The sequence below is a fragment of the Amblyomma americanum genome, chromosome 3 (genome assembly GCF_052857255.1).
Source record: "Amblyomma americanum isolate KBUSLIRL-KWMA chromosome 3, ASM5285725v1, whole genome shotgun sequence".
Taxonomy (NCBI): domain Eukaryota; kingdom Metazoa; phylum Arthropoda; class Arachnida; order Ixodida; family Ixodidae; genus Amblyomma; species Amblyomma americanum.
Window position 1 is genome coordinate 122,967,999 of NC_135499.1, and position 288,358 is coordinate 123,256,356.

Here is a 288,358-nt window from a genome sequence, read left to right on the forward strand (position 1 = left end):
CACCATCATCAGCAAGTTTGACGAATACTGCGCAGTGCAAGGGAATGAGGTTCACAAACGTTACATGTTTCGACTGCGTACACATGCAACAGGTGCGACCTCCGAACAATCCATCTGGGACCTAAGAAAACTCGCTCGTGGAGGCAACTTTGGAACACTCATAGACTTGATGATACGCGACCAGATTGTTTTCGGGACAGACAACGAAAAAGTCCGAGAAAAACTGCTCCGCGATAAAAAGCTGACCCTAGCCAACGCGGAACAAGTGTGGAAGGCTGCCGAAGTGACCACCGTATATAACGAGGTCTGGTATAATGAACAACATCAAATAGACCCTCTAGAGAAGAGAAGTTGAAGTGACACCTAGGCAGTCACAACCTTCAGATGCAGTTGTGGGCGCACACATGGTGCACGAAGCATTTGGAAAGGCTTGCTGTAGATGTCAACGGAAAAACCATTTTGCATACTGCCGCTAATATAAGAGGGAAGTTCGTGACCTCAGGAACAGTGAAGAGGACGCCGAAATCCTCAACGTTTCAGTTTGCAGCGTCAAATCAAAGAAAGACTGGATTGCTCAAGCGAAAGTGACAAATAAGACTGTGGACTTAAAAGTCGACCAGGCTCTCAAGCCAATCTCCGACCATAAGGGACATTTGAGGAGCTGCAGCCAAGGCCACAACTGAAGGCTTACAGCTCAGTGCTCCGGTCCTACCGGTGGAGGAGTCAAGCATATGGGAGTCATCGGAACCAAGGCAACCATGGACGACAAGATCACGGACGTCGATTTTTGCGTTGTAAATAAAGGACGCCAGGCAATATTAGGACGTGAATCAAGCGAACACCTATGACTTTTCACGAGGTCGGTGAACTCCGTCACTGCCAACCACAGCGAGAAAGTGGCACACGAGTACCGACAGCTTTTCAATGGAACCGGTTGTGTCAAGGGGCGGTAGCGAGTGGTGCTACGTCAGGGTGCCATGCCGAGCGTGCAGACAGCTCGTCGAGTGCTACATTCCTTGCGTGAACCACTATGAGATGAACTGATCCGCATGCTGAATGATGACATCATTGCAAAAGTAGATGAACCGACAGACTGGGTGAGTTCTTTAGTCATCATAAGGAAAAAAGGATGGTAAATTAAGAATATGCATAGACCGCAGGAAAATCATGAGTGTCTTAAACGTGACCACTACCAGATTCCCTGCAGAAAATATATCGAAGAAGAACTGGTGGGAGCCACTGTGCTCACTCGGTTAGGCGCCAATTCGGGATTTTGTCAAATTCTCGTGCATGAGGAGACATCTAGAATTTGCACCTTCGCCTCTCCCTTCGGGCGATATCGATTACTCAGACTTCCGTTCAGTATAGCATCCGCTCCTGAAGTTTTCCAAAAGACTCTCAGTAAAGTCTTTGAGGGGCCACCAGGCGTCAGCATATATGTTGATGATATATTGATCTCTGCTTCAGCAAGAAAACAGTATAATGAGAGACTCAGAGCTGTGTCGGCAGTACCAGAAAAAGCATGCCCTACTTTGGATGCCGTAAAATGAAAAAATTGAAATCAGCGAAATATCCTTTTTGGACAATGTGATTTCTCTGGACGGCATACACCCTGACCCAGATCTTGTTACCTCCATTCTCAACCTGCAACCACTTGCTGATAAGCGGGGGCTCAGAGATTGCTAGGTGTTGTTAACTAGTACTTCGCAAAATTTTTCCGTTACTTGCAGAGAAAACGAAGCTCCTTAGAGAATTGATAAAGAAAAAAATCATCTTTGCATGGACAGAAAATCATGCAGAAGACTGGCAGATGCTTTCCAAAAATCCAGACGAGCAACCTCTTTTAGTCACCTTCGGTCGGGGAAGAGCAACAAGGATAATATGTGATGCTTCACAGAATGGAATAAGTTCAGCCCTTCTACAATGCTACAATGACTCGTGGAAGCCAGTAGCTTATGTTTCACACGTAATGACTGCAGCTCTCAGATTGAGAAGGAGGCTGTGGCTGTAGTCTGCAGATGCGAGAAATTCCACCACTTTGTATACAGTCGGAAATAAATTCTTGAACAAGATCATCGTCTCCTGATTGCAATTTCTAGGAAGCCCATTGGTGAAATGCTGTTGAGGCTGCAGCGTTTTTTGCTGCGTTTGCTGAAATACCGCTTCCAACTGGAATATGTGCCCGGGAAAGAGCTAGTACCGGGCGATATACTATCCCGAGCTTCTGTGCAGAAAGCGGCAAACGACAAGGCAAATAATGCTGTCGAAGTTCATTCCGTGAGCATTTTGTCGACTGTCGTCAGCCGAACAACATTATAGAGGTCATCAACACAGACCGACAGTGACGTTTACCTAAGAGATGCCATAAGATGCCTCGAAAACACGAGTCAGTTGCTCACAAGCTGAAGCCTTTCGCGAAATAACTGTAAGTGGTAAACGGTACTCTGCTGAAATAATGCAAAGTATTATACAGACAAGTATGCGTGCTGAAATACTAAAAAAAGATCCATGAAGGACAGCTGGGGTTAAACAAATGTAAGCCACGGGCTCGCCTTCAAGTTTTCTAGCCTAGACTGAACACCAACATAGAGAACTTTGTCTACAGATGTTCAGTGTGTAAAAGGTATGCATACAAGAGACAAAGCGAAACACTCTTAATCCGACCAGTACCTCTAAGATCGTAGTAGAGGGTGGGTGTAGACATCTTTTAACACACCATAAAGTCCTACATATGTGTGTACGACGCTTTGTCAAACTGCCCAGAAGTTGAATTTCTTCCTGACAGATCAGCAGCTACAGTTGTCGAAAAACTGGATGCCATATTTGGTAGATATAGAATATTTGTTGACGTGTGGTGGTGGTAAACATTTATTAGTTACAAGGAGGTGTTTGGGCCCAGGCCCTATGGCGCAGGTCCTCACAAATCTAGGTGGAGCCCCTATTCCGGAGCCCCAATGGCGTCTAGCGCCGCTCGCGCCCTGGCGACCAAGGTCCGTTGGGACTGCAGGTCATGGCAGCTGAGCAGCGCCGCCTCCCAGGCCTCCCTAGAAGGGTGGGAGATGAAGGATTGGGAAGTGTGGACGAACGAGAGTTCGCACTCTTCGCGATGAGGTATGATTTTGAACCACGCAATGTGGAACCGAGGTTTCTGAGATCAGATGGCCTCGCGGAGAAAGGTGTGCAGGTAGTACAGAGGATATTAAAGAAAATAATGGGAAGGAAAGATTAATTTTGGCTTGTATTACTCAGTTACAGATTCACTCCGATGAAAGAGGGTTGGTCACCAGCTGGATTACTCCAGGGTCGACGGCCCCGAACCTTGTGGCCGGACATCAATGAAGGATCAAGCGCGCCGGTGCTAAAACATAATCTGTTCGAGCACTCTCGGCGTACTCTTCCTCCTCTCAGCGAAGGGCAAATCATCAGAATTCGGGGAGAAACATGGTGACCAAAAGCCAAGGTCCTCAGAGAGATCCATCCGAGGTCATACAGAGCCGGCACCGAGGCCGGCAAAGTTCTTCGTCGCAACGGAGAACATATACTGCCGACAGTGGAGGCTTTGGAAGCAACCCGCCAGACGACGAGAACCTGTCGGAAGATGACGACGGTCCAGCGGGGTTGCAGCAAATAAACCACCCGAAACAATGTCGCCTATGGCACCACCTCGACTAACTCCGGCGACGGAAGACCTCCGCGATGATTGGGATACGCTGAAAACTTCGTCCAAGACGCTTAGATCGTGTTCCGTGACTGAACTGTGCATGTTTACGGACCGCGATTCAGGTCTTAGTTTCCTCAAGAAGAGAGGATGTATCGGGGGCTGCGTAAACGTGCTCACGTGTGTCATGAGAAAGAAAGAGCGTTACGTGATACTCACCGGAAGCCCGAGTGATGCGGCGCCTCTCTTTCTTGTGTGTGGTACTTCGGCCATAGGACACCGTAAACTCTAGTGCATGAGCGAGGCACTCTGGTGCTCCCGCTCCCATGATCAGCCTGCAGCACGAAGCCCGCCAATAAACACTGTGTGCTCCGCACTATACTCGGCTCGTCTTGTTCCTTTCGACGACATACGACGAAAGAACAGTCACGGGCGTAATGTGTGACACGGCTGGCCGCCCAACAGTAGAAAAATATTGTGGGAATGCACCGGCTACCACGAAGTCAGGAAAAGGCACTTCATGGCACATGTGACCGTATACCATGAAATAACTACTTCGAGCAACGATGCTCGGCCCCGACCCACGCCGTTGTCCTTCTGGGAAGTGGCACGCGAGGCCCGCATTGACTGCCAGCCCCCACTTCCCACATACATGAATAGGCCTTCGTGCCAGTCCTATTTTTTAATGACAATCTTTTCAATCAATCAGGCGCCAAATATGCAGTTGAATTCTCATCAGGCAAATAGATTACCCCGCAAGCTGTATGACAGTCACAGCTGCTGAGTCGCTGCACAATCGTCGAATGAATGGCCGTGAAGTAGGTAGAATTTGCTACTGAGGGCCGTAAACTGACAATCATGTTGAAGATTCCTTGCGATACTTTCACGGGTAGCGCTGGCATGCCAATAAACAAAACTATCTTGACGAATGTGTGCTGAAGCTCGTCCTCGATTTGTTGCAGAGATAGTGGCATGTGGTCGCTGACGTACACCTCAGATATAAGTGGTTTCCTCTGTCTCTCTCGAATAAGCATCCTTCCCCAATTAGCAATATCCTCTGAACCTGTGGCTGCCGAATATTGTAATAAGGTAACTATGTGAGCTAGTTGGTGTATTTCAGACATAACTTCACCAGCGAAAGCACGAGACACCAGGAGAAGAAGAACACAGGACAAAGCTGTAATAAAAATTGAAGATTAATCGAGAAACGGCCAACCTAGGACACCAGAAGACGCATGCGTATCAGACACTAAAAAAACTAAAAAAATACATAAGTGGCGATTCACCAAGGAGAAGATACACACTCCATATCTGGAAAACAACAAAAGGCACATACTTTGCCCGTCAAACTTGCACACGCACACTTTTGCTTAGGAAATTAACTTCCTTGTTAGTGAGATATCAGGACGGCGCACTGACGCATGTGTCACTGCCTTGCAACCTAATATGGTAGGTCTTCAGAATTTCCCTCTCCTCCCTGCTTTTTTTCCTTTTCCGATGATTGACAAGTTGCTAAAAGCTGGAACACAATCTTTATAACTCCTGCAGTGACGTGGAAGATTATTTTGATCAGACAAATTTCTCAGGGAATTGTTATGTTCGCGTGCGCGGTCATTAACACATCTGCCAGTTTGGCTCATTTACACCCTACCACATGACAGGGGTAACTCGTAAACGACGCGAGTCGAACAAGCAACGAACCTGTTGACATGATTCACAGTGCAGCTTTTGGGCTTCCTCCCCTCACTGGCCTTCGCGATTCGTGAACATAAGCCAGACAGCTTACAAGGTGCAGAGAAGACCGCGTCACGCCGTGCCGTTGTGCCACTTTCTTCAGGTTATGCGATACGTCGTGAAGATAGGGCACTACTTCGACATTTTCTTCCTTATAAACCCACCAGGTAGCTGGTTTCTTTGGCGTGCTGGGTGTAGGCTGTTCATATGAGCGTGACGCAAACGCTTGGCACAGTACACACGGGCAGTTCTTCAGCCACGATCAGTAACTGAGACGAACCTGGTAAATGCGCCCCCCGAGCAGAGTTTCAGCGGCGACTACGTCAGGATCTAGCTGTATACGTGTGGCAAAAGCAGACACGACTTTACAGTGTTCTTTACGAAACTTGCGTGAAGGAATAAAAAGCGATAAATCAAAACTGGATGAAACCGACATTTTTTTCCCTTAATGTAGCACTTCTTTGAGCATTTTTCTGTGTATCGCAGAACTTGTTACCTAAGGTTGACTGCAAAATTAAAAAAAAATCACTATACTACCGAGTGGGTTTTGGTACGTTGTAGAGGACGTTAAGATACAACCAATCCACTTTTTTCTTTAAATGTGTTGGCAACATTGTACATTTTCCAGCACATAATGAAAACCCATGAAATATAAAAAAAACGATATTGGACCTCTCGAGCTCCGGTATTGTAGAGCTGCCGAGTACGTTTTCACTGAACGCTGCTTTGCACGCTCACCTTCGCGAAGTGAGCGGCTGAGGCCGCTGTCAGGATAGTCTTGAAATTACGTCAACACTTTCTTTCGGAACATCGAAAGCGCGCACCCTGATCCGCGATAATTCATAGGCAGCCCTTTGACACCGCGGAAACCGCACGCCTGCGGGGAGCGCGAAGCGTCGTCTATCAAATCGCGATACACCGTGGAGAACGTACCACGTGACATTCTCTGCTTCGCCTGCGCTGGAGCAGCTAAGTAGCGAGGAGCAAAGCAGCACGGGCGGGGCAGTGGTTGTCGCATGGCTCGTGTGTCATGCAGTGACGCCGTTTAATTGACGTCTCTTTGCGCCCTGCCGCCGGCGCACGGTTCTCGAACGGCGCGAGAAATCATTAAAATTAGTGGAGCCACAGTGGCGAGGGTAATCGCGTTAACGAAGTTCTAAATACTGATGTGGTTAATACTAACGGCTGGCTACAAATCTGTTTGGAAGCGGGCGTCTATCGGTAATAGTTAATAAGTTACTTAGTAGAATTTAGTAGAATAATTTAATAAATATGAATCACCTCTTATTAACGTCCGCCAACACTGATATTACTACGCCTCAAAAATCTTCTTTTTACCTCAAATTCCTATTTTAAAAATTAGTGGCTGGCTTTCCTGAAACATGTTGTATACACAGAATGGGTATGTCCTGCGCTTTGCTCTGCCACCTGATTGATGGTGCCTCTCCAAAAGCCAGCCTGATGCACTGGCTAAGTCTGAGACTGTTCTAATCCGACTAGCGATTACCATAACAAGCACCTTGTTAACAACGGGCCCTAAGGCGATGGTTCTGTAATTTTTCAACTCATTCACTTCCCCGTTATAACGGGTGAAAAATACTTTAGCGTTCTTCCAAGATTCTGGTACGCTCGAGGTCGTTTGGCACTGCGTATGCGAATCTTTTTAGCAAAATTTCACCATCGTCCTCCTGTAAATCTGCAGTTGCCTGATCCTCACCAGCGTTGTATTTCCTGTTCTTTACTAACTCTTTCGTTACGGACCGTATTTCTAATCCATCCTCGCCCCTGGCTGCATCATTAGCATCATAATTATTTCCGCTACGACTGAGATCTGAGTAGAAACCTTTGGCTATTTTGCCCTCTTATAACATAACATCTTTTCCAAAACCTAGTTCCCTCTTGACCGCTTTCAGGCTGCCTCCAATCTTTTGAGCCTGTTCGTTCCTTTCCATATTATACTTCCTTATGTCGTTTAACATATGCTGAATTATTGAACACATTTGACAGTTTTACCACCTCTATTCTAACTATGGGTTTAGAGACTTTCACATTCGGCGTTTCCTGATCAGGTCTTCTGCCTCCTGAGAGGACTTGTCATTATCCTGATTAGCTACCCTACCCCATACTTTTATGGCGCGCTCAGTAAACATATTTATGAGGTTATCATTCACCTCCTGCGCACGTTCTCCGTTAAAGCGCAATAGTTCTTCTACAGCGAGATGAGATCTCGTATTCCTCTATTATGCCTCCTACCGCCGGCACGCTGATGTGCTTCTTCCTTACTGCTTGCCGTCATTCGCGGTTGAAATACAGGCTGATTCAAGACTTCACCATGCTATGGTCACATTATCTCACCTTTGCTGAGCTCCTGCACATCCTGCACTATATATTTCAGGATACGCGCACAATGTGAAGTCTATTTCATTTTTTACTCTCGCCATTTGGGCTCTTCCAAGTCCACTTCGGGTCCTCCCGTTTTTGGAAGAGTCATTATCAGTAAATGTTTTTCCGCTAGGCCAGCTCTACTAATTAATGCCACCAGATATTCCTAGATCCTAAACTGTACCCACCCACTGTCCGATCGCCTCCCTGTTCCTTTCATATAACATGGGATTAAGTCCGCCATCGGGGCAGTGCACAGCGTTAATTTCTTTTTGCTCTACTGACCGGCATGCTCACATTCTGGCTGCGCGGGTTTGGTTCCCATGCGCAACCCTAAAATTGTTTGCGCTGCAGCAGCGACATGAATGGCATTTTCCAATATTCTATACCCTGGTATGGATATTTTTTACGATCGACTAAGAGCTTTTCGGTGAATAAGGAGCCTAAGAGTAAAAACTGAAATGTTAAAAAGTGCACGATTCATTATTAAGTAAATACCCTTCCTGTTAGTAAGTACTTGCTGTATTCGGATGCACAATACCGCTGACAATGCTATGCCGAAAAAAAGCGGTCTTCTAACTCAAAAAGGCAACCTTCAATAATTGCTTAACGCCTTAGGTTTAACAACCTGTAGGCTTCATCGGTACTACTAATTCACTATTTTTCCGGCTATAGCTATAGACCTGACACTGCATTCACCTGACGTCCGCGTGAGTTGGTCAACAGCGCCTGACCGCATGGGAAGTGATCACTATCCGATTTTTCTGCATGCTGCCGACTTTCGTATGCATGGTCCTAAATTTAGCAACGTGGTCAACTGGGACAAGTACAGAAAGCACCTAGAACGTGTTTCTGGTGATGTTGTTGACAAAATGATTTCTAGTAAGCTAGCAGCATCTACGGCGGTCAGTTACCTGATCATTTTCCGACCCCCGATTTAAAACTCAGGAACCTTTGCGCAGCGAGAAGAAGGGCGGAGCGCCAACTCGTGCGGAAGAACGACGACAGGCAACTGAAGACGACCTTCAATAGGCTTAATTCTGCTATTAGACGGCGCACGAACAAGCTGTACAGGTCGCAATGGGCCTCATTCTGTGCTAGTTTGACTGTGTTCTCACCGATAACGAGAATATGGCGAGTTATTGGCAGCCTTGCTGGAGAATCTCGCCCTTCGAAGCCTTTTGAAGCTCTTGCAATACGCAAGGAAAAACCTATTGCGTGCTTGGCAGAGAACTTTGCTGACGCACTCGTACAAGCTGATTCTGGAATAGATATATATACGCCACCTGCTTCCTCCAGGTCTATCATGGACGTCCCGTTCACGCTTCGTGAGCTTCAGACTGCGCTCAACGGCCTGCGGCGCCGGTGTTCACCAGGTCCCGACGGCATCACCAATAAAATGCTGAATAATCTGCCCTTGCAACTCAGAAAGGAGCTCCTCAACTTCATCAATGAGTTTGGGAGACTGGCGATGTTCCTTCGTCATGGAAGGTGGCACATGTAGGTCCAGTACCGAAGCCTGGCAAATACATGACAGACCTTGCCTCGTATCGCCCTGTGTCATTGACCTCCTGTGTAGTTAAGTTGATGGAGAAGCTGGTAAATGAACGCTTATCATGGTGGCTTGAGGACAGCAAGGCACTGCCATCATGTATGACCGGATTCCGCCGAGGTCTTAGTGCCCAAGATAGCGTCTTAGACTTGATCAGTCACATTAACACCAGAGAGCTTTCGGCCTTTCCACCTTAGCCATTTTTCTTGATGTTTCGAAAGCTTACGACAGCGTGCTTCAGAGCTCAATTCTAAACAGTTTGCAAGGCATGGGCATACAGGGCCATATGTTAAGATTCATTTACAAGTTTATCAGTGATCGCGCGGTTCGTGTACGGTTAGGGAGTACGTTAAGCACCGAAAGGGTTCTATCACGAGGTGTGCCTCAAGGAAGTGTTCTTTCCCCCACGCACATTAACGCCGTAATGGCTGGCCTACCCGATTCGTTGAAAAAAAGTTGCAGGCAAGTGCGTATGTCGCTTTATGCTGACGACATCTGTATTTGGATTACTGGCTACCAACACAAGCGATTAGCCCTGATAGCTCGACAGGCTATACTTTCGGCACAAGCTTAACTTCAAAGTGTGGGATTATCTCTGTCAGTGGACAAATCCGGCTGTATTCTGTTTTCAGGTGTAGGAAGACGTCAAGCGTGGTTGAACATAGACCTCGGTCACTCTTGCATCCGTCAATTCACCCACGCGCGTTTCCTGGGCGTTATTATTGACTCCCGTCTACAGTGGCGAAAAGCTGTAGACGCGATTGTTTCATCTATATCTTCTCGCCTCAATGTGATCCGTAGAATTGCACGTGAGCAATATGGAAACCATCCTTCTTCAATGGTCAAACTTCATGAAGCGCTGGTGGTCAGCCGCATAATGTATCAATTACCTTTAATTTCCCCCTCGGCATCACAACTTGAGCGTCTCGAAGTTGTCCACAGAAAGGGCCTAAGAAGAGCCATTGGAGTTCCCCAGGCGTCTGCGAATAAGGCAGTACTTCATGAGTCCCTATCGAAACCTCTTAGCCTTATCGCTTCTCAGAAACTATTAATGCATCTTGACCGCTTAGGAGAGACGGTAGCTGGGCCATCCCTTCTCCAGCGGCTCTGCAAGAGATACGAGTCGAAGGCTTACTTGGCACTCAATACTCTTAGTTCTTTAGGCATTAATGTCCGAAGGCAAAGAAAATGGTTGAAACCCCCCTGGTCTTTTCCGACCCTCGACTGTAAGGTCACAATTCCCCATGTGAGCGCAAAGCGCAGCTCTCCTTTGGCAGCAACGCGTTCGCTTGTACTGGAATACTTGGAAACAGAGTATGCCTGCCATCTTCAAATTTTCACGGATGGTTCTGTGGACAAGGTCATACAAGCTAGCGCAGCGGCTTTTTACATTCCTTCTTTGGACTGTAAGTGGTCCGTACGCTGTACTGCGGTCGTATCCTCCACAACGGCTGAAAGTGTTGCTATTGAGGCGGCTTTACGGAAGTTAGGGTCTTGTCCGGCTCAACCTGTCGTCATCCTAACTGATTCAAAATCTGCCCTTCAGAGGTTAGAGCGCGGATTCCCTACTGACGCCTTGTCTCTAAGCTCTCTGCGCTTGGTGCAGAATCTGCACAGCAGAGGCTTTACTCTACATTTCCAGTGGGTGCCCTCTCATATAGGAGTCAACGGTAATGAGGTGGCAGACAGACTCGCCCATAAAGCTCTCTCAAGGATTCCATCAAAAAAAGTACCTCAAGATGGAAAAAGTCTCTGCAGGAAAACGGTGCTCGATCACTTCAGTACCCTGTGGAGTGCGTCCCACAAGCCATGTGTGACCAAGGGACTGAGAAGATCTCAGGCGACCCTTCTACATCGAATTCGCACGGCCTCTGCTCGCACTCCTGCATGGATGCATAAGACCGGCATAGCATCGTCTCCGCTCTGCTCTTTATGTGGTGTGTGCGGGGATATCGAACATTATATTATGTACTGCCCAGAGTACAACGCGGAAAGGCAGGTGGTGTTCGCTTCCTTCAAGAAGAGAGGAACCCGTCACGGCACAGTGCAAGACATTGTCTACCCGAGTGGAAACCAGACATGCAAAAGGGAGGCTGCACGCCTTCTTTTAACATTTCTGCAGAACACGGATCTTGTATTTAAATGGTGACAGCAGGAACGGACTATGGCCTACTGTGTTTGAATGTGTGCGTAGATGGTGTCTTCCGGAGTGGACTACTTTATACTGTGAGTGAATGTCTGTATGGAGTGTGGCACTACAATGGCGTATGTTCTACTGTGACTGAATATGTGCATAGATGGTGACTTCTGGAGTGGACTGTCATGTGAACTGTGTGGATTGATTGTGTGCATAGATGGTGACTGCGGGAGAGAATGTGAGCTATTATAAGAGACTGTGCGCTTAGCGGGGTAGATGCGGCATTGTTAATATCGAAGGGATGCTGCGGTGGAGCAATTGCCGGCAGATAAAGCAAGGCTAACCCCACCGGTAGCTTTCAACACCTCAACCCTCAACCTCAACCCTCCAAATTCACTAAGCCCAGTGACATCCCATTTAGTACCCATTGGTTCCTTGAAAACCAGTCCTAGGCTTCCTTCTATGGATAATGTTATAGCGTTACACGTTGCAAGGTTCAATTTGCAATGGCGGGCCGGCTGGAGCCAGAGATTCTTCGCATCCGCCGCTGGGTCACAGGTCTGACCGCCGATATCTTGATTTGCTCCGCAGCACTTGAGGACAGAGTGCCGGGGGTTAATTGGTCTATTCATATAGCAGGTGGTTGCCAATCTCTACACAAGGATGGTCACGTCCTTTTCTGGTGATAGTGTACACTGCCAGCTCCGGTCACTCGTATCAAACCACACCCCAAGCCTAGTTATTCAATTATGCCTCGACACGAGGATTCGTTTTTTCTATTAGAGAACTGCGCTGCAGTCGGATTCGAACCACGGTCCCATTGCAAATGAAGCGGATGGTCTACCTCTGCGCCATCGCTAGATAATGACATTGTGGTAGAGCACCCACCTCGCAACCGGGAGGTGCTTAGTTTGAACTCCAGGGCCGTCGGGAACCTACCTATTTTTAATAATATTGTCAGGACTCAGTAGAACCCCGAGGAGAGCTGAAGGTAAAACGGTTTACAGGTTAACCAGAAAAAGTCCCTGCGCACTTCAGCTTCTTCTTGCCTCGCGCTCGCAGACCAAGTCTTCATATTTGGCGTCTTCTTGCATGCGGCATTTGTCCCCCTCCTCAGGAAGCATCGTCTCGATGGTAACAAAAGGAAGTAGGAGGTCAAGATCGGTCTGAGTAGTACGGCTTCATACGTACAACATGGACGACGTCGACTTGTTGCTGGCGTCGCTTAGATGTCGATAACCCATCCGGCACCACCTCATACGTGACGTCGGTTAAACGTCGCAGCACAACATAGGGCCCGAAGTACCGCCGTAATAATTTTTCGGAGAGTCCACGACGGCGAATAGGCGTCCAGACCCACAATTTGTCGCCAGGTTCATACATGACATGTCTGTGGCGAAGATTGCAACGTCGTGCGTCAGCCTCCTGCTGAGTTCTGATGCACACACGCGCTAGTTGGCGAGCTTCCTCTGCGCGCTGCGCTTATTCCTCGGAGTCCTGATCGACATCGTCGCCGTCGGCATTCGGGAGCATCATAGCATCTAGCATAGTTGTCACTGGGCGGCCATTAAGAAGGCTGAAAGGCGTCATGCGAGTGGTGTCTTGTTGTGCCGTATTGTAGATGAACGTGACGTAGGGAAGAATTTCGTCCCAATTCTTGTGGTCTACGTCCACGTACATACAGAGCATGTCGGGGATTGTCTTATTGAGGCGTTCCGTCAATCCATTGGTTTGGGGGTGAAAGGCCGTCGCTTTACTATGACTGGTACCGCTGAGGCGGAGAACGGTTTCAAAAAGCTCGGCCGTAAAGGCAGTTCCTCGGTCAGTTATAATGAGTGCCGGAGCGCCATGCCTGAGGACAATGTTCTCAACGAAGAACCGAGCTGCTTCGGCGGCGGTACCCCTGGGCAGAGCCTTTGTCTCCGCGTAGCGAGTTAGATAATCAATGGCGACAATTATCCATTTATTCCCGGCAGTAGACGTCGGAAATGGTCCCAGGAGATCCATGCCAATTTGCTTGAAAGGTGTCTTTGGCACTTGAAGAGGGTGGAGTAGACTGGCTGGTTTTTCAGGGGGTGATTTACGACGTTCGCAGTCTACGCACGTCCCTACATAGTGCTTCACTGTCGCCTGTAGTTTCGGCCAGTAGTATCCGCGTTGTACTCTAGCCAACGTGCGGGTGTAGCCTAGGTGGCCGGCGGTTGGCTCGTCGTGACACGCTTGCAAGACTTCCGTGCGAAGAGCTGTTGGGACGGCGAGTAGATGACTGTTCCCCCCAGGACGGAAGTTCTTTTAAATTACGTCGCTGCGAAGAAAGAATGACGAGAGGCTGCAGGCGAAAATCTTAGGCACATCCGTAGTTCGCTTCTCCAAGAAACCAATAAGAGGGAGCAATTCCTGGTCCTCTCTTTGCTGTTGGGCAAGAGTTGCGTCATCTATGACTCCTAAAAAAGCAGTGTCTTCATAGGTCATTGTGGAGGGTCCGACTGGTGCTCGCGAAAGGCAGTCAGCATCCGAATGCTTCTTTCCGGATTTGTAAATAACCGTCATGTCGAACTCTTGTAAACGAATGCTCCAACGCGCGAGTCTCACTGAAGGGTCCTTTAAGTTCGTCAGCCAACAGAGAGAGTGATGGTCGCTAATGACTTGAAAGGGGCGAGCGTACAAGTAAGGGCGGAATTTCATATCCGCCTATACAACTGCAAGGCATTCCTTTTCTGTTGCCGAGTAGTTCGCTTCAGCTTTAGACAGAGTCCTGCTGGCATAAGCAATTACTTTTTCCACACCAACCTGGCGCTGCACCAATACAGCACCTAAACCCACATTGCTTGCATCGGTATGAAGCAGGGTAGGGGCGACGTCATAAAAGTGCGCCAGGACAGGTGGCGTCTGTAGGCGTCTCCGGAGTTCATTAAAAGCTTGGTGCTCTTCTTCACCCCAGCGAAAGGCAGCGTTGTCGCGTGTCAGTGAAGTTAATGGCCATGCAACTCGTGAGAAGCCAGCACTAAATCGACGGTCATAGGCTCAAAGCCCCAGGAAGCGCCGAAGCGTCTTTTTGTCCGTAGGTGTTGGGAACTTGGCGATTGCGCAGAGCTTTTCGGTGTCAGGCCGGACACCTTCTTGGCTAACAACGTGTCCTAAGAATTGCAGCTCCTCGTAACCAAAGTGGCACTTCTCGGGTTTTAGTGTGAGGCCCGCAGATCGTATGGCCTGAAAAACAGCTTCCAAACGGCGCAGATGCTCCTCGAAGGTTGCCGAAAACACGATCACGTCATCAAGATACACCAGGCATGTTTGCCACTTGAGTCCTGAGAGCACAGTGTCCATCAGCCTCTGAAATGTTGCTGGTGACGAGCATAAACCGAATCCATTGAAGAGAATTCAAATCCATTGAAGAGAAGTAACGTGCATTTCGTAGCCGATCAGGGGAATCATTGATGCGAGGGAGGGGGTACATGTCTTTTTTAATCACTTGATTGAGCTTGCGGTAGTCAATGCAAAATCGTAAGCTGCCGTCCTTTTTTTTTAACAAGTACTACGGGGGAAGCCCAGGGACTCTGTGACGGCTGGATAACGTCGCCTCGAAGCATTTAGGCCACCTGACGCTGAACAGCCTCGCGCTCTTTCGGAGCCACACGGTAAGGATTTTGTCGAATCGGGCGAATCGCGTCATCCGTGATAATGCGATGTTTGGTCAAAGGTGTTTGGCCGACACGCGATTCTGAAGCAAAACAGTTTCGAAAGTGATCTATGAGATCCAAAAGACGTTACCGTTCTGAAGACTACAGATTTGGGCTCACATGGGTGCGGGCGCCTTGCTCACTGATCCTTCCAGTTGCAGCACGAAATAGTCTTGGTCACTTGGGACGCTATCGAAGACGGCCACAGTTGTGCCTTTCGAAATTTGCCGACGCTCGTCGCTGAAGTTTGTCAGCAGCACTTCGGCGTGCCCATTGGCCAAACTGACTAGTCCTCGAGCTATAGAAACACCTCGGCTGAGTATCAGGGTGACGGCCCGTTCGGCGACGCCATCGCCGGTATGCGCCACGTCGCACTTCACTTCAACAAGAGAGCACGATCGCGGAGGTAATGTCACCCCCTCATTGGCAACTCGAAAGGGCATCAGTGGTACTTACGCATAACCAAGGTCTCCATGATTTTTGGTGAAGGCAACGACGTTGCCCCGAAAGCTGATCACAGCCCCATGAAGGTCCAGAAAGTCCATGCCCAAGATGAGCTCTTTGCAACAGTCTGAGAGGATAACGAGGCTGCAACGAACACTGAGTTTCCAATTGCTATGCGGGCAGTGCACTTCCCAGTCGGTGGCAGTAGCTGACCCCCAGCATTTCTTATTACTGGCCCAGTCCATTCGGTTTTTACTTTGCGCAGCTTGTCAGCCAGTTTTTGACTAATGATTGAAAAATCCGCCCCGGTATCCACCAGAGCGTGTACCTCCAGCCGGATGCCGGTGTACGGATGCGAAGCCTCTACGAAAGCTGAGCCAGCCGTTGGCTGGCTGTCGTCACTTCCGTAATATGAGGTACCGACGACGCGTACGGTGCGCCTGCCGGCGCTCGTCGCTTACATGCCCGGCGGCTGAGTGCGATATGTGCCGAGGCGTGGTGGAATTCTAACGAGTTTGCAGACAATGTGCGTAGGACGCCTCCTGTAATTACTTCGGCAAGCCTTTCTTGACAGGTGAGCTTCGTAAACGCAGGATAATGTATAGTATTCCTTACGGTGCCCAATTTTGATGTGCCTTGAAATGTCTCTCTGATGGCGGCTAATTAGGTGTCCTGAGGTTACCAGCCATTCGCTTTGCTCGGAGAGTGCCTTGCCGTGCTTCGAAGTCCGGTTGAATTTGATAGTTGCAAGCTGAAATCTTTTATTGCTGTGTTTCGTATTTCCCTCTTTCATGCGGGTCTTTGCATTAGCTGTCGCTGCAAATTGACATTGCAGTTCGGAAGCAGGCATAAATTGTATGGAAGATAATCTGAGTTCAATGCAGCGTGTTTTTCTTTATTTGCCCGCCTTGTCTAAGCTGCCTAGAGCTAGGTTCCCTAATCATGAGTCAATAACTGCTTTATTAAGCTACTCAGGATGGCTATTAATGGGATACTAAAGGAAAGTATTAAACTGAGCGAGAGAGGTTTATTATTCCTCGAAATGAATAAAGTGGTTTTTTCTGTGCCAAAAAATGGAATGCGTAGCTGAGAGAATCACAAATGAAAATCGCGAACCCCTTGCACGTTCAAACCGCCCACAAAAAATGAGCATAGTGACGTCATTTCAATGATGCATTTGCCATGGAGCTCTCCGGTCAAGCAGAGACGCCAGTAGGTCAAATCAGCCGTCAGGGCGGCAAGGTTCAAGTGCAGGCCGTCTAAGCTTCGCATTATTTCGGCGGCGGCTCTCCGCTGCATCGCGTTCTTCTGCGCCTTGTTGCAACTCACGCGTATAGGGTAAAATAGGCTTCGTGGGTTAGAAAGACACTACGTGAAGCTATCGAAGATAGACGCAGACGTCAGAATTGTTATTGCACATACGCTCTACATACACGACAATACGCGCGCATGCCTTTCGGGGCAAAAGCTGCCATAGAGCGTTGGATAGGCCTAGTTTTTAGGCCTGAGACTGACCCAGGCCCGCGGCGTCAAGCAAGTGCTCGCTATATTATCACTCTACCGAATCCGGGCCTGTTACCGCGGAAGCTCGATAGGTTATGCTGATCCTTGTATACACAATTAATGAAGTTGTTAGCAAAGACGCTCAAATCGCAAGAACGCTTTAAAATATTTTTGTAATAAACACAAAAACACAAAAAGAAGAAAAGATTGGTCTCGTTTAACTCTTCTGTTCTTTGAACAGGATTCCAGTCTGTAACTCCGATGTTACGAAAGCCAAACATAACATGTAATTAACTAGACTGCATTGCCTCTAGATTCTGATAGTATTTTTTACGGCATCCGATGTATACATATCGAAGCGTCCTCGCAGCAATAGCAATTACATTATTTTTACGGCGTGAGCCTTATACGACGCGCACTCCGGGCCGTCGCGTGGATGAAGCCCGTGCAAAGTAGCCGACCGAAGCGCCCAGGCAGCAAAGATGATATGAAGAATGGAGGGCTGATAGCAAGAGAATTCAGGGAAGAAATATATTGGTAGAGAATTGGGGGACGCTGTTGCCGCCAAAGAGATTGAAAGAAGAGTTAAAAAATAAAGGCAGCCACCGTCTAGAATACATTGAAGCAACAAGCGTTAGCGGAGCGATCGATGCCTAGCGCCATCTAGCAGAGAAATTACGATGCACGTCTACCCGTTGTAGAGTTACAAATCCTCCAGATACGTCACCAAACGGAATTTTCTTCGTTTGAGGGGGGGAGGGGGGTGTCAAGGTGGGCCTAAAGTCCGGCTTAGTAACGCTTAAATTAGTAATTGCAAGTATGCAACGCTTACGTGCTATTTAATTGTGGATTTATTTATATGCCACAACCCATAGGGTTTTATTTGCCTATCAAATTCTTTACACAACTGTCGCCGGATGGGTGCCCCTTTCTGTCGGAGTATACATATTGGATGTGTGCAGACATAGCGGTCTTGTTACGGGACAGTTTTTACCCGTATATAGGATATTTGTTGGGGCGGGGGCGAGGATGGGAGGTGAGGAAGATAAAGGATAGGAGGGCCCAACCAATTTTTATGACCGGCATCTTGGATTCAGAAATCAAAACTATGCCGCCATTTCGTCTTCTGACGTCATACTCACATAGTTCCACCTCGAACCCGACCGCGGCGGCTGCGTTTTTATGGAGGAAAAACGCTAAGGCGCCCGTGTGCTGTGCGATGTCAGTGCACGTTAAAGACCCCAGGTGGTCGAAATTATTCCGGAGCCCTCCACTATGGCACCTATTCTTCCTTTCTTCTTTCACTCCCTCCTTTATCCCTTCCCTTACGGCGCGGTTCAGGTGTCCAAAGGTATATGAGACAGATACTGCGCCATTTCCTTTCCCCAAAAAACCAATTATTATTATTATTATCACCATATTAGACCGTGACTTCATCATTCGCACGCGGCAGGTGGTTACTTCTAGAATGCTACTGTAGATGGCGCTACAAGTCTCAATGCAAGATGCGCTGTTTTCTAGTTGCTGCCACGGAGGGCGCTGTGATCTCAGAGTGGTAGCAAACCCCACGAAATCTCGAAACGTGATGAGTAAGAGCTAACGCTCTTAAAACACTGACCAGGAAAGCGAATAGAGAAAGAAGAAAACGAGAAGGGCGGCCAAGAGAAAAAATAGAAGGGGCAGGAAACGAAAGGACGCTGTTGCTGAGGGAGAAATAGAGCAACTTTAATCTTAAGCGCGCACTGTGATGCCGCCCGCCGTTCGCTTTCGGAGCGTATTCAGTTTTGTGCTTTTTTCTCATCCCGAGCGGCTGCAGCTAGGAAGCCCTCAGGGAGAAGGAGCCCAGTCAAAACATTTTGTTGCAACAGCACAAAAAATTGAGCAAGTTGTTACACTTTGGCTGTGCAAAAATCCAAGCGCTAGCGAACGACAGAAAAGCGGACATAGTACTGTAGTACAGTGAGCAACTCCTCTCTCTCCTTCTGTGTCGTTGTTCGCTTGTGCTTGAATTTTTCTTCCTGTATATAGCCTTCACAGATGGCAAGAAAGCATTTGATTCGGTCGGAACGTCAGCAGTATTGCGGGCATTGTGGAATTTGGGTGCAGAAGAGGTTATGTAAAAATATTGAAAATTATCTATAACGGCTGCAAAGTTACTATGCTTCTTCTTACAGTCAGCAATAAAATTTCAATAAGGAAGGGTGTCAGGCAGGGAGACATGATCTCACCGGTGCTATTCACCGCCTGTTTATAGGAGATATTCTCTGGCCTGGCTTGGGAACAGGTGGGGATAAGAGTTAAGGAAGATTACATATGTAATCAGCGATTCGCCGATTACATTGCCTTGCTAAGTCACTCAGGAGATGAACTGCAAAACATGATCTATACGTTAGACAGGCAGAGAATAACAGTGGGCATTAGAAATAATATGCAGACAACCAAAGTAATCTCCAACAGTCTCGGAAGCGAACAGCACTTAACAACCGATAGTGAGGAGCTGGAAGCCGCAAGAAAATACGTCTACTTCGGGCAGGCAGCAACGGCAGATCCGAATAACGAGGCTGAAATAACTAGAATAAGAATGGAATTCAGGGCATTTGGCATGTTCTTTAAGGTCGTGAATGGAAGTTTATACTAATATTCCTCAGAGAAATGTTTATAACAGCTACGCCTTACCGGTATTCAGCTAGGGGGCAGAAATGTGGAGGCTAACGAGTAGGGTCAGCTTGACTTAAGGACAGTGCAGCGACCTATTCAAAAGAAAGTGATAAATGGAATTACGTTAAGAGACCGGAAAAAACGCATGTTAGTGACACTTTGGTCGAAATTAAGAGTAAGAAATGGGCTTGTGCCGGACATGTAATGCAAAGGCAAGATAACGGACTGGATTGCAAGAAAAGGCAAGCATAGCAGAGTGCAGCAGAAAGTCAGGTGGGCGGATGAGATTAGGAAGTTTGGGAGGGGCCTAGGGTAGCCACAGCTGGCACAGAACAGGATTACTTGGAGAGATATTGAAGAGGCATTTGCCCTGCAGTGGGCGTAGTCAGGCTGCTGTTGCTGATGAATTTTTCGCTATGAAGGTTCTCTGTGAGGGCGGCCGGAGCAACTACATTCCAAACGCAAAAAATTCACAAACTACTTCGTCTTCGAAAGAAGCTGTAAGTGTGAAATGCGCCGCAGGAGAGGTGTACAATAATCTAAGACGGCTTATAGATACTAATAGCCGCACACGAGTCTTGGGCAGCGTCCATCATCAACCACTTTTCTTGTCCAAGAGCCAGTTGTGCTCGCTTCCGAAAGTCAAGCTGGTCGGTAGCGTAGCCAGACTGAGTAACGCTGGATGACGAAGACCTCGTAGGAGCGAAAGTGGCGCCGGCGACAATGCGTAGAGGGTGAACCTTCAACTTCCGGGACTGCCGTTTCGAATGAAGCGCGTGTTAGGAGGGTCGCGCTGGAACGAGATGTAGGAATAACAACTGAGAAACTCTGACGACAACCTATTACATATTTTAACCGCAACGTTTCGGGAGCAACAGTATTTCTCAACCTTTATTTCAAAAACCCAACCAGGCGGACTTCCGTCGCAGGTGTTCTCGTTCGAGAGCGTAGGAAGCGTCAGCATGAAGAAGCCGCCCGCCAGCCGCCGGGATTGCTCATAGTCAACAGTGTGTATCGTGCGGGCCCAGCCGTATGATATGCACGAGCAGCGCTCCAGCGCTGGACTCCCCCGATGCGCCTGCGATTTCGGCCGTTATATAGACGCTGCCGATTTTAGCAGGCCTGCACGCTGCCGGTGAATAACTTGCCGAGCATGGGCACTACCACCCAAACGTTCCCGGTTACTTGGGCTCATCGTGCGTGGCCTTTATGCACCAAGCCGCACGGGTATAGGAAAAAAGTGTTGCCGGAAGATATGTCCCTGGAAAAAAAGCTCCCCCAGAAGATACGTTCCTGGAAAAAACATTCCTGGAAAAAAAGGCCCCTGAGGAAGCGCCGACTAGGAAAAAAGTTCCCAAGTGTAACATCGGCCTAAGGACGAATTTTCCGGCAACCCACTTGAGAAAAAATTCACCTCTTCATTGAACACCTTATTGACTTTCAGAATAGATGTAAACATGAAGTAATTTGCAGTACCAGGTCACATTATTGACATTTAGTTCAGGTCGTGCCAAGTATAGCCATATCCCAAAGTCCTTCCGCCGGTGTCTTCGCTGATGTGCCGAACGATACAGATATTCACTTGCCCCCGCCCACTCCCTTCCCGCCACCATTGTTTTGCTTTATGGACTCCGTTCGGTGGTTCAGTGGGTGATGGTAGTGGTCGAATGTATAGGCAGAATTTGACTCGCAGCACACTGTCCGCAGTTACTCCACGTGAGTCCCTGGTTTAAACGATTTTGCCTCTACCATAGTTTTATATGGCCAGCGTCCTCTAAAACTTCAGGACTGATTGTGACATTGATCGCCGCTCAATTGGAGAACCCTCAGGGTAAACGATGACATGCATTACGTTTGGCACAGCACCAATGGGGGATGAAAGCCTGGAATCTGTTCGTAGTTTAGCCACTTCCATGCCGATGGGTAGAATTGCCGCAGCGTACAATGTCGCATGATTGTTGTGTCCTCCATCAAGAATTGCTCAATGAACGCTTCACATCAAAAGAGCTTTAGCTTTGTTTTAGCTCTGTTTGCCCGCCTTTAGTCCCAGAAAATATATGTATCAATGCAGACTGGTATTTCTTCGGCAGCATATGACATCGGTCTCTAAGGGAATGGTCCACAGTTAAAGCATCTCTGCAGTCATCACGTTTAGCACAGCAACAGCGTGTACAAGTTTTCATTTCTAGAGCACTCCTTACAGGCACTGCTAGCAACGTAACATGAGCCGAGTATCAGGTCAGGGAAGCGCCTGTACCCATAAAAAGACCGGTGGGTACACGACGGCACTGGGGATCGAACCCAGCACCTCCCAAATGTGAGGCGGATGCTCAAATCACAGGGGGTTACGGGTTGCATGGTGGCACCCGTTTGGGGACATCTTTTTCTGCTTCGAAAATGGGGAGATTTTTTCCGGGGATGTTTTTTCCGGAGGCATCTTTTTCAGGGACATTTTATCCGAGGACGTTTTTTTTCAGGCTACTTTTGTTCCGGAACTTGAGCCATATGCGGGCTGTAGGCCACACATGATGTATGCATGTGGTATTTCTCAGATATGTTTTAGCATATCTAAAAGCATATTCGCCTTTCCGTAGCGCAGAAAACATGGAAGACCACGCCCTCCAATTTCGCTTTATACATTGACGACCTGCATGAATGCGCTTGCGTGCCTGAGCGCATACTAAAACACAATAGGCACTTCGCAATTCAGAACTCCCACAACCTCCACGAAGTAACCATTTCGGCGGCAGAGGTGAGAATGAAGCCGCATCCCTGGCAGCCTAAAGCAAACACAACAGAGCGTGAATGCTCTATATACCTTTCAGTTCTGCACCTGCGGCATAGAATGACCACGCGGAGCCTGACTGCGCAGATTCCAAGGTGATATATTCAGCGCTCATGCTTGCGTCTAGCCTTCATTTCCGTCATCTGTGTTGCGCTCTTTTAAATATGACCTCCTGACATCCGTGGCTACACTCGCGCTTCTTTCTTCGTATTTCAACGGTCATTGCCTATCGACGGCGAAATAGTGTTCCTCGTTAAAGTGCATAAATACGTCACTAGCCGCAGTTGTAAATAGAACACGGCCGCACGAAAACCTTAAACCGGAAACATCATGTGCTACGGCCGCAGTAAACAGGCCCGCATGGTGACCAGCGGCTCCGGTGTGCCGCGAAAAGTCAAACAGAGCAGTTTTTCCGCATCGTGGCTGCTTGTTGCCTGACGCCTCCCGACAAATACGGCAATCTAGAGGTGGAAAAGGCCCCGGCATTATCGCGCAGAGAAGAGCCGAGTATGTATTTTCAGTGGACGTTGGTGAGACTATTCAGACGTAAGATGACAAGACCTGCCCTCAGAAAGCTGCGTTTTCTACTGGCAGAAAACATAGTTGTGAACTCCAGGCGGCCAGGCGTGACAGCTGCGAGGATCTGTGCGACGGGCAGTGTACGTCACACTCAACAACCGCGCTAGTCGTTAAGGGCGTCTATTTAGAAACTCGCGTGCAACAGTCTATGCTATCGTCTAGAGCGCACAAAAAGTGCGTTACTAATTTAACGGCTTCACTAGAGTTGAGGGCCATTAATGGGTCGAATTGAAGGTCTCTAATTACTGGTATCCATCCAGGGAAAAAAGAATCCCTACACGCTCAGCATAATACGTCGCCTCTGCAACGTAAGTATTTTGAACTACCTAATGGTTGATTTGCGAATGAAAAACGAAGTACCGCAGCCTGAATGCACATTCCAAGTCGTTCGCATGCTTTAGATAGAATAAAGGTGTGGTTCGCTCAGCAGTTCGAAACATCTTGCATAGCGTATGGCAGGCACTTATTGATGTGATATCCTTCTGTGCTTCAGCACATCATGTCTCCGTATCTAAATGTAAAAATAAGTGAAAGGGAAGGTGAAGAAATGGTTTTTCTTGGTAACTGTTTTCAAGACCTGGGTTACAGTAAAGTAAGTAAAGGAAATTTTAACTTCTACCTACCGGTTTTAGCGTCGCCTCTAATTAAGCGCCCAGATTTTTGAAGCAGGCGCTCAAAAAAGCAAAATATTCGAACGTATACAATTCATATTGTACTACAACCCTTCAAGCTCCTTAAAAAATAATTTTCACTTTCACTGCAAGTTTTTTTTTTTCATTTTGTGGTTTAACTTGTCCATTACGGCGAACACCAATGTGTACGCAAATTTTGTGTCTGTATCAGCCAGTGCTGGGGTAGGATATGCTACGAATGGCTGGAGGTGATACTTTGAACACTTTGTTATAAGTCACGTGGAGCCATTTTAAGGCCTTACATGCAAAATTAATTAAAAAGAAACCTTTAAACGATAAACGCTTTCGCGTGCCACGTAAGCACCGGTGCGGCTTTGGGACGTTTTTGCATCCGTTCGCTTTTCATCACGCGTTAGCGTTTTCAAAAGCCCTCTAAATACGATAATTTGCTTTGACAATTTCTCCTCCGAGAAATCAGACTGGAAAAGTCCTTTTCCCATACTATAGACACTCTCTATTGATAACGGCGGAGACGTCAGTACCCAACAAAAACTGCATAATTAACCATGAGGGAGAATTGAATGGCATGTGCTATGATGGCATCTTCCTTACAAATATCATAAGTTTTCAAAGCATTCCTCCGACAGGATCACAATTGTTGGCTGAAGTGTTCATCTGAAACTTAAAACGATGTTTGAAAAGGGAAAGTTGCTTATTTAAAATTTGACTACACTGGTTGATGCAGTTCTTCGTATGCCTTCAATGTTGCAAATTGATGAAAACACGGTAATAAATAAAGAAGTGCCTTGTGAAGTGCGCCCTTCCTGTGTTCTTCCCGTACTGCGATAATTTCATACCTAGTTCGATTATTAGATTACTGATATCTTCATAACAAAGCAATTATGAAGTTCAACGAATATTCTTCGAAATTACGTTCGCTACACTCCTCTAATAGCGACGCACGCATGATGGTACTTGATTAGAAGAACGTTATTTCTCGGAGACAACGAAAAATGTGGTGTGTTCCAAAAATACCAAGCATTGCTCATCTTTCACTGACATAATCCTTTCCTGCTTGTGCGTTGTATACAAACATAACCGTTTATGTAAGCGTCATGGCAGTTCCGAGAATTTTATGGTTCTTTTGAAATGCTATTCTTAATTGAAAAAGGAATGAAGAGAATGAAAAGTAGAAGGAAAGGAGAGGAAATTAAAGGAAAGGGAAGAGGCGAGGAATGAAGAAAGAAAGAAAGAAAGAAAGGAAGAAAGAAAGAAAGAAAGAAAGAAAGAAAGAAAGAAAGAAAGAAAGAAAGAAAGAAAGAAAGAAAGAAAGAAAGAAAGAAAGAGCGAACGAAAGGAAGAAAGAGCGAAAGAAAGGAAGAAATAGAAAGAAAGAAGGAAAGAAAGAAAGAAAGAAAGAAAGAAAGAAAGAAAAAGAAAGAAAGAAAGAAGGATGGAAAGAAAGCAATAAAGAAATAAAGGAAGAAAGAAAGAAAGAGAGAAAGAAAGGAAGAAAGAAAGAATATAACGCAGAAGGAAAGGAAGTGATTTTCTTGCTCTGCCAGAAGCAAAAAAAAAACAATCTTTTAGCCCTTTCAAATAGCTTATGTCGCCCCTGGAAACTGTGAAAATGCCCCGTTGTGACCAGTAATTTGTTTCTTTGAATTAGTTTAATTGCTTCAAACATCCAGCCAATACTTTGGCGATTCAATGAAAGAAATTTTTACTGCCGTACAATTTTTTATTCAATTCTTATGCAATTTTATTCAATTTTTATTCAATTCCGAGTTTTTATAAATTTTTTTTACATACAGAGCGGTCTCAAGACATTGAATGAGTGCGAAAATTAACGAAACAATCACAATCAAGTTACAGCAGTCACTACCGATAATAAAAATGCGCGTGTGTATGTCTGATGCACACTTGTCAGAATCATGTCAACGTAACTTATATTCAATTTTGAAGAATATTATCGCACAACTTGCACACTTCATTTTAAGAGGAAAAAGTTAGCGGTAAATAAGAGCTTAAGGAACAAGATAATAGTACAATGATGGCGTTGAATGTCTGCCATTTCCTGGTGTTATTTTGCCCTCGAGTGCAAAGTTTTTTTCCTGGCTCTTTCTTCTTTTTCTGAATATGGCCCAACTGGTTCAACAATCGACCGTTCTTTAACCTTCTGGTTTAATCATGCAGGAGCTGACACCAACATGACACAGAAGCTAACCCGACAGTCACAGCTCCAGAAAGAATTTTGCAAAGCGAAAGTGCGGCTGTTCTTCACCCCCTTTGTCGCTCTCGCTGTAGTCGGCACCTTGACCCTTTGGCTGCGGACCAACTGTGAAGACAGTTGGCAGCGCAGTCTAAGTGAGTATTCTGGGACGCTGGAACTCAGGACGTAACTAGGCGTTAGAGAAACTGCCCTCTGTTACCGCTACCAGTGCTACCTAGCGTGAGGCATAATACCGATGCTAAACTAGCTTTCCACACGTGCGCTGACATCGTTTCATCGCTTTGTTTCTTCCGTAAGCACCATTAGGGACTCCGTGCGAAATAGTTAGGATTATCTCAAAACCTGGAATCGGTATTTTTTAACCTTCACTGGCGTCGCATAGCTCACGGGCGCATTTTTCAAACCTCCGTCAAAACGCGGCTGTAGCCACTTGCATTCTGTTGTGCAACCTGCAGGAGGCAACAGCCACACTGCCACCACGAGGGGTACTGAGGCTAAATGCACTGCCTAGAACATGATATAAACTGTGCAGTCATGGTGAAAAGTAGCCAGGTTCGAGTTTTCTGCTGAGATATCCACCGGAAAATTGATGGCGCTCCTGAAGCTCTGTAGTTCTGAAGAAGAAAGTGCTGATTTTTTCCCGTCCCCCGGCGTATATGCAATCAACAGTACTCTTTCAAGCTATAAAGCCTGATCCTTTTATACTTTTAACCCACTTCTCTACTTTTAACGAGAAATGTTTGCGCGCGCTCTCTAAACGGCAAAGAAAGCAAAATCTTGCAGCTTCTCAGTCGATTACCTTTCAGAGTCTATATATACGCGTAGATGACTGATTATCCGGTGCTAGCACCAGCTCAGTAAACATGAGATTAACATTTTATTACTTTTAAGCGTCCGCATGTTTTAATAGGCGTGAGAGTATTAATGCAGGGAGTCGAAAATTCCGCAACCAGAGCCCTGATAATTGTTGACAGATCAACTTCAATCAATCAATCAATCAATCAATCAATCATTTTTTATTCAAGACAATAATACAAGACTATTGTCTTGGGGGACGTGACAAAAGGCGGAAAAGTGCCTGACGAGGTCACGCCACCCTGTGGCAAGCAGCGGTTTGACACTCATGCAGAGTTTCAACAGAGTTTACATGCAGAGAAATGTCTTAGATGAAACTGTATCCCCCAACCCCCTTATTATATATATATATATATTTTTTTTACAGTGCAAGAATATGTACAGGAAACAGAGTACAAGAATAAGTGCAGCAACTTCTGCTAGCAATACATGTTAACAAAACACTTCCAAACATAAAATACATGTAAACTATCGAACTTGAAGCACATGGAACATAAAATTGAAAACAAGAAGAAAAACATGAAAACATAACACACTAGTCTTCCGTTAAGAATAATCCCTTGAGTGTTTTCTTAAACCTGCTTAATGAAAGATTTTCAGTTAATAGGTCGTGAATGACGGGATAGTTGTTTAGTAAATCTGCTATCTGACAGCTTAATCTTTGATGTCCATAGTTTGTTCGAGCTCGGGGCTTGACTATGATGCTTTTTCTTAAATCGTACACACTTCTTTTTTCTTGGTATTTTGTTTCAAAGGTAGATTTATCCAACCGGTATTGGCGGTAAACTTCCAGGCTTAGTCTGTATTTGTAGAACTGAGGCATTTGGAGTATTCTATGCGATCTATAGTAGGGCGCACAACTAGAGGACAGCTCTAAGTTACTGATAGCGCGTATTGCTCTTTTTTGTATTGATAGTAAGGAATCTAAATTTGTTTTCGTTGTGGTTTGCCACACAAGAGAACAATAGCTAAAACGTGAATGTATAAGGGAGTAGTACACTAGTCGTTTGATAGAAGCTGGCAGGTAACACCTCAGTCTGTTTAAGATGCCTAAGGCACGAGAGAGATCAGTTCTAAGTGTGTGGATGTGAGCATTCCATAAGAGATTTTCGTGGAATGTCACACCTAGAAATCTGGTAGTAGAAGACTGTTGTATGTCCAGGCCATTAAATTTTAAACACGGAATTGTATACATTTCTGTACCTTTGGAACGAAAGAGTACATACTTTGTTTTGTTTATGTTTAATGCGAGCCGGTTACTTCCCAGCCATGAGGTTAAGCCCAACATCCAATTGTTCGCCTTTCTGAACAGCGCATCTAAATCCCTACCCGAAAAGAACACATTGGTGTCGTCCGCATATAAGACCAAATTCGAGGCACCCGGTATATTTACAATATCATTAATATAGCAGAAACTAATACTAATTAATATGGCAGAAACTAATACAGGGTGCACGTCAGTGCACCTCGCTCTGATGCGCGGCGGTGAAGTGTGAACAAACTAAGATTTGTCTTTTTTTTGCACTTTTGGGTTCTCGTATGGTCTTTTTTAGATAGATAGATAAAGAGGAGGAGAGAAAGACAGGGATGTTAACCAGAAAGGGGTTCCGGTTGGCTACCCTGCACTGGGGAAGAGGGATTAGGGGGCTAAAAGGAGGAAGAGAGAAGGGGAAAAGGCATAACACACACACACACACACGCATAACGCTGTCACAATTTGTCACTCAATCCAGTCGCTCTCAAGTAGACAAAGAGTGCCTTGTATGCCTTGAGGGCAGTCGACTGCTGTGGCCACGGACCGAGGATCTTTTGCTCTGTTAATGGGCGAGGATCGAGGCGGTCCAGGGCCCAACACAGTGTATGTCTTGCACTCGCAAATGCAGGGCACTCACAGAGAAGATGAGAGATGGTCTCCTCACAACCGCAGCTTTCACAGGCAGGACTGTCGGCCATCCCCATCCGGAAAGCATAGTGGTTTGTAAATGCAACGTCGATCCATGAACGACATAACAATGTTGCGTCGCGACGTGCTAAGTTACGTGGAAGACGAAGGCGCAGTCCAGGGTCCAGTGCCTTGAGGCGGAGGTTGCAAAACTCTCCCGTGTTCCACGCTAAAAGTGTGAGCTCCAGCGCCAAAGGGCGAAGCCCACACGCTGCGTCAGGTCTTGAGATTGGGATCCTCACTGGAAGTCCGTCGTTGTGAGCCGAACGCACAGCCGCATCGGCCTGGTGATTACCGTTAATACCACAGTGTCCTGGCAGCCATTGGAAAATGATGTCATGACCTTTGGAAACGGTGCCGTGGTACAGTAGACGGATCTCAGCAACAAGTTGTTCCTGCGACCCGCGGCGTAGCGCAGCTTGCAGGGCTTGAAGGCCTGCTTTAAAGTCGGTGAAAACCGTCCAGTCATGTGGAGGTTCCTGACTGATGAACTCTACCGCAGCCCGTAAGGCTGCGAGTTCCGCACCAGTTGAAGATGTTGGATAGGTCGTCTTCACTTTCATAAAGATGGATCTGGCCGGTATCACCACCGACCCCGCAGAACTGGTCGAGTGAACTGATCCATCTGTGTAAACATGTATGCGGTGACTGTGGTAAGAATGCAGGTGATTCAATGTCAGTTGTTTTAGAGCGGGTAGTGATACACCAGCTTTCTTCGTAATTCCAGGAATATAGAGGTGAACCCGAGGTTCATGAATACTCCATAAGGGTGAGCACGGTCTTGACGCAGGGGTGAACTCCGATGGAAGATATGCGCGATGAGCTTCAATGACTTTGGCGAATGCAGTACGCGGCCGAATTATTGGGAGTGTTGCGAGGTGATGACAGGGAACCCGTGTGAGGTGCCGAATATGTGTTCTCATGGTGTCAACAGCAATGTATGTAGTAACAGGATGTTCCCGGGCCACAAGAACAGTTGCTGCTGTTGATGCTCATCTAGGCAGTCCAAGGCAGATACGGAGAGCTTGCGCTTGCACCCTTTGAAGAGTCTTGATATTTGTCTTTCTAATAGAACTGAATATCAGAAGACTGTACCGCATGTAGCCCAGAAATAGGGAACGGTACAGTTGCAGCATAGAGCGCACTGATGCGCCCCAGGACTTTCCCCCGAGGAAGGAGAGGACGTGAACAATCGCAATTAGTCTCTTTCTCATGTCGTAGACATGTGGACTCCACGAGAGGTTCCTGTCGATGACAACACCAAGGAATCTGTGGCTTCTCTCATAGGGAATGGCTTCACCATTAATGCGAATGGTGTAGCGTGACATTATTTTGCGTGTGAACGCCACAAGTGAACACTTTTCGGTCGAAATGTTCAGGCCCTGCAAGCGAAGATAAGGTGTCAATATCGATGCCGCCTTTTGAAGTCTTGCACGAACTTGAGGACGGGTCACCCCTGATGCCCAAATACAGATATCATCTGCATATATAGAGATCTGAGCAGATTGTGGCAATACGTCGTCCAGGCCGATGAGAGCAAGGTTGAAGAGAACTGGGCTCAGCACTCCACCCTGAGGGACTCCGCGCGAATTTCGGTGTAAGGACGTTGGTCCGTCCGCAGTCAGGACAAAAAACGACCTCTGTGATAAACAGCTGCGTATCCAGCTGAACGTGCGGCCTCCGATCTCAGCAGCTTCCATTGCGTCCAAAATGGCCTGATGAGTTACGTTGTCGTACGCGCCCTTGATATCCAAAAACAATGCCACGGTCAATCTTTTCAAACTTTTGCTGTGGTGCACCGACGTTACAAGGTCAACCACGTTGTCGATAGAAGAGCGGCCCCGTCGGAACCCAGACATGAAGGTTGGATAAATCTGATATCGCTCCAAGTACCATTCCACGCGTGTGAGCAGCATTCTTTCCATGACTTTGCCGACGCAGCTGGCGAGTGCAATTGGACGGTATGATGAAAGGTCGAGAGGTGATTTCCCCGGCTTAAGAAGTGGAACCAGACGACTGGTCTTCCAATCATGAGAAACTATTCCAGCAGTCCATGACTTGTTATAAGTGTCCAAAAGAGCCCATCGAGCTTCTTTGCCAAGGTTGGCAAGTGCGGAGTACGTCACACCATTGGGCCCTGGTGATGATGACCTTCTACAACAAGCCAGCGCAGCATCAAGTTCTTCCATGGAGAATAGTGCATCCATCCGAGAATCCCGTGAGGGTAGAACATTGTTGCAGTGCAGCGTTGCGCCTGGATTCGGAGGGCCTGTTATTCTTGCGCAGAAATCTTCAGCTACCTCAACCACACTGCGCCTTTGGTGGAGCGCTACGGATTTGAACGGGTAGCGCTGTTGAGGGTACGTGCGATGACCCCGAATTACACTCCAAACGCGTGACAAAGGCTTCCGTGGATCAATTGTTTGGCAAAATGTCCTCCACCGTTTTGTTTGCAGTGCCTGAATTCTGCGCTGAATCTTCTTCTGTATGCGCCTAGCATCTCTTAGGTGTAGGCGCGACTTTGTGCGTCGGTATCTGCGCCCTGCCCTGTGCCGTTGTGATCGCAGTCACTGCAATTCGAAGTCAAAATCGGTGTAGTTAGCGACAGGGTTAAAGGGGCAGGTGGCGTGTTCCATGGCCTCCTTAATTTTTTGTTCAAGACCGGTAGAGAAGCCCTCTGCGCAAGCAGCCTCCATAAGTAATTTAAAAACTGTCCAGTCAATGCGCTGCCTCCACGTGGCTGGGGAAAATGTGGAATGGCCGGTAATAATCAGATAGGTTGGGATATGGTCGCTGCCATGGGTTTCTACATCCGAAAACCACCGGACGCTGTTGTTAAGGCACTTTGAAACGAAAGTCAAATCCAAGCAGCTGCTATAAGTCACCCCTCGTATATAAGTCGGGCTTCCGTCATTCAGGCACTGGAGGTCATGGTCAGAGGCGAAGGACACAAGCTGTCTTCCCCTAACGTCCATCCTAACGCCTCCCCACATGGTGTGATGAGCATTGAAGTCACCCATAATAACCCACGGAGCAGGTGTAGCTGCCATCAAACCACTCAACCTTCTGGCGTCGAAACGACTTGATGGCGCCAAGTACACCGCCAGTAGCGTAAACGTCAGGTCACGGCTCTTCACTGTCAGGCAAACGTACTGTCTTCGTTCGGAGGAAGTGGATGTTAAACTGATGTTGTCTTTTTATAAATTTATGAAACTGCCCCGATTTACACACAAACAATGTTGTTGTTTACACCTGTGCGATGTAATGTCATTATTTTTTGTACTTTGTATGTTACCGCTAATCTGTGTATTAAGACACATCTTGATTTACAGGAGCATACAAGAGGGCCAAGAATGGGAACTGCAGTAAGTACTAGTAGGACTCAACCCTTTTTCAATGCATCCGCGGCACGTGACAAAGAATACAAATGTGCATTTAGAGTTAGGTATCGTCCAGTACGCGGCTGCACTAATCTTGCTCTTTGTACTGCATATACGCAGCAAAATTTCGTGAGGCATGAAGCAAGTACGTGTCGCAGCGCTGGTTACTTACTAGCTGCAGCCTTCACGTCCGCTTGGTTGTGAAACAGAATCTATCGGCGCGGGATAGATTAGTTTGGCTTGGTTTGTGTTATGGGGTTTTAACGTCCCAAAGCGATTCAGGCTATGAGGGACGCCGTAGTGAAGGTCTCCGGAAATTTCGACCACCTGGGCTTCTGTAGCGTGCCCTGACATCGCACAGTACACGGGACTCTAGGCTGGATCGATTGAAGAGAGGATCAAATCTCTGCATTCTGAAGCTGCACAATGGTTACGAGAGGCATAGGTGGCTGGAGCGTCACGTCTATTACGCCTTAATGACATGCTAGCACGGACATCGTAGTCTTTGCGCACAGATGTCTCCCCTGTTCCCTGAACGCGAATGCAGCTGGAAGTTCCTTGAGGCTAATCCAGAACCCCGAACGACGCACTGAGCAGAATACTGAAAAAATACCGGTGCACTGCAGGGCGGAGCCGTGTTCTCCAGGCGACAGGCACATAAGGAGGACCCAGCAGATTAGCACTTCGAACGGTTACTGCGTAATGTAAAAACCTATGTTCAAGAAAGAAAAGGCAATCGAAGGAGAGCAGCAGAGAAGTGTACACTTAGCTGCCGTATATTTGAAGGCCGCGGTTCTCACTATGTAGCTGGAGAGAGAGAGAGGGAGAAAAAACATTTATTTGCACCCCTCAAAATGTTGATGGGTATCCGAGGCGCCATTCGGTCCCAGCCATGTCCTCCCCCTCAGCCGTCGACCGGGATCTCTTGGATTTCAGCAGCGGCCAAGGCGAGACGGATGACTTCACGTTGTTTAGTTTTGTCCTCGTTATGAAGCAGTCCCTCCCAGGACTCATCCGTTCTATCAAGGTGTCCAAAGCCCGGACATGTCCATATCATATGGATCATGTCCGCTATGTCCTCGCAACGTTTGCACCTGGGGCTAAATATCTCCGGGTGCCTCTTAAATCAGATGTGTCCCTGGCCGCGTGGGAGGCTGAGAATTTGCACCATACACCAGCGTAGATTAAGAAACAAAGAAACCAGCGTTGCGCACTTTTATGAAGCTTCAGTTGCGGGCTGTTATCTATCTATTGGCTCCCAAAGCTGTAGGTCATATTGAAAAGCACGAGAAATTAAAATAGTCATAAGAAAGCTGTATAGGCATAAGTAGTGTGTCATCATGGCAGTCGCTTCCGGTGGTGTTAGGACAAGCAACACAAGCGTTTATCAACCATTACTGCGCCTTGAAAGCAGTTTAGGCAGCACCGCTTTCCGATAATAAAATGCAAATTATTAAGAGGCTAGAATGGAGCTGCAAATGTTTATCAGCGCTTATCTAAGTTTTCATTTTCTCGACAAATTTTAGGCTGACACACTGGCTACGCGTAAGCCATAACTACTACCTGGTCTTTAACGGTTACCGTTGGCCACTAACGCTTGTGCTGTACCGGTTGAATTAAAATCTTTATCAGTTTTATTTTAAAAACCTTCAGAGATACATTGCTGCGATCTGTGCATGCGAACTGCGCGCAAGTGCGGGCATAGTGTACACCCGGCCAAAACTTTAGCTGGCGTGCGTGACGGAGCTTATAACGGAGCAAACTTGCGAAAGTATCAAATCTAAGCAGTGCTTCACTAAGCCCGTACTTAATATTGAACTTTCCGCAAGTTGGCTTCGTCGTAAAACGCAGGAGCGCTGAAAAAGCGGCCGTCAGCAAGACAGCTAAAGATTGGGCCTGCCATACGTGATAGAGCTCAATTAAAGACGAGTACCTAAATAAAATCAAATTTTCAGCTTTATTGCATGCAATATTGCGATATTTAAGGCCGCCATAATCGATAGCGAGCCCAGGTTTTCAATATTCTGAACTCTATTTTGGATTCTGAACGAACCAAAGTACCCTTTTGAAAGCTCATTGAGTCTGCTTTCCTCGCATTGCACGCTGATAAAAAGACATCGCTGTTTATGGTGTCCTCGCCGAAATCACATTAACCTTTTCTAAATCATAAAATACACAAACTACGTCGGCATTTGCTGCATTATACATGCGACCGATGCCTTTTTATCATTGTGAAACGCAGCAAAGGCAACATAACGAAATTCCAGAAAATTATTTTTCCCACTTGATATTTTGAACCACAGTGCTGCTTCAGAAAATTTAACAATTGAGCTTGCCTTCGCTATTGATGTCCTTCAGATTCGCAATATAGCTTAGACCCTATAACCAAAAATTAATTAATTGATTAGTTAATTATAGTTTATTGTCTTATAATAAAGCTGAATCACCTCTATAATGCCCGTACGCTGACCTCACCGACGCTTCTCATATTGTCTTCAAAATGGAAGTCTTTAAAGACTGAAAAAACCACGCCGTATATAACCAAAGTACTTTCATGTGAAATCGACTGCTCGAGACGCGCTTTTGTTTTCTTCCTCAACCTTTGCTATTAACCCAGTGAACGTCACGCTTAGTTGGTCTATTTAATTTTCTTGCTCAAAGTCATCAAGTTTACCATTTCATTCCGCCAATAACTGATCATCACACCAATTATGCACATTCATTGGACTGCCTGAAGTGGAAAATGTGTCAGCACGAAGAAATTACGCATGCTTGCTTATGATGCGGATTTCAGCTCGGATAACAAAAAAAATCTTGAATGCATTCACGAACGCACAGCCTTGCACTATTCGATGGTTTTGATTAATGATTTTAAGACTGGGTTTAACATTTCTCGCAGCGAACTACACAAGCATATATCCCAAGCACTGCGCAGAGCCGAAAAAAACCTAACAGTTACTTGTGCATTTAGTTTGCCAATGGACAAAGGTCCCGAGCCAGCATTGCTTTTAACGGGCTTGTGTTCTGATAAAAAAAAAAAACGAATATATGCGCTCTTCCAGGTAATCACTGCGCCCTACATTTTAAGCTGATTAAACTATAAAAGAGCGGAACGGCTTCTATTTCTTGACTAATGTGTCTAAATGGGTTATCTTATTACATTTACAGCCGTGGTCGAAACAAAAGAACGGATGTGCGGCGAAACAGTCGAGGCGGTGTTCCTCGCTGATACAGAAGGACAATTTCCGCTAATATCATTAGCCATGTCGGCCGTCAGTACCGACCACCCCGTAACTCAAAGGGGCATTTTTACATTGAGTTGTAAGAAAAGTATGGAATGTGGTCATACGCTACGGCAACATATTTAAGGTAATAGAGAGCTTTAGTATTGGGTCACCGCGCATAGGGTGATCCTTTCTACACGCACATAACGTTAGCGGAACGAGCCCACATTCACGGCTTACAGAATAGGGTCGCAAGCTGTCGCTTATCGTCGTTTGCACACAGCGCCATGACGGCAAAAAGAAAGGTAGTAGAAAAATATATTTTATGCGAAACGTTTTTTCTTTACAAAATGGTAATACAATAATATAGAAATCAATTCTCTAGTCGTTGTGGCTTCCACACCGTCTTAGAAAACACACCGTAACTATTTTTAGCCAATACACGTTTCCGCTTACTGTGTTTCTATGACAACCCCGTAAATGTTCCCAGTTAGGACTATGATCGATGAGTTCGAGAAGTGATATACAAAAATAGGCATTTTACAATTAAATCTTTGCGTCGAGTGAAGTTGAAACGAAGCGAAATCACGCGGCACTATTCAGTTATGCTACGAACAACTCACAGCAGCGTATCCACGGTGAATTCGTGGTGAAGCAAGCGGTCTCCGCTTAGTTTCACGACGCTATGTTTCCTACGCTATCCGGCGTTACGGGGCCACACTATTTCGCCGATTTAGAGTTAGCGTCGCCCGCTCATTCAAACACCCACGGGTCATTAATGCTCTTCGCATGCGCAGTAGCGTACCGCTATTCCCCTGTGCCCCAACAATCTCAGTTGTTAAACTGTGGCAGCGCTCGCTGCGAGCATAGTTATGATATCAGTAGATAATCAGCGAGGCTGGCGAATATTCATAACTCCGGCGATAGTTTTCGATATTCAGCGTCATGGGGCATGAGGTAGCATCCTCGTAAACTGAAAGCGTTTTTCCGGGCTATACCGGCTTGCCTTATTCACGCCCTTTACAAGGCATCACTTTTCTTTATGATTAGTGCCTCCGACAAGAATGTTGTCGGAGGCTTCACTGAAGTGTCCCTATAGAATTGTCTTAAAGGCCTCTATTACAGCCACAGCTAGATCGATATATTCTAGATACACTAAAGTTATGCGCCGAAATGTCACTCTGACTTTGCAAGATATTCTCTGAATTTTCTTAACTATTTCTTTCGATTTAACGCGCTACCCTCCGTTACCTGTTTGGCCCGCAGTGAGGCATAATTAAATGAGAAATGTGCTGCTGGGTGCATGCTGAGAAGGCATTGCAAGCTCGACAAGATAGCCAGGCAACGTGTATACATTTGTAGTGCTGTGTTTGGTCAGTGCCTAGTGAGTAACTGTGTTCTACATATTAAGGTGCTCCATAGTGCCTTCCAATGGGAAAGTATAATTCTATTTTGTGAACTTAAGCAATGATTTCAATTCATTTCATAATAGTTAACAATGGCACAGTGCCTAGCTACGCGGCCTATGAACAAGAAATATGACAACACTTTTTCTTTAAGTATTGACGATAACCCTTTGGGAGTTTGTTGCTTTTTAAAGTGAATTAAAATGTGTTAACAATGTAAAAAGCTTCTGTTGCAATAAATTACTAGCCTCATTATAATCACTAATAAAAATACTCCTAAATAAAATTATGCTTCTAAATGCAGCTTGTGGTCTGTGCGAATCCCGGTGAAAAGGAACAACATTCTTTTGTTAATCATTACACATAGGAGGTTTCACCGACACGATTAGCAAGTGTGGTTTCATCCTCGTTAGTACGATTTCCGAACAAGGGCCTCTCTCACTGAACTACCTCAGGATATTTCTGAATCTCATTTCCGAAATTCACTCTCTGCTTTCCCTTGCCCAGTGAATTATCACTTTGGTGGCCTAAGTTAGTATGAGTTATCTTTATCCCGAATTACATTTTCCTGTCTACATCCATTCTTTTTCTTTATTTCGGTTAATATATAATTCAGCCTATTTTTGTTTGGCATCCGTCTAAAAGGACTTAGTAAATGTTTCTTCAACGCTGTTCTCCACAGTTCTGGGAAGCTGTTTGAAAAAAAAAGTATCTGAGCGTGTTAAGAAAATTAGTGGGTCAAGTAAGCACCGCCTTAAGGGTCATCGCGCCTTAGCGCCCGTGCACCGTGCTACCGTCACCGGAGTATCCGGAGCCTGCACGCTCTCAGTGCGCATACACAGATCGCCTTGAGGGCCTCAGATGGCGCTAGGTACCCAGCAGCTTCGCGCGCTCCTGCCGTATCAGGACCAACGAGCACGTGCACATGGTACGCGGTATGGTAAAGGCGTCTAATGTCTCCCTCCAGCGCTTTCTCTACACACACACTCACTGTTCTTAGTTCACATTCACTTATCACAATTATCACAGCACAGTTTCCACATTCTTCTCTTTGAACTCTTCCGCACTAAAATTTTGGCAGATAATGTTGGTTTAGTTAGTATTAGTTAGTATGTCACCACTAATTAGCGAGTCTCTAGTTCCCTTCACTAATTGCCACATTACTAAACTTGAAAGTAAGGCAGCACTACACACACTTAACCTCACCCCCTGTACACCAGTCAAGTGAACGCGCCTACGTGGCTAGTGAGTAGCGTGCTTGCTTGGCGACCCAGTGGTGGTGTGTTTATTTATACAAGCTTTTCTATAAATAAAATCAATTACATTATAAAGTTAGATGATTTAAGACATGCGCGGGCTTTTAATTCACCCCGCTAGAAATTCTGTGTTCAATTATTTTCATTCCAGACATCCACGCGTGACGTTACGCGTGACGTACTGGCTCGGCACAGCACCGCCGCTTCTTGAACGACGCCTGGTTTACCGTTGAACGGGAGCCTTAACGCTGTAGCGCTAAAACAACCTGCTAGCATATCCTAGCTGGTCTTTAACATGGCCCAATTAGATGTCTTTCATCTTTGTTCGCAGATACGGATAATGGAACCGGCAACCACATATGGTTCCTGGAAACTTCTTCCCGCCGCACGTTGAGTGCCAGGGAGGCCTGCAGTATCGAGTCGGCATGCGTGCACAACTTACACTACACCGTCCATCTTCTTTCGACCGGGAACATAACGGACGCCGACTGCCCGTACCACCGCGTGCTTTCTACACTGGGCAACTTCCGCTCGGAGTCTCTGAACGCCACATCGGAGCTGGCCGCCACTCCTCTGGCCGCACTGCACGCAGAAGGAGCCCTTCTGGGGGGACCATACTATACAGCGCACCTAAGCGATTTTCTTCGATACGCTGTGCTTTGGAAGCGAGGCGGTGTGTATCTGGACACCGACGTCATAGTATTTAAGTCACTGAATGGCATCACAAACAGTGCCGTGTACCAAGACGACGACGGTGTCGTGGCCAACGGGATACTGTTCTTCGACCGGCAGCACCCGGTGCTTGAAGCCCTCATGACGATGTGCGCCGACAATTACAATCCATATGTGTGGGCCGCCTGCGGCCCTGCTATCATGTCGCTACTGCCGACGCACGTGGTACTCCGCGAGTACGTCAACTTTCTGGACAAGACGACATTCCTGGCTGTCCCGTATCAGGAATGGGAGAGTTTGTTTGAAAGTAACCGGACACAGTGGGTGATGGGGATTACAAATAGCAGCTACGGCTCACATTTCTGGAACAATCTGAGCAAAGAGAGGAGTGTGACGCCTGGATCCGGTTGCGCAGTGGACGTCATGGCTAAGGCCCACTGTCCCCGTGTGTACAAGCTCGCGTCCACGCAGTCGTACTTGTGATGCATATGTATACTTTAGAATGCAGTAATTGATTCGTCAAACATGACGGTCTAATCAACGAACAGGGCTTTGATGAGGGCGACTGCTGAGGTTCTCCTGTGACATTCTATAAAAATGCGGGTAGGCTGGTCGATTCACCGTACCATTTTATCTCAACAGAAGCAACCATCTTGATTTTTTTCTGGTTCTGCGTCATCAGTACAAGCTTTGATGCTAAGTGACTGCTGGGAGGACAGTAACTTGAGGCCAAAAATTACGAACGGTTAGTGTGGCTTGTCTAAATGCGAATTAGGGCCGCTAGCACTTCGGTGTTCACTTCAGTCTTGGTTCGAGGCTCGGTTTTCAACGTATAATAGGCATCACATAATTATCAGCGAAATGGATGAGCGATATCGGTAAGCGGGTGTTAGTGCTAGCGCACAAAATCTGGAGGCGACAATTAAGCTTCATCGTAAGGGTATCACGCCATAACGTTAATTGGTTATTGGTTACGGTCGTTCTCTGCTCTTGATGCATAGATCGCTGGGAACATTCATACCACTCCTGGCGCTACGGAAAAGTGGTGTACCGATAGCCACTCCCCTGCGATAGGAGGTGCTGCCGCAGGAGTGGCCTGTGGGACACAGGAGCAACCTGCGTCTGTAGGCTGGCAGTGACGACCGAGCAACCTGCGTTGATAGACAGACAGCGGTGAAATCGATGAATGGAGGTCTCAGTGCTTGCGTACTTAATTGTCTTATTACCTCAATAGCCTGTTCCACACTGGCAAAGACGAATCACCGTTTATTTGTGCTGCCTGATTCATACTGTGAAGTGATTTTTAGTGTGCGAGCTCTAAAACTCTCCGTCTCAGATTTCGCCGATGTTTGTTTGTCTGAATCCTCTCCGTAGCCTTGAAGTAGCACAAGAAAAGCAACATGGATCTCACAAGTCCCACCGGTGGCAGCACCTGCCATTGCAGGACAGTAGCGCATCGCTTAAACTCTGCACTACTACGCTACGAGTAGTATGAGGACACCCAGAGATCTATGAATGTAATGTAGAGAATGACCAATTCTGCATTTATGAGCATTAACCCATTAGCACTATCAAAACCACTTCCATCCGTGTGTAAAGGATCCGAACACTGCAATCGTAGTGAAAGCAGAATTCCTAGCACACCCTATTCGGATTTGACTTGACTACTCAAATTGATTGTCAATTGCTTATCCTTCTCTTGAGAGCCACGTTATATTTCTAAGGCTTAAATACCGAACGGAAGAGCCTAACGCTTTTTAACTGTTTCAAGCATTTGAGAGGTTGGAAGATGCCTCCAGGCGCTCAGATGTGGAACATTCTATCATTACAGGTGCACTAAGTAGCCAAGTTGGCGATTCTTAGTGAACTAGAGCTTCCCTGACCTTCCCTGACGTCTTTCTTTATTTCACTAAAATTATCTTCGCAAACTGTAGCCGCATCCATTATTTCCTGGACTAAGCAAATTTTTTTCCGCACAATGCCACCGAGTAGACGTTACCCAGTAAACACTGATATTGATCGACAGGAAGCCAGAATTTTAAGTTTGGTTGTGAGTCTATGGTTGTTTGCGATCTTAAACTAGGAGTTTTAGCAGCAGCCGATCTTCTGTGGACATTTTTCAAATCAGTTCGTTGTGCCCAAAATATACATAACTCAAAAAAGTGGGTTAGCATAGAAAACGATTTAAATGATCTTGAAGAGTGTTGTGCGCGCTTGCGAATGCATATGAGCCCCCCGAAAAACGATACACCCGGGTTCGAACCCGACCGCGGCGGCCACGTTTCGATGGAGGCGAAACGTAAAGGCACCCGTGCGCTGTGCGATGTCAGTGCACGTTAAAGATCTCCAGGTGGTCGAAATTATTCTGGAGGCCTCCACTACGATACCACTTTCTTCCTTTCTTCTTTAACTCCCTCCTTTATCCCTTCCCTTACGGCGTGGTTCAGGTGACCGCCAAGATGTGAGACATACTGCGCCATTTGCTTTCCCCAAAAACCAGAAATAAAAAAAATCCGTGATTTGTATAAAATAACTGCACAGAATTGTGAAGCTGTCATGCATAATACCAAATTCGCATTGCTAAGTAAGTTTTATAAGCATCGCTGATATTTAACGCCCCAACTGTCCTGTTAAAATCGCAATAATTACGTGATCGCTAAAGCGTTGCTTTACCTCATGTGAGGAAGGTTAGCTCTACTGAAACGAGAGCCCTCTTTTGGAGGAGCTTTAAGAGACTTCCTTGAGGAACATATAGCAGTTCTGTACATAGTCTCAGATCATGCTTCAGTACTCATGTGGATTATCAAAACGCAAGGTTAAAGAGCAGTGATTTAAGATTAGTGAAGGTTTAAAACTCAGGGGCCGATTTTGTTGCAGGATTTGTTGTCAAGGGTGAAAATATCTCACATGCACAGGAGGTATTTGTCTGGTACGCATGTGATGACAACTGGAAAGAGCTAAAGCCAAAATTATGTCGGAATATATTCTACTTTAGAACAGGTAATAAACGGTAAGAATAGCTACGTGGCCGCTTTACATTTCGTCACAAAGATAAAATGTCATTAATTCAATGGGGACTATTAACAAAAAAAGTGAGTTGTGAAAACTATTTGTTCACTGAGGTTTGAGAGTGCCGTCTGCCACACACACACACAAAAAATTGTAGTAGCATTTTTATAGACGTTTTTGTGCATCACTGTAAGGCAGAATGCATCATTTTTATTTGCAACTCGTATGTGTCCCTTGCCGTTGAATATTGGTCTATTTATTCTATTTTTGTTCCTGCATTCAAATATGTTTGCGCGGTACCTGCATTATCTTGTGTTCTATGTTTCTTCATTTATTTCTGTTTGACAGTACACACGCTGCAAACCGATGGAGATCGGGCTAAAGAAGTCTAACAACGCCTGAAAAGGCCTGCCCCCCTCATGCAAAATAACAAAAATAAATTCAGTAGCATTTAGCAATGTTACAAAATTTGCACAGCTAACACACAAGACACACTTGAACAGCGACCATGACATAATGAGAATAACCAGTTGCACAAAACGTATAGGAAACAAAGGAACGAAGATAAAGGAGATTGATGTCATCTAGAAGGTTACAGAAAATTACGGATAGCTTACAGAAGATTACAGAAAAAACATACATATTCATAGAAATTCTTTGTACCTGACACCAGGCGTATTTTGCAGGGGCAGGTTTGTTAGTACAGAGTAAATGTTGAATGGTATGGGGTATTGTGTGCGTAAAGTTTTGGAAGCCACACTTTGTACCTGATTTGAGTGCTCGCAATTGAGATTGCTTAAAGGTGTATTCAGTTCGAATAATTAAATGTATAGTTTCAAAAGCGTATTTTATTTTTCCCTTAAGTCTTCTTGCATAAATGGCTAGTTTTGTATTCCGGGCAGCCTTGATGGCAAGCAAACTATGATAGGGAAGGGATGGTCCAGCGGTCTCACAGAAAAACTAAATGACAAATCGCCTGTGTACACATCTTTTCGCCGTGTCCGTATTTTGTCAAGATTTGTGAAGGTGTTTCGTTTCCAAGGTAAGTAAACGATATTCTGCATGGGACAGCTCTAGAAAAAAAATTAGTTTACATTCAGGGGCAAAAATATGAGGAATTTAAGATACCAACAGAACGAGCAATTTTAGTGCCAATATAGTCTGTGTGTTGGGTCTATAGTGAATAAGCCTCAAAAATTGACTCCCAGGAAATTTGCAGAGCTGAAACGAGTTTTCGTGATTTCTTCGATGTGAAGTCGGAAGTCATTTGGAATAGCGTTATTTCTCGCTCTGGGCGCTATATATCTCGTTTTTCTGAATTTCAGTTCTAATCTATTTGATTTTAACCAAACTGATTACAGAGATAACCAATCAAAGAATTTGCAGCATAATTTTCCTATATGTCTCAGACGACTTAGGTTATACATGCAGATAAAAAAATAAAATAGGCATGTATAAAATTACCAAATTTTATCAGCTTTCTTTGCTACCACACACATTCTAAACGCAATCACTCCTACCACCACCCCTTTCCACATTAAAAAATTGGGCTCCAGAAAAGTGCTTTCACTTCCACTATTTGCTCAGTTTCTGTCGCCAAATCCTGTGCGCTGTCTCTCGTATGGTATACCATTGTTCCGCGAGATATACCGAGCCGTGTAATGGTTACGACGATGCTGCGTGCCCTAAGGCCGAGGCAGGGCTGAACGCTCTGAACGCGATGAACGCAGGGCTGAACATAATGGGCAAGCATTCCATTTTCAATGGGCATAAAACTTGCTACCGTCTACTTCGGACAACGCTAGAAAGAACCAAAAGGGATCCTCAGAAAATAAAAAAGTAGCTACTCAAACGAAAGGTGACTTAGGTTCATTGGCAATTCTCCCGAAACTGACGGCCGCTTATTAGCCTGAGAAGGAGCGGTGCTCGCGGGGCCATGCCATTTCCTTCGTAACCTTAGCGGTTCACCGACACAGCCCGATGTTTTCATCAGTGCTTTGGTGTGAAAAAGTTAACATTGATAATTTGGGGGCGCTGTTGCATACATGTTGCGCGTTAAATAGGTAGAAGGGCCGTGAAGTGTCATTGCGTTAGTTTTCTGGTGCCTAGCAACGAAAGAAAGTGCGGCAACCGGAAGTTTCCATGCTGCATTGGAACGCTCGCACAGCCATGCCAGCGCAGTTTTCATCAGGTACCCAGCCTCTGTTTCTAAGAAGATTCGCGTGGAATGCAGCGGTCTATGTATTGTTAGATGCGGGCCCCTGGTTCGCCTGTGCCGTCTCTCGCCAAGGTCGGTGTCGCTGGGTTCCGGATCGGGAGACTGCTGTAGTGGGGGTGACGAAGAGATGAGAGGGTCTTCGAGGCGAAGAAGAGACTGAAGGGTTTATTTACATTTATACAAAGATTGAAAGAGTGAATCGGGAGCTGGCTGATCACACGCGAGATCGGTGCTTAAATAGGGTCCGCTGTCCCCAGGTCCCTAGTTGGGGAATCTAGTTCATTAAAAATGCGTCGAATCACTGTGATGTAGATCACGTGTCCAGTCTTCCGGGTCCGCCCCCAGCCACACACTCTTGCCACTTCTGGCAGATTAGGGTCCGCGCTGTCCAGGCTTCAGTGATGAATAGCCCGAAGGGGGTCCCATGGCCGCGTCAAAGGTCAGTCACCTGCACTTCACAGCGGTAGCGTGGGAGCGAAAGGATCCCACCGCAGTTCGCAGAAGCTTTCACGTAGAGCGTGGGAAAGCACAGTCTAAGACGAAGTTGTTTTCGAAGCACGAGGATTCCGGAGACGTTGGCTTAGTCAAGCCGGGCCGCATTTGCCACGGCTCATTTGCAGTCCCGCCGCTCGCCGGCTCCCCCGTCGTCCCCTCCGGGAGAAACATGTCCCGGGTGGATCCGGCGTTGAGAACAAAAGACAGGTTCACCAAAGCCATTCTCAGACAGCGGAGGGCCGTTTCACCCCGTAAACAGCAGGGGGGGGGGGGAGGACCCTTGTAGACGCCACCACCTACACTCGTAGCGCTGCAACCACATCGACGGCCCTTTGAAGCCTCGGTAGATTGATGATTCCCAGTGGCTTGAATATTCTTGGCATGTTGGCGTCTCCAAACGTAACAGCTCCTCCGCGGCCAGGACAATCTCGATCGGCCAGTGGTCACAATCACTGGTCGAGGAGAGATGACTTGAGTTGTAGCGTGGGAGGCCCTTCTTCATCTTGTCTGCAAGCACAGAGTAGAGTCCTAAACCTCGGACAACGGAGGCATTAGTCGAAATCAGCCACTCAACATGGCGCCACTCCCCAGGCAGTGCACGAAATTCACCCGAGAGCCGCCAGGCTGTTATGCAATACTACTGCATTGTCAATGTAAACGTAAGCACAAAATTTTGTAGCTGACAGCAGTAATCTCGGCTACTAAAAACAGCTTCCATGTCTGCCAAATTTTTAACTTAAAACAAAGTAGCATTTCCTTCCTCGTTTTTACACGCACACACAAAAAAGAGGAATAAAAAAAACAGCTACTTCGAATTGCTACGTGGGGCGAAACATGGCTCACCACCCCCGCGTCGAAAGGATTAGTCCTTCAGCCGCGCCCGCCGGGGTCGCGCTCTGACTGATTGTACTGCTGTCAACTCGTGACAAAGGGCAACTGAAAAAAGACATTCCTGATCGCCATTGTCATCTCCATGGCCCCTCGACGCGCTCAAAAGGCCCTGGTAGCCCATGCAGTGCCGATAACTGATTCCGGGCAACGGACAGCGACCGAAGCGAGAAGCTGCTCTCTGTTCTCGCCCCAAGGAAGCCCGCCTACCCTTTCGCCCTGCGCGCTTCCTCGAATACAGTGCGGAAAGTGAAGGGCCCATCCTTCTAAAGTGTGCGCGCCAAACACACCTGCATGTGTGCTGTCTGTTGCTCGACCCCTGAGCTCGCATGCACCGGGTGTCTCGCAAACTAGCGCCTTCTGATCTTTCCTGCCGCTTTGCCTTTTTCTTTACCGCCTTTCTGTCAGGTCCGGATTGTCTGGGTCTTAACGCTGGCCGATGCCCTTTCAAGAACCTCGCTCCTGTTCTGCTTGCAAGATGCGCTTTTCTCTTTCTGTTACTGCGGTCACCTTTAGAAGCACCTGCGCGTGCCGCCTGACCAGTAACTGTAGCTGCAAGATTACAAGGCCCAATGCGGGAAGGCTTTTCTTTCCCTTCTACCGCACTTTTATCTGCGTTAACGTTAGCACCTGTCTGCGCCCCTGAATTTAGAGCTTGGCATTTCAATCGTTTTTTTTGGTCCTTGCCCTCTTCCTGTTTTTACGCCTAGACACTTCCGTTTGTGTCTCCTGATCGCAACTAGCTTGATCTAGTTTTTCAGAGGCACCTCGGAGACCTTCATCCAATTGCAAACTGGCCGCTTTGCCTTCGCAGGTCAGTGTCAGCTCCACACCGCTGACAGACGAACCTTCCGCTGCCCCCGAGCTGGGCAGTTCGCTTTCCTGAAGGCAGTCATCCACCGCCCGCTTATCGGCCTGAGCGCTTACCCCTGAAACGCCCCGCTCGTCTGCAATTGAGTTTTCGTCCTCTGTCTCCGCGTGGCTTTCGATACTGCGTTTCAACATTACAGCTCCGCAATCTTCATCACGGTTGTGCGCTGTTTCACAATACTGTTTTACGTCGTCACGTCTGTCCAACTGGAACGATCCGGCCTGACTCGCTCTCTCTGGAGTCTTGCCTCTCGAGATCTCATCCAGTTTCTTTAGCTCATACGTGAGATGTAACCTTCTGAGCTCCCGCTCCTTTTTCTCTGCCGCTAGCCTTTGTTCCTCTATGTTTCTCCGCTCATCTTCCTTTTCTTTCGCTCTGCATTGAGCAGTTCCCACGTATCGCTAATTATTCTTTCCTCGGCGGTTTCCAACAGCAATTTGCAAATGTCCGTCTTTTTGATCTTAACCCCTACATCGACACCCAACTCTTCGCACAATGACAGCAAATCTGACCTTAGCAACTTCATTAAATCCATGTTTGCTGCTCTGATCCTTGACTTTGCTGAACAACTGTTGACGTGAGCTACACACACTCAGACTCACTGATCAACTTCCCTCGATTCCCAGCAGTTCAAAGTTATTAACCCAAACATTTGAAGCCTGGCGAATCTCAAGCAAGGTCAAGCACTCACCCACGGAAGCAACACCACACCGCATGGTCGATCCAACCGCTGCCAACCAGTTGTTAGATGCGGGCCCCTGGTTCGCCTGTGCCGTCTCTCGCCAAGGTCGGTGTCGCTGGGTTCCGGATCGGGAGACTGCTGTAGTGGGGGTGACGAAGAGATGAGAGGGTCTTCGAGGTGAAGAAGAGACTGAAGGGTTTATTTACATTTATACAAAGATTGAAAGAGTGAATCGGGAGCTGGCTGATCACACGCGAGATCGGTGCTTAAATAGGGTCCGCTGTCCCCAGGTCCCTAGTTGGGGAATCTAGTTCATTAAAAATGCGTCGAATCACTGTGATGTAGATCACGTGTCCAGTCTTCCGGGTCCGCCCCCAGCCACACACTCTTGCCACTTCTGGCAGATTAGGGTCCGCGCTGTCCAGGCTTCAGTGATGAATAGCCCGAAGGGGGTCCCATGGCCGCGTCGAAGGTCAGTCACCTGCACTTCACAGCGGTAGCGTGGGAGCGAAAGGATCCCACCGCAGTTCGCAGAAGCTTTCACGTAGAGCGTGGGAAAGCACAGTCTAAGACGAAGTTGTTTTCAAAGCACGAGGATTCCGGAGACGTTGGCTTAGTCAAACCCGGCCGCATTTGCCACGGCTCATTTGCAGTCCCGCCGCTCGCCGGCGCCCCCGTCGTCCCCTCCGGGAGAAACATGTCCCGGGTGGGTCCGGCGTTGAGAACAAAAGACAGGTTCACCAAAGCCGTTCTCAGACAGCGGAGGGCCGTTTCACCCCATAAACAGCAGGGGGGGGGGACCCTTGTAGACGCCACCACCTGCACTCGTAGCGCTGCAACCACATCGACGGCCCTTTGAAGCCTCGGTAGATTGATGATTCCCAGTGGCTTGAATATTCTTGGCATGTTGGCGTCTCCAAACGTAACAGTATGTACGAGGCGCTGCTTGTTTAGAAACATGGCTGATGACACACGACTAACAGGCACATTTTAAAGAGCCGTGAAGAGTTTTGTCCGTGGTGGTCTCTGCAATTGCAGGCGCTAAGGCACACGCGTGCGGTGATATGGTTATCTCGTGTTCACGAAGAAGCGAAGGGGTCATATAAATATTTACTTGAATTCTGTCTCATTCTCATTCCTTCCGTACTTCATTTGACTATGATCTCGCCCTCGACGGGATCAACCATACACGGGCTGATGTCAGCAATAAATTTAATAAGACCTGTGTCATAGCGGCCTTACATTATTGCGTACGTCCCATCCGCTGCTTACGAACAAATTAAGATGAGAAAGAGCGACTGATTTCTGCGAGAAGTGTTTGCGCGGAAAACAGGCGACATCATTCTTTTATCTTGGCACTCGTATCGATGATTTGAATTGTGGGCACACATTTGAGACACATTTAAAACTCGACCTAACAAAACCCATTTACGAAATCTCCGATCTAACGAAAAATTATGAATCCGTGGGTAGTAGTAGCTCTATGATCCGTGGCATGCACCTGCAGAGTTCAATGTTTTCTATAACCCGAAATAAAGAAACAAAGAACCACTAAACCTAATTTAGCAAAGTTTTTCTGGGAATAAGTCAGTCAAAAAAAGGTGATTTCTCACTCATTTTGGCCACGATGTCTCCCAGCTGGTTGGCAGCGTGCCAGCAGTAACATCTAGGCGCCCATGTCACGGCCCTCGTTTTGCTTTGACAGAGCTGCGAGCCGCGCCGCTGCGCGGGACAAAGTGACGGCATTCGCCGGCGCTTTCCATCTTGGCTTTGAATCCGTTCTACCAGATGGCGCGTTCACGCAAAAGCGATCCGGGCCGCTCCCGCGCACTTTCGAGAAGCGCAGGCGCGGGTTGGCAGATACGATGCCGCGGTAGTTTTTGGGCGCCGCTACGGCAGGATTTTAGATTTAGAAGGGCGGAAAATTGCCTTCCACAATTTCCCGAATTGCTTCTCTTCACTTCGTTAAATCGAGTTTTAACCTTGACACGTAGCTAATGAAAGTTATTAGCACAAAACTAAAAGCAAAGGTCTCATCGTTACCACATAAAAATGAACCGATAATCATTTGGAATTTAAAAAAAGAAATTTTCAGTGAATAACCGTTGCAAACTGACAATAGCTCCGTCTTGTTTGTCTGATCTAGTTTTGTCATTCCCCCGTTGTACCACGCTTCAGCGTAGGTTTCAATGATTTTAAACTTTTTTCAATGCTGGGGCCGACCTCCTACAAGCTCGGCTTTCATGCCGGCCGTTTTAAAATTCCAGACAGCGATTTCTTTCCCGTCTCTCCAACATTCGTTTACGCGCTCGAGAAAAAACACTGTTAGCCTCCCACGAGGTCTCCACCAACGACAAAGAAGCGAGAGTTTGTCGCAATATTTTAAAGCAAGTGCTATCCCCAATACATTACATACCATAACATAAAGGTATGCTGCGCGCTGAGAGCTCAACGACCGCTAATGACAGGACGCTGGCAAGGCTTAACTGCGGAATCGACTCAATAAGGTTTCAGAAATTTTTTTTTTGTGGGGTAACGTCAACCATTAATTTTGAGCTAATGTGTAAATCATGCGCATGCACACTAACTTCTTAACGAAGCATAAACATTTTTTCCTTGTTGCCGCCAGCAACAACTGCCATTTAACCATTCAGACTGCATATCTGTGCCTAAAAAATGAACGTCCATTACAACCATTGTACTCCAGCTTGACAATGGAAGTCGCAACACTTTGAACAAGCGAAGAAACATAAAAACACGTCCTGGGAAGAGATCAACGGGTCTCCTCGTTTTTCCATTCTTATATTTCGTTTTGTTGTTTGGCAGAAATGTAGTCGGCAAAGCTTTGCCAGTGCACCACCAAGATCGCCAGTACACTCTGTCTATTTTTCGCACAGATCCTTTTCTTCGGGTAGCCTATGACGAGCGCGAATTCCACTGCGGTACTACACTATCTGTGTGGAAGATTTCTTGGCGCAACGTACACCGTTAATCTAGTTTCGAATAATTCACATGCACTAATGACATGTTGCGCGTGACAGACGTTACATGCACCAGTGTATGGTCCGGCATCTGTGGGTGCTGGTTCCTGCTCTAAAATCTTGACCGCCTGCAAGTGTTCGCGAGAGCTCGTTTATTGCATAGCTCAGAAAGCATGTAGAGGAGTGCGAAGACCCTTCTAAGTGCGCTTCTAACAGAACGCAGGGGTTTTCTTGTCTCAGGCTGGCGCGTTTTCTCTCAAGCTGAAAGTATAGAAGCAAGTGAACTAGAGAAACTTCGTCCTGCATCTTGTCGACTAGAAATAGCGGCCAAGGTGTACTGTTGCTTTTGTGCACCTTTTGCACTGCAAGTCAAAGTAAGTGCGATACTGTAAACAATTTCTTTTTCTTCTGAAACTACACGTTATCCAAGCAGAGAAGATATGGCGCTTGCTTCGCAATAAGTCTGTCCCTTTCATATTCGATTTTTCGTCGTTTATTAGGATCCACACCGCAGCCTAGCTCGCGTACGAATCCGTGACGTCGCGTCCGGTCAACGCACGCTACGCCGACTGAAAGCATAAAAACGACAGATCCAATCAGCAGAGAATACAACTGCCCACCGGTTGAGTGAAAAGCTGAGAGCACTGACAGCTAACAGTGCTCGCGTGTGGCTTGTCCAGACAACACGTACACATAATCTTCTTTCGTGTCTGCGAAAACTTTATGCTTATTCCCATGCGCCTGCAACAATAAGCAGGAGCACAAATGCCATGCGATCATGCTGCTGCCTATTTCTACACTATTTGGGCGTTGTAGTCCGCCTAACTGAGGTCTTACTGGTGACGGTGGGGGATGAGCCTACACCTACTACTGATATCCCTTTGCCAGTTTCCCTTCGATCACCATTGATAGTCTCTCCCAGATTGAGCACGCACACTCGACTGAGCTGAAGATCCCGCGCCCGGAATCCACCATCGTGGTCCGCTTGGACAGCCCGAAGGAACTTGCCCATGACCGCAGTGATACTCTGAATCGCTTCGTTGGAAGCGATCGCTCAGAGCAGTGTTCACGCCGGTTACAGCGTACAAGCTTTGTAGTCTTGGCAGACACCTTTGCAGGCTGAGTGTTCGACATTGGGTTTGTCCCCGAAGGGGCGCAGCGGGGTTTGCGGAGCCTCCTCCAAGCACACACCCCTGAAGAAGCCGGGCGCCGGGCGGGGGTGGCTTGTACCCATTTTTGCCGGCGGGTGTCCGGCGGTGGGTTTCGAACTAACCACCTTTCGCAGCCGAAGCGCACGCCCAGACCACTAGGCCACGACTGCGGTTCCTCTGAGGTGAACAGACCTGCGGTGCTCGGGAAGCTGTCCGATACGTATAGTATGTCACGAATGAAACGCAGGAATTAACAGGGTTGTCGTTGAATTGAAGCCGGGCCGTCTCAGTTAACAGTCGCACGATCGGCCCAAAAAATTTGCTCGCTGTGCCTCAAGGTCTTCTCACAGTCGATGCATGCGCACAAGGCCACCTTCCCGAAAATCTTCTCGTAGTTTGGTTTGTCTTGGTGTATCAGGCTTAACGTCCCAAAACTACTCAAGCTACGAGGGAAGCCATAGTGGAGGGTTCCGGATAATTTCGACCACCCGGGGCTCAATAACAATGCACGGACATCGCTCAGTACTCGGGCTTCTAGCATTTCGCCTACATCAAAATGCGACTACCGCGGCCGGGATCGAACCCACGTCTTTCGGTGAGAGCCGAGCGCCGTAACCACTGAGCCACGGAGGAAGCTACACTTTCGAAGTCCAGCCTAGCAGAGTTTAGGGCGTGCCAAGAAATATTAATTACTGTGCTGGCATTCACAGCTGTGTAAGTCGGATCAAAGAATGGCCCATAGATAGACAAGGCCTCGACAGTAAGCCGGTGACGAAAACGGAGTGGTCGGAGAAACTGAGCTTTGCCTAAGCAACGGCGAAGCATAAAAGTTTAGTCAGCTGGGTTCTGCGTATCGTGTCCATAGGTCCTCTTATTCTGTGTTATTTTTATGCCCGAAAACTTTGTCCGACGACCCTCTGGCTATTGAAATCGAGTAACGGGTTTCTAGTGCATTTCAAGGACCACCTGTTTGTAATTTTCGGCGCAGACTTCCTCAGAGCAAGCAGCGAAGTGCTCATGAATTTGGCCTATTTCACGCCGATGAAGTCAAGGGGGAGGTGTGCGTGTGTGAGTGAGCGGTTTTGAAAGAGAAGGAACAAAGTAGATTATGTGGCCTTGCGCATTATTTTCTGTTTTGCGGGGAAACAAGCACTTCACGTTCCAGGCAAGTAATATCGGCGCGGTACAAGAACTTGATATTAAAACAAAATCCTGCCCGGACCGGCACCTGCCACCCGCCCTCGGCAGGCGTCAGCCCCGCAACTTGCAACTTACCGGAAATGTTCAAAATCAAGTTTATCGGCGAATTACTAAGGTGTAAGAGATGTTACGTGCATTCTTCGTTAATGTGCGCTGTGTGTAGAGAGAGAGAGAGAGAGGTACATTTCAATGATTTCAGGAAAGGTGCGCCTGGTATTTAACCTGGAAGGCTACTGGCAGTATAGAAAGCTAGGTAGGCTTGCTGCTTGGAAATTGCCCTAGGATATTATTCAACTATGCGACTAGATGCAACAGCCGTCTCGGTGTTCGTTCATTCGCTGTACGAGGTACTCGCGCCGTGCGTTGCGTTGCTGTGATAAGCGAAAAGTAATGGTTTCCCTCTCCTGTGTAAGAAACATGAGATTAAAGTTCGTGGCCGCGACAACTGAGACTGACGCATGTGTGCTTACTTTTATTACATTGTTTAAGCACTAAGAGGTATGCTTTCAGTTTCGTCTTCGGATGATGCTCTTTAATCTATTGTGCGCTTGCGTTCTGAACTTCCTTCGCAATGTACATGTCTGCAAAAACAGCCTGCACAGTGGCAAAAGTTCTATTCGTAGTTCCTATGTTCGTAGTGAACGAGGCTTCTAGCTGCCCTCTAATGACACTCCTAGTTCACATGCATGCATCTTGTTAGTCACATAGATTTTCAACTAAGCGTTCGTTTCGAGCGGAGGTTTACTTTCTGAATAGTTAAGAAATGTAGCAAGATGTTGTTAATTCTATCACTTATGTGCCATCTCACTGTGCTCTTGTGTTTGAAAGAGGAGGCATGCATGAATTGATTCTTAACTTTAGATTTCGCTGCAGGGGGCTCCGGTACCTAGAGTTCGTGAGCCAGATGGTTGCGCGGTTGGATAAGCCGGGCAAATGTGCACTAGAACTTTGTAGTGAGAACCTGCACTTAATACTACTGAAAACAGGCACTACAGACGCAACAGAGCCTTCCGATTAGACCGTCTTTGTGTGCCATTGTGTAAAAAAAAATTGCTAATTCTATTGTAAGTCAGACGTAATGTTCATGCACATTTTATCTGCGTATTTCCATTAGAACGCCATATACCTCTATTTCGGATAAAGAAATATTTTCAATTCCACTTGTATTTGCCTTGTTGGTAATACTGCGCAGTCGTCAATGGCTGTTTGGTTTTTTTCGTGGTCTCTGTTTCTTTCTTTTCTTCCTTTTTTTTGAATATCCAAGCTTGTACTTATCCGAGTGGTGATTACGATAAACGGTGAGGTGTAGGCCAGTGCTGTGTTGCACCCTTTGTTGTTCCTTTTTTGTTCATGTCCCGCTGCAATCTTTCATCACCAAGAATATTTTAAATTTGGAATCATAGCAGAATTGGACTGATAGGGACGCAGCTATGGCTTGTCATCCTTCGTTATCGTTAAACCACTGCGTATTATTCAGCGCTGTGGGAAGAAATGTGTTTCAGGGAAAACCTTTTTCGTCGGCTATAGTGACGGATGTCTTAGTGTTGTTGTTGTTGTTGTTGTTGTTGTTGTTGTTAGCCTATCAAAAGATGGCACATACCCACACTGGGGGATCGGCCAAGAATCGGGTGGCTATTCACCTGAACGCAGTTAACAAAAAGGAAAAGTACGTGGGAGCGCAACACCGGTGAATTATTCCTCATGAACAGAAAAGGGATGAGATTTATTATTTCAAAATTATGAGAATAATAATAATGAGCAACTGCATTCTTCTTCCTCATCTGGAGGGAAAATGAGCGTTTGTGAATTTTTAATTCTTGGGAGGCGCATAAGTATCCATGAGAGCAAAGGCCTGCTTTCTTTCCCATGTCAAGGTGAAACTAGCGGTTGGTGTTAATGTTCCTTCTGAAACGCGATAACCATCGACGTAATTAATTGCTTGCAACGTCGGCCAACGCTCGAGCCGCTAAAGAGACGCCAACCACAGCTGTATCGTCAGTCTTGTGGAGAGGCGGAAATGTGCAGGACATGTTTACCTAGATGGAATTAGTTGAAAGGAGGACCCTCATTTTCACCCATCTTTCCTTTTTTCTCTTCCACCTTCTCCGGCGTGCAGAATTTTGGTGGTCACATCATCGCAGACATCAACCGCAAAACCTCGGACGCGGTCTGGATAAGCCCCGTCCCGGCATCCATCTAACAGCCAGCACTGCAAAGTAACTTGCTTGCTAAATGGCGACCTTTGAGATTACAAATCCACGTTATTTTGCTGTGAAAATAAAGTAACCTTTTTTTTTTCTTCTGTCCACATTAACCGCGGATGCGGATAGGTGGCACCACGTGACAAGGCTTCCGCAAGCCAAGTAATAGTAATAATTTGTTTTTGAGGAAAAGAAATGGTGCAGTATCTGTCTCATATATCGGCGGACACCTGAACCGCGGCGTAATAATAATAATAATAATAGGGAAGGGATCAAGGAGGGATTGGAAGAAGAAAGGAAGAAAAAGGTGGCGTAGTGGAGGGCTCCGGAGTAATTTTGACCACCTGGGGATCTTTAACGCGCACTGACATCGCACAGCACACAATGCCTTAGCGTTTTGCCTCCATAAAAATGCAGCCTCCGCGGTCGGGTTCGGACCCGAGAACTCCGGATCAGTAGCCGAGCGCCCTAACCACTTAGCCACCGCGGCGGGTTGAAGCCAAATCTATTTCCACAAATTCACACAGCACTGCGAATGCGCCGTTAGAAACCCAGGTAACTTACCAGTGACAGCAGGTTTTCACTGTTAAATTCTGACAGGCTTCTAGAGAACGGATAGCTTCGGCTCTTGGAAGGGCATACCTCCGCCTAATGACGTGCAGCGTAGTTCGAGAGGACAGGTCTGCCGCCTCTGGACTTGGAGGTTAGGCGGGCTTATTTTGGTCAGAATCGAACAAATAAATGCGTCGATTATCGCATCAATTCCTGCAATAGACAACACGCCAGCCAGGCGGAAGCTGGCATAAGAAAAGAATGTCAAAAGGGGTTCTTTTGGGCAATAGGCGAAGTATAGCCTCTTGCTGGTGAGTAAGTATAGCCAAGGAAGTACAACAAAACGAAGCACAAGACTAAATGGGGTTTTAGCTGCTGCTTTCTGTACATAAATGCTACTACATTTGAATTACTTTGTTACTAAAAACAGACCACCATTTATGCATTTTACTTTCCCTCTCAGCAATGCCCACTTGTCATCGAAACTCGCCCCTCACTGCAAAACAAAAAATCCACTTTGGCTAAATCACTGCTCTAGGATAAGCATTCAAAGGAATGCGCGCTTATTGACGCGATTCTGAATATGATACACGTATAGTTATAAATGTACGTTGAATGCAAAATTGTCGACGCGCTGCGTTTTCCCATGCGAGGCTGCGCACGGACCTGGAGGACATTTACAGACGAAGTAGACTACCAATGTAAACAAGAAAGCATACAAGTATTATAAATAATATTGACCTTTATTTATCTTCATAAACAATAGCGAAATCAAACGACACAAACATTTAAACAACATGAAGACAAAAACAAAAACTATAAACGTAGTTTTGTTCTGTGGTTCGCCATTGCGCGAAAATAGAAATCATAAAAGACACTAACCAGTAGAAGAACGAGCAGATACGTTTCAATATCCTTATAATCATCTGGAGTGCACCTTCATCAGGTTACTAGTACCGATGACACTGTAACAAGTTTCACAGTTTATTTCTTAAATCTGTAAAGATTCTCCGGAGTGTACTCTGAAGTGCCAACTGGAGTTCTTTTCCTTTATTTTTAACAGGAACACTGAAAACAGCCGGTTCTAAGCAAAAACAGGAAATTACATAAAAAGCAAAGATAAATTCCGCGTAACCGGTATATGAACGCACTGCCGTCATCACAATCACAAGAACTATTTTAGTCATGTCTTGTGCTGACTAGTCACCGACGTTACTATATATGTAATCAAGCTCAGGAAAAATGTCCAGCTGCACACAATATATTATGACGTTCCGGATAATCTCACAAAAGGCAATTGCTCAGGCACGAAGCCAAAAGTGAATTTTTATGTGTGGCAACACCCAAAAAACAATGGATCAGGAAGGAGTCTGTTTTCTGAAAAGGAGGAACGCAGACTTCTGCATTACATGCATCAAAATCGCTGAAAAATCACAATTCACAAAGTTGCAATGACTAACGTAGCGTAAGCATTTTGTCAATATTAAGACTGGCCGAACCGCATGAATAAAGTGTAATTTGTAACTTCGATTGCTGTTCCTTTCATATTTTTTATTATAAAAATCCTGATATTCCGAGGCATAAAAAATTTTCAGCGGCATTATTTCTGTATCCTGAGAAAGATGGCTTGACTGCGCTACTAAAACTTCACATACCGGCGGACGCTGTCACTCTGAAAAATCAGGCCCTTGAAACATACTTTGTTTGCTTGCTTCATGCCATCATATCGAAATTTAACCAGTCAGCAAACCAATGCGATGGGCGTTGCAGGGGATAAAGCGAAACAGAATGTTACACTTGTCATGCACAAACATTTCTGTGCAATACGTGTGCCTCTAAAAAAACTGCGGGGCAGTGTTCGTCCTACGCCATAACAAGCCTAGCTCGCGTTTTAATGCGCCCGCCGAGTAATTTACAGTGTACACACGCTCATTCAGGCTCACCATAGACATTACCTGCATTTCCTAATCTATTCTTCGCTCCTAGTTACCACCTCATATTTCAAACGAACGCAGGCTAGAGTAGAGAAGGTGCGCAGCTGCGGTTGTTCCCACGGTTCAATGGACGGCCGTCTAGTCATGCAATCCGCTTTGGTCTTTTTTCTGGGCAACACGCCGGAAATAGAGCAAGCACCGAACGCAGCTGTTGGGTGGTTAGGCGGGAGCCGAGGGTCCCTTGGTCCCAGCGACGCGCGGTTCCCACGATGTATATATCGCGTGTGCCGTATACGCCATGAATGCAGGGCTACAAGGCGATGCGAGAGGCCCGGAGAAAAAAAAACAGAGTGGGTGTTCTTCAGAACCCTCTTCGCAATTCTTGAGCGGCTTGTCTCATCCCATGTACAGGAGAAACTTAATGGCTTTAACACTACTGCTGGCTTGCGGCGTTTGATAACATTGTAGACATACTCACAAGAGCTTCACATACTATGGAAATTTAGATTACGCCTATGATGTTATAGAAAGTAACGTCTTGTAACTCCTTTGTGGAAGAAAAATATGTGTAATGATAATAAGCCTTATTAAAACATAAATGCGAACAATGGCGTCGCGTTTCTTTTCAAAATGTTTAGGAACTCGGACCCAGTGTGCACATACAGCAGGGAGAGGAAATTGCTTTTTCCGAATACAAGCTTCATTGAAAAGGAAAAAAAAATGAACTGCTTATGTGCACAATCAACAAACAGCGCTACGACATTACTTATTCCGATTTCCACGTAGAAAAGTGAAGTGCTTATGTGCACAATCAACAAACAGCGCTACGAAATTACTTATTCCGATTTCCACGTAATACTTCCTTTTATGTACAGAAAGTTAGTAAGCGCCATAATATCTCCAGCTGTGTAACCGCAATTTGCGTACGGGTGCGGCTATTCCTGTTCTCTCTGCATTTTGCGTCTCAGGCCTGAAATAGAGCTCCACGACAAAAAAATGCGATCTGCTGAGCGTTCGAACTTGTTTCTACACGTCAAAGAGTGCTTTAGACACGTTGCTGCCTCGCCAAGCTTTTAAGTGCACAATGAAGCGTTTCTGTGAACACTAGCGCTGTCATTATTACCACGCACCCATGAAGCAGCGCCTTCTGTCAGTCCGATTACACTGATTCTGAGAACCATCAATGCAGGGAATCGTCCAGTGGAAGGAAAAAGGAGCTAGCCAGAACTGACGCCTGGAGCGGAATAACGGGAAACTCTTCAAGGAGGCGCTTCTATTAGTACCATGACCTTCTTCCATTGTTTAGCCGCCAAATATGGTTCAGACTGGTTTGGCAAAAAAAATGTCTCGCTTGCGGAGGGCGGCCTATCGACATCCGCCCCCCCCCCCCTTCCCCACTTCCCGTCCTATATATTCTCCTCTGGTTAATGCGGCGGACATTAGATTTCAGGGCTCCTCGCTGGAGTGCATCGGTGATTTTTTTTTTTTTGCGCACTGGGTGAATATTTCTCCCCCTTAAGCGCGTGAACGCTCTCTGTACCTTGTCAGCGAATAGCACGTTTATTGAATTCGCTACCGGTAGCCTACAAACTAAGTGCAAGCTTGAGATTACAGAATTGTGGTTGTCAGCACCGCTAGTAAATTCTATTCACTAAGGAGTCCAGGAACTAAACCGCTCTGGTTCAATGACTGTCATGAACGTGAAGCGCGCGGTCGGTGTAGGGGGTAGCAAAGTGGGAGGACCACAGGCCACCACACACGCAGTCAAAAATATGTCACACAAAAATTGTGATTGTTCCTCGTCCCGAGTGCGCCTACAGATTCTCTTGCGCGGCATGAACTCGGCTCATACGTCACTATCGTACTTGACAACGATGTCTTCCTGGAGGTGGACGTGATGTGAGGCGTCTGGAATCAGGAAGTAGGCATCACGGAACCATTGAAGTCATGCTCGTTCACAAACGAAACAAAACATAATGGCTGGTCACGTGACTACAAGGAACGAAACGCAAGTGTCTTGAATCAGAACTACAGAAGTCTATTATATCACCGGTCGCATGATCTTTATAAGTCCGTGAAACTTGTCTTGCCAAACTTCTCGAGAAGAACAGTTTCCAACAGAAGAACAGTGCCTGCAGTTGTAAAACGTCATCATGCACTGTTCTTCAAAACAAACTGAGACGACGACACTCGCTACAACACATAATATATCCATTCTTGTTCGACACGGGCGTTCGCACACACGCACACTCGTACGGGCACTGCAGATGGGTAGCACCTCCTCTTTGGAGAAAGGGAACAACAGGGTGGGACTCTGCTGGGCGGTAGGACGTCGCAGTCACAGCATCCTTGCGAGCTGTAGCGCCCGCTGCGGGCGTCAGGAGAGCCAGTAGTAGAGCAGCAGCACCACCAGCACCAGGCCAGCCACCAGCAGCAGGAAGTCGACCAGGATGGACCGCTGAGGCCGCCGCCGGAACCGTGTGATCAATGTTCCCTGCGGGAAGAGATGAGACATAAGAGAAGCGGCAGTGCGATGCAGTGGGGTATGGTGAGATACGGTGCTCTGTGGTGCGATGTGACGCGGCGTGCATGGTGTGGTATCATGCAGTGTAGTGTGGTGTGCTGAGGTACGCAAGGTTTAGCGCCTCGAAAAGCCATGTGGACTATGAGACACGCCGACACGCAGGGCTTTAAGTGAATTTCCATCACCTGGGGTTGTTTAACGTGCACTTGAACTTCACGGCAAACTGGTGTAAGGATTCCGGCGACAGCCCGTTTGGTTTAGCTGCGTAGTCCGCCCGGGACACCTGAAGCCGGGGTCCCTGCACGGCGATAGGCATCTTCGTTCCCACGGCCTGTCCCCGCTTGGGTTATTGGATTCGAGACGGAGGACTCTGCTGCCGTTTGTAAACAACATCGTTCCCGGAAGATCGATCCGTGCAGTACGCAGGCAGTTAGCGACCGCAAACCCGAGCAGGGGTGGCTCACCCATTCTACTGTGCCGGCTCACCGGCGCCTCGCCCATTCGGACATCCCGGAAGACGTGTCCGCCTTGACAGCGTGAGAACTCTCGTTCGGACGCGAAGACAACGCTCTCTCTGAGGGGGCGATGGTCCAGCGGCACTCTCTCTCTCTCTCCGGCGAGACATGTGACGGGGCGTGTCCCTATGTGAAGTGGTGTGTGTATACGACAGCGCAAGTTAGGCCACGCCCTACCTAAATAACAGCTCCTCGAACCTGGGGAGTCCTAGGGACCGGACCCTTTTAAAACCGGACGACAACTCCCGTGAGGCAAGGAATCCTCGATCATCCTCAGATCTTCTCAGATCCTCCGACCTTCCCCCGTCACCCTCCACTGGGTTCGTAAATCTTGTAAATAATGTAATTAAACCCCCTGTACAGTTTCCTTCATAACCAAGTCCGAAAACATTATTCGTAGAAGGGACTTGCAGCACTGAGTCAGCTCACACAAGCACCCTTCATCTCTAACAACTCGTTGGCAGCAGCTGGGATAGGCCGTGCGACATCGTGCTTTCTCAACCGGTAAGCGTTTCGGCATTTTGCTATAGGATTCGCCAGGCTTCAGATTTTGAGAGAATAATCTAGAATCACTGGGAAGTGTATGTCAATTGAGAAAGAGTAGTCTCACGAAATTTTGAAGATAGCATTGCCAAAGCGGAGAAAGCGTTGTCATGGACCTTATGAAATCGTCAAAGCCGGACTTGCTGTTGTTATGCGAGGAACTGTCAATAGAAGTACAGGGCAAAATTACAAAACCTGAAATATGCAAGACAATTCAAAAACACGTAGAGGACGATCAGCTGGCAGATACGTGGAATTTGGTAAAGGAAGAAAAAGCACGTAAAGAGAAAGCCGATCAGGAGGAAAAAAGAAAAAGGGAAGCGGAATGGAAAAAAAGAGAAGAAACGGCAAAAGTGAGAAGCTGAAAAAGAAGAAAGCAATCTAAAGCGATTGCAGCTTGAAAATGAAAATCGGAAAAAAGGCGACAGTACGAGAGCCGAGTCTCCTGAAAGAGCAAGCGATGTACAATCATATAGAATGAACAGATTCATGCAGCCTTATGAAAGTGGAAGGGACATAGGATTGCACCTGGGAAACTTTGAGAGCACTTGCAAAAGGGAGAAATTTGCTCGCAGTACATGGCCGCAACGGCTTAAGACACTGTTTCCACGTGAAATAGCTGAAGTCATAGCGAGACTTAGCACACAAGACGCAGCTGACTACGAAAAAGTCAAAGCCAGCCTGCTAAAAAGGTACCGGCTGTCAGCCGAAGCTTTCCGACAGCGCTTCAGGAACGCAATGAAAAACGATAGCGAGGGCTATCCGGATTTCGCGTATGGACTAAAGACGAATCTGCTAGAGTGGCTAAAAGGAGCCGAGGTTTATGAAAGCCGAGAGAAACTCATCGAGTGTTTTTGCCTTGAGCAATTTTACCGAAGCAGTCTCCAAGTGGTGAAACTGGGTTCAAGACAGGGAAAAAGTCCACACAATTGAAAGGGCCGCTGAGCTAGCAGAGGAGTACGTTTCGCGCAGGAGGTTAAGCACTGAAGAGGGTGCGTCACACGCTCGAAACGCGATGCGAGATAAAGGGCCTAGAAGAAAGACGCGAAGTGGTAGCAGTTCGGAGCCATCGGAGGCAACAAAGGTAGCGCTATAAAAGCGTGAAGAACAGGCAAAGAGACAGGGAGCAGACAAAGCCGCGAAAAAAGAGTTTGAGGCTAGTAGGCCATTTCGTTGCTACAACTGCAATGGTGTCGGGCACTTTGCAGCCAAGGGTACAAAGCAACATTTGGTGTTCTCGTGCGTCGAGGATAACGCCGAGAATCTAGAGCTCCTTAAGCCATACCTGCACGAGCTGCACGTTAACGGGAAACCGTGCAGAGTGCTTCGTGATAGCGCCGCGGCGATGGACGTTGTCCATCCGTCTTACGTTTCAGCGGACGATTTTACGGGAGAAGTCTCGTGGATAAAACAGGCAGTAGAAGAACACAGTGTATGCCTTCCCATAGCTAGAGTGAGAATTTGTGGACCGTTTGGAGAGCTAATCACTGAGGCCGCAGTTTCGAAGGCCGTGTCACTTCAATATCCTTACCTCTTCTCGAATCGATCAGACTAATTGCTACGCGAGAGAGGCCAGAAACTCGGAAGCGTGGTGACACAAGCTTTGACAAGGTCGAAAACTCGCCAGCTCGCATCTCAACTAAGTCATATTCCCGAACCTCAGGTAGCCAGAGACGCTCCAGCCAGCATATCGTTGCAAACAAATGTGGAGGGAAGGGAACTCACGAGGAATGAAAGCCAGACAGCTGACCGAGCAGATGAGCGACCAGGGACTTCAACCACTAAGTCCGTAGAGGAGGCAGAAAACGCTGAAGGATCCGTTTTATCACCAGCATCGCATAGTTTTGATCGCCTTGTGCAGGTGAACAGGGAGTCCCTAATAAGAGAACAGAAGCAGGACCCGACTTTGGAAAGACTGCGCCTTACAGCTAAAGAGGGCATCGCGAGGCGCAACATAACGGTGCATGAGAAGGGAGGCCTACTATACCGACACTACCAGGACAGAAAAGGCAAAACATTTGATCAGCTGGTCGTGCCCGAAAAATACATGTAGAGCGGACATTCTGAGTCTCTGCCACGGAAATGGCAGGGCAGGACATCTTGGAATCAATAAAACAAAGGAGCGGTTATAAATGAAATATTATTGGACGGGTTGTTTCAAAGATGCTGAAATCTACGTAAAATCATGCGATGCGTGCCAGCGCGTAGGCAAGCCGGGAGAGACATGGAATGCTCGACTGAAAATTGTTCCATTGATCTCGGAACCCTTCCGCCGGCTTGTAATAGACACAGTAGGCCCTTTGCCTAAAACGAAATCAGGCTATAAGTACTTGCCTACTATGCTATGTCCCGCCACAATATTTCCCGAAGCAATTCCGTTGAAGGACTTGAGCTCCAAAGAAATAGTTGACGCCCTTTTGTTAGTGTTCGCCAGAATAGGATTTCCGGCCAAAATCCAAGCCGATCAGGCGACGGTCTTTACAAGCGCCTTGACGACCACGTTCCTAGAAAGATGCGGAATAAAACTGTTACACAGCTCGGTGTATCATCCGCAGTCCAACAGTGTAGAGAAATGGCATTCGGTGCTGAACCGGGAGCTACGCGCTCTTTGTTTTGAGCATAAGGCAGACTGGGAGGATTGTCTGCCGCCCACTTTTCGCTTTACAAACAGTCCCCCACGAAGCTACGGGGTTTACACCAGGAGAACTCGTGTACGGAAGAGCCCTCCGCTCTCCCCTCCGAATGCTGAGAGAAATGTGGGAAGGGACAGGAGAGAACCAGACAGTGGTTGAGTACGTGCTTCAACTACTGGACCGCCGTAAGAACACGAGGGAATTAGTAAACCGAAATATGAAAGCTGCTCAGGAGGCCGCCAAGGTCTATTATGACAAAAACGCGCGCCTTCGAGGTTTCATCACGGGCGATCGCGTGATGATCCTCCGGCCATCGAGAAAAAACAAGCTGGAAGTTCACTGGGATGGTCCAGTGGAAGTGTTGCAAAAACTTTCGAAGACGTATTACGCGCTAAGGGTTCCAGGCAGGTGAAAGCTGGTCAGAATCTATCACTGCAATCTGATGAAGCCGTTCGTGGAACGCAGCGGGATCGTCAATCTGACTCTAAATGAACCAGAAGAGCTGGACAGCGAGAGTCAGGGTTGGAAGGGAGGTGCGGACGCTAGTGACAACGTGGAAAACATTCTGGCTCACTCCGTGAATGCAGATTTCCTAAGCGGGACACAGGTCGACACGCTAAAGCAGTTGTTGAGCGAACTCGCTGACCTATTTAGCAGTCGCCCGGGAAAGACACACCTCCTGACACAAGAAATCGAGCTCACCTCTGATGAGCCGGTACGGTCGAAACCCTACAGGGTATCACCGCGGCAAAAAGAAATAATGGACGCGGAAATTCAGGGCATGTTGGAGTTAGGGGTTGTAGAGCCAGCGGAAAGTGACTAGACCTCACCGCTAATTCTTGTTGAGGCCCCAGGGAAAGATCCTCGTCCCTGCGTGGATTATAGAAAGCTGAATGCAATTACCAGGGATCAGCTATACCCGATTCCCAACATAGAGGAAAGGATAGAAAGGGTGAGCGGCGCGAAATTCATTTCCACCCTCGATCTCCTACGGGGATATTGCCAAGTTCCCCTCTCAAAAAGCGCGAGCAGGTATGCCGCTTTCATCTCCCCAGCGGGCACCTTTCGTCCCTTAATGCTTAGTTTTGGGTTGAAGAATGCCCCTACAGCTTCTCGAAACTCATGGGCATCGTACTGAAGGACATGCAGTGCTTTGCACTCCCTTATTTAGACGATGTCGCTATTTTTTCGGACGCCTGGAAAGAGCGTCTAGAACACCTAAAGACCGTGTTTTCCAGTTTACGACAGGCCACTGACATTGAAGGCAGAAAAGTGCAGATATGGTTGCGCTCAGGTGACGTACTTGGGCCACGTTGTAGACCAGGGAACTAGAAGCCGATCCGAGTTAAAGATTGCCCCGATCGCAGCATTTTCGCAACCACGGACGAAAACGGACATTCGCTCCTTTTTGGGATTAGTTGGGTACTACCAGCGATATATTCCTAGCTACTCACTGCGGGCTAGTCCCTTAACTGACGCCTTGCGAAAGGGAGCACCTACTAACGTAAGTTGGGATAACCAAAAAGAAAACGCCTTCAAAAGCCTGAAGGAAGCACTCGTGTCCCGACCCTTGCTCAGGACCCCTGACTATGGGAAAGAATTTATAGTCCAGTGTGATGCCAGCGATAGAGGACTGGGTGCTGTATTAAATCAAGTTGGCTACGACCATGAAGAACACCCAATTCTGTACATAAGCCGCAAGCTGACCAGTAGAGAGGAAGCATACAGCGCTTCCGAAAAGGAGTGCGCGTTTTTAGTTTGGGCAGATCAGAAGTTGTGTTACCTGTACGGTGCAAAGTTTGTATTTGAGACTGACCATTGCCCTTTAACGTGGCTGCGACAGATGTCCCCCAAAAATGGTCGCTTGCTCAGATGGAGTCTGGCTCTCCAACAGTACAATTTCTCGGTGCGTTATAAGAACGGGAAACTGCACGGAAATGCTGATGGCTTGAGCAGACTGATGTAAGCGGGAATCTCCTCCTGTGTGAGTGTCTTTTTTAACTTTGTTCCAAGTAATCCGGCTGTGGCAATTTAAAAACGGTATGTTTCACACTCTGTCGGCACAAAATTAACCCAAATTTAAACGCAATTTTTTTTAAGTGATTGTTGTCAATGGAAGAAGCCTGGTGATCCTTTGGCGAATTCCGAGCGCTTGCGGGAGGGGCAGTGCTTTGCTGTTTGGAACGTCCCACCTGCGCTTTCCTTTGTTGTTGGTGGTTTGGGTTCTGCCTTGGGGGCGCTGATATTGCAATGTAGGGGACCAACACGGACGCCATCTCATCTCTTCCTGCCCAGCGGCCGTCAACGCTGGACATTCGAGATTTTTCGGGCCGCGGAGGAGCTGTAAGGATTCTGGCGACAGCCCGTCTAGTTTAGCTGCGTAGTCCGCCCGGGACACCTGCAGCCGGGGTCCCTGCACGGCGATAGGCATCATCGTTCCCACGGCCTGTCCCCGCTTGGGTTATTGGATTCGAGACGGAGGACTCTGCTGCCGTTTGTAAACAACATTGTTCCCGGAAGATCGACCCGTGCAGTACGGAGGCAGTTAGCGACCGCCAACCCGAGCGGGGGTGGCTCACCTATTCTACTGTGCCGGCTTACCGGCGCCTCGCCCATTCTGGCTTCCCGGAAGACGTGTCCGGCTTGACAGCGTGAGAACTCTCGTTCGGACGCAAAGACAACGCTCTCTCTGAGGGGGCGATGGTCCAGCGGCACCCTCTCTCTCTCCGGCGAGACATGTGACGGGGCGTGTCCCTATGTGAAGTGGTGTGTGTGTGTACGACAGCGCAAGTTAGGCCACGCCCAACCTGGCGAAGACCTCCTCGAACCTGGGGAATCCTAGGGACCGGACCCTTTTAAAACCGGACGACGAGTGCCGTGAGACAAGGAATCCTCGATCATCCTCAGATCTCAGATCCTCCGACCTTCCCCCATCACCCTCCAATGGGTTCCTAAATCTTGTAAATAATGTAATTAAACCCCCTGTACAGTTTCATTCATAACCAAGTCCGACAACATTATTTGTAGAAGGGACCTGCGGCGCTGAACGAGCCAGCTCACACAAGGACCCCTCATCTCTAACACTGGCAAGTAAAATTGAGTTGACATGGTTGTACGCATAGATGACTATTATCACTCATCGTGGTAGGGTGACAACAAATTCGCAAAAAACAAGCCCCCGCGCACACTGAGACGTAAGTTGGGTGTCGTCGTCTCAGTTCGAAAAGCGGCCTCTGAAAAATACCGGGCGTGATTCTTGCAAGAGTTTTGTACCTGAGAACAGCTATCCCTAACAACGTCCGATATGAGGGGTAGTTGTCTAATAGGTCACATCTTAAACAGCGCCAAGGATGCGGACAATGACAAGAGTCGACCCACAGGGCGTCGTGTGTTTCCGCTCTTGTCACTGTCCACATCCTTGGCGCTGTTTGAAACATAAGCCGTCGATCGCTCATTCGCTCGTTTGTTCCCATTCACGAATCTTCCGCTTCATGGTTCTCCACCGCATTCTCCCGTTCTCCTTTCATGGGAGAATAAGAGGCAACGTGAGCTGGACCAGGATCAAGCAGAAGAATAGATAAAAAAACTGCGGTGTTGGGGATGAGCATTTCACCTAGAGTGGGGTACACAGCAGAAACCTCAGCAGTCATACAGGCACTGCCTAATCAGGGCGTAGATGAGTCTTATGTGAAAATACTGGAAGATATCTATAACAACAGCATAGCTGCCATAGACCTCCACAAATTCAGAAATAAAAATCCAATAAGGAAGAGTGTCCGGCAGGGAGCGACAATTTCGCCATTGCGATTCCTCGCCTGTTTGCAGGAAGTGTTCCAAGGCCTAGATTGGGAACAGTTGGGGATAAGTGTATATGGAGAATACCTATGCAGTCTGCGATTCGCTGATGACATTGCCTTGCTAAGTCACCCTGGAGATGAACTGCAAAGCATGATCAATGAGTTCGAAAGACAGAGCAGAAGGGTGCTGCTAAAAATTAAAATGCAGAAAACCAAAATAACGTTCCACAGTCTCGCAAGGGAACATCAGTTCACAATTCGTAGCAAGGTGCTGTAAGTGGTAATGGAATACGTCTACTTAGGGCAGGTAGTGACCGCTGATCTAGATCATGAGAGGAAAATAACTAGAATACGAATTGAGTAGAGAGCATATGGCAGGTTTCCTGAGATCATGAATGGCAGGTTAAAAATATCTATCAAGAGAGAAGCATACAACAGCTGCATTTTACTGGTACTAAGCTATGGGGTGGAGGTTAACGAAAAGGGTTCTGCTCATGATAAGAATAACGCTGCTAGCTATGGAAAAAAACGACAGAACAGAAGCCGAAAGAGTGGGTGAGGGAACAAACGCGATTTAATGACATCCTAGTCGAAATCAAGACGAAGAAATGGGCTTGGGCAGGGCATGTAATGCGAAGACCAGATAACCGCTGGTCCTTAAAGGCAACGGATTGGATTCCAAGAGAAGGCAAGCGTAGCAGGGGACGGCAGAAAGTTGGGTCGGCGGTTGAGATTTTAAGAAGTCGGTGGTCGTGGTGAAAACATTTATTAACGATAGAGAGAGGTGTTAGGGGTCGTAACCTGAAAGGTCACGCCCTTACAGCCACTAGGTAGAATGCCTAGTCAGGCACCCCATTGGCGGTTGCCGCAGCCCGGCCGAGCTGCGTAAGGGCCCTTTGGGCCTCTAGGGTGCAGCAGCCGGACAGGGTCGCCTCCCAGTCCTCTCGGGTGGGATTTGGGATAGGGGGTAGGGATGGGTTCTGCTAGCAGCCCCACATTATGTGGTAGGTGTCGGACACCTCCCCACAGTGTGAGCACCGCCCGTCGAATTGAGGATCGAAATGCTTTAGAGTTGCCGGGCACAGCATCGTGTTAGTGAGCAGGCGCAGAAGTACCGCTCGTTGGCCTTCCCCAGCCCTTTGCACGGGGTGGGAAGAGTTTGGTGCGTGGATTTGTAATAATCGCATATTTCCTTAAAAGTGTAAACCAGATTGAAATCTGCGGGTATACGGTGGCCGCAGCTTGCAAAGGAAAGGGTTAATTGGAGAGACATGGGAGATGCCTTTGCCCTGCAGTGGGCGTAGTCAGGCTGAAGATGACGGAGTACATTGTAGGTGCTGAACACAGCCTTGCACCCCTAATATTCTTAGTGAGTTAAATTTAGTAGCTTGAAAAGAACAAAAACAAGAGTTGCAATATTTCTTTACTAGGGTGCAAAATAATAGAGGATTGAGCAAAACAGGGACGGGGAATATTGCCTTTTCAGGGGATGCATACCCAGGGATGTGCACCCAAATGGTCCACAGCTGAATGCAGAACTTGTCGCTTCGGGATGTGCTACACTCTAAACAGAAACGATTCACAAAGGAAGTAAGCTGCCGTCTAGCTCACACAGTTTTATTAAAGGGATAGCGCTAGATGACAGCTTACTTTCGTTATAGTCCCATATAGGCGTATTAGTGTTCTGAGTGTAATAGTTGCGCGTTATTAAAGGGTGACCAATCTACTTAGGCCACTGCCAAAATTTTTCAGAGGTGACACTGTTGAAAAAAATTATTTTTTTGCATCCGTATCTCTAGCTTCACATTTAACACTGCACTGTGCAATTCACAAAATAACAATTATGTTGCACATATCTAATCCAGGGTGTGTGTGAGGACGACGGTGAAAGTAGTTTTTTATTCTTGCGAGTTTTGACTGCGGGTGCAAGTTTTTTGCAAACATTACAAGAAACAAGACGCCACCAGAGTAACTTGTGAGTGAAGCATTCAAGCAATGAGCCGATAACATTGTCTATTATAAAGCAGCCTGCGGACGTAATCATAATGTACATATATTTTAATCTATTGGTCTTAGTAAACTAGACAAATTTCATCAGCGGGAAAGATAAAAAAAGTGCCTGCCAGAATGGCAATTGTTAACTTTGAGACTACGCTCAATGTTCTCATCCTATTTTTTTACAAAGGCAATCACAACTGCTTTCTTGCAATCAAAACGAACAAAAGGAAATGGCGGTAACTCTTAAAGACAGTTTACGCGCATGCTGAGAGCGTGCTTCGGTTTCCCATTGGTTGTCATAACGACTGCATCCGGTCCAATCAATCTTGGATAAAGTGGAGAAATTCAGAAAGTTAGGGGAAAACTAGGAATATGAATATGTTATAACTTATCATCGGGACGCTGATTACGAAGTGCTTTAGCCATTCGTGCGACCAGCGCAGACTCACCTTGTTGGGTTTGGCCGGCTTCGTGTATTTCTGCTTTTTTCGATTCTTGACGGACATTTTCTTCTCATAGGCATAGAGTTTAAGAATCTGTTCTCTCGCTTTTGCCTTTTTGCTGGTCGGTTGCTGCTGTTGCTGCTGCTGCAGGAACACTGATGTGCACGCATCCCGGTTATGCATGGCTGACTAATGAGTCGACTGCCTCCTATAGTCCAAGTTCGATGAAATAGACCTAAAAGACTGCATTCCTCTCAATATCCTGCCTGCGTGGCCACCAGTTCACGTTTGAAAGCAAGTTCGTTCGTATCCAGCGTTGTCGACTCGCCTCGACCAAGACACAACAGAATGGTCCACGCGGGTCAATACTGTCGCATGCGGGCGACTGGGCACTAGGGGAAACAGCTCGTCGAGTATATTAGGCAAGAGACATGGTCGATACCGCTGGCCCGCCTGGTTCGACGAGCGTCGTTTGTCCAGGAAAATGCACTCAGGCACAGTTGGAGTACGGAAATGGGCGTATGAGGAACGCCATTCGCAACCGTATGGTAAGCAAGAATACCGGCCAATATGTATGGGGTACCCCGTATGGCACTTTTTAGTAGCGTTAGCTTTCCTGAGAACAACGATGTGATGAAAATGGCAAATACGCTACAATTCGGAAGCAACATGAAAGCCAGTGGGCGTGTTCTACGACCCTAATACATTTAAATATTTCCACGCGGAGTGTTCAGCCAAACAAAATTAATTTCAGCCCTTCAGCTCTTATCCTGCAATTCGAATAGACTTGCATACAGGGAACGAAACTAAGGCGATAATGTAATCTGCAGAACCCTAAAGTCACGATAAAACAAAAGAGATTTCTGCCCGTGAGACACCCTTATGTGTGAAGAAGCATGCAAGTCAAAGATACTTGCTGATATCGGAATGCGTGACACTAGGCCACCAAAAAGAGGCACCATCCCGAAACGTGGTACAGTCACATTCCCTGCTACTTAGGTCCTAAGCAGTAACCTCTATTCGGGGTACCATCAAGAGAATACAAAGTGGCCTTCTCAGAAACTCAAAACTATGCTCAGTGCTTCAACGTGTGAATAGAGTCTGCTTAGCGTTCAGTATACATCTCACTGTCAGACAGAATGCTCAAAGATTTATACCCGCTGCTTCTTTTTACTACGTGTAAACTACCGCAACATTTCGGACCCGGAACAGGAGTCGATCCTATCCATCTCTTATCATCGACCTGCCAGCCAGTTCACAATGCTCATGATACTGCGGAGGTAACTTCCTTCCTGACGCCTTGAAAATGACAGAAGTCGAGAACAGACTCACAGTAGAAGCGGTACTTTCCTTCTCGGCTGTTTCCTGATGCAGACTGGAACGCTAGTACCAGGACAGATCCAGAAAGACGTCTTTCGGAGCAAAAGTACAGAGTAGATCCGTCGCAAGGAGCCGTAAAATAGATTAGTGTCCGGCGTTTCTCGCAACACGTCTAAGACCAGGCGAGCTCAGAGGTTCTCGACGGTTTGAGGGGCCTCCCTGGCACTGACTCCGGCAGGCGAAGAAGGGCAGGAGGGGAAGGGGGGCTCAGCCATCTGGGTTGCGTGTATACAGTCGTGGACGAGCGCAGGAGATGCGGGCAAGCGCTCGCTCTTCTTAGCGAGCCAGACTTATAGCTTCCTCTCCAGCAGTAAAAGAAAACACTGTTTTCTTTTTCATCTGTTCGTCCTGCAAACCAAGTTGAAGGGCAATGTTTGATTGACGTACGGCCCCTGGAAGTGGCGGGGCCTTTTTCGACGACGTTTTTACTTTCGGGGGCTTCTGCGTAAATACGCGGCAACCCCGTCCGGACACTGGCCTGTTTGTTTGCACAGGAAGCGCCAGGCGGAACAAGGCAGACACGGCGCAGCCACGGGCCGTGCGTATACTTCACAGTCGGCAAAAATGGGCTGGCGATGTTGCGCCGATGTTTTGTTCCAGCCAGTGAGGTAACCAGCACCGCCTTTGGAAGAGGCAGGGGGCGTTTTTAAGTGCAAATGGCCGCATTTGGCCACGAAATGGAATGCACGTACCCCAAGCATTGCAGGGAAATGCTTAGCACCTGGACAGAGGACACTTGTTCCCACTAGGAAAACTTGCTGGTTTTCGGCGGCGTCGGGGCGGGAGCCCAATACCTCACAATAAAGAGGAGGATCCTCTGCCACGAGAAGACCGCGACGTCTCATGAAGCGGAACTTCCACGCTTTGCAATTGGCCTTTTGCTTTCTCTGAGCAAATCCTGGAAAGGGCTGCTTATTCCCACGCTACCATTTTGATAATTTTAACACGCAACGTGGTGAGAAAACTTGTTCTGTCGCATACACGCAAGGCAACGCGCTGTATATTTAACACATATCGCTGAATTTTCTTGTCACTCAAACAAAAATGATGCGACGAACTATTCACTATCGTTTTGTTGCTTGAACTTGCTCAAACTAAGTCTCTAACTCTCCACTTTTTCTTGAAAGCTACCACCACTAGAAGGGGGCGAAGGTCGCTGGTACGCTGGACGACCCCTCAACTGAACGAATAATTTCAACGTTGTCCACACATGGAAGGAAAACTTTGAGGAGTCAGGAGTCAGTATGTTGATCTTCTGTCCCTCTGAAATGTGGAGCTTTGTCGTTTGAATGATTTGTCGAATCATGCTCTTTCCTGCTCTGTACAAAACGGCTCCCGACGCAAATCAGCTCACCCGCACTGAACTCAACAAACTCGACCTCCAGCAGCTTTTACAGCAGCAACGCCATGGTCAGCACTTGAGCCCCATCACCGCCCTTTTAGCCCGAGGGATTCAGTTTACCCCCTTGTCGGGACCACGCGCGCTCGATATGTCCCTAATACCGGGGTTCGTGGCACTTGCCCGTCGAGAGCTGCTGCCTGAATCAATACCACGTCCGCGTTTGCACGCCACCCTCCGTTCTTCCTTTATTTTTTTTTTGTCCTGTCCGGATGGAACTCGAAGACAAGCAGTGTCACGTTCCTGGATGGCAGCGTCTTATCTCCCTAACGCAATGGCTGCAATCTGATCAAACGCTGAGACTTTTCTCGTTATCCGGTCCTTTTATTTTTATTTTTTGCACGTTCTCTCTCAGGCTGAGTATTCTGGTGAGCGGGAGGCCGTTCCCGCATGTCAAATATGCATCTGCGAACGACGCGAGAGCTGCGGCACTTGGCCGTTCCCAGCAGCGCCGCCACGCCCACAAAGGAGGCGATTCCGCGTGTCATCAGAGGACACGCACCTCAGACATGCCTCAGGCCGCAGGGCAAAAGTGACGAGCATAATGATTTCATACCAATGTTGAAAACAACTACAATTTAAGGCAGGCAAGGCCATCTGCCATACCCCTAAGCCTTCAGCCAAAGCAGTCCCCTTTCGACGGTATCGAGCGTACTCACTGCTATTCCGTTTCTGCACAAGCGTGCGTGTTTTGTATAGGTTTTATTTAGGTACAAAACTGTTCTTCACGCAGGACATACGCGCCCACAGTGCATCCGGACTTTGGGGAAAGGCGTGAAGAAGGAGAAGCAGAGAGAAAGAATAGTTTTGTGAGCGGAAAAGTTGAGAGATCTGAGTAACCTGTGTCGCGTATAAGCGGTACATTACATTGGGACGAACTGCAAACTGGTTACAACCTTCCTTCGCTTGCGGGGCTGCCCAACCTCCACGCTGTCTCTTTTTCTTTTCATTACCGGCCTCAAGGATATTCTACTGCTAACAATGACGTGAATGTAGGAAATATTCGGCGCAGTATTTGTTATATGACTCTGAATGAACATGTACACGCGCTTGTGAAGTTTTAGGTGGTTCTAGCAGGGCGTCCCCTCGTGGGACACTCCGCGTGCTGCACACTTCGGAGCCCAGGTAGCAAAACGTTTGTATTCCTTTTTGAAGCGAAAAGCTTCACTACGCTAGTCAACACCGCGCTTCGCGCGAGCCGGCGTATGTCGGAGCACGAGTGACGTCACGCACGGCGCCGGCGGCCGCCGCCGACTTTCTCTCTCGCTTCCTAGTCACTACTGCGCATGCGCCCCTAGTAGCACCGAACCACAGGTGTTCTGCCGCTGCGCAGCGCCGCGCCTTACCTAAAAATCCAACGTTCAATTTTCTCTTTCCTCTTTCTCTCCCTCCTTTATCCCTTCCTTTACGGCGCGGTTCGGGTGTCTAGCGACATATGTGAGGCGGGTACGGTGCCATTTCCTTTCCTGAAAAACCAATCAAAACGAGTGAGCCGACGGCGTTCATAGAGTTCATTGGCGTTGACAACTTTGCAAAGACAATTCATTTTCACGAAAGGAAGGGCGCACAACCGGCCCGTGTGTCAGTGGAGACCTCAATCTTGCTTTCGCTTTGTATATCCTGGATTAGCTGCGCTAATTCACATTAATTTTTTTTTCCTTCATACTTGCTTCAACAATGCGTTATTTCCTTAATAACCGCCTCGCCCACGAACGAAGCGGGAGAACACAGCTTCACCCAATGCCGTGTAGCGTGTGAGAAAAAAAAAGGACGCAGAACGGTTTGAGGTGAAATTATCGTTAAGATCAAACAAAAAGACGATTGGACCGAGACAATGCAAGGTCTTACTGGCAACTATACGGATAGACCTACAGAGATAGAATCACTATATTACCCGAGTTGTGGTGCAACTAAGCAGCCCGAAAAGACAGCGCAGCGCCTGGGTGGTATGCGGCAAAAACGGAATACCTGAGAAACAATGGAGTCACTCTGTGTGGTGACTTCTCAGCGGTTTTGCTTCTTAGCAGCCATTTAAAGCGCTAGACAGCGTTAAGTGGTCAAATGTAAGCCAGTGTTCCCCTATCCGACGCATTTCATTATTTGTCACGTTGGTTTGGAACACTGTGGTCAGAACAAGTGGCCTTTCATTTGACTCAGTTACGAAAACCAATGTGAATTCACCCATTTTGCACAGCTTTGAAATAATGTAACGCACGGCTACTCTGACGATATCGACGCTGCACGTGCTCACAATGGGTAAAGCTAGGCATCTGGATCCTCCGGCTGCAGGCACTTCATAAAAAGTCAAGCTTTCTCGTGCAAAAAATTTGAGAATTGGAAAATCGTAAGACGCTGTTATGGAAATATTGAAGTTAATGGTTCATTATTCTGATATGTAGCACGAATTATTTCTTTTAAAGTGTTTACAGTGATCGCATCGAACAATTAAGACTGCCATAGAAAACCAATGTGGAACGCTTTTGACGATAGCGAAAACGTGAATTCCAAAAAAGAAAGTACTAGACTGCCGTCGGGTGATCTGCGCATGTATTATTTGTTGTAGTGAAATCTGACATTATATGAAAATATTGCGCTCACAAATGGTTTCCCGCTCAAAAATACTTTTGTCCAGAATTGCTGGGTATGAAGGGCACAAAGCCTGAGCGGCACGACAATCTTTGCGAAAAAAAAAAAGTAGCCGCGGCAAGGACGAACGACGCATTGAGGCGCATATCTTATTGTTTCTTTTTCCTGTTGTTTATTATGACGACTCCGTTGTTTTCAACGCAAAAAGCGGGTACGCATCTGGCTGCTTAGCGTCTGTAATCAAGCAAGGAATTCTTACTGTCTCTTTCCTTCAGCATATGGGTAACCTTGCCTAATTATTCACCAAAATGATCATTTGTAGCCTAACGCAAAGCCAAGTCCCGCAGGCTCCCAGCCTCTTTTGTTTTGGTCGCCAGCGAGCATGCAGTTCACAAATGAACGATGGAGAAGCGGTTGGTCTGCTCGGACTGGACCTACGCACCAGAGGGCGGGACGGCCTTCACTGCGTCACCACGAGACCTCGCCGACTGCTAAAACGAATACCTGCATCTCTTTTCCTCAATCCCGCGGCTGATGCCTGCACTGCTTTCACTGAAGTGCGACGGCGGTAACGACGAGGATGGCCAGTGACGACAGAAATAGGCGGAAACACATGACGTGACCATCGGAAAAATGTTCAGCGGGCGCATCGACTGCAGTGCATTACTTATACATGAGCTTTGCTCTGACGTGCGTCTGTCTTGTTGACTGACTCATATGTGATTTGTCATTAGACCAGAACTTATGACATGTCATCACCATTTTCTTACTTATGTTCCACGTAGGACAAAGGCCTCTCCGACTGACAAAAGGGCTTACATAGCGGTGACCCGTGCGGTTGGTATATTGTGTGTTTGTTGTGTGAGTATCTTGTCCTCGTTGTTTTTCTCCCCGTTTGATTCTCAAAAATATCTGCGACTGATCTGCAACTAACCCTGACCTGTGTCATCTGGGGAGCCCTTGTTCAAGCAAACTTCCTAATCTCGTCTAGCCGCATGATCTGCCGTCCACGGTTATATCTACCGATTCAGGTATTAAACGGCTTTAACAGCGCCATGAATCTGAATGCGCACTATAAGTATACTTGAGAAGGAGGTAGCTCCAGCTTTTTGTCAGAAGCGGCACAGTTTCTTCAAACCACCACGGACGAATCTAAAATATCAATACTGAATCATTTCCCTCAGAACTCAAGTGCGATGTAGACAAAGAATGAAACACGATATTACGAGCCCGTTGTCCTAGCACATCTTCTGTGCCTCGTGATGGCGTGTTGCGGAACTTGTCAAGCAGCAGCTGTTTCAAAGATGGGATAGTGCACGCGTAGCTAACACGCTCTTAATCATGTCCTCAAATATTTGCATATATATGCGCTTAACTGCAACGGAGCGTGTGCTGAAGAGGAGGAACTCTTATTAACGATTTTTATTACTTGGCTACATTTCCTTGCAGGTGTATATAAGGCACATATAGTCATTACTGATATGGTAACCACTGCATTCACATATGTCCTTACGTTCTATCGTATAAGTAGCACCTTGCAAATGAGCGCAGGTATATGCGCTTCAGTTTTCGCACTACTTCGCACTACTTCCTGACGCCACGTGCAGAGCAGGTATTGGCCACTGGAGACATCAAAACATTTTTCTACCGAGGCTGACCTTAGTGAATTATTAGAAGCTGGAAACTGCCTGCGTTTCTGTGCTATGCATGTAGACGACGGCAATGCCAAGATTTTAGCGCCACCTCTGCAGCGATACAGCAGAGAAAGAATGGCGCCTGTGAGAACTGACTGTTCGCTCCTGTGTTTCATCAAGGCAGGCCGTTTTTTTTTTTTGCTGCATGTGTACAAAGCATCTCACCAACGTCGTATACCAAGAAAGAAGCCGTGATTTCGAAGAAAGAAGCCGTGATTTCAAGGCTGAAAACAGCCAAAAATAAACTTACGGCAGACGCAGCAAGTGTAACGGCCGAGAAACTGTATTTCGCGCTCGCGTCAGCGGACAACAGCACGTGGTTTCCACAACCTCATAGTTCAACACCTCCTTCCCTCGGCGGGTATCGTGGTAGAGAAAACAAACATTCTTATGGGTGCGTAACGAAGGTGCATTCGTCAGTAAATATTTCCACCGGAGCGGACCTTACCCTCTGCAAAGTACAAGCAAATAAAGAAATGCGTTTCTGCAACGAAGTGTAGTGCGCTAAAACAAAAATGTTCTTGAGCACAGCTGGCCGAGAGCAGCATATTAGACTCGTATACAGTCAGCACATGAGCACTGTCCCGCTAAAATTGCTGCTGAACAACTGACTAAATACTGTAGCAGTTCGTGTCCTTAAACGAATAATGCCATTAGACTTTGCTTAGCAAAACCTTTGTATAGACGTCAGCAATTATAAGCTTGCCAAGAAGCAGGGACATCTCTGAACTTTTATTGCGTCTATCTAATCTGGTAGCGCCCTCTGTGCCAGCACACCACAAAAGAGGCTCTTCACAAGACACCACATGCTTTGTTTGCTTTCCAACGGTTTTTTTTCTCAGTTTTCCGCAATTTTTAAGCAGTTATTTCGTTTCGTCTGGAACATGAGCAGATAATAAAAAGCAGAGAGACGATTACGATAGTCGGTAAAACGAAATTTGAGCGCAGCCCTTCACACATCATCTGCCATCGATTACCGTTCCGCTCTGCGACTACCTGCCAGGTGGCGTGCTGTTAAGCCGACAACGCCGACGCCGACAACTACGACGCGGAATCCACGAACGGACGCCAAAGAACTGCGCTCTAATAAATGGAATGTTAAATGTTAAACCACTTTCTTCAGAAAGCATAGAACCACAAGTTATAAATTGTAGCTTTAGCGCTATACGATATACAAGGCTTTCTTGTGGCGTTTTACTGTCTCAAAGCACTCAGTCTACAAAGGACGCCGTAGTGGAGGGTGCCGGATAATTTAGACCCCCTGGATTTTTTTTCACGTACACTGACATCGCACAGTACACGGGCCTCTATAAGTTCTTCTCCATTAAAATGCGACCGCCGCAGCAGGTGTCGAACACGCGTCTATCGGGTCAGCAGCCGAGCACCACAACCACTGAGCAACCACGGCGGCTGATATACAAGTTTCTGCCTCCCCCTTGTACATCGCAGCATCTTCATCCGATAAGACCAAGTTTTCTTCGACTTAGCAGCATTTTAGGTAAATTTCCCAGAGTACAAACTTTTATGTGTTTACAGACGCACCGCTTGGACCTAGGCTTGTAACCATGCGATAGAAATATAGGATCTCCCCCCCCCCCTTTTTTTTTTCTTCAGAAGGCAGAAAAGAGTGTTACCGAAAACGCAGATTCTCTTACAGCTAATCGACATCGCATTTAAAATCCTAGCTGTATATTCGTGCGTCCGTCTGTGACTCAATGGATCATTTAATTCGAAGTTGCGCCATCAACAATACAGAACGTTAAGATCTCCCACGCATGCAATGAAAATATCACTGAATGCTTTTGCGCCTATTGCACTATCGCCACTGCGAACAATGACAACTACGCTGCATCTTCGAACTCATTTGCGCGCATTTTGTTCCCATCGTTTATGCAAATCAGAAGCTTAGATACTGTCTTCTCAATATTCCAAGCTATGCGCTTCCTAGTCTTCAGTGTCAGTTAACGAATGCGCCGTTCTCGACCGTCGTCCTACACTGACGCGCCAAGTTTTAGTCACTTCAAAGACTGCTACGATGAGTGTCCCCACTCTGTTTCATGATGACTGCAATCAAGCCACTCACATCAGAAGCCTGCTTTTCGACAAGTATTCCCGACAGATATTCAGTATGGGTCCAACAGATGATTGTGTATTCGACAGATGCTCCCTTTAGCGGGCATATCTCAAGCGACCTGCCATCCTTCGTGGTGCGGAGTAGCCCACGACTGCTTTACAAGACTGCGCGCTTGCTTCCAATATTCTGTTTCTTGCGGAAGCTTAGCACCAAAGTGGGCGCACATCACCTGATGGACGCGCTCCGCGTCAGGCGTCACCTGCTGTATAGCGTGCGACTCGGCGCTCGCACGTGTCGTATCGGGCCGAGGAAAAGTGACATCGAAGCTTTTGTCTTTTAATCGACATCCCTGTTGACGATGGAAAACGCTTCGGGCTGCCGCACATCGAGAAGGAAAACGAGCAGCTTCCTCCTCCTGCCGACATCTGGCGGTTGGAGACAGACTCGCCTGTCACGGCACAAGTGTTGCACGGGTGCGCATACACAAGGCAGCCGAACCTGAATATCTGTTTCTTGCACGACTGTCAAGTGTCCATGCGCTTACTTGCCTTAGCGGTGAGCGCCTGTGCGTACGCCGCTAACTGGCCGCCACGTAACTGCGCATGTGCGCACGTTAGCTATGTTTCCCTACGGACGCGTAGAGCACAATTACGTTGACACGTGCGCCGCCATATTACGTGTTCGGTTGCGTGCCTGCGTTGGAAATACCTGCCAGTTCATCGGTGTTACAGACGTAAGCGCGTGCCGGTATGCGGTCATGCATGAAAGCACGCGTGCCGAGATGTCTCTATAGGACAAAGCGGCTGCTTAGTGCAGGACTCTAGCTAGAATGCTTGCTTCCCTGGGCACTTTACAAGGGCCTTTAAACTACACAATGCTTAGAGTAAGCAATTATACGCTAAATTATTACTGCTCCGAAGTGAAGGGACGGGGAGAAATATTAAAATTTTGCTAACGTTACACCGCGCTATTTCTTGTTAGCCAAATATTCAAGCACATCGGAGCTCCTAGGCAAATTTCCGATATTGCACATCCATTTCAAAAGCGTTCAAACAAGGAAAGATAACGCCGTGGTAAAGTTCGTCTCAAGAACTGCTGGCGAAAAGTAGCTGTCGCCTAGCTGAAAGAAACCCTCATGGCAGATATAGCTTGGATTTGGCACAACCGATCTTGTGTACATAAAGAAACACCTGCGCGTCGAGAATAAGATTGTGCATGGCAAAGCTCGAAAGCTCAAAAAAGAAACACAGAATAAATACGCGTGGGTGTCAAATGGATAGATTTTAATGCGCAAAAGTGAGAACTCATCAATCCTGCATGTTACTTGCGAGGTTGACTTGGCGTATGTTGCTTAAACGTTTCTGCTTTGAGCACATGAATTGTCAAATAGAAAAATGTTGCATGGCAAGTCTGTGAAATGAAAACTTGTCAATATCCATTCTCTTGTCTGTTTTTATGTTGTCGGTATAAGAAATTTGACACTTGCACATTTAAAAAAGCTGCTCATTGCTTTATCATCTTTTTGCTGGTTTCTGCCTGCGGTGCTAGATATACCATTAACGAGTTTTGTAGATACATGTATAATGCCTGTGCTAAAAGAGCTTGTAGTGCACTTTTCAAGGTATGATTTTACATTTTATTTACTTTTATGCTGTGCCTATCTCGTTCAGCACTCGTACACAGTTGTAGTAAAAGAAGTAGTCGCTGTGCCATGCGATGAATATATGCCCATTGCAATTTTAATTCACATTTCTTCAAAGCTTCATTGTGCAAACTGGTTTCGCTTGTGTTTGTCTATTGCCAACAGACTGGAGTATGCTAGATCTCAGAGATCATGGTGCTTCAAGCTACCATTTACTGATACCTTATGAGGTGAACACCCGTTTTCAGACAGAAAGCTGCAACATCTCTTTTCTGCATCTCAATGAGCGATCAGCACAACACAAAAGCGATGATATATGTGCATTTATTTCCAATTTTAGCTTTACCTTTAACGTTGCCATGATCTCTGAGACATGGTACGAAAGCCACTCTGATGTTCGTGATCTGCCTGTATGCTCCACATTTATTCTTAGCCACAGAGGAGGAAGGGGTGATAGTCTCGAAAACGTTCTTAAAATGCGAATTACTTAGTAATTTCTGTGTTGTAACAGATGGTTACGAAGCGCTTGCCCTAAAACGTCACATACCGCTCACCCAGCGGAAGCAGTTACAGATTTCTCTCTTTTATAGACGAGTAGTTCAGCCGGACAAATGATCATATGTAGGCGTAGGTTTGTTGAACCACGTATAATGTCCGTTGCCACAGCAGTGCTTTGCTCTAATTTGAATATTAACGCACTGGGCACTTAACCTATGAATACTTATCTGTCCTCCCTCTGCTAATCTGATTTTTGCATGTGAGGCGGCGGCCCCTAATGCATGCGCAATTGATTAACTGTAGACGCTACACAATTAGCCGAGGAACATCAGGTAAGACTCCCTACATGAACTGCATTTCGCTGTTAAACATCAAAGTAACAATCACGTAACATCATGACTACTTCAAACAAGTTGCATCATGAACACTTTGGTCTGATTTGATTTATGAGGGTTCAACATTCCAAAGCAACTCAGGCAATGAGGAACGCCGTAGTGGAGGGCTCTGGAAATTTCGGCCACCTGGGGCTCTTTAAAGTTCACTGACATCGCATTGTACACGGGCCTCTAGCATTTTGCCTCCATCGAAATTCGACCGCCGCGGCCGGGATCGAACCCGCGTCTTTCAGGTCAGCAGCCGAGCGCCATAACCACTGATCCACCGCTGCGGCATCATGAACACTTTCAAGGGACACTGGTGACAAACTGAAATTTACCTTTATTAAGATATTAATAAATAATAATAATAATAATAATAATAATAATAATAATAATAATAATAATAATAATAATAATAATAATAATAATAATAATGAAGGTACTTTCACTGGAAGCAGAGCTCTTATAAAACGCCAAAAAATAAAACGGAGGCGTCATCGTCACCGTCCATTTTCAAACTTAACTGCGATGGCATGTATACAATGTTATAACGTGAATCTCTGAGCCATCGAGACTACACCGCCATGCTCTTCCAAATGGTGATCACGGAGCCTTTTCCAGAAACGATGCCAGGAGATTGAGTCCAGTAGCGGGAAAAAAAATGTTCCATTGTTAAACACAACTTTCGCAGCACGAAATGCGCCGTTCACTGCCAAACAAACATAGGCATAGACAGAAAGAGCAAATAATGCACTTAAATAGGCAAGAGCTTCCCTGAGTCTCCCTGTAACACAGCTACTGTGCACAGGAAAACTGCCAGGCCAGAGCAGACAGACATGGGCTTCGCAAGTAACACATGCTCATCTAAGGGTTAACGAAGCTGTAAATACACATAACGCGAAAACGAAAATTTACGGAGGGCACTTAAGACTACTTACGTATTTATGAATGCGAAGTCATTGATCTTCAATTTTTATTTCATTTTTTTTTAATTTTTCCTTCCTCTCTAATGGCACACCTACTCATAAGCGTACAGTAGTGAGCCAAGGCAACGCATACTCTGGATTCATCTTTGTTCTCCAAGCAGCAACGCGGATTTGTGGCCTATGGTTTGCGTGCTCACCTCGAAATCTGAAAGCCGTGTATTTAATTCACCACACCTGCGGAAGAAATTTTATTTTTATTTGCCTCTCCCAATAGGTTTTGGGACACCCCCTTTTCTCGACATCAGGTTTCGTTTCCGGTGAGGCTTATAATGTTTTCGCATTATTAATACCAGTCGGTTTTCAGATAATTCATATAACACGAATTTCCTAGCAGATTTTATACACCAGCCTTCTATTTTTTTCTCGCACCTGTTTTAAGTAGGCTTAACTTTAAACTGAACTTCGCTCGTATCAGCTATTTTCATGCGTCATGATGACTAACATTGTCAGGCGAGTGACGTGAAGTTTTTCTGACGCTGCCTACATAGACTAGTGCGGGCAGTTAAAAAATAAAATAAGAATAATCTTGCCCAGCCCGCACCGCCAGAAGCACAATGAGCTGCGCTCCATACAGTGAGACTGTGATGAGGTCCCGTGAAGTACTGGCCTTAAATTTTCAGGCCGCCATTTCCAGGCGCCATTTCCAGGCCGCCACGCTACATTCAGAATTTGGCTGTGGGCCTACGCACAGTGCAAGCTGCTGCCTAAATAAATTAAACTTTCAACGCGAACTTTACTCCTGAATAAATCTACGAGGGCATGGCACGGTTACTACTGGTGGTTTCTTAACTCGTTAAGAAAAAACTTGGCAAGATGTCTTTTTTTCCGTTTTCTCTCCGTTTTATATCAAAAGACAGTTGATTGAGCAATGGCGCAAGTCATCATAATCATATGCCAACTTTGCTTATCATGGCAGTAATGAAAGGTTGCGCAGTCCTGCAGCAGAATGACGTAAAGCATGCAATCTGGCCCTGGCGACTTCTAACCATCCATCCACGCGCTTAGACGTCACCTCGATGCCTATGGTGCAACCGTCCGCTCCTTTTACGACCCACTCAGACGGGCAGCGCCCAGAAGATGACTGCTATTGCCCACGGACAATGTTGCCGAGGGGAAAAATTGTGACGGGGAGCATGGCTCGCCTCTCCGTGAAATCCTGACTGCCCATACAAGGAACGTGCCTCTGTGCAGGGCATCACGCGGATGCCTGGTTCTCGCTTGTTCATGTTTCTTCTCCTTTCTGGTTCTATCCGCTCTACGTCGTCTCTTGTCCAGCGGTACAAACGCGTTCGAAATTCTTGCCGGCCATAGCAGGCACGTAACGGAAGTGTCTTCTCAAAAGTAGTTTCTAGCTGTGTCAGGTAATCAGCAATACGAAGAAACGACTTCGCGTAAGCATATCGAAACGGCAAGCTCTGTGCCACATTGAGGGAGAGGCAAGGGTCAGCGCGGGCGCAGTGCAACACTGGAAAGAAACTGTGCCATCGCCGAACGACTCCACCAATACGAGGCAAGTAAGCCGAGCCTACCAGATATGCCTAGCCGCCCAGTCGCAATATGTTCGCCAGGCGCACAGCCGCGAGGTGTAGCTGCGGGAATCAACATTTACGTTCAAGTCTCCGTAACCACTCGATTTTCAATCATATGCTAGCAAAGCTCTCTCTACTTGGGCTCTGAGGCTCGCGTCTTCTGACTCGTTTCTGCGCTGGCGTTCACACCAGACGCTTCCATGGAGGCGCGAGCTTGGTTCAAAAGAACACGCCTTCGAAACCCTCCTCCACCGGCTGCGAAAAAGATTAATGACTTTCAGTGCCTGAACGCTATTTGCTGCGTGCGATGTTTGAAGTCGAGGAGCGCTGGGCATAATGCATTGGCGTTTTAGGGCTGTAACTGCAAGGAAGTATAAGCGATGCTTGGCTTTGGGACGCCAGCAGAAAAGACGGCGGTAAACAACGCAACCCGACGAGCAGTCGTGCCCTCGCAGACTGCCCACTGAGAAAGACAACTAAGATTCTTCTGCCGAAAGTAGTACCAACCAGGTTTTCATTGCACCCGGCGTACACATTTTACAAATATGTTCCGTGCTATTTTTGCAAGGCACACTCATTATGCACTGCTGTTCGAGCACTATTTACGCATCGGCTGAAAACTAGCGCGCGCGTCCACTAGTTCTGATGGCGTACAGAAGACGATAGCGGCGCACTTCTGGACTTAACACTTTCCACGATGTATGTGAAAAAGCTGCTTCTAACTTCGTTAATCCTCTTCTTAGTTTCCCTTACACGTACAACAACTCCATTCGGCCTATTGGCGCCATGCAGTAAGAATACCTTCGGTGCGTACTAAAGAAAAAAATGAGCGTTTTTTTTTTTGCAGATAGTTTGCTATGACGTCGTACATGCATGGTCCCCTATGTTAAGAAGTCACGCGCATTCCGCTAAACTTCCAATTGTCATTTAGCCATGCAAATGCTTACAACAGCGACCTCGCTTCGTAAAAGAGAAGAATCATGTAAGATTACAAACATAGCTGGAGAAAGTGAAACATTCTTTCATCACCAGCAAGTTACACATGTGTTGCGATATTTAAAGTCAAATAGTTTGGCGCAGCGAAGCACGTCGTCACCACGAATTTCTTGCAGTGCTGATATGCGTCTATGAAGTATTATTCGATATGGATTCTTACTAAGCGTCGCTTTTGGGCGAAAAATCCGTTAAAGCATGTGCGTGTCCGTGCGTGTGTGTTGCATATCCTACCTACGTGCATCCAGCCTCCAGAAACCTACGCAGACGCGGGACGAAAAAGTGACGACAACATCAAATTCAAACACGAAATGCAAAAGCGATCAATGTACAAGCGAAATGTACATTTGATACGGCTAACGAAATTTGAACCATCACACCGTATGAGCGTATATACATTTTTTTTAATTTCTTTGCTTTTCTTTTTTAGCCACAAGCCACAAGCTTTGCGCTTTTACGTTAAATTAATGCAGGTACAGCACTTGCAACAGAATCATATGCACGGATTCTGAGACTTCCGACTGAGAGTAATAAGTGAATAAAATAGGAGAAGTTGGGTACATCCGCATTCTGTCACGTACTACAGAAGCTGTGGAGTTGACAGGGTGGCATGCGTCCAGCAATTGGCAATAATTGAACTTGTAATAGCTCCTCGCGTAGCGTGGAACACGGCCGCGGACACATCCGTCCTAAGGAAATCAGCTTCAGTGCTACGGATTTCCACACTATGATAAACATAACCCAACTTAAGCCTGCGTTTTGTTCTAAAGAATAAATCCGAAACACAAAGTGAATTAACGTAGCGGTGCGCGCATTATCTGCCCAGGATTGCCTCAAATCTTAGTCCAGGAACCGATATGGGTAGCTTCGCTTGTAACAGAAGCAGATTTCGCCACCCAATCAAACTTTCGAAGCTCGTGTGGAAACGGTGCAATGGGGAAATGTCAGAGACGTGCGGTATTTATTCAAGGCCAGATTGTTTAAGTCAATAGTCCAACATCTGGAAGCAGCCACTTTGTGTGCGCAATATCACCACTTGTCATGAATGACAGCCATCAGTATAGTACGCCTCCTTATTGCGTCCAGTATCTGCCTCCTGAAAAATTTCCTCTTGGCAAAGCGTCTGCCATTCAGACGTCGGCTGGCGATTGCTGGGTATGCAAGGCAGGCGCCTCTTGCCTGGGGGCATAAATATCGCGCACCTGATGCCAAGCGAAGCCCACGGTGCGGCACGGGGACCGCTTCTCTGAGCACAGACGTTGAGGGGATACCTGTCGTGCCAGCTCTTTCTTGTCGCGATGCCAAGAAGGAACGCCTGGTCGGTGGCAGGACTTACGCCGGCGGAAGAGAGGCTCATTCGCCAGTGAGACGAGGAAAACTGTTTCTTTACGGCTCTGGCTACAGCAGAACCGCATATTTTATTTTAACTGTGCATTGTAGTGGTCTTGCCTCGAAACAATGCCGTCTCAGGCACTGCGCGCCCCTCTTGCGTTCGAAAGCTCCTACGCTTAAGAACTAAAAATTACACCAAGAACTTGGGCGTACCATCTACGCCTAAGATGACTCTACGGACGTCAGCTCTAGAGTCGCCGCCACGGTTGACCCGAACACGCCTCAGGAGAATTTTCTTATCTGTATCTCTAAGGGCTTCAAATTACCGATGCCAGTTTGCTGCATATATCAACCTCGTTAATCATATTTTCAGAACTGAACGTGTTTGCTTTCTATATCCCGCAAATCTAGCATCGGATAATGAGAATTGCTCCATGCGTTTTCGGATGAAGGTTGGAAATGGGTGCACGTGGCAGGCGGTGGCACTGAGGAGTATTTCGTACCACTCTCACCACTGTTTGAAGGAATTCTGATCAGTAGACTCTCTGCCTGTGCAAGAACCAAAAATGACGCTCCGTTTGTTGTCTAATGAATCTCGAGCACATATTTTAGTGCTTCTTTCGGAGCTGCACTCGCGTACGCAAGAAAAAGGCCACACATTGTACTCTCGTGGACACCTGGATCAAAGGTGTTGCATCCGAACGGACGTGCTTGTGCAGAAGCAAATAGCACGGACAGCGGCGGTGTACGGACACTCCTTCCGTTTTCCAAATCGGAAACGTCCTTTCCGATTTCATGTGCAGTGCAATGTGAGACACAATACGCTCAACTAAGCAGGCATTCGACACAGCCGCCTTCAAAGGTTGGCTTCCAGTTTGACTTTAGGATTCCACGCGGAACTCATCACACCCATGCAATCCATCTGCATAGATAGAGATTTGACGTTGAATTTTCTCTACCGTACCTCAATCCTCTCCAAACTGTATTTATTCCGTAAAACGACTGAGAGCCAAAACACACAGCACACAGTACGAGAGACGGGACAAGTGCTTGTCCCGTCTCTCTTACTGTGTGCTATTTGTTGCGGCTCTAAGTCTCTTTACGAAAATAAGCAGCAACTAGTCTCCGAGCAAGTACTATTAATCTCTCCAAACTGTTCTTCATGGGCTACGAACAATGTACTACGTGACAGCCGCTCGCCCCGTCTACGTGCGAAAGACTGGCGTTGGCCGTTTTCAAATCGCATTTCGATAGCAGGCCGCCGTCGAGAGGCCTCTAACTGGGCACTAGGCCAGAAGATCGAACTCGAACATTTATCTGCGCTACTCACGCGCTCCTTCCTTCCTTAGACCGCGCGGTCTTTGAATCGTGGCTTTTATCAGGCGCATTTGGTCACGTTTTCTTGTCCGCATCGTCACTCATCGTCACTTTTTTGCTATCCTGATCCTTTACTGCAGAGTAGTAGCTGCAGATGGGCAATAGCATCGTAGTTTAGGCCGACCTATCTTCCCTTCTTTGTAAATAAACCACTTTTTTGTGTCTCTTCTTCCACAAATGCGAGCCGCAACATTGAAACTCGTCATAAATCTCTTCTTAGGGCCGTCTGCAAGAGTTCGCTGCACACGCCCAGCCACTTTACGACCGTGTACAGCTGACACCCCAGAGCTGTTTCTTTCCAGCTGAGAGAGCTCCTTCCAGCTGCGCCTAAATTTGAGTTGCAAGAAGTTGGTAATATGAGCATTTGGTAAACAGCATTTTACGCAGAGTATTTTTGTGACTAAATGCTATTTGTAATATCAACAGAACTTTTGATTCTTGAAAAAGTGATAACGTCGCTGCAGAATGTCGTTTCGCTGCGAACTCCGGTCTTTTAAAACCGAAAAATGCACCGAATTAGCTGTACCCAGACTCTCACTGGATAAAGATGTGGAAGGTGAGGCAAGCCCACGATTTTATGTCGCCTCAGTGTGACGCAGCAAAGTGCTCACAAATTGTCAAAAATTGCAGCTTTGTTGAGTGATAAAAAACCTTTTCCGTTCGTCTTTGACCTTATGTCGTCACTGGAATGGGTGAAGACGTGTATGAGCGCTATGCCTTCAATATAAGTACACTAAAATAAAAATATCAGCAAAGAGAATACACAAATTTTAAGCCCTAAGGGGCCTCTGATCTCATGGTTACTGCTCCTCAAGTTTTCCTGCTGTTATCATAAGGAAATAGAAAATGCCATTAACACTTACCACCAAAACAGCCCGTTCTGACAAAGAAACTGAACAATTACGAAATTACATCAAACAAAACGTGCTCTCTGAATGGCTGAATAAATTTATCGGTTTCAGCGGGCTTGCCGTACTACCACTTATCAATGGTCCTAGCAGCCAACAAGAACCCCGCCCGACGGGTGCGCAAAAAGTTTTTTTTTTGGCATTGGAGTGCAACTTTTTGACAAGAGATAGAATTGAAAGTTGCTGCATTGAAAAAAATACTTTGAAATCATCTGTGTTTATGAGAACTCATCACTTTTTTCCATACTCCCAACTAACTGCGATGCGTTTCTGAGGAATTTGCACCAGCCTTTGCATGCCGTCGTCGACTAACGACAAGACCACCTGCAGTACCACCGGTGTAGTTCAAGGGTGATCTGTTTGTCGAACAGAACGTACTCCGCGAGTGCTCCTTCATCTTGGAAAACACGCAGGAGTACGACGGCGACAGTCCCGCGCTGCAAGGTGACAGGACAGTGCAGCCCCACTCATTCTTCTACAATTATATGCGCTAGGCACTGGTGACGAAAACGCGCCGTTTCTGGCGAGGCCTATACAGAAAATTTATGTCCTGGGAATGAGGACGTTTCCAGTTTTCACTGGATTGCAATATCTTTTATGTATATCACTTCTTGAAACTTACGGCGCATGATGCAAAATTTAATGACTACTCTTCATAGCTCCTACGGTACTTCTATACCAATTTTTGGGTGGCTAACATACCCTACTAAGGGGGATTAAAATGAAATAAACAACTGATGCTCAAAAGAGTGTCCTTTCACACTGAAAGAAGTAATGAATTACGCAAAGCACCTCGTCTCTTGGGTATAATTAATGAATGAATCCCTTAAGTAGGCACCCATTACTCCCTACGACGCTAATTGCAAAGGTACCCGTCAAAGCTAGTCTCCGTAAGGGCTAACTCTTCGTCTCAAAGAGTAAGCGGTGCAGTTAGTCCAGTTTTGTCCGGTTTTGACTCAGAGCGTACTCGACCGCATGGAAACTTGGCTATTAACAACCCTCACCCTCCCCCCCCCCAAAAAAAAAAAACATAATAAACTAAAACAGACACGGAAGAAAGACGCAAGGGGTGCTCTTACCCATCCGCCCTGCTGACTGATCCAGGTGGCCAGGTCCCGCTCGACGAACAGCCCTAGCGCCTGCACCAGCCCGAGCACGTACTCGGGGTGGCCCAGTTTGACGCAGTCGACGGCGAGACCGCCCGAGACAGAGTACAACGCCACGATGCGTCCCCACGAGATGTCGTTGCGGAACAGCTCGCGGGCAACCGCCTCGAACACATTCTGCACCGCCGTCTCCGATGGCAGCGCGTGCACCCCGATGTTGCCCGTCACGGTCTGCAATGCAACCGAGAAACACAGAGAAGAACGGTGAATTCAAAGCACGGCCTAGGGGAAACGCATCAACTTCGCTGAGTTATTAGTTAAGGTTTAGAACGCAACGGCGCAAGCCCACGTAAGGAGCAATTCCGCCATTATGAATTTTCCTGTGCGAGTCATGCATCCGAACCACGAAAGTCCACTAATGTAGCCGTTGTAACGTTGATAACGAAATAAATGGGCCAGAAAATGTTACCTGTTGGAATACGTAAGGTCGGCTTTGCAGTAACCGCCCATAGTGCTGTATGAATAAAAACCACGCTAGTAAAGAAATACTTAAAAATTTGAATCCATTTGTTGTAAATGGAAAAAAATGCACTGGGTCTTCAGTATTTATTCGCCTCAATTAAGTATACGAAATGTTGCTAAAAATCAAATAACGTGAGTTCAACCAGAAATGAAGATGTATTGCTCTTACAGGGAACAGAGAAGCCGTACTTATCTGCTATTTCTTTCAAAAAACAGTCTTTTGGAACAGGAACATTTAAGCATGTGGACCCGCGCAGCACGAAGTAAATATGCTACAGACTCCGATATCTGAGCACTTAAATTTTGCACAAAAAGGGCTCTTCAGGCCCCCTGCGTTTAGCTGTGAGATTAAAATGTTTGGCTTATTTAGAAAATACTATTCGCCTATTCAGTGCCACTTTATTGGAGGCTAAAACAACAAAACAATGTTTCAAGGCCTTGGAAAATAGCTTTTTATGACCTAAACTATAGTCACAACTGCAATGATCTCTCGTGCTGGCCTGCAGTTTCATAGGGACGACGTGAGCCCTGCATCAGCTACAAGCAATGCGGAGTAAATTAGCGGGAGGTATGTGTATATGTTTGCTATAAACTCTTTGAACGTTAAATGCAGCTTATTCGGCGAAGTTAAAAATAAGATGAAGCAGTTTTAACCACTCCGGTCTCGAGAACCGGACTTACATAAACACATTTGTGAACACGAGCTATCATATTATAAGCAACGTGCGTTTGCGGAACTGCCTCCTAAGGGTACTTCTGCAAATGTGGTTTCCATACCCCTCAGAGGTAGGTCGCTTTTATGTCATGTACCGAGGCCAAATTATCTCAGTAGTTATGTTCACAACGACGTGCTTTGCAACCACAGGAAATGTTTTTAAAGTGCTCATGCACTTTTATTAGCACGTCTAGCTAGCTACTTAGCGTAAGCCCAAGAAAAATGTGCGAACCGTGTATATAGTAACCGGGAATTGCGTGCATTTGCACTCAAGGATCAGGAATAACGCCTTGTGTAAAATTCAGACAGCTAAATTAGGAGTAAATACAAAAGCAAAACATTGCTAGGCTCAGTACAGCAGCTTTGCAACCATTTGTTGTATGCAACTAATAAATACAAGATAAAAAGAAATCTTGCACAAATGCGAGAAAATGTAGAGGCGCTAAAGTGGAGGATAAAGGCAGGGGGTAAACAGGAAGACTTCCCAAGCGACGCCGCTAACCTCGCTCAGACGCGTGGTCACGAAAACTGCGAATCAAGGAAGCATTCGCTGTTTTTGAACTGCCACGCTTGTGCATGAATGCATTAACAGTCTGTGTGAAGGAGTGATAATCGCATCTTCTACAATGCCTCGCAATCAACGGGACAACTTCTGAAGGACGGAACGTAGCCGTTAGTCCACTACCACTGCTGCTGGCAACAGCTTGGCAGCATGTGAAATTTGTGACTAATGACCTGAGGAACACGTAACGGAACTAAACACGTAAGATAACAGAATACAAACACTGAAAATCCACGAGTAGAGCAAGCTGGTAGAAAGTCATTGGCTTCACACCAACCAGAATCCGCGATACTTACCTGTGTGGTTATTGAGCGAAGCAGGCTGAAACGCATCTGTATGCAGACAATTAAAACCCAGAACCGAAGCCCTTCGTCAGCAGCAGTGGCCGCTGCTCCTTATCAGTGGACTTTATGGAATATGAAGAACAGTATCGACTTCGTAAAATCTTCCGCAGTCATTCCCGTGGTAGAAGATTCTAAGAAGCACACATAAATATGCTTGCAAACCCCGGACTGCCCCACACAGAAAGCACAGAGCTTCATGAGGTTAGTGACAATGTCCTTCTCAGGAAGATGTCGGACATATTTTTGCTGATAAGCCCCGCATGCGCTTTTTAGCAGGCTTTGATTTGTCGCCACTACTGCGCCTGTGAAAAATTCAAGGAATTCGCTACCGCGAATGATTGGATACATCCAGAAGCCAAGTATAGCGGTACGGCTGCAAAAAAAAATTATCTGCCATTACGGCATTAGGACGTCAAAGTAATTAAGCATTAAAACAAAGTTCCAGAATTTGAGCATGGCTAGTGAAGTACTGCAAACTGCGGCCGAGTGTAGGCATGTGTAAGCCAAACACCTGCAGCAGATTGGTTCTATCCCGCATGCACACCGATGTAATGAGCATAACATTACCGGCATTAGGAACAAACAGAAAGGTGTGCCAAACATGCAATACTAGTACGTTGCTACGGAGTTCAAATTCGGCACCTAACGAAAATACTCGATGCACGACTTAGAACAGCCCCGCGGGAGATTCTCACCGGTGTTTGTTTGCTGTCGGTGAGACACTATGAGAAGCACTGCACCTCCGGAAGCGCATAATGAGTGTGCTAAAAAAGGAAAAAAAATTCCAGGGAACGTCAAAGGACATAGAGAGAGAGAGAGAGAAGAGCGCCTGCGCAAACATGCTCCGCACTCTTGAGGCGGTGGTGTCTGTTTGGATAAGCTCTTCCATGCTTATCAAGATCTTTATTCGCGTGCGCTACTGATGCAGGCATAGTGTTGTTCACGTTTCACGGCCTCAAACTAAATATTTGTGAGGGGAAATGCCGCCTGTGCTTATTTCGTGCTCCTTTTGGGGACTTTATTCTTGGTACGAAATGTTTGAACTGGATGCCTTCTATACTCCCTTGTTTGCGCAGGAGGGTTCAATATCTCGAGCACCGAAGCTTTCATTTACACCTCCGTCTTTTCAGCTTTCTTTGAAGACCAAGTCAACAGCCCTCAGGACGAAGAAGCTTGGTCCCGAAAGCCATCAACGGTGGTATGATGAAAGACGGCCGTTCCATCTATCTGGCAATGTAAAGTTTCACAATGTTGTTCTAAAATATTTTGCGGGCGACTTCAAGATTAAACTACAAAAAGACGACTGAACATATGGCGGTACGCAAGCGTTAGCATAAAATGACTTACATAAAGAACAGAGCGCATCTGCCAACATGAGCAATGCGGCCAAGCCCACAACACTACAATACAGCAGGCAACTCTGCAGTGCGGTGACTACGATTAAAAAATACTTTAAATTGCAGTATTTTTAAAAGATAACATTTTGTGCTCTCAGGACTATCTCTTCCTGCGAAGGACACGGCAGTTTTCTTGTCAATATCACTCACTACAGCATGAAATATGCAAACTGATGTTACCCTGGACTACATGTCGGCTATGGACTGTACGCCAAAAAACACGGTACTTCCAACATAAAAGGACCTACCAAAGCGAGAACCCTTCAATGCGAAATTATGAAGCGAAACATAAAGATCAAAAGCACGAAAACAAGTCGTATCACTTGCAAAACTAACCACGTGTCAATAATTAGATACCAAATTACACTTCCTCATGAATGTCATTGCGTTTACCAAAACCATCTCTTCTCTTACAGGGTGATTGCACTAAGCAGTTTGAAAAATTTTTGGATCCGGCCTCCAGACATTCACTTGCGGCCAGCACTGAAAGAAGCGCTTGAATATCAGCCGCAGCGTCCCCAACTAAGCGCCGCACGCAGCGACGCAGCAATGTTCTACATAGCACTACTGTAACGGCAGACACTTCGTTGCTCACGGTGTCACGCCTGCATCACTCTCAGAGCACTCCATTACGTACAGCGTAACACGATTCGAAGGTTATTCCTTTCGTTTCAGCCCTGCAGCACAAATAATATTTATAGGTGGTGGCAACTTATTAACAATTAAAATTGATATCGCAAACTAGAGAAACCAACAGGTTAGCTAAGCTCTTCTATTTCGCTCGGCCTTCTTGTGCTTTCGAAGGAATTAATTACAGTAGGTAAACCTAAAGTCATCACTTCCAACTTGCGCTAGACTTCACATATCCAGACGGAAACTTTACAAAAGTTCAGCCAACTTGGGCAAGCTCTGTGCAGGCCAGAATTCGAGCGTCAGTGCACTATTATGGTTACTTTCCCATGCAGGATGGGGTCGCATGGTATCATTAAGATAAAGATGGTTGTCGCTTCTTTTTATTTTTCGATATAAAGGCTTTATTTAGCTGTGTTAAAAGCAAGAGCCATTCTCGCCACTGTGCAAACAATGCTAGTTGCTGTAAAAGGCAGAGCGAGACGTCGTCGCGCAGTGGGGTTCCGGCTGTTGCCCCGACTGGCAGAATGCCAGACAGAACCGTTGATATCAACAAGTCAATCAAAGCCGCAGGACGCGCTTTGCCTTTGTTTCCGGCACTCGTTTCTGAACTGACGCTTTAGTCTCGACGATGACAATGTTCTGAAGCGAGGACATTCTAAGCGAGGACGAATCAAAATGATAGCAGGCTATGAATAGAGAATTTTTCTTCGTTTCCTTTGGGTCCACCACCGGAAAAGTCACACAGAGTGAGGGAAAGGAGCCGCTCAGTTTAGTGTTTTTGTTGCCTTGAGGATTCCTCTTGGCGCGCGTGCCCTGCAGTACCAGAAGTTTTGCTCGGGGACTTTGCAGAACGTTAGTACAGTCATAGATACGCACTTGAATGTTTGTTATTTTTACGTTTAGCGGAGCTATGATACAATATCTGTGAATTTAGCAGGAGATAAGTGATTTATTTATTTTTTATTTATTTATTCTTCGGCACCTTAAAGGGCAATATTGTAGGGGAAACAGAAATAACAAGAGTTATCCCAGTGCAAACATGAAAACGCAGTGTTATGGGTAGAAACAACAAGGCATATCAACTACGTATTTGTCGAGGAGCCCCAATATTTGAGATAAGACTGTTATTTAATTGGTTTTTTCGCATCAAGAGGTGCCAATAAGGTCCTCGGGGCAAGTGGAGCGTACCGTAGCGCCTCTGATAATACCAACCCTGCAGATATATCCTTAGCCCTAAAATAAAAAGCCCACCTTCGACACGATACTTTATAGTCTATTCTGGAACAAAGCACTGCTGCAGTTTTATGTGCAAGTTTTCGCGTATAGTGAAAACCTACTTCATCTAGTTACCCAACCCACCCGTGGTCCCAATATATTAGACCTCATCTTTACAACAGACCCTGACAGTGTGTGACATAAATTACTTAGATGGATTGAGTGGCCATAATTTATTTCAACTGAAAATTAAGATTCAACTTCCATTCACTGGCATCATGAGGAAAAATATTCGCGACTATAACACAGTAGATTACAATCGAATAAATGACGAACTTCAAGTGTTTACTGATCATATCCTCATGCCCTCATTTCAGGACAGGTCAGTAGGAGATAACAGGGTTCTTTTCAAAGACAAGCTCGCAGAACTTGTAGCCAAACACGTCCCACTTATAGCGCCAGCAAATGATAAATCCAACCCTTGGTTTACAAGAAAGCATCAACGCATGAGAAATATGGTAAAACGATTGCACAAAAATGCAAAGCCCGAATGTACATGCGCGTGGGGTAAATACAAAAACTACCTTAAACTGTATTGTTCCGCCCTTTGTGACGCAAAAAATAAATAGTTTTCACAGGACCCTCCATCGCCTGGAAGTTCTGGAAAACGATACGTCAGAATAGCGTCAGTAATGATATTTCAATACATGACGTAGACAACTCCCCCTACTCCAACGCTGACTGCCCTAAAGCATTCAGCTCGTTTTTCACATCTGTTTTGTTGCGCCTACAACGCACCAGTCGACGCTACACCTGATGGCATTATACATCTGATAAATAACCTTAAAGTCTCCTCTTTCTCTGCTGTTGATGAAACTAATTCCAAAATACTAAAATATATCATTTCTGTCTGCAGCATCATCTTACTTCCTATCTTTAAACAGTCGATATCTCCAGGGGAGATAACCACCGATTGAAAAATAGGAAAGGTTGCACCTGGTTTTCAAAGGTGGCAACAAACAGTCGCACGAAAATTACCGCCCCATCTCACTTACATGAATCCGTTACAAGATGCTTGAACATATTTTCGCATTGAAAATCTACAATCACCTGAAATCTAATTATTTGATTTTCTCTAAGCAGCATGGTTTCAGAAAAGGCCTTTCCTGTGAGACGCAGTTATTTGAGTTTACTTCTGACCTACATTTTAATATGCACAGTAACTTACAAACTGATTGCATCGTTTTAGACTTTGCCAAAGCATTTGATCGGGTAGCAAATTGCCGACTAATATTTAGGCTTTCTGCGCTCAAATTCCTTAACTTTGTTATGGGTTCGTAACTTTGCTTCTAATCTTCAGCAGTTCATCGTTGTTAATATTTACTCCTCTCTGCTCTTCGACATTAAGACGGGCGTGCCACAAGGAAGCGTTCTCGGTCCATTACACTTCTTAATTTGCATTAATGACCTGCCAGTAAACTTCTCATCTTGTATCCGCATATTTGCTGATGACTGCATTATTTACCGATCAATAAAAAGTACTAAGACCACCTTTCGCTCCACAGTGATCTCGATCGCATTAACGAATAGTGTAAAACGTGGCTAATGAATATAAACGCTTCTAAATGTAAGATAACTTCTTTTAGCCGGAAATCAGTCAATTCGCATTTACCCTACCACATTAATAACGATACATTGACTCGGACTACGCAGTACAAGTATATAGGCGTCCATCTTTCACCAAACCTTTTTGGGCTGAACATATAACCATCATTCTCGCTAATGCTTCCTGGTAACTAGGTTTTCCTCGCCGCAACCTGCAAAGCACTACCCCTCACGTGCGTAAACAAGCCAACAGCACTTTTGTCAGACCGCAGCTAGAGTACGCTTCATCAATGCGGTCACCTAATCAGAAATACCCAATAGAGATGTTCGAAGCTGTTCACAATATGGCTTGTCGTTTCATTTCGCAAAATTAAGTTATGAGCCCCGTGTAACCCAACCAAAGGTCGAACTTTCGCTCCTTTCGTTGAAAATTCGTCGCGACATTGCCCTTTTATCTCTTCTTCATAAATACTTCCATGTCACTGATTCACCGCCAGCACATCTGCAACGCCCCTCCTACTTTCGCATAGATTACGTAATAATGAAAGCTATCCCTGCATTTACGACAGCACACATGCTTCCAAATTCTCGTCACTCCCGCGTGCCATTCGTCCCTGGAACGATCTTCCGGACTGCATCGCCCTGCAGCGCAATCATGACACTTCTCGCGAACATCTACTGAAACACTTCGCTGATAACGCTTAGCACGTAATTTATATACTCACGATTCATATAACTTTGTTTTAGCTACTTGAGACTATTGCATCTTTGATTCTGTTCATGCGCAGCTTTCCTCATGCATGCCTGAAATACTTTCTTTTGCTTTTGTCTAACTCTTTCCGCATTTCCCCTATTTTTGTTTCATGTAGCATAGTTGTTTTGTACCTTAATCACTTTTTGTGAATTGCGATATGCGATATCTTATTATCTGAACTCACTTGATTTTGTGTGTTTTGCTGCACTTTTACTTTGCTTTTATTTTTAACAAATTTTGCACAAACTTCTGTATTTAACCCCCCCCCCCCCCCCCCTCTTACCCAATGATTCTCTGAGGCCTGTAAGGTATGTATAAATAAATAAAATAAAGAATAAATCGGATGCCCAGTAGTGAAAGTCTGTGTTCTTAAGGTTTCTCAGTTATTGAACGCTTTTTTTTCTTCGCTGGGAGAAGCTCTTTTTGCAGAGAACTGCTTCATTCCACCACATCACCGCAAGCAATCGAATATGGGCAAAATACGTCTAATATGCTAGAAATGCGCAAGAACCAATTTTCGCAGTGTCTGAAGGATGAGGAGAAGCCCCTGAAAGGATCATATATCATCTTACTCAGCAGTCACGATGCTACATAATCGAGGGCGATCCATCGGTAGATTCTGGACTGGCTCATTATTGCAGGTATAGATGTGGTGACATCTGCGCCACCAACTGCCTATCTCTCCGACATTCCAGCAAATAACGATGCGCCGGAACAATGGATGATCAGAGCGACTCTTTAATGGTGAATATCACTAACGGCACTCCGGTAGTGGCTGCTGCATGGTTGTGAAAACCGCGTATAATGCTCGAAAGGAGCGCCTTTGACTCCGTCGCCATCATAGATATATAGGAAATTATTTTTTCTTGCTGGTAGCTCGTCCTCAGCAAATATTTAGAATTTTCACATCAACCGTAGCCTATTATAGCAGGAAAAGTCTGGTGTCAGTGGACAGACCATTTAGTAACTCTCTTAAGGAGATAAACGATTCATTTCTCAATGCGTACAAAAAAAAATTTACTAGGGCAGTGCGATATGTACTGATTACGACAGCGCAAGCACATATTTTTGCACGCACATGTTCTTGCACTGGCGTAACCAAACTACGCGTTTCCATGGCTGCTAGCTGCATAGCACAAACTATATTAGACAGCTGACAGACAGTCTATGAACTGACTGAAAAAGAAAAATTTATAAGGGTAAGACGGTGTCCTAGTAGTTCTGCGCAGGAAGAGTTCTTCAAAACTATCCGTAATTTCTCAATTCTCAACTCCTTGCGCTTTTAAGAGTCTTTGGACCTTTTTACGTCCTAAAGATTACGGTACCACAAAACTCGAAAAGCGGTACAAACTGGCGCAGTACAACGAAACAAACATTGCTTTAGATTTTTTTCCTAAAGAGAACAAATAACCGCCGAGCTGCATTAAAATTTCAAGCCTGCCTCTAAAGCTGCTGGTGGCGTTGCACCAGAGTTTCGTTGCGAAAGGAGCACATCAGTTTCAGCAGGTGATTTGGTGGCTGAAAATTAACGCATATGTGCGCCGTTAGGGTAGTGGAACAGTTCAGGAGAGTTTTATTTTTAATACTACCGCTGCTGTTGAAAGCTAACCGCGCATGTAGTCGTTCCAGCCCGCCAGACGCAATAAGCGTTTGCCACGCTTTGTAATTATCCGAAGTAAAAGCGGTATCGTTATCCCGAGGCGGCTTGCTGAGCTTAAAATGAAATTTGTCTGCTACAAACACGTAATCTCTCCTTCGTCCACACGTAATGGTAAGCACCCCTCTGCGCCACTCTCCCTTCTTTATCAATTAATTTTCATTAAGTTCTCTTTTTCTATTCTTCTTTTTCATCTTCCCTGACCTTAATTTTCCTGACCGTAATGTGGATGCAGATTCCTAGCAAGGATCTCAGGCTGATGCAACAGGCTTGTGCTGTCTCCCGCATATTGCGCCTTGCGTTAAGAAAATGCGAAGTAGATAGATTGATTATTTCTAAAAAAAATGACTCGTTAACACACTGCATGACAGCGCTGTCCAAAGTGCAAGCCTGGTTAAGCAGCCTTGTCAGGCGCTTAGAGTTTTTGTCTTTCCATGTCAGCTCCAAAAACAAGCGATTTTCCATCAACGTGTTGGAACGATCTTCAGGAATTTAGGTTTAGTGTCAGTGAAAGACGCTTTCACAGTGTTATCGTTCAAGTTCTCCAGAGAAACGGCTAACCGTTCGAGCTCGACCCGCACCTAGGGTCCACAAGTCTCTAATGAATGTTTGAGGGGCCCGCAGCAGAACCTTTTCGCGTACCGCAGCGATGGCCAAGTGGTTGAGCATCCGCCTCGCATGCGGGAGGTGCGGGGTTCAATTCCCAGTGCCGCGGGAATACAATGGGTACCAGCTTTCCCCTGGTCTGGTGCTCGGGTTATTTAGGGTGAAATGCTTGGAAAATGGGTCTTCGACCCTACCTTAAGAAGTCGAAAATACCTTGTGCCATGCCGCTCTTTGGCCACAGACGCTCTTGGGCCACAAAAATTCCATAATCATCACCAGAAACTTTTCCCCCCGAGTACAAAACAAATGAAAACAAACAAGTTAAAACTTTTGCGCGGACAGAAACCAGAACGGCTCATTCGAATTGAAGTATCTGCCAGCACTCTTGCTTCTTCCTGTTATGTTCTTGCTTGCGAATCCCGAAGCGCGTTTTTGAACTGAGGAAGCCACAGTTCCGGAAACTGCCTATAAAGAATCCTTAGCACTGCCAACTATAGCGAAAGATAGAAGACTTTAGACGTGAATGAATAAAACCGCATTCAAACGGCCTCGTTACCGTGATTGTTTGAAGTGGCGTGCGGGAGTATGGCGGGATCACATTATGTGGTCGAGTTGCCTGAGGCATGAGTCGGCTCGGGTTTTTCTTTTTAAGCAGTTTTTCCACGCAGTAAAGGAAGGAAGACGCTGTGTTGTGCATTGCATTAGCATTGTCTTAGAGCGCATAAGGTAGCAGCTCGAAACAGCTTCCTTAATGTAAACGTCCTCTTTTTATATATTCAACACATAATAGGAAACAAATTATTTATCATTTTCTCCTAGGGCGTACTGCATTTCAGGTTCCATTCTGAGAAGCTTTTGAATCAAAATTTCCGTGTGAACCATTTACTCGCAATGAAAAATTACTGCTATTTTGTTAACAAACAACTACCAGCACGCAAATCCCCCCCCCCCCCCCCCCACCGTCCTAATGTATATTGTCTTTTGGGTGCTGAATGAGATGCTGCCGAGACAGATTCGTCTTATGAAAAGTTCTGCGACACAGTCCATAATGGAAGTCTCAATCTCACTCTACGACACAAGCCAGGATCAAAGTGTTTACTCTCTGGTTAAAAGAAATCTCCCGGTGAAATATCTATTGCCAGTTAAGATAGAGAACGTGAAATATGCCGATCAAGCAAGCGCAAATGCTCCTTTGAATCTATTGGAATCTCCTCCAGAAAGATTTGGAGCCTAAGAAGGACTAAAAAAAATCAACAGATTAGCGCACAATGCAGTCTGAGAGAAAATTCACATTTGGAGCCGCAGAAAACAAAAATAAATACTAGCCGAACTCAAAGTACGTAGCAAGAAAAAACAAAAGAAGGATTGCTTGCTAGGTTGCGCATAGTACTAGTTGAGGCAACAAAATGGCTTAACCTAATGGGGACGCTTTGATGAACCGCAAGTTTTTCCCGCATTTTTTTTTTCAACAAACGCAAGAAAAAGACAATTCAAATTCGAGTTTAAATCAGCACACTCGCGCACGCACCACAATTTAATCAAGCGAACTATTCTTGAGCACCGTTTACAGCAAGCCATTTTTCCTGATGGCAAGAGAACCCTGTGGGTAATGGAAAGGGTCCTCTGCAGGTATAAACGCATAGAAACTTCGAATTGCAGTGGAAAGCACTCCGGCCCAGCCATTTGGATTGAAATGGAAAAACCTGCATTTGGCGTTGCTTATTTCTTCGCTAAGTTTAAGGCTCGTGCAAGCGACCGTGCAAACCGAATCAAGGAAGCAAACGGGGGCTCAGCACGCTCGGAGCGAAAATATATGAGAATACGCACAAGACTCAAGGGAAAAGTGGAAGATATTCATAAACGCAGGGCTGGTATTCCGGACAAAATAGAGCAGAAAGTTCAGGCAGGGTATTTAGGAAGAGCGAGGTTCTTTCGATCTGTAGTTGCAATAAAAAAATTGAACAGCGAACCGGCGTTAAACCTGCCATTTTTCTCTCTCTATCACTGCGGGAACAATACTATTTTCAGAAAAAAATTGTAGTACTTTTCTGCCAGAAAATTTTTCCAACACACAGATGCCTTCCTGTTCTGCAGTATTGAGTACTAGAAATAACGCGATCAGCAGGAACAGCAGCCGAAACGTATAATCTGCCGACAGGAACGCTTAAGCTTGAAGGTTTGCTGAAGAAATGATAAACAGAAGTTTAGCAGGACAAGGTTTAAAAGAAGTGCCACTGTTAAAAAGAACAGTCGATAGCTGGACTTACTGAAACAGTAAAAAAAATATTAATCTTACCGGTACTGTATACGAATCTTAACAGAGAATCGCTATAACACTACCAGTGTTCACGATGTCCATGCTTTGACGGTATGCCTCCGGTTTAGAGCAAGCTCACCTCGGCACTGGCACCCACACCGTAGGAACACATCAAGCATGGCCTAATAAAGCGAAGGACGTTTACTCCAGCAGAAAAAAAAAACGAAAGAATAACAAAAGCTCCCAACACTATCACCTGAACCTCCCTGCGCAAAAAAGAAACGACGACATATGTAGAGACTGATGTGAAGTACACTGAAAGGCGCGCCCTTCAAAGCACGCACAGACCACGCCCTACCGCTCCACATGACCAGAACTTCCGGGCAAAAGCTAATCAATTTAGAAATGACTCGGAGAAAACCTTACTCTTTTCTTTCGTCCCCCCAGACGTAAGCTTACAGCACCGAAGCATGCCACTAAACTTCCTTTATTGAACCGGACAAAAACACATCAACGTCCTGATATCGACTGTATGGGTTCATCAACGTTTACCGTACTATTCGGGTTCTAAACCTAACGCCTTTCCTACTTCCTTTACCTATTTCCTTGTTCTCCTATTTGTTTCGTGAACCTGCAAGCAAGGGTTGGTGGTGGCAGTTTCTGTGCACGAATTATTGACGGCTCTATTTGAAATATAACCTAGCGTTGCCTTAAACCCAACTCTACATGATTTAAAGCTAAACTTGAGCTAAGCCTAACCTTAAACCAAAAACAGCCCAAACAAAGCTTAAAGCGAACATGACCTAGCCTGAAGCATAGCCTAACCTTCAACCTAACTTAACTTTACCTAACCTAACCATTTGAACTAGCGTCGATGTCGTCGAAAAATGCAAAGCATTCCTAAGAAATGTAAACCCTCGGTGCAGTGAGATTTTTCCGAGTGAGCTTTTGTCCCTATGAACACATCTAGCATTCCTGATCTGACAGTCTCTGCTCTCTGGTGGCTATTCTTCACACTTACATGAATGACCCGGCCAACGTACAGCAAGTGAATCTGTGGTTTTTTTATTGCATTTTAATGTGATGCTATCGTGATGCACAGCTGCTAGTGTAGAAAAAAGAAAGCAGCCTTCCTGACTGTTCGACTGGCTTCCCTGCGAAGATGTGATTACGACAATTAACTGCAATCCTTTCCCTTTACCCTCCTCCTCTTTGTATGAAACAGATCACACCTGCCCCACTTTGGCCATATGACCACAGATGGGGCATTTCCCAAAGTTTTCGCTCTGCGGCTCATGTGGCCCTGTATACGGTCCGTATCCTCTAAGATGACACCGTTGGCCTCACTGGCAGCCTCATGTCGAGAATCGCTAAGTGGGGATGTTGCACTGCAGGAGCTGCCGGAAACAGTGGCCAATTCCAGCTTGTCACGAGGTTACACTTGTTCTCTTCGTGTCTGAAGTTAGCGAAATATCTCGCTTTGGCGCAGGACGACCAATATCGCAAGCGATCACAATCAGCAAATTTTGGTGCCAATAATAAAAAGAACAGTCAATCCTGAAGCTGTGCAGCGGTTTCAGTGGCATTGTAGGACTGTGTCTAAAGCTAACGCCAATGTCATAGATGACTTTACTGTAGGTTCGTCGTTCGCAAATGTAGGTTTAAAGCACACGAACGCAGTACGGCTAAATCATAATTACAGGGACGCGTGTAGTGCCCTCGAATGAAGCATTTCTGAATGTCAATTTTTTTTTACAATTCCTGTCTCACAGTTAATGCTGAGGGCTATTTGCAGCAGCTCAGTACTATGAAAAAACGTGAAGAACTTCAATTCACCGAGCCACCGTCTCCCCAGAAAACGCACCCAAGCAGGCACTCGCTGGCGGACTCAGAAAGCGTTGAATGGCGCGTAATAAACAGCGGCATTGAAAAATGAAAACTCTTCCCGACGAAAAGACCGCTCAAAGTCTGACCGAGAAGTGCAAGGAAACGGAGATGATGAAGGCCTCCGCATTTCGGAGCAACAGCCAACAAGGTCAGCACCAGTGAACTAAAAAAAATGTAAAGGGGCTCTGCCAGATGTATGGAGGCAGCATTCTCCTTTACGGAAGCGTTGGCAAGCGCCCCACAAGTCCTGTTTCCACTTTCCCTAGAGCAGGCAACTGAAGGCCATTTTGTTCTCTCCCCCGCGTAAGGAGCCAACCGAAACTAAAAAGCAGAACTACCGTGACGGCGTTACGCCTGACGTGTTTCTCTGAAGTTCGGCTCCTCGCTACGCTGATCGCTCGACTAAAAACGCCAAATTTTTTTTCCAACCATCAGTTCACCGTCGCCCAATTTTTTCTTTGTTTGGTCGACTACATGCGGAACTTGGAAGAAGTTTGTTTTACTCGTTCGTCCGCCGTCTTCAACGAAATGCGCATTTACGTTTTGCGTTTCCGTTTTTATTCCCGTACGTTGTGCGTGCCTCTTCGCGCACAGACACGTACACACAATAACGCAAGCGCGCTTGACAAATCGCCCCCACGCTGAACTAGCGGGAGCAATAAGCTCCGACGTGTGATGAATCGTTTTCCTCCGAATGTGGCTCCTGAGTTGCGTCTCTCCATCATTCCTAGGAAGAAGAACTCGGGCGAAGCGCGCACCGAAGCCCCGTTCTTTACCGTCGCCGGAGCCTACCGCGTTCTGCTCCAGATATACCGCCTCCCTTGCGTCCTGGAAAGTATATCGCCTGCACGGGCACTGCAGCTGTTACCAAAGGCCCCATATACTTCAAGGCCGTCGAAGAGACGTCAAGACACTGCAGTGCCCTGTCGGGCAGAACCTTTTCACGGCGTCCCTTGTGGCACAAGTATATCCTTCTAAACGTTACAGCTCACCGAATTTCGACTGCATACTTGATATAAGTTGCTCGAATGGCGCCTCTGTTGCCGCGCATACAGGTATATGAGCCTCCACGCAGGGTAGAGCTTCAGTGGGTGCCGGCTCACTCTGGGAACCCTGGAAACGAGGCTGCCGATAAATTGGCCCGAGGTTTGATTTGCCGGGCTCAGGACAGTCTCGATCCAGGATTCTCGAGGGAGCGGGCGCACACCTTAGCGGAGCTCACGCAAATACCCCGTTTGGACCGTCGGACTTACCCTCCTCCCCACCCCTCTCTTACGCACTCCCAACAGATCCTTTTCAGACGCTTCCAGACCCGCTCTCTGCCATCCCCTCAGCTTTTATCCCACTATTGCGGCACATCCCCTGCATGCTCCCTATGCGGTGACCCCCACGCCACACTCTCCCATATCCTTTTCGGCTGCCCTGCTGACCCTCCCCCGCGGGGACAGCACGCCATCTCGAGCTGGGAGGACTGGGAGGTCCTGCTTATGTCTGCAGACCCGACATCGCAGCTTGCTGCGGTTACCCGGGCTGCCGACGTCATGTCCCGGCATGACCTACTTGATGCAGTGCGGGACCGCGCAGTGGCCCAGGGACCCAGCTGGGTCTAAAACTCACTTGCTCAATAAAGTTTTTCTGTCTGTCTACATGAGCCCCCAGGTGCTGTATACACGTGCTGAGTCTAAGAGGCTAGCATGACAGTAATGCCGTTGTAACAAAACCCGGCCCTGACGTTGGACATAAGCTTATTAAGCAGCATACTAGACTTGTTGAAGGAGTTGGGACATACATTTAACATTGGGACAATGAAACGGAGTTAGACTGTTGCAAACGCCGCGATGAGCCTCGGAACGCTTTTTTGCATTAATTCCTTCCACTTACATTGCCGAGGTTCTTCGCCAAAGAGTCAAATTCGCGTGACAGTATGCACCTCGCACATTCTTGAGCTGTTCTTAACAATATAATAGAAAGACACTGCATTGTGAACCGCATCAAAAGCGGCAAATTTAATACTGTGTGCACAGATCGTTCGCCGCTATACTTCCGAACACAAAACGCTCGCGGTATTCCGAGAGCCACTCGCCACAGCTCCACTGAACCTCCTGAAATGTGGTGCGAATTTGTGAGTGTAGATGTGGATTCAGGTGTGCGACACAGCTCCAACCAGTATTTCGCTCTCGAGATCACTGAACCACGACCCCCGTATCTGCGGAAAAAGAAGTCATCACGCCGTGTCCCGGAGGATCCCAGGCTAACTGGGTGCATACCTGCGTTTCGCCTGTGCTGTGCGGGTTCCATGAAGCGGGCATGGCTACTTCATCACCACTCGCCTACTGTGAAGCGTTGGTCGTTGGCACACAGGCGGGCTCCTCGTACTAAAGATCGGGGCTCGGTTTCGTTTCTTAACGTACTTTATCGTTCGTTAAAGTAACGTTGATTATTCATTACAAATATGCACACCCAGGTCATATGTCAAAAGGAGGAGAGAGAGAAATACGGGCTTAATTTTAATATACATTCACAAATAAGGCTCTAAATAGCAGCAATTTTGATTACATTAGGGCTATCGAATGTTATTCGCTTCATTTCAAGTGAAATCATGCAGCCAAACATCTACACACGGCTTAGTGTCCATTCTTTGCTTACGCCAGCATAATTACTATCTAAATAACAGCTGCGCTCGTTCTCTGCCACGAAACGAATCAGTAAAAAATTCCTAGAATGCCCATTTCGTGTGCGCAAGGGGTGTTAGTTTAAAGTACGCGGCATTCTTCAAGTGGAGAGGACTAGCGGAAGGAAGGAGTATAACACTGATTCTGTAGCTATACCAATGAGCCTTTTCTATAACGAAACCACAACTTCTAGAACCAAGAAAAGAGAAAAACACAAGCGCTTGTGTTGCCTGTCTTCTTTGTCCTTGTACTCGCGCTGTTTTCAACGTACCGACGTCATGCCAGCTAACCTAAGTTTCTGCTACACGCTACCAAGACGCACATGCACCACAATCGACATTCCATCGTCGGTTTGACTCGAGTCTCAGTTCAGCGTAGCTTTCGAAAGCTATAAATACGATAATTATTTCCATTGCTCTTAAAAGATGGCGGTTAAAGATGTTCTTTGACTGAAAATATGGATTAAAATCAGCTTCCGGTGTTCAAAACATTTTTTCCCTGGTCCTTCTCTTCCGCCTTGGTCCGCCTGCGCAGTGTAACCAATACTGCGCTCCACCAGCAACTGACCCAAACAGTTATGATAGCCACGCACCGTCCTCTTCCAAACAGAACGACTATGTGCATACCACTGCTGTTTCATCACGGCTGCACCACGGTCGTTGAGATTCCCATAGTGCGACTATTTTCTATGAAAATGCAAATGGTTGTCAAAGACCGCACATCGTCAACATTAAAACCTGGTTTTTCCGGAGTCCCACATGGCAGCTTTTTAGGTCCCTTATTCTTCAATATCCATATTATTGCTATATTTTACATGCCCTTACCTGTAACTTTAATAGCTTACGCCGACGATCTCACAATGCTTCTGACCGATGATAATGAAAGAAATCTATTATTTCATGGAAACCAATTTTTAGAAAATTTGCGCGAATGGTCGGGAAGAAATTGTTTAAAAGTAAATACTAGAAAAAGAAATCAAAATCTTCCGTCCAAAGAACAAGCCTATCTCCATGAATTTTGATCTCATACTGTGTCACACTAGAATTGAAGTTGTACACACAATAAAATGCCTCGGTGTGCTGCTCACGGAAACCCTGAGTTGGGACAAACATACAAACACATTCCGCAAGAAAATGAACCGAGTCAATAATGTCCTGTGTCGACATAGATACACACTTCCAACAAAGATAAAGATTCTTATCTATAATGCATACTTACTTCCTAATATTTATTATCTGTTGCATAAGTGTCTACGGTACCACAACAGAACATAACAAAAACAAGATTGATTGCAACTATGCCATGGAATTCCCATACGTTTCCTTACTTTAAGCAATGTGGTATATTGTCTGTTGATATATTTCACCCATTCAAATTGTTATGTGCATAGAAATTTGGAGTTAAAACAAATAATCTCACTGTTGCTTGCAGCCTTTAATCTACGCCAATACACACCAGTGTACGTACAATACACGATGTGTTTTACCGTGGCTTCTGCCCTTTTGGCGTACTTCATATCGTAAACAGTCCTTATCCCATAACTTAGGAAATTACCTTAACATATTGGCAGCAAATATTATATGTATTCAAGACATCTCAAAGAATCGGTTATCTGTCATGTGCATTTTCGAGTCTATTGTGGCATCATTGTAAATAGGTTTGGTGTATTGTAATGTATGTTGTTTCTATTAGTTTTTATGCATTTCTTTTGTTGTGTACGCGATCAGGGTTATACTGTTGTTGTCCTTTTTCTTTCTTTGTTTTGATGAGAATATTAAGTTTACTTTAAGCCTGATGTTCGCGAAACACACTGCTGTCGATGTATTCTTGGTGCACTGGGTGTACTTCAAGCTGCATTATGCAGCTTTTTGCCCAGTGTCACCTTTTCAAACGCTAATATGTGTGGAGAAACAAACTTTCAATATCAGTTTCAAATATTTTCAGTATGTTTGCTTCGCTGCACAAGTATCATTTACGAGGAGAAAGCGTAGGCAGGTAATACGATGACAACTGTCCAAAAAAGAATCAGCTAGATCAGGAAAACCACGGTCAACACTAGCACGGCTTGCGGAGGCTAACGTTTGCTTCAACGCAGAGCAAGGAGAAGAGGAAAACAAAAAACTAGCACGGGTGGGGGGGGGGGGGGGAGAAGAAAGGATGTGGCAGCGCCAAATGACACCCCCCCCCCCCCCGGGGGGTTGTGGACCTGAGGAGACGACTGCGCTCGGTACAAGGCGATGGCTTTGAGCAGAAGGCAAAAGCGATGAGATGAAAAGAAAAAGAATAAGGATCAAGGCATGGACGCTTTGTGCCCCTGGATTATACCCTTCCCGCCCTTTTTCTAAAGAGAAGGAAGGGATTAGATAAACGACTTTGACTTTAAGCTCCTCAGGCCAAAGTGGGAGGGATCGCGGTGGCTTAGCCCGAGCAGCCGTGATGTATGTTACGAGGAAAGGAACTCGGAGTTGCTGCTGCGGACGCATTCGCGTGTAACGGGCGCCCCGAGGCTTATCCTACTTTACTGCCCCTCACGTCTGCAGACCCGCCATGTATTGCATAAATCAATAAGCATTACGAGGGATTGCTAGGGAAGACGACGGTTTTTTATTTTGTTCGTGTCATCGACGTCCTCGGACACACGAGCCCTGGGTGGAGGTTTCAGCGTAATGCTAGGCATAGTGAAAAAAGGCGGGAAACTGAGCGGAAAGTGCATGGGATCCTTTTAACGTCCCTGCACTCCAAAGGCGGTTTTGTAAGGAAAAGGAAAGTCAGCAAAAAGAAAGAAGAGAAAGAATATGCATAAACGAAGCCGCCAAATGTGCGTTTGTATCCGCAAACCACACTGGCCAATCTCCCGACGTGGGTATGTGCCATTAGGCCTGAGGGCATCGTCATCCTCATCGTCATCAAAATGTACTGCGGTTTATGCCAATGGGGCAACAAGCGCGCCCTTTAAGCTCTTGCGGAAGTTTCCGCGTGCATTATTGCGTGCATCATCGCCCACAGAACGATGTTATTCTTTTTTTCTTTTCACACTCTGGGCACAGCGTGCGAGCATTTCTATAGAAACTGCAAAAATTTAACCTGGTCTATATCTATTGACGACGTGTTGTAATCCTAAAGACGCTATTTTTTACAGAAAATCGAGCTTTCATAAAGTACATAATGCCAAAAAAATTGAAGTGTAGTTATCGCGCCTTCGGCGGCCGCTTTCGGAAGCAAACGGCGATGGCTAAAGGTTAAATTTTAAACGCAGATCTCATAGTTGATGGAATAAAAAAAAAACAAGAACCACTGTGGGTTGTCTGCAGCGCTTGTAAATATCACGTTACGTTGGAGCTGACAGCCCACCTGAAAAAAAAAAAAAAACCGGCCGTCGAAGTATTTATGGATTTAACGAAATCCCACTTCCGACTCGCTTTTGCGGTGACCGCGTTTCGGCGGCCACACGCAAATGCTCGCAAGCTGACATGGCAGCGGGCATCAAACAGCGTCGTATCGTAGAAAGGCATCGCCGACCCATTCGGCTGTGGAGAGACGCTAATGAGGTGTCAGTGGCGGGTCCGGATTTGCATCGAGAACGAAACAAGAGGTACTGCGATTTTTTTTGCTCACGATAATCTATTGCACGTCCCCAACGCGCGGCCTGCAGTCGATAGTGTGTGGCTGCGCAATGCAACGGTAAAGACAACAAAATGGAACAAAAACAAGCGCCCTGCACGAGCCCTCTCCGAGGCTGTCGGCGCCAATTTGAACCCGCGGGGACATAGACGCTTGATGGATTGCAGGTGCCACAGGAGCACGGCGTGTCGATGTTGGCGAGTAAGATAAAAGGATTAACCCATATAGCCGTATATGCCGGACGGCTTAAGCACTGCTGCCGGCATCATTAATGTACAGGCTTGGGATGCAGAGCTGAAAATGCGCAACCATCGGCCGTCCAGAACAATTGGAACACGCGAACTAAGACATTTGCTCCTGTATACGTGCTGCTGTGTTTTTTTTTATGTAACAAATTCAACTTTCAGCAAAGGTAATCACTGTACCATAACCACGCTCGTATAGGCGGTTTGCAAACAAAATTCATAATACTGGTTTTCTGATACTCTTCAGTGTAATCGTTCTGTCAGCGTCCAGCACAATCCTTTCATGTGAGAGCTTTGGGTCTAAACACCAGGCAGATGTGTAGCGGCTGACGCCAACAGCCGGTGCCGAGATTTATTGAGATTGCACATCATGAACAGCTTAGCCAGTGACACGTGTAAACATGTTACATTGTGAGCGTCCAGAGCTGCCACCTTCAAGACATGCTAGTTTAGTTCAGCACATGCCTTTTGTGTTAAACTGCACCCGTTGAGTCCGACAGTGCAGTCTCAACATTTACAATATAAGCTCGAACATTCCTGTTTTGTTACCCTCGCATACACAGACTGTTTCTTTTAAAACAAGAACACGAATACTTCTTGTCCGCTGGTCTTTCTCGTTTGTTGAACGCTTTGATGCTTTTTCGCGGTTACTGCGGTTTTTATACAGCGGGGAACTCGCAGCAAATTACCCCCCCCCCCCCCCTCCACACCCTTCACCAAACCTCTACTCAAGGTTATCCTAAACGTCATTTTTGAGGCGAAGCAGGCTTTCAGTGCTGAAAAGGGTTTCCGTAAAATTGTCCTCAAAAATACACCTGTGAGCAGAAGCCTTGAAGCCCAGTAAAAGGATATTCTTGGAAATCTTAACATTGACTTCAGTGTAAAATATCAGTGGTTTGCATTATTCCTTACCGCGGGAAGCCTGCAACTTTAACTTCAATAAAATATTATTGCAACGCCGCTCTTAAACCATTAAGATGGCAGCTAGGAAATGGGGAAACAGTTGGAAAGCAATTCACAGTTCGGATTTCGCAAACTATAACATACCGGTATAACTACGCCAACTTTTATTGCGCCGGTTAATTTAAACGAAAGCTAAGATATAATTTCATAATATTGGTAATGTCATATTTCGCTCCCACTAATACTGTAATGTTTCGAGTGACTTTCGTCATATGGTAGGAAGAAAACGCATTGCATTTTATGCGAAACCCCCGCGGGCTGACCAGTGAACTTCTTTTCCTTCAAGTACCGCTCCTCCCTTGAGTGAAACACCCGCAGTCCAACGCCACGTCAAGGAGAATCAGCTTAACGACTCCTTGCCGGAAAGAATCGGAGACAAGAAAAAGAAGACAGTAGCATGACCACAAGCCAACAGAGTCTCACAGCCTTTGTGTGTCCCACATAGCGCGACAGCACGTGCTGATTTAGACGTATTGCGCCCCGGTTACGAGGCATTGTCGGGCATTGTTCGCCGCTCCCGTGAAAAAGCGCTTTCGGGGATTATTACCGTCCAGAAGGTGTGTGTGCGTGCCTAGCAGGAGCATCTTCAAAATGAGGTGCGTAAGAGGGGGCACGTAATGAAAGCCCCTTTCTCGGCGTGCTGCAGTATGAAACAGCGTGGTTGCAGCTGCCTGACGTCGTCAACACGTGGTGCGGACGCAATATCCACACGTAGTGCTACAACGAGTAGGCAGTCCACTGATCTTGTCTCTTCACGAAGCATAGCGAGAGGCGCGCAAAATGCATGCGCTACCTGTGATCTTTCATCATTCTGTATCGTGAGCAGCTTTCGTGAGTACAAGTAAGCACTGGTTTCTGCATGATGTACTTTCATATCGAAAGTGAATTCATACGCGACGAGACGGCGGATGAGTCGTATTTTTCGGTCGGCACAGAGGCCAGCTTGAACAAGACCAAGCCTTCACGTGTTAAGCTTGTATAGTTATCTTCAAGTTCATATTGCAAGCTACAGCGCAAACACAGACGCACGACGAAGCAGTCTCTGTCTCTGTGTGCGCCTCTGTTTGCGCTGTGCCTGGCAATATGAACCGGTACCAACTTGCCCAACTGTCCATCCTTTATCTTCAAGTCAAGGAACAGAAGGCTATGCCAGCTAAGCATGCCTAAAGTAGTCTACTGTACGGTTGCTCAAAAGTGGTGAAAAGTTCAGTGAACGTTCGACTGTGTATAAATGTACACAGCGTCTTCCGTCTGTTGATACAAATTTGAACAAACGAGAGGCGTGGCTGGGACAAGGAGCACGTGAAACCTCCCATCAGTTGTGCCGCGGTGGTGGTCAGTGGGGTCACCCTGTTTTCAGTAAAATTCTATGTCGGACAAAGAGACGGCTTCATTAAAGAACAGTTTAGAGTGTGTGCGTGCAATGTGTACGAAATAAAGACAAATCGCTTTTGCCGGCGCACTGCCCGGCCTGCATTTATCGGCCGTGATTTTTTTTAAATCTAGGCACTAGCAGCAATAAGCGCACGAAATTATGGAAGCTTTCTTCAGTTATTTCTGAAAACCAAAGAAGATAGATAAGCGACACTTCTGTATTATTGTACGACGCGAATGGGCGTTTCCTTGAGCCTCAGTTGCAATGTTCGGCCTTTCGTCTCATGCATTACAAGCAACTTTTTACGGATTTTTTTTTTTTTGCAGACCTCATGGCTATATCCACTGCGTGTGCTGTCACTGTTCAGTTGCGTGCAGAGAAGCTTGTTTGAGCAGTGAACCAAATTTATTTTTGAAAGTTCCGTTGTCCAGTTCATCTTCGTTGTGTGCATTTCTTCCTGGCAGCACATCCACCTTTTCAAGTTCACCCTTCTGAGCACAACTATATTCTCAACGGTTTGTAGAAGCAAAGCTTCGATTTGTGGATTCCACAAAGACGGCTAGCTGTGCATTGGCGGCACAGCCCAGAATGCACTTGGGGTAATCAGGTTAGAAACAGTGACGCATGACTACAGCCATCATAATCAGTGAATGACTATACTAGTAACAAGCACTTTTACGAAACATCAGCGTTTCCCGCAGAGCACCTTGCATGCTTAGTGCTGTGCGTAACTGCATAGGCTTCAAAGCGCTAACCTCAATAACGTCGCCGACGCAATGCGTCACTTCACATTGCGCGTGACCAGGCATTCAAAATAAGCGCACGCAGTTGCAAATTTTAGGACTGCGTAAACATGAGGGGCAATAAGTTCGGGATTTGCGGCTCCATTAGACAGAAATAAAACTAACCGCTGGCTCCCGTATTCAGAATTTGGGCCTAGAAACTTTACGCAAACATAACTCCCAGAAAACGCACAAAAAATAAAATATCCGGACTTCCTAATACAGAAAATTTTGGCGCTTGCAATGTCTGTCCCTCTAGAAAAGTGCTATTCTATGATTTTTTTATTTTTATTATTATATGCTCCCACTAAAATAGCAAACGTCAGAAACGAGACTTAGGTTAGAAAAACCAAAAAGTAAACACCTGGGTAGAAGGGACAAAGTAAGAAAGTAGTCCATCCCGTAATCCCAGTTCCCGGCTGTATTGAAAATTATGCACACTCGAGTTGCCAGGCCGAAAGTGGATTGGCCGTTGTATGCATGCAGCAAAGAAATCAATCGTCCAGCGTTTGCGAAACAGAAAAATTAAAACAAAGCATAATTCAGACATACACGTAGGCTGTCGAGGAAGATAAGTGTTGAGGAAACGTCGGCTGTCAGAGCGAAGTAGAGTAAATAAAAAAAAAACAGCGGCTGCTTCTAGGACGTTGTTTCAGTTTTTCCCTGCTTCCACCTTCAAATCTAGGCAAAAGCTACAAACACGAAAGCGTAAAGCAGCTAGGAGGAAAAAAAAAGATGCAAGCGCACCAGTGCCCGCAGAGAGCAGTTTCGAAACCTCATCCCCTCCCCCACTGCCCTCCCCAATTTCTACACCTTTCCTGCGCAAACACCAAGTCTTGCGTTTCGAGACGCGCTCTTTTCCTTTGTAATCTGCATTTTTCTTTTTTCTTGCCATGTCGCTGTATTTTTTTATTTGAACTTGAGAGTGCGTTTACATCCAGCGTTTCAGGTCCTCAGCGTGGCTCGTTTCGCAAAGTGTCACCGCGTTGCACGCAAATAACAAACAGCATACACGTCTCTATGCGCGAGCCTCGTTTTTTCTGTTCCTCTTCTCTCAACTCCACGTCCCTGTCGTGCTGGCTCGATGCAAATGTCAGGAGAGAAGGGCGCGCCCACCGAGTGAAGCTATACGACCAGAAAGAGGAGGTCCTGGTCTTGCTTCTGGAGGTTTCTGGTCCTGTTTAGCGCTGTTTAAATTTTCTTGTTACGATGAAACATCAACTCGCACAATCTGCCGTCCTTCTACGAAGCTATAGGCTTGACACGGACACCAGCAATCGCACAATGACTTGTGCTTCTTCTTCGTATTGTGTCCGAGCTCGACTTGTCTCGAGCCCGGCCTGTCGGAGCTCTTAATCGGGCAGGCCACCGCACGCACGTGCGTCCGCAGGACATCCGCAAGCGGGTCTGGTAGCAGCCGTGTTTCCTGCACGTCCGCTTTAACGCCTCCGCGCACACATGAATTTTAAATGGGCCGGGGCCGCGTGTGTGCGTGCCTGCCAGGCAGCCCTTTTCTCTCGGGTCGCTGCCTGCAAGCTCTTTAGGAGACAGTGCGAAGGGTGTCGCATACGAGGCGGATTTCATGCAATCGCGCAGCAAGAAACGGAGGACAGGAGCCAAGAACGCACAGAACAATGGACTGCTCTCTGTCGCGTTGTGCATGAACGCGCGCGTCAAACTTCATGCACCAGTTTCAGTTGCTATGAATACAGGCTTCGTCAAATGTTTTAGGGGAATCCCTCAAGATGGAGTAGAATATAGGCTTGAAGGGAAGAACTAAAAAGCTATATGGTCATTTCCTTCGGGAAAATGCATTGATATAGCACGAACGAAATGGGTGCCATATGTGAAGCAGTGACCCAAATGTTGAGACAGTTAGAAATAAGTGTCGACGAATGTGCGCCAAGTGTTTTTCTAACCGGCCGCTTCCGTACCAATGAAACTTTGTCTTAAGTACCGTTTTTCGGAGTCAGCTACTAAGTCGGGAAAAAGGAAACCTCATCAGTCATTAGCTCGATTTGTCACAAATCCGAACCAATTTATTCTGCCATTTCACCTCGGCGCCAGCGCACCAGCCTGAGATGTAACACAACCACGTTTACGGGACGTCCAGCCAGACGCCAAGCACCGAAGAAATCGGATCTTTCGCGGTTTAAAGATTCGCTATCGGAATTGTCCCCGAAGCCCCTTTATGGGGTTGGGGTATACGACCGCTGGACACGTAGCCCAAAGGCACCTGCCATGGCGCCTTTATCCCTGCGGGCCACAACGACCCGCGAATCCCGAGCTCTCTTTCACCATTGCCCCGGTACAAAAGAGGACGCCCAGACACATCATTATCATCCTTATCAGTGCAGCCGTGCGACCCAGGTTGAGACGTGCGTGGCCCCAGAAGCGGTGAGATGCTCCTCAGTAAGGAACATAAAAGTGCCTCGTAACGATCTCAGAACAGTGGGCTCCACTGAGGAGAACCGATTCTTCTCCTAATGGACAGCCATGCACGGCTTGGCTGCACCCGTGTACAGCACTGCAATTGCGGGAATCAATACTTCCGTCTCAAGAGTCACCTTTGAAGTTTGATCCCAGACGTGGTCGTTATGGCTTTCAAAGCCCCGCGCAAGACACTCATTTTTACCGCATTTGTACCTGACTGTTCACGTTTTTCTTTTGTTTGACTGCAGTTACTCGTTACTATGGCAATGCCAAGATTACAACGAAAAGTGTCCGTTGAGTGAAATGCGCATCAATGGTTTATTTCTTTTTTTCGGAACGCACTGCCTGGGCGAATCCTTTGACACTTGTAGTGAAATCAATGCCCCTCGTGGGCATCAGGGCGCTGAGTCCTGACATTGGTCAGCTGAAGATTTCATATCGTTTTCAATCATTCCTGCCATTATACACGCATAAAATCCTGCAATGTGCAAATTACGAGGTGAACTCTTCCAATCCTAATATAAAGCATAGGCAAAACCAGGGGTCGTATTCTATAAGCTGTCCCTTTTCCATTCTTCATTTCGCGTCCATTCGGTCCTGTGTCAGCGGGAAGCGACCCGACCATTGGGTGATTCGTGACCGGATCGCACCACTGGCTGCATATCGCAGCCAAAGGTAGCCAGTGGTCAGGTCCCGTCGTCAACCATCCAGTGGCCCCGGTGACTTCCCACAGACGCTTGAGAGCTGCGAGTATACAAATTACAGACGATCAAACGGGCTCTAATTGGAAAATGGAAAATGGCCAACTTATAGAATGCGGCCCCAGGGGTCATACTCCGTACCGTTTCTTATCGTTTCCGATTTATTCGGTGATGACGTCAATAAATACGAAAGTATGGTTATGTGGGGAAGCAAACCACCAATCAAAGGCGCCACTTCTAGCCACCCTACTGCCACTGCATGCAGTCCGGCCGTGCAACAGGGACCATAGTTTGCCACTTCGTCGTACAACCGCACTCTGGAAAGAAATACGCCTATTTGGGAATAAAAAGGGCGTAAGCTGTCCGCTATCTCATTCCGTTTTATAAAATTAAGATCGCTAGAGGACAGCTTACTTCCTCTTAACTCCTTTCTGCTTAGAGTGCAACTCAGTTTCTTTCCTGACACGGAAGCAGAGCCAAAAAGTTCCCCAGGAATGTGAAGTGCGTCGCCTTGCTCCGGCCGGCATTCGGCAGCGTCGGCGAGGGGGTCTGTTATTTCGACTTTGGCGAAGGGCTGTGCTATAGCGAGTAAGCGGTATCGCGGGCGATCTTCTCACCCCAACAGCGTGACGCCATTCCTCACGGTATACGTCACAGGAAGTAGCAACCAATGGCAGGGAGCAAATGAAACGAAAACGAAATTAAGTGCTACGCAATATTGCCAGAGCACACGGTTCAAGAAACAAGGTGCTTGCCGTCGTACGAATTGCCACATTTTTCCGTAAATCTTATGAGGGAAGCTCTACAGTGAGACGATTTCTGCGTGCATATTTCAGGCATCAGCATAAACTGCGTGAGATTATTCAGAAGTTCGCGCTCCGCTCTTTTCCTCAAGTTTCGGAGGGAGAGGGGGGGGGGGGGGGGGGGGGGGTAACAGACTGTTTGCAGCTGCTGGTCGCTGACAGGAATGGACTGCAGCTGCTACTGAAATACAAGGAAAGCAGCAAGCATGTCGCGCAAATTGCTCGTAGGACCTCTCCTACACTGCACGATTAAAAACGAATGTGCTCAACTTACGGTTTCTCCATGAAGGCAAACAAATGTTAAGAACCTGGGAAAGACGGAGTAGCAGCTTCTGCCGATTGCTGAAGAGAAGTAAAGAAGAACGAATGATTGATTATGCTAAACGGCGGCAGAGTTATTCTTTTTTACTTGTGCATATATTCGCAAGATATCTATGCATTGCAAATAAAAACTGATAGCTAGGAAGAAATAAATCCAGTTAATGACAAATTTTCGCGAATGTTTCACTGGTTCAGTTCAGGTCTGTTCAGTCGTGCTGAATATAGTACGATGCGGGCATTTCAAAAGCTTTGGAAATATTAATATTTTCTTCACGGGTCTTCTAAGCGTCCTTCTTCGCCCCTCTTCTCATTTCAGGAGAAAGAGTAATTTATTTTGGGCTCTGCCGAACTGCTGCCCTCCAGAAAGACAAGTCTGCCAATGACGATGACCCGGCACCGAAGCGAAGCTAAAATATCAGACGCTGAAAGAGCAAAATAAATGATTACTTCAGTAAATCGTGACTGACTTACTTTTTTCATTCATTTCTTCGAATCTTTCTTGGCCCAACAAAATTCTCATATGATCGCAAAACAGTTTGTTTGAGTTAACCATTGGTCGAGTTAACCATGCGCAATAAAAAATCGCAGACCGTTAATGAAAACTAGAATCGACCGAGACCCGCCTCGATATACGATAACGATCTATACCGACCGGCGAAAATAATAAAAAGTCACGTGATTGCCTGGTGCAATTTAACTTTTTGCGACAACTAGGTACTGCCCGTTTGAGTATTTTCTATTTCCTGTGGTAACCATTCGCTTCCAACAGGGCTAACGTTCAGCGATCCAAAATGCCGTCGATTTACCTTTACCATATTAATTTACGATCCTGTGCGTTACCGCAGTGAATAGGGGAGGGAGGATACATTCTGGTTGTTTATTTTTGCCTCACCGCGTATGGCTTAATTTTTTTTTTCTGTACTTCCCCGCGCTGGATTTATTTCTCTCCAGCCCACAATCGGGCCCATTACCGACCGGGAGGAAATCTTGCCGGGCGTCGCCACGCCGGAAAGTTCCAAACTATCCTTAATCGCTTTGTCTTTTCGGACCTTCCATGTTTTTTTTTCTTCTTACTGTGACACTTCTTTATATATGCAAAGCGTTCATGTTCCCCGGAGCTGAGGCTTCCATGCGAGGTTTGGGGATACGGATCGAAGCACGCTAATTGCACCGGCAGAATCGGGGCGTACACAAATGATTTCTGGCTCTCTTTCCCGTTAAGTTTTCTTAGTTCCTCTAATTAGGGTGACGATCGATACGTATCTAAGCGCCCCGCTTATGGCGCGTTATTGCCTCCAGGGACAGTGACCGGAATGATGAGACTTGGTCGGCCTCGCTAAAGGAGGCTGAAGCGTTGGGCCCCTTGCCCAGACTCCGTCGCTATATGCAGTGTTTCTTAGTGGTGTAGAAATCGGCAGGCTGGACAGTTATAGCACAGAAGTATTGAACAATCGCCTCAGCAACGTAGATGTATAGATTATGCGCATTATTCATGCGCGGTCATAGTGTTTTCCATACCAGTCCATCGCAAATTTCTGTCGAGAGATCATTACACGCTTTAATGGCAGGGAGTGTGACGACGTCGGCCGGCAGATCATGCCTTACAAACTGTTGTTCCGCACTTTGATACTGAAAAGCAGTTGCAGAGAACGGGGGGGGGGGGGGGGAATTCGGGGGACACTTAAGCTTCGCCTTAAGGTTGTGATGTGGCAGCATTAATGGGTCCCATCAGAAACCTGTGTTCCTCTTTACATACAGCCTCACACCCTGCTCAAGGCAAACGGGCAGCGGTTCGTGTGCCCCCCAGCTCGCCCATTTTTCTTTTAAACTCAGTTGCTTTTCTTTCTTCACAGGCACTACGCAACGGTGCTGGAATCACGTCACGACCAACCAGAAAATAATAATAATAATAATAATGATGATGATGATAATAATAATAATAATAATAATAATAATAATAATAATAATAATAATAATAATAATAATAATAATAATAATAACAATAATAATAATAATAATAATAATAATAATAATAATAATAAAAATAGGTTTTGGGGGAAGGAAATGGCGCAGTATCTGTCTCATATATCGTTGGGCACCTGAACCGCGCCGTAAGGGAAGGGAGAAAGGAGGGAGTGAAAGAAGAAAGGAACAACGAGGTGCCGTAGTGGAGGGCTCCGGTAATTTCGACCACCTGGGGATCTTTAACGTGCACTGACATCGCACAGCACACGGGTCTCTTAGCGTTTTTCCTCCATAAAAACGCGGCCGCCGCTGTCGGGTTCGAACCCGGGACCAGAAAAAATGAAAAATCTATATTGACGTCCTTACGTTCTGTGTAGTGTGATCTTTGAGGGTGTTTGAATTACCCTCACGAGGTCTCGTGGTTGTGACGTCACGACCTTCTCGCCCAAACTTGATTTCCCCAACACCGTGCCGTGGTCGCTACAACATAAGATTTACCCCTGAAGGGGACCATTATCACTACTGCATTAATATGGGAAGTGATATGATTCAAAATTACCGGCTGGATCAGGGATTAAGACATAAAATCCTGATGACATACAGCAAGAAGTGGACCTCAACGCGCGAACAGGCGCGCGCACACACACACACACACACACACACACACACACACACACACACACACACACACACACACACACACACACACACACACACACACACACACACACACACACACACACACACACACACACACACACACACACACACACACACACACACACACACACACACACGCGCGCGCGCGCGCGCACACGCACACACATTACTGCTCTCTGGGCTGTGAGCTAGGGCAGTTAAAGTTTTCTTCATTTGCAATGGCGGGGAGGTGTCCGAGGTACAGGCAACGGCAAGTCATGTAATAACTATGGTCGCAGGCTTCATCACAAAACGCGAAATCCAAAAACAATTATCCCGCGCAAAGCTCGCAAAAGCGGTACCGTTGATGTCGCGGATAAACGAGTGGAGTTCCATAGCAGCTTCTATGAAATGCGAAGCTATGTTGGTGGAGTATACGTTTTGTAAAGTCGCCGCCGTTATATGGCACCTTAGCTTTCTCGTCAGCCTTTCCGCTGCCTACAGTTCCGCGCTCTCTCGGACTCTGAATTCATTGAAGCTTGATGGTGACCCAGGTAGTAAAGAATATTACATCTGTGATAAACAAGGTGATAAAGAAAATTACATCAGCCTCTTGGTCTCATCCTCCTCATGTGATGTAAGCGTTTTAACTGTAACGCCCAGTGCCTTGCAAACGTGTCGTGTGTCTACTGGCTGATTATATTTGCTCCAGTTTTATACAGTTAAATCATTGATAGTGTAATATCACAACTGACTTCAATCCTTATTTTCGAACCTGTGTCTTCCTTAAGCGCTCTAAGTGAACGTATGTCGTCGTTGCATGACGACATTTGCATACAGCTCTCGAATTCCGTTACCCTTCACGTGAAGAACGGAACAGAAAATACTGTGATCAAAGCGTCAAGGACAAACGCCTGCATACGGTCGCCAAGAAAATACAGCGACACCTTCTTGCCAGAAATTTCCGTTTTCCTTGTTTTTTTTTTCATTTAATTATGCAAAATATGTATGGTCGCCAATGGCGTAAAAACGCTCCATGTATCAAAACCAAGGACACAAATAATAGCACAAGCAGACCTTAGGAAAACGCTTAGCTAAGGCCCCATGGTAGGAGCTGCATCTACACCATGCCTTTGCATTTTCAGTCATTCATTTTGCTTCACAAACACAAAGTATACCCAAGCGCGTCATTCAGTCTAGCCGCCTGTCAGAAAAAGCCCATGACCTCCCTCCGTTTGCCTGGCCCGCTGCTGCAGCCGTCTGCTTTATTGTGTTTTAAACCATTTGGTTCCAAGAGACCATTCTTTCGTCGAAAAGGTCACGTGCTCACGACAAAATGATGTATAGAGCAGCCTTATTTGATGTGTGAACGCTTCTTTAATAAAAAAACAGAAGACCCAAAAACGCAAGTTAACACCGCACCGAGTTTGCTTTCCCCCTTCACTGTCTGACAAGAAGACCAGCAAACTTTCCTGGGCAGTGACACGGTGGCGTCTACGGCGACATAAAAGGGGCGGTGCGCAGAGCTCAACTTCGAGGAAGGGGTGAATGCATGATTTTATACCGTCATCAGGAAAGCTGCGCTCCATCGCCGCGTGCCTTGGCTTGTTTTTACTTTGCTGTCGTCGCCGAATGGCGACATGGCTCTCTTATTCGCTCGGCTTGACACGCGACTCACGGTTTGGAAAAAAATAATAGGTGCGCTCGATGATAGCAGGGTGCGTTGTCAACGAAGAGACTTCATTCGTTCGCTGAAGTCCTTCAAAGCTTTCTACTGAAACTCTAGCAAAAAAAAAGTTTTCTAAAAAGGTCGAAATCTTGAGAAAACTGCACTTAAAATTGAAGCAAATGTTCGAGCTGCAATGTTGGCTTTTTCAATAGAAATAACGACACCGATAAAAACTGCCCTCAATGGCAATTTCGAGTGCTTTATGAAAAGCGCAGAAACAATTCTGTGCTCGCTTTAAAAAAAACTGCGAGAAAGCTATTCCGTCAGAAGTGCCACCGATATTTCTGAAAGAGAAACGTCGGTGTGCAAAGGTTCGCATTCCTCGAAAAACAGAAAAAAAATCCTGGACTGACGCAGGCATAGCGCGACCCATTCCTTCGTTGTCCTCCTACCCAATAATTGTGGGCAAAAGTATTTTTCAACGGGAAATAGTTAATGAACGCAATTTTTTATGTAGTATAAGATCTCACTTTAACAATCAATATGTACGCAGATGTCCGCAAGCTTGTATTTTTTTTTGCTATTAAGATCTTGGTAGCATTATCAAACGTTCCCCAGTGGTGTTGTGTGACATTATTAACTGTTCGATACGGACAATTTTTTGTAACTTTAAAAGCAAGATTTCGCTACACATTGGAATAATGGACCATTACCTTCAATAATTTCATAACAGTACCTCACAATATTCCGATATTCAAAATGTTTTTCCGAGAATGTTGGACATGAGCTGGTTTCAAGAAATCTCGCCTTTCGAGTGTTTTTCTTTGTCGAATACCCGAGAAAAAAAACACGGTTTCTATTCAAGGTGTATGTGATTATCATAACTAGTGAAGCTACGCAAACTTTTAACTGCAAGCGTTACTCAGATGGGTTGTTAGACTCGCACACAGAGAAAAAGAAAACCAGGCGTGAAAGTTTTATAGCGTAATAAAAGAAGAGAGAGTGGGAAATGCTGTATTCGATCTTTCAAAGGATATTGGTAATTTTAAAGCAAATGTGCTGTTTTTTTCTTTCCTTACTCTTGCCTGCTATTGCACATACACTGTCTGATTGAGTATGCCACGGGGCGCACTTGGCACGCTCTTTAAAACGCCTAAATGTTACACCGCCTGCATAAAGAAATTAAAGGCTGCAAGTACGTCATCCTAATGTACTACGGTCGGCGCTAACCTACGAGCTCGAGTGGCGGGCTGCACATCCTGCGGATAGCCCACGCCTTGCCCCATCTTCCTGGTACTGTAGGGAATGCTTGCGCGAAAGAACAGCGGCAGCTAGCACTGCGAGGGCACGAGCACGTAACCCGAGAGCCCACCCACTGTTGTCTACATTCTCTTTTTATTCTTTACAGCGCACCGCTACAGCAATTTACACTAGTGCGACGCCCACCGTACTTATCAACATGCGTCCTCATTCATTCGCAGAATCTTCATTTTGCTGCATGACTGCCTAGTACACTCAGTGTGCTCCGCTGCTAGCGCGTTCCGCGCTGTTGCAGGCTGGACGAAGCAATGCACCTAGTTATAGTCTGTTCCCATACTATAGAGCGCATTTTGAGAGTGGCGGAGTTGACGTGGTGCTGTGCTGTAGGAGCCAGTGTGCACCCGTGGCGTTCCGAATCCCTTGATAGTTTCGAGAGGTTTGAAGAGCTGGGAGTTCGAAAGAAGGATTTTCACATAGTGTGGTAGCAGGTCTGAAATGTGTGCAGCGCGCATTTTGCCGCTTGCAATGACAGCGCACACAATAACAGTGCCTCAGGAGCTCGCTTACATCTACAAGTTCATATTTCTTGTTTTCTGTCAATGTGCACGTCGTAAAAACCTAACCCACTGATTGCAGTTCCCTACACCTGAGTCGTCAGTGCATTTTCTGAGTCATGTATGCCGGTTCGTTTTGCTTGAAAAGAAGCCACTCGACCATTTAAACTTTATCGCTTAAGACTTTGTCTCGTGATTAGAAGAAACGATATATATATATATACATATATATATATATATATATATATATATATATATATATATATATATATATATATATATATATATATATATATATATATATATATATATATATATATATATATATATATATATATATGCCTTCATTTCTGTACGAACCTGTAATGCGCAGGTGACGCTGCAATTGTTCTACTGCGCGCCTAGAACTCGAGACCAAATTCGGAAAAATTGGAGGCGTACGTTTGGCTGATGATATTCCTTGCCTACGTGCTCTTGACTCAGTCTAGTTATCCGACAAAACACGCACGGCTTCGACAAAGCGTGGAAGCTGACGGCTATAAGCGCAGAGAGGTGGGATAAAAACGTACTACGGGCAGGCCCAAAAAATGCTTTATCGTCGTGCTTGGCCGTGGGCTACGCCGCTACGATTGAATCGGCAAAATTCATGGCAGGTTCCTTGCGCCAGAAGCTTCATATTAACTTTGAGAAAGAGGCTATCGAATAAACGGCCACTATAACCTTTGTTGAACATGTAATAATAGCGATTCTGCTTCCTTATCTGACCTACCGCGGTGGCTCAGTGGCATTGGCGTTCGGCTCATGACCGCTATATCGCAAGTTCGATCCCTGCCGCGGGGGCGACCATTTTAGTGGAGCAGAAATGAGTGTGTTGTCAGTGCCCGTTAAACCTTTGTTTTGTGCAATTTGCCATATCGATCCGGAACAAATATTATTGCATAAACAGGCCTCAAGAAAGCCAATCGGATAGTTTGGAAAAGGAAAACAGCAATGGATACTTTACACAAGCATACACAATTTTTCACAAACTATAGATATAGTTAAGAACTGTAATATTGAACTCATGAAATCTACAGCCTAGTGATTGCGGAATCATTTTGTGTTTCGAAGGCACACATGACGTAAGAAAACCAGAGAAAAAAAGCACATTATTACTCGCGGCGGTTTCTTCCCGCAAAAAATTGCGGAAAGCGTGTTGCCAACCTCCTTATTTTGTGAAATATTTCTTGTTGCGTTTGCTAGTTGGCATAAAAAACTACCCTACTTGCAAGGAGAAGAATTCTAAATTCAACTGGAATAAAGAAACTATTGCTCGCAAGAGCACAGCATGAGAAAAGGCTACGAGTTTACAAAGTTCACAATTGTGAACAAAACACTTTAAAGGATTGAAGAACTCCGCGTGGTCCATATTATATCGAAATCCTTAGCTAGGCCGCCTCTCATAACCCATGTGTCGCTTAGGGACGTTAAAGCGCACAGTTCACAATTTACATTTTTTTTAATTTGTGGGAGCAAAGGTGCCACGAGGTGTTGAATACACTAACGGCATGAGTCAAATACGCGTTGTTTTTTCGCGCACGTTGGGTCTAGAGAATGGAAGCGATCGTGAGGTAGCGCACAGAAACAGGCAGTTCGTTAAATAAACGCCTATTTGAAATCATTTACGGGCGTCATTCGGGAAAATTCTCCGGCAAGTCAAGACGTGGCACTGCACCTCGTCCTGCATTCCATCATCCAGCGCACCTTTTCCTGACTCCACCAATCTCAGCGACCGCATTTCCCATTATAATCACTTCGTCTTCACACCATCCACCGCCCTTTTCCCCTACTCGCCCAATCGCCGCGACATTAGCTGTCATTGGAATCACTTAACCTTCATAAAGGTGCGACATCACTTTATGCTATCCGCTAGAAGCCCGTGTCTAGAGTGACACCCACTAGCGCCACCCGCGCAGAGCAGGGAAACAAATGAACGGGTGTCACGCTATCGCCCGCGTGACGCTTCGGCCAGCCGCGAACTTGCGACTCGCCTATTCCCCTCCTTGCCCCTTGGCAGTGACCGTGCCACTGAGGAAGCACACGACGGCTCGTGTCCTTCACATACCGCCCAGGAAAGTAGGCGAACGCGACGCGCTGCGGTGAAGCCGGCGGCTTCCTCAAGCCAGCCGCGCACCGTCGCATCTGTAGGCGTCGCTCCTTTGCTACAGAGAACATGTAAGCTGGCGCGCTTCGCGTGTTCTCTGCACGCTCGCCTTCGGCCACCGGAGCAGCATCCGAACGCTCTTTCCTTCGAGACCGTAAGGAGAGGGGAAAGAAGGTAAGTGCCACCGGCGCGTGCGGAAATAAATGCCAGGTCGGTAGGTCTGGCAATGTATCGCGCATACACACGCACGAACAAGCGAGCGCTGTGGTCCCCTCTCTCGGCGTGATTTGTTTTCATTGCGGGTCACGCATCGGACCGGATATTTTAGTCATGCTTGCGTGTTTCCGACCGGCCGTCTACCCTCCGTTTCATTTTCTCGTTGCCAGACTTTCGGCCTGCTTCCAAGGCGGATTTATAGTGGTGGCGAAGGCTGGGCCGAAAAGTGGTTTAGCGCGACTGCAGCACAACCAGAGGATGGGGGGGGGCAAAACACTCATATAAATAAATGATAAAACTACAAAATTGGAATGTAATCTGCCAATAGAAAAGAAAAAATATATTAGCACCTTGTTTTATGAAAGAGGTAAGTCATTTTATTAAAACCTGGCAAATTTTGTATTTTTGCAACACTCTTGACCTGCTCCCTATTCATGAGTGTGCGGTGCATTACAGCGCGTCTTTGCAGGCCTTGTTTCGATACCCGGCTAACCCGGCCACAGTGGCGATTTCTTATCGCCAGCTGTCTGCGATGGCGCGCCTGGTAAAGCGTATAAATTTAGCTCGCCGGTCTCAAAATGCTCCTTTTGCGAAGTTTTCGTCGTCCTTGCACGTCGCTTCTTTGTCACCGTTCGGTAAGATTTGCACCCCGCTGCACCGCTGCGGCAGTTTTCTCGGTTTTGTCGTTTCCTTCGGCGTGCGGCCAGTGCGCAGTCTTTTTCCGTCTTTGCACGCTTCGCGCTCTTCTTTTGAAGCGCTTAGCGCTTCATTTCAAGATGAGCTTGCGGCATGTGAAGAAACGATGCTCCGTGGTACACCAAGGCGGTACACTGCGACAGCGTGGATAGTACCATTGGTGTCACGCTACACCGATTCCCGCTGGACTTTCACAGGTGTGTCGTCTGCTCTAGGTATGCGCGATAGCTTCGATATGGTTTCGCCGGGCTGTTCGCTCGTGTTTCATAGCTGTAACCCGTTCGTGCGTACTTGGCTTCATGTCTTTTTCAATGTATGGTATTTGCTCCTACGTTGAGCACGTTTGAGGGTGCTAAAGCTGGCTTTAACATTGCCTTGCAGATGTAAACGCACCTGCTATATTCTTTCAGCTGAAGAAATTAAATGTGAAGAATAATCCCAGTGTGCTCTATGGTCTGTGTTGATGCGCCTACTTATGTCATGTTATGTTTGCTTCAATTGAAGCTGTCGTAGCAATGTTTTCTATACTTTTCAATTTCCTAACTGACAACGTTCGTGGCACTTCAGGGCTTTTTCCTTCTGCACTGTGACTATTGAGATGATTAGCCAACTTACACAATACTGCTTGTGCTGCCTGTGACATGTATTTTTTGTTTGTGTGCCAAGGGTGTGCTTTGTGACTGTATTTGTTTGGTTGCTGCAATAAACAATGAATATGAAACTATGAAAACTATACTTGCCGTACACTCTATTGCGAACTGTGCACTTGAGCCAGTGTTTTGTGCATCATACCTTGCTGTACTCAAAAGCTCTCAAAAGTACTAGCACCAGTATTTGCACTACGAATCATGCATGCTTCGCCAGTGTCTGGAAGTGTTGCTGCCTTTCTATGCTGCCCCTCCTTTACCAGTCACTTTCATTGCGTTCCCAATTGCACATTAACAAGGCCATAACTAGCAGGAACTCGAGCACATTTGACTGGCAAAGGTCGGGGCGCGCTGAAAGGCAGCAACCTTCGAGAGATACGGGCTCGAAAACGCGGTTTCTACAGAAAGACCGCTTTATAATTCGCGCCAAAAGCATACGTATGCGTGACGTCATTCTACGTCACGTTTGCGTAGTTTGCCCCTTAAAATCCAGGGGGCGCTGGAGTGCCCATGAGCCGCCATTTTTTGGACCAATGGGCGTCTATGGAGCCTTCGCTACCAGTATACATCTACCTTGCTGCTTCCATCAATGCGCTACCTCTGCTTCACGGCCGCCAAGTATCCAGCACTGCGTGCGCTCTCCTCGGCAGAAGAAAAAACAAAGAGAAAGCTTCCTTTCCTCTTTCACTCCCTCCCTTATCCCTTCCCTTACGGCGCGGTTCAGGTGTCCAACGATATATGAGACAGATACTGCGCCATTTCCTTTCCCCTAAAAACCAATTATTAAGCGGGCAACATCCGATTCTCGCTTTGCTAGCGTTGGATTATTAAAAAGTTGACATCATAACCGTTCCTACGCTCTGATGTTAAGCCTTACGGAGGTGTGCATACTAAAAAATAAATTGAAGTTGCATCTTTGCCCCACCCGCCGCGGTGGCTCAGTGGGTAGGGCGCTCGACTACTGATCCGGAGTTCCCGGGTTCGAACCCGACCGCGGCGGCTGCGTTTTTATGGAGGAAAAACGCTAAGGCGCCCGTGTGCTGTGCGATGTCAGTGCACGTTAAAGATCCCCAGGTGGTCGAAATTATTCCGGAGCCCTCCACTACGGCACCTCTTCTTCCTTTCTTCTTTCACTCCTTCCTTATCCCTTCCCTTACGGCGCGGTTCAGGTGTCCAACGATATATGGGACAGATACTGCGCCATTTCCTTTCCACAAGAACATATTAAAAATTTAAAAAAAAATCTTTGCCCCCTTTCAAGAACGTTTCAAATAAACGTAGAATGCCTCGAGCCGTAAGGACGCCGCAGTCAGCGCGGAAATTCGTCCGTGATTGTCCGATGTAGAAAGGACAAGTTGAGGTAAGCAGAAGCAACGAAGTTTAAGTAGCGCTTTGCTACTTGGGCAAGTTGCAATAAAACATGGAGACACCGACTTATCAGGTTTCGCGGCATCCTCTGACGTAATGAGGCTACAAAGGACTAAAGCATTATAGACTTACCGCCAGTTGATGACCTTCCAAAAGTGAAGTGCTTAACTTCCTCCCTTAATAACTAGGCCACTGAGCTATCCCACTTAATAGGAAGAGTTTCAATCAGAGTAGGTGCGCCACTATACTGTGTGTGCACCGCGGGCAGCCTTCGGGCGCAACTAAAACCAGCACTAAACGGCATATACTTGGGCAAAAAATGGGAAAGATATTTGACTGCAAGAGAGAGCGCAGAATTTCAACTGCTTTTATTTTTGAGGTATACCTGCATTTATACGCAGGAGAAATTAGTCATTGAAGGAGTAGGAGAAGAACTTTAATGAAGCAGGAGAGGTCTGCCTGGTTTTCGGCCTGGCATGCTACTCAAGGGTCACTGAAGGGCATCCGCAATATACACGTGGGCACTCAGTCAGCATCACCACCACCTAGCAAGATATAATATGACCACGTTTCAAAGTAGCAATGAAGAACAGATCAAAGGTTCTTTGCCGCACTTAAAAGGCCGCAGATGAGGAGGATGTGAGAACTACACTCACAAACATATACACACAAACACACACATGCCAAACTGCGCGCGCGCGCACTCATACACACCTACACACACACACACACACACACACACACACACATGCAAGCATGCAGACGTAGCAAAGTACCTTCATAGCAAAACCGAGTCATATCTAGCGAACTCATAACAACGCAAAAGAAACAACCTAAAGTACAACCGATGCACAACAAGTCAAATGGCTAAAATAATCTCATAAAAATATCCAAAACCTAGGCAAACGCCGTGTCAATGATAAAGCACGCAACCATTGCTAAGAAATTTACACCTGTCACACGGCAGATCGCACGTGTCCTTCTAAAAAGGTTAATTCTTTGTTCAGGAGTGCCAAGGAAGTTACATTGATACACTTATCACCGGACTTCGTTATCGATGATTTCTTTCTGGACTTCGGTTTTAGCCCGTGCCTCTATAGAGTGATTTACATATGTCAGACACTCTAGGGTCATGCAGGTTGTCTCTTTTGTAGTTTTTTACGCTCCTTTTGTGTTCATTAAATCGTTCATTGACACACCTTCCGGTCTGTCCAATGTATGTGCACACACAAGTGAGAGGCAGGCTGTAGACCGAAGAGTGCTCCACCAACGTCCTGGTTTGCTCTTCATAGCTACGTTGAAACGTGGCCAATGCATATATTACGGGGCTGCGGTTATGCTGACTCAGCGCCCACGTGTATTTTGCGGGTACCCTTCAATGACTAATTTCTCCCGAGTACATATGCAGATGTGCCTCAAAAACAAAACAAGCTCGAAGTTTTGCGCTTTGTCCTGTGGTCACATCTCCTTTCTTCCCCCTTTTCCTTTTTTTTGCGCAAGTGTATTCAATTTAATGCAGGATGAACCAACTCTCCTAAACGAAAGTGCTTATTAAAACCAGCAGTAGGCGCTGGTCATGTCAACCGATAAGCTCCTACAAGGTTCCGAAATCTGACACCACGCGGCCTCTGTACGCACACAATCCTGCCCTCACACACGCGTGCCTTGAAAACGCGGCACTCCAGCTTCCTGCTTGGTTTTCTCGCATCAGAAGGCAGGTCCAGACGAGCGTCCAAGAAAAGGCCTCTTTCAGACCCTCTTCTCGCCTGCCCTTGCACGATGGCCTTGTCGTCACCACGAACAACGACGGTCCCTTGCAGTGCGGTAGGGCATCCGGATGCTGCTCCCCCGAGCGCTGTTTGACTACTCCCGCCTGTTGCAACACAAGTAAGAGTGCGTCTCACTGCGTGCGCCTGTTGTGGCGTGCTGAGTGTTGAATATGCAAGCGTTCACGTCACGGGGGCACCCCCGGCAGGCGAGCGTCGGTTTGACCGAGCCGTCTTTCTTCGCCCGTTAGGGATGAATACAAAGCCTTCTTTTATCTCATCTTGGGCGGGAGCCGGCTGAATATCCGAACGGATCGTCCTATGCGACTCCAGAGTCCGAGACACAGGGCAACTGTTGCACACCTCACCGCAAGCCATTTCTGACAAGAGAAAAATGAGGATTGATTGCCTATAATTCAAGCTTGATTTCACACGCGTACACTTAACTGCACACACCCTTGCTATATGCAGCGGACGAGCTTTGCACTTGCAGGATTGATCGTTTATCATACTCAGCAATTCTGGAGAAAAGCATTTCTGAGCGGGAAAGCTTTCATTAACGCAAATTTTTAATATAATGGATGATTTCACTATAACAATCAACCCGACGGCAGCCTTGATTTTTTTGTTAATGTATTTGCTATTGTCAAAAGCATTCCCCATTAGTTTTATGTGACAGGGACGTTCGGTATCATCGATGGAAACATTTTAGAGGAAAGATTTTGCCACATATCGAAAGAATGGACCGTTACCTTCAATATTTTCTTAAGAGTATCTTACAGTTTTCTGATTTTCAAAATTTTTCTCCGAGAATGTTGTACATGTGCACTAGAAAAGCAATGGCCACGAGAAGAATTTACACGCACCATTCGCGCAGACATTGTGATTTCGACATTGTCACTTGTACAGTTGATGAAACAGTGTACTTATGCACGCACAGAAAGCCTGTATCAATGATATAATATATTATGAATATTAATTAATTAACTTTGCATTATAATGGTAGGAATGCAAATTAATATCATTGTGAGTGATGCGGTGCTTTATTAAATAAAATCTTAATACACTGACATGCTTTACGACTCGTTTTAGTGAGTTCTGACGCTCCCATTATAGGAAAAGAGCCTTCGCTACCGCACCGGTTTTACATCACGTGTGTCCGCTGCTTGACGAGGACATATGTGAAGCAACGCAACACGACGTTTCTTAAGTGGCGATAAAAGCAAACCGCTGCTTTCGCGTGCGCTTAGGTCTACCCGAGCAACGCAAATAACTATGATCACATTCGTTGTCGTTGTTGCTTTTTTTTTCTGCAATCTCGGCATTCCACTGTTTCAAAGCGCCACTCTATCCTCGCAAGGTCATAAACGGGACTATGCGCTACGTCGTCGTCAAGCTTAACTCAATTTAGCTGCGAGGGCAAGAGAGAGACAGAGAGCAGCCTTAGGAAAGTGGGGCGCTCTTCACGGAAATAAAGCGTGATAACATCTTCGCACAGGGCAACCATGAAATTATTACCGCCTGCGTTGCCTAGCGCGCTAGTGGCGAGAGAACAGCTTCCGCCCGAGTGACTAACGACTCTTCCATCAGGACCGCCGACATAAGCCAGCCGCTCCAGAGCCAAAAATGAAGCTAGGAGATGCTGAGGAAAGCTTGTTATCATCATTTCGCCTCTCGCCGAACTTCGCGGATGCACATTTCCTCGCGCCACTCCTGACCTGGCGTAACCCTCGCCTCTCTTCGTTGCGTGGGCGTGCGGACAAAAGGGCCGTGGAACGAGCCAAGCAGGTGCCCGCGGCGTTTAGTGTTGGTAGAGCTTTGCTCTTTCCACTGTTGTCTTCTCCTCTTGATGGTGTTTTTTTTTAACGTTTTGTTTCGCTGGTCCTGGGGAGCCCTCCTCTGATTGTATTGCCTGGAGCTCGCTTCGCGGGTTTCGCTCATCGCGTAATCCTGTTATCGCGGCACGTGGGCCCAGATCTTCTCGCTTCGCTTAAAGGGAGCGTCTCCCCATCGACCTCTTCCCACATAGCGCGCAGTACTTGAGCTCTAGGTATATAGACTTCACCGCTCGCCCTTTCCCCAGGGCTCCGCTATCTGCCTATTCCTTTGAAGCGATAGGGTAGAGAAACACAGGGATCGCAAACGACAGACACGCGCCCCCCTGCCCTGCCATAGATGCGCAAAAATGAAAGCACGAGGTTGTGCTGCGTTCGGGACAGCCGGCCTCGGCAGAGCCCGTGGCGAACGCTGTGCAGTCGTACGCCCACACTTGTTCTCGCGAGGCGCGGAATTTGTTTCCGGCAAGTTAGTTCTCGGGGAAGAGGAAGCCGCGTTCCTTCTTCTTTTTCTCTTGTTTGTTTGTTTTTCTTTGCGGTTTATTGTGTGAGGCGAGCATTGTTCTCGCGAATGCCACGCAGTCTGCCAAACGAATTTTCTCTTCCTGAACCTGCACCCACAGTGGTCGTTATTTGTGGCCTCACACCGGGTATTTATTTCCAGAAGCTCCACCTTTCTTCATCTATTCTTGCCACGTCTTTCGCTGAGTGCAGTTTCGGTTGCTCTTTGCGTGTATTTCCTTATGTCATTTTTGCTTCCAAGCCCAAAATTTCTCGCCAGTTCAATTTAAAAACTTCGTTCTTTCTTCAGAGTTTTCTTTTGCCGTAACCAACTGCACACTTTTCTTTTTTTTTCTGTTTATCTTAATAAAAGTAACCTTGGCCGTCGCTCGCTCTGTCTCTTTTTCCACCTTTCAACAGAGATGCAGAACGCAGTGCATGCACTCAGGCTACAAGGGTCGACGGACGGAGCAGCACTCCTTCATTCGACGAAGCGCATCGCGCCCCCAGCCGGCGCCCAATTAACAGCAGACCTGTTCAAGCACGACCGGACGCGTAATGCGCCCGGTGGCTCGCTGCCGTCTGGGTCGCCGTTCAGGACGAATCATCACCGCATCTTCTGGGAACTGGCCCACAGACGGGGGACGGGGGGGGGGGGGGGGGCAGCATTGCACGAGCATTACGTGCGGGGCCTCTACAAACAAATTTTCGGAGACAGGGCGTTCTCAGTACCACACCGCCGACTACAGCTTTATTGCGGGCAGTACAGAAGAAGCTTAAATGCCAAAACTGTCCGTGTCTGTCCGTTCGTATAGTAACATATACTGCTGAAATTTCGATACTGCCATGATATTTCGATGATAATTCACGATTCAACATGACCGTGCGACAGTACGTGCGGTCAACAGGAAGTGAAAAGATTTATTGCACAAGAGCTGATGGTGGTGTCTCCCTGCGTGTGCATGTCGCTGGTTTTGCGCAACGTTAGGTATCCCCATTTATCAATGAACACGGTTGTAACGTTGCAGTGCCTCCCTTGAAAACCGCTTTCTTCCAGGTGCTCTGCAGTGCGGATGGAGCTCTTGATTTGTAAGCCTAAGCATGCAAAAACGACACACTGGACCTATGATCGCCCACACAGCTCCAGCAGCTCTTTTCCACAACGCGGACCAGTGGCGTAGCCCAGTGATATGCTGCGTCGAACTAAGCTTTCGCGTACCTCGCGGTCCCGCCGTCCCGCGGGCTTCAAGGTCGTGAATGCGTGGGCCGCCAGGTGTCCATGGCACAGGAGGCGCCGGCGACCGAGTGGCTCGGTCGGGGAGGCAGGCCCGCTGTGATACGGGTTGATGAACCGCCCGGCCGAGTCACGCGTATACGGGTGATGCGGTAGATTTCAACGGCTCTCCCGGCAGCCTTGAAGTGGATGACAATGTCCGAGTGACGTCAGCATAGCAACCGCCACGCTTTGCTTCGCCGGTCGCCCGCGCGTCGGAGGAAGCCATGTTAGTTGCGTGCCGCTGCACATTGACGCCACAGGGAAGCCGGCTGCGAATAGCTTGGAGAACAGATTGGAATGGCACGCATGAGCAAGGCGGCCTTGCAGTGTTTCTTGTCGAATATGCTTTTAGCTTTGCATCCGCTTGGACGTAAGCGCGAAAGTGGTAGAAATGGATGCCATTTCTTGCGACATTTACGGTCAGCGAGGGCGCTGATAATGTTTGAATAACAGTGTACGGACATTTAACGAGCTCACTAGCTTTAAGCCCGGGCTTTCATGAGCGGGACCTTGCGCAATGCCACAATGGGTTCCAAAAGACTGCTTTATAAAAGACTTACGTCGTCATTGCAGCCCATGCTTGTTTCGTAACAGCTGCATAAACGCATAATACGCTTACATGTACGAAATGATTTTAGAACATGCAAAGCTACCCGCAACGTTACTTCTCTCAACGCCTGAGAATATTTGGAAATATTTGGCGGACATTCTTGTTTAATGGTTCAAGCAGTTTTCATGAATCACTTATGAAATTCCAGCCTCTCCCTGCCAGCCATTTCACTTTGACTGGGCGCACAAAATATATTTGGCTGCTAAAAAAACAAGCTTCCATAGCAGCAAGACAAATATGTAATATGTATGTTTGAAATATGTTCGTCTAATGCATTGTTGGTAATAATTCTGTTATTTTGAAAACTGAAGTTACTTATGTTTAAATAAGTACAGAAAGTTATTACGTTATAGTGTCATTTATTCTACTCATTTTTATTGTTCCCATTGTACTAATTTATGTTGACACTGCCTTGTAGTGGTCTTCTGGGCCATGCCAAGCTGTGATCTAACGCTTTTAACCCAGAAACCAATCCAAACTGCTAGTGAAATAAAACGTGCATTGAATTGAATTGAGTTGAATAAAAGATCGACAGGGCACCCACCATGCTGCCAGAACTCATCTTCGTTTCCTTTGTTGTCACAGCCTGCTTCCAAGTCGAAAACTAGGTTTTAATCCGACCTGTGTTGGTATCTGTCCTCTTAACACTCACTCTTTATTAGCACTTCGAGAAATGGTAAGCTGTTAGAAACAACTATCTAGCCTTGGTCAGAGAATCCGAAAAGCGTTCATTTGCGAGATTATGGGCCGTTCGTCAGCCAGAACCTCATCAGGAGGGAGTGAGGGCATTCTGTCTACATTTTGAGCGTCTGTCACGAGACATAAATTGCAGGGAATGCAGAGTTATTGCTTCATAGCAACTGTCATTTACTGCAGAGTAGTTAATGGCGGAGAAAAACGCGACTAAAAAAAAACGAACAACTCTCGAATTTACGGACTCGTGCGTCCTAATATAAGCACCACCATAAGTTGAGCACGAACGGAGCGATCCTTTTGGGGTTGCAGGCTACTACCCTTTTCAAATAGCCGACCACCTGCATTAGATGTGTTAACCGACGTACATGATACTGTCACGTCAGGAAATATATATTTCGAAGCTCGAATAGCATGCGACGCTGCCTCAGATAAAGTCGCTTGCTTGAGTCGGCGCTGTGAAGAAGTGCTGCGCATCCTAGACGACACTGCACAAGACATACGGAATTTCTGTGTAACGCAGACGTGCTAAATCTTTATGCTCGAAATGTTGGTTGATACTTAGATCGAAGGGTAGCTTTTGGCTCTGCGAGGGAGCACAGAGCCCTGTGTCGTCCGGCGTCGCTAAAAAAATACCCTTCTATGCCAAATATGTGTACGTATCTCGTACCGGCTGGGCCTACATACGTCTCCGCTACTACGCCGCGGTGACTTTAAAACTCTGTGTTCTTGACTGCTGAGGCACTATAAGGATTAGGTTAGATATAGTTTTAATGACTGAATTTGTTTTTCTGACTGCTTTACTTCGGACTCGCGGAGGAGGGGGGGGGGGGGGGGTGGCTTTCATTTTTCCCCACTACATTAGCTCTTTCTTTCCCTACCTTTATTCATCAAACAAGGATTTGTTTTTATTCTTGCTACGAACGCGGTCTCGTTATGACAGGAAAATTACCTGTGCAGCAGTTCATTACCGTTCTTGACAGTTGCGCATATATATCACGTGCGTGTCGCTCCAAAGAATACCATGGAAAGTTCAAGCGGGAAAGTGCTCTATCCTTTCAAAGCTGGAAAGCTGGAGCTACAATATCTACGTAACTGCACACCACACAAGACTGGTCTCCCGATGGTAGCCGCTGAAACTACGCTGTTAACGCATAGAAAATGCGATCACAATCCCGTCCTACGTAGTGCCTCAACCGCATTTTCAATACGGCTCAAGAGGCGACAAACCCTGCTAGAAAATGCATGATTCTTATGTTTGCCCTAAGTAAAATCAAAGGGTTAACGCGAGAAAGAGCAATTCTTCGCGCACATCACTCCTCTTGGCTCGGGGCTAATTTTTTTTCACTCTTTCTTTACTGCGCGTCTTGCGAGTCAATAAGAGTGGAAACAGAGACCCGCTCGAATTCCAGTTCCGTGCTCTTCGCCTCACACACAAGCCGATCGGAGCGTACAGCGTCTATTTGCACAGCACTTCCCCTTACTGAACTCGAAAGAAACGGAGCCTTTGCAGAGGGCTAATGAACAAACATACCTCCGCGAATTCAGTTAGGCCGGCCGGGAGCAGGGCGCAGTGCTTTGAGCCCACAGCGACCGCTTTCACTGTGTGTAGAACCTAACGAAGAAACCCACACGAGGAACTCCAAGGCCTGCAAGTGAAAGTGCTTTCAGTGAAGCGCCCCCAAGGCCTCTGTAAGCGGAATTTCACGTAAGTTGCGCAGAGTGCAAATGGTCCAGCATTCACCATCAGCGCTATGTTGGCAGCGCCTCAGAAAGGATTGCAGCTCCCGTGAGCGGCTGCGTGGACAAGGGCGTTGCGCACGTGTTGCTTGCGCAAACCGAGCCGCTGAAAAGCATGGTTCTGCTTTAGACTGTTGCTGACCAAGTCATAATTCGGGCTCCTGAACCGTATTGTTGTTGATAGCCCCGCTTCAGGACTGCAGATACGACTGACCGCCTCCCTCAGGTTCATCTGTTTGTAATCCCACTTAACACAAATTTGTGGGCACTTTTTAAACTGCAAAACACGAGTTTAATGCGCAATCATACGCACTGATTTGCTATAAAGCGATCTATGCGGCTCTATACGCGGACACATTCACAATGTTGCCCTCTCCAGTTCCTTTTAAGTCTCCTCCATAGTGTTGGTGTTATGCGGATCGTGACTGTACTTCGCCAAGACTATAGCTGCTGATATGTGCGAGGATGTGTCACAGCTGCGAAGATCCATTCATCGGAACATATATGGAAAAAAGAGATAGAGATATATTGGAGAGACATAGAAGAGGCCTTTGCCCCGCAGTGGGTGTACTCAGGCTGATGATGATGGTGATGTCAAATATATGCACGGCTTTAGGCAGGAGTTTAATGGAGTATAGAAATTTGCCTGCAGGTTTCGCTCGTGCGTCTGCATTTACGCGCATTCAGGTATACGAAGGTGTAATATGGTAAAGACACGATGCCGAGGTCTTCGCTCTTTGCTACCAATGCACATAACATCGACTATCATATGCCTTCTTGTCGCGTATACTACACGTCCCTTTGCCTCTCTTTCCTGCAATTAAGTGGATCTTTGTGGTATGTTCACTTCAAGGCGCCTCCCTTCCAATCTAATTAGGTGTTTCCTTTCGCAATGGAAGCTACATTGGCCGCGAACTCGCAGTTTCGTCGTGCTTGCAGTCCCACCGTAGTCGCACTGCACCACGTGACCAACCGCGTGACTAACCACGTGAACAACCACGGCGCCGCCCGCAGCTTCTCCGTGCCACGTGACCGACCACGTGGTCGGTGGCGGGAGCCACTAAGCCCCCGCACACTCACTGTATATGAAAAAACCGTGCGTCGAGGCTGGGACTCAAGCCAGGGCCTTTGGCTATTGAGGCGGAGACGCTACCACTCCGCCACGACGGCTCATGGTTTAATCATTAATAAAAGCGCATGTAGTGAATGCGCGCCTTTCATATATTAACTCTTCCGAACCAGATGTCGCCGCGCTTTCGCTACGTATATCCTGGACTGACAGAACTAGGCCATCATCAATTTTTGTTTCTTTGTCTTTCAGGAAAAAAATATTAATCTTCAGTAGTAGCAGCAGCAGCAGCAGCCTGAAAGCGGTAGTACCAGAGAGGGATTTCAAGGCAAGCAGATATTATTGCCATTCGGACAGGCAGGTAACTGCAAGAACGAAAAACCCCTCTGAATCGGTGTTTGCATCAGAGGTGCCACAGGGCATTAACATAATTGTCGTACCTGGATGCGGCACATTCGGTAAACGCTTTGCTGGTGATTTCAATGTGTCTGCATACCTTATCCAGTATTTCGTCCGCCGCATAAATGAGCTCGTCTCGATATCATTTTGCCGTATAGATATTTGCTTTAACAGGGCTAGTAAATTCACAAGAAGTTGAGACTGGTTTGCGGCCGTCACAACGGGCGAGAGAGTTTCCATGTATGCATTGTAAAATAACAGAATCGGTGCATGCCACGAAGTGGAAGTGATTACTTTTTGTTTGTGCGTACATAATGGTACAGAGCCTCATTTGAAAACGACACTAGCTTCGCTGCTTTCACCGACTTGTAGTGCTTCTCGCGTCTCTCCTTTGATTTTAGAAATGTAAAATGCGAACTCTGCGCATAAAGTGTTTCCCTCCCGTGCAACTGCGCACCTCTGTTGCCTTCGAGCCAAAGCTAGAAACGCCGGCGGTCGCACTGTACTCCATCTGAGATCAAAGGTGTAATGAAAGCTTCATAAAGAGGAAAACAAGGAGATAAAAAATATCTACTGTAATGGGTAGCTTAAACGGGCGAAGTATGGCCGAGTGGTGTAAGTCAAAGCGTGAGAGTAGCCGCATTGCCACCTGCTTTACAAGAATGCCTGCCTCCAGTAAGGACTAATCGGCTCTTCGTAGCGACTTGATTTTAAATGCTGCGCGACGCAACACTACTTTTAACACGTCTTTCGATGCAAACCTTTCTACCACGCATCATAAATGCAGATATGAATTTTTGTTCTCAGACGGCGGACGAGAGTATTTGGCGTTCCCCGAGATAAAGCGGCCTACTTTTCGAACTCGTCCATTTGGAACTGTCGACTGCAAACGATATCAATAAAGCTTTTGGCGTAGCAGCAAAAAATAATTCACATGAGCAAGAATAGAATGGAAAGCACTCCCACACTTAATCGATAGAGTGGTAGTCACTGGGCGGAGTACAAGACTATAATAACGAGATGCCGTTCATTTTCGCGTCCACTGCTTGGGAGCGACGAATAGTTGTAGTTTACCGCAAGAGAATTTAGGTGCCTTTTGTCCAGAATTATCTCTGACGGGCGAAATTAATATAGCTGGAAGTGTGATCAAGGAAAGTTGCAAACAAGTAAAAAAAATGAACACAATGTAAGCAACACGCAGATCAAGAGGAAACTTCGGAACGTTTTAAATAGAATTCTGCTGAGCGTGTTTCGTGGAAACTAAGAGGCTACAGATGCCAGCTGTTCATGACAGATGTGTTTACCGTCCTCAAGGTGCGTTTCAAAACGAATGAGTAGAGCGAATCGTGCGCTCACATTTGGCGTCATTCCCTGTCGTCCATGCTGTAATGACGCCAGTGCAAGCAGCTGCCTATAACTCTCGCTGTCCTCTTACACGACGTTGACGTCACGAGCTGTACATTAGTCCCGATCATCTGACTCGTCATGCGTGGCACAAAGCTTGCGCGTTCTTTGTGCAAAGCCGCAAAGCGCAGTTGGTTGTGTAACCTGTGTGAACAAAAAAAAAATAGAATTGTGGACGCTTACTCCAACCGTACGGCGAATAATAAGACCTGTAGCTTTTTCGCGAAATGTTCGTGGAAATGATGACGCAGTGAAAAACGAATTCGATGATGGATCATTATGCTGATGATGGTGGGTTCATGGCTGGCTATTATATGACGATAATGCGTATTATTCCGCTTCGCCGCAGCGTTTACTGGCTCGTGCCATTTCCGTTTTCTATATCCTGATTACCCCTGCTTTGTGGTGAAGGAAATGCGTGCATATAGGCGTAACCACCTTTACAATGCACTGCGCGCAGAATTGCCGATTGATTCACGCGTTTCGTGACGATGTCGAGAGCGTTGGATTTGTTTTCTTGGTGAATTGACCTGATGCGACGCCAGCGACAAGTTGCTCGTGCTTCATGACGATGACGTTCAAGTCGGTTGGCGAACAGCGACATAAATCTGGTAGGGAGGACTTGACGAAATTCTGGATGTTTTTCTGAGATGTGGTTGGAGGACGTCTGGCCGCTTATTGTTGCGACCGCGCCACCCACGCGATGATAGCGTTGCTAGCACGAGGCGCGAGGAATGGACAATGTGCTAGGGGCAGTCACGCGATCACGGACTACTATGTTTGACAAACATTTTGCTGCACTATCGGAAAAAAAATGAACTCGCCGTGGTGGCTCAGTGGTTAGGGCGCTCGACTACTGATCCGGAGTTCCCGGGTTCGAACCCGACCGCGGCGGCTGCGTTTTTATGGAGGAAAAACGCTAAGGCGCCCGTGTGCTGTGCGATGTCAGTGCACGTTAAAGATCCCCAGGTGGTCGAAATTATTCCGGAGCCCTCCACTACGGCACCTCTTTCTTCCTTTCTTCTTTCACTCCCTCTTTTATCCCTTCCCTCACGGCGCGGTTCAGGTGTCCAACAATAATGAGACAGATATAGCGCCAGTTCCTTTCCCCAAAAACCAATTATTATTATTATTATTATTATTATTATTATTATTATTATTATTATTATTATTATTATTATTATTATTATTATTATTATTATTAAAAAATTGAAAAATTATGTACGCTCACTTGAAAAGCCTTCTATAACGAACATACAATGAATGCCTCAATACCTTCGGAAAATAATTCACGCCGCAAACTTGATGCTCACGGAATTGCTACCTTATTAAAAGAAACACGCACACATTTATTCCAAATTAGACGATGTCGTCGTCATCCAAAGCTGCTTCCGCAACGAAAAAATCAGCCGTACCGTCTTTTCCTAAAACATTCCACAATGTGAGCGAAGAAAGAAGTGACAGCACCAGACAGCACTTGCTAAGCGCGCAGTCCATCTCTTTCTTGATTTATAAAAGCGATTCCTATTTATGGACCAGATATCACGGCGATTTAAACTTTAACCGGCAATCCTGGCTTCTTGAAAACAAAGCTAGAGAAAAACTTTGAAAAGTAGCGTCCATGAACATGGACTCCGTGCAGCATGGAGCTAAGGAAAGCAGCACTGCAAAAGACGCCTGTTTTCTGGCCGTTGACTTTAGCATGAAACGGACCATCCGCTTCCATTTTTGTAGGGTACCTCAGTTTAATCCTCGTTAGCCCAGTTATCCCAGCCGTGGAAAAAAACCTCGCCGCGCAGCGAGCATAAAGGCACAGGATGCGGCACTCAGCACATACGTCCGCAGTGCGAGGTGAATCACCAGCCATTAAAAACTAGTGAGAGCGCTCCAGCAAGCACATTCAGACAGGTACATCATAGTACGCATCATCGATGCACCGATGTGAAGGTTCGTGGTCCGCTGAGGAGTTTAATAGTGTATAGCCGGCAATGCAGCGAAGCGCTCGAGGAAAACGCCGGATCGTAATGTGGAGGAAAGAGGAAAAACGGGCGGTATGTTTTCGTTTCCAAAAAGCAGGAAGTTGTAGGGAGGGCACCGTAAACATATGTCGCGCCAGCGAGCGTGGAAGCTTATATGCCCACCACGACTACACAAGGGAACATATAGTGAAGTCGTACCGGTGAAAACGCAAAAAAAAATCCAAAAAAAGGAAGCAACAGCAGCTAGAAGGCGTTCAGGGTCCAAAGTGATCGAAGCTGGTCAAAACAAGCCCATTTGTGCCAGGACGCGATCGGTCTTGCGGAACATGACCCCGGCATTGTTTGAGTGATTGAATGTTAATGGACACTGCGCGCTCTTTGTCGTGGTATGCGTCGGTCCTTTTGGCGGCTCTGTGGATCATTTACGGCGGGCGGTGATGGCCTTTACCAGGAAAGGTGACTGAGGAAAGAACAAAAAATCATTACGCAGCCGCACGTTTACTGCTGCATGTGCATACAAAATGAAAATGCAGGTGTTTGGTGGGCAAACAAAAGGCGCAGTATTTGCCGCACTTACGGTGGACACCTGAAGTGTGCTGAGAGGCAGGGTTCACGATGAAATATAGGGGTGAAACAGGCAGAAAGAAAGCGTTGGCGTAGTAGAAGACTCTTGATTAATTTCGTTCATAATATTACAAAGTTAGTTCAGCAGCAGAAACGGTACGCCGTACACAGAAGACACACCACGAAACGGGTCACACACGCACTTCTTCTTCTTCGTCTCCTTAGAAAGCACAGAAGCACTAGCGGCAGCGTCTTCATCTTCGTCGACTACTCAGCGGCACAACAACGTCGTCTTCGCTTGGCGACTGCGTACCGTAACACTATGGAGTGTTTTAACATGCACCGGCATCGGACACTGCCCGGTGGTTTTCACACCTCGCGTGCATTAAAATTCGATTCCTGCGGCTCGGATTCGATCCCGAAACTTCAGGCTCTTAAGCGGAACGTCATGACAACTGCGGCGTGTCAAGAGCGTGATTCAAATGCGTTGATGTGAGAAAAAGTCTAGCAACTAGGATTGCTAGCGACCTTTCGCTGATGCATTGCGAAAGCTTAACTGTTGATGCATATGACGGGAGGCTACAAGTGAGCAGAGTTCTTTTAACGCAGACAAAGACACAGTAAAGGACGAGGAAGACAAGACAGGGCTCTCCTCGTCCTTTACTGCGTCGTCTTTGTGTGCGCTAGAACGAACTCCGAGAATGGACCAACTAGCCCCAAAACGCATACTACACGTGAAGACGCCGCACCTAATTAGAAAAATAGATAATGATAGAAGCACACAAGGAGATCTTCCCAGAGTCCCTCTTTTTGTTGCTGTTTGCGTTCGTGTCGCATAGTGTTCACCGCGAGCAATCAAGCGTAGCTCCGTTTTATGAAATGCAAAACCAAATGTAGTCATAATATTAAAAATGAACAACTATGACAAGGCAGTACGTGAAGAATATATGGGCTCTAGACTATAACGTAATATCGTGGCACTTCTCAGCTCTAATTATGTTTCGAGACCCATTATCAAAATTTTCAAACCAGCTTGGAACGTACAGGTTCATTTGCCTTAGGGCACAGTCGATTGCTTTCCTCAAATGGCTTGCATGTCTTTGAAAAACTATACTGACAGTTTTTGCATATGTCCTTCCATGTTGATGCATTTTTCAGGGCGCTGCGCACATAATAGCATAGCTTGCGCGATACGATGCGCGTATGTTATCAAAAATAAACTAATTCTGCAGTAAAGTGGACCCATGAACACGCTGGAGTTATAGCGCATGAGCTACAGAGCACTTCCGCAAGCGGCGGCAGCGCGCAGGCAATCCGCTGCCCCTATGTTCAAACGGCGCGCATGGCGCCACAGAACCCTTCTGGTCGACGAAGTCTCATTAGCGCCTCAAACGGCTATGTTTGAATGTGTACTGAATTAAAGTTGGGAAACTGGCTTTTCTCTACTTTGAGTGCTAGCCAAAAGCTCCTTTCGAATCCGATTATTCGTTTCCGCTTTTGAATAATGACTTGCTTTACGGCGGCAAGAATCCGAGCACGTCTACAAACGCACGTTGCGCAATGTCCAATGCATCCAGCTCAGGCATGCTGCATCGGGCATGAAACAGAAGCAGGTCAATGAATATGTAAGACATGAAACAGAAGAAAATTTCTCTGTATTTCTAAGTTCCTTCAACATAGACCTCCAAATGTTTTCGTTTTCTTTTCTACTGTTCTACTTGCGGTTTTTGGATTTTGGTTGTCCGCGACAGTGCGCCTCTCGGAAACAGTAGCGTAAAGCATAAGTTGTGCTTAAACCAAAGGCACGTCACGCCGGTATAGTATGCGCTATAGTTTGGAAGTGCCCACTAACCTTCCCCTTTAATGTTTCGTATGTCGCAACCGTTTGAATCATCGTTTTTATTGACAACTCCTGCACAGCCATGACTACGCTGGAGTTCTCGTTATTTCTCTTTGGACGATTTAGTTGGTTTCGAGAACCATCCTAAATCTTCGAACGGCAAGAGGAAAGATTTAATGAAATTGAAGCTGCAGTGAAACATAGAAACGTGGCAGCGGCATGACATTCCTCAACGCGAGACAGTGAAACAATAACAACGCTAATTCTTTTAAAGGTAGCTCTCTTTATTTTACACCATAGAATACTGCTGTGTAACACGAAGGACGGGAAAGAAAGATTGCTTAAGCCTCCCGTCATTATTGTTTGCTAAGGTACGAAAAAAACAAACACGTACGGCTTCCTATTCGGCGGCCCTCTGTAAGGTTTCCTCTCCAAGGACCGTCTTCCCTGCACGTAGTACCTGCTTTGTGTCTCATTTAAAAGTGTGCTCACTGGCGAAATAACGCGAGTTGCAGGAACAAAAAGCACTCAGGTTACTAAGAATGACCTCCCTGAAGCCGTTCCTTTGGCCTCATCGATTTTTACGAAGACACGTATCGGCACAGACTTGGCGCACGTGCCGAGAAAACTTAAAGAAAAAAAATAAAGCCTTCTCGGCGACTGAAGCTGCAATGTTGCGCAGAACTCAAAACATTGCCTTGCGCTTTTGAGGTTGTATCGCTTTTCATTTACGAGATTGCCCTTTTCGCTCCGGGATTCTTGGAACATCGGAAGTTGGAAGTGCCTGAGCGGGCTGAGAGCCGCCACCTCAGGTGTAGTGCACTCCGATTACCGGCGTGTGCAAACAGCTGGCCGGGTAGCGCGCACGGCCGGAAAATAAGCGCGCAATAGAACAATGCGAGCAGCAGCACCGGAAACTGTTCATTGCGCAACACTGAGTATCGCTCCGCATGGCGAATTGTGTTGCTGTCTCTTGTATCTCGCTGGTATAGCGGAGGCCCGTGTTCAGTGTGCGCTGCCGATCTCGGGCATAGCTAAAGTGGAGGCAGAGGGAGCCAGTTGTTCTTGCTTTCTTTTCGTTCCTTTTTTTCTTTAATTTAATGGAGTTAAGCTAGTGCTGCATAAAGTGCGAAGTCTCTCTCAGAAGAAAGTTTTAGTTCTCTGCTAAACACCGTACCAAGATGCCTGAAAGCTATTTTCGATTATAGATTCTGCTTAGAAGAGTTTATAGTTGGACGTAGTCACTACTGTACCGGTCTCTGGCTAATGGTGGGAGTATTTAAAAGAGGCGAGAGCCCAGTATGAAAATTTGGATTCAGAGGCAACTTCTCTTCCAAACAGCAACTACAATTTGCGATCACAGAAGAAGCTGACAGGGCTGAATAAGCTTGAGGAAGGCAGGTAATATAGTCATACGTTAACACGTGCGAGCAACCAGAAAATCACAACACAGTGCATGTGTGGTAGAAACCAGAATATGCAGCAAATTCTTATACTAAACAGTAAGACTGAGAGCTTAAAGTTCGATTGAAAAAGCACCGCCATACCAATTTTCATAAAACTAAAAAACAACAGAATTATCGTCCACAAGGCAGGTATGAGAATCAAATGGTAATGTCGAAAAAGCATCGTTTAAGCTGGACATATTTGCATCTCTCCGCATGATTTGAAATTCGTGCTGTTCTTTATATTCCTGACCCAACAACAGAAAGGGCATGGCGAAGTGTATAATAAAATAATGCGAAAGAACTACGGCTATGGTGAAAGCGACATAAGCCATGTTGCTGGCCAGAGTTCACAGGAATGACACAGCTTCCTGCTTTCTGTCACTATTCGCTGGGAAGGCTACTATGCGCATGAGCACATTTGCCGAATAAATTACACAAAGAAATATTTCGAACTGCGGGCAACAAAGCGTCTAGCCGGACGGCAATCTATGACGCCTGGCGGTTCTCTAACACTACAGACGAGCCAACCAAGACACACTGTGCGACGCAGCTTCCCTGGACGACATATCCGCCACTCGATATACTGGAACCATGCCAACCCCAACGTCGCTGTGATTCTGTTTCTTTCTTATTTTCTCCTATCCGCATACTTTCTCCTATCCTTATATACTTTCTCCTATCCTTTCTCCTATTCTTATTTTCTCCTATCCGACTGCGCGACATAACAAAGCCTGGGTTGCTTGCTGCCTGCAGAGCGCCACTGTTTTTCACTCGGACAGCCAAATCTAATTACTGGAACGAAAAGCGTGGTGGCCTTAGTTTGAAAACACCACCACCTTTTAGAGCCAGCCTAACTGTTGGATTCATCCCACCAAGCGCAGTTAAATTACACTCAACCTTGAGTTTCAGCAGTGGTCGGATGAACATGGAATCTTGCCTCCTGTCAACTTGGACGTTTTGTTAGTTCATTAATCAACTGAAGACGAAGGAATGCATAGGTATCTGCCATCACCAGAAGCATGCTACCGAAAACTCCGCTTATCAAGATGCCGAGCGAATCCTCTTCATCAGTGACCTGAACGCAGCCGCACATGCGCAGAATTTTTAAAGCTGGTGAGCATTGTAAGCGGCCCTGTGTTTAAAGGTTGCATGCTAGCTATGTTTTGATTCCGTTTTAGAATCCCAAAATTCGCGCAATTCTAGACAATCTTACGCCACATCGGCCACTCCAACCTCAAGTACAAGAGCCGGTTTTCAAAATGGATGCCCACGGCTACCCTGCTTACCCATAAGTGCCACCTTAATTCCTCCTGTTCAGTGAGACTTCTCTCTGAGACCCTGAAACGTCTCCCACTACTCATTTCGCGAAGAAGCGACCGTCACACATCCACATCCCCTCCGGTAGTCGAATAGCCACCCAAGGGCGTGTATGTACAACGCTCCTAATAAGCGGGAAACGAACGCAGGCATTTCGTTTAGGCTGCAGTAAAATGCCGACGATGCTATCGCTGCAATAATGTTTATATAATGCCATGTCTGCGGCTAAGAACTGCGTATCCCGCAGCTAGAAGGAAATAAAGCATGCCATTTCTCGATACTGCCGTGGTTATCGCCGCGGTCGCCGCCATCACTGTCGCCTTTTTCCCAATGGAATTCCAGACCTGTCTTCCTCCTCGCTGATGCACCGCCCGTAGCACCAAAAGTAGTATTTTGACTGAATGAACACTGATGACTTATATCTTGACAAAACAATGTCCTTGGAGTTGTGTCTCTGGAAGTGTCGCTAAGCGCAACATATCACCACTAAATAACTTTCAGTGTCCCCCATGCGTTCCTCGCCAATCATTGGAGGTTTGGATTAATTCCCCATCGAGTTTTAATCCCGAATTCTGTACGACAACCACATGTGGGGTACAAATGGTAGGCACCCACTTTACAGGTCCCTCCGGACTTCCGTATTAAACAACTTACTGCTTATCTCTACCCACCCCCTCAATGCACGAAGTCAAAGGTCCGTCTCCGGTGACAATCACATTGCCCCTTTTAAAGTCAACACAAATCAAACTTCATGCGTAAGGAAAAAATTAATGCGAGCGTAGTCACTCGTTGCCTAATTACCACTTCAGTGGTGACTTTTTGGGGAAACAAATTCTAAAGAATAAATACTTCGAGCCTGCACGACGGTGGTGCCCGTACGTTCTCGTATTTGGAGTTATTACAGCTCCCTGCGCACGTTGCCGTCCTGTACCTGCGTCTGGACGCTGGATACGCCCTGAGTAATAGAAAACAAACTCCCGGTTTCAATACAAAACAAGGGTTCGAAAGAACAATTACTCTACACGAACTGACTAGCGCTGCATCAACTCTCACTTGCACCGGAACCTTCTGAAGCCACGTCAAGAGTTCGTTTTTCACGCAAGGAGCACACAGCCAATCGTGTCTCGTTGCTTATTTAGTTGCTGCCCAGCCTCCGCGGAAAGTACGTGCCTTGTACCGTCTGCAGCGCTGCTCGTTAGCCTCTGCTCAATCAATAGGCGCCTTTTGCAACCCGGCGGCCGCACGCGCCGCCATTAATTACTAACGGTGCGGCTGCCGCATAAGCCGCTGGCTCCGCAAGCAGACGCGATGTTCAGCACAGCGCGCTGCCTCCAAGAAGAGCTGAAGCGCAAGCAGGAAATTTAGGAGCCCGCCTGACGGCACTGCTTCACCAGAACTAACCTGTGTATAACGAGCCAAGGAAAAGCTGCTCTCTGCCGAAAACTAAGCACTTCAATGAAGTACCCTAATATTTTCGACGCAGTCACAAGGCGGAAAGCTACTTATGCTTTTCTTCCACAGTGATCGGGAAGCCGCGCTATGCTTTTTCCCAAAGTGCAGAATGGTGGTGAAAATGAAGTACCGCGAAAGCGTCGCAAATACTCACAGTTTCCAGGCAGCAGTAAGCACACTCGCCGTACGTTGTTCGGCAGCATATGAGACATATAGACGTCTACGCGGTTTTACACAGCAGGTTTTTATCTGATCCTGTGCCCCACTTGGCGAACAAGTAGGAAAAAGTGAGAGCTACCGCGAGTAAAAATTGCGTGCTTACACCTTCTATTTCCTTTCTTCCTACTCTCATGCACAATGTGAGAACTGAACGAGGAGAAATTATTCTTTCATGGCATCTTGACTTTTTCCTCACTTGTTTGAACACAGTAGAAACATAGTAGTCAAAAATCAAAGAGACTAGAGTGCACCGGTGAAGCAGAGGACACTGTTTTCACACTGCAAGGGCAGAGCAAGAGAACTAAAGGTACTCAGCTGCTTGCATCACAGCACGTCATACGGAAAGGAATGCTAAGTCCTGCGAGTTACCAGTGCGTCCGCAGGAGGGCAATGGGAATGGCAAACGAAGGAGCCTTTTCAAAGCTGTTGCTTCCGCGTTTGTTCTCTTTTCTCATCATCATCAACATCATCATCAGCCTGACTACGCCCCTGCAGGGCAAACGCCTCTCCCATATCCCTCTATTTAACCTGGGCCAGTGCCAGCTGCGGCCCCCTATCACCAAAAACTGCCTAATCTCAACCGCCCACCTAACTTTCTGCCGCCTCCTGCTATATGCTCGCCTTTTCTTGGAATCCACTCCGTTACCCTTAACGACCATTGGTTATCTTGCCTTCGCACTGCTTATGGCCTGCCGATGCCTATTTATTTTTCTTGATTTCGACCAGAGTGTCATCAACTCGCGTTTCTTCCCTTAGCCACTTTTGCTCTCTTCCTGTCTCTAAACGCTACGCCTCTCACCCTTGCTGAGCAATATTGCCTATTTTGTCTCAGACATCCTCTAAGACATTCGCAGTGGCGAAGTCTTAACAACATCAAGTCGTCATACTGATCAGTCTGTCCACAACATCAACTGTCATGTGTAGGTTATATAAAAATTAACCTCAAATAAGGAGGTGATTGAATCCGATGCAGGGGACGCTAAGCTCAAAACGGGGCAAGGCGGCTTGTTCTGTTTCTTGCATGCGCCCGCCTTGTGTTCCGCTTACACGATACAAATTCACCGCCTGGGTACGGGGTCAAAATTTACTTGTATTCTTTATAAGAAATTTCCTACACTGCGGTCAGTACAAATACCTTGTCATTATCTTCCAGCTAATGGGAAGTGCGAAGTTAAAGAGCACTGTCCGTTTTGATCAAAGACAGGGCAAAAAACGCAGTCTGTCGAGTGCGCCTTAGGACGTGCATGAAATATAAAATAAATAACAAGCATTGACAAACACGCCGCATAACGATAAAGCTCCCCGCACAACGCTGCAATTAAGAAAGTCAAGCAGCTAAACTGACCACATGGGTGTTCGGAATGGAAAGACCCGGTGAACGCCATTTTTGCTTCTTGTATGGATGGTGGATAAGGTAAGCGATGCCAGGACAGCGGAGAAGTCTCGCGGAAGAGTAGCGACCTGGGTCAGTTGGTACATGGTCAAAACAAATAAACCAGTGCAGTATGTGCCTCGTCTCCTTTCCGTCCTTCGTCGTTTGACTGGGTTATTTGTTTGGACATCAGTCGAAAATGCGTAGGGCGACGCAGGCGAGGCTATTGAAAACTCGACCGAGGACAATGGCGCCGGCGTACTCACTGCTGTTACTGTGCGTCACCAGACGCCAAAGCCATATATCCTCGCATGCAAAGAAGGTCGCTGTCATAACTCGGAGCCCGGGTCTTTGTCCTCGTTCCCTCCGTATTTATTCATTGATCGATGCCGGCTTTCAGCAAGACCTCAGAGGCAGCTGTGGGATCGGTTTATCCCCAGACTTGCGAAAACCCCGTCGCTTTCGTGGATACCGTTGCACTGGATTTTTTTTTTTCCTTTCGGTATGTTTTTTCACTATGTGGCAACAGTTTTGTAACACAAGGCTCCCTGACAACGGGACAGGGGATTGGCCGAAAAGCTGTAGCACCTTGAGGGCAACTGCCTCTGAAGTGTCTGCAGCAGAAGCTTTCAGAGCATTGGAAGTTTATTTCTTGGAAACGGTTTGCAGCTGAGGTCCTTAAGTGCTCACAACTGTTTCAGTGCATAATATAAAAATAAAAAAGACAAAAAGAATAAGGCAGAAGAACAGGAAACGTGTCTACAAGTGGATTCGGAGGGCAAAGGTCGCGCCGCCTCTCAACGCTTCGCCCCAGGCTCCTACGAAATGCAACGTCGAGAGCAGAAAGCACTAAGTGGGTTTTTACGATTTCTCTGAGACGCTTGGCAACAAAAGCAAACGGTGTTTTTTTTTTATGGGCGGAAAAATTTCGGCGCATCCACTCTCTGCGTGACTTCGCCGTGAAGCCCCTGCTCCGTCGAATGCTGCGAACTACTGAAATGGTTCCGGACGCGTCGCCCCCATTACGGTCCCAGGAGGCGCGGTCCATTCGTTTGGTAGATACGTTGTCGAGAGTGCGACTGAAAGTTTTGAGCATCCATTCGACGCCCAACTGTGCTCGACGAATGTGAAAGGAGGCGAGAACAAGGTCATGAAAAATATGCGGTGTCCAACACTATCAACCTTTTTCTGAGTGGTTCAAGCACGAGCACCAGGAGTCAGAGGATTGCAGGAAAGGATGCAATTTTCTAGAAAAGCGCGAATGAGAGAAATTTACAGAAGTGGTCTTTGTGAAGGGGATCGGCTGCCGGTGAACAATCGAGAGCTTGCCTCTGTTGTCAATACGAAAACCTGTTATCAAAACGGTTGTTAATAAAAAGAGGCGTTTTTTATTAGCCTACTGTTTATAACATTCATTCTAAACGTCTTTCAGGGCCTCGAAAAATAACTCGCGCATTTTTACTGTCGCCTAGAATTGCAATCAACGCGTTCATACGTGCTCTTTTTGCGCCTTTGTTTACAGCTTCCATACAGAGAGCTATGCTGGTTGCTCCTCGTTCTGCGTATGTCGCGACAAACTGCGCATTTTGAAAGACACGTGCAGGAAAACGGTTTTCGTACGCAGATAGAGTGTCTTATATTCGCTCTACAGGACATTTTATGTCTTATTCTGTTCCTGCAGCGGCGAATTAACCTCCCGCATGTTTTGCTCAAGGTTTTCCCTTCAACGAGTGTGACCCTTTCCATCGTCGCTGCGAAACTTGCTGCTTGAGGCGGCAAGTGTTTGATGTCTTAGTTCATCCACCGTCTCTTTACGCTGCAGCTATGATCCAAGTACCAGGTAACTTTCATAATTAAAAGCCATTCTTGCATGCGCACCGGTCACGTACAGTCGGCAGCGAAAGTTGACGGGATTCGGGCTTACAAAATAAAAAGCCATGTCGACGAAGTCATGCAAGCTAATGGCCTGACACGCAAGCAGGTATCCGTACACCCGCGTGCTCCGTCAGCGCGCCTCAAAACCCAGAGACCGGATTGCAGGGTGGCTCCACAGTAGATTTGTTTCCGAGCACATGCGCCGGAAACTTTTGCTGCTGACTGTGATCCCAGATATCGTCACAGGCCAAGTTACGGCGACTAAAGCTAGCGTCAGTCTAAAACAAAGAAAAATAGCGAAAGAAGTCCTTTGTGAATAGCATGTGCAGGATGCGAAGGGATGAGATATTAAATGGTAGAGAAACTGCGCGATGCAGTTATTTTACCATGCAGCCAGTAACGATTCGTGATTGCACAAAGTCGGGAGCGGCCGGAACGATGCAATATGGGGTCTGCAGCTGGCGGTACGTAAAACACGTTTAATGAAACACCCACATGGTGACATGCGGCAAAGCCACAGTGTGGAACGCCCGCCATTATTCGCTGATCCTCGTAATGTCCAGGGTAGTTTTGAATTGCGACCGCGGTGTGTGACGTGTGCAGCCAGAAGTATGACATCATACTAAAAAGTACTAAAAAAGTCTGTACTAAAAAAAGTAACCGAAAAGTCCAGCTTCGCTGGAGAGGCACAGTGCGGTAGGAGTACAGCACTGTGACACTGCCATATCGGCTCCTCTCTGAGGGTCGGTGCCCCGAGTGCTTGCATTATGCGTCCGATAACGGGAAATTAATGTCGCTCTTGCGTACCAATCATTGTCGATAATAAAGAGACTCACGCGCGAGCTTCAGTAAAGCAGCGTCCGCCACAGTTGAGCGCGCACCGATGCCTACATTGCACCGCGACAGCCGTTTCACGAAAGTGCGCAATCCTAAGCACTGGTTGCGTGGCTTCTGAATAGCGCGGCTTAAGCGGCGTTTCCTGCGAACGGGGTACACGTTGGTGCACGCCAAGGCACCGCGAGCAACGTACCGAAAGAAATTAAATTACGCACCGTACAACCTAAAGCGGTAGAGGCATTATGTCATAAGGTAATAAAGACCACATTTAGAAATAAACAATAAAGCGTTGGTGGTTACTGCCTGCCAAAACAAAATAGCTTAGACTCAGTTTGGGGTCAGTACACCCAGTGTCACTTAAGAAATGTGGGCTGCACTGAACGTCAAGGGGGTGAGGGCAGGTGGGCGGTGAACATAGCAGCTATATGCTAGAAACACTGTCCCTTACAAAACTGTCTGCACACAGTCCGCACACTATCGATAAACGTTTGTCTATAAGGCCTATATACTACCTATAGAGAAGTACTAAAGAGTCCTCTAGAAAGTCTATAGACGATTCATCGATTCAGGGCCGTAAACGTTTCGTGGACTTTTGTCCTTTCACAGGCCATAAAGAACGTATATAAAAATCAAGTGTCTATACTAAGGCAAGAGCGTTCATAAGAAGTCTATAGGCAGTCTACAGACGATTTTTAAAGGGCTCCACTATTCTGTCCCGCTTCTCTCGGCCATATCAGTGATGCGCGCCGAATTTTAAATCACTGTTGGCCGACAGAAAACATTCAGTTAATAAAGTCATAAAAGCAACTGTGCGTTCTCGTCTAGACATATCCCCCCCCCCCCCCCCCCCGCACTCTCTCAAATCGTACCCGGAGGCGCTGAGCAAATTTCGAGTCTGTGTCGCGTTCCCTACACGACGGCGCTGAGCACCATCGTTTCGGGCGAGGAGCAACGGTTCGGGTACATTACGCCGCACACTGCGTCGTTTGTGCGAACGGCCTCTACCCTGTATAGCAAGACGGTGGAAGCATCTGCGTAGCGAATACGCATGCATCCATATCCGGCGCAAGACAAAAGCGGTGGGCGCCCGGCCGCTGCTGACGTTATTTTCGCAATCACATCAGGCAGAAACATACAGCATCGAGAAAGTGCAGCTGCGGAGTTAAAAGTTATTACGGAAAGATGCGTTCCTCGAAACCAGGCTGGAACTTCGTTTAAAGTGAAGTCGCGGAGTTTCTTTTCCCTCTTTCAATATGCACGCAAATTGCTGGAGAACGCGGTGCATTTCAGGAAATTAGGACAGTCAGCTGTATACGCCTTGGTCTGTGGCGTTGTTGGCTAAGAGAGTTCCTAAATGGACGCGTGCACACTTAGACGTAAAGCGGAGTAAGAGATGATGGCAGGTTCCCAGGACACGAATTTACTTTGTAAACTCCCCTTAGCAAGCTGGAAAAGAATGCACGGACACAATTAAAGTAAAAACGCACACGGAGCTCGGCCCTTTTGCGTCCTTGACTTAGTTGGCTCTTTCTTAAGATGGAGTTACACTAATAAGCTTAACTTACCGCTTTAATGACTGCGCGCACGCGCGTTTCCATCATCACCAGCTTTACGGTGCGATTTTTTTTGAGCAACCGACCGACATGGCTTTGAGCGTGAGGTTGTGGTCCCATTACGGACACGTATTTCTAGCTGCGCTGCGTCGTTGCATATTCCACACCGGTTAAAATACGAAACTGGTCTCGTTTGCTAGAAAATCGCAAAAATGAGCGAGTGAGAAAAGGCACCTACACCCGACTACGCGGCAGAAAATAGAACTGCGTAAGCATGGAACGCCCAGGAGCGCATTGTACCTATATATATATATATATATATAACCCGCGCGCCCTGAACCGTCGACGCCGTGGAGCGAACAGAAGATTTGTCACGTGGTTCAACGGCCAGACGCAGAACTTTGTGGACCAGGTGCGTCGACTGTGCCACCGACGACAGTTTGGCAGTGGAGTGGCGTACCTCAACCATGCATTGCACGAGCTGCCACCGTGGAGGGTTCTCGCGGCTGATGGATATCATTTGAGCTTTAAGGGCGTGGCCGTCGTGTGCGATCACCTCCGACGCGTACTCTGCGCCACAGCCCCCGCGACAAGATGGAGCTCCAGTCAGCGTCCGGTGGCTAGGACTCCAAGAGGCGGCTCGACAGGCAACAGGACAGAAACAACGTCTACTACTCGCCCCCTGGTGCAAGGGGTCGAGTCACCCCCCGTACCCCCCCGCCGCCGCTACATGACGAGACGGGCCTGCGCCGAGATGGCACGCCACGCCCCGACACAGCGCAACGATTGACTCGCCACAGGTATGACCCGCTCCCCAAAAACTCACTCACCCTCATTTCTGAAACTGCGAAAATGTATCGAAAAACGGATCAGGTATGAAGCTCACGGAACAACACTAACACGATATTCAGAAGAGGGAAACGTACCCAAGGGCTTGAGGTTGCAACTAACCCCAGCGATGACCACCCTTAATGCTGACGAGGAGGCTGAGTGGAAAGGTATTCTACACGACAGTTCACTACGCCTTGTGGACCTAATTATACGGCACAGTCAACGAAAAACTATTGAATTGAAGCACATTGAAAAATGCACCCGTCTCTAACCGGATCTAACGGCGACAGAAATAACGGAGCTAAATGAATTCGAAGAACGAAAAACCAGAGAAACAGGCATGGAGAAGCTTAGGAAACTCCGGCGGGACGGTGTGGCACCAGCGCCCCGTTCGATAAGCCCGCCTCCTACTAGAAATACGTTAGCCCCTGAGCAAAACTGTGCGCCTACTACTGGTCAGCCTTCCATTAGGGCTGACAACGTGGTGAACGTGTCGAGCCTGCCTCTCACTTCCTCGGAACGTGCGTTACTCGCTAAAGGCCTAACCTTCTGCCCCACGACCGGAAAATTCAATGAATTTCAATTATATCAGGATCTAGATAACTTCGCAAGGAACTTACGTCTGCGTGAGTATTTTGAAAACCGCGAAACGAACCGGGAAATCAACATACCAGGGACATCCGACAAGTCATGGACTCCAAACGAACACAGGGATAGACATTTGGATATGTACATCACTGCCGTTCAAAAGGATATCCTATCATCGTATTCAAAATCAAAACCAAGAGCGGTCAACAACAACCTCTCGTCCGAAGAACGCCAGGCCCTTAACTCTTTAAGTCAGCGGTCCGACATCATCATCAAGCCGGCGGACAAAGGTGGCGCGATCGTCGTTATGGACAAGACCGAATACTTAAAAGAAGGTTTCCGACAATTGGAAAATAAACAATTTTACACCCAACTCACCAGCGACCCCACAGCAGACTTCGAAGTAAAAATTAACAGTGAGATAAAATCTCTCCTCCAAAAACAAAAGATATCCCAGGACATGTTTAAAGCAATGAAGCCGGTCAAACCAGTCCCTGGGCGGTTCTACCTCCTCCCGAAAATTCACAAACTAAACCGTCCCGGTCGTCCCATTGTCTCAAGTAATGGCACACTCACCGAAAAAATTTCTGGCGTTCTCGACTTTTTACTCAAGGACATTATACCAACTATCCCCGCCTACGTTCAAGACACTAATCACTTCCTCAGAGTGGTGTCTAACATTGAAATTCCCGATGAGAGCTTATTGGTCACAATGGACGTGACGTCTTTATATACAAATATCCCGCACACAGACGGCATACGCGCGGCGGTGGATGCATACCTGCGGACGGATCCTCCGGTTCACCTGGATGGGGAAAATCTCGCAACTATTCTGGGTTTAGTACTCAATTACAACCACTTTGAATTTGAGGGAAGGCACTTTCTTCAGGTGAACGGTACGGCGATGGGGACCAGGATGGCACCTGCCTATGCCAATATATTCATGGCGGATCTCGAAACACAATTTCTGGACACTCAACCTTCGAAGCCACTCCTGTACAAGCGTTTTCTGGACGATATCTTCCTCATCTGGCCTCACGATGAAGCTAGCCTATTAACATTTATAGGGAACTACAACAAATTTCACCCATCGATATCGTTCACCCACAGCATCTCCAAAACATCTATAAACTTCTTGGACGTGACAATACAGAAAAAGGGAAACGTACTTAAGACAACGCTCTACAGAAAGCCCACCGACCGCCCGCAGTATCTACATTTTAAGAGCAGCCACCCGCACCACTGCAAGACGAGCATACCTTACTCTCAGGCTCATAGATACCGACGGATATGCTCTGAGCTCGATGACTTTGACCGCCATGCTGAACAACTGAAGACAAATCTCTTACTGAAAAAATATCCCGCTTCCATCGTGGAAGACGCTATTCGGAAAGCTCGCGGTCTAGACAGAAATAAAATACTGAGTCCCCAAAACTTCCAGCAAGGTGAAAGGCAAACCAACCTCGTTCTCACACATTCATCAAACATGCCACGCGTGAACAAAATCCTCTCAAAACATTTTAACATTATCCAGCAAAGCAGTCACCTGTCCCGCATTTTTAAGCAGCCACCAAGAGCGGTATACCGGCGCAGCAAGAACCTCAAAGACATTTTAGTTAAATCCAGAACATCGCCCAATGCTAACCCAAACCCCGGGTGTCAACCCTGCCGAAAACCACGCTGTAAGGTTTGCTGTCACATGCTGACAACAGGAACTGCAAAAGGTACCTTCTCTGACTTTACTTTCACAATCAAAGAAACTGTAAATTGCGACAGTGCAAATGTGGTCTACATGCTTCACTGCAGCGTGTGCGGCATGCAGTACATCGGCCAGACAGAAACTCCGTTCAGGTTGCGATTCAACAACCACAAGGCCCACGTTCACACACTGCCAAACCTACCCTTTTCTAAGCACCTATGTCTGCCACAGCACTCATTTGAAAGCATCCGGGTCATCCTCCTACAGTCGGGTTTTCAAACCGGCCGCCAAAGAGAACAAAGGGAATCGTATTTCATACATAAATTTCGGACATTAACCCACGGCATTAATGAGAACTTGGGCAATTTTGCCTTCCTCAAAAACCTTTCCAATTGAGAAAGAAGCTCCCGTCTGTTATTTTCCATTTGTTTTCCTTTTATCCTGCTCACCATGCGCCCCCCCCCCCCCCCCTCTTCTTTACTCCATGCCGGTTTCCCTTTTTCCTCCTTGTCCTCCAAGCTCCCTTCTCGGAATTGTCAGCGGTGGGACGCGCGGCGCAGGCGCCCTCTGACGAACGGCCGGTGGCTGCTTTCTGCGGCGGCTAGTTGCGGGATCGGGATTCCACACGGCGTCTGGACGACCGCTTTTCCGCCACTGAGGCGACACGCTGCCCTCGTAACGGTCACTGGTGCCTCTTGAACAAGGCGTAATGATGCGGCCTTGACAGCTGACAGTAAATTACATTACAAGAGTTCTTAACATCTGCACCGCTGGGGAGCGGGTCATGCTATGTGCGCCTTTGTGTTTTGTTTCAGTGTATTCTGGTGTTTTCCTTTTTGTCCTTTTCTTGTTTTCTGTGTTTTCGTTATTTTCCCCTTGTGCTCGAACTTCTCGCTTCCGCAGAGGGAAACCTTTCTTGCTTTAGTCTTCTCGGCGAAAATCCAGCTCTGCTGCATGTCTCTCACCTCTGTATTTTAACTAGCTTTTTTTAACTTGTTTCGCATCCATTCTCCTTTCCCCTTAGTGGACGCCGACATGGAGAAAGAGAGAGAAAGTGCCTCCTCTCCCTCTGCATTTAGGAGCGTAAATGCGCACATCTGTGTATTCATTCGACTTTACCCTGATGAAGGACGGTCCACCGCCCGAAACCGTTGGTGAATAAACCTAGATAATCGAACCGGTTGTGACCTTTTCACTGTATATATATATATATATATATATATATATATATATATATATATATATATATATATATTAGCAGACAAGTTAAAGGAAATGAGGGGCCCGTTTGACAAATTTATGAAGGAAGCCAACAGTGACCGAAACCAAGGTGCATAGGGGAACGTTAATTTTTTTTTTAATGTGTTATGCTTATCAGTGGGATAATATTACTTAGATTAATAAATCGCTCAAAGAAAATTACTTATAAAGCAGCAGAAAAAACAACCATGCCGCCGGTGGGATCCGAACCCACGACCTCCGAATATCGCGTCCGGTGCTCTTACCAACTGGGCTACGGCGACGGCTGTCCAATCTGCTGCTCTCGTGGGTATTTAAGTTTACTGGGTGTAAGCGAGCCTTGAGAGTGTTCACCAGCGCCACCCTCGACCAGCGGCGGACGTAGCACGTCCTGTAATACCGCGAGCGTGACGTAGACCGTCATCTAACGGCGAGGGCGGAAACTGTGCGAGAGCCCTCTTATGCTACCTATGGCATCAAGACTGCCAGAACCGAGACCCTCTTGAAGCTATTAGCAGACAAGTTAAAGGAAATTAGGGGCCCGTTTGACAAATTTATGAAGGAAGCCAACAGTGACCGAAACCAAGGTGCATAGGGGAACGTTAATTTTTTTTTAATGTGTTATGCTTATCAGTGGGATAATATTACTTAGATTAATAAATCGCTCAAAGAAAATTACTTATAAAGCAGCAGAAAAAACAACCATGCCGCCGGTGGGATCCGAACCCACGACCTCCGAATATCGCGTCCGGTGCTCTTACCAACTGGGCTACGGCGACGGCTGTCCAATCTGCTGCTCTCGTGGGTATTTAAGTTTACTGGGTGTAAGCGAGCCTTGAGAGTGTTCACCAGCGCCACCCTCGACCAGCGGCGGACGTAGCACGTCCTGTAATACCGCGAGCGTGACGTAGAACGTCATCTAACGGCGAGGGCAGAAACTGTGCGAGAGCCCTCTTATGCTACCTATGGCATCAAGACTGCCAGAACCGAGACCCTCTTGAAGCTATTAGCAGACAAGTTAAAGGAAATGAGGGGCCCGTTTGACAAATTTATGAAGGAAGCCAACAGTGACCGAAACCAAGGTGCATAGGGGAACGTTAATTTTTTTTTTAATGTGTTATGCTTATCAGTGGGATAATATTACTTAGATTAATAAATCGCTCAAAGAAAATTACTTATAAAGCAGCAGAAAAAACAACCATGCCGCCAGTGGGATCCGAACCCACGACCTCCGAATATCGCGTCCGGTGCTCTTACCAACTGAGCTACGGCGACGGCTGTCCAATCTGCTGCTCTCGTGGGTATTTAAGTTTACTGGGTGTAAGCGAGCCTTGAGAGTGTTCACCAGCGCCACCCTCGACCAGCGGCGGACGTAGCACGTCCTGTAATACCGCGAGCGTGACGTAGAACGTCATCTAACGACGAGGGCGGAAACTGTGCGAGAGCCCTCTTATGCTACCTATGGCATCAAGACTGCCAGAACCGAGACCCTCTTGAAGCTATTAGCAGACAAGTTAAAGGAAATGAGGGGCCCGTTTGACAAATTTATGAAGGAAGCCAACAGTGACCGAAACCAAGGTGCATAGGGGAACGTTAATTTTTTTTTAATGTGTTATGCTTATCAGTGGGATAATATTACTTAGATTAATAAATCGCTCAAAGAAAATTACTTATAAAGCAGCAGAAAAAACAACCATGCCGCCAGTGGGATCCGAACCCACGACCTCCGAATATCGCGTCCGGTGCTCTTACCAACTGAGCTACGGCGACGGCTGTCCAATCTGCTGCTCTCGTGGGTATTTAAGTTTACTGGGTGTAAGCGAGCCTTGAGAGTGTTCACCAACACTCTCAAGGTGAACACTCTCAAGGCTCGCTTACACCCAGTAAACTTAAATACCCACGAGAGCAGCAGATTGGACAGCCGTCGCCGTAGCTCAGTTGGTAAGAGCACCGGACGCGATATTCGGAGGTCGTGGGTTCGGATCCCACCGGCGGCATGGTTGTTTTTTCTGCTGCTTTATAAGTAATTTTCTTTGAGCGATTTATTAATCTAAGTAATATTATCCCACTGATAAGCGTAACACATTAAAAAAAAAATTAACGTTCCCCTATGCACCTTGGTTTCGGTCACTGTTGGCTTCCTTCATAAATTTGTCAAACGGGCCCCTCATTTCCTTTAACTTGTCTGCTAATAGCTTCAAGAGGGTCTCGGTTCTGGCAGTCTTGATGCCATAGGTAGCATAAGAGGGCTCTCGCACAGTTTCCGCCCTCGCCGTTAGATGACGTTCTACGTCACGCTCGCGGTATTACAGGACGTGCTACGTCCGCCGCTGGTCGAGGGTGGCGCTGGTGAACACTCTCAAGGCTCGCTTACACCCAGTAAACTTAAATACCCACGAGAGCAGCAGATTGGACAGCCGTCGCCGTAGCTCAGTTGGTAAGAGCACCGGACGCGATATTCGGAGGTCGTGGGTTCGGATCCCACCGGCGGCATGGTTGTTTTTTCTGCTGCTTTATAAGTAATTTTCTTTGAGCGATTTATTAATCTAAGTAATATTATCCCACTGATAAGCATAACACATTAAAAAAAAAATTAACGTTCCCCTATGCACCTTGGTTTCGGTCACTGTTGGCTTCCTTCATATATATATATATATATATATATATATATATATATATATATATATATATATATATATATATATATATATATATATATATATAATGTAAGGAGGACCACCATCCCATACCGTTATTAATTCCTTGCCTCAATCACTTGCTACAATCACCATCACTTTCGCCTTTCCCTCTGCGGCGACAGAGCCTTTTCTTCATAATTTAACATCTATCAGGCATTCCGTAGGCAGCGTCATCTGCTGAGAACACACAGGGGGGATCAGTCGGCTCAGGCCTCAGCCATCAGATCCGCGACTGCGGAACCGTAAGGTTGAAGTTTCGATTTAGGTTGACTTACCGGTGTTTTTTTCCTAAGCTCTGGCGACTGCCCATCTTTATTGATTCATTTGTTTTGCGGCAATCAGCTAGCACTGTCAGCCTCTGCGAGAGCTAGCGTTATACGCCCAAGCAGTTACACTGTAAACCCAACTCACAGGTGATAATGTGGCGAGCGTTGTTGTTTCCGCTTGTGTGCTCCAGATAGGGGAATCTTCTTGACTATAGGCGAAATGCAAAGGCGGCAAAAGAAAAGCCACTTTTATCTTTGCTCACACCGTTCAACGGCACAAAATGTTTAAAAGAAATTCGTGTTATCCAGACACAACACAAGATTTCATTGCAAGGCTTTTCACCGCTTCCGTGCCGTCCCTTTAATTTTAGCGAGTCATTATCGCGTGCACTTTCGAGTCACTGGCGCGGAGAAGTTGACTTGATTGCTGGCTCTTATCGCTCACGGTGAATAAAATATACTTGGTGAAGTCAGACATCTCACTCCTCTTAAAAGGCACGTACAAGCAGTCTGGCTAAGCTTGCATAATGTGGCATTTAATCTCGATCACACGCTCCGGGCCATACCTCGCCCGCAATTCCGAATAAAGCTTTTTATGAAAGTACCCATGAGAAACTGTAATTCGCGAACTTTCCTAACCTAAAGCCCTTAACAAGGGCGCTTATAATGAAAGCACCTCTTGCGAGCAGTGGTAGCGCATTGAGCTGTAACGAAAGAGTGCAAGCTCTGGAATAAGCAACGATCGCAGACCATGGAAGCACCTGAAAGTTGGTATACTAAGCTGCTGGACCGAAGGTAATGTCAGTGCCTTCGTTCCAAATACACGTAAGGACTGGGTGGCTGCTATGCCGCATTACACCAGCAACGGTCGTTGTTTTCACTGACCCTGATGCCGCCAAGTCTGCTTCCACCAATCATTTAAATTCATTACTATTTCGTCAAGGTTTTTTGCTTTGTTTAATATTTTTTTACACAATTCTCTTCGTAAAGCACGAGCTGCTTTGAGAGTAAGTACTATAAAGGAAACGCAGGGGCCAATTACTTTACCCTCCGCATGCACGTCAACAGCCCCCCTCCAAGACGGTGGCGACGGCCCCCAGGCAGTTCCGGAACGGGATGTCCGTGTCCGGTAGCCGACTCGGCCCGCTGGGCCGATGAACCCCTGGGCGGCACCCCCCACCGCCACTGGCGCGATGCATACGCGCCAAGATAGGGCCAGCTCGCGTGCTCCCAGACGCCAGAGCGGTTCGAGAGAGGCAAGGCACGCGAAACCCGGCGCAGCCGCGTCCGGTTCTGTTTGTGGTGTTGGTTTGCGCCACCTCCCCCCTGTGCTCGCCGAATTCCACTTTGGGCCTTTTGTTGGTGTAGGGCCTGCTCAGTGAACCGCTGTACCGGCGGCTAGCGAGACAGCTGCTTGCGCCCCCCCCCCCCCCCCAGAATTTGGCAAAAACACAATGGGAGAGTCGAGAACTGACATAGGCTTTTCCTCGAAATAAACACCGTTTCCTGTTTTTCGATTCTGGCTGCATTTCAGGCGCTACGGAAAACGCGACTTAGTCGGTGCACGCGAACGCGACGATGGCAAAAACTGGACTAACTGTGTGCTCTCCCCTGGAACTTTCGAAGCTTCCGCGGGCTCAGATAATACTGTATTATAAACGCTTAATAACACAGTATCGTATTCTTTTATATGCTATTTTATTACAATATATGGATATTATTGTATTGTATTGTATTGTATTGTATTGTATTGTATTGTATTGTATTGTATTGTATTATACTGCACTGTAGAATGAGTAGATAGGTATGTGCGCTTCCATATTTTTCGCTTTAAACAACTGCGATCGAGAAAAGCATGAAAAATTTTTGCTAATTTCGTTTCTTTCCAGTTTTTTCTGCTTTTTTACCAGTTTTTTTCGCACGCTTAACTGACAAAGCCTAGAAAATCGCACCTAGCGAATGACTAACCGAATGAATAAATTTATTTTAGAACAAGAAGGTCTTGCTGCCCTGTTTGTAATCAACGGATTGAAAACAGCGTGCCCCAATACGAAGTTAAACGCATTATAAAAAAGTGAAGTTTTGCGGGCTCAGCAGCAACACAGTGAAACGTGGCAGTAAGACCGCTAGCGCATGCTGCAGTGGTGAAGGCAACGCAGTTTTGTTGAGTTCGTTTCACGCTATTCATGTGAACGAAGGCACATATGGGGGCATGCTGCCGCAAGAGGCAAGAACCACTTCTGCAGCTGTTGCAGCTGACACGCATACGCCAAGGACGAATGGTCGCTTAAGCAAGATAAACTCATTGCTTATAATTTTCCACAACGCGCGTTCCCTCTGCGCAGGCAGCCGTAAACTTTTCTTGTCGCGCTTTTTCTCTCCTGCGAATTTAAGTGCGCCGTATTTTCGGAATTCGCAGAATTTACAGGAGCTACGTGGCGTGGCAGGTCGCGCGCTGTAAGCTGCTTATAATGAAGTGCACCAACTTCGGTGTGAAATTCGCTGTCCGAGATGCCACCTTATGGTACCACATAGCCGAGCAGTTTTACCCTGATTCTTGGCCCCCTGGACCACCATTCAGCCACTCAACAGGGACTGCAATACTATAGACTGCTCGGCGCGAGCGAGAAATGAGGGGAGTCATGCAATCGCCCTTAGTCGGATAAGGGGGGCACAGCTGTCTCTGTTGCCTTAAAAACCAAGGCAGGCGAACAGATTAGAAGTTTGCTTTCGATCGACAAATGCGCAAAGTGGAGAAGAAAACTGAACTACCTAGCAAAGGCCACGCATGTTTGTAGAAGGTAAGTATTGATCGATCGATCGATCGATTTATTTATTTATTTATTTATTTATTTATTTATTTATTTATTTATTTATTTATTGATTGATCTATTGATTCATTTATTTATTAATTTATTGATTTATTTATTTATTTATTTATTTATTTATTTATTTATGTACTGATTTGTTGATTGGTTTATTGATTTATTTATTGATTTATTGATTGATTTATTGATTGATTTATTGATTCATTCATTCATTCATTTATTGATCTATTTATTTATTTATTCATTTATTGATTTATTTATTGATTTATTGATTTATTGATTGCTTTATTGCTTTATTGATTGCTTTATTGCTTTATTTATTTATTTATTTATTTATTTATTTATTTATTTATTTATTTATTTATTTGTTGAATCGATCGATCGGTTGATTGAAACCTAACTTCCGCAGATAACATCGGTTGCGTTTCGTGCTCTGTTCGCGCGGCCATATACACACGCAGCGTGCGCGATTCTTCCGCTGTGACCTTTCGCAATGGTTCTGGAACAGCATCATGCGGTCGATTCAGTCGCGTGCTGAAGTATGCATGCATGTGGGCTCACATTGGTGCGGCAGGCACGCAGACGGTCACCAGAGCACCTGGGGCATCCACGGCGCTGATGTTCCGCATTATTCAGCGATCTAGTGCGGCCTACATGGCCAACAGCGCAGCTATTGACCAAGAGACGCGAGCGTTCCCAATTTTCGCAACGCGTGCCCATTGTGGTTCGGTCGATCGAATTTTTGACGGTTGGCCTCTTCTAGTGAACTTCGCCAGTTAGCTCTCGGCAACGCGAAGCGCGGTTTCCTCGTCGTCTGCTGTCAGAAATATCTCGCGAATTTAACGTGCGACGAAAAGAAATGCGCGGGGAGCTGAGGACAAGACAGCACATTCAAGCGTTTGGGGCCTCTCCAAGCGGCAGCCAACCGCATCCCACTAAACAGATAATCATTCCTGCGCTGCTAATCTCTGTAATACTCAGAGAACAGTTGTGTGGGTTTTAAATTCGAATCACTTTTGTTTACCGCCAACTTTGGGCGACAAATACCATATCTGTCGATTTAGTGGAGGATGCCGGAAAAATTACGACCCCCTCGGGTTCTTGAACGCGCAATGACACCACAGAGCACAGGGGCGTCTTTTGCCTTTCACCTCTGTCTAAATGCTCCCAGATTCGACCGCGCGACCTTAGGTTCAGCAACCGAGCGCTAAAGTGGTTGGGCATGAGTTTCGGCGCGCTCATCTGCAAATAGCTTTAAAGTTTTGAACCCAATTTGGGAAAACCAGGCTGGCTCTCGGAAAAGCATCCCTACGACAGAATATATGAAGCAGATAATGGGAAGAAATATGGAAAGATAAAGGATAATGGCAAGATAAAGGAAATGACGGGCTCGTTTGACAAACTTATAGAGGGAGCTAACAGTCACCGTGACTGTTAGCTCCCTTCATAAGAATATATATATATATATATATATATATATATATATATATATATATATATATATATATATATATATATATATATATATATATATATATATATATATATATATATATATATATATATATATATATATATATATATATATATTCTGGCAGTCTTGATGTCATAAGTAGCATAAGAGGGCTCTCGCACAGTTTCCGCCCTCGCCGTTAGATGACGTTCTACGTCACACTTGCGGTATTACAGGACGTGCTACGTCCACCGCTATGGACGAGGGTGGCGCTGGTGAACACTCTCAAGGTTCGCTTACACGCAAAACATAAATACCCACGAGAGCAGCAGATTGGAGAGCCGTCACCGTAGCTCAGTTGGTAAGAGCACCGGACGCGATATTCGGAGGTCGTGGGTTCGGATCCCACCGGCGGCATGGTTGTTTTTTCTGCTGCTTTATAATTAATTTTCTTTAAATCAATTGATTGACAGTAGAAATTTAAAAAAAATAGAAACACGCCCCAATGCACTTTGGTTTCTTTGACTGTTGGCTTCCTTCAGACACACACACACACACACACACACACACACACACACACACACACACACACACACACACACACACACACACACACACACACACACACACACACACACACACACACACACACACACATATATATATATATATATATATATATATATATATATATATATATATATATATATATATATATATATATATATATATATATATATATATAAGGTTATGGTTAAGGGCGTTCAACGTCCAGCACCTGGGGTTCTTTACCGTGCACTGACATCGCACAGCACACGGGCCTCTAGCATTTCGCCTCCATTAAAATTCGACCGCCGCGGCCGGGATCGAACCCGGGATCGAGGCGCCATAACCACTGAACCACCGCGGCAGGCGATTCGGGCTTGAAATCCTCATGTGCCATTTTGATTTGTTAGGCATGCTAAGTTTTTTTCAATGACAAGTTTTGGGCTTGGAGTACGAACAGGCACACCTCCTGCGAAAGGAGAATTGGACGGAATAGCAAGAAAAGGGAAGTGTAGGCGCCCAAAGTCGCATCCGATCCATGCGGTCGTGCTTGTGGAAACCACGCCCAGCATTTCTGGACACTGTTACGAACGGAGAACGCCAACGTGCCAAGAATGTTCAAGCGACTGGGAGTCATCAGTCGACAGATGCTGCAAGGAGGCGTCGGCGTGGCTGCCACGAATGCAGGTGGCGGCGTCAACGAGGGACCCCCCCTGTTGTTTACGGGGGTTGAAACGGACAACCGCTGCTTGGGAACCTTCCTCAGGACCGTGGTTCTCATTAGTTCACGACGCCGGACCCACCCGGGGCGGAACGACAGGGTGTCGGCGGAGGTGGCCGGCAGCGGTGCTGCGAGGGATTCACGGCGTACGCGGCTGTGTTTGTTTAAGGCGAGCAACGACGCCGGAATGCTCGCGCTTCGGAAGAGACCTCGTATTCCCCTGAGTGAAACCGTCTGCGCAAGTGCAACGGCGGCCTTTCGTTCCCACGGAGCGGTGTGCACTGCAGGTGTGTGGCCTTCGACGCCGATTGGGCCGCCATTCTGGATTTTCAACACTGCTGCAGGGACAGCACGGACCATACCTTGGAAGAAGTGGCGAGAGTGTGTTGTTGGGGGCGTCCGGGAAGGCGTATCCTGAAGGCTGGACACGTGATCGACGTCACAGTGATTGGACGTATTTTTAATTAAGTAAATTCCCCATCTAGGGACCTGGGTACAGGGGACCCTATTTAAGCAGCGAGCTGGCATGCGATCAACCAGCTCCCGATTTACTCTTTCGAACTATGTAAAAATGTAAATAAACCCTTTCAGTCTCTTCTCCACCTGGAAGCCCATCTCGTCTCTTCGTCACCCCGTATAGCAGCAGACTCCCGATCCGGAACCCGTGGACCTCGGCATGGCGAGAGACGGCCCAGGCGAACCAGGGGCACACATCTAACAACATCCAGCAACAAGCTTCATTTGTCGGCCGCCAATAGCATGTATCGCGTAATTCAGTGGGGTTAATTTAAACTTCTAATTTTTCGAAAAGACGTTCTGAGCGTCTGAGCGAACATGGTGATATTCAAGGCCGACTCTTCCTCCTTGCTGCAGAATTTCACTCCTGTCCTCACACCATTTCCGACAGCCATACAAAAAATCAATGAGATGTTCCGAAAATTCGTAAATCCCGTGGTGCTTTTGAGCGCTCAGCGCCATTCGGCACGTAGTGAGGGTCATGCAAACTAAAAAAGTTTGTCCGGATTTCCTGGGCTTGTAATTACTAGCAATTTACAGATAAATCACCAACGTTCGAACTCAAGTGAGAAGCTACCTGCGTAGCTTGTGCACTCGCAACCAAGGCGGTGAAGTAACCGAAATCTTCGCACATTTCCCCTTCACTCTACGGAAGCATTGGAGAAGAGCCGCTCTACAGGTAGCGATAGAGTGATGGTGAAACTTAGCGCCTTCTAATGGACAGCCCTGCGCACGCCTATAACCGCATGGTTCAAGATCTAGAAACAATCTTGCAGGCTGCTCGCGCCAGGAAGGAAGAGTAAACTGTGTGCGCTGTCAGCCGTCATAAATATGGTCTATAGGCAGTCTATGGACTTCTTATAGACTATACTGCCTTCCTATATATTTATTTCTGTCTATTCATAGTCTATATAGAGTCTATAGACGAAAGTATACTAAAAGTGTATGGCCATACATCTATAGGTTGCCTATAGACTGCGGATAGGATTTATATTGCCTATAGACTGATCTCTATTGTTTGTAAATAGAGTGTCTATAGACTTTATAGAGAAATCTACGGGCAGTCTATAGACTGCCTAAAAAATTTGTAAGGGAGTAGGGTAATTGTATTTTCGTTATCACCTGCAAAGAAACAGGTAAACGTATGTCCCGAAAAGGCCGATGAAAAACGAGTACATATTTCTCTTTGTTTTCCTGCTTCTTCAAAAACGAAGCGATAAAAACAGTGCCGAGCTCGCTCAGCTGTGTACAACACGAGCCGGGCTCTCACTTTAAAGCTGTTGGTTAAGCGATCGTGATTTCGATCTAGAACGTGTGGAGTTCCGGCTGCACCAGGCGACTTACTAACAACGCCGCCATCTGCGCGGCCATCTGCTCTCCGTCAATGTCGTGGTCACCGTCGTGTTGGCTATCACAGTCGCTATCACCTTCATCTTGTCAGCCGCCCTAATAGACAGCCCCAGCACACCACCCCAATCCAACTCTTTCTTTCACTGCCTTACAAGTCCGTGTTGCGCTATCAGCTCAGCAACATTAACAAGACAACGCGAAAAAAAGTTTATTGCAAAAGTGCATACACAGGCAAAGTGCACTTCCTGCTCTCCGCTTACATTTGCATCGCGTGCCTTGCGGGAGGTGTAAGTATGTACTGCATATGCTGTTCTATGGAAACATCAACGCCTCGCCTTTCTCTGTCCTCGATTTTTCCGAAGTAGTTCTCTGGTGTCGAATTTCGCTTCCCCCATTATACATGACGTGTCCAGCTGACCCAACATAGAAGTAACGGTTTTCAGGCATTCCGAGATTGACACAAGGACACCAGGCAGTTCAGCACTTGAACGTGACATTCTGCAAACGATCTACTGCTAGATTGAAACCCGTGTGTCGCGAAAAGGTCCGCAATCACTTCCATCTGGGTGTCGCTCTACTCTCCATCGCTGCCCTGTAATTGCGGCTTGTAAAGCCCGGATTACAGCCCGCAATTACAGTGTCGTTTACGGACCACCTACTCTAGAAAATAAGGAACCGTAGTCGGCGGAAGGCGACAAAGAGCGGTAAATTATCACTGCACGAAACGGGCGGAACTCTACGAGCGGAGGCCGGGCATCGTCCGCTCACTCGAGTACACGGTTGCTGCACAGAACGCACGCCGTGACACGCCCATGTCCAACCAGCACCGATGTCAGGCATTTGCGCCCTCAATCACGACCAGGCGGCTAATTGCCGCTTAAGTGTGTCCGTGGGAACGAAACCGCCGCAACGGGGGCACGACAGACGATATCATTTTTGTATAGAATAGATGTCTCCTTCAGGTCACCACAGAAGGAACTGACGGCGTCCATGACCTCTCCCCAGCATTCCATCCGTCTGTGAGTGGTGGAACGTTGGCCACGTGTAGTCTTGCACGCACCAAACTACGATGCAAGACTTAGTGCTAGCAATGCGACTTTCCCGGTAGGAATTTACTTTCTTTGCTGATTCTGTCCTACTTCTTGCATAGTTAACTGTTTTCACAACCATGGGAACTCGAACTTCATTTGTGATGAAACAGCGCAGAAAGAACAGCGCCTGTCTCCTGTCCTGTCCCGTCGCTCTGCGCTGTTGCGTCCCAAATGAATAAACATGCCCAAACCGCTGTCCTGGAACTTCAGTAACCTAAGCTGCCTAAGCTTAGCCCTGGCAGTCACTTTGGTATCCGCTCACAGTGTCTGATCCTATTATGGAGGTAGCAGTGTGAGTAAATCATCCGCTTTATGGTCAGCATTCGATGCCCTGTATAAAATACACTGAAACAAAAATCACGCAAACACTTTGTTCCGCTCTCTAAGCGATATTGTTTGCTAAAAAAGTTTCCTCGTAACTGCCATCATCAATAAAAATATTCTATTATTCTGGAATGTAAATACCACTCCAACTTTTCAGAATGTGGGCGTGTAGCCAAAAGAATTGAAAATAAAATTCTAAGCTGGAATACCACTTGCCTATCCGGAAACTCACTGATTAGAAGTAATGGGAAGAAAAGAACGCAGCAAACACACGTAGGATATTTCCACTCCCACTAGGAAGAAATTGCATGATGAACCGAACGTTGGCCTTTAATTCTACATAAGGTATTTATTTATTTGTTTGATTGATTGATTGATTGATTGACTGATTGATTAATTAATTGATCCATTGATTGATTTATTGATTGATTCCTCAAGGGTCTCATGTTGAGACATTACATGAAGGGGTAAGGTCGCTCAGTAAGTGTCTCCCCTCGTGTCAGGACAGGGAGACGAGTAAGAAAGGAAGGCGGAGAAATTCTCTAGAAGGAAGTGTCGGTCTCCTAATCTTAGCTAGGAAAAAGCGATATCAAGGAGGAAGAGAAAAGAACAGTGAGTTAAAAATGAAACTACGAACGCAATGAGGACTTCACGCACGGCGAAGTGATAATCTATCCAGCAGGCACGAGACCGTCAGCAAATGGAAGTCCCACATGCTTTAAACACCTGCGAGTACCTCATGGCCCTGAAATTATAATCAAACGAGTTGAAATAAATCCTCAAAGGTGACGGAACACGGCGAAGCTGATAAAAGCTCGATGAAAAGCGTTGATTCATCAGTGCCTCCCGCAGTGTGGCGCTAATCACGAATTCAATCGACGGATCGCGACTACTTTCGATCTCCTCTATGCATTGGTGTGCCTACGTTCAGGGAAACGTTAATTGTGATTGCCCTCTCGTTAAACCCAGCAACCGAAGCGAAAGCGGCAGTACGCAAGAGGAAACCAGTTCCTATAAGTGCCCCAAATTAAAGAAGAAAAAACGAGGCATTCTGAGACACGATCTCTTCCAGAGTCGGAGCGGTATAGGAAGCGCGCTCTGGACTGGCATGGCTAGTCTTTCGAGTAAACGCAGTCTCGGGGCCGCTGTAATTATCAGAACAGGCAGCCACCATGCAAGACAGGCACGCAGACTGAGGATTGTCTCCGTGCTAGATATGCAAGCATAAAATACCGTAGTATAAAAGACGGAGAGCGAGAGAGAGAGAATAGAGTAGAAAATGCCGAGGGGGACGATAACATAAAGAGAAGAAGGCAGGGCGCGGGGGGGGGGGGGGGGAGCGAGGGTTGCGGCGTACGAAGAATAAACAAAGCCCTTATAAATACGCTACTGCGCTTACACGCCGAGTGCGTCCGCGGCTCCAATACGTGGGCCGGGGGCGCAGGTAGGCCGGGCGAGATACATGCGCCGATAATGAAAATTTGCTCGGGCCGCGCCGTGCGGGCGCCCCGCGGAAGCTATAGGGAGCGGCGAGGGAGCTCGTGATTATGGGTGAGAAAACCCAGCCGCTGCTTTGCTGCCGAAGCTGCTCTGCATCGTGCCTGCAAACCGCCCGCACCCACCGCTGTCCTGTGACGAGTTTATTAAGGCTGCCCACGGCCTGTCCGCTGCATGTTTCGCCTCTGGCCGAGTGTGTTGTTGAAAAGCGAAAGCGTTGCGAGGGTGTGTGTGCTACGTATCTGGCTGCTGTCGCGTACTTGCAGTACGCGCGTGAGAACTTGGCGCGAGCGTACCAACGTATCCGCGCTATCGGCATCTCGGCCTGGCGCGCTGTGATAACAGCTCGAGCCAGAGTGCTGGCTACAGGAAAGGCTGAGACGACGCTGATAGTAAAGAGTAGTAAACCGTTGTCGAGTGCTGTTGACTAGTCAAAATACTACGCATAAAAAGGAGACATTAAAAGCGATCTGTGCATAGGAGAGGTCCAGTTTTGCCTGCATGGTAGTTCGCCTTACCTCTGTTGTAACGGGCTTACCATGCAAACAGTGTCGGTAATGTTGGTAACGTTACGAGGCTGTATCCTAACTAACAGTGCTAACACAGCAGCTAGTTGGTTGCACATTCTGGCTCACTGCACGGTACTGAAGACTACAAGAAAAAAACACGAGGGAACGGAGCATTTTACTTACTGTGATGAAGCGCTGTCACGTCGATGCTCCGCTTGTTCAGGGAGCTGTTGTCCGTGCCATCAGCTATCATATTACGCGACGAAGAGAGCCCCGAAACGGACAAGGCGTACTCCACTGCAGACAGGAAGTTTCGTGAGAAGCCCATCGATCTAATATCACGCAGCGCCGCGTGTGGTGATCCATTTTCACGGAAATAGGCGCAGAAAAGGGATTGATAACAAATAGATAACTCTGGTCATGGGCCTTGCGAGACACGCTTCAGAGTGCCGTCGCAGAATGCAAAGCCCGAATCCTCTGAGACACGTCTGAAACACTAAATCGCCGTCGAATATCAGCAAGTCCATTTCCTTAACAAAAAAGAAAACAAAGTTTTGGAACAAAGAGCATGCACTGCGGATTCAAGAGAGAAAACGCTACAGAAGAAAGAGAAGTCCTTTGGAAAAAACTGGCGCGAAAATGAAGATTGATGATGTGTTCGCCGACTGCCGACTGGCCAGGAGACGAAGAGAAAAGAAAGAACGGAAGCGGGAAAAAAAAAGAACCTTTCGTCGTTGCACCTTAGTAATGTGCACAGCCTCCTTTCGAATGCCAGTGCCGTATGCCACGGCAAATTTTCGCACATTTGAGTCTCGTCGTAGCTCGCCACACCGTAGAAGTAACTCTCTCCAGCATACATATTGCCTATTTGTTCAGCTTAGTCTCAAGCTAAATACGCACGTGAGAGCCTGTGTTTATGATCATTTATTTTTCCTTTTAGGCTGTTCCGCATACTGATTATTCTGTCTAACATTCCTCGACTCGAGAGCGGGACTTTCGTCGTCGTATGCGTTGCCGCCCTCGTCTGGTTAAAAGAACTATATTTGTCACTGCAGTGTTTTTGTTACTATTCGCTCTTGTGAATTTTATTTCTAGCATGCGTGACGATTTTGAGCGAGTTTCCGGGCCAGACGAAGACGTAATAAGGGCAGGAGCAACCCGGTACTTCCCGACTTTCACTAATGCACACTTGGTAAATTAAAGCCCCCCTTACGACGGACGACGAGGCCGTCCATCGATCTGGCAACGACCTACTGCCGAGCGCTCTAAGTACATCAGCACTGTAACTTGATTGTCTCGAAGATGTTTTCAGATATTACTGTGGTCGCCGCCTATATAACAGCTAAGTATACTTACATGCATACTAATCGCGTGCATTAGCCTATATTTAATCTTGAATGCTCCTATTTTAACCTTCACATTTTTGATCGAATGTTACTATATATAGCTGCACTATTTGCTCTTACGTCTTTGTCGTGCCTTCTCGCAGTATGACAAGTGGTCCAGATGTAATTTTTACAGCCTAAGTTTCCTGCTGTAGATTAGTATACCTTTCAATATTGCAATATTGCATGATGAATAACCTAACCTGAATAAATTCAACGTTGTTCTGTGGTACCAGGCAGGTATCTGAGCCAGTCCACAAATAAACATATACATCTACAACTGTGGGCACCACGAGCCCCGCGCTGTGGTCGTTGCCGCCGCCTGTCGGTCACCTTCACAGTACGCATTGTCTATTTTGACGCTTACGTAAATGCGCATACGCATACTTGGCCTGTGGGCAGCCGAAGAAGAAGAAACCTTCGCACCGCGCGCTGTACTATTGTGTCACACACATAAACAAAGTCTAGTAATCCCGACGGCGCTGTAGTCAGCAACTTAAAATGAACGGTAATGGTGAACTTGAGGTCACGAATGTATACGAGAGGTTTCTTTTTTTACTTATTTCTTGCCTAGGAACAGCAGAGAGAAAAGTATTGATTGACTGGCAAATGTTTTCTCCAAAGTGTGAAAATCGGAAGGTTTTCTGCCGTTCGCAACAATGAGAGCATTGAGATAGAAAAACCCCGTACATGAGCAGGGCCCTTGATGCAGGATCATTCACTGACCACAAGCCTGCCATCAGACTGCACATGAGTGAGAAGCACGGGTTTCATTTTTTCCACAAGTTGCGTTTCTTTGTAAGGAGTATCCCTTTATGGCCTTCTCGAATTCGACGCAAATATACAGGATAAGAAAAAAATTTCTTCGCTCCAGAAAAAATAAAAACGGCACTTGAGGTCAACTCTAGGTGATCAGAAGACGTTGCTTCATGATGACCTCGGTGGCTCGCTCGAGGGCCCGGCTTTGTACAGCCGGGTCCGAGCTGAGCAGTGCCGCCTTCCATTGCTCATAAGCATTGAGTTGCAGCTCTGGTTTAGGAAGATCAGCTGGGCAAACCCAAAGAATGTGCACAAGAAAAAAACTTAGTCCTTGCGCGAAGACGTCCCATATTATACCGCTTGGGCGTTTGCCTTTATGCATGATGTGTGCCTTATAGAAAGAGTTCGCCCTGACGAAAGCCCCGCATTGCAACTGCTTCCCTTCAACACTTCGCGACCACCACAGCGGCTACACCAGACGCGGAAGCCGCGTCCACAAATTCAATTCGGCTTCCTGGTGCGTCGCATGAGCGTCAGGCGTGTATCACATGACGAGCGCACGTGTCGTTGCTTCCGGCAATTAGTTGGAAGCGTAACGCTATCTCAAACCGAGTTCGATCATGCGATCGCGCGAAGCAAAGGAGTGCGAAGCAGGCGCGCAGTTGCCTCCGAGTGGACGACGTCAGCATTCTCGGCAAGCCTCGAAGCGGGGCCGTCGCTGTCATTCCGTGCACGGGCGGAGATGCGGGCACCGTTCATTGTTAAGGCGCGCGCGGTTCTGGAACGGCGCGAGTGTCTCGCTCCGCGGGCGTCGGTCATAAACAGCGTGTCACGTCGACGCGTTACTGCCGGCGGGACCCTCGTTACGACAATGGATGCCTCGACACGTCTTTGTCGCAGCTCGTTGTTCACGCGCCTCGCACCTAAGCTGCTACACTGTGCGGGAAGGGAGAGGAGGTCGCGGGTTTTGAGAAGAGCTCTCCTAGTCTTTGCTATACGCGGGGACAACTTTCTGTGGCAATGCAATGGAAGCTATGAGCCCGCGCCTCCACCTCACGGGTCCGCTTCTTTGCCTCGTGAGCGCGTGCGAACAGAGCACGGGTGGAAGCTGGCGTCTCTCGCTCGTAGCTTCCACTGCATCGCCACAAAAACCTGTTCCCGAGCATGTCCTACATTCTGGAATAAAAATTTTGAATACCGAAAAGTTTTACAATACTGTTATGGAAGTATTGAAGGTAGTGCTTCATTCTTTCCATGTGTACCAAAATATTTCCTTTAAAATTTTTCCATCACTCGCATCGAGCAGGTAAGACTGCCGTAGAAAATCAATAAGGAACGCTTTTGACAATAGCACAAACGTACGTTAATAGCAAAAAATTCAAGCCGGCCGACCGGTGATCTGCAGAGATATTGATCGTTATAGTGACATCCTACAATATGGTGTTGATGATGGTGATAATAAAGTATTATGGTGCAAGGGCAGCTTTGACCAAAGAGCGCCATGGCACAAGGTAGTTTTTCATTGCACAAAATGGGGTCAGAGACCCATTTCCCACGCATTTCACCCTAAAGAAGCAGAGCACTAGTTGCTCCTGCAATATATTATAAAATTGCGTTCATAAACTCTTACCCGCTCAAAAATGTTTTTGTCCAGAGTTGTTGGGTACGTATAGCACTAAAACGTTCGCGGTTGTAAGCGGCACTAACTGCAATCCACCATGACCGATTTGATTGGGTGACTCACTAATTGAATGACTGATTCTTTGATTGATGCATTCATTGGATGATTGCTTCATTTGTTCATTCATTGATCGCAAAAAAAACCGTAAGTAAACTGGCACGTGACCGAGAAACCCCAGTGCGAGAAGGATAGTAGACCGCTCTTCGAAGAAAAGGGTGGAAATAGTGGAACGGGCGACGCAATTTAGCAATTCTGAGCAGCAGATGCAAAAGCGGCCTCCAGCTGTCTGGTGTACTTGTTAGTTGCATGCTAATATAGAATCACAAGCCACAATTTCATTTCATGCTCCGAGGCAAACGCTATCTCACTCTAAACAAACGCCGAACCAATCCCTGCAACACGCTGTCATGGTAGGTTAGGCTACTGCTTTCGACGCGTTTAATTATAGTACACTTACAGTTTGCTTTACCATCTTTGCTAACCGCCGACAACGTTATCGGCACCTCCTTCAAGCACTGCTTCCACGCCCACACCTCCCTCTGTCGCCAGCGCTTATGTAACTAGTGCTCCAGTAACTGTAAGCAAAACGATTTGAAAACTGGGTTAACCAGTAACTAGTTGCGAGAATATGCTAAACTCGCTGCCATCCTGGCGTGGCGCCGACACTGTCGGCACATCATTAGCGGGAATTCAATCGCGCTCATCCGCGTCGCCGCAATGCGGCAATTTATATTCATCATTAGCGAATCATGCTGCGCGACGCAAAGATGGGCCGCACCGCGCATGAGCAACAGCCGTCTCGGAGATAACCAACACGTGCCGCGCTGGGGCGCGTGACGCGATGACGTCTTTATATCATTCAGAGAAGTGCTGAGACCAGGCAAACTGCATTTGACTAAAACTAATGTCGCACCTTGTTCAATATTTCTTCAAAGCGGCATGCTCAACTTACAATATATACGAAGCTTTACCTGTTGCTAGCCCGAAGCTAACTCCGATTAACGCGCCTAGGCTAGCCCGATTTGCGGGTTTTATCGATGAGTTAAGATCAGTTTCCCCCGACAGCTGAGAACGTAATATTTTGGCTCTGTTGTTGTTATCTTGCATTACAATACTCGACTACGTTAAGTTGCCAGGATTTTATCAAGACATGTGATACGCGGCACAAGAAGAACGGTGGTGTCTTAGGGTGAGAGAGGAGACTGAAGACAAGCGATTGTAGCCCAGAGCACCAGATAATCAGGCAGAGCCTTTGTGAAAAATATACAGCCCAAGGGCTTTCCTTCTAAGTCGCGTAACAGGGCTCTCTAGCACATTTAGCAGCCCTAAGCTTGGGATGTTTGAGGGGCCGAGTTTGAGTCTCGCCTTCAACAGATTAGGGTCGCTGAGGCTGCAAAATAAGCCGCGCTGCAGGGCTCAGAAGAAAACCGCTTGGAATAGATATGTTTGACAAATGGTGACTTCCAATCGCAGAGTTGGAGCACTTGTGGAGCAACGTTTCCTGCTCTTTTCGGAGCAACTGTATTCCAAACGCAGATGTGAGGCACGGATCGCGTCTTCCAATCGTAGACAGGGAGCGGTTGCCGAGCCGAGATTGCTCCGTGGAGCAGTCGGGACTGCTCCGCCGAAATCGGCGGATCCGACCGGAAGTTTGCGTGACGTTCTTTTTCAGCGGCGATAGCGGCGCCCTACATGCTCTGGCCAGAGCAAGTGTACTCCAATCGTAATTTCAGGTCGCGCTCTCTGCGCCGGATTCAGGCGCTCTGTCACAGAACGTGCAGACCGCTCTGGGCCTGCGATTGGAATTCACCAAAAGACTGGGCAATGGTGAGGCTGGAAAGCTTGCTGATATGAGTATGCTGCGGCTGCCGCCAAGTGCAATAAAACAAGATCGCCGGGAGAGGTTTTTCTCGAGGCCATGACGATGATGATTTTGCTGGCTTCGTCACGTGATATTAGTGGTTAGTTTCCGGCAGCGCAGCACTAAATATTTGCAAAACTGAAGAAACTTTCACCATGAGGTAGCAATCTGCATCGGCGAACAAAGTCTATTTTTCTATACATGGACCGCTGTCGTGGAATTTTAGGGGCACAGAAAGCTTCTGTCGAGCTTCAAAGCAGAAGGTAAGTTAACAAAAACCACGGGATGAAAATAATTTTGCAGCGGTTGTTTTGTACATAATGCTATGGTGACGCTTGTGAAGATTATGCTGTAGAAGTCGTAATGTGTCGCAAAATATACCCGGAGCATCGTATGTCAGTTTTTACTGATGCTTGTGCGAACAGCATTCCTTTAAGGTTTACAGGGCTGCAGACACAAAGTTCTTCTCTTTTTTTTGCCTTTAAAGATGCATATGAGACCATCAATCATTAAAATGAACTTGAAACACCAGTGCGGAGCGTGAATGAATAATTGCAAACAATTTTGTAGCGACAGTTTCGGTCTGGGTCGTCGTCAACTCTGAAGTCCAGCTTGACTTCACGGTCCATCTGCCAACCTGGGCTACCACATTCAGGTGACGACTACGTCAGCGGCAAGCACTGGTTCATCCTGGGAACAATCACTGGGGTCGGTGACGTCAGAATAATTGGTCAAGTGCATGCACTTCACTCAATTCGGGTAGAAATGCCGAGCAACTGCTCGGAGAACGTTCAAAATGATATTAAAATATGTTCCACTCATCACCTGCGATTGAAGCTTGCAATAAGGTATCTCCTTGCGCACATGAAACCAGTGATGCGTTTCGTTTGCGTTGGAAGTATTGTTGTGCCCCACTTTAACCAAAATTGCTCTTTTTCTAAAGAGGAGCAAACCCAAGTAAACGCAAAAATTTATGATGAGCCAATAAATAAGGACAAAAATAAAATTGCCTCACCGGCACCACTGTGTATAGCAGGCTAACCCAAAGAAACATGGGCTAGGTTGGCCGAGATAAAAATTAATGAAAGCAACAGTGCCCTACCTGCTGCATATACTGTGAATAGAGGAAGATTTCAGTGTTAGTTTCGTTCGGCAATGAAATGCTGCCTCGATGTACAACTGACGTGCGACCGAGGTGTTGCAACTGGCTAATGACAAAGCTGACTTGCGAGACACCGTTATGTTTATTCCCAGCCAGACGGTTTGCCAGCTGCAAGGAGGAAGCCTGATATGCTAGTCTGCCCTAGATTTATCAGACCATTGCCGACTCCACGTCAACAAAACACGGAAGTGGCGAGCTTTTGTAACACAGGCGTCTCGGCTCACTCCGCTCTGATTCTGTAGTCTTCTCAGCGGCCTTTGCACTATCTCCCACATGACGCTATTTCGCGACTGCGAAGAGTTCACAGGAGCCCTTCGTTCCTTGGCCACGTCCGCAGCGGCCGAAGAAAGCGGTCGCCTCGCGACGGCACTCATACTCCGATTGCCCGTCGGCGGACTGAGGCACACTGCCGAGCTTCCACTTCGAAGAGGACTTGGTCCGCGGAGACTCGAGCGTCGAACGGGTTTATCGCTCGGACCAGATTTGATGCGGACAGATCTCCCTCATGGACGCGTGCCAAGTGGGGCTCCGAGGCACGGCTGGAGCTACTGGGTTCCACTCTCCCTGTCCCTCCTCTTTTCGGCCGCCCAAACAGGCATTCACAGCGAACTCTCTCTCGTTTCTCCAGCGGGCGAGGATGATCGTCAACACTTTCGCTTGGCTTGCCCTTTTTCTTTTTCCTTTCGTATTTCATTCTAGTTCTTCTCCGGCCACAAAGTTCACTGAAGGTCAGAGTAAAGGCTGCGTTTTGTCACTGCCTGGATATGCGCAGCCTGACGAAATAAAAGGAAAACAGACAAGGGAGAAGTAAGTAAATCCACAACTCAGTGCATCTGAGCGGCTGCGGCGTCCTCCAAACGATGGTTCGGTCGGCCTTTGCTTGACTATGGAGTGCGTGGAAGCTAAAAGAGCTAGCATAGCAGTTAGCAACACACTGGACACAATAAAGCAACAATAAAGCGACCATACGCGACTGCTGCGTTTTACTCTTACAGCGCTGAGAAAGCAACGTAATATTTGGCATTTGTTGGGCGGCAGTTTTAGGCGCAATCCATTAGAAGTAAAGAGATTAGGTAATTTTCGTTTGTATTCACAGCTGTGGAGTTCTTTCGTCTTCAATTTTGCGTTATAACGAGAAAAGTGTGGCATCGCCTCTGTTTATTGCAGCTGGAGGCTCATATGATCTAGTGCGATGCTGAGGCCCTATAGAAGATGAAAGGTTATTCATGGAAAAAACACTTCATAACTACACCAGCAGGCAAAAAGATAAAAGCAAAACAGATGCAAGGGATGTCTTAACAAAGGCACACGTGTATATTACAATGGAAGCATATTACATCAAGCAGGGGGGGGGGGGGGGGGGGGGGGGGGGCATATCTGCATAAGCAAACCACCTGCGTCGCTGTCAGATGAAGAGATTAGTTTACTTAGTGGGTCTTTGTCGGCGTTATAATCGTTGCTTTGGTCCCTTTTGGCACGTGTGCCTTTGTGAAGTCATCCCTTGTATCTGTTTTGCTTTTATATTTTTGCCTGCTGGTGTGGTCATTAAGTGGTTTTTCCATTACTAAACTTAGTCGGAAGTGGGCGCCAGTCCCGTCTTGTGTGTTGTCTCCGTCTTTTACCGCCAGTATGTTTTTTGCGTAAACCATGTCATGCTACAACCAACTAGCTCAAATCGAAGTCTTGATGTAAGGTTAGTTTGGTTAATTAGAAGGCGGAATCAAAAGCCATACCCAAGAAAGAAGAAACAAGTGTCGTTTCCGACCATGGGATTTGAAGTTCCTTTTCTCTATTCAGACTTTTATCGCAAGTTTCCATCTTATGCGAAAATACAGGCGTCGTTGGCGCGAACACACCAAAATTTCACAGCTTTCAAGGCTTGGGCAGCAAAAAAAAAAAACAATTTTACGTTGCCTCCGATTGATCCTACAGCGATAGTGATCTTAGCATGCTCGAAAAAAATAGCCCTCATCATCTGAGCACCGAAGTGTGTAAAGATTAACGAACACGAGAAGCCTTGAAGAGGCCAAGATAGCGCAAGCTCAACCCTTCAAGCTTTACGAATAGAGAGAATAATGCTAAGCGGATAAGAACTTCAACATGTTGTGAAAGAGCGTTCTGTTATTGGATAAGGCTGCTGCATCTTTAGCACGTCGTGCAGCAATTTTATGAGGAATGAGTCGACCAACCTGCACCTAAAGATAAATTTAAGTTCATCACTATCGGCAATTAAAAATGCCCGGGAAAATTCATTACAGCACGTACTGCGCACGGATTTACTCAAAAAAACCTTACCTTGTTCTCCCTGCAGACGGAATGCGCAAGTACCCTATTATTTATATACACCTTAGCTGGCTGCAGAGGGCGAGAGTCGAACACAAGCACTCACACAAGCGTCCTTCCCGCATGAGAGCAGACTTCGGCTTTCCCTGCATTTGTGCCGTCACTCCTCGACAAGGAGCGGCTAAGACTGAGAAAAAATTAAACCCGTTTCCTTTTAGGTTTATTTATGTCTAGCTTTTTTGAAAGAATTTAGCACGGTTTTCTCACATTTTGTGCATGCTAGTGCGAACTTCGAAGGCGTTTCCTGTGCGCAGTTCTGACAAATGATGATGGAGTGGCATGGTAGGAGTTTAACGTCACGTGAGCTATGAAAGACGCTGCAGAGTAGGGCTTCGGAAAATTTCCCACCGCCTTGTCGCCGCTTCTTCCGCTCGCCGGAAGTTTCGCGTTCACGAGGCTCCTTGAGCAGACAAGGCTGAGGACCACCACACGAGGTTTATTTTTTTTTTTACGAACTTTACAGGGCACTGCACACGCGATTTTTTCTATTCGGCTTCCGTCGAAATGCGGCAACCGAGGCCAGGATTCGATCTCTTCGCCTTGAACTCAACAGCCGATCATCCTAGCCACTTACCCACATGTGTGGCAGGTGATAGAGTGATATCAGCTGTATAATTAAGTATATCTATACGTCATTCTATACATGGAGAAATATACCGAAACTTCGCGCACAGACTCCGCGGAAGTTTTTAAAAGCCGCACTTCAAAACCACACGTCCAGTGCTCTCTATGTCGGTGATATTTTGCCCACGGCCGGACAGAAAATCTTCACTTCTACCATAAACAGAAACGTCTGTCCATTGTATTCTAGTAGCTTTTCGCGCGTGGCTTGGACCTTCGGCGTTTGTAAACTTCTGACGGAATCTCCTGTTCATGGCTGGAAACAGTACACTCTTCTGGGGCTCTGAAATCAGGGCCACAACCATCGGGAGACAAAGATAATTTATTTTCTCAATAAACTTTTTCACTCAATCACTCTTATGCCAGCTGTGTGGAGCGCGATCCAAGTCGTGGTTAAAGAACCTCATATGGCTTAATTTAATCCATAGCACTCCAATGCGAGAACTCTTTCTCTCTTCCTTCTTTCATTTCCTCCTTCCTCGATTCCCTCACTGCATGGTTGCGGTATCCACCGAGAGATGAGACAGTTACCGCGTCTTTTCTTTCCTCAAAGAGCAGCTCTCAAGAACCAATTTTTCGCTGGACGGGAAAACTGCAAACACTTCGTTTCATTACACAGACGATCGCCCTGGGTTAGGCCCGGCGATGGTCAAACAAGTTTGTCGCAGGACGAAAGGCAACCTTGATGCACAAGCATACGTTTTACTGCGACAAATGGCTGCACCCGTCATCGCTTCCTAACGAGTACCATCCGAAGCAGACGTCGTTAAAGTGACGTAAAGGTTATTGTTTCCATGTTATGTTTGGTTATGTTTGGAGGACCTGTATCTTTGTCTTGTGTGTAACGTGTTGTTCCCATTCTTGTAAGACATTCCATTTCCCAAGGGCTTTCCCTGCCACAGTGCGATGCACCTTAGCGAATGTGACCGCGCTGTTTTTGCGTGAGCTGTAATAGGCCCGACGTATACGGAGCTACCCATCGCTCCATACCACGTTTCCTTTACCTTACTCCCGACATTAATTTTTCGCGCAACGCGTTGCGGCGTTTCCTGGCTGAGAGTCTTTATCGACACAGGCTTTGCCACCGCTTCCGCACCCGCACCCTTCCGCGCCATTCATAGCGGGGAACAAGCTCAAGAAACCGCAGAAACGACCTCGCTGCCTGATGCGACCTTCTCCGTTGCAGCGGCCGTGAAACGCCACTCGGCAAAGAACACGCGTCGCCTGACGTGTGACGTAAAGCTAACGACAGCGACAACAAAAAATGAGACGGGCCTATTACGCATCGCGTAGGTTTTGACGTCCCATGCCTTGAACGTAACACCTCGCCTTAATGTTCACCTTCCAACTTCCTCCTGCCATTTTTCTCCAAGCTTTACTTTTTAGGCGTCGTTCGCTCTCTGGGCTTCTCGTAATAGAAGACAACCCATCGGCGGCCGCTTTATTTTCGGCTTTGCGCAGTCACAGGAATGATTTTTATTGCTTGGCCCGAGACGCGACCGCTTGCGCGGGAACCGAGTGACGTCTGGTAAATTAACTCCTGCCTGACGATGATGGCCATCAAGAAAATCGGCAAAAGGAGTAGGGGTCAGATAATGACTTTTGCATTTTCAAGCGAGAAATGGAAACCAAAACGGAAATTTTCAATAATGAAAGCAAGGACAAGGCGAGAGAGGGAAAGCGAGGCCAAATAAGAAAACAAACAGAGGGAGAAAGAGCAAAAAAATCTGTTCCGCTCGATTGAACGACACCGGCGACCGCCGCCGCAGTGCATCGCGACGGCGATGGGACGGGCTTGCACGGCTGGCTGGCGTGACAGGCGAGGCTGTCTGTCGCGCTTGACGCAAGCGCTGTCGTCACGCTGCCGACTGGCAGCTTCGTAAACATGGACACCGCTGTACACGGGAATAAGTATGCGCAAAAGTGGAAAAAGAAGCCAAGTTTGGAATAGTAGTGGAGCGTAGCAGGAGCTGCGCGCGTCCGCAAACAGTCGCGGGCCCGCATTCCGCCGAGGCACGCGATGCCTGCGGAGCCCTTCACGTGCGTGTGTTGCCTGGAGCGGCTCTGTATCCGCTTGTCAGCAGGAAGGTTGTCGAACCCGTGCACGCGCATAAAGTTTTTGAATTCTTCTCTACGATGACTCGCAACTGGCCCATTTTCTTTTGTTCCGAGCTCGTTGGAAAACAGCGGCGAGGGAAGTTCAGCAATCAGGATCGGAGAGCGGAGCGTGCCCCGGGAAACAGCTGGATGACAGGAATGCTTCGCACGGGACGCTGTCATGCCAGTGAATCGGTTTAGGCAGTTCAGCACTTTGCTGCTAGTTAACATAGCAGTGTTCTGTTCTCAAAATTGTTATCGTCATTACAACAAAAATTCGGCAGAGAACACACTAAAGACGGCTTACGTGTGGGAATGCTAAAGCATGTCATGGACGCAAGACGTAGACTTTTGGTTGCGGTTTGCGAACTGAACTTATTTCTGACGATCAGAATTTTTTTTTTCGAAGTATAACACCACGCACACAAACACATGCGCGCATGACACCCCCCGAAACACTCTACGACGAACGGTTGCACCACAGTTTTGGTAAGAAAGTCTAGGAAGGCACACAACTGAAGGTGCATATGTCGTCGGTTCGAATCCCTGTCGCAACTTAGCCTCCAACTTGACTAGCACGAGAAATCGTTTGACACCACCCAGAACCCCCAGATACAAATGGTTGAGTCGCATTTTTGGTATGAAGGTCACCACATGAATGGCACCACATGGAGGTCGGCCAATGGCGTGTATATATATAAACGAACCAACTGTATATAATTGTCTGAAGTGGCGGTGCTGGGCTTGGTGTGTGCGTCGTTCGGCCGCTTGATGACGTCACCCTTTTTGTTTGCCATCGCTGGCATTTTCTGCACCATGTGCGAGCACGCATGCACGCACACGCGCGCGCACACACACACTGCACTGACGCGTCGCCGGCATTCCTCATAACGGGACTAGTAATGCTTTGACAATACTATGGAAGAAATTTCCGGTGTAACCAGCCAGCATTTAGCGTCCTGCGCTTGACTCTGATTCCTTCAGACGCACTGTAAATTGCTCGAGTGAAATCGGTTTTCAAATGCTAGCCCTTCTGGCAGCCACGTACATTTGGGCGAGTATCATCACCCAGCAAATACCACTGCAGGACAATGACCTCTTTCATTGATGGTCAGTTAAACTCTTGCTGCGCCATCTACGGTCAGCATATGCCGGAAGACTTTCCCTTCACCTGCGCGCCCCACGGCATTTTACCCGTCGCATTTTCCCGTCCCGTGGCATTTTTCAGTTCTCTTTGAAACCACTGCGCAACTCTAAGGGAACATCGCATATCTCACCCATGGCTGTTTTAACTTCCCGATTTGATCGAACATGTCATTAACTCGCCTTTTCTCTTAATTAACCCACTCTGCTCTCTCTCTGGCGCTCAGCGTCATCCTCGCATTTTGTTTTTCATTGCTCGCTGCGCTCTCCTCAATTTAATCCCAAGCCTTTTTGTCAACCTTGAGGACTCACTGGGAAATATATTTATTACATACTTTCTTCTTGTGTAGAGACTCTTGCAACCAGCTTTTCAATATACCGAAAAATATAACTGGTGAATATACTTGAACGTATATTCCGTTCCTCCCCTCCCCCTTCTAAGCTGTCTGTTTCATATGCACAACTGATGCGCTCCACTACTCTTTTAACCCTCTACATTGATAACGTGAGCTTATGAATGACACCTTCCAATGCCCGGTTATATTAGGGCGGTCTTTCATAGCACGAAGCTCCACCATCAAAGAGTAATATATGCGGCTAACGCAGCCTCAGCTAGCGGCTTCTGCGGTGGTGCTCTAGAAGGCTCTTTTCCCATACGCTGCAAGGCTCTCCACTCGTCTGGCACCCAACCAGTCATGTCATTTGCGACATTACGATCACGTGCTAGCGACAGGAGCACATCCCATACAAAAAAGTCCTATGGGCGTCTATGGAAAGAGCTATGTCCGTCTATGGCCTTTCATGAACGTTTATAAGCACCCATAGAGGTGCTTATTGCCAGCTATAGAAAAATATATGCCACTAAAGCTATAGCTTTGGAACCATACAATTCTCTTAAGCTCTCTATAGAAAAATATATAAGCCTGTATAGACAGCTATAGACAGAAACAGGAAAGGTCTATAGCTATATTTGGGCCAAAATTCTATAGCCGGCCATAGGACATTTTTGTATGGGATGACAAGGCTCCGGCTAGTCGGTGACGTGCCACCGGTTCACCGAGGTGTGCAAAACACGTGCAAAAAAAGCGCATAATCATAACGAAGGCTCCGCATGACGCAAATATGTCCCCGTGCGCTAACAGCGAGGTAATGTAGATCGCAGGCCATCAAGGATGGACGGAAAAACGGGGAGTGGCCTTGTCACCTTCGCGTTCGCTGCGACTAGTCTGCGGAAAATTGCGTCACAACTCTATTTCTAGCCCACGAGACATCGCATACTGGACAGAGAAAGGTCTTCTTTGATGTCCTACTAAGGCCAGCAGTCAGGAAATGCTACTGCGGACAGCCCTGTCTTTCAGCTGACAACCTTGGTCTGGCGGTCGCCACTGCTTCCAATTTTTGCTGATAGATTGACACGACAGTGCACTCGTCAAGGTGTGTTTGCGCTTGGCGCGTTCATTTTCTTGCAGGCGGTCGCTCGGGCGGGAACACTGGAGAATTGGATTGGCACAACTGTGGAAACCTGTGCGCCCCAATCTTCTGCCTTCTGGCAGCGGCGATTCGTATTGGAATCATCTCTATACGGCGGCTGAGTAAATTCGTGCTAATAAACTCTATACGTAACAATGTGCGCTGAACAAAATTAAAGGCAATGTCAGGTAGCGGGCAGCAGAGAAGCCACATAAAATATAGCAGTTGTTGATCGAAGCACGCACTACGCACACCTTTGAACATAGATGTAGAAAGTGTCACTCAATAATATAGAGCGAAGGCTTAGGCATAAGTGCAAGGGTTTGCGCGTGGCACTGTATGTCCAAGCAGAACGCATGCTTGAAAGATTTCTTGCGAGCTCGCGGGAGAGGACAGCGCATAAGTAGCTTGGACAAAAACAACCGGAAAGTGACCGTTGGTAATACATGCTGTCGACGTGAGAAGATGGAACGTCAGAAAAGCTATATCTTATTGCGCCTATCAAAAATAAAAACAATGTATGTACTTTCCCGTCCAGTACTTATGTTGAAAACTTTTCTAATGATCGCCCTCTTCCATCCTTCTTTAGAGTATACACCACTTTAGCAGCGAAAGGGGGGGAGTTGACATTCCATAAGGCTACTCTGACCACAATGGTTTTCATGACTAGTAGATGATAGCGCTGATAAAATATACTGCAATAGTTATAACTAAAGCAGATATTCGATCATATTCCTGGAGATTTTCTCAAGTTTGTACGGCCTGAACCCTTCGCTGACTATGATAAGGGAAGTTCCACTTGTTCTCCGCAAAGGTAAGCATTTCCCTTCATGATGTCAAGCTCCACACCGCTTCTATCAGCAAGCTCTTAGGCGTGACCCTGGCCGATAAAGTGCTCTTCGTTTCCATTATATAAGGCGCGGCCACAGCTCCCGTATCGCATTGGTTTCTTCAAGCGCCGTCGGTCCTTTATCTGGGCGCATGTCTCCGAGTAGTACGGTTCACGACCAAGGCGCCTTTGTCTTGGAGAGCAAAGGCAAAACTGCCCGCAGTTCGGAGGATGATCTACTTGTATTGTCGACCTGGATCCTTCGGGCGTAAGGACGAAACAGTCTGCAGCGACGGAAATAGATCTTAAAATTCCCTGTTTTTGGACCTCGCTAGAATAAAATATGGCCAACAAATGATGCAATATACGTTGCCTACACTATTAAACCAGCTGTACTGCTGTGGCAATCCTGTCCTGTCCGATATTTCTCTGACAGAATTGCGCCAAATATTCGCGCAATAGTCTCGTGGCAATTGCCATTTTGCCGACTCGTGTCAATTGCATTATATTTACTGATTTCTTTCCTCCTCCCCGTAGTCCTTTTTGTACTATTATTTTTTTAAGATATCATGCCCGCTATGTGCTTCTCCACCGCTTACTTCACGTACGCCCTGACAAGCACTGTATTAGGCTGGTGCGGAGCTGGAGAAACCGCCGGATACATGTGGAATATCCTTTCTTATGTAAAGCGCAGCACTTCCTGCAGGAAATGACTTTATGCTGCAGTTTTTATGGCCGACATATCCAGTCAAACATCTCCCGCTTGGCAGGGCAGCTTCTGACAGGGCCAATACTGGAACACAAGCCTCTTTCAAAACTAGTTTTAGTTCAGCTAACCGACTTAAAATCCAAGCGCAGTTCCACTGCAATATAAACGGCACTTTTCGGTGCATATGAGATCCACGAGGTTTAGCCCCATTCATTTTAGTTCGCAAGGAAGTTTGCTGCGAAGGTGGAAATTAGGGACTCAAAAGAAAGCACCAGCTGCAGGAAGTTCTTCAGGTTACCAGGCGGCCATCGCTGGAACATGTGAACGCAGGGCCCCAAACAAAACATGAAGAAGGTCAGACATACCTTGATTTTTGAGCTCCTTATTTTGCGCAACGCACTCACTTACAACATCGACAAAAGATGCCGACGGGGACGCACTCTTGGCCGCAGTAGCTGGTTTTTTTTTTTTGTCACTTGTGCATATGAGGGTCCCCCTTGCCGTGGAGTCTGGCTGTCATCCGGCCGCTCAGGAACATGGACACTTTTTGCTGGAGGTCGAACAGCCGACTCGCGCGCACTGGGCCTTGGCGTCTTGCTGGACTCCGGTCTCTTAGGGACATTGTTGGGTAACGCAACAACATCAGACTCTAACACTGGGAACTCGTCTAATCCTGGGACATGCGTCTCAGTCGGCGGGGTTTTTGGACCAGCAATAAAGGATATCCGACGGTGCAGAGCGCTCACACGGAAGGGACAGCCTCCGAAACTCTCTGGATGATCAACGCCGCAATTGGCGCAAGCCAAATCGGCCTTGCAGGTTTTAAAGTCGTGGTCGCCTCCGCACCGCTTACAGCGTCGACGCTTTGTGCAAACTTTGGCCACGTGCCCAAACCGTTGGCATCTAAAACACCGTGGGAGAGCTTCAGTGAAATCTGCAACTGCGTGTTTTGTGAATCCCAGATCAATTTTTTCGGGGCGCTCTGAGTTGGGAGCGAACGTCAACACCATAGAGTTGGTAGGTTTCGCAGCCCTTTCTTTTCCTGGAGACTCCACACGACGCACAAGTCGTTTCACGTGCAGTACACCTTGTGGTTTCAGATAATCGAGTAGGTCGCCTTCTGAATACCACTTTGGTACACCCTTAATAACACAGGTGTTCTTCCTGTAGGAATAGGGCAATCACACGTTAACTTTGATGCCAAAGATATATTGCATCCGTGTACGTGTCTCCGCGGAAGAAGGTAGCATTGGATTTGTTTCTACAGCAGCTCTGCCACCGCTGCCCAGCTCCTAGAATCATCTGCGGTGATTTCAACGCCCATCATGCCGTTTGGCGTTACAGGAACACGGATTCCCGTGGACGCAAACTCGTAGAGGTTATTGACAGTTTGGACCTGTGTGTTGCCAATGACGAAAGCCCCACTTTTTTCCGGCCTCCAGCCTCAGCGACAGCTATAGACCTGACACTGCATTCATCTGACGTCTGCGTGAGTTGGTCAACAGCGCCTGACCGCATGGGAAGTGATCACTATCCGATTTTTGTGTTTGCTGTCGACTTTCGTAGGCATGGCACTAAAATTAGCAATGTGGTCAACAGGGACAAGTACAGAGAGCACCTAGAACGTGTTTCTGGTGATGTTGTTGACAAAATGATTTCTAGTAAGCTAGCAGCAAATACGGCGGTCAAGTTACCTGATCATTTTCCCGCCCCCGATTTAAAGCTCAGGAACCTTTGCGCAGCGAGAAGAAGGGTGGAGCGTCAACTCGTGCGGAAGAAGGACGACAAGCAACTGAAGGCGACCTTCAATAGGCTGAATTCTGCTATTAGGCGGCACACGAACAAGCTGTACAGGTCGCAATGGGCCTCATTCTGCGCTAGTTTGACTGTGTTCTCACTGATGACGAGAATATGGCGAGTTATTGGCAGCCTTGCTGGAGAATCTCGCCCTTCGAAGCATTTTGAAGCTCTTGCAATACGCAAGGAAAAACCTATTGCCTGCTTGGCAGAGGAATTCGCAGACGCACTCGTACGCGCTAATTCTGGAATAGATATATATATACTCCTGGTCTATCATGGACGTCCCGTTCACGCTTCGTGAGTTTCAGACTGCGCTCAGTGGCCTGCGGCGCCGGTGTGCACCAGGTCCTGACGGCATCACCAATCAAATGCTGAATAATCTGCCCTTGCAATTCAGAAAGGAGCTCAACTTCATCAATCGGGTTTGGGAGACTGGCGATGTTCCTCCGTCATGGAAGGTGGCACATGTAGTTCCAGTACTGAAGCCTGGCAAAGACATGACAGACCTTCCCTCGCATCGCCCTGTGTCATTGACCTCCTATGTAGCTAAGTTAATAAAGAAGCTGGTACATGAACGCTTATCGTGGTGGCTTGAGGACAGTAAGGCACTGCCAACATGTATGACAGGATTCCGCCGAGGTCTTAGTGCCCAAGATAGCGTCTTAGACTTGGTGAGTCACATTGAACACCAGAGAGCTTTCGGCCTTTCCATCTTAGCCATTTTCTTGACGTTGCGAAAGCTTACAACAACGTGCTTCAGAGCTCAATTCTACTCAGTTTGCAAGGGATGGGCATACAGCGTCATATGTTAAGATTCATTTACAAGTTTATAATTGATCGCGTGGTTTGTGTACGGTTAGGGAGTACGTTAAGCACCAAAAGGGTTCTATCACGAGGTGTGCCTCAAGGAAGTGATCTTTCCCCCACGCTCTTTACCGTTGTAATGGCTGGCCTTCCCGATTCATTGAAAAAAAAGTTGCAGGCAAATGCGTATGTCAATATATGCTGACGACACCTATATTTGGATTACTGGCTACCAACACAAGCGATTAGCCCTGACAGCTATACAGGCTCTCCTTTCAGCACAAGCTTACCTTCAAGGTGTGGAATTGTCTCTGTCAGTGGAAAAATCCGGCTTTGTTCTGTTTTCAGGTGTAGGAAGACGTCAAGCGCGGTTAAAGATAGACCTCGGTCACTCTTGCATCAGTCAATTCAACCACACGCGTTTCCTGGGCGTCATTATTCACTCCCGTCTACAGTGGCGAAAAGCTGTAGACGCGATTGTTTCATCTATATCTTCGCGTCTCAATGTGATCCGTAGAATTGCACGTGAGCAATGGGGAAATCATCCTTCTTCAATGGTCAAACTTCATGAAGCACTGGTGGTCAGCCGCATAATGTATCAATTGCCTTTAATTTCCCCCTCGGCATCACAACTTGAACGTCTCGAAGTTGTCCACAGAAAGGGCCTAAGAAGAGCCATTGGAGTTCTCCAGGCGGCTGCGAATAAGGCAGTACTTCATGAGTCTCTATCGAAACCTCTTAGTCTTATCGCTTCTCAGAGACTACTAATGCATCTTGACTGCCTAGGAGAGACGGTAGCTGGGCGATCCCTTCTCCAGCGGCTCTGCTAGAGATATGAGTCGAAGGCTTACTTGGCACTCAATACTATTAGTTCTTTAGGCATTATTGTCCGAAGGCAAAGGAAACGGTTGAAACCCCCTGGTCTTTTCCGACCCTTGACTGTAAGGTCACAATTCCCCGTGTGAGCGCAAAGCGCACTTTTCTTTTGGCAGCAACGCGTTCGCTTGTACTTGAACACTTGGAAACCGAGTATGCCCGCCATCTTCAAATTTTCACGGATGGTTCTGTGGACAAGGTCAAACAAGCTAGCGCAGCGGCTTTTTACATTCCTTCTTTGGACTGCAAGTGGTGCGTACGCTTTACTGCTGTCGTATACTCCACAACGGCTGAAAGTGTTGCTATTGAGGCGGCTTTACAGAAGTTAGGGTCTTGTCCGGCTCAACCTGTTGTCATCCTAACTGATTCAAAATCTGCCCTTCAGAGGTTAGAGCGCGGGTTCCCTACTGACGCCTTGTCTATAAGCTCTCTCCGCTTGGTGCAGAATCTGCACAGCAGAGACTTTACATTTCCAATGGGTGCCCTCTCACATAGGAGTCAACGGTAATGAGGTGGCAGACAATCTCGCCCATAAAGTTCTCTCAAGGATTCCATCAAAAAAAGTACCTCAAGATGGAAAAAGTCTCTCCAGGAAAACGGTGCTCGATCATTTCAGTACCCTGTGGATTGCGTCCCACAAGCCATGTGTGACCAAGGGACTGAGAAGATCTCAGGCGACCCTTCTACATCGAATTCGCACGGCCCCTGCTCGCACTCCTGCATGGATGCATAAGTCGGGCATAGCATCGTCTCCGCTTTGCTCTTTATGTGGTGTGTGCGGGGATATCGAACATTATATTATGTACTGCCCAGAGTAAAACTCAGAAAGGTATGTGATGTTCGCTTCCTTCAAGAAGACAGGAACCCATCACAGTACAGTACAGGACATTGTCTACCCGAGTGGAAACCAGACGTGCAGAAGGGAGGCTGCACGCCTTCTTTTAACATTTCTGCAAGACACGGATCTTGTTTCTAAATGGTGACAGCAGGAACGGACTATGGCCTACTGTGATTGAATGTGTGCGTAGATGGTGTCTTCCGGTGTGGACTACGTTATACTGTGAGTGAATATGTGTATGGATTGTAGCACTACAATGGCCTATGTTCTACTGTGACTGAATATGTGCATAGATGGTGACTTCTGGAGTGGATTGTGATGTGGACTGTGTGGATTGATTGTGTGCATAGATGGTGACTGTGGGAGAGAATGTGTGCTATTACAAGAGACTGTGCGCATAGCGGGGTAGATGCGACAGGATTTAGGGCATTGTTAATATAGAAGGGACGCTACGGTGGAGCAATTGCCGGCAGATAGAGCAAGGCTAATCCCACCTGTAGCATTCAACACCTCAACTCAACCTCAACTGAACTCAAACCGCCGGGTAGTCCGACAAGGGAACACTACACGAGTTCATGGGCACTGGTGTCACAGACACAGGTGGTGTCACAGGTCCTTGCCACATGAGATTACCGGCAGTGGGACGCAAAAGCCCTTTCCAGATGGCATCCACTGTCATGACCAATGGCGGCGACACCTCAAGCACAGCGCTTTGCAGCCCATCAGTAACAGCTGGGAGCGCTGGAAGTGGAGGCGTTTCATGCGCTGCGTACCGCGTGACAATGTGACGTGCTATTCGCACATTTGTTATTCGTGGTATGATTCGTACAAGATGTTTAACAAACGCGAGTGTTATAGTGGCGATTTTTGATGTCTTCATTTATTTGGCGACAAAGAAAAATTTATCAGGCATCTACGAGAACAGAAACGGAAAGGACAACATTTAATCATCAGTTCATTTGAACACAACATAGGGATATCACGCCGATGCACCACATCTGTCGCTGCAGCACGCGTTGCGGCTTCCGAAACATCCCGATTATTTATAAAACGCACATCCGGCGAGTACGCGGGGATGCTATCGGTGTTGGTACTATCGCACCCATTTGTCCCTTATCCGTGTAGCCATCAAAACTGCTCTAACCCCATGAGGACTCCATGAAAGCGTAGGCAGTGCGCTGCCTACGCAAGCACAGCCTTGCACACACAGCTGCTGCAAGGCAACATCACGCCACCAGGACGGGGCCTTCAGCGGCAGCGCTGCCGCGTGTGCGTGTGCGTGTGCGTGAGCGGGAAGCAACGAGGGACGTGCGCTGCTGTGCACACACTGCTGTATTATGCTGCAGCTGCGCCAACATGGCTGCCGAACTCACCCGGCACTTGATTCACAGTGTTGCGCCACATACAAGCATTTAGCGTGTATATTTCGTCCGACCTATGTCACAGTCGTCCTCCATGCCGGATTTGGCGGGGGTAGGTAAGTAGGAAGCGTTAAGGCGTGTACAGGCCTCGCAGAGACAATGGGTGTTATTTCACCATCGAAATTTATAGCTGTTTGAATTTGTTTTTACGCAGTTGGTTTTGAAGGGATGGCTATAGGCATGGGGCTTCTTCGTGAGTTCAAGGCGTCAGCTATCGCTGTCGTCACCCTCTCTTTTCAACGAAGCAAGTCAATAGGCCTGGATATCTATTCACTGACAAATAACATTTCGCCACTACGAATATTTCTAAGGAAAGCATAATATCAAGAGCAGAAATCGTTCCCATCCAGAGAGCATTCGCGATGATTACACGTGAGATGTCAGATAGGTGCCGGGCTAGAGCTGTGGGACGTGACACGGTGCACGTAACATGTGACACGGTTCTTTGAAAGAAGATGCACTGTGACTGATCGCGCTTTTTGTCCCTCTCCGCTTGATGCGTGCGACCTGATATGCGCAATGAAACTGCAGAAAAATGTATGCTTTCAATACACTGCCTTTATACAGCACGAACCAATTCATCCGAACTTCATTTTTATAGTAGGAACCCGAAACCTTGCGGGACTGAAAGCACTTGCAACATTTGGTTAAGCCGAAATGGAAAGGAAGTTTAAACAGTAGGCCTTTGCTCAAGTAATGCTGTGGCAATTTCTTATTCGCATTATTACACCTGTTGTTCTGGATACAGGAACATTATCACGTCATTATATGAGTTTATCTTTGTAAGAATTGTTATGCACCTTAGCAGATTTCCAAATCGCGGCTGTCTCCCGTCGCCAGTCGACTGCAAACGGAACTTTTACCACGCGTTCGCCTTCCCCACTTACTGCCCGCTCATTTCTTAGGAATTGTAAATAATTTCATTCGACACATCCGAACTTCGTGTCCCCCGGTTCAGCCATTCCGTTGTATATTTTGGGCTGATTGAACTTTGTCGCCCTCAGAGTATATCGGGAAGCAATCTCCTAGGATCGTTAACGCTTCTTTTTAAAGCCGGGAGACGTCGGAAAGGTTTCGGCCTCTCTCCTGAGCTTTGGCGGAAGCGATACTTCGAACGAACTGTCGTTCATTGACCATGTGAAGCAGCTACACTGATCTCGTTGCAAGCCCCAAAAAGAACGAAAAAAAAAGAGGCTTTCAGGTGGATGACAAAAATTTCATGTACAGCTGCATATGTTAGGGACGTGTAGGAGAACGTGACAATAAGATGCGTTCGGGGCTTTAATAAAGGTGGCAGTTACTGCAGTGTACAACTAATTCCATAAGACAACTAATAGAACATGTGACCAATCGGTCCGATATTCTATTGCTCGCAACTAATATAACATGTGCCCAATCGGTCACATATTCCATTGCTAGCATGAGTCACACATTCCTCCCGTTCAAAACTCCCGCCCGAATATCACATTGGAATACTTCAGGGAGGCGGGAAAGGAGGGTTTTGGTATAACAGTTGATGCTGTAAGAAAAGAAAAGAAAAAAGAAGCGTACAAGGAACAGACAACTGTTCCCGCACGCCTGGCTGCAGTGAGCGATGTCGCGGATTACGAATAAAAGAAGAAAGCAATGACGGGAAAAAAACAAGCGCGACCTCCGTCAGTCGAGCTCGATCGCTCGTCATCTGCGCGAGGCTGAACAGCCGGTGATCAGGGTCAGCGGAGTTTCCGCCTCCGTCAATGCACGCGAGGGACAGACTCAATGTCGCGACGCTCAGCGGTCGCATATGGCGCGCGCCGCACCCACCTTCCACGATGTGACCGCGAACGAAGCGAAAATAACGCAGTTGTATTAGCAGCCCCTTGCGTATGTGTTGGGTAGTGCCAATCAGCCTGACCATTTATTAGCAAAAAAAAAACCTCAACCGCTATTCAGGAAGCTGCATGCGAGGTCGTCGTCTTATTACAGCCGAATCGAGTACCAATCTCCTTCTAAAACTAATTTATAATGAGTACGAGTCTTGCGGTTTTTCACACTCGTTTTTTTTTTAAGCAGTCACTTGTAACTCCTGAAGTAAGAAGAAATAGGAAAATTTTAGCATATGAGAGATAATCAGTTGGAATGGTCAGTGAGCCGAGAAGTTATTCCTCTATAGCAGAAAGAAAAAAATTTACGGCACTTTATCCACAATTTTTTACTTTAAAACTTACTCTTAACTTTACTTTAATGGCTTACGATTAAGTCATCAGAATACAATATAAAAAAAGACGAAATTGTACTAAGAGCTTCGACTACATAAGCGATGGTGGGATCCTATAGCGCTGCGCGAACGCACAAATACACCCGAGAAGAATAAAAGGGTAGTGATGAAGAACGAAAGAAGGAAGGCTTCGGAAGCACACAGTGAAGAGGTTGATGTGTTTAAGGGTGATGACTACACTCTGCCTCCTGCCATTTGTGTTCATCAGCTCTCGACATTTCTCGAAAAGGAGGCGCTTACATGCGATCGCATTTTAAGATGATTTTTGTCCAAAGTGAGCACTGAAAAGAAGGCTGCTTCATTATTTTCATGAAGCCAAACATGAAGGCTTGCAACAAGTATTTACAGTGGCAAACTGAGAGCCAGTCATGTGTAAAACACGAACCATGGAAGAACGGAGCTCATTTTCGAAGGACGCTTGCAAGTGCGACGCTTCCTATTGAAACTCAGTATAGCAAACTTTGCGTACAGGGAAGTTTTGAACATTACATTAACACAGAAAATAAACCAAGCACTGGACACGCCTTTTCTTGAGTTTACGCCTGTGTTACGCCTGTTGTGGAGTTTTCGCAAGAGCCAACTGAAAGTGCGGTTTCGGTACTTATGCGACTGCAGATTTCAGGCTCATCAGAAAAATAAATTTAGACAGCGTAAAACGTCAAACAGTGAAACGACCACATAAACCTGGGGTCGAAGTACGTAAGGATCAAATCACAAACCTATCACAAACGCATTAGCCCCGCTTCGATTGGTCGATATATCTGCCAGTCCGTGCTGGCCAATAGGAGCGGTGCTTTTTGACCGTTTTGTGACTGTTTTGAGATTGTGATCATTCCGTAATTCGGTCCCTTGTGTTCATTTTGCACGCGAACAGGCCTGGGAACTTTTAGAAAAGTTTGTACACTACGCCTATGCAGCAATAAGCCTGTCTACGAAAACTATGGCATAGGGAAAGCAGAGGCGGGTCGCGTTGCTATGGGGTCTCTGCCGGGGAGAACAACTCCGGAACCATACTAAGCATCGCCGAGCGACATCAGTGCGAAGGGCATCCTTGCGGATGCACTGCGCGAGAGCCGAGAGAAGGGAGTGGCTCTGCTCTGACGGACAACTCGCCTCGGCGGACTTCCTTCATTGTGAGCGAGCCAGACACAGGCTCCCCAAATAAGGCACAGCTAGGCCGACATGACTGCGCCTACGCGCATCAAAACATTTCCGAAATTTCGGATGGGATACTCCTATCCCTAATTCCTCTTTGTTTTTAGTTGCGCCAAAGCACTAATCCAGTGGTTCTGATCCGTACAAAATCGTCTAACGCTCGCCTGTCTGTCCGAAGCCAACCTGCACCGGGCAAATTCCACCAGTCGCAGCATATGTCATCTCAGGGTATTGGCGCACCGCTGCACCACTGCGCCAGGAGGGGTATGCGGACGCCCAGGGATCTATGAATGTTTTATAGAGAATGACTTGTTCTGCATATATGGATAGGCCGGGCTTTCGCACTGTATACGAATGTTGTAAACATTTTCTCATATTTTTCTCAGGACTGCTTGTAGTTTCTCCGCAGCAGCAGCGAATGGCCATGCGCGTGAGGATGCATGTAAGCTCGAAAACGTACTAGGCGGTTCGCTCACTTAGTTCGCTATAATTGGAAACATACTGTCAGGGTCTGTCGACTGCCATACGAGGAGGACTTTCTCAGGCCCTACAAAAAAAACACGACGACGGCGCTTTTCCGACTGTGCTTGTGGTACATATTTGCGACAGTTTTTTGAAGCGGCTTCATTGCGTAATTACATGTATACGCCACTATACCATCTCCCATAACGTGTCTGCCTGAAACGACAGAACATTGTCGTTGTTTACAGGCGCGGCCAGGATAGCACAACGCTTGCTTCAGGTTTGAAACTCATCTCACTCGTTACCTCGAGGAAGTTGGAGGGTCGATCGCGTTTACGCACTTACATGTACGACATTGACTTGCATAAACATAACAGACATGCCAATTTTCTCCACATAGCGTGTGTCAGGGGCTAGATCCACTCACTTTGTATAGTTCTGGACCCGCCTGTACACTTCAACAATTAAGCAAGAGTGGCTACTGTTGCCACAGTTGCCAAATTACTGTGTGATGAAAAGGCGATAAGTGGCTAATAGAAATCGGCAAAACTACGACCAACCCTTTCTAAATAAGCCGTTGCAGTTGATTCGTTCCGCTGACGAAACGGTGCCCTACGACCAAATACGATTGGGCCATCGAAATATTGTGACACTACGAGAACGGTGTTGCGTGAGGTCTGCAAAACAGTGCCATCTTTTCATTAACGGCAGCGGGAGATCCACTACCACGTACCATACACGCATTTTCATGCCGCCATCAAGTGCCCTAACATCGCACATGAAATACGTGTGCAAGATCACACTAAATGCGCAAATAAATAGCGCATACCTGAGACCAGCACTCACTGGAGCCTGACAAGGGGACATAAATCCTTTATTCACAATGCGGCAGAGATAATGGCATGATTCAATTGTAATTTATTTTCTTTTAAGCTATTAGTAGCTGAAGTACCGCCACTCTCCGGCTATAGTCCGTACTGAACTGTCGGTGCGGGGTGTGACAAGAATGAAGTTGGGTGGAATTAAAGGAAAGGTCCGTTACACGTTACACACATGTCCAAGTACCGCGCCACCTACATGTGAACACCCACGCTAATTGCTGTTACTTCCACCCCCCCCCCTCCCTTTTACTATTGTAAGGACAACGCGGTAGAGGTTGCGTAGTGCTGGACGTGGGTCACTTTCCCATACTCAGACAATCCCCACGTTCCCCTAAGTTCCTCATTACAACAGTAGGCTAACTGTCGGCCGTGCCAACGTAGTACGTGCAATAGAAGGACACAGACAGGGGAGAGAGGGGAACTGGAAATCCAAGTTGCGCAGTCGATTTTCACGAGAGGTTGCTCGCACTAATCAGAGTCCCCCAGGGGCCTGCCCTATACCATCCTTTCGGGCTTCGACCAGAGCTGCCGGGCTTAATTACCGACGTGCACCAGTGCGTGGGCTCAGCCGCAGATCTGTCGGATCCCGCTAGGTTTGCTCCCTTCCATTCGATGGCGTACTTCCCCGCCACGCTCAATTAAACTCGCTCTAGGCTTCGCTTGTTATTGTATCCCTGCGTTGTAAAGGCACACACGATGTAGATTGCGTCTATTCTTTGTGCATTTCTTGCGCCCGAAAACTGTCTGTCGGAACACCGACGCGAGACACGATCAATGCGCCCAAACACCATTTGTTGCCTTTCCACAATGACGGATGATTGCGGAGCGTCGGCTATTAATAGCAACCATTGCGGTCCTCGCACTACGTCTTTCCCTCTGGGCAAAAAGAATGGGAGGAATGATTTCTGCACGCGCCGGTAGCTGAACTAAATAAGCGTCAATTACGCTGACAACACGGAAGCGGAAGGAAATAAAGTTAAAACCGCAGACGCTGTAAGTCAAGGGAATGGAAGAGATTAACCGTTTCGAATATGCTCGACTGAACACCGACTTTCTTGACAGCTGAACGCGCCGAACGCAGAGACAAGGCAGTGAAGATAAGGTGTGTAGCATGCGACAATCCTGCAGCTGTTAGGAATATATTTTATGGCTGGGTATTGCGAATTGATACGTAACGGAACGGTCAATAGTGTATACTAGGGATGTATTGCCTGGCCTGAAATACAACGCCGCAGGAGAGCGCGCACTTATTCCAAGGTCTCGTCAAGAGCATTGAGGAAACTTTTTTTTTTTCGCCCGAACCTGTCCAAACCTAGGAACACATCAATGCAGTGCTCGCATTGAATACAGTGAGCAGCATCAATGCACGTAAGCGGTTCCCCTTTTGTAGTCGCCAGCTATACGGGCAGGCGCTATGCCTAAACTTCTTGTCCCTGCATTCTGTTCATAATTCTTAACTTCCGTGGCGTCAGCTCGAAAATATATAGATGAAAACGGTTCGGAGAAAGTGTAGGACAAACCTGGCACTAACAAAGGCTACGAAGACGAGGAAATATGCAGGTGCGGCGTCATGACAAAATTTATCTTAAAAAGTTGATACAGAACACTTGCTGGGACAACGTGAAGACGTGCTGATGCATTCTGGTCCACTATCGTTGATCTCCAATGATTCCTCAATCTCTCGCATTAGTTTCTTTTTTTCTAGCACTGTCATTACGCGACTTTTACTTTGCACGCGTTGTTCCGATGATGCAGGACAAGGTTACTAGTTGGGTTCCCTAGGAGTGATGCCACGTCTTGTCGGGCTCTGTTTCGGCTTAGCTAACGCCAGGCAATCTTTGCACCAACAGGCCCCAGGTGAAGCCGGTCTTAAACTTCTCAACTTTTCCTGTCTATTCCCTGCCTTATCTGCAACAATAAGAGTATGCAACCAGGTCCATCTAATTTCTGAGATAAAAGATCTGGCGGATGCAATCTGCCTCCATCTCCGTGCATAGAGCCCGTGAGTGGGCATGGTGCTACGTCGAATCCTATGGAAACTCAGAAAACAAAGAACTTTACAGACTCTTGTAATGCCACTAAAACTGACGTTTCCGTCTCTTCTCTCAGCTACGAAAGGGAAAACTTTGTACGTTCAACGTAAATGCAACGCAGAAAAAGGGACGATGAGCCACGTGAACTGGACAGATTCTTCGTTTGCTCTTTTCGCGATGCTTTTCCGCTGGTTATGAAACAACTGGCCGAAAATGTGCCCTTTTTCAAATTTTTCGCTATAAATATAATATGGAGGTATAATTTACAGGCTAATCTACGTAATTTATAGGACGTTGAAGAGATGATTTACTGCCAGGGACGAGTTTAAACGCTTTGGCACGTTCTTGTAGGTCATTTCGTACGATGGAAATAGCAAGGGTGGAAATGGCAGTTTATACAGGAATTCGTAGTTTAAATTGACAAATAAATTCAGGTCAGAGTCGACGATTGCGCTATGATGTGTTAAATTTTGCTGTCTGTCCAAGCCCTCGGATGGCATAGCCTTGAATGGATATTCTAGACTTAAGAAATTAGACTGAGCGCAATAAATAGCGTTACTTTTGTTATTTTTAGTGGAAGAAACATACGACGCCTCAATTTATTTTTCCTTGAAGCAAAGAGCAATAAACAGCGTTACCTTTGTTATTTTTTCAAGTATAAACATTCTAAGCGTTAATGATTTTTTTCTTTCAACCAGTCAACGTTTTTTAGACGGCTAAACAATTCTTTCTCAGAACCCGTGATCCTTTCTCAGAATCCAAGAAAACTCATTTCACTCTGGTGATATCACGGTCGCTACTCCTACTGCACGCCGCCTAGGCGGCTCGTGAGTCCTTTTGTCCAAGGAGTTCTCTAGAGTTACTATACTGACCATGCAGCCTTTTTTGCCCCCGCTGGCATAATCTACAGCGATCCCAAGAATATATTGTTTCTATAGATTCATTTGCTACTCTTTCCACTTCTGTTCGGGATTTGAATGTAATAAGAAGTATAATATCGTCTGCGATAGCTTGTAAGTGAGTGTTTCTAGGAAGATTTAATTTGAATATATCAGCTATCGTCAAGTTTCACAGAAGTGGGCTTAATGCGTACCCTTGTGGTGAGCCGGCCTAAATTAGTTCGGTTATTGAGAGTGTAGTGTCCTCATAAATTATTTGCGATTCGACAGCATTGAATTTGCTAAAGATGTTCATTAGATTTTCGTGACCCCTTAGATCTGTTAACCTTTCTACTACTAACTTTGCCTGAATGAAGTTAAAGGTGCTTTTTATGTCCAGATGAGAGACTACTGCTGTTCCTTTCTTATCCAGTTTAGCTTGTGTTATCCGTTTCTTAATTTTGCTTAACGCCGTGGTTGTTATGTATTGTGTTTGAAGTGTATTGGTGTTTGAGTAGTAAGTCTTCTTCGCAGAGATAATAGTAAATCCGATTTTTAATTTTTTCCGCGTTCAAATTTATCAAAATTGGTTTATTTTCTTAGAACGATGCCCCTTTCTTTCCTTTTTAATTGGATTTCTTTCATCACTCGCGATACATTTGTCGTGTGGTCGAGGCCTCCTTCTATCGACCTCAACCTATACTAAGCAAGTCTACAGCGACAAGAAAGCGAGACTACTATGTAAAATTGTTTTTAAAATTTAACTGCAGTGGTATTGGCTGATTTAGGCACGGAACCCTCGACTGCCCCGAAAAGAGAACTCAGTGAATGTCAGGAGACTGTCTTTTAACATAAACTACAGCTCGGGACACGATTCCTGCCTATATGAGCGGATTACACATAGCCGTGCGCAGTGCTGTCTCTCGTCACGGTAGAGCGACGTTCTCCGAGCCAAGCCGCCTCGCGATCCAAGGGCGCATCGGCAGTTAGGCGCTCCGTCGTAGCGAGAAAACTAAAGGCCCCCGATCAAGTGAAGCGTGACGACCTGGCGCATGCGCTGGTGCGAGCAGTCTCCGCACGTTTTGTTTACTGGCTGATGTGCACACTAATGCGCATGCGAAGGACGTGTTTGCGCCCGTGAACGAGATGACGTTGCATGCAGAGATGGTGTGCGGCTCGTCTACGACGTCGTTTCTGCAGTGCCACGGTAAGCGGCCAAACTTCGAGTAATTACCAGGGAAGCCGTTTTGCGGCGAAGCGTCGGATGTCTTCGTTGCGGTGTGCCAACCCTTGTGTGCATTGAGCAGTCATCGGGCTCCCGAAATTACGCCAGTGCTGCGAAATGCCTCGAGGTATAAATGCGAGCGATGTTAAGTGAATAACTGATGATTAAGTCTATATCCAGCGCCGCGTCGCAAACGAGCAACTAAGTATTTGCTTTCTTTCGTCACCAAGAGGGAATGTTTTTTTTTCCTTGTCTTGCTGCAAAGGCAGTTCGAACAGCGCGCCGGAGGCATTGCCGCCCATCATCAGCAGAAATTGTGTGTGCACTTAACTTCCGGTGCACCTCAGGAGCTCAGTTTCAGTTTTGTGTGGAAAAAAGGCGCAGATTTGCTCGCGCTGACGGGATTTAGAAATTTTTTCTTAATTGGTTTTTTTGGGAAAGGAAATGGCGCAGTATCTGTCTCATATAATCGTTGGACACCTGAATCGCGCCGTAAGGGAAGAGATAAGGGAGGGAGTGAAAGAAGAAAGGAAGAGAGAGGTGCCGTAGTGGAGGGCTCCGGAACAATTTCGACCACCCGTGGATCTTTAACGTGCACTGACATCTCACCGCACACGGGCGCCTTAGCATTTTGCCTCCATAAAAACGCCGCCGCCGCGGTCGGGTTCTAACCCGGGAACTCCGGATCAGACGTATCAGGTTTCTGATATGGGATTTAACGTTGCAAAGCGACTCGGGCTACGAGGGACGCCGCAGTGAAGGGCTCCAGATAATTTCGATCACCAGGGGTTTTTTTAATTCGTGCACTTCATCGCACAGCACACGGGGCTGTAGTATGTCCCCTCCATGGTAATGCGACTGCTGCGACCAGTATCGAACCTGCGTCTTTCGCAGATCGATGACCACCATAACCACTGAACCACCGTGACAGATCTAAAAATGACGTTATCTTCGGTTCAAAAAACTTATATGGCATCGTGTTGTCGGTGGCTACGAACTCGGCATTTCCCAAAACATCAGAATGTGCTAACTAAACATATATAGTAATTATAACTTATTTGCAAATAGCATAATTTGAAAACTAACTAACCTCCGCAGAGGTTGCCAGTATATTTCTGAAAATATTTAAATTTTCTATTTCGAACACCCTGTTTTCAGAAAATTTTCTGTCTTCGCTGAAACATCCGGTATATCCTGTCAGCATCCTTCCCTATGCCCTTCGACTAGATTTAGCGGAAGAAATGTTCTGAACGAGGCCACTTTAAAAAGTACGGAGACCTGCCCTCAATCATGATCAAACTGCGCGAAAGAAAGGGACAGAGATAGGAAACACATACACACACAGAGCGCAGTGTTTCTAGTCTCTGTCCCCGTTCTTTCGTGCAGTTTAATCATGAACGAGAAGCACCAACTAGCCCGCCAGAAAACATCCCCTCAGTAAACAAACTATTTCTCCTGGCAGAGGCGAGGGAATGGCGACAACTGCAGACGAACACCTTTCCTAACCTACACAAGTACCACATCATCTTCCCCGACAGATATGACAGCAACTGCCCCTGGTGTGGCGGAATTCCAACAACATATCATGTAACATGGGGCCGCTCCGGTCCCAAGCCCCCCGAACTAGACAAACATCACTCCGAGGAACAGTGGGAGTCTGCCCTGCTCAGCTCTGACTTGGCGACGCAGCGAAAGCTGATATCCCAAGCAAGAGCAACTGCGGTGGACATTGGGGTCCTGAAATAAGGACTCCACCCAAAATCTGTATTTTCGCCTCTCTATCCTACCTTTTTGGAATAAATGTTTTCTACTACTACTACTTCTCCTGGCACCGTCACTAAAAATCAGGTTCTCGTTACCACTTAAATTCGGTTTGTGCACCTGGAGCAAAGCATTCACACCCGACTTTTAAAGTTCATACGGGCCCACTGGGCACGTAAGTTCATTTGCATGACATTTTGGGTTCGACAGAAGGCATCAACTGAAACGTGGGAGACTTTGTTGTGTAGACCACGCGAATGCCCTCCGCTGCTGCTACTAATTGGAGAGTCAAGTACAGCTCACGGCTTTCGGAAATGGCGCTTCATAGGCTACGGAGCGCAGCTCGGTCGTCTGCCATGCCATTCAAACGCCAACCCATGATGCAATAATCGGCACTCAAGGAGCGGGCGCCGAACCGCAATGGAGGTTCTGCCGCAATGGAGGTTCAAGGTTCGCGGGACAGCCTATGGCCGCATCTTAATATATATCCCGCGTGCCGGCGGTCGTTAGGGCGGGGTGCCACACACTCGGCTGCTGAGAGAGCCGCTAATTCACGGTTGCGGAGGAGCGGAGCGAATATTGCGCGAATCGCGGGAAGGAGACCGGGGTTTTCGCAACGTGCCGCATTTCGAAATTTCCCTAGAAACGGCACGCTCCAGCCAGTACCGTCTTAAACCATGACAGGCGTAAATCCTCGAATGGAACGGCTCGCGTTGGCTGTGGAGTATTCCTTAAGAATGCAGTGAGCGTGCGCAGTTTGAATAACCAGAGGAGGTCTTATAGGCAATCTCTCGGTGTCTAACAAGGATCACAAGCTGTGAACGAGAATAAACAAATAGATAAATATCTAGGGCACAAAAAATAAATCTCCCATCCAGTTGCACCACATCGCAGTTTGCTCTTAGAAAAGACAGGCGAGCTTCGTACACCCTGCTACAGCTCGAATTTCTGATGCCTCTAATGATTTTCAATGTATCTGCCTAAGCCTCAGTTAATGGGCATTGTCTGGTCACCGAGTTTCCTATATACGCGCACTGTTTTCTGTGTAACGATGTATAACCGATATTCCCAAGTCTATTCACTTCTCAGTTAACAAATGACTGCCTTTTGTTTACAACTTGACAACTTTCGGAATCGTTACGTTATGCCTATCATTCAATTTTCTACCCAACCCGCAGCGTTTTTTTTTTTTAGTTGACACGCGATTCAACGACGCCCATGCGACCTTAAGTTTCTGAGACCCAGCCAATTTTTCTCACAGACTATTAGCGTCAGCTCGAAGGTCTCCTGACCCTGGGAACCTGTGCAGCTCCTCCACACCTTCCAGGGGGCGCATATCTAGTGCTTTTGCGCTTAGGCATACGGGTGCGCACACATATTTGGAAGCGCGCTGATCGAAGGTGTAACATCGAAGGCTGTCATCTTCAAAAATATTTAAGGAGCCAGGCCAGGCTGGTGCGCTGCGGGCAAACCTCTCAAGATTAAATTATCGCCACGCAGACAGCAGTGCTGCCTTCAATGAAACTCAGCTTCGAACTACCACATATATCTTCCAGAAAACTACGCACAACCAGATTCGTTGAAGTGGTATACAAGGCGCCTTCTTTTGAACAAAGCAAAATAAGCACCCTGTGTCTCAAGATCCATCTCAATTCCTCTGGAAATCGGGAAGCCTGTTGCCAAGTGCGCTGTTTCGTACGTTATTCTTTCGGAGCGAGAAAACCGTTTCGGTGGGAGTTATTAGCAATGAAAGAATCCTCTGTGGTCAGAGCTTCATGCTATTTAAGAAGTAGGGAATTGTTCAGGACCGATGGCGCACAGTCTAAACCGAGTGTTATTACAGTCCGTAAGGCCACTGAACTATAAGTTTCTTTTTAATACATATTTCTTTATTTTGTACACTTGACCGGGACAAGGAAACCATTTTCTCTAGCACGTGTAAGAACATGATGAAAAAAAAAAGGGAGGGGAGCCGCCAAGTCGGGAGCGGCCCGGCTGCCTTAATCTTCTGGGGGGCTTTGTCTGAACGGCGCCCTTTGATGTTGCATTGTGCCGGTTTTAAGAGCAGAGTCATATTCAAATGTAAGGGCCGACGAGGCGCTTGAGAAGCCCGCTGCGTAACTGAAGCCCGACCGCCAACGCAAGGCTCCCGAATGTTGAACAATGGCGTTCTCTTTGTTGTTATTTGCGCCTAAATGGCCCCTTGTCCCACCGGACGGTGCATGTCAACGCCAGCTTCCCCGTCTTTGTTTTCGTGTTGTTTATGTTTCCCAGGGCCAGAGAAACGTGCGCCAGTGTTGCCTTCAATAATAGACGAAAGATTTACGTCCTGCTGATTAGCCTTCGTACGCCGTCCTATTCTGAGCCGGTACCATAGCGCGGTGACGCCGTGAAAACAACAAATGTAAGATGAAAAAGCGTGCCATCTTAGGACATTTTTTTCAGTTCATGTCTGCTTATTCTGTGCTTCAAACTGTTCACTCATGTATTCTGTGATTTTCCTTCCGATTACGAGGCCTCATCTCTAGGAATATGAAAATTTAAGTACTTATCAGGGGCGGATTTGATATCTAGAACCACCACATATTGAAATCGAGAACCGAATTTAGTTTATAGCGTTTTAGGTCCATTATTTTGTATATTTTTTTTCGAATTAATACTGAGATATCTGCGTCCTGAGCACGTATACAATTCAAATGGCCTACAGGCACGAATTGTAAGGCCGTGGTTGACGCATACTATGACGATGCCTGCACTGCAAACTAATTTGCGCTGCCTAACAGTGTACGGAACTATTGAGAAAGCTTCTTTGACCGCCCCAGTGAGATCGAACGGTACTGTTACAGTTTCTCGGTCATCGCTCTGCCAACGTCCTTACTCTTTTTGGAAACCTCGTGCGCTAGCCAGAATTTTGCGTTGGGCCCGCCTCTGTTTTGAGATGGTGGGAATTATCTAATGTCCAACTGACTTTTTACTTGCCCCAAATTTTTCCCCCTTTCTAAGACAGCCTCACTTCATTCGGCATGCCGCCAAGTCAGAACTGTCCCGGCGCCATTGCAGCGGACTTAGTGCTTCAATAAAGATTTCTCTTCCTACCTCGATCTCGCCTCTTTTCCTACACATGAAGTCTGGTTTACGCACACCTGAGACAAGGCGATTTCATTCTAGATAAAGCAGGAGTGACGAAAAGAATACAATCCTTTCGACAGCAGAGCATGACTCACAGTGCTCACTCATTGTCCTGGCTCGCCCTTACAAAGAGTTCTTTAGACAGTCTATAGAATATCCATAGACTTCTGTCTATAAAGTTTACTGACGCTCAACAGACAAATCCAAGAGAGCAGTCTATAGAAAATACAAATCCTATAGAGAGTCTATAGACAATCTATATATTTATAGCCGTACACTTTTAGTGAACTTCTTTCTATACACAGTCTATAGACTATGAACAGACAAAAATAAATTTCTATGGGAAAGCAATATAGTCTATAAGAAGTCCATAGACTGTCTATAACCATTTTTGTAAGAGCGACCCCTAATATCTTCCTTACCGTGCCCATATCTTGAAAAGAACTTCTAACCGCGAAACTGGTTACGCCTTATGGAACCCTCTTCAAGCCTATACAGTCGTTCATCCTAAGTTATTGTTTTGTCGTAATCTCTTGCGAGCCCTTATTCTGAAGCAAAAAGTAGCCCTGACGTTCTCAGCAAGCAGTACCAAATCCGTGCATTCTTCGATCGATGCCTTAAAACTGCTTTTGACGCAGGGTCCCGCGTCTGCGCCTCTTTTTGTGACTTTTATGATCCTCTCTCAAAATATAGAAAACTTTCCAAGCTCTTTCTGGTATAGGACGTCACGGTTGACTATGTCTAATGGCTGCCAACCCCCATATATTCTTCCAACGCGTCCAAGACGTATGCTTCACACAGAAGTCATGCGTCCAAGCGCCGCTCAAGCGTGTCAACCACTGGCACGGTCCGAGTTGACGAGGGAAACAGTCAAACTTATCTGTGAGACAGCGCACTGCGCTTTTCTAAGCGTGTTATTTCTTTCTATAGTGTGCAATTTCTATTCTCAACAGCTCAGAACAGGTTTGCGCGCAGTCAGCATGACTCGCCGGAAGCGGGTTGGCAGTGCCAAACGATCAAGAACAAAAGAAAAAAAAGGCAGTTTGCGTACAGTTCTAAATGCAACAATTTTGTATGAAACCCCGTTTTTAGACCTTTCCAGCTGGCTGACTCGCACCGTCATTTCGCGAGGTGATGTTCGAGCGAGGGGTATTCGCTCCTCAGGAAAGCTACGGTTTAGACTTTTGTCTTACTGTTTCCCGACTACGCGCACGCGGTGATGTTCTCTGTAAACCCGTTTTTGCTTTGGGATTGCGTTTTTCTTGCCTCTTTTGTGTTTTTTACGCACCGAGAAGCTTTCAAAATGTGGGAAACTTTTGGACTCTGCGCCCGTTTATCCAACCAGAAGTAGTCTTGTTGGACCAAGCTTCAGCAACATACCCTAGCAAGCCCCATACTCCCACGGGCCATCGCATGGAAGAAAGAAAAGGTTAAAAAATAAATGGTATGACTGAAGCTCAGTACGACTGGCACGTGACAGTAAGAACGAGTGACATGTTCTAGATATTTTCGCATCGTTTACATCTATTGCAATAAGTCGTAGTGTTGAACAAGAGGTGCAGAGAGAGCTCAAGGAAGACCTTAACAAAAGCCCTGCCCCGGAAAGACAAAGGACCGGCAAATTAGGTTGGAAAGCGTTCCAAGTACTTGAAGAAGAAACCATACACAGACGCGTAATGCGAAACGAGCTGGATATTCAGAAACGCTTCAAAACGAGTGCGCAGCAAACAGACGCGTTTCATTATCTCAATAATCAAAATTTGAGGTTAAATGCCTGACAGCATGGTCGCCTGAGTTCGCGATTGCGGCTTAACTAGAGACTGTATTCGTAGTGTTTTTGTAGACTCCTGTGTACGCAGACCATGACTTTGACTTACGGCCGAAAGAAATGTCCTCAGAGAAAAAGTGTAACTCTCAGACCGGTAGTCGCGAGGAAGAAAGGCACTCGGGAGTCGCTCGTCACTTTCAGCGTGAACACGTCACGAACAGTATCATCCACCTCCTGGTTTAAACAATGTCCCTAAATTGAGCGATATTACCTCTTAGTCTTGAATTCAAGAAGCCCGGTGAAGTACTCTTCTATCAACTGTGTCTTTCATATATGGGTCTTTTTATAAACTGTGTAACTATATACGGAATAGGTGCCTCTGATGTACATGAGCATATGAAAAGCTTTACGTAGATTTACCAATTACTACATTGGCGTTATCTACAAGTTTGTTTCTTTCGAATACAGTGTAAGCGGCGGACGCCGTGTAGATTGCCATGAAAAAACGAAATTTTTGTAGATGAAACCCTGTCCGAAAAGGTTGTGCGGGCGTTTTGTAAATAAAATTATCGTCACTACGCTCCGCCGACCAAGCTAAAACAACGGATCATAACTGCGTCTTAACCTTCGCTGTAATCTACGTGCCTTGGAAAAATAATAAAAACTTCCCTAATTACTTTCGAAGGGGGCATATTGAGTAAGCGACCTCGTTGCCCAGACGCTGAGATATGTGCGTTCTCAGTGCTGAAATCGATGTGCCCGAACCACCCCCCCCCCCCCCCTTACACACTAACAAAAAAAAGAAACAGAAAAAGTCAACGTCAATAACGGTAAAGAAAACGGTGAGGGCAATTCAACGGGAACAAAAGACAAACGCAGGAGGCGGCTGAGGCATCTACTGTTTCTGCCCTGCTGAGCCATTTGGCTCCATTACCGGTCGAGGTAAGCGCGAGGCACCCGCCATCAAAATGCACGCTCCGCAGAGCCTGGGCCGCGTTCCACACGCTTCTTTGGCGGCCGAGTCCAGATAAAGCGTCCGTTTCGTTCTTCGATCAGCCGGACAGGCGTTCGAAGATCGATTTATTGATCCCGCTTGCGCCCATTCTTCCTGAGCGAAAACTCTCTCTCCGGGCGGGCTTTGTTCTGTGACGTTTGCTTTTCACACGCTTGGAAGCGAGAAACTGAAGATGAGAAAAAAAGCATAGGAAAATGAGGCTGGCAATGTTAGACGCTGCTTCCAGGAACACTGAACAGAGTGGTGTCATAAATCGCCGTAGCAGTAGTCGGAACCGACCAGGTAACTCGATCAGCGCAATTGAATTTCTGGGTAAGTCGATTTTTTTTCTTTTAGTGACGAGCCTTCACCTATGCTAACACATCACGCAGCAACGTAGAGGACCAAGTCGACCCACTTTGTTGGTTTCACAGCCGACTTCCTTCCCGTCGCGAAAGCAGCGGCGGAAGGCTGCTAAAAATTTAAGATGCCACGCGACCAACCGAGCGATCGAATAAATTGACTCGCACCAGGCGATGCATCTTTTAGAGCAATTACGGCTTCCAGCCACAATCGCTTAAGCGCCTCGGCACCGCTTCTTCGAAAACTTCTGGCGGCGGAAGCGGGGAACGACTGCATATATGCATGTTGCTTGAAGACGGGAAATTTTTTTTCTGTTTTTCTCTTGCTTGCTCTCAGTGAGACCTCGGTCTACAAGTCGCATTGCCTGGCGCAGGTCTTGCCACAATAAACCCTAACATTTTAAAACTCCAGCCAGAGGGAAAAGTCACGGTCGGTGAGTGGTAAAAAAAGTTGTTCCCAAGAATTATGCGATCGGCAGCAGTGGACATGCGCTGCCATAACACTGTGCGCGCGCTTCAGCGATAAAACCCCTCTTAGGCGTTACTTATTTATTTATTTTATTCATTCAATACTGAAGACGTTGTTCAGGTCCAAGCACAGTGGTAAAAAATTAAGCTGTGGTTTAAACTTTGGTTAACCCTAGTGAGAAGAGAAACCTTGCTTTGCATGGCTTTATACGTTCACAAACGCCACACAAACTGCCGAAAGGATTGTCTGTAAAGCCTCGATGAAATGCCGATGAAGTAGTTGCCACTTGCCACGGTGGACAGATTGTGATGACGTTAGTAGGTCGCATGACCTGTCACGTGACGCCACGTGACACCTGTCACGTGAGTGCACTGACGCTGCCCTCTTGAAAACCTAGCGTAGTGAAGCTTTCGCTTCAAAACAATAATACAAATAAAAAATGCATTAATCAATAGAAACAGGCAATAACGAGTCATTCCAGTCTGTTATATAGTTAGGAAAAAATGAAAACTTGAACACATCCATTCGCGCAAAATAAGGAGCTAGTGAATTTGGATGCTGGGGTCCAGTAAGCCTGAACGTTGAACGTGACAGATAGGATGAAGGATTAATTGCTAAATCTCCTTTCTAAATCACGTAAAGTAACCGCAATCGTAGATTCTTCCTTTGCTGCTCAAGAAGCTCAATGGCATTATCACGCATTATTTGTGAGGAAGAGTCATATCAAAGAATTTTGAATAGATAAATCGCACAGCTTTCCTGTGTACCCTTTCGAGACATTTTATGTTTTCTTTAGTAAACAGGGCCCAAACAACGCATGCATACACAAGTTTACGTCTAATTAGTGAGAATAAGGAAGCAATTTTACGTTTGGTTGAAGTGTTTCTAAGTTTATGTCGAAAAAAATACAATTTGCGCAAGGCTGACTAACAAATATTGTCAATGTGTATATTCCATGATAAATTGTTAGCAAATGTGACACCCAAATACTTATATTTGGTATCTTCTTGCAAAGGCGACGAACCTAACATGTAAGTAAAGGACAATGGAGCTCTTTGACGAAAGAGGCGAAAAAAGACCATCTTTTCAGAGTTAAGCCGCTTTCACTAGAATTGGCACTGATAAAAAATACCAGCAAGAAAAGCATTTAAATTGATTTGACCCTTTCTTGAAGAGATTTCTCGAAAAAGCACACAATCGTCCGCAAACAACATGATTTGCACAGTGGAATTAATTGCAGTTGTGATATCATTTATGTAAAGTAACAAAAAAGCAATGGTCTTAGAGATTAGAAGGTACATGCCACATATATTAGCAAATACCGCTAATGAACTCGCTTGTAACTTGAAGAAACCTTGGTATTTTCTCTACGGAACCTACGAAAAAAGTCGAGACACCGAAGCTTGTCCCGTATTACTTTTGCCAGTTTTCGTTGCGGGCCCGCGATGGCTACCAGGGCATTGTCCTTAAACGATTCTTATGATGCTCCAGGGCCAACGTGAAGATTGGAAAAGGACAGTGGTCGAAATAAGAGAGAATACCATAATATAATATTCTAGCCTGTAGTCCATCTCTTGTTCAATATTTAGAACACGAATAATAAATCCCCAGAAACCTGAAGTTTCAAAACTTATGCTACCATCATGGCGGGGTATACAGTCGACTAAGTAAATTGTCACAAGGTTGCTTCATGAACGACCCGTTTTCCAGAGCAGGTTTACGCTGAGGATGACCTGATGCGCTCTTGGTTCTTCGCATACGTTGCCAGCTAGAAATTATGGAAAATTTTCACAACGCTTTGAACGATAAAAAGTACACTGCACACTCCACAATAATAATGGTAACTGCTCTTACTGAGTGCATCACTCATTTTACACCCTAACGCTGCTGGTAGGCAATATGTAAGCGTGTGCATGTCATCTTAAACGCGAACTGTACCTACACAGGACAATATACTTGACCCAAGTGACTTGCATTGACTCCGAAGCGGATGCAATGTTATTGCGGCCTGAGAAGAAAAATACGCAGAATTTTTTATGCAAGAAGAACAGAGAGGTCAACCGAAGAAGCACCGGAGAAGCATGTGCCGCGGTCAGCAGAGCATAAACAAAAGCCGGCAGCGCTGCGTCGACATATTCGCGAACGCAATCAGAAACGGTACGGGGGCAGAAAAGAGAGAGAGCGGAGGCAGCCAGCTGCCTAAGCACGGTTCGAAGGATGACGGATTGACCTTCGCCTTGCGAGGCGTTGACTTCGCCTTGCAACGTCGGCGCGCCTGCATAATGCAACGCACGTAACGTACTTCTGATTCTGCTTCTGTTGCACTACGCTGCTGCCTGCGCAGGTCTAAAACAGGAAAGCATCTGGGTACGATAGTGAGACGGCATAGTATAAATAAGCGCCTCTTTCGTCAGCTCTCTATCATCGTATAAGCCGCACTCCGTATATAGGCGCAGTCCGTGGGGTGACATTTCTGTCTTTCTCGTACCTAACGGTATAGCTTCTGCCCTCTCATTCTATTTATCGAATGGATTTCGTGTTCGAAGTCACGGCTGCAGCGTTTATAGATTGTAAGCACCGCGTTATCGCCGTGCCGATCAGAACTGTAGGAACACAAGGGGATGTCCCGTCAGAGACCAGAATCGTGTGCAGTAGAGGAAAAACAATAATGCAATGCTCTGTGAAGATTACACTCTTGTTTTGATCAGTGTTAAAACAGGCGTCTTGTAAAGCCTGCCTGTGTAGGACCCTGCAAAGTGATAGAACGTACGCCCTGTGCGACGTCTGTTATGTCGATATGGTTGAGAAGAGCTTATATTGAAGAAGACGCGGTACCCGCCAGTGGCTATCCACTTGGCTTGAGTGCCTGGCTTGGCTTTGAATGCTGCAAAGGCAGCCGCCCCCGTCACTGTCATTCAACACATGCGCAATGAGACAACAAGCACAGCGAGCAGGCGACCAAGAGTAGGTTAACGTTGCGGAAACGCGTGGATTACATGAAGCGTTCATGGCATCCTCATCTTCACAGGCATCCGACGCGAACAGCTTGTCCAGAAGCCCGGAAAGGCTAATAATTTTAACAGACATGACTGATTTACTCATCGTTAAAAAAAAGAACTATAGACCACTTCGCCAGCAGGTTTTGATGAGAGCTAAGGGACTGCCAGTGTTTCTTAGACCTGGAGAGCCGGACCCATCGCCCCCCCCCCCCCCCCCCTACCTACCAGGTCGTCTACATTTAAAGACATCATGATCCCACTTAGTTGTACACACTACGTTCATTCTGCAACAGAAGCCACCAAGGGCTTGTCAAAGGGTTCAGCACACATTGACAGGACTGCAGCTCGGACTTGAGTCGTTTAAATAATGTATGTATTATTCCCTTCCTGCAAGTTTTCACCCATTATCGGAGGTTATCTGCCCACGTGTGAGACGTTGAACCACGTTTTCCGGCACCGATAATGTTTGCACTGCCGATTGATGCCTGATTTACAAGAGTTTAGGCGACGACTTAGAGGCGCTCCTACAGGAAAGTCTTAGATGCGGCGATGTGTCCATACGACGAGCAGCCGCTAATGTCAACGTCGATGTCTTTATTGCCGGAGAGAAAAATAAAGCAAACAAACAAAAAGGACAAACGCCATCCTCTGGCCGCAGGGGACGGAAAACCTGAACACGAAGTTTATACTCGAGGAAAAAGAAACCGCACTTCAAACCCTCGTGACGGTATACCGCCACACGGAAGACGATTCTATAGCGTGTGGGCAAAGGTTTGGTTAGGTTTTATTGTCGTTGTTTCGAAATTTTTGGCTCCATAGTTTACGACTCCCATTTGACCCTGTGTCATGACGTAAATGTGAGCTTGTCTTGGTAGCTAAGGTAAAGGATGCATGGTTCTTTACATGCGCGTGCATCTATTTCCCAAGCTTGCAAGGTGAGCTAATACGTCGCAATGATCGGATCCAAATTTCAGACACCTGGCCTTTTTAACGTGCTCATGAATCTCAGTACCGAGCGTTTTTTGTATACGGCGTTCAGCAATGCACACTTAAGCCAGTTGCATATGGAACCTGCAACCTCTAGCACATGAATAACACGCCACAGCCGTTGAGACACACCAATAGACTTCGTGTCTTCTTTCTCTGAGACGCTGATCGCTCTGGTGATGCAGTTCCCATAGTATTGAACTATTGCAACTGTACGATTGTTGTAACCATACATGCCCGGAAGTATTATAATAGAACATAAATTAAAACAAAACATCAGTTTGTAACAGTCGGCCATGGTCCGAGCCGTCCAGTGTTACTCCGCTGACCAATCACGACTACGAACAAAATCAGTTGTTAATGTTTCGTAGTATGAAACAAGTAATAGGCATAGAAATTATTAAGCTGATAATTTCTTCTCGTAATAAGCTTCTTGCTTAGGTTACAAGAAAAGGTCTAAGTTTTTTCATGTTGGAATTCTGTCGTTGTGGTTCTGAATATGGGCGGAGCTTCACTGCAGACTTGAGTTTATCTGACTGAAGCATTTCGATTAACTGTGCTTACAAGCTGAGCGAAACGCAAAAGAATAAAACAAAGGAACGCAGGGCTGCTCACAAAAGGAGCAAAGTAAGAGCACAATTCATCCCGCAGTTGACAGAAAATGAATGCATGCCGGCTCAACGTGTTCAATTCTCATTACAGAAAAACTGCTCAGGGAAGCCAACTTGCCCATTCCTCTCAGTCTTAACACTGAGGTTGCGTTTCGAAAAAGAGGAATCATTGGGCAAAGCTTCCATTCGGTAGATGTTTTATGCGTTATTTGATAATGTGCGAAGATACGGCAGCGCAAGGCCTGAGTTGCAGATTAACTGCATTAAATGATCACACTAGGCCAACAGTACGTGCAGATGAAAAGGCAAAGCGTATTTATAGGCACCGTATTAAGAGCACGGCAGAAGCACGTTCCCATTTGCACAATGCATTCCTTGAACTCCTTTCTTCGACAAAAATGAACGCAAATATGGTTGTCTCCTGGAGAACTGGCTTGAGCGCGCGGAGGGGGGACCTTCGACCAGCATACGCAGTAATAGGAAGTAAAAGTCGTTAGTGTAATGTGCAGCAGTCATTTCACTTATTCCCTTCCCTTTATTGTTCTTTTGCTATTCCCCGGAACATATGTCTATTTTGCGCAAGCGTCCCCATCGCGGGAGCGGTCGACGACGCATTCAGCGATTGTATGTTTTGTTTCTGCCGCTCCGCGCGCACTCGTAGTACGCACCACAGCAAACGCGCGCAACGCTAGCAGCGGGCGCCCCTCGCTCACCTGGTAGAGGTCCGGGTGCGAGCTCTCGAGTTCGGAGCACACGAGCCGCAGCCTCTGGGCCACGTCTGAGGTGGGGTATCCGACGCTCAAGTTGCTCACGCTGCGAAGTCGCTGCAGGCCCAGCTTCTTGTGCACAGCGCCGCACGACTTGAGCTTGGCACGCAAGTAGCGACCGCAGAGGCTCTTAGCCTGGTCGGCCACTTCCTGGGTGGTCACCGTGTACACCTTCCAGCCGATGGTGGTGGACAGTCGGTGCGAGACCACCTGGCCCACCTGGCTGAACTTGCGGCGGCGAGCATCCTCGCGCGCCGACTCGACAGCCGCCGCGTAGCCTGACAGCGAGGGCCTGCGTTGCAGCTGAAGAGGGAGGCTGTACTTGCGATCGCGGGGACCCTGGCATCCCGGCACGGTCAGCCGGTTGCCCAGGGAAGGACTGCTGGGCGCGGACAGGCCCCCGCCGCCGCCGACGACACTGCCGTTGGCCGAAGGAGGCTGGAGCAGGTTGGCCATGTGCGCGCGGGCCTCGGCGACCGCGTGGTTCACGGGCACTACGCCACTCGGGGGCGAACGCGCACGCACAGCAGCACTCCGGAGAGGCGAGACCTCGGAGAAGCACACCGTCGGCCGTTGCTCGGAGACCACTGCCGCAACCTCACTCGTCGATAGCCGCGCGCGGACTGAGTGGCGTCTGCCGCTACTGTCGGCGGCGCGCTTGGCGGGCGGTTTGCGTCGCCGTCATCGCGTTGCTCGGTGCGCGCGGCCGACGGCGCTGCTGTTGCCGTGTTGCTGCCGTCGGATCCGGTATCGGACGAGGCCGCCGCCGCGTCGCTCCTCCGTTGTTGCGTTGCGCACGCCGGTCTCTCTCCCTCTCTCTCTCTCGACCGCGCAGCGGCGACTACTTTCTCCGCATGTGTTATAGTGCGAGCGAGATGATGCAGTGAGGGAGAGTGTGTGACAGAGGTGGCGGGGAAGCGCTGCGCGCCGGTTTCCGAATCGGAAACCTGCGTTCGGCGCGGTAGGTGCAGCAGTTTAACCGAGGATCGCGGACAAGCCGATGCCGCTCTTTGTTCGTCATCGCCGGTGGCATATTTCACGACGGAAAAGCAGTGATTGTGTGGCAGACGCTGGGCGTGCCGGAAGTGTGGCGGTCACGAGTGGAGGGATTGCAGCGATCGGATGACTTCTATTAGCGCGATGGCTGCCTTTCGGACTCTTACTTCGCGTCATACTTGTGTAACGCGGACGTCTACGGAAGATTCTAGGGAGGTAGAAAGCAAGCTTTCGCCCTAACAGGCAGAGGCATATACATCTGGCAAGCGTACTTTTGTAAGTTTCAGTCCTTTTGCAATTCAACTAAATATTGAATGAAACTGGTGCACCTTAAAACTTCTTGTAGATATAGTACTGCTCTTCAAGAGAATGAACTGACACAAGCAGTGAGGGAGAAAGTTACAGTGGAGGCGCTCATGAAGGTCAATGACATCGTCTCCCAATGCATCGCTACAGCGATGGCTTCCTTACATTTTAGACTTCCGCGCGTTTTGAACCATGGATTCTTTTCGTTTTAACCGTAATATGAGAAATCATCGCCGTTGTATAACACGTCAGGTGCTCTCAAAAAGCTCTTAATATTCTAATATCGTACTTTCCGAGAGTATTGGGGACGGCGAAGCAGTCGCCGCCATTGGGTAGTGCCGACACCGGCCTTCAAATCGATGACAACGAACAAAATAGGCACGCTTCTCTTACGCACTAACCTTGGCGTACCACGTTTAAAGCGCCGCTAAACAGTGCTCAAAGTATGAAATAAATAAAGGCGCCCAAATAACAGGCTTTGCCTTTCCACAATTTTCTGATCGCAGCTCGCCTTTTTGTGAAGCGGTGCGCCACGGCACAGCTCGTCTTGGTGCAAAAGCGACAGCCTCGACACGGGCTACTGCCTCGCGGGCGTGCACCTACAGCGACGCGCGCGATCCCCGCTCTCGATGCATTCAGAGCGCAACTCCCTATAGTACTACGCAAGGGGAGCACGCGACAGAGACGCCTGGCCCTGACCCGCTGTAGTGTACGTCGCCGACGGGTACGTCCGCATGGTGTCGCCATAAACCCGCCAGCCATTGGGTGCACAGCGCCCCACCACAGACGTGTGTCGAGTCCGAATCAACCGGCCGGTCGAGATGGCTTCAGGAATCCTCTACGCAGCCAGGTTGGCTTGAAAACGACAAGAAAAAAAAACAGAAGCACATAAAAGAAGGTCGGTCAGCGACGGACAAACGGTGTGACTGGTACCGCGACTTTTGATGGAGGATTTAGAACGAATGATAAAGAGGCAGTTTAGTTCATTGCTTTTTTTCGCACCGCCCGATTCTGCACCGTTTTGACGAACCGCGAGCGGCGTCTTTCCGTGTGCGTGCCCCTTCGGCAGGACGTGACTGGGAAGCACAATCGCGCTCTTCTCATTCTGGTGAAAGCAAATACGGCCCAGCCGCTGCGATCCCCTTGCGCGATGAAGCGCTCTGCGGCTGGCTGCGCTGGGGCTCTCCAGACGTCGAGGCGTCACGGCGTAGTGTGTGTCCGAAGTTACCGTTTTCCGCCGCTCGCGAAACCTAATCGCGCGAGCGCATGCGCGCGATAGGCAATAACGGCGTGATTGGCACGCTCTGCTGCATTTCGTAGCCATGACTTCACCGCTACCGAGCGTAAAGAACGTTCTTTAACCGTACGATGCAGCTTAAGGATGGTTAAAGTTATCTAGTTGGCTGGACGCGGGGAGCCCGGAAGCCCCCGTATGACTGTCACGGGAGAGTTAGTTCTTTAAGCTGTGGTAGAGCTCTTGGCGATAGTGAGAATAACTTTGCGCATGATTTAAGAGTTGTGGTTTATACAGCATGAGTGAATCAGAAAGTGAGTAAATGAGGGAGTCAGTAAGCAGCTGTGTGAATCGTTGAATGAGCAGGGGAGTCATTTAATGGATGAGTCAAGAAAAGTGCTTGAGCAAGAGAGTGAGGGATCGAGCGAGCACGGGAGTTGTATTGAAGGTGAGTCGAACTCATCAGACTCGCAACTGAGTGTAAAGTGACTAACGCATCTGGACTAATGATTTATTTTTCCCCGCTTTCTCGAACCAGCATTCGAGAAGCACGAATGATTATTAGTTCTCCGACGATTGCAAGTGTCTAACTCGCCGCGGTGGCTGAGAGGCTTTGGCGTACTGCTTCTCACCCCAACGTGGCGGCTTCAATCACGGCCGTGGAGGCCATATTTTGATGGCGGTGGATATCAAAAGCAAATGTGCTGTGTGACGTCCGCGCACGTTGAAGACTCGCGGGCTGTCAGAATTAATCCGGAGCTCTCTTTTTTTTTTTTTTGAAGCGATGTTTATTGCCTCAGGGCATAAAAACTATCAAGTAAAAGATGAGTAAGATGCTTAAAGAAATGAAAAAAGGTGGGCTGATTTGATGAAATCAGGAAGGGAACGATGATATGGACCCTGTGTCCAGGCGATATAGCAATCCGGATTGTCCGGTGAGAGTCCCACTGCCGCCAGGTGCCGAATTCTCGTCGGCTTCAGCCCTCTTCTACGATGTCACTCACAGCCGCCGTGTCGCTTCGGGACGTTAAATCCCACAGTCCACGCACAAAGCATCAATCAGATTTGCTGTCTGCCGCATTGATCTGCAATTTTTTGAAAACATAGCACAAAAAAGACGCAGACGACACAGACGTAGATGGGACAGACGCTGTCCCGTCTACATCTGTGTCGTCTGTGTCTTTTTTGCGCTATGTTTTCAAAAAACTGTTACCAACTAGCCCAAACGAAGCTACTGATCTGCAATAGGGCGCTTTTTGTTCGCCTACCACCGTAACCCCTCAAGGCCAGTGTCCCGCATGCGGCTTCGAACGCTTTCAAGGCTTCGCGTGTGGTCATACGCCCGTATCCCGTCTTCCGCAGCGCCTCGTCACGCTGCGAGTGTTCTCAGAAACGTTATGGTAAGTTTCAAAGGAAGCTGCAATAGCAGCAGCAGGTCCTTACTATGCATACCGCACATGCGTTTCATGTTTCCCAGAGAAAGGTCGATGACCGCAGGAGCGGACGCGTATACGGCGCCAATCAATGACCCTTTTTCGTGCAGCTGCTCGTACACAGCCCGCGCTGGTTCCAATGACCGCTTAGCGTGAAATATGGCCCGTTTTTCCCTTGGGAACAGTGATGTTTTGAGGGAATAGTTCGCAGCGGGTCTGCTTTTAGTGCAATGCCAGTAACGTTTAATTCCGAGAAATGCGAGACCGAGCATAAAGCGATTCGCGGAAACCCCTGCGGCCGGTTGTGTAGCGTTACTTTTTCTGTTTTCTTTATCAGGAGGTCAATGACAGCGCGCGAGCGGTCAAAACAAACGTTACGGGCGCCGAAGCGAGGGCACACGTGCGACTGGATTCCTTGCAAACACACGCTGGTTTATTGACACTGCAAAGCACCCCGCAGCGTCAAGCTTTCGTTCCGTTGGGGGGACGGCCAGCCGGATGTCTTCAGCATAGAGAAACAGCTGCGAAAATACAGTGGCGAGGTTCTGGTTAAAGCGTTAAATATCGCAGTGCTATACGATATAAGTGCCAAGTTTTTGGGCACCCGTTGTCCACAAGAGCTCGAACAGTCGATGTCAAACGGATGTACAGTCTGTGGCGTGACCTGAACGTTGCAACATTCATTTCGGCTGAAATCGACCAAAAAATTTCTCTTGGCGTGACGGTCACATAGTTCGCTAGAAACATGATGGTGCACGATAGGGGAATCCTTCGTCCATCTAAACTCGTGAACTCCTTGCAGCGCTTTTGAGGAAATAAACCGTGATAGAGCAGTTAAGTCTCAAGTGGTCACCTTCAAATTGCGCTGTACTGTACAACGCTCAAGCGGCTCGCTGTCGCAAACACGGCTACACAGAAGCGGTAGCCTAGTAGTCTGACCAACTTCCGGTGTGCTGGATGAGTGCTGTTGGACATCTAGCTTCGTAGAATTCCCTATACTGGATTTACAAAGGGCACAGTCTTTCCCCTGGAATGGTTTTCGGCTTGTCTGCGGCGAAATGCTCGGGAATCAATGGTATCTGACCCGTGCCGCTCTTCAGCAGAATTACCCTTGCGCCATTGCTAATAATATTAGCATCGTCATCAGCAACGAACACAGCGACACTCTGGCGCTGCGAGTGCGTTTCAGGGGCGACGCTCTGGAAAAACTAGAAGCACATAACTCAGCATGCGTGATGGACTAGAATAAGTGGCCGAAAACTATGTGCTGTTAATTTTGTGCTTTCTTCTCTGCTAGCTGCCTGCTGTTCAAGCGCTCTACGCAAGTTTTACGGTGACTGTACATTGCTCCACTAGAGTCCGGCACTTTTTTTTGTACAATTAAAACACAGCAATTATGCCCTGAATGTATAAACTCCTCTGGGACCTTTTCTCTGTTCTCCGCATCACAACGTGAGAGCGCATCATTGTACACGTCGTCAGGCCTAAGGTCTATCACTGACTCGTCGGACGCAAACAAAACAAACGCTGCTCAGCGCACAGACCTCGTCAAAGCTGTCTTGTTGCTTCCGCATCGAGGACACTTTTATAGGCATAGCCAGCTGTTAGGGCTTCCTGCCTTCATTTCAGCTGAAAGCCGGTGCAAATGGTGCTTCAGTATTGAATGCGATGATATGGGATACCGCCTGCACATGCGAGGAGAGACGCCGAAGTGGAAGTTTCTGAGTTAGTTTCCCCCACCTGGAATTCTGTAGCCTGAACTAACTTAGCACTGACATGAAGGAGATGAAAATGAAGATTGGTTTTTGGGGAAAGGAAATGGCGCAGTATCTGTCTCATATCTCGGCCGACACCTGAACCGCGCCGTAAGGGAAGGGATAAAGGAGGGAGTGAAAGAAGAAAGAGGTGCCGCAGTGGAGGGCTGACATGGCCGTTTTCGCTTTTGCACTGTCTTGAAGACGCGGCCGCCGCGTCCTTGATTTGATCCCTGAGCCTAGCGCAGAAAGCCTTGGGGGTACTCAGTTGCACACGCGAGTCAAAATGAGCTGTAACAATATTTACGTCGGTTCATCAATGCAGGCCATCGGCGGATGGTGCAAGTGCGTCTAGGCAGCCTAACTTGTACTCTACGTGGTTTATATAGTGGACAAACGAGCGCGATTGTATTTACTTATATGTAATTGTTCCTCATTTTTGGGCCGCTCAAGCTCACCTATTGCTTCTAGAAATGGACGTTAAGAATAGAACCCTTAGATAAGAGAAGAACTAGGAAGAACGCCTGTGCGCTGTGCGATGTCTGCCTTCCACTATAAGGCGTCCTTCATAACCTCAGTCACTGCGGGGCATTAAAACATCACAATACATAATGAAAGAAAAAATGGAAACTATAGAAGAGGCGCTTATACTGACTGTCCAGAAATTTGCGGGAAACGCGCCGAACATAACTTTTAGAAAAACTAATTTCATTGATTGATGGGCGTTATATTGCAGCCTTTATTTTCGCTTTCATCTTTTACTTTTACGAATCTAAATAGGCAGTCCATCATCATCACCTCAGCGTGTTCATGAAAAAACGGGTACAGGTATATAATCTTTTGCGAGTGATGTACTGAACGTCCACGAGTAATAGGCCTGTTTGTCAATATGTTACAAACCGGTGCGACAGGAAGTGAAAAATGTTTCACTTTCGCGAACACTTTAAGCTGTCTCTCCGGTATTCCTCTTACGTGCTTCTCAGATGTGTTCACTAATGCAACAGGGTAGTATATATTGCTGTATTTACGGTCCTCCTACTTTTAAATTGACTGCAGTTCAATATTTTATACATCGTAAATTACACCTCAGGAAGGAAATTATTCATGGCTTGTAAGGAGCCGTTCTTTCTGAGGATATAAAGAATGATCTAGTTCACAGTAGAAAAATGCTTCAGGATCCTGAACCGGTTCGACGGTTGCAAATTGAGCCCTTTGGCCGAAGCTTCAAGGCAGTGCCATCTCGCAGCCATTTCGACTGCGATCGTGTGTAGTCTTAGGCGTCGCGCTACGAGCAGTTAGTCGCAGCTGCTCGCGCACGCGTAAAGCACGCGGCCGCGTGTGCGCCAAGACCGCTGCTCGCACACCGGTAATTAAGCTCACAGTTGTCGGTTCTCGGCTGCGTGGCACGCATGCGAGAGCGTGACCGATGAACGAGAGGACGCGCCCGGGAGAGGAGCGAATAGCTCCGGGCATGTGGCCGCGAACGGCTTCTGCTTGTCACAACATCAGCCGAGAATTATTAGTCCGCCTGTTTGCTCTCTCCCAACCCCTATACCTCATTGCGGTCAGTGTGAGAGAGCTAAGCAGGTTGTCTTAAACCAAGGCTGTTGCTGATATTTTATGCAAAGTTTTATGCCACCTAACAAGTCTGGTATTAACTACGGGTATCTTTCCAGGTTTAATGAAAATGCGAAAGTCACCAAAAAAATATATTTGACGTCGATCGTACTACTGAGTATTGCCGAATATCAGCACTCCCGTTGTTCACAAAGATAGTCGAAAAAATAATTAGTTTGGGCTTAACTAAACATTTGAGTAAACATGAGTTGCTCTCTGTGGACCACTATGGTTTTCGGAAGGGTAAATCAACTGAATTGGCCCTTTTACACATTATTGATACCTTAGCATATGATATAGAAGCCAATTAATTACTATAGAAATTTTCTTATGTCTTAACAAAGCGTTCGACTCACTTAAACCTAAAATATATTTCCAAAAAATACCTCATTCTTGAATAAGGACGTTTCACTTCAATTATTACGCAGCTATTTGTTAAACCGCTCGCGGTTATATATAATGCCGCCTCAGATTCTCAATTCATAAATTAGGGTGTTCCTCATGGTTCTATACTAGGCCGTTTATTATTTCTTCTATAGATTTATGACATCACTGCTATCCCAAGAAATCCGAACATGGTATTCTTCGCTGATGACACGAGTGCTTTTTTTTTTCTATCATATAACTTACCATCTCTGTAGCGAACGAATGGCTTGATAAGCTGTCGAGATGGCTCAGCGCCAACCAAGTTAAATTAAATGTAAGAAATAAAGAAAATATATGATCTTTTCATCTGTCAATAAACCAATGAGCGTAACTGGCACACTATCGTTCCAGTCTTGTTCCTTAGAGCGCATTTCGGTGCACAAATATTTAGGTGTTTTATTCCAAGAAAATATTCGCTGGACGCACCTTGTAGATCTCGTAACGAGCAAAACTTGCCGGTACATCGGTATTCTAAATAAATTTCGCTCCCTTCTACCAGAGCACCTGAGAAAGCAATTATATTTTACTACTGTATAGTCACGTGTACGGTAATGTCTGCTGGTGTGGGGCACGGGTTCCAAAACAAGCATGAAAAAGATTTATCTCTTACAAAAAAAAAAGCCTTCGTTTCATTTTTAATCTGTCGAGATATGATTCTCTCTAGGAATACACTAGACAAGGCCAAATACTAAATATTACAGCCCTCTACAACCAGCCACTGTCACAAATTAAATATCGACAATAAAATTTAAACGCACTTTGCGTTGTTTTTAAATACATACGTTAACACAGATCCGCGTTACGCCTTCTGAGACATTGATTTAATAAAATCTCGAATAAGAACTCCTATGGAATGCAATTACTTCAAAGGCAAATTCCCCATCTTTTGAACAGGTATCCTGGTATAATTGTTATAATAGGTCAATCATCCTGCTTGTTCACCTTCAGGAAAAAAGCTAAACTGTACTTTGTGGAGCATGTGTAAATATTTATGTTCTATTCCTGCTGTGTTATTGCATATACTGTTCCGCAAATTGTTCTTACGTTATGCAAATGGTTTTTACTTTGGTTTTCGGCTTTGGTAATGTTCAACCGTCTAGCAAGAGAAAAGTTGTTCACAATCGGAAGCGAGGTGCTGGAAGTGGTAAAGGAATACGTCTACTCAGGGCAGGTAGTGACAGCTGATCCGGGTCATGAGAGGGAAGTAACTAGAAGGATAAGAATGTGATGGAGCGTAAATGGCAGGTTCTCTCATGTCATGAATAGCCGTTTACCAATATCCCTTAAGAGAACAGTGTACAACAGCTGTATCTTACCAGTAGTCACCTACGGGGCAGAAACGTGGAGGCTAACGAAAAGGGTTCAGCTTAAGTTAAGGACAGCACAGCGAGCCATGGAAAGGAAAATGGCAGGTGTAACGTTAAGAGACCGGAAGCAGGCAGAGTTGGTGAGGGAACAAAGGCGGGTTAATGACTTCTTAGTCGAAATCAAGAGGAAGAAATGGGCTTGGGCAGGGCATGTAATGCGAAGGCAAGGTATCCGCTGGTCCTTAAGGGTAACGGAGTGGATTCCAAGAGAAGGCAAGCGTAGCATGGGGCGGCAGAAAGTTAGGAATGCAGGCGGATGAGATTAAGAAGTTTGCGGGAATACGGTGGCCGCAGCTGTCAAAGGACAGGGCTAATTGGAGTTAAATGGGAGAGGCATTTTTCCTGCAGTGGGTGTAGTTAAGCTAAGGATGATGATGATGATGTTATGCAAATGATTACTTTCGTGTATTGTTGCTTCTGAATATTATTGAATGTTTACACATCATGTTTGTGATCTGTAACTGACTTTTTTTTCCTTTTTGCTGCGCTCCTGCTGCCTTGTCATACTGCACGTACCTTATCTGGTGCCAAAGGCCCAGTCAGGTGACTTGTATGCCACCTTTTGACTCGGTTCCAGCCTCCAGGGCGAACAAGTGTATTAGCCAAAATTTCAAGTAAACGAAAAGCAAAGGAGTGCATCGCGTTGCTGCCCTGCTACGGTGAGACACAGTGAAACGTGCTTCTTCATCGAAGTTAGGTTCCAAAAGCACGGCCAGGCGCATTAATTCCATTTTCCTTACGAAGAGTTGTTATCGGCTTTTTGTTTCTTTTGGTTTGGGGAAAGGTTAAACGTTTGAAAGAGACGGGTTTCATGAAAGGCGGAAAACAAACATCAACGGTGTACGCTCTGTGTCGCTACCTTGAGAGAGAGCAGGGCCGAAGAAAGAAAAGGGAGAGGAAGAAAGACAGCATTGTCCGGTTGGCTGCCCTACAAGTGTTGTCGCGCTACCAGCTCGTTATCTTTTTCTGAAATCTAAGATTGCCATAAAGAAGAAATACAGAACCTCCTGTGCGTTGCGCGACGTCAGCAGACAAAAAATAAGATCTGTTAAAAAAGGAGAAAGGTGCAGTCCTCAGGAACCGCCACATGTTGGTAGGGCACTATAACTGAGGACGGCGGGAATGAAATGTATGGGGTAGGAAGATAGGCAAGAGGGAAAAGAAGAATGGAGGAAATGGATCCAGAAAGGTTAGTAGAGAAGGGCGGAGACTGTTTACAACCTATATGGAGTTGAATTCGGGAATGTATAACTCTACGGGGATCGCGAAATAGATATATCGAACTATTTTGATATATGGGCATATCTGTAACCCAGGAGACAGAAGATCTTGCACTCACGCTAGTGATGAACGTGTTGTAGCGATGTTGTTGTGACTAGTGCTAGTGGAGATGTTCGGCTCAGGAACGACGCGACCGGAGACGTAGTTGTGAGAGCCGGATGATGCTGACGAAGACTGTACAGTTAATTTTGCATATTCACAGCAGCCAAGTTCTGCACGTGAGATCATGTGAGAAAAGACGAGGAGGAAGCATGCGTCAGAGCACCAGTAGTACGCCAGTATAGAACACACGCAGTCCGAGATCCCGTGATCCTTAGCCGCAGAATCTTTGAACTTCATAAGTGTGGAATCAAGCTGTCATTCAGGATTACTCCGGGAGCCGTCCACAGCGCAAGACGACACCGTTGCTCTCCCCAGCCGTTCCAGTGGTGAGGGCCAGCACTTCCGATGGTGATGTCGATCCTGTCGCAGTCTCCCAGCTTTGCCGGTCGTGGTGGAGAGAAAAATTCAATACCATGGAAGGCAGGCCCTGCATGCATTGGTCTTTGTCCAGCGTTAACTAGAAGTTGCACCTCCAGATAGGTCAGTGAATTCGGACTCCTACGCTTAGTAAAGGGAATGCTGTCTTCGCTAATCAATTGAGGGAATCGAGAGGTTCGGTTTCCAGATAAAACGGACCACCATGCCGGTGGGAAACTTATGAAACCTTCCTTTTGCGCCACCGTTCCGCACGGGGGATACCATTTCTTTCCACAACGACGTGATTGACCCCAAGTGGTCACGCAACGCGGCGTCCGCTTCAGTAAAGCTGCTGGTAGGCAAACCCTTTCTCCCTCAAATCAAAGGAAGACCCTCCCGCTTTTGACGCCGAAATCGTGGCGACGCTCAACTTGTTGGCACCACGCTGACACCTCTCTGAAAACGCGTGTGCTGACCAGTCATGGGAGGTCCCACGTGATAGCTCCTCTCTGGCTTGAAGTCGGTGCTTGATCACAACAACGTGGCGCCTCCTCACAGGGCGTTCCCAGGCCTAACCTGCTTCGCATCGAAGCTGCAGCTGTCGATACTTCGGAAGTAGCCTCTGACTATCATACGATGTCTAATTTTGTTACAATTTCAATCTAAATCGAGTGATTGCACAGTAAAAATATGGCACTCTTGGTGTCCACAAGGCGTTTAGCGGCGAAGCCCACCAACTCAATGCCGCGGGTAAGCTTTCTTTTTTTTAAAAAGTTAGCTGGGCTTCACCGCCTTACAGCAACGTAATGCGGAAAATGAGTACATGGGATCGAAGGCCAGCCTCGCGCACAATTGTCTCTCTCCGAGTACAAATCGCATTAGTGAAAGTGCCCCAGCACCACATCCGAAACCACTTCAATTTAGACTCCGGCTCACTCTGGACTCGGAAGAAATATAGCTGCTCACGCCTCCGCCCGAGAACTGGCTTACCGGACAAGGGAAGTTACTGGGCGGGAGATGACACCTGGATCCAGGGATAGCCCCTAAACTTACCAAGAAATTGCATCAGCATGCCGACTGTCGCGGACCCTCTATCCACCCGTGCACATGTCGCTGACCAAAACTCAAGCGAATGTGCGCCGACGGCTACAGACAAATACCTGCCCGCATCTGCTTCTACTCTCCAGAATACACCCAGATAGATACGCACTAACATGCAAATTCTGCTCACAGCCATTCACACTACCACACTCCTTTCGAAAACGCCAACACCTGACCTTCAGACACACAACAATGCCCGCAACCGAACCGTGGGCCGCAGTGTTTCGCTGCTCGGAAGCCGCCGCTCAGGAGAGGATGGTCACCTGGGCTGCGAGGTCGCCACGGCCTAAGGGCTTGCAGCCGTCTCATCTCCAGCCTTCCTCTACAATCTCTCGAAATAAAGTTGTTACCTACCTACCCCGCGTTCACCACGTCACGCTGCTTAACTGCGCTAGCGCTGCCAGCAGGTGACGAAGGTCGCGCCGACGACCCGTCTCCACGCGCTGGAATTGAACGAAGAGCACTGTTAAGAGAAGCTTCACTTTCAGAGGCGCGGCGTGCCATTCGATATATCGAACGAGCGGCAAAACGGGGGTTCGCTATACCGCGTGACTCTCCTATACTTTTACACAGGATCATAATGGCTTTGTTCGATATAGCCCACAATTCGATATATCCGGCACCCGCAAGCACACACACACAATCGCGAACATGCACACAAGCATAAAAAAGCAATATAACTATACATGTGTATTATGCAGTGTATATTACAGATTTATATGCAAAATATGTTCATATGCACACAAGCGTGAGTCACAATCATGTGTTGCCTTGTAATACCTCGCACGCTGTTAACAGCCACATTTCTAGCTGCTAAACGGGGGTAGTTTCACTGTAGCAGCCCATTGACACGAAAAATACAAATGGAAAAGACTGCCGCATTGAAGTCTGAAGCTCAATCAAATTGTGTGAATATACTTTATTTTATGCGCAGTGAATAAACGAAGCAGTAATGCGAAATCGTGACTTCATACGAGCATTCCACTTTGCACGTTCCCCGCCTACGAGTGAACCATGACATTTGACGAGAACATTCACGGATCCTACGCATTCAAAATGCATTGGATTTAACGAAAGCCTTCGTCTTTCTTCCGGTGGTTCTGAAGAAGAGCCAATGAGAGGAAAACGTTGTTATCCAAGCTGCCGAATACGCCGCTAAGTGTTTCGCCAGTCTTTTTCAAAAGCAACCTCCGAAAGCCCTTAAATGCAATCTCCAATGGCTGCTTTAAGTGCTCCTTTAATCTTCTTCGTTCCGTCAGTGCGAATTTAGTTAATGAGCGCTGACTTCTGAAACCCAATTTTACTGCTTTCCTTGGTGTCTTTTGCGAGATTTCAACCTAGTTAGTCTGCTTTAACGAGGCTTTCTTACCACCTTAGCCACCATTTATACACGGTATAACGTAGTTTCCCGCGCATGTTCCGTAAAATCTGTGCAGCTGAAGCTACGTCTGACGTTGGTTTATATGCCAAGCCCTCTGACGTTGAAACGAACTTATTTTCTTTTCAAACTTAAGTGAGAAGGTATTAAAAATTAAAAGCAAGGAAGAGAGTTTCTCTTTATTGAGACAGCTTCATTCGAAGTTCATCGCTTGTTTTTCATGCTGGAGTTCCCGCGTCGCTAAAGCAAATAAATTTCATCCAAGTGTTATGATTAGGCCGAGAAGACATGCATTTAGGTTCCAGGTGATAAAATAGAGTAGACCCTTTTTTTCAGAATTTATTTTTATTGTGTTTTGTTATCAGCGTTGGAGGTGCTTTTCTAAGAAATACGCTAAGCGTTAAAATACACTTTGTTTTTATCTGCAAGTGGCCAGCATTCACCGAAATTTGGTATTCAAATCATAAATCGTTACGCATGAGGGGGGGGGGGGGGGGGAGCAGAACTTTGCGCGCCTTTTGCAAAAATGCAAAGAGAAAGGCAATTTTCGAACGGCCATGGCGTTGTTGTTGGGTGGTGTCGAGGAACTTCCTCCCGAACTGAAAATGCAAATGTTGTGCATTCTCACGCATATTGCATACAAGGTACACTGGAGATGTGGTCTGCGGACTTTAAAATGAAAGGCTGGGCTCATTTTTTAAACGAACTCAACGCAGGCAAGTGCATCGACGCTACGCACGTGGTAAGTGCAAGTCTTAGTAAGATGAAAATTGCAAAGGTGAGCAAATGATCGCTCCGAACCTCAAAGTATGCCGCGCTCTCAGCGCCACACAGCTGAGGACATAAAGCCACTATACTGAGCTCAGGGCTTTAGAAAACCGGCGCTGATAGGTGACATCCATTTATCGCGAGCATATTTTCGTTGAGAATGAAGTTCTGTTTGAAGCAGCCTTGTTCCATATCATTTCGAACTTACAGCTTACTATAAAGTCATCCATGGCGAATGTAGAGCGCACGACATAAATACAAGGGACAGAAATAGTGAAAAAGGTGCACGTGCGCTGACTATAAGCTGGATTTTACTACGGAGGCACAAATAATATGTAGTAGAAAAAGGGGCGGTACATCGAGACAGGCGGCGCGATCACTGGAACTCAGTGCAGTCATGTCAATGAATAAAAGAAAGTTTCACATGATGAAAACAATAATCCACATAAAAGATGGTTTGGTTTATGAGGGTTTAACGTCCCAAAGCGACTCAGGCTATGAGAAACACTGTAGTGAAGGGCTCCGGGAATTTCAAACACTTGGGGTTCTTTAACGTGCACTGACATCGCACAGTACACGGGCCCCTAGAATTTCGCCTCCATCGAAATTCGACTGCCGCGGCCGGGATCGAACCCGCGTCTTTTGGGCCAGCAGCCGAGCGCCGTAACCACTCAGCCACCGCGGCGGCAATCCAGATAAAAGCGGTCAGGTGTAAAGGGTCCCGGCGTTAATGATAGAAAACCATTAAAAGCACATTGTGGGGCTTAAAAGTTGCCATGTTTTATGTTTCATATTTTATTGGTGGACATGACTGCACTGAATTCTGTTGACCGCGCAGCCTCTCACGATATACCGCCTCCTTCTTCTACTACATATTGTTTGTGCCTCCGAAATGAAATTCAGGTGATGGTCAGCACCCCTGAGTCCCTTTCAATATCTGTCCTTTGGCTTTGTGTAGTGCGTCGAACATTCGCCATGCAGACCGATTAGCGCGTCATCTCGCCCTGGTGAATTCATCCACTCCAGGTTTCTCCGCACTGATGAAATTAAATATCTGGGAATAAGAATGATCAAGCACAATTAATCAAGGTGAACTGAATGTGGCAAAAAAATGTTTGCATTCCAAAAATTTTGCATCTTACCAGAAAGGTGGGCCCTTTTCCCCGGAGTAGGAGGCACATCAGGGGAATTAATGGCGCTCGAAACTGAGGTCGATATGCTAAGTCTATTACGTTTTGACGCTTCTGCGAAATAACAGCTACTGCGAAGTCTGCAGAATCCTTATTTTCTAACCACAGGGTTTTCTAACCAGCCAGAGCGAACACCTATTTTGTTACGCATGAGCTTCGTGCTCGGGAATGACTTGACGCACAGAAGATATTCAAATCTCACTATCTACAAAGTTCTGGTATGTGATATTTGTGATTTAACTTCCTGAAGCGACACATGAGGTTCTATTTCAAGTTTCGACGTCACTGCGTTCCTGTTCCTGCTGCGAAACGTCCAGCAGCACTATTGGTTTTTGCCGATGAACGGAACGGGACACAGGAAAAATTCAGGCGCATATTTTTTTCTGAATCAGATACCACAGTGAAGAGGTAATCAAAAGCTGCTTTATTCACTCGGTGGACTTCAATAAATAAAAACAATATTTAGGATTCTCTTTTCTGTTGCGTAAAGAACGCAGGTGTAATTAAAAGCGGGAAAAAATTACAGGATCGCGCTCAAATCTGCTTAAGAGCTCAAATGCGAAAGCCTCTCCTTTTCTTCTCTCCCCCTCCCCCTTTGATGTTTAAGTTTCTTATTTTTTATATTTTACTATTTGAAATTTTGTTGTTCTGTTTTTTATTTTATTTGTGCATTTGCTTCTTTTTCATTTCTGTTTTCTTTTTATTTTTCTACTAAGTAAGCTTTCTCGCGCACTTACATCGTTTTTCATCGAATCAGTCACACAAAACCTGCTGCAAACACAGCATTTATTTTTATTAATTCAATTTAATAAATTAACTATTTACAATTCATCAACCAAAATTTTTCTATTTCAAGATCTACTCACGCACTACCTAACACAATCACCCTTTTGCACACTTTTTGCTGACGGGACATAACCGTATAACGCTTTTACATTAATAATGCACGCAACTATGGATGGCTTTGCCGATCGCGGGTGGTAAATAACAGACAGCTGGCTTCTTGGCACAACATGGTGTTTTACAATTAGCTGAAAGGAAATGAAAGGAAAAAAGGAGCGGAAAGGATTTATTAGAAAGATTTTAGATAGACAGGTTTACCCTCGAACGCATAAAACGCTTTCTGAAGCAAAATGTTCCTTCGGGATTTCGTAGCGAAATGTCAATATTGTAAGGAGAGAGCAGACCCATACCTTATGATATGGGCCGCCCAACACAACCAAATATAAAACAATTATAGACCCTAGGACTTAGCAATGGGAGATCCCGTTGGCCAGCTCTCACCTTGGCCACCATAGAAAACTGTTGTTAAGAGCGTGGGCAAAAGGGGCAAAATGTTGAAAAAGAAGTGAAAGTGTTCACGCTAGCTTTTGTTGACTTTCGGAACTTGCGCAAGAAGCGTAAATTCTTAGTTTATGAGAAGGTGTTTTCTGCCTTGCTCTTGCACCCCAATGTAAGAACTGAAAAAAAGTAAAGTGCAAAGAAGGTCTGCTTATAATTCTCCTATTAAGACCACCTCTTTATCATCCTGACATACTAAAAAAGGGGAGAGAATCCACCAATATCTGAACTGCGTGTATTTTTGTAAATACGATTCGATAATGATATCGAGAAAAGAACATTTCTTCAAAAATCATTTACAGGTGCTTTTCAACCGTTATCCAATAAACATCGGCAGATGCTCACACCTCGCAGCTTTAGCAGCGTCAAGGTTCTCTGCGTCAATTCTAAACTTGAATTAAACGCAGTCGTGAGCACATATGTATGGATTGCAAGCACGGACCCTTTCAATCGCCACTCACCATTTCTGCTGAAAATCGTTTTCCGGCTAAATACCCTCTGCACATCGCAAAAACTTCAACTGTTAAGTTTTGAAGCGCAAAACTTTTAAATACGCGCATCAACAAGACGAAATGATTTATTAAAAAAGCAGAGGGGGATTCATAAGGGTGAAATACTGCCACACTGCTGTCTCTGCCGGCGCCACCTGGTGGCCGAACGTTGTCTGCCAGCGCGCGGCCGAACGTCTTTGCTTGAATGAGCGCGGCGGTTCGGCAAGCCTCGCCCAGTAAACGGCGGTGCTTCCTGCTACGTTTGTCAGTTACAATGTATATATTTTTTCTAAGGTGCACCTGAACCTATAAACTCAACAAAAAAAGGATGTTAATGCCGCTAACAAAACCATCTGTATGAGTGTACCGAAGAACGCGCTGCGAAGCACACTGTATTTAGAAACATTTTCTGCGTTTGTTAGCTAACATTAAAATGTTAATTACGATATGAATACTGGATCTGAATCTGAAGTGCATCTGAATCCAAGAAATACGTGGTAGCTAAAGCACACTCATAAAAACTGTCAAATCGCACTGCATGTGCGCAACGACCGAAATGGGGAAGACAAGGTGACAGGAAATTAGTAACTAAATGTGAAACACTTCACCTTTGAAACCTAAGCTATCGTTTACTGTCAATTATTTCTTCAGCTTTACAAAGGTTTTTCCAGCCCGCCTCATAAAAGAACTAGATGGCATTCCCACTGTGTTCGTTGCCAGTTAAACTGCCTGCACAATACGGACATGTCAACTGGCGCAAATAAACGGAAGGACCAATAGCTGTTCGAAACCAGGAAAGTTTAATACTCTGTAATTTTTTTAATGTTTAGGAAGACTAGCTGTTCTTTCGGTTTCAGGAAATCTGAAAGGACATAAACTTACACACCAGTGCCGGTGATCGAACTCTCGATATTTGCAATGTTTGTTCGGCGCTATACTGACTGAGCCACGTTTATGGCTTATCTTCCATCGATTTTAATGGCCATACACGTTTGACACGGCCCTCAGAACATCTGCAGAAGCTACTCTTCGAAGCAGTCCATGAAGGAAGCCTACAGTAATCGAAACCAAGCAGCATAGGCGATGTTAGTTTTTTTAATTTGTGGTGTTTAGCAATGAGAAATTCATAGCATAATTATTTTATCGTTGAAAGTTAATTGATTTTTCTAATCAATTAACTTCTAATCAATTAATCAATTAACTTAAGAAACAGCCACAGGCGGCCTGTGGGATCCGAACCCACGAGCTCCGAATTTTGTGTCCGGTGCTCTAACAAATGAGGTATGGCGCTTTGGGGGCATTCATCTGTAGTGTTCCGAGGGGGGGAAATCCAACTGTGCGGCCTGCCCGTGCCCCCCCCCCCCCCCCCCCTGCCACCGGATACGGGCCGGTGTGGTTTCGGCTACTAGGCTTTGTTCCGGTGCAACGCCAGCGGTGGGGATGGGCTGGCCGGGGCCCGTGCCCTGGGGATGCAAAACCCCATGGGAGTGGCAGCGACTCCCAAGCGACTGAGTGGGCCAGTCGCGCACGTGAGGTCTGATGCCTGTGCGGAGGCAGGCCTGGTTTCATAATCAGGTTGGACTCACGGAATTGGGCTCAAAAAGTGCTCGAAAATCAAAAGGCCTCTGCACGCGGGGGCGTGCGTGGCTACCGGCTGGCGCGTCGGTTTCTGGCCACGGAGAGGCCAGGTCCGCGCGGGGGTTTCTAGCAGAAGGGCTCCTTGGGAGCGATGTCCTCGGGGAAGCAGCCAGGGATGGCTGACCGCGGGGCCGTGAGGCTAGAACGCGGGACGCCGAGGTAAGGGGGACCTTAGTACGACCGATGCGAAAACCGTCGATGTTGTGGAGTAGCGGTGGAGTAGGCCCGGGTTATCTCACCCTCGGCCAGGTTCTTGGTTTGTGGCCCGGTCAGCCCGGCCCTGAACACTCCCTCCTCAGTAGGTGTGGAGCAAGCCAGGGGAGGAAATAAGTGCAAGGTTGGTTGGTTGGAAGCACAGGTGGGTCCCCGGGAGTCTAATTCCATTGGCTGGATCCACCACACATACTTCCGGAGTCTGAAAAGCCGCGAAAAACACTTGACGGTTAGTAGCTGGACAGCGTTACGCAAGTCCGAACCGGACCCCTGAAAGTCGTGGAGGAGCCCGAGGCAGCTGCCCCGGGTTAGGATTCCCTGTCTCCGAGTCGGAGCTATTGCGTCGTTGGGTGGTCGGGCATCCCGTGAGTGGAGCCGCACCATTGGACAACATCGACGCCCTCCCTGTCCTGGCCAGACAGGAGTCGAGCGATGATAAAATGAGGGTCAATATCTCGCTGTCCCCATTCCCATCACATTACCCATAACCCTTCCCTCAGTCCTATTCCCACAACCTATGTCCCACCCCCTCCGCTACGTCCCAGGGGAGATCAGGGGAGTCTCCCCGGGCCCGCTCCCCCGGCTGTGGGTCGCTTAGTAGCATTACCCCATTTTTTTTTATTTTCCCACCTCCGGGTGGCAAAAGCACAACATTGCCTTCGGGCCTTTTCATTTATATTACGATTGGGTTAAGCCTGTGACACTTTAGTGGTACAGGCAGGAGCTTATTGGTTTACGTTTTTTTATGGCAGCTCCACCATACTCTTTGTAGTGTTCCGAACCTTGATAGCGTTCACCAGTGCCATACTCGTCCATAGCAACGGACGTAGTACGCCCTGTATTATCGCGAGTGCCACGTGAAACAATCCAAGGGTAGGGGCAAAAGCACTGCGAGTACCCTATTGTGCTGCCTATTGCATCGAGATAGCCAGAACCGAGACCCTCATTATGCTGTTGAGAAGGCAAGGGTAGGAAAGAGGGGCACGTTATGACATACGTGAAGGAAGCCAACAGTCACCGAAACCAGGGGGCGTAGGGGAGGCTAGTTCTAGCAGCAGATTTCGAACTTTGCTTTACTCGCCACGAAACATCGCATACACTTCTCAACAAGGCGAGAATTAGGCGTGTCCTTTCGCAATTGATTGAACAAAGACCCATTGCTGAAGCACTGTATGGTACGTACGTCCAGCAGTCGTGAACGGTGCCACTAATGTGCTCTTGCCTCTTTTTTTATCGAAATAAAGCTGCAGCCATTTTAGCGAGAGTCTCCTGCATGGTCTGAGATTCCTGAAACCTAAAAAAAAAAAAACAGGAGTTCCCGTCATCTTCTGGCGTAACCGTACTCTAAACAGGACGAAGCGTCTCCTTTTTCAATGTGACGACAATGCCAGCCTGTACCTATAAGCGTTGAATCGCGCCTTCAATGCGGTAAACAAGATTTAATGCCCCCCGTGCGCGTATTAGGGCTCTCTCACTCTTTTTTTTTCGAGCGCAGAGAAAAAGATGCGAATACAAAACACATCAAGTAGAGTATAGGTAGTGACCGCTTGACTGCTTTTGTTGGAGCTCTCATGATGCGAGCGCCTGATCGCCGCAAACAACGCTTCTCAGTGTTGTGTACGCTCGTGCCAATTCTCCTTGTCACCTAATGGCTGACGGAAAAACAATCCAACGCGTGCCGCTGCTCCCACCTTGCAGAGCCGAAGCCTGCTGCGGTCATCCGCGTGTGACTCGTCGCAACAAGTGGCACACTTTAGGGGCGGCGACGTGTTATTACCTGTCTGCGTTCCTTTACTGGCGTAATGGCCGCGATCCACGAGCATGTCGACACACGTGTCGCCTTGCTTTGCCCCGGGAGAATGACTGAAAGCTTTACATAAGCTGTGCCTTTCCTCTATGGGAACAAGTCACCACATCTGTCCTGTCTTGCCGGACTGAAAACATCACCGGTTTTGTCCAGGCCGTTTATGTGACCCATTGCTAATAGTGCTCCTTGAACATGGGCCCCCGAATTTGTAGCCTAACCTAGCCATTGGTTAGGAGTGAGGTCTCTACGTTTTATGACATACACCCTTGCCCTTTTCTCATTGAATACTCTCGTCGCGTTATGTCCCGAACATAATACTGGAAGTCTGCTGGATAGCCATGGCGGATTCCGGTAATAAAGTAAGCTGCCTATAGTAGACAATGTAATCGTACAGCCGAGCTTCATTGTGAAAAGGGTCTGGATTTCTCTCTGTCCATGAACCGTAAGGTCGGTCACAACGTTTTGCAGGCTCTCCTAAGTGTTGGCTATAGAAAGCGGACGCAGACTGGACAAATTCACCATTTCAGGCAACGTCTCGTGACTGGGATTCATTATTTCGTCCCAAACGAATAAAGTGAGGTAATGCTACAGATGTTCTTCTGATGTGGTCTTCTTTTGGGCAAACACAAACTTGAACCGACCGTAAATGTGATTTCTCGGCTGTTGTTTTAACCGTAAGCAACCATGCATAGTAGAGTGGAGAGCTGGGCCAGTTAGTACGCCGTTACACAGAATAAAACAAGCGAAAGGCACACAGACGCAGCGAGGAACACAGGATGACGCAATATACTTTCAACTGAGTGTATTTCACCTAAGCTTACAAACAAGTCCTTCAGAAATTATTTAATGAACGTTATTACGCCACAACAGAGAAAAGGCCTAACCACGTAACGAACAAAGGACATGCGCAGACTCACAACTAATTCAGAAATGACTCCGTATGTGCTCGACACATGGCCATTCGCATAAAAAAGAAAAAAAAATCAGCTAAGTCTTACAAATACCCGTTACATTGCGCGCCTGATAGTCGTCTACGACCTTCAAAACGCAATATACTTATCCAACAAGCAGCTTTCCGATGTATCACTTATGCAAGCATCTGCTTTCTCTATAACGCGCGGCTCTAAAATTTCGGGCTGGCGACTTGTCTTTCCGCGCCCAAAAATGATACTGTTCTAGAAGAACTGAGCGCGCACTTGTACTTTCTTCAGTGCTGAGACAACTTTCTCCAGTCAGTTAAAGAGAGCAATCTTGCATGTTGAAAAATTTAAACTTGCTTTTTGTGGAAAGGAAATGTGGCGCAGTATCTGTCTCACATATCGGCGGACACCCAAACCGCGCCGTAAGGGAAGGGATAAAGGGCGAACTAAGAGAATGAAGGAAGAAAGAGGTGCCGTAGAGGAGGGCTCCGGAATAATTACGGCCACCTGGGTATCTTTAACGTGTAATGACACCGCAGAGAACACGGGCCCCTTAGCGGTTCGCCTCCATCTAAACGCGGCCGCCGCGGTCGGGTTCGAACCCGGGAACTCCGGATCAGTAGCCGAGCGCCCTAACCACTGAGCCACCGCGGCGGGTATACAACATTCAGTCGGACATAACACAGCGACCCGTTTAGCTGATGTACACACTTCCCAAGGATAACGTAATACAAAACACAAACATGCGTTGCACAAGTGACGAGATTCGACTTGCGCTGGCAGTCCAATCTGAATGACGTCTATTTTTCTGTCTACTGCTCCTGTACAAACTGCCAGGTTTTCGTGAGGCCGAAAAACTACAGCAACATGCGACGCTCGCTAGCAACTGTCCCGAATTTCTGATAACGGGTGGTCATAAACTCTCTGCCCACTGTGCAAGCCATATACGACTTCAATAGCCAGCATTCACATCCGGCCAAAGTTGAGCTAATTGCAGCCATTCATGACAATGAGCTCTCTCACAAGTACGAAGAGCACCGCTCGATGATGCTAAAAGAGCAGATCTTCCTGTTCGGCGCGCGCTCGCTGCTGCGATACCTGGTTCGTAAATGGGCTGCCCCTAAGGCAACTCGCACCGCTTTAACCGCACTCCGACCTGTCTCGGGATTCACAAGGCATAAGAAAGTAAGCATTCACTGGCTGCTCCTTGGCGACGCGCGAACATCGCTCAATTGCAAGGAATGGGGGAAAGAAGGGAAGGGAGGAAAGGAAAAGAACTAAAAAAAATTAAGAAGTGACTCCAATGCGATGCTCTCGGTCCACCAGCCCAAAGTATTCTGTAGACAAGAACCAACCCCTGTGGGCAAGAACAGCCCACGTGACCAGGAAACGCCATGAAATTGATCAGCCGGCCTCTCTACGAGGACCCCAACGCCCTTCGATCTTGGCTCAAAAGGCTTCAATTTCAATTCCTGCTTGCTAAGCTGAGGACGTCAACCTACATTTGATCTTATAGGAGCATACTGTGCGGCTCGTAGATACCTTTTATTTTTATTTTGAAATTAAAGCGCAATGTCCTCAGTTGGATTTGCCGAATTGTAGCATCTGGATTTTAATAATTGAAGCTCTGGAACTCGTACTATTTATGTGTATTAAGCGGGAGTCTACCGGGCTACCCTTGATTCGAACTCTGCATTTTGTAAAATATTTTCCGTCCCCTCGTGGTTCGAATTATCCATGTTCCATATCAAGTCGCTGCACAGCAACAGAGAAACTTTCTCACATGACTTGATAGTCATGCAACAAAACATTGAAACGCTGTCGTAAAGCCTCCGAGTAAAGTTAAGCTCTCTTACAGAAAACAGAAGATAACTTTTTTTTTTAACAGCGCGGTTAACTCACCCCCGCTTTAATTTCGACAGCGTCCCCTAATGCGAAGAGGAGGAAGGTGCGGGACAGATAACTAGATTTACTCCGATCCCTGACAGAGATCTGTTGACTATAGCGCACTTCGATCTTAGCTGTGTCTCGACGTGTCGTTAGCAGACCATTTTACAGCTGTTGCCAGCTGCACTAGCACACATCGTAATGATTCACTTGTGACTAGTATCCACATTCAGAACCTGTTTCATTTCTCGCAGCCACTTTTTCACACGCCGCCGCTAGTTCCTAGGGTGAAGCTTTCCGGGGAAGACGTTTCTGCAGTCGGGAGGTACACGAGGCGAACAGGAAATTGCGGGGAGTCGCACGCCTTCTCCCTCGATGCTATGTACTACACCGCTGACAATGCTAGGCCAAAAAAGCGCTCTTCCAGCTCAAAAAGACTATTTTTAAAAATTGTTTAAAGACTTAGGTGAAACGCCCTTTTTAATGCGCTAACAAGGAGGCACTGCATGGTCAGGCCGTGTGGGTGGCCGCCGGTCGAACGGGAACCATGGTACCGCATTCGACATTTTTTTTATCAGCCCCTAGTCTCTCAGTTCATCAAAGTGCGCAGTAAAGCATGTAGAAATTATACCTACTAATTAAGGCTGCTAAATTCCCAAGCTGTAAGCCTTGTTTCCCGGAAGAAATCCGATTTCAGCTTAGTGATGTTTCCAAGAGCTGGCTGCAGCGCGAAAAATACTTCTATAAAATTCCACTGTGAAATCAAAGCCTGTTGGCGGCATTGGTGTGGAATTTTTCTTTATTCATACAGTGGGGAATTCAGTACAGTCGTATCTTTCTATTTTCGCTGTATTGGGACCTAGGAAAGAGGTGCCGCAATGTGGTGGGCAAAGCCAAGCACTGTAGTCTTATATGGAAATAACGCAGTAGCTTAACCACCTTGTTCTGAATCATCTCTCGCTCCGCCTTGTACAAGGTGCTAAACAAGAAAAAGTTGTACTGCTCTCTAAATAACAAGAACATCTCTTGGTTTATTTCTTTCCCTAGTGGCCCTGCACGTAATCGTAGGCCTGACTTTATGAACCAAATTTCTTGCAGGCATGGTAGGGAATTGACACTGAGCGTTTGGGTAATGTGTAAACGTGCAAGCGAAAAATCACGCGCGGTTTAGCTTGGGATGAACCACGAATTATCATGCGCTAGCACCATAGTCCCAATTTTGCATGGTGTATCTTGACTTCCCATGGTATTGCTTGAACTGGCCTAATACGGTTTTTGTGTGATGTAAGTTTGCGTGCTATTGCATCATTTTAGCCTTTTACAGCAGTAAAATTCAATTATTTACATTCACAAATCCATGCGCATCCTGATTCCGCTCCTGGAGCAGAGGTGCAGCGGTTAAGCTACACGCCACTGCCTTGCGATGGCAGGTGCTGCCATCGGTGGGGCTTCTGTGATTCATGTTTTTCCTGAGGGATCTCTCGCGACTAATCATTAATCGAACTGCCACGGTGGGCAGTTTGCTCACAATGCGGTGGACAGCTTGTGATAACGTCATAGCGTTACGTCACCAAGATGGCCCACGTGCTAGAAACAGGTTTCGGGCAAACAGACAACCGCTTTTCGGTGAAGTGGAAGCGCTAGGGCACTAAAAATAGAAACCACATGAATCGTTCACTCTAGACTCGGGGAGTTAGTGATTACGATTATTCAGCCCAAATTCTGTATTTTAGCGACCCGTTTTATTTTAAAGTGGCCTGCAGAATTTTATTTGTTTATTTTAAGTGACAGTATAAGAGCCTCACTGCAGCTGAAAGCCGGCATCGCAGTGGGGGAAGACACTCAGGAAATAAAAAAAAAACTTCATAGCTGGGGAGACGGGATCCGAACACGCGGCGGCGCCGGCCGCTGCTTTAAACCGCTATACTATCGCCATAGCTTTTTTATGCATGGTATTTATTACAATTGAAATATATCCTACTTAGATTAACTAAATTATTAAAAGAAGCTTTTAGGAAACACCACGAAACACATCGCAAAATCAAAAAGACAGAGCAACCGAGCACTACCGAGGCGAGGTAAGGCTGAGCACGTCGCCAAGAGGGAATGCCACTCCGATTTAAAGTCGGTTGGTTCATACACTTCCTTCATATGAACAATCAGTTGGGAGAAATCTTAATATCCTGCCTGTATGAAGTGCTAAGCAATGTCGTCGTCTACGTCACATACACGCTTTTCCCCGTGTTAAACTGCGAGTCTCTCACGCTGTAGTCTGAAAGCGTGGTCTTCATCATCTTCCATCCGGGCGCCTGGAAGCGTCATCAGACGAGCATGCAGCAAACCGCACGAAATGGCAGTAGATTAGAATCAGTGATATTGACAAGACCTAGTGCTATCGCAGTGTCATCGGGTAATTATAATTAAGCGGCCTACAAATTTTTCTTGTTCTGAGTCTACTTTGTGCTTAGCATTTATTGTAATTGTCGTTGTAATCGCTACTTCATTCTTTACTAAATATTCACGGCGTACATTAGTTTGCGTTCCCAGATACAACGCGCTGTCTCGTTTTAGCAGTGCATATAGATAACAATGAGGTGTTATAAGTGCAAGCACATGTATGCATGCAGTGCATGCCAGAAATAAAGGCAGAGTGATATTTTGGACTCAAATCTTAGCTGTCTCGGTTTTGTCTCATGTATTAGCTCAAACAACACGCGCACACGTACACGCACACACACAACAATACAAGCATCTAGCCTGTCGTCCAAAAGTGTCTTGAGGGCTTGCCTTATTACTCTTTATGTTTTTTTACCGTGAAGTTTACTACTCATTAATATCCCCAGAAGTTGCAGACTACAAAAAATAACTCGAGTTTTAAAACGACTGTTAGTGAGGGTGAGGGAGGGCCGGCGATGTAAGGGCGAGGGCGAGGGAGGGCCAGAAAATTTTTCGAAGTAAGGGTGAGGTAGGGCCGGATAACTTTTCAAAGTCAGGACGACGGTGAGGGAGGGCCGTGAATTCAAAAGTGAGGTTGAGGGAGGAAATTAAAAATGAGGGTATTTACCCACCTCTGGCACTGCCCGGCACGATGGGCTAACAGCCGTGGCGTTAAACTTCTGAGAACGCTGTCATATAAGATCAAATCCGGCCGCGGCGGCTCCATTTCGGCGTAGGCTAGACACCAAATCTCTTGCTTGCCCTGGTGCAGATATGAAAATGCTCGATAACTGCAGTTAATTCTTTGCGTGCACAAGCATAGCTCAGTTTCGGCAAGCACAGATCTATCGGTTGAAAACATACGCCGTAAATAAGCAGTCAACATAACGATCAACGTTAAACATCAACGAATTGACACGGCGCTTACGTGGCGAACACCTGCCATGTGGTTTGCCTACCGAACACGAGCGCACATGCTGTCTCAAAAATTTAGGCACACAGGTGAACGGCATGGTTTATGATCCGCATATGTAAGTTAAATGTTAAGAACGTGAGAGCTGGGATACGAATTAGAACAGTTTAGTGGAACCGAGAATTCATCAATTTCATCTCCACCATACCAGAACCAAGATATGCTCTGCACCAAATAGGCATGAAAAAAATAAAAAAGCAGGCACAACATCAAATACGCTTATTGCGATTCCCTTCAACCCCGTGACCATGTGCAGACATGTACAATTGTAAAGTAATCAGGGACACATAATTACATCATTTGTTGGGAATCAAATATCACATACGCTGTTGATACCGTTCTTGGAAGTGACGTCACTTCAAGTTCAACAACGTCACTTTCGGTATGGTGACCACACATGTCCTTGTCACGTGGTGAGATGACGTCAGTGTCACGCAAAAATACCTCGACCAATATGCGATATTTGGCACACGAAACCGCTTTTTTTCTCTCCGGTGGGGCTTCAATTGTAATCGCATTAGTAAACTTAGCATTGAGCAGCACAGAAGCACACGCTTTTACTCACAAATTCCTCCGATGTAATGCCGGCGCTTTCTTGCTCGCCCTATCAGGCGTCGTGTCGCCTAGCAAGGAAAATTAACACGCGCGTTCGAAGATATTGACGCGTGTATGACGCTTAACATTCATTATTGAAGGTGCCTGAATGTGATATAACTCCATATAAAAATTCTTCTCGCGCCTTTATCTTTGGCACTCAAGAAATCCTTTCAGCAGTGCGGATGTCTTCAGGTACTTCGGGCCCAATCACCGGAAAATTATGTGTGTAAAATTGTGTACCGCTCAAGGGAGCCCAGAAAAAAATAGCGGCAGTTTTTTTTTAATGGTACAACGAGTTATCTGAAGTAGCTGCTTGACGGAACTACGGACAAAATGAGGCCGTAAGGAGAACGACTTGGGAGATGGGTTCTGTGATAGTGACGGAGGTCTCGTGCTTAAGTATTAAATGAAATGATGAGAATGCGCACTGTTGTGTTCAGTCAAAGTGTTTATGAGCTGTATTCCGTCTCCTTTTATTGCATCCTGATTGCGCCTTGTTGGGGCCAGGAAAGTGCGTGCAATAGGTGTAATCGCTTGTATTCTGCACTTCCTGCTGAACTAGTGAGTGCACATAAACACCGCCGCCAGCAGCACCATTATTTGATTTCTTTTAGTAATGTTGTCGGTTGCATTGGATTAGTTACGAAAGGGAAGTTTCTTAATGAGACAGCGACGACTAATTGCTAGTGCTTCATGATATCGGTGCTGAGATCGTCAGCAAGGACGACGAAAAGTGCGTGATGGAAGCCGGTGAGTGAGGACATAAATTTCAGCATAATTTCCTGAGAGTCACTTCGAGGCACTTGGGGACGTCTTGTTGCGATGGCACTCAGAAACTGATAACAAAAGCAGCACGAGGCGCGAAGCAAACGCAGCGTGCGCAGAGTAATCACGTGATCCTCAGGTGAGCCTGCGCCGTGCCTGTGCACAGGATACCGACTCCGACTACGTGAAACAAGGTGAACTAAGCTAAGACTGCAAGCGCACCAAACGGTGCCAGCCCGCCCGCATGACACCTAAATGACGTTTCGGTTTTGGCATGCGTTAGACACACACGCAAAAGTCTAGTAATAGCATGCATGCCCAAAGGCGATAACTTAAGGAAATAAGGTAACGTCCGTCGAAAGGCGGGGCAGCAGAGGCGCTCTACCATCAACGGGACGGCGTCGCCACAGGCGTCCCCAGCACATTGTTCTTTTTCTCTCAAAAGGGCGACCCATAAGGTTGAAGTGATAATTTGACCGAGATTTTTAAGTAACAAGATAATTTTGAGTGCTGTTGAATTTGGTTACGGCGCGAAGTCTGGCTTTTGTGGAGGTACGGCGCGAAGGATCAAAGGACTGGTGTTTGGGTTTATGGCGGTTTAACGTCCCGAAGCGACTCAGGCTATGAGGGACGCCGTAGTGAAGGGCTCCGGAAATTTCAACCGCCTAGGGTTCTTTAACGTGCACTGACATCGCACAGTACACAGGCGTCTAGAATTTCGTCTCCATCGAAAAGCGTCTTTCGGGTCAGCAGCCGAGCGCCATAATCTCGGAGCCACCGCGGCGGCTTTCCATGGATCAAATATTGAACAGGTAATTTTTTCTGGCTTAAACGAGCGAAATTAATTTGTCTTGATCGAAATAAGTGGGTTATTTGTATTGCAAAATTTTTCACATCAACTACACAATAAAATTCGAAAAATTGCCACTTGGCAGCAGCGACGCAGCAAAGGACGCTTTCTTCACCGAGCAGCTTCTTTTCTTGCCTTTTCAGATACAACCCGACAACGAGCGATTTTCCACTGGTGCCTACGGCTGCCCTTTGACTGCATCAGATAGCGAGGCAAAGAATTTCGGGCTATCATCGCCTGCCCTGCACGACAGCTACCACGTGGTCGCCTGAAGGCTAGAAAAGATGGGAACATCGGTGCCTCTCGCCACTTGGTAGCAGCGAGGCAGCAAAGGACGCTTTCTTAACCGAGCAGCTTCTTTTCTTGCCTATTCAGTAACACGGAAACGCGTTTTGAGGACCTCAGGGAAGAGTTAAAGAAATGAAAGAATTTCAGAGCAAGGTTGAACGAGACCTCCGAAAAGAACTGAGAGAGATAAAGAAAGTCTTCAGTTCTACAACAACAAATTTGAAGATGCTAAAGCTAAAAACGAAGCCCTAGAGAAGGAAAATGGAGCATTGAAGAAGGAAAACAAGCAGCCCCCTGTGGAACGACTTGACATCATAAAGAACTAAAGAAGCATGATATCAGGATCGTAGCAGGAGAACAGTACTCTAGAAACTGCAATGTCGAAATAAAAGGTATTTTGCACGAACATAATGAGGATGTTACAAGCACTGTATGCAAGGTTGCAACATTGCTAGACATGACAATAACGCCTGATGACACTGACGTTTGCCACAGAGTAAAGGCTCGCAATGACTCAACTTGTCCAAACGTTGTTGTTAAACTGAAAAGCCGATTTCAACGCAGCCTGCTTCTTCAGAAGGCCAGAAAAACACGACTTTCAATGACTGACCTTGAACATTCTTCACGTAACCCCATTTTCATCAATGAGCACCTCTGCCCAGCCCTAAAGGTGCTATTGGGTAAAACTTAAAACGAATAAGGCTTGCAGCTGGAAATTTGTCTGGGTTAAGGATGGCAAAATCTTTGCTCGTAAAGAGCAAAAGCCAAACGTGATGAATGTGCAGTGTGAGCGTGATATTGATAAGATTGCCTAACGTGTGCGTACCTGACCTCGTGCTGTGTTTCTGTATCCCGAAATGGCGACAACACCTGTAGAACTTGACTCAATTTTTTGCTCCCATAGTCTAAACAGTCTCACATGTTTTCACTTAAATATACGGTCGGCGCCAAACAAAGAGGATCAATTAACCGCTTTTCAAACAAAGGCGGTGGTGGTAAGCTCATGCATATAAAAAAGATCACTTCACTGTGAATTACTTGCATTTTCTCTTACCGGGTTGAGTACTGTGTGTCTTGCTGCAAACAGTCAAAAATATCTTCTTTTAATCTACCGTCCACCTGAGGATAATGTCTCTATTTTTCTCTGTCTCATTGATAAGATACTTAATTATGTAAATGAAAATAAGCTCGTTCTTATCCTCGGAGGTGATCTTAATATTGACATGCTAACTTCATCTACATTACGACATAACTTTGAAACACTGCTTGATTCGCATGGATTTAACAGCCTAATAGAAACAGCTACATGCGTGACACCAAACAGCAAAACATTGATAGCTCTGTTTATAACCAATGAAGCTATACAAAATACTACCTCCGGTGTTCTTGCCTCACATATCAGTGGCCACATGCCAATTTTCCTACTTAGTCGAACGACACCTAAAGACAGGCTGAAGAAGCGAGCCGTTAGCCCAAAAATACAGAACATAAACAATAACACATTACAAAAATTTCGCAGTATTCTCCTAGGAACAAACTCGGATGTCGTATGTATATAGCTCAGAAAGCTCTGTTGAAGCATATAATAATTTCTGGTCTATTTCTAAACGCGTGTCTCGTATCATTGATTGGATATCAAAATAATGTTTTAAAATAATACGAAGGAAAGATAAACTGTTCAAGAAGCTCATAGCCATACGTGACACAAATAACTGGGAGATATTTAAACGCCATGGGAACAAAGCCAATGCTTTTATACGGAATAAGAAGCGAGAATACCTTTACGATCTTTTCCGGCTAGAGTGCAACTCTAAACGGATGTATTATGGAACACAAGATCCTAAACCGTTCTATTACAGATCATAGCGTTAGCGAATTAACATTAAAAAACTCCCTCGTTTCTGCATCGAGTTGGCGGAGGCTTGCAATAATCATTTTGTTAATTTAGTTTCCAGTTCATATCATCCTGATGCTATAAATGGAATCAATAGGAACAGTGGGAGTTTGTACTTTTCTCCCACATACAGCATTCATTTCTTAGAACAATAGCACAGTTCGTTATATCGATGGCATAAAAATTAAGCCGGTGAAATATGTTTTAAATCTTATCTTTCCACCTATTTTATTGATATATAATTTGGTTCGTTCTACAGGAAACTTTCCTCAGAAAATCCAGGCATCAAAAGTAGTCGTACTGTACAAGAAGGGAGGGGGGGGGGGGGGGGGGAGGGGGGTAAAATAACTTGTCGAACTACCGTTCGATATCCATACTACCTGTTCTTTCTAAGGCCTTAGAAAAAATTAATGCAGTTTAGAATCATTAAATCTGCGAAAAATGTAATCTAATTTGTTCCGCACAATATGGTTTTCGTAGAGGCCGATCCTCCTGGCACAGAAATAATTTACTTTGAAAGCCTTTGAAAACAAAGAGATGGTTGCTGGTGTATACATTGACTACTCCAAAGAGTTCGACTAAAAAAGTTAGAAACATGGAATTCAAGGTATACCCGTAGAGTTAATACGTTCGTACCTGGAGCATAGCCCACAAAAAGTTGTAATAGGCGAAAATCTTTATTGTCCTAAGCGTGTTACTACAAGCGTGCCTCAAGGAAGGATCCTAGGGCCCCCATTGATTAATTTTTAAGTCAATGGCATTGTAAACATTAGTACAAACCAGAATATATAATATACGCTGATGACACAACACTTTAATTTAGAAGCATTGATAACAGCCAGCTTGTAAATAACATAAATCAATCATCGGATAATTTAAGCGCTTGGAGTATATTTAATTCACTGGAGATAAATGTTACCAAAACAAAAGCCATGTTTTTTTCCACAAGGCAGTCTCCGATGCCTATCATGCCCACAACTTATAATCTAATTTTTGCCCACGCTCCTATTGAGTTTATGAAATGAAAACATTTGGTGTTTATTTCAACAATAATATCTCCTGGGATAGGCACATAAATGAAATAATTTCAAGCCTGTCAAAAACAGTAGGTATTTTAGCAAAACTCAATTTTTTCTTACCGCCGAAAATTAAGCTACATATCTATAACTCGTTATTCCTGTCTCAACTAAACTGTTTCCTTGTAGGGGCTACAACTACACAAACAAATTTAAATCGAATATATGCACTACAAAAAAAGGCTATTCGCGAAATAGCTGGAAAAGACTACTACACTCATACCGCGCCGCTTTTTAAGAATTTTAAATTAGTGTCAGTGTACTATCTCTACTCGTATAACTTAGCAGTTCGCTAAAAAGAGCACATAACTACCTCTGAGAGCACAATGCTTTCGATCGCCAGTTTAACAACACTTACACGAACATATTCTTCGCGTTCTGCTTATAACTGGACGGTAAATTTCTACGAACGACGTTCGGCCAGCAAATGCTTGCATATTCTCTGTCCACTCTATTAAATTATATTTGCCAAAATAAAGTTAATTTTGAAAATGTTAATAAGAAAACAATATATTCATTCCTTCTCTCGCAAATGTAATTTTACTGGATTCCAGCAGTGTGTTCCTCCTGTGTCTTTTGTATTTTTTTGTGGGTTTGTTGCTATGTACAATTTCTGTTATTCGCTGATCATGTTTATCTTTCATTTTGTTCCTTTACATTTAACAAAAAAAATACTGAACTATGCGTAGTATGATCTACAATGTCTGTAAATGTACGGGGATGTACAGCTTAAATTGTAAGTGCACCAAATGTTATTACCGACACCTCGCTGCTTTGGCATGTAATAGGACCCAAGCGCTTTGAAGTAAATTAACGTTACCTTTTTGTCTCGGGTAGCTCATTTCTTACTGAATTGGAAATAACCTTCAAACTTCAAACTTGAAATAAAACATAATTGTGCGATACTTTTAACAGAGTGTTTCATTCCTCCGTCGAACGTGCGCTGCGGACAGCTAACACAATCCAGGTGCTGACAACCCCTGCCGTCATACAGTTTCTCCTGGCCGCGGTAATGCCGCTGTAAACAATGCAAAGAGCGGCCCTTAAAAATGGGTCCCTTGTTATTTCCCTGTTTAAAGATATTACAGCGCGTCTTCCAAGGCAGCCCCGGACTCGACGATGCAATTGGAGGCGAGCGCTCTATATATTGTCTCCAATCCTTTTCAGCCGATTGGTTTTGAAGGGTCAGTAAACATGTAGCTTAGAAAATACTACAATGTAAAACGACGTAGACAACAACAAATAAAGTTTCGTGCACATTCTTCTTTTATAACCGACCGTGCTTCACGAAGGCAAGCCAGGTCAACGGAAATCCATCTGGCCACGTCTGAGCAAGTACGTGACGCAAAGGGTATCGAGAGGGCACTGCGCGCACTGGCCCTAGAACAAGGCACCCGAACACTCCTGACACGCCCCGAAAATCATCTCAGCATAGTCAATGAAAGCAGCCCAATATCAGTACTGAGCGCGAGGAACGCAAAGTAAAGCAGAGAAGAAAAAGAGAAGAATCAATCTTTTTGGAACCTGCACTAGGTGAACGCAGTGCATAAAACTTTGCAGACCACAGACAATCATTGCTCAAACATGTACAAATCCTCTTCGTATGCGCGCACTATGAAGTTTTTTTCTTAGCGCACAAACAGGAGATGGAAGAAAGTCTATTGCACGCAGCCACCAATGCACCCTCTTCATCTTTGCAGTGTTAATTCAAAGGGCCAACGAGCGAAAACTTCGCTTAGCTGAGTCTTGTGGGCAGTGGAAGGCTTCCAGGAAGTCTGCTGTACCGCCCATCAATGTGTCGACGGCAGCAACAAGATCACTCTTGGCGTAATATCTTTCCACGCAGTAGTAATACAGCACCAGCAGCCTGTAGAAAACGCGGCTGTTCGAAGTGCGCCACTGGCCCCAATACAGCGCGAGATCGTGCCACTGGTGCCGCCTTATCGCACGAACACACAAATCGAGTGCAAGATGAGGCCTAGATATTAAACTGCCTTGGAGCTGCCTGGTGCCAGCTGTACCTTTCTGGGCGCGTGCATTCAATGAGTCGAGCTGCCTGAAGATATCTTCACCGCTTGGCGTCCATGTAACATTGAACAGAGCCGACCAAAGTCTGTCCGCGATGACGTAGCCAAAAGTGGCCATGGGCATCACGAACGTTTGGGGACCAAGAGCGGCTGCTTTGTAGAGGCCTAGCGGAATGCTAATTGAGTCGGCGCCTAACACTGGATGAAGCAAGTGGACTAACTCCACCTGATTTCTGCAGATTCCTTGTGGAGGCACGTACCGGTCTGCGGTCAGGCGCCATTGGCGGAGGCGCAGCTCGTTGTAGAAGTAGTTGTCAGCTATCAAATTAGGCAGCGCCAGGTCTATAGGATAGATTTGGTACGGCAGGTACAGCCGCATGCGTTTCAGCTTCTGCTCCAGCACGTTCGCGTCCTGCGAATTGAGGGATTCCTTCAGCTGTTTCTTGATGGTGTCTGCGAGGCGCTGGAAAGTGGCGATTATGGCGTGGTTGTGTTCAGTCTTTGGCGCGAAGTGGATGAGGTCGTTGAGCGCCCAGACTGGTCTCAGCGTGCGCGCCGCTCTCTCGCAAAAGCCGTAGAGTCCGTTCGCCGTCAAGTTTGCCGTTACGCCGTCCCATATCATAGCCACAGCAGCCTCCATTACGATGAACGCTATGTTGACAGGTTGCAGCCGCCTATCGAGTAGTGTGGACAATCTTCGCTTGAGGGTGTCGAACGAGGAGTGCACGAACATTCTATCGACGCTCATACCCGTGCAGTCCTTCACCATGTCCATCCAGAGTCTCGCGGATACACCGGGAACAAGGTCTCCCAGCAGCTCAGTTCTGTTTACAAAGTAGCCTGCTTCTCTAGACGATATCTGAAGGCTGTCTGCGAATTGCACGAGCTGCCTGGCACTAACATTGATACCACGCTCCCGCAGCTCCTCAATGGCTTCGCCAATGTGGCTGTGCAGAATGACATCGGTGGATTTACCGTGGTGCAAAAGCGTTTTCGGCGTTGCGAAGAGGAACAGCTTTTCAGTGCTGCAGCCAGGTACTAGTGTTCGAATGGAGGCCAGTGCCGGGGGTAGCGAAGGCGGAAAGTTACCGTAGTGGTTTTGATAGATTATCAGGTTACCGTGAAGGCCGTACGCAAGGTTTAGCTTCACCACGGAAGACAGCAAGTGAACTGTCGACATATTGGAATCGAAGTAGATGGTGTTCATTATGGCGCGTATCGCTTGCACTCCAGCCCTTGACGTCGTCCACATGGTCTTCAGACAAGAAGTGTAGAACACGAACAGCAGCCTACCGGCGTCGGTGCGAGATAAACCCTCAAGGACGTTTTTCATGGGATCCAGCAAGCCGAATAGATTTCTCGGCGTTCGAGCTGCATCGTAGTTGTAGCATGTGTAGCGTTGGAAGTCCGTGCAAGGGTTTAAGCTATTGTTGCCGACGTACCAAACCATGTGAAGCACTTTCAGAGCTGTGGGGTTGTTTTCAGTGAGGTCGTAGGGCCTGTCCTCATTCTGCCGTGGCGGCGGCAGAAATGCGAACGCTAGCGCCATGAGGATGGCGACCACAGTGGCGATTTGGCATGCCAGGAGAATAGCGCAAACGTTGCCGCACGGAAAAAGGCTCCGGGGGTTAAGTATGGCACTCTGTTGGACGTCGCCATCGTGGTCGTCCCGCTGCGGCTGACCGTGCTGGTACTGTTGCTGTCGACGCCGTCCCCAAGTGCATGTCGCAGCATCCAATGAAGAGTGTAAGCCGGTCTCCGGCTGGGGAGGAGGTTGCGCGGAGAGGACCGTGTTGCCGGGGTGCAGGGGACGCATCTGGCTAATGAACAGTACCGACGTGTAAGCGCAACTTGGAACGGCGTTCTTCTTCGTTATCTCCTTCTTTGGAAGCTATCACGCGCTCCTCTTTCGTGTTCGAGCTGGGAAAGGTGACCGGACAAAAAAAAAAGAACTTAAAATTCGCCCCTTCTTCAAAATGCCAATTTTGGATTGTAAATTTTTTATTTCCAACAATTGGAGAAGGCCTTGGCTCCTGGCGGTGTCTTCGGCCAGTTGGACGACCTTTGTCTGAGTCTCCGGATAGGAGCTTAGTAGGAGAGCCTGCCATTTGTCCAGCGACTTTATATGTTTTTCGCACAAGGGGGGCAAGAGGGCATTTCCAAAGAAAATGGTTGAGATCCACTTTCTCGTTACATAGCTTGCACTCAGTTCAATATTGTACGGATAATAAATACGGCACATAAACGGGTTCGGGGATGAATGAGTTTGGTGACGGCGCCAAGAGGTAGCCTGACTCTGTCAGTGATTTATTGGATGGGGTGCTTCGCTCTGTTGAGTCTGTAATGCGTGTTCTCTCTGTAACACACAAGAAGATCCTTGTCTGTGAAGCCCTCGGTATGCCCACTGACTCGGCAAGCAAGACCTCGAGCCAGTTCGTGAGCTGCTTCATTTCTAGACAGCGATGCGTGTGCAGGTGTCCAGACCATTCCAATTTTGTGGTCATCAGTTGCGGTCCGCAGCATTCTGTTCGTCAGGAGGAAGACCCTTTCCTTGACAAAGTTCATCACTGCAACCTTGGAGTCACTGATTATTGTTGACGCCCCATACCCGCTATTGCGAGCGCGATGGCGGCTTCCTCCGCAATTTCGGGACTGCCCAACGTGATCAAGGCGCCAGCTCGGAGACGTGTTTCGGTGCTACCTACCGCTATCACCATTCTCCCCTTCCCGCATTTAGCTGTGTGCACGTAGGCCACGTCTTCTAACGGATAGTTTTTAAACTTCTGCCGAGGGCTTCAGCCCGTTTCTCTCTGCGATCCTTGTTATAGACGGGATGAAAGTTTTTGGGTAGTGGCGAGATATTGGCCTTTCACGCACGCTTTTAATCATGTCCACTTTGTGATCTGGCTGACAATCATAGTTTATTCCTAGGCTTGCTAGGATCTTCCTGCCTGTGACGCTTCCCGACAGCTTTTCGTACTGGCAGATTTGTGTGACTTCTACAATTTTATTCAGTGTGTTCTAGTACTTTTACGATGCGGGTCTGAATGGGTAAACCCAGCGCCTACTTAACACTTTTGTGGATGATCCCTTCAAGCTTTGTCTTTTGCGCTGCCTTGAGATTAAGGAAGGAAGCTACGTAAGCGATGCTGCTTATTACGAAGGTTAGAACTGATCTGATTAGGTTAGTTTCTTTTACGCCATGTTGCCTATTTGCGATTCTGCAGATGAGTCACACAGTCTGTTGCGCACATATATCCAATTTGTTTAATGTATCCCCATTGAAACCATTGTTTTGAATGTACAGCCCTAACGCTCTAATCGTGTCCACCTTCGGGATATAGACTCCTTGAGCCTTCAGAGAGATCCGTGCGGGATCCGACCGCTATTTACTTTTGGGCTGATAGAAAAGCATTTCCGATTTTTAAGGGGAGCATCTGTACCCTATCATTTACTTACGTTTCAACTTCTATGGCAGTTTGTAGAGTTTCCTCTATTTGGCCATCGCTTTCTTGGGCAAGCCACATGTTAATGTCATCCGCATACATGCAGTGATTGAGTCCCTCATTCGCCGCCAGTTTGATAGGAAACCCGATCGTAGCCACGTTCAATAGAAGCGGGGACAGGACACATCCCTCTGGGGTTCTCTTGCTGCCTATCTCTATGTATCGTGATTTACTTTCCCCTAAGTGAATTTTTGCCACTCTATCGGAAAGGAATTTTTAACGTAATTGTAGGTTTGCAGGCCTACTGCCTTGTGACCGAGATCATCCAGGATCACCTTGCACGTGACATTATTGAAAGCCTTCGCCAGTTCAAGACCCAGGATGCCCTTCGTGTCCCGCGTTCGGGTGTCCAGAATTTGATGTTTTAGTTGCAGCATCATGTCCTGCGTTGAGAGATGAGACCTGAATCCCATCAGGGAGCTGGGGTAAAGGTTGTTGTCCTCCATGTAGTTGTTGAGACACGTCTGCACTACAGGCTCCATTAATTTCCCTGCACATGTGGTTAGGGATATAGGTCTTCTCTCGATCGACAGAGTTTTCCCAGGTTTGGGTATAAGTACCACCCTAGCCGACTTCCAATTGCTTAGGAATCTCACCCCATTCCCAGCATTTCTGCATGTAGGCAGTCAGTGCTGTTATAGAGTTGTGTAGATTTTTGAGCATTTTGTTGCTTACACTATACGGACCTGGTGCCGAATTAGTATTTAACCTAGCAAGTTCAGCTCGCACTTCAGATTCGCTAACGTGTCCGTTCAAGCGATTACTGTGTGTCCTATCATAGCCATGCAGGGGTACTTTCTCTGCATCCCCAATGTACTGGGATATAATACCGAGCAGCTCTTGATCTGTGAAGTCATGTTTATGCTGGATCTTTTGCAGATTTTGCCAGTGGGCAGTTTTACATTCGTCTGGGTCCAGGAGGTATCTGCGCAAGCTCCATGTCCAGGCCACACTTATATTCCCGTCCATTTTGTGGCATAGCGATTCCCAGTTTTGCCTAGAGAGTTTGAGCGCGTATTCCTCTATCCGTTTGTTGAGCCTTGCTATCCTTCTTTGAAGGTTGCGCTTCTACTTCTGACCGTTAAGCCGCTTTTTCAAATTGGGTTTGGCTTCCCACATATTGAGGAGGCGGGTGTCGGTCGTTTCTAGCCCTGAGTCCTACTCCACGGTCTTAGTCGCTTTACGAGCGTCAACTTGGAGTCATTACAAACTCCTCAATGTCATTTATTTCTGTGTCGCTTGCACTTTGTTCCCGGATCTCATGGAAGGCGTTCCACTCGACGAGCGATTGGTGTCAGCCTGTGCATTTGTCAGGTCCGGCGGTAATTACCGATTCCAGAATAAATTGATAACTGCTCAAATTTTCTTGAGTGTTAACCCAGTTTGCGGAGTCGACGTTCTTAAGGAAGGTGAGGTCAGGAGATGTGTCCCCACTAATGCTATTTCCCGTTCTAATGGGAGATTGGGGGTCCGTAAGTAAGGTGAAGCCCCCTTGTTGCATTTCGAGTCAGAGCTCTCTATCCATGAAACATTCTCTCTGGTAGCCTCAAGCAGAGTGATGGGTGTTGAGGTCCCCGACTACTACCACGGCTTCTTTGTTCGCAGTGCGTAGTATTCTGAAGATAACCGGAACGAGTCATTCTTGGTTTTGTACTGCTGTAAATATTCCGCAGAAGGAGGTTGATCTGAATTTTCTTATTTCGGAATGAGCTCTAGAAGAATGTGCTCTGCGTGAATTATCCCCGTGTCCTGAGCGATAACCGGTGTGCTCCTTTTGATGAGCGGGTAACTCCCGCCTTATCTACAGAGGTACTAAAAGACTGATAGCCTAATAATTATGTGGTCCCCCAGTTTTCTGAAGAGCGATCCCCTTAGGACCATCTTTACCATCCAGAAGTTGTTCGAGGACCGCCATCTTGCGGCCGAACAAATGCCGGACAAAATTCGACATTGACTACATGAGACAGCCACCACCGCCATTCCTTTAAAATTTGCTTAGTAATTATTAATCACACTGAAGATTACGTTATTGCGGTGCAAGTATTTCGCCGAATTAGGCAATTGTAGCCAAGAGGATAACGGTGTGGTCTGATTTTTGTTGTCAGCAACAAATAATGAAGGTAACGGCTTCTGGTAGTTTTCCCTACCAGCTGCTGTGATGTCTGGCTATTATGCACGCTGACTATTAGAAAATCGCGATTTGAAAACAGTGATTGGATTGGGAAAAATTGGAAATGAGTTTTTGAGGAAAGGAAAAGGCGCACTGAATTGTCTCACACCTCGGTGGGCACCCGACCAGCGCCGTAAGGGAAGGGATGAAGGTGGCAGTGAAAGAACAGAGAGAGAGATTAGAGCGAGAGTAAACATTTACTTGTAAAAAGAAGACCGGAACGGATTGTTGGTAGGGTCATCAGTCCAAGACTCCAGTGGCTTGCGCCGACGCTTTCCTAGCGCCGCCTGGTCTTCCAGTGTGCCGCTGGCCAGCGTCGCCTCCCACTGCTCCAGCGCCGCGTTGGGCGGCTTTAAGTGGTTGGGTTTACCTGAGCTTGTCCACATAATGCGCTTGAATGTGGGAATATCGCCACGCTAAGGACATGTATACCTGCTTAAAACTTTGGGTGAATGCAGTGTACGTATTGGAGATTAGGGAAAGTGAGCGTTCGAATACGTCAAAGGGGGTAGGAGTCCGCCGGTGACAGTTTCTGATGTGCCGGGGAACAGAGACACTTATTAAGGCGCAAGGTTTCTAGGCAGGTTGAAAAATGGGTTGAGAGGGGTAGATACTAGAGTAAGTGTAGCCCGCTCGGTTGATATAATCTCGAGATAGAGCATGTGCCCTAATATTGCCATCAAGACCTACATGTCTTCGGACCCAGGTGATGACGTAATCATATTGGAGATGGCCGCCCAGAATGCGGAGAGGTATGCGCGGGACACGTCCACTCGTACAGGCTGTGCAGGCGGCCTGGGAGTCAGTAAAAATGTGGGTGCCGTGATATTGGGTTCGCTCATTTTGAAGGTGATGGCTATAGCAACGGCTTCTGCGGCCACCGGATCCTGTGCTGTGAAGGACGCTCCAAATAAAGGCGTGTTGGCGTGATTGACAGCAGCGCAGTCATATCTGTGGGGCAGGGCTATGGGTAGGAAGCTACATCCACATACATAGCCGAGGTGTCATGGCCATATTGCTTACGGAGGCTGAGAAGACGGGCCTGACGGCACGGGGCCTGTGACCCGTGGTTCATGTGACGAGGGACAGGGTCTATATGAAGGCAGGAGCGGAGAAAGGTGGGGAGAATTCTGAATTCTGATGAGGGCCAGGGTTTTGGTGGCTTAAGGTCTCCTATTATTGAAAGGATGGCCCTAACTGCCGAGGTGACGAGGAGACCAGTCATATGGGAGTTCACAACAGCATCCTGGATTCCCGAAAACTTGTTATCAACCCCTAGAGGAGGACGTCTAGGGGTGGATATACGCATGGGGAAGCCCAGAGCTGTTTTAAAGACGGTACTAATAAAGATAACTAGCCTACTCTCGGTGGTGCAATCAATATTGTGGTGTGGGAGACCATACTGGGTTCGACTCATGGCCAGGGCCTTGACGAGACGGATAGTGTCGTCCTCGCGCATGCCCTTGCGATGTCCAGCGATACGTTGTACCATAGATGTTGAGCACGGTCGTGCGTCCAGTGGCAATGGTGTGGGTAGGCTTGCCGTCACGCTGTACCCAGAGGCCAAGCGCTCGGTTGAGTGATTTTTCCTCTATAGTGTGGTTGGGAATTGGAGCATGATTGGGCGGGAAAACTACAGCGGGGACCATGAATACGGATGATTTTCGATTTGTCCGGTGCACACTGCACACCCCTGGTCTGAAAAAAATGCTTGACCACAGTGATGGCTGTTTGTAGGGCTTGCTCTTTGGTGGCGAGCGACCCTCACGTTGACCAGATGGTGATGACATTCGTATAGATGGTACTTCTGATGTCGGAGAGTGTAGAGAGTTGTCGGGCGAGAGGGGTCATGGCTATAATCAATAGCAGTGGTGATAGGACAGCGCCTAGTTGTGTGCCCTTGTCAGGTGTTTGGAAGGAATAGTCGTCGGATCTAGTAGATCCGACGACTATCGTGGCTGTGTAGAAAGAAAGGCTCAGCTGAAACCCAGGGAGTACGGCGGGATATGCTTTCGCACTGAAAGGAAGCATAATAATGAAGAAAATTTGGCAGAGACACTTAAGACCGCTTAAGTGCAGGAATGCGAAAGCGTTAAAAACGCTGTCGTGCTTGTTCGGCGTGTGAGGATTTGCACGGGCGAACTTGTTTCACTTCGGGCGGTGCCTAAGTAGAAGGTGCAGACGTGGATGGTCTTCACTGTTAATTGCACCAGCACACATGATTGGCCGCAATGAAATCCAGCGAAGAAATGGCGCACCGCAGACAGTGGAGCGCACTGCCTGTATCTTTGGGCCAGCACGAATTTTGAGACGCACCAACGTAGGCACCAACGTAGATGGATTCATACCAACTGGCCCAGAAGAATGCCATTTTGGTACTGCCTGCGGCGCACGTTTTGTTTTCGCTGCGATCTGTGACACCACCCACCCACCCACTACCTACACACACACGCCGGACAGCATCCGGAACGCTTTACGACGAGCGTTTGCATCACAATTTTGTTATTGTCGTTGTTATTGCAATAGAAAGATGGATGAAAAGAAGCCTGTCCACTGGCTCGAGCTGAGCTTCAATTGCTCCCGCATGTAGACAGAGGAAAGTTGAAAAATGTGAAAGCAAGCATTGAAAGAACACAATATGAAAAGTGGTTTTTGAGGCAAGGAAATGGCGCAGTCGCGCGTCTCGGTGGACATCTCAACTGCGCCTTAATGGAAGAGGTAAAGCGTCTGGTAAGCCATATAATTGAAGGTGCATATGTTGTCGGTTCGAATGTCTGTTGCAATCTAGCCTCCAACTTGACTAGCACATGCAAGTCATATACAACTAAATATCACATGACTCTAACCTGAACGCTGTACAACAAACGGTTGCGCCACAAGTTTGGTACGAATGTTGCCGGGAAAACGCTCCACAATGAGGTTGGTCAGTGGGGAGTATATATAGACGAACGACATGTATATGATTGTTTTAATGGGGTGCTTGGTTGCGTCATGCTATTTTTCTTGGTATAGTAGGGATTTTCTTTATCATCTGCGGGTACACGCGCTAATACACTAACGCACACTGCAGGCTATTCTCGCAATGGGGCTAGAAATGCTTTCGCATCAAAACATTCATGTGACATCAGTTCAAACAGTGCCTACCGATAAAGTGTGCACTCTGACATCAATGCGAAATAGGCGGGAAGGTGGTTGCAGTCTTTGGATTTGTATGGTAAGAATCAAAAACAAAACATACTTGAAAAGCCGAGACTAAGAGCATCGTTGTGTCGATGTTTGACACGAGAAGAGAGAGCACTAGGCAGTTTAATTTTAAAGATGCATGGCAGCAGATTTTCAGAAACAAGCAAATAGGTGAAAAATTTTACTGCGCAACGACACCATCGTGTATGCTAGATATAATTGGTGTTATGCTCGCCATTCGATTATAAGTATGTACTTTGAAGCGAATAGCTTTATTGCGCAGCATTTTAGCAACATGAGTAAAATAATGGTCATTGTCAAAGATAGCAGCAGCGTATTATACTTCGGGCTGGAAGAGAGATTTATAAAGAAACAACTTTAGTGCAGCAGGATATTTGCTAAAGTTATGTCGGAAGTATCCACAGATGCAAATAGTGCTGCAAGTACTTTAGTCAGCCTGATCTTTTCAGTTTAATGTGCCAGAATTGATTGCACCAACATATCGGTAAGACGACATCGGCTGAAGCGGAATTATTGAAAGTGCACATCCAGGCATCTTTGCCGTGCCGAGCGACCTGCATTAGCTTATATCTTTTGAATCATCAGTTCTAGATGTCATTTTTGCACCAGAGAGCAATTTTATATAAATCGGTCTGAGGCAGTTGTTTGCCATCATCGTTAACGAACCCCACGGTAAAACATCCTGTCGCCAACGGGCATGCAAAAAGAAAATAGCTGGCTTCACAAATGTTTTCAAGGGGCTTAAATCCACAGGAGATAATGACAATATTTCCTGTGACAGGAGCAGCCCTAGGATCAGCCTTTTGCATTCCCAAAACCAAGCCAACATGGTGCATGACTTCTGGGCCCATGCGTCATTGAATTTCGGGACGGGGAGTAGCACAATCGCTTGCTTTGTCGCGGCAAAACTTTGATAGCAGTACCGAAATCCCGTCCCCAAGGACTGTAGGTAGTACAAAGCCTCCACAGCCATTTTTAGTCGCACGCTGAAGCTCTTGGATTGCGTACATGCCCGGTCTAGTACTTTTCCCCGGAGCAGCTGTGCGGTGTACACGGTCTGACGAACTCATCAAGCCCTGCTCACTAAGCCTCTTTGACTGCGACATGACCATATTTGAATAGGTCATTTTTCAGATGTGCAACGTCTGTCTTTCGTGAGAGCCGTGACAGCTAGCCTTGGGCAAGTAGAGTTTACTGCACGAGTGGCGCCTTTCTTAAAAGCCCGAGTTCATTTATTGAGGTTATTATAGTTTTATGAATCGTACCTTTTTGTGGCTTAAATTATGTTGCTGTTGTCATACTGAAGTTCCAATGAACGATGTAAAGGGCGCATTAAATTCCCGCCCTCTACAAAACAATATTCCTTAAGACAATTCCCTGATATTGCTTTTTTCAGTGTTAAAGGTACGGCCATAGCGTGTTCAACAGTTTTATTCAGCTTTTTTTCGTGTGCTGCCGAGATTTTAACGCTACGTATAGGCAGCTCAGCGTAATCGTGTTCGCATCGAGTATATCTAAAGACATTGAGATTGTACGCCGCTTACAATACTTTTTCCTGAAAGGCCATTTCTTTCCTCTATACGATGGCTCGATCTTGTTTTATGGCTTGTGGTCATGCTGATAAGACATTTTTTTTTCGTTGTGGCTCGGGTGAAATGGCCGACGGGGTATTTGTAAAGCAAACGCTAGAGAGAAAAAGGGCAACGATTGGAATTAGTGAAGAAGCGCTAGTAACAATGCACGCATCTTGCGAGATCAATCTTACCTAGATGAAAGTTAAAAATGCCAATACTTTGCAAACATGTAGTGTTTTTTATATCATTTTTTGTACCATGTGGATAGACTGCAATCATACACAGGGGGACATTTCTGAATGATGTGATGTACGTTTATTAAAAAAGCAAGCAGGAATATTTGCCTTACCTTTGGTTCTCTAGTATGGTAGAGAAAGAAAAGACGATCATTTGCACGTGCAGCACTCTTCTGAGAATTTATTCTTCGTGTTTAGCTTCAATTCCACTCTCTCAATCGTGTAAATCAACGAGAAAGCTAAATTTCTTACTGTCTCCAACTTTCTTCTCCTTGCCCAAGATGAAAACAGAAAAGGATGCAATCGTTTCAAAAATACTGAAGCTGTTTGGATAATCACTGCATAATTTCAAAAGCGGATATTTTATCTAAGGTTGTTTTTATTTTTACTTATTTTCTTTCCATCTTGCTCTGGAAGAATTAGGCTGGCATTTCAAGACAGCTCGCCAGGTTCTTCTGCTAGACCTTGAGCCCACTACTAGTAAGGAATGAAGGCAAAAATAAAATGCGGTGCGGCCTCAGCTTGCGCGAAGTCCACATCCGCACGAGAAGAAGCCAGCAGCCTGGAAAACTTTGCAATAATTGTGATTGAGAGCCCTTCTGATTCGGCACTCCCCGACTCCCGAGTGAAGGCTAGGCGAAGAAAGACTAACGCACATCGGTCTCCTGATCCGTTGAAAGCCGTGGAACGAACGTGGGACGAGATTTTCCGTCGTAGCAGTTCCGTGCACTGGCTGGCATGCAAGTGGTTCCCGCTGCCGAGCATGTCAAGGCAAGAGGACGTTAAAAAGGTTTGTGTCACGTCGCCTATTGTTCGTTACGTTTCAGTCCGCATATATCTTTCGTCTCCCAAAGGCGCTTCACAACCAGATCTTCCGTAGTTTGCTGTGCAAACGCAAATGTTAAATTAGTCGTTTGACTCCCTCCAATGCGTAATTTCTTGAACTTGGAGAAAGGTAGACTTTCCTCTTGAAGAACCTCATCTAGTATGTCAAGTATGCGTGGTTGTGTGTACCTGTATGTTTGCGTGTTCGGTGTGCATAAAATAATGTGGTGCGCCATCAAAACGAATAGTGGCGGTTGAAACTTCTTTAGTGCGGATTTCATTTCCGTCGAATTCAGTCTCCGGTGGCTGCGTCGTAATTAGCTTATGCATCCCAGCGTATCTTTCCCAGTTGTGCCCTGGAGCGCAAATAAGCAGCGTACTCAGAGTACGCATTCATAAAACGTCTAGCGTGGTAGTCACTGCACCTTTACACCGCAGAAATAGCGATGTCAAAGGACACTCATATAAACCACCAACACCAACAACACATATAACACCGAGCATACATTGAACCGGTACGACATTGTAAGCTGTGCGCCTGCGCGCAGCTGTCTATGCCAGTATTGAGGTAGCGTAGGTGCGCCGAGCGCGTGGGGCACACTAAACACGAACCGCGCTGCAGATCTACTTGCAAACACTCTTACAAAAACGCATATTTTTTTTAGTTTATCATGTATTGAGTTTTTGTAAAGTCTACATGAAACCTGATATAAGCTCAAACTTTATGGAGTTCACTCATTAGAATGTCTAAACGCTCTCCACTGAAATGAGTCAACAGGAAGTCAGTTGCATAAGTGTTAACTCTAAGTTTCAGTTCACTAAGCTCATCATTTGCTTACAGCTTAATTAATTTTCATAGAATAATCAGGGCAAAGCGTCTCAACAGTGTTGAAGCTATGGCGTTCCAGCAATTTACTGCGACATTATAACACGACAGAATATTTCAGAAAAGGGCAAGTCTACTTCTAGCATTGAGTTCAAGGTTTACCAAAGTCATTTTTCTTCAATGATCGCGCAGTTATAGGAGAGAGTGAGGCAAAGCGCGATATTTTGTCACTGAGCGCACCATAACTTTTGAATGAACTGTGATATTAATTTTATGGTAGGGAGATGTTGGTCAGATGGTTCTTGATAATCATAAACTGAACAAGGGAGGGAAAACCTCAGGGTGCTTGCCAACGTTTCGACAAGTGGGCTTGTCTTCGTCTAGTAATACATAAATTTGATATAATACCTCTTTACTTCTCCACATAAATGGTAGTGAGGTAGTACATAAATTTGATAGTTATGTAGTACGACTTGCCTCATGTGCACTACAGTTGAGATCACTGCACTCTTTTAAGCAGAAAAAAAATTGCGATATGAGCCTTGGTGAAAGAGAAAGCGGCTGAAAAGGCGCGAAAGTATGCGCGCCAGATTTATGCGAAGCTGTGAAGCTCAGTTGGCCTGGTATCTTATATTAAGGCAATTGTTTGGTTATTGCAATATGTTATTGGTCTTCAGTTGTGCAAAGCTTTCGGAGTTTTTCTCTCGGGGTAATTAAAATAGAATTACTTTAGCACCAGGTTACATATGGGGCGACACGCAACATTGTGGCGTTCTTGAGGAACAAAAGTGCATGTCCTGGTTTATTTCATGTTCTAAACCTATGCCCGTCTTTTTACTCTCTAGGATAGCGCGCGGAGAACACGAAGAAAGCTCTGGACAGACTCAAGGAGCGCGGGTGCCATCAAGCGTTTTGATCTTCCCAAAGGCGCCCACCACACAACAGTAAGAAAAATGAGAGAGCATCATAATTAGAAACTCTATTCAAAGGCTCTGTCTGTGTCTAGCAGGAACAGCTATTTGTTCAAAACATTGTGTCAATGCAGCAAGCTCTGTCATCTGGGCTAAAATTACATTAAAAAACACTGTTCTAGTGCTACGAACCGAACCCAATCGCATGTTCGTTCGACACGGCTGAGCGAAAGAGCAAAGACTGCGGCACTAGAAGAGAAAGTAGTTTCTGTGAAAGCAAGAAATGAAAAAAAATCACATCATGTAGCCAGGCTGCACGAACAGCCTGGTGGTAGTACTGCGTAGACTGTAGTGGATCTTCGAACAAAACTGGGCCGGTTTCGGTTTTAGTACGCTGTCTGTCACTCGAATAGGCTTTCAAGGAGCGTCTAGATCTCTATGCTGCCATTTTTGTATGTGTTATCATAACAAGTATGAGCAAAATGGTGATTTTAAAGGTAACTCTCATTTTTTCACTTGCACTGTTTCATTTTGGCGAATGGAGTAGGGAAAAGAGCAGCATTTTGAAGTTCTCTATTTCGGTAAATTTTAATGTGTTCTGTTAAGCCGACCTCTTTATATAAGGTTACCGAGATACCTAGACGGTAACGAATAATTCAGCAGTGTTCACTTTTGATATTTTTGAACAAAAAGTGAATTGCGACGCTTTACAACTTTCTGTAGTGTTGTCGACCACTCGCCCCTAAGCTCCTTCATTTCTACCCATCACTGAATGAATTGTAGCGAGAAGGATATATGACGGACGAACAGGACGACAAGGACTGATGCTACCTCTCCTTCGCGTTACAATTCATCATGAACACTAATCAATTCGGCCTTCGGTATAGCTTATCACACAAGGCGTACACGGCTCCAAAGTTCTTTTTTTAAACCGCACTCCTCCACGACTGACAACAGACGGTAATTGGGACACTTTTCATAGCCGGTATAGGAATAAGCATGAACCCGGAGTATCTGTTCGAGAAGGTGGGTACCGGCGCACCATGTATTTGTGGTATGGTGTAATGCTTATTCTCAGCCTTGCCACGTGCTCCTTTCAGGGTGCTGTTAGAAGTTGTTTGCTCTTACATCTGGTGGGCATGGTACTGAAACTATACTTGAGCGCATTATCGTAAATTGCTGATACATGGTTTAGCAGATGTTTAAAGCTCTCTGATGAATGATTTAACTTAGCGATGATAGGTAAGAAATGCGAAACGAAATAGTACCCAAGGCATTTTGTTATTTTTGACGTAAATGAATAACTTTCTTAGAGTGTTTTGGTTCCACTTGGAAGCAGCAACTATACACAAAGTAGAATTCTTTATAGGCTATAGACATGGAGCATAATAGATACACGTTCCTGAGCGTCCTTGAGCGGAGAATTGTCAGTAGATACAGTGCAGCATATACAGTACACATCTATAAAATTTAGTTCAGTCTCACGGAATTGTACACTCGGAGATAACATGCAGGGTCAACATAGACCTGGAAGTAGGTGCACTTTTGCCGGTTATGGGATGGGATGCGATGGCAGCTATTAACAGTGACACTAAAGAAGAAACAACCATCGGTATTACTTGCCCCCTACCTCCGCCCTCTACCCCTTCCCCTTTGCAAGAAAATAATGGTTTATGGTTTATGGGGGTTTCACGTCTTAAAGCGACTCAGGCTATGGGGGCGTCGTAATGAAGGGCTCTGGAAATTTCGACCACCTGGGGTTCTTTAATGTGTACTGACATCGACAGTATACGGGCTTTTAGAATTTTCCCTTCATCGAAATTCCACCGCCGCGGCCGATTTGAGGGCGTAAAGTTTCTATTTCAAAACTTTAAAGGAATAACTACTCCTTTACATTCGTCCAAGTTAGTTTTCGCATAGTATGAATTTTGTTCAGCAAGAAAATTAACGATATTTACCTGATATACATTGAATGACCACATATAATAAATACAAACAGATACAATAAGCTCAAATCTCTTCCCTTCAATCCTCGCGTCCTATATAAAATTCTAGCGCTGGGAAGACTTTTCTGCGGTCTGAAAATGTGTCAAAAGAATACCAACCAGTGCGCCAGCGGCCGGAGCAGATTCCAAGCCGCCTCTTGTGTTTGCCGGAAGTGCCTTAGCTTCCACTAGTGTGCGGAATTTCTATTCTTTGAAGCTGAGATATTTGTAGACGCTTTAGAAACTTCATTCAAAAGCGCCAATGTTTAAGCGAGTTGAGCAGAAACGCCTCAACTAAACCTAAGGCAGTGAAAAATGGCGATGGAGTTATATATTGCCAGTGTGTCTTCCCATTCTGTCCATCGCTTTTCGCGGCGATAGTTTGTTTCTTATGTGCAGCTACGCTACTCGGAGACAAGCCTGGTCACTGGGGCGGTGGCCTATGTGCTTTAAACAAAGACTGGACGTTCATAAACCAGTAGAATGCTTCGTGGCCCATATTTGCCGGCTGTATTAACCAAGTATCAGCTTCGTAGTGCTGCACGCAACAAAAGCTTGGAGGAAAATGATTGAAGGACTCCGGCGGCAGCGAAGCGATAGCGAAGAGAATAAAGATTGAAAAATTGACCGCCAGCAGTCATTTTCATGAGGATAAGACTCGTAAAACTTGAGCATGGTTGTGCAAGTAAATGAAAAAGACTTGGATTTCTGCAGACGCCCTTAGGCGGTAGTAATTTCGACAACCAGCGCGTCGTAATCTTGACACCCTACAATTCCTTTAGGCAATTTAACTCTTCTCAGCCACTTCCTCTTGGACTAGTCACTTCATATTAACTTAGCCTAGCGCTGGTAAGGATCTTTCGACAGGCTTTACGCTTTAAACAGAACGGATAGAGCAACAAAAAGAAGTTATGATAGTGTTTGCGGTTTGTTTTCAAAAGGCTGCTATCCGTATGAAACACTGCTTTCCGCCTTTAGCATGAGAAACTCCTTCTCATAAATATTTTCGATTAAAAGCTGCAGTGGCACTGATCGAGTCAAACGCTCTTCGCGGTACGATGTTGCATTTACTACCGTGGTAAAATAAGTGGGAAGCGGCATTTCAAGTTCTGCTGTTCCGTTCTAGTGCAGAAGTTTTTTTAGATATCATTCTAGCAAAAAGATTCTCTGTGAAACGTCGATACACTCATACCATTGCTCGCACCTGCACTGACTCGTAGCCCACAGCAGCGGCACCGCGTACGACTTTAAAACCTCAAGTTAATTGTAAAGAGGCAGTTCATCTGCAAATACCAATACGAAATGCGGACTCGTCCACTGGAAAAGCATTATCATCTTCCCCAAACTGTTCCGCACTCCGTGATTACTTTTCAGGATTACGGCCTTCCACACATTTTGGGATATCTTTGTAACATTGTTACATGTGTCCTTTCCTGACAAAAGTGCAGCTCTCATTTAACAGCTTGCCAGTTAGCCAATCGATTAATTTTGAATTTTATTTGTTGGAAAATGTGCAGCTAGTAACACTGATGGGTAGAACAAAGGTGTTTCAAACAAGCCTCACTGCAGAGCATCAGGTGATTGCCAAGTTACCGGGATTGTGGCGAGGTATGAAATGTTGATTTGCCGCACACTTCATATTTGACAGAATAAGGCAGATAGCAGATGAATACGCACAGAGGCTAACATTAATTTAAATAAAGGTACCTTCAGGAATGCTAACGAAGTCAAAGCCTTAAAAATTGTAGACTGAGCTTACGTTCTGTTGCTTCCAAGGTGTTCACTCTGCTAGTTGATTACAAAACCAGAGTGGTGTTTGTTACCTCAGCAAAGGAAGAATACAGGGTGTGTTTTGGCAATTGTTTAATATACGGGGTGCTAGGGCATAGAGTAAGGGAATTAAGTGTCAATAACAAAGGCAAAATTGCCAGACAAGATTACAGAATTAAAATTTTAAAAAAATTTCTAATAAAACACATTACTCATATTACTTTAAAGTGCTAACAAATGGAGGTTGCTACAGAACGTCAGACAAAAATCAAAAAAAGATAAAGGAGGAAAACAAAAATCACGACCAATGCACAAGGTAATTCAGCGGTACTTAAATTGCTTCATTTTTCGTGGAGTGATTTAAGGCAGCGAGATACGCAAATGATTTCAATAGGTATATCCTTGCACTGTTTTATGGAACGAGACACTGGAGGTGAGTTGAAGGCTTTCCAATTCTTTTTCCCACAACTATTTCAGTGCAGCAGCCATTTCATGCATGGCTTTGCAAAGCGAGCTTTGTGGCCTCCCACCAGGTCTGCCTTGGATGGCTAGCTGGAGTGCAAATTTTTTGCGTATGCTGGTCCAACTCTGTGCTCAGTGAGTTCCGCGGCATCTCTGAAGTTAGGATATAAAAAAACACCTCTCGATGACCTTCATTTGTAGGTCCTCTGCATACCCTGCAATAGACAAAGGCAGTGGTCTCTCAGTGATTGACTTCACGTGTTTTTGTTTTTTTTTGCACACTCTGCGAAACTGGAGCCTTATTAGTTGGGCTGTGTGGGACCAAACAAAGCTCGTGAACGAGTCGTGGATGCCGATGTGTTGGTTGCAACCAATGTAAACTAAGAGGACTCTTCACCATATGCTCACCTTTGCTTTGATGAAAACAGTGGTATTCTGCATTTCTTTACAAGATGATGACTGCTGGCAGGATTATTAAAGGCTTTGAACCAGCAACGGTTGCTTCGTATGCACTTTTATACAGAACTACAAGCTACACAGAAATATAATATGCAAATCACCGCGACTTGCCAAATGTTGGCGGTGTCTTCTGTGGGGTGACGAATGTGGCACCGTGCCTGGCTTCTGCGGCCTTTACGTGCCACATCGGGGTGTCATCGCTTGTGACTGCCCGGTCTCTGTCGCCATTCTCATTAAAATGAAGAGCCGCCAGAAGTTTGGTAGAAAGGTCAAGAAATAAGACCCGAGACTTTTAAACATCATTACCATTTGAAAAAAAAAATTATTTTGCTTTATGTGCTGCACTGCTCTGATATGATGGATAATATTCTTCATGCGTCTTTATACGGACTCACTGAGCCCCCATGCATTCATATGTAAATGCGGTTGATTCGGGGGCGTCCCATAAAGCAGCTCGTTGGCAGGAATAATTTCTATGAGCTGCACTTAATCATACTGATGTGCTTGAAAAGCGCTTTGCTAACAGAATCAGACATGCATAACGGATATTTTCAAGAAATAAACACGACATTTGCGTGAATTTGCATTTTTCGCTGCAACTGGGGAATCCCACTTACTATGAACTTCGGATACAACGAAAGCGAGCCCCGTGACCGTAAGTTATAAGTGGGATCGACTGCGCATAGCAGCTAGAAGAAAGCTACCCGGTAAGTCGTCATCGCAGTCACGGACGTACCGAAGAGGGTGCCCGAAGGCTCCCGCTCCCCCTGCCCCGAAATCGCTCTCAGCACCCCCTCCCCCGGGTTTTGCCCTATACAGCTGCCCCGGGCCCTTGAAAAAAATTTCTGGCTACGTGCCTGATCGGAGAGCTAGTGTTTTGACGCTCGTTACTTACTTTCGGGCATAGAAATGGAATACTCCCAGAACTGCTGTCGTCGCACTGCAGCTAGGGCTGTTGTCCACTTGTTGCCTGAAGTATTGATGGAACCGCGCCTTGGGATAATTTGCGGCGCTTCCATGGAATCCCGAAAGATGCACTTAAGGTTGGATCTATCGTGTAGTCTTTGAGACGAAAATGCAGCGAACAAATGTGTGCATAGAGCGTTACTCTGCCTTTCACCTTCCGTAGCGGCATAGCACGTAATCAAGTTGTCCACCGAGGCTCATCTCTCGGCACTTCATGGTACACCACCCCACCGGTACTGCTACTGCCCTGCTGTGAATTCGGCACGGCTGCTAGGACAACGTACGGCGCCGCATGGTCCGATCTTTTGCTGTGCAGCAGCCTCAATCTGCGTTGGTAGTACGGCGCTGAACTGTTGATGAAAAAGAGACCGCTGACGTAGTACGTACGTCCGCGTACGCTGGCAGTAACAGCGGCGCACACGGAGGCACGAAGTGGCGCCCACTGCCCCGGCGCAGGGTAAAATGCGGTACAGGCCAACAAATTGTTGCCGAGACATCAGCTTTGTCAGGGGAGCCCGGTTGGGTCAGCCGCTGGCGGGTTGTTTCCCTCTTCCACCTTGAGCAGCCGTAGGAAATTAAATACCTGACCCCAGTGCGGGGAGTCGCGAGGAGCGAGGACAACGTCGGCGCGTCGCGCGCATCGGAGGCGGTCGCAGGCGCATCGGAGGCTGTCCCAGGCTGGAATTGTCCCAGGAAACAATCCATTCGCCAATCCAGGCCAATCCAGGCCAATGGATTGTTTCCTTGAACGGTGCCGTTTCACGACGCAGCAGGCGGAGGCCAGGAGGTTTCCCATGGTTGCAAAGGGCCAGATTTTTTTGCCTAAAGAAACGGATAGGTGCTCAAGCGCGCTCGCAATTAAAGTTGGCGGCTTGAAAGTAAAGCCGATGGATGCAGTATGCTTAAACGGGTCCCGCGCTTAGCATTAAAGCAGTGTACACGAAACCGTGCGCCCTGCGCGTACTCGAAGGGTCCACTGAATCTCGCTCTGGCACCCACTGCTTGCATGTACCTTAAGATGTGCGCTGTGAATGGACTAAATTGACCGAGAGCTCGAATGGAACAGCTCCGCCCCACTACCGAAGCTATTGAAAAGCTATTGAATGGAGCCGCAAACAAACGAGTTGGAGGAGCGCGCCGAGTCTCGGTCTCGGCAGCTTCCAAATCTCTTTTTCTTAACTGTCTTGCATCTTGTCTTCCGTCCCCAGTAAACGATTTCTGTTAAGTAGCTCGAACTTGACTGCCACAACCGGGAACGTTTCGTGGGCGACCACGAGCACCGGCCATCGTGCTATCATAGCTTTTCATCGACCGTGGCGGCCATCTATCCAACCTTAACAGGCTTCTTCAAAGATTAATAAGCACTTGGAGCGGCGATAGCAGTTCCTCTGCTGTTCCGCGCAACCTTCCTTTGTCAGCCTCAGAGAGTCATGGCTTCTCTTCTCCTGTAACGTAATCTGGCTTGTACTTGAGAGATTGCCCTGTGGCGGCAATACGTGCGTTTTGGTTCTTGCTCTTTTCTACCTTACAAGAGCTTCGTCTTCAGCAAGAGCGGCGTTTTTGTGATCAGGAGCTCCTGTTCTATCGATACAACTTCAATTTCTCCTCAGTGCCTCTTTAAGCTCAGCAGAAGCTCGGCATCGCGCAGAGCGCAGACGCTGTCAAAGCTGGAAAACCGTTTCGCGCCAGAACTCTGCCACATAAAAAGAAAACAAAGCGCGATTTCTATTCCCGAGAATGACGCCGGCTTCTGCTGCGAAGAAAAAAAGTGCGCGCTAACACGTGACCACGGCGCGCTGGGAGAAGAGAGAAGCCTAAAAGTTCGAAGCTTTTCGTCAGTTTTGCTTCATTGAGGGGTTGTACCGGAGCCGGAGTCACCCATGGTGTCGTCGTCTGCGACTACGTCTGCTGCGGCGTGTTGTTCATTTTTGTGCGCCTGCCACGGCGCTTGGGAACTGCTATTTAAAGTAATGCTGTCTTGGCTATCTACAGCGTGTTCCGCAATTAAATGCGCGTCGTAGAATGTTCCTCACAGCTAAACCGATGATTTGTTCGAGCTCAAAATTCGCACAGAAATGGTATTTCGTCACCAGAAATGTTTTATACTACATTTTTTTCGGGTACTTGCCTGAATCGATATGAAAATGTTGTATATTCGCATCGTTTGCAGCAACGACAAAACGAAAAAGACGGCTTTCCCAGCGATTGCACCGGTGGCGCCATCTCGTTTCTCGGCCGGAGAGATTCGGCAAAGGAGGCGCGGAAGTGTCTTGTGGAAGGTTTGAAGATGCTGTACCACGAAAGTCTTCAAGCTTAATGCAGTTTTGGCCTAACTAAAGTTTTTGGGATTATTGATAAAGCAGTTTCTGAAGAGGCTTCAAACCTTCCGCAAGCGACCCCTCTCCTTTGCTTAATCTACACGGTCGACCAACGAGATGGCGCCACCGGTGGAACCGCTCAGAGAGTGGCTTGTTTCGTTTCGTCGCCGCAGATGATGCGAATATCTGACTTTTCCTTATTGATTCAGGAAAGTACCCCAAAGAAATGTGGTATAAAAATTCTGCCGACCAAATTCCATTTCTGCGAGAAATTTGAGCTCGAACTGTTGGCCGGTTTAGCTCTGAGGTGCAATCTACGGCGCGCGTTTAATGGCGGAGAAGTGTGCTACTTTATTAGTAAACAAATGCAGTGCGCTCAGTCGAGAGGTGTCGTCTGCTGCAGCCACAGCAAAACACTGGGGCGAGACATGGGGCACAGCTATGCTTGCAGGGAACTTTTGTCTGAAGTTTTTTTTGCTCACTTCTATTCGACTTTGAAGCGATGTTTTTAAGCCGTAAATATTTTATGTCAGCTCTATTTGCGAGCTTACGGTACATTTTGATTGCTTATCATTAGTGTGAAAGACGTGTACTTTGGGCTGTCCCGAGCAGGTGTACAAAGCTGCTGCGAGCATTTCAAATAACATTTTTTGCGAATTGCTTATATTAAAGCTGCAACTGATGCAACTGATGCGGCGCGCATAGCTCTTTATTCTTCTTACAAAGCTGTTATTGAATAATGCTTCCATTGTGTATGCGGGACACGAACCACGTTAGTTTTATGCAAATAAACAAAACCTGTCGTAAAAGCTCCCACGTCAACTAGCCGATGGGCCGTCTGATTGCGGTCGTACTAGTACGTTACGGACATAACTCCGGAAAATGAGCATTGACGGCATTCCTCCTTGGCACTTCCACATCCAAAATCAGCTGATGCCAGAGGTCGAGTGTCCCCTTAAGACATTGCGCGCTTGACCGGTGCGTTCCCCTGCGTACTTTGCGAGCCATATTTGTCCTTTGTTGGAGTGGCACATACCCACAGTGGGGGATTGGCTAGGGTGCCTTGTACAGTCAAGCAGCTAGGAAACGTTGAGTCTTTTAAGGTAGTCGAGGTTGAATTTTTTGTTAAATAAATAGTTAAATATAACAAGCCATGCCAACTCTGAAAACGATCTGACACGTGGGTAATCTGATACCTTCCGCCTCTCTAAGTATGTGAATTTAACTGCAATATTAATTTTCGGAAATGCCGCATTGTTTAATGTTAAACTATCAGAAATTAGAGGTACACAATTTAGTTATTTTTCAGGTTTCACCAAAGCATCTGATACCTATCTGAACATTTGCTCAGTGAGCGGAGGGAGGAAGCTCTGAGTGCTGGTGAAAATCAAACTAGCAACCATCGTCACCAGTAACCAGCCATACTACGTTCTACCCATTTGTTTTGCTTTAATAATCTTCTTTTAATAGACCAGCTCCTTTCCCATTAAGCGTCAATCGCGGTTATTGACCACACGAACTGAGACTGTTATGTGAACAATTAAACATCCAGTTTTAGCTCTGTCCGTGTCTCTCAGGCCAGACGTCGGGAGCCATCCAAGGAAACGCCTCTTTGTGCACTCATTTGTTCTGGTACAAAACTAAACGCTTTTATCTGAAGCTACGCACTAGCTTCTCCAGTAAACGTTTATTGGGTAACACTGCCGAATCAGTCCTGTATCAGAGCAGATAAGCGGCATCACTAGGATGGTTTGGTCCAAGGTCCTTTTGCCGAGTATTTTACCCCTGGAAAGCCGAGCGCCAGGCCGCGGAAATCTTGCACCCATTAGAAAACCAGTGGGTGCCAGGAGGCGGGGAATCAAACCCCGCACCTCCTGATTATCCCGAACAATGACCGAATATCAACTCATTTCTGGCCAACTTCCCCTTTTCGTACCTCGATCGAGCTTACGCTAGCAAGCAATGCATGTCAGCCAGCACAAATGACACCCAGCTTTGTGGCTGCAGAGGCTTCTCCTAAATACCTTCTGCGCACACTTCTTTCCTGTTCCAGAGATTCGCAATGAAGTAAATAATGTGTTATGGGAATGCCCTCAAGCGCCGGAAAGAAATGTGGAATCGAGAATGAAAGCAAACAGTTAAGGGTAAGTGTACTCGGATAAATTGCTCGGTTGGAATTTATAGATGCAAAACGACCGAATGAAATGCATGAGATCAGTTCGCTCCATCATCCTTGTATCTCCAACTCCCCTTTGAAAGGAAAATGAGGTACTGTCTTAGCAGCAAAAAAATAATAATTATTGCTTATTGTCGCCCGTCAGGAAAGCGATCACATTCAAGTCCTACGTGGGGCAATCACACATAAAAGAGGACACCGTAGCCCGACTGCGAAACTTGAGTTTTGCTAAACTCATTATTATCGCGTCGCACAGCACGAAGAATTATTTGTGACTTGCCTGATTTGTTCCAAAAAACAGCAGCATCGCAAATGTACGCACAGTCTCACCGCTCCGCATGTAGCAGACGATGGGATGGACCGGTAGCAAGAATCGACTGCAGCGTCGTTACTTTGTGCGACTACCACTGGGGCCAGGTTTCTGCCGGAGCTGTGAAACTGGCTTGTTTAAGTATAACTCCTTGCTGTATACGCCCGTGTTATGTGCCTGGGCCGCGAAAACACGGGCACAAGACATGCCGACACCGAAACATTAGGGACCGACTTGGAAAGTGGAAATCAGACAGAGGGAACGACTACTTGACCACTTGGTTTCAGAAGGCTGGCCGCATGACGTCACGTTCCCTCATGAGTTTTCTCTTCTATAGAGGAGGAGGGAGAGGGGAAATCTGAAGCGTCACAAACAGTCACGTCATTGTCTAGTTTTCCCGTATTCCTCCAATGATGGGAGAAGCCTGCAGATTGCCGCAAGTTTAATGGACGATTTCGTCTTCACTTTAAACGCTAGCACAAAACTACTTTTTTGTTTAACTAACAAGCTTCGCCCATTCGAATTCTTGAACCATGACGAATTTTCAGCAAAGGTTCGCAGCTTCCCTTTAAAGGGACACTGAGGAGAAATTGAAGTTGGCTTGTAGTTGCAGTTGCTGTAAAATTACCGAAAGCAACTGTTGTGGTGGTATCCTACAACGTAAGACCAGCGGGTGGCGCTCCCTCCCGTATCAATCTGAGCTGGTTATTGACTGTGCGTAGGAAATACCCCGGGCGTCCCATGTTAGTCGGAGGTGACTTCAACGCCCCACACCCAGACTGGGGGTACACTACTTCGAGCCCCCGCGGCAGGTGTGTGCGGGATGCCTTCGCGGATGCGTTGTTTATTCTTCTAAATCACCCCAGTTCAGCAACGCGGGCTATGCGTCACAGTCACAGTACCACCTATGCTCTGTTACGTCTCGCCTACAGCGCGCGGTATAGCCGGCGCGGATGCACCGGATGCCGCGGCTTCGTTCATCGCTGCCGCAACGCCTCCCGCCAAGCGCGTCCAGGCAGGTTTCAGTGCCACGTGTCGTCGTGCGTGCGTGTGTGTGTGTGTGCATGTTTTGCCCACGCTTGTCAAAGCGCGGCAGCCGGGGAGAGGAGCTCCCCAACTGGGAGGCGAGGAGGTCTGACCGGCGCCGGCCTGGCGGACGCGCCCGTCACGCCTGAACATGTTCAAGCGTCGCCGTATCGGATGACTCTTCCCAAGCCGTTCCCTCTTGCCCTCGACTCCGTGGGTATAAAGGGGGCTGCCCCGGACGCCAACGAGAGACTTCGATTCCTTCCTTCGAGTAACGTGGTCGCCCTGACCGGCTGCTCTTTTGAGATGCCAGAATAAACAAGTTGTTCTGTTGCCAGTCGACTCATCCTTTGCCGGGACCTTCGGATGTTTCCAGCTTTGCCCCAGGCCGCCAGGCCAACGCTACCTTTGGGGCTTGCAACCCATTTGCAACAACTGGTTGCCAGCGGTGAGATCCCGACAACGGAGGCCAGCAGCGAAGATATGCGGTCAACTGTATGCTGAGCAGCACAACGACCATCCGGGAGCAGTGCAACGAGCCCTGTGTGATGACTGGTTGCCTGCAGCGGAACGACTGCGCTGAATTCGTGGCTGCGAGGTTTGGTGAGTGCGGGACTTTCTTCTTCTGAGTTTTGCCAGGCTTTTGTTAGTGTCAGAAACAGAGCTGGTAATTGTGGTTGTCGTTGCTGCCGGGTTAGTTTGCGGCAAGACAATAGTAGGCAGTAGAGAAAGCAGCATTCGGAGCAGCCATGGATTTGAAGTCGTTGCGCAAACCGAAATTGCTGGAGCTTGCAAGAGAGTTGGGTCTTGATGTCTCAGACAAACTCAGAAAACCAGAACTGCTAAGGGCGATTCTTGAGTTGGAGGCTGAGGATGACGAGCTGTCGGAATGCCTTGAGACCATTGAGGAGAGGGAACAAAAAGAAAAAGACGAGCGCGAACGTAAAGAACAAAAAGAGAAAGAGGAGCGCGAACGTAAAGAACAAAAAGAGAAAGAGGAGCGCGAACGTAAAGAGCAAAAAGAGAAAGAAGAGCGCGCTTTGGAAATGAAGCGTCTCGAGGTAGAGATGGAACGCGCTCGTAATGGAAGTCAGGCACACGGTGCAGGAGAACGGGTATCGTTCAAAATGACTGACCTGATGCGGCCGTTTAAGCTTGGAGAGGACATTGGTTTGTTCCTGGTTAACTTTGAGCGAACGTGCGAGAAGCAGGGGTTCTCTCGGGAAACGTGGCCACAGCGCTTGCTCACTTTGTTACCCGCCGAGGCGGCCGACGTAGTCGCTCGCTTGAAGAGAGAGGAGGCAGAGGATTTCGACCAAGTGAAATCGAGTCTGCTAAAAAAGTACAGGCTGTCAGCGGAGGCGTTCCGTCGGAAGTTTCGGGAAAATGAAAAAGGCAGAAATGAGTCATATACAGAGTTTGCCTACAGGCTTATGTCAAACATGCAGGAGTGGCTCAAAGAAGAGAAAGCGTTTGGTGACCACGAGAAAATTCTGCAGTGTTTCGGGCTGGAACAGTTTTATAGTCGGTTACCTGAGAACGTGCGGTACTGGGTCTTGGATAGGCCAGACGTTAGTACAGTGGCTAAAGCCGCCGAGCTAGCCGAGGAGTTTGTGACGCGTCGGGCTCGCGGAGCTAAGGACGGTCAAAAGGGTGAATTCGGCTCCAAGTCTGAGAGGCCGAAGTTCACACCCATGAGAGCAAGGGGGGACACGCGTAGTGCGGATGCGAGTGAAAGCAGTCCGACCGAACGTAAGGAGACGGCGGCAGCCGAAGCCGAACGCAGAAAGCGGTTCGAGGCGAGGCAAGCGCGCGTGTGTTATACGTGCCAGAAGCCGGGTCACTTTTCGGCGCAGTGTCCAGAAACAAAAACAAAAGTCGTTTTTTTGTCATTATGCAGCACTGACGAGAACATGAAGCTTCTCGAGCCTTACATGCGAGACTTCCTCGTGAACGGGAAAGAGTGCCGAGTGCTTCGTGATTCCGCAGCTACAATGGATGTAGTTCACCCCTCTTACGTAGAACCCGATATGTTCACGGGCGAGTGCGCATGGATCAAGCAAGCCGTGGAAGCTCACAGCGTGTGTCTGCCCGTAGCAAAAGTGCTCATTGAAGGACCTTTCGGAGCAATTGAGACGGAGGCAGCAGTGTCATCTATGCTGCCCCCCCAGTACCCGTACCTATTTTCGAACCGGTCCGATCACCTCCTGCGCGAGAAGGGTCTTTTGTTTGGTGAGGCTAGCGTTCAGGCCTTAACCAGATCGAGAGTTCGGGAGCTCGCTGCAAAGGCGGTAGTTGCGGGGCCGACGTTGTCGAGCAATGAGAAAGGGTCGGAGGCGCAGCAAGCTGATATTCAGAGCACGTCCGAACTGAATAAAATTGAGCCTGTAGCGCTGAAGGCACCAGGTACTGGAGAGGAAATGCCCGACACGGGAAAATTAGAAGAGCTATCTACAGATTTGCTCATCGCGCCTACGTCCGATGGACTTAATAGGTTGCTAAAAGTCAGCCGGTCGGCTTTGATAGCAGAGCAAAAAAAGGATGGCAGCCTAGAAAACATGCGCTGCAATGTCAAAGAAGGTATCGCCAAGAAAAATGTTCGTTTTGTGGAAAGAGGTGGGGTCCTGTACCGGAAGTATCTAGACCGCAGAGGAGTCGAGTTCGATCAGCTGATCGTGCCTCAGTGCTACCGTCAGGATCTGTTGCGCTTGTCGCATGGCGGTTCGTGGTCCGGACACCTAGGAGTTAAGAAGACTAAGGACCGTCTCTTGCAAGAGTACTATTGGCCAGGGTGTTTTCGTGACGTAGAAACCTTTGTGAGGACATGTGACACCTGTCAGCGGGTTGGCAAACCAGGGGACAAATCGAGGGCGCCGTTGAAGTTGGTACCTATCATTACGGAGCCTTTTAGACGGCTCGTTATTGATACAGTGGGACCTCTGCCGGTAACAGCCACGGGGTACAGACACATTTTGACTGTGATCTGCCCAGCGACAAAGTTCCCTGAAGCAGTGCCGCTTAAAGATCTCAGCTCAGTTGAGATAGTCAATGCACTACTGTCCATATTTGCGCGAGTTGGTTTTCCTGCGGAAATCCAGTCAGATCAGGGCACAGTGTTTACCAGCGCTTTGACGACAGCCTTTCTCGAAAGGTGTGGGGTAAAGCTGTTACACAGCTCAGTGTACCACCCACAGTCGAATTCCGTTGAGAAGCTCCACTCCGTCATGAAGCGCGTGTTGAGAGCATTGTGTTTTGAGCAACAAAGTGATTGGGAGCTGTGTCTGCCTGGGGTGATGTTTGCATTAAGGACCGCGCCGCATGCGGCTACGGGGTTTTCGCCAGCTGAGCTGGTGTACGGTCGCTCGCTGCGGTCTCCGCTTCGCATGCTTCGAGACTCGTGGGAAGGCAGGGGCGACGACCCAGTCGTGGTCGAGTACGTACTTAGTCTCCTCGAACGCTTAAGAAGGGCACAGGAGTTGTCAGGTGAAGCAATGGCAAAGGCCCAGCAGAGGGCCAAGGTTTATTATGATCGGACAGCCAGGGCCCGTCGTTTTGAGGTGGGCGATGAGGTGATGATATTGCGCACATCGCTAAAAAACAAACTCGACGTGCAGTGGGAGGGCCCAGCACGGATTGTTCAAAAACTGTCGGATGTTAACTACGTGGTGAGTCTGCCAGGAAAACGGAAAGCACAGCAAGTTTACCACTGTAATCTGCTCAAACCCTATAGACAACGGGAAGCAGTGGTGTGTATGATGGTAAACGTTCCCGAAGAGCTTCCGGTCGAGCTTCCGGGACTAGGCTCAGTGACGAACAGGGAAGACACTGATCAGGTCATTAGTGACTTAATCATTAAAGCACCGCTGTCAGCTGAGCAGAGAACCGAACTACACCAACTCTTACAAGAGTTTCAAGGTCAGTTCTCTGAGAGGCCTGGTAGGACTTCTGTCCTTACTCATGATATAGAACTTACCTCGCCAGAGCCAGTACGATCCAAGGCGTACCGGGTGTCACCCCGCCAGCGCGATATTATGGAGGCTGAGGTAAAGAAAATGCTACAGCTCGGTGTTATTGAGGCGGGTGAGAGTGATTATACCTCCCCTTTGATTTTAGTTGAGGTACCGGGCAAGGAACCTCGTCCTTGCGTCGACTACCGCAGGCTTAATTCTATCACTAAGGATCAAATTTATCCGATCCCTAACATCGAGGAGCGCCTTGAGAAAGTTAGTAGCGCTCAGTTTATTTCCACCCTAGATCTTGTCAGGGGTTATTGGCAGGTTCCACTTACAGAGGAGGCTAGTAGGTATGCGGCGTTCATTTCACCAATGGGAACATTCCGTCCTAAAGTTTTGAGTTTTGGTTTGAAGAACGCGCCATACTGCTTTTCAAGCCTCATGGACAAAGTGTTGCGGGGACAGGAAGAATTCGCTTTACCGTATTTAGACGACGTAGCGATATTCTCCGCCTCCTGGTCTGAGCATATGGCACACTTGCGGGCAGTGCTAACCCGCCTGCGCGAAGCGGGCTTGACAGTCAAGGCTCCCAAGTGCCAATTAGCACAGGCCGAGGTTGTCTACCTCGGTCACGTGATTGGACAGGGTCGTCGCCGCCCCTCTGAAATAAAGGTGGCCGCTGTGCGAGACTTCCCGCAACCGCGCACGAAGACCGATATTCGGTCGTTCTTGGGTGTCGCCGGCTACTATCAGAGGTACATCCCCAGGTACTCCGATATCGCGGCTCCCCTGACGGATGCTCTAAGAAAAACAGAGCCCCAAACAGTCGTCTGGAGCGAGACAAAGGAGAGAGCTTTTAGCGCCCTAAAGAGCGCCCTAACAAGCCAGCCTGTGCTACGATCGCCAGACTATACCAAAGGGTTCGTTGTTCAGTGCGATGCTAGTGAGCGAGGCATGGGCGTTGTACTGTGCCAAAGGGACAATGGAGAAGTGGAACACCCCGTCCTGTATGCTAGTCGTAAGCTGACCTGTCGTGAGCAGGCGTACAGCGCCACCGAGAAAGAGTGTGCGTGTCTCGTGTGGGCCGTTCAGAAATTGTCATGCTACCTAGCCGGCTCGAGGTTTATCATTGAGACGGATCACTGCCCTCTCCAATGGCTGCAGACCATATCTCCCAAAAATGGCCGCCTCCTGCGCTGGAGCCTCGCTTTGCAACAATATTCCTTTGAGGTGCGTTACAAAAAGGGGAGTCTCAACGGTAACGCCGATGGCTTAAGTCGAAGCCCCTAACGTAGGAATCCGCCTCAAAGTTGTTTGTTAGTGATGTTTTCTTCCTGAGTCAGGATTTTTAACATATTGCTTTTGTTTAGTGTTTCAAAGTGATTATGTGCTTTCTAGTGCAATTTTCCAATTTGTGGACGCGTTCTGAGTGCTGCTTGACTACTGTATGGAACTAGGCAGTAGTATAAAAGGGGAAAGAGCCTGGCAGAGCTTAGTGAGGGTTGTCTCGTGCTTGCTGACTGAGCGGTTGCGTTTCGGCGTAGTTCTAACGCTTGCTGGAAACGAGCACACAAATGGCAACTCTCCCGAAGTGACTTTGCAGTGTCCTATGTGATCCTGAACCCGAGAACGAGGCCTTCTCTGTGCGCTGCGCTCAAGCAACGTCGAGGGACGACCGGTTTCGTTTACGAGCATCATCGAGCGACATCCCTCTGGACAGCGGATGCAGTCCCCTGACCATCGGGATCTCCTTCTCCCGGCGGGGCGGTCTGTTACGTCTCGCCTACAGCGCGCGGTATAGCCGGCGCGGATGCACCGGATGCCGCGGCTTCGTTCATCGCTGCCGCAACGCCTCCCGCCAAGCGCGTCCAGGCAGGTTTCAGTGCCACGTGTCGTCGTGCGTGCGTGTGTGTGTGTGTGCATGTTTTGCCCACGCTTGTCAAAGCGCGGCAGCCGGGGAGAGGAGCTCCCCAACTGGGAGGCGAGGAGGTCTGACCGGCGCCGGCCTGGCGGACGCGCCCGTCACGCCTGAACATGTTCAAGCGTCGCCGTATCGGATGACTCTTCCCAAGCCGTTCCCTCTTGCCCTCGACTCCGTGGGTATAAAGGGGGCTGCCCCGGACGCCAACGAGAGACTTCGATTCCTTCCTTCGAGTAACGTGGTCGCCCTGACCGGCTGCTCTTTTGAGATGCCAGAATAAACAAGTTGTTCTGTTGCCAGTCGACTCATCCTTTGCCGGGACCTTCGGATGTTTCCAGCTTTGCCCCAGGCCGCCAGGCCAACGCTACCTTTGGGGCTTGCAACCCATTTGCAACAGCTCCTGATCTGACGTGGTGGTCTGGCCCTGGCACTCCTTCGTGGCACCTTGAGCCTGACTGTTGGGGCAGTGCCCACCACCCTATAATCATCGGTGTCCATCCATCACGTGCTCGCCGGTTACGCCGCAAATGCACGGTGGTCAACTGGGATTGTTTCTGTGCTATTCTCCAGGATCTCCCTGAAGAGTTGTCATCATTGCTTGTTGACCGCATACAATGCGCGTTAAACAGGGCTACCACCTGCACCTGGGCAGACATCGATCGACCGGTTCCAGATATCGGTCTGCTAAACTTGTGGGCTGCTCGCCGACAGGCCGAGCTTGAAGCCTCACGTGATCCCACATCTTCACAGTCACGTATAAGACTGAACTGTATTACTGCTAAGGCTCGCAAATACGAACGCGATCTATCACGAAGGCAGTGGCATGCGTGGTGCGAGCAGTTTTCTGCGAAGTCGTCGAATCCATCTCTCTGGCGAACTTTCCGTGCAACGGAACACGGTCACCATCGCCCCGACGCAGCTAGCACCGCATGCTTCGCAGCTAACTTGTCTCCGGATGAATTCGCCAGAGAAGCGGCACGGAAATTATTTCCAAAATATGATGTGCTGCCACCCTCAGCTACTCCATCTAATTGGGCAGAGATTCCAGCTCCCGTAAACTGCCATCAGCACCACATGCCGAGGGTATTGCGTCTCCTTTTACCATGCCTGAGTTGCCTGCAGCAATATATGAGGCTAAACGAAAGACATCGCCCGGTCCGGATGCCATTCCATATGAGGTGTACAAGAACATGAGTTGTGCTGTCCTCCCTCAACTTCTCGACACCATTAACACAGTATGGCTAAACGGCTCTGTTCCTGAGACCTGGAAATTGGTCACTATGATCCCAGTTCCAAAAGCAGGGAAGCCACCGATGGATCTTGGCAACTTCAGGCCTATTACTCTAACATCAACACTGTGCAAGCTGACAGAGAAAATGTTAGCCACACAACTCTCGTGGTGGCTGGAGCACCACGGTTTCTACCGCCCCGCCCAAATTGGCTTCCGTCCATTCATCGGCACTGAAGATGGTTTGGCTGTCTTGGCGTCGCAAGTTCTGTCATCAACCAGCAGCCACAGTGTACGTACCGTCCTCGCCATGGATATCGAGAAGGCCTACGATAATATGTCATGCTGCCATTTTGCATTCTATTGACATGCTGCATTTCCCTCTTCGAGTATGCAATTTTATAAAATCCTTCCTTGAAGGTAGACGATTTGCATACGCCTAAGTGGTGACTCCATAGGATCATTTGAATCTGTTCGCGGTATACCCCAAAACTCGGTACTGTCACCAACACTGTTCAATATTGCCTTCATTCCTCTTGCATGGCCCTTGCATGATGTCCCTAGCGTTAAGTTCTTACTGTACACGATGATATCATGGTATGGAGCACTCACCATGACCTGCTAACTCAAGCGGCGGCCCTACAGTCAGCCTTAGATATTACCGCCAATTACGCTATGTCTGTCGGCCTACAGCTTTCCGTGAGCAAAACTACGTTCACGTCAGTGGCCAACCGCTGTGGATGCCGTGAACTCGCTGCCACGCCATTCCGTCTCCAACTATCTGGAACACCAGTTCAAGAATCTTCGACATTAAAAATTCTGGGTTTGTCGATACTTCAGTCCGGAACGGGTATTGCCTGGCTTTCTCAGGCTAAAAAGCAGGCGTTGCCGACTTTGGGCCTAATCAGACGTATTGCTCCACAAAACCGGCGGCGCTCACTCCCACGTAGCATGACATTTGGTGAAAGCGGTTTTGCAACGGCGCCTCATTTACCAAGTACAGTTCCAACACTTAACCAGAGCTCAGTGGGATTGTCTGGAAGCCGTCAATCGAGAGGCAATGAGAGCTATCACTTGCCTTCCACGCATCACACCGATCGTGGCACTTCAAGAAAATGCTCAGTTAAATTCCCTTGACCAGCTTCTGCAGCAGCGCCGTGATGCTCGTAGCCTTAAGGCCACCCATTTTCATTCACCGCGAGAACTCCGGACCTTTGCTTCATCACACACTATACTGTCACCGCCACCGTCAGTTCTTCCTCCATGGGAATTTGTGCAGCTGAGCGACAACAAGCCTACCGATTTACGTCGCCCAACCTCACCTTATGCGGGCGGCATCGTCCCTTCGCGAGCGAATCGCGGAACAAGATAGTCACCTACCCCATGGCTCAGTTATTATATATGTTGATGCCAGTATCCAGGGCTGTGTAACGACGACTGCACATTACTGTCCCTGCCAGCCAGCACTTAACAAGATGGCGAGGTTTCGATTCGCGGCTATACAAGATGCGGCTGGCTATACAAGATGCGCTTCGCTCTGTAGTCGCAGTTACCTTGCTCCCTACAGCCCACATTATCATCCGTACTGACGCCCTTCAAGCAACTCGTCTACTCCTGCGCGTCAGCCGCAGCCCAGAAATGTGCCAGAACATACATCGCCTGGCGGCTCGCATCCCGTAAGCCATTCGAATTGAGTGGGTCCCACGTGACCTACTCAATTCACAAAGATCTGCAGATTCTGGAACCCGCTTGGCGATCCTACCCACATCAATTCCTCAATTCCTCAGTATGGATGATGCTACCCTCCTTCTCACAAGAAAGTAACACCTCCGGCGCCGCACACGTGCTCTCGTCCCTCTGTGTGTGATAACCCTCCCCCGCGGACTTACCCGTGCAGAGGAGGTTGTGCTCCGGAGGATCCGGGTCGGGGTTGCCCTCACTTCTGCCGTAACTCGGACGTGGCCTCAATTTCACCACCTATATCCCCGCCTAGGATGTCCAGTCTGCAACTCGCATGACACTGAGGCTGACATTCACCACTTGTGGGTTTGCCCGGCACTGAGGCCAATTAGAATTCGCCACCTGGCAGCAGCGGGTCTCCACCCAGATAACCCGTCCTCATATATTGATTGGACGCAGGGGCCACATCACCACTCCCTCCTCGCCTTCATTAGATCGGCCCACCTTTCCTGCTTTATTTAACACCCACCCATTCTTTTCTTCCCAACTCCCGTTATGCCCAGAGGCAATAAACCACGCTATCAAAAACAAAGGCAGCAGCTGCATGCTCCCTAAAGACGCGCCTTTTTTTATCAACATCAAATGCGTTAGTTTTGTTCTACTTTGTTTATACGCGTACTCTGTAAGTTTCTTTTATTGAGTGTAGCGTTCCATATAAAGTCAGGCTATGAGCGACGCCATAGTGCAGGACTCCGGATAATTTCGATCACCTGACAATGCATACTACACGGGGCTCCAGCATTTTGCCTCCATCGAAGTGCGACCGTCACGGCCGGGATCGAACCCGTGTCTTTCGGATCAGCAGACAAACACCGTAATCACTGTGCCCCAGCGGTGGCGGTACGATTAATCATGTTTGCATATATACCTGATAAGAAATTGCAGTCATGCTACGTACAGTACCGTATCCTCCGACTGCCATTTTTGTGATTTGTCTGGGAAGAAAAAAAGTGCTTACCTGGACATCAGGCTCTTTGTATTCTGAATGGTTGTCCACGGCGTTATGTAACATATTTTTCGGTCACTGGTTGAGGTAGACATCGATAATGCACACTAAACACCTGTTCTCCTGTCGGATTTGGAGATGTTGTTACTTCCGCTCAAAATAAGGGTACTTAAAAGGGCTCCTTGGTGACGCGGAGTCCATGAACTGTTAACTGTAATTCAGTATTCTGCTCTATTTTATCGGAGCGCTTTTTTGAAAGCAAGGACTGGACGTTTATTTCTTGAATGTTGAACCGAAGCTTTAGTTTCCAAGGGATACAGTTCTGCCGGGTCATGAGCGTTCATTACATGTCTTTGCATGGCTAACCCTAAATGCTTATAATAAGAAATGATTGAAGTGAGGAGTAGACAAAGACATGCGAACTACGTATGTTCAAATAATGTAGTGTGTAATTTGATGAGGCTACATGTGGTACATCGCGTACACCGCAGTAGAGGTTTGTTCATTTTTTTCAATTTTTGGGCTGCTTTGACATATCGCCGAGCACATGGACGTTAAAGCGCTGGCAGTTATATCTTCTATACGCAGGCTTAGTGAGGTCGCTGATGTTATTGTCCGTGCACAGACATGTGCACGGCGCCGGCTTGCTTACTGCCATGCAGCGTGCGCCTCGGGCCTTAAGCTAGATTCGTCGCCATCATATGGGGCGCGGGCTTGTGACAGAGCTCCGCCAAATGCCTTGAAACGCCTCCCTATGCAACGTTCCGAATTTGATGGCCTTCCCTCGACACTCGACTTCACTTCGCCGATGGGCTTTTGCTGGCGTTTTCAGCGACAACGTCGTTAAGCACAAGAATTTCGTCGTCAACGCCACATCAGGGGGCTTCCCTTTTAGACTCCCTGAAATGGAATTGAGATCACTAAACACGTGCATCGACCAGTCGGTCAGTTGGCAGTGCAGTGAGAAACCGATTCCACTCGTGTGCACGCCTTTCGCTGCCCACAAATCAAGCATAATCAGGATTAATTAAAAAGAATAGGCCAAGAGGTAATAACAGCTGTGTCCGAAAGCAGTAATATGCGTCCCCGTTAAATCAGAGTTAATTGTTCATCCAGCACCATCATCACAGCAATTACTGGAAAACTAGTCATGCAGCGAACCATTCCACGAACCGACTGGTGCTGATCACTCGCCGTGCCATTAAACCCAGCTGCCTTAATATTTTTCCTCTCGCTTTCATCAAAACGCAGGAGCCGTCATGGGGATTCGATCCCACAGCCTTTCCCTCAGCGACCGAACGGCGTAACCACTGTGTCATCGCACTGAGTGAAGCCAATGTAACATGTAATCGCGGAGTCAGCATACGGTGGGACTGAAAATTTCTTGTTTCTTTTACTGTCAAAAAAATTCAGCGCTGGGAATCTCAGATGTGTTTCCATTATCACTCTGATGGCTGATAACACTCTTAATACCGCTGGCACTGTTCATCTTATTCATCGCGAAAACACCATCTCTTCGCAGGTTCGAAATGAGGCAAGCGCAATCCTAAATCATGGGGCTCAAGCTCGAAACACCAAGAGCAATGGAACACATCGCTTGACAATTTTACTTTCGGGCGACCATTGAGGGCAAAGAGAAAAACAAGATATTCAAAGTAGCCACCGGCATTGATCATGAGTTAACGTGACCTTATAGTTAGAAAATGGACTTCTGTTCCCTATCCTCGACCAAACAGTGTCCTATCGGATATATCTTCCTGTTTATTTTAATACCACACTGTAGAGCGAGAATGTGCAGTCAAGCTCAACCGGTGTCAATATTGCGATATGAACAACGCTCATTCCACGAACGGTGGTTTTGACTCAACAAACAGCTAATGTCCACGCGCATCAAAGGTGCACAGCTATGTTCTAACTGCCGGTAGTGATCGGATCCTGGGTATCCTTTCTACAGGTCCTCGAGGACACCTTCTAATTTTTGTAACAAGAAAAAGTTTATTCTAAAAAAAATGAATGTTTCCGTCTCCAAATTACTATTACGTGCGCAGTACAAAGAACGCATGGAGACATATACCAATTTTCTTGTTCGCTTCCTTTCTGCTTTCACACAACGCCGCACCATCTGATGTCGGCCACGCCCTTAAGAATAACCGATAAATATCTACTTATAAAATTGGCAGCTTTAACCCTTGAAGAAATAAGTACCTGTCATTGCCAAGCACGGGTGCCTGAAATGCTGCTCTTTGGCAAGCACAACTACATGAGCACCTCACGTAATTGACTCTAGCATAACACGAATAATACTAGTGACAGTTTCCTGCTTGTATGGCTTTTTAGTCACCAGCAGTTTTGCTATCGAGATGGCGCTGAAGGGCGCTTGAGATGCATACATATTTAGCTACGAATTTGTATATCTCAAGTACGAAGGCTGCTCC

The 288,358-nt window shown here is 47.0% G+C and overlaps 2 protein-coding genes and 1 long non-coding RNA gene across 5 annotated transcripts in view; 2 read left to right on the top strand and 1 right to left on the bottom strand.

Moving 5' to 3' along the window:
* LOC144124871 (uncharacterized) overlaps positions 1-4,039 on the top strand; it is a 13,318-nt gene extending 9,279 nt beyond the window's left edge. The window contains exon 3 of one of the 3 annotated variants that reach the window (XR_013313292.1): positions 3,250-4,039. This is a non-coding gene — a long non-coding RNA (uncharacterized LOC144124871). Of the gene's footprint in view, positions 1-1,730; positions 2,060-3,249 lie in introns of those variants that run through there. The other 2 variants (XR_013313293.1, XR_013313291.1) reach the window with 2 other exon arrangements.
* A 19,042-nt stretch (positions 4,040-23,081) lies between these two features.
* On the top strand, positions 23,082-42,565 carry LOC144124873 (lactosylceramide 4-alpha-galactosyltransferase-like). Its single transcript, XM_077657794.1, has 4 exons — positions 23,082-23,420; positions 25,941-26,111; positions 32,107-32,139; positions 38,372-42,565. Exons 2-4 carry the CDS (start codon positions 25,955-25,957, stop codon positions 39,193-39,195), a joined length of 1,014 nt encoding a protein of 337 aa, XP_077513920.1. The 5' UTR covers positions 23,082-23,420; positions 25,941-25,954; the 3' UTR covers positions 39,196-42,565.
* A 13,117-nt stretch (positions 42,566-55,682) lies between these two features.
* On the bottom strand, positions 55,683-217,654 carry LOC144124874 (bcl-2-related ovarian killer protein-like). Its single transcript, XM_077657795.1, has 3 exons — positions 216,845-217,654; positions 89,202-89,459; positions 55,683-59,388 (listed from the first exon to the last, which is right to left on the bottom strand). Exons 1-3 carry the CDS (start codon positions 217,352-217,354, stop codon positions 59,272-59,274), a joined length of 885 nt encoding a protein of 294 aa, XP_077513921.1. The 5' UTR covers positions 217,355-217,654; the 3' UTR covers positions 55,683-59,271.
* Between the last annotated feature and the right edge of the window lie 70,704 nt (positions 217,655-288,358).

Coding starts and splice junctions, on each gene's coding strand:
- LOC144124873 (XM_077657794.1), top strand. CDS start 25,955: ATGACACAGAAGCTAACCCGACAGTCACAGCTCCAGAAAGAATTTTGC. Junction 26,112..32,106: donor CAGTTGGCAGCGCAGTCTAA/GTGAGTATTCTG, acceptor CTTGATTTACAG/GAGCATACAAGAGGGCCAAG. Junction 32,140..38,371: donor GGCCAAGAATGGGAACTGCA/GTAAGTACTAGT, acceptor CTTTGTTCGCAG/ATACGGATAATGGAACCGGC.
- LOC144124874 (XM_077657795.1), bottom strand. CDS start 217,354: ATGGCCAACCTGCTCCAGCCTCCTTCGGCCAACGGCAGTGTCGTCGGC. Junction 89,460..216,844: donor CGCACCCGGACCTCTACCAG/GTGAGCGAGGGG, acceptor GTTGCATTGCAG/ACCGTGACGGGCAACATCGG. Junction 59,389..89,201: donor TCAGTCAGCAGGGCGGATGG/GTAAGAGCACCC, acceptor CTCTTCCCGCAG/GGAACATTGATCACACGGTT.